The sequence below is a fragment of the Amphiura filiformis genome, chromosome 9 (assembly GCF_039555335.1).
Source record: "Amphiura filiformis chromosome 9, Afil_fr2py, whole genome shotgun sequence".
Taxonomy (NCBI): Eukaryota; Metazoa; Echinodermata; class Ophiuroidea; order Amphilepidida; family Amphiuridae; genus Amphiura; species Amphiura filiformis.
In genome coordinates this window covers 44764668-45040636 of record NC_092636.1, presented here as the reverse complement: position 1 = coordinate 45040636, position 275969 = coordinate 44764668, and the positions used below count along the sequence as shown (strand labels likewise).

Below are 275969 nucleotides of genomic sequence, written 5' to 3'. Positions count from 1 at the left end.
GTGGATGCAGCAAGCCACGATTTTACTGGTAATTTTCATTACTTAAACGCGGAGCATGGACGCGATGCAGCCGGTAGAAAGCGCGGTAGTGTTCCAGGCCTACGCAATGGCAAGTTAATGGCGGCTTCCATAGTTTTATTACTTTTTATATAGAGTGACACTTCCCAATCTTATTTATTCCCTGCTACTGTCCCCAGAGGTACACTACTGCCCAGCTAAGTACTTCATTGGTACCTGTGTGTCTAGAGTACACACATTGGAATTACACTTACAGTACACACACTAGTACTGGATTGGTACTCTATGGCTACAAGGTAGCTGGGCAGCAGTGTACCTAAATTTTGGGTCCATGTGTCTAGAGTACACACATCGGGATCATATGTACAGTATACAGACTGAAACTGGATTGGTACTCTATAGCTACAAGGTAGCTGGGCAGCAGTGTACCTAAATTTTGGGTCCATGTGTCTAGAGTACACACATCGGGATCATATGTACAGTATACAGACTGGTACTGGATTGGTACTCGAGTAGCCACAAAGTAGCTGGGCAGCAGTGTACCTTTGGGGTCTGAGGTACATGTTTCTAGAGTACACACATCAGAATCGCTCATACAGATACACACTGGTACTGGATGGGTACTGCACTGGTACTCTATGGCTATAAAGTACCTGGGCAGCAGTGTACCTCTGGGGTCAGCAGCAATAGGAATCTGGTTGTGTATGTATGTGAGCAAGCCATCCATGGTCAATCAGACACTGCACAGGATTGGCTGGTTACATTTTGAATTTTTGGTTGAATTTTTGCTGACTAAAGTTAAAACATTCACTGTTTACAAAATCAGTTTTGGAGTAGTGTTTCTTAAGGTGCTTCACAATGCAAATCTTAAGGCCATTGGCTCATTAGCAAAACATTATTGTTTAAGATGTCAAGTGAAACTGACCTTGGACTTCATCTTGAGCTCGATGGTACAAAGTGTAGTTCCTTGTACAGTGCTCATTCCAGGCCTCTGAAAATTACTACAGTCTGTCCACTTAGAAGTACAAGTAAATAGACCTCGGAAACTGGAGGTATGAGAATAATTATTTCAATGTAATGCTTCTTTGGCCCGCCAACTGCTGCGTGATTTGTACTTGCCGAGCGCACCACGCTCTTTACGCGTCGCGATCGCGTGTGACGCAAAGCATCGACCCCCGATGCCACAAATTTGGTTTGTACTTCTATGTGGACAGAATATATCAGATGCCAAATAACAGAGAATGTAAGTGCCTTTATTTTAGATGTATGTCGAGCTTTTTAAAATTTGAAACTTACAAAATGTATTGATGAGTTTTTAGTGTACTTTATTAATGTATACAGATTTTGTCATCAATCTTTAACATTGTCACTTTTTGTAACAAATTGGGTTCTTCCAGTTGAAATCCATACACTATGGCCCGCAATGACCTCACCCCAATGGCATAGTCCAATAACCTCAATTAAACAATCATAGTGCAAAATTTGACCTTAAGTTGCAGAGTATGAGTTTTTGTACCCAAATTGTTAAAAGGTCATTCAATGAATGTGCAAATGTATTGGGGTTAAAGAACTGTGCACTGATAGATGAGCATGTTGTGGATCCTAGTGATACACCCCTATGAAAGACATGACCTTCATCTTCCTCACAGTGAATTTCAAATGGTGTCACAGAATGGGTGAATTAAGGTCATGCCTTCCATAGGGGGTGTATGGATTTCAACAGGAATAGCATATTATTTTATAGTTCACAAATGGTTTTTTTATAATTATTTTTTATATTATCTCTTAATTCCTACTTGTTTTATCATAATGCTAGTATTATCTTTATGTTGTAATAAATTATATGTAGGGTCTGTAGTATAGATTTTAACACATTTTGTATGTATTATTTTGTGGCAGGTAAAAGAACTACCTGTAATCAATATTGTATGCAGGATACATCAAAACCATTTGGTGTACACACTTTTCTATATATTTGAAGTTATAACTTGGGTAAACAAGCAAACAAACTTGTAAAATTAGGTTTTATTGTCATCAGTAAAATCAACAAAATTAGAAACATTGTAATTAGGAGTTATATTTGGGTAAGAGGTGCCGCTGAGAATTTGAAAGTGGACCCATCGCTATAACAATTTTCTAAGAAATTTGGACCATACTCGATCAAAAGTTCAAAATTTTCAGCCAAATCAACACAAATTGGCAAAGTTGTTACAACTTTTCCCCAAATTTATTCCACATTTTGAACAAATTTCTGCTACAATGAGACAAACTTGGACAATTTTACAAAAAAAATTGAGAAAATGTTGAAAAAGTACTCATCATATGGCATAGAAAAAGAAGTCATTGATATACCAAATGCAACCCATGTTTTTTACAATGTACATTCCTGGGGCAAGAAGCATATGTGACCTGCTACCACGAAATGAGCATAAGTAGCAAGTTGGTAGTCAGGGATGTAATGTAAATCTTCCGAAAATTATCGGAATTCCGGAAATTTGGCCAATTTTTTTTTTGCATTTCCGGAATTGGGTGATGATAATTTGTCATAAAAAGAGCCAAAAAAACTTTTTTAGAAGGAGGGTGATACCTTGCAGCATGTGCCCTGGACAAACCCCCCTAAATGTTCGATATCGCACACAAGCCCTTGGCCACCTGTCCAAGGACCAGATGGATTTTCAGGAAATGGATATGTTACTTATATACATCCCTGGGTAGTTTAGAGACATCCTGCCTGCTGCTGCATTGGAGTTCTTTGTTTTACACGCACCTGCTCAAACCAATATTATGTCTGTATGTCCGTTGTGAATGGGGGCACAATGGGCCATTCACAAAGGTGTGTGGCAAACAAAGAACATCAACTCAGCCAGCCAGGATGGCTCGAAACTACCAACTTGCGTCTTTACGTTCATTTTGTGGTAGCAGGTCACATATGATTTTGTAGTAGTATTTATGTTTATTTACAATTCACAAAGTATGAGAAATTGGAAGTGTTGGGTGACAACCAGATGTACCACAGAGAATGCAATTTAAGGACACAGATAGCAACATTTGCACAGTATTTTTTGTGGGACTTGAGAGCACATCAGACATACCAAATCTTTTGAAATTTGCGATACAATGTATATGTCCCACAAAAAATACTGTGCAAACATTGCTATCTGATCCCTTAAGTGTGGAAATAAATTAAATGATTTAATATTCTTAATGGGTGTGGTTAAGCCAAACTTGGGTCAAACTTGTAAGCGCTGAATTTCATTGGTTTCTGTATGTCATATATGACACAGCAGTGGCTGTATCACAGCAGTGGCTGTATCATCACGGAACAATCGGAACATGCTTGTTGAAGCATAAATATAGCATGTTGTAGAGTGTTATATATGTGAACAAGATCGCAGTATGCGTAACTAATACGGTAAACAAGTTTGGTTTATTTTATAAGGGGAAGTTTTCATGAAGGTTGTTCAACAATTGTGACAACAAAACTGTTGACGACACATTGGTCATCGAGCGAGGCTTTGCCTCCTCCATGGGCTCGATAATCACCATCACATGCATATAAAGGGGGCTGGCATTTTCTTCGGAAGCAGGGATCCCAAATTTACAAAAAGTTGGTGTCAATCAAATTGTGACCCCCCTATTTCAGCAACAAAAAAAACAACCCACCTACGATATACCTTACCCCCTAAACAGGCTAAAATTGTATTGAAATAATTCTTTTTGAATAAAATAAACACACTATCTGTGGTCATCTTGTGACTCCCTACATTTTGGTTATCAAAAATTTTATGACCGCCCTTTTTTCTTTCCAAAAATTTATATTTGGGACCCACCCCCTAAAACAATTGTGAAATTTATTTTAGAATTCTGTAAGAAATCTACTCAGAAATGCACTGTTGGCAATGTATACTATATATAATAATGGTATAAAAAATACAATTTTGAAATTGAAAAATTTTTAAAATGTTTTGAAACAAGTGTAAACATTTTGAAATGTATAGCATTTTTAATAAACTTTTTGTAAACATATAATATATGTGTTTTTGTGTATTGTTTTGTTACTGGAAGTGTTTGATTGGCATTTGTGGTGTGATCAAGCAAAATCAGTCTGACGTTGGAAATATTCAATTTTCAGTTTCCTATAGGATTGTAAACAGCATTTGCATAGCTACATTTTGCAAAAAATCCCTTTGAATTTTATCAACCAGTTCAAAAGATGCGAGCAGTTTCCAAAACAATTGGCTCTATCTCGAAATCAATATTTCCGACCTCTTACTGATTTTACTTATTTTTTAAAAATTACCCAGGGACTGGGTTAGCAGGTTTTCCTGCTGAAATACCAAAATATACAGGGAAATGAACTACTGATTCCAAACAAATACCAAAAACATGTTTTCATACATACGCGCTATATAACAGCATGTATGATTGGTTGATAGGCGGTTATATATAAGTCTAAGCTCAGTCTATGCACTCTTAATTTTCCCAAGCACATTTTCTTTTCTATTTAATAATTAATTGAATAATTATTAAAAATTAATAAACAAGGGAAGAGGCTTACGCATCATACACGGAACATTCAAACATTACAAGCTAGCGCACGAGATCAAATTAATGATGCTTAATCGTTATTCTTAATATATCAACAATATACAGGGGAAAGAAGAATTACGCATTGCACACCTAGTATCGTGCTAGTGTGTGATGCATAATTCTTTCCCATGTATAAAAATTAACATGAAATAGAATATATTAGTTTATGCCAAAGATATTTTGACATTGGACGCTTAAGTATAAAAAAATAAATAAAAATTGTGTATAAATCCCTTAAAAGTGGAGGGTAAGTCATTAAAATTGTCATTGGGTATTTCTGCAATGAAAAAATTGGGCAAAAAAAACAAGGAAACAGCATTTTTGACAAAGTTGAAGCCATAGCTAATTATGTCAGGCGGATTTATCCGCCTGATATACTGTGAAGCTCCTAAATCTTCTTCTTTCTTTCTTTCTTTCTTTCTTTCTTTCTTCTTTAGTAGAACCAAAAATTGCTACTAGTGTCAGACGCTTGGACCAATGTTGACCAAACTTGGCCACAAGAAGCACTGACCCAAGCTTAATATAACTTCTACACAGATAGGGGTCAAAGGTCATGTAAGGGTTATTAGGGGTCATTTTGTGAAAATCTTAAAAATGCTACTGCTCCTTTAAATGACATGCTACGACCACCAAACATGGTCAGCAAGAACCGCTGGCCCAAGCTTCAAATAAGTTGTACCACAGATTGGGGTCAAAGTTCATGTAAGGCTTAATAGGGTCATTTTGTGAAAATATTTGCGTGAAATGTAATGAAGCAGCTATCATTAGAGGCAGCAACCTTGTGCAGGGAAACAGCTATTTGATAACAAGAGATAAGCATATAGTTTCGTTGCATGCTTGGGCATGTCTACTGGTGTGGTTTTAAGTTTCCAGGAAAATTAACAGTAACTATTGTGCTGCTATTTTGATAATAAGAGGTAAGAGTTGTTAGGTTTGGAAATTATGCTATCCCATGATGCATTTATGAAAATACACACTAAAGGTTTGGAAATGATGCTATCCCATGATGCATTTATGAAAATACACACTAAAGGTATGTGATAAATGCTATATAGTTGCTTGTGCGGTGGGGATGGTGGTCAAATTATATTCCTTCCCATGATGCATTTATGAAAATCAATACATACACACTAAGGCTATATGGTAAATGCTATATAGCAATAATGGTGAATACCAGTACTCGGGTTTGTGGTGGGGGGGGGGGGAATTTTGAAATTTGTCCGATTGGGCTAAAACTTATCTATATAATAATACTGGTAGTCTGTGACTCTGTGCCTCTGTCTGTGACTCTGTCTGTCTGTCCGCCTATTTTCTCAGAGACTAGGGGTCGCACGTTCCTCAAACTTGGTGGGTGGGTGCAGCTTGACCCCAGACAGAACAAGTTTGTATTGGTTAGTGGGTCAAGGTCACCTGAGGTCATCCAGGGGTCAAATTAGTAACCGCTGTTTTTCTCAGAGACGGGGGGTCGCACATTCCTCAAACTTGGCGGGTGAGTGCGTCTTGACCCGGGACAGAACAAGTTTGTATTGGTTAGTGGGTCAAGGTCACCAGAGGTCATCTAGGGGTCAAATTAGTAAAAACTGTCATATGGGCATACAACTTCGTGGGTAGGTGCATCTTGACCTAAGACGGAACAAGTTTGTATTGGTTAGTGGGTCAAGGTCACCCAGGGGTCATCTGAGGTCAAATTAGTAACAACTGTTTTCCGCCTATTTTCTCGGAGACTAGGGGTCGCACGTTCCTCAAACTTGGTGGGTGGGTGCATCTGGACCTCAGACAGAACAAGTTTGTTTCGGTAAGTGGGCCAAGATCACCCGAGGTCATCCAGGGGTCATCTGAGGTCAAATTAGTAAAAAACTGTCGTATGGGCTTGAAACTTGGTGGGTACAGTCAACTTTTAGAGTCAAATGTTTGGATGGTCATTTTGGGGTCATCCGGGGTCACCCAGGGGTCATCTGAGGTCAAAATAGTAAAAAATGTCGTATGGGCATGAAACTTGGTGGGTACAGTCAACTTTTAGAGTCAAATTTTTTTGACGGGTCATTTTGGGGTCATCCAAGGTCGAATTTCTAAAAAATTGTCGTATGGGCATGAAACGTGGTGGGTACAGTCAACATTTAGAGCCAAATTTTGGAAGGTCATTTCGAGGTCACAAGGGGTCATCTGAGGTCAAATGAGTAAAAACTGTCCTATGGGCATAAAACTTGGTGGGTACAGTCACCATCAGCCAGGTAATCGCGACAGCCGAGAACCGCCAAATACGGGTAACCGCCTAGTATATAATAATCATAAGGGGATCATGAAACATCAGCTATGGTCATCCAAGGTCAAATGTTACAGCTGCTCCGATGGGGCAGTAACTCTGGGGAAATGATCCCTGACACTTGGGGAGTATGTAACAGCAAAGGTCATGTGAGGTCAAAGGTCAGGTCAAATTTTAAGTTGCTCCGATAGTGCTGTAACTTCGGGAAAATGATCCCTGACAATTGGGGAGTATGAAACCACAAAGGTCATGCGAGGTCAAAGGTCAGGTCAAATTTAAAGTTGCTCCGATCGGGCTGTAACTTGGAAAAAATGATCCCTGGCAATTGGGGAGTATGAAACCGCAAAGGTCAGGTGAGGTCAAAGGTCAGGTCAAATTTAAAGTTGCTCTGATAGGGCTGTAACTTCGAGAAAATGATCCCTGACAATTGGGGAGTATGAAACCACAAAGGTCATGCGAGGTCAAAGGTCAGGTCGAATTTTAAGTTGCTCCAATCAGGCTGTAACTTGGAAAAAATGATCCCTGACAATTGGGGAGTATAAAACCGCAAAGGTCGTGTGAGGTCAAAGGTCAGGTCAAATTTTAAGTTGCTTCGATTGGGCTGTAACTCGGGGTAAATGATCCCTGACACTTGAGGAGTGTAAAACCGCAAAGGTCAACTGAGGTCAAAGGTCAGGTCAAATTTAAAGTTGCTCCGATTGGCCTGTAACTCAGGGAAACCAATTTCTGACACTTCGTGAGTATAAAACTAAAAAGGTCATGCAAGGTCAAAGGTCAGGTCAAATTTAAAGTTGCTCCGATTGGGCTGTAACTTAAGGAAAATGATACCCGACACTTGGGGAGTATGAAACCATAAAGGTCATCTGAGGTCAAAGGTCAGGTCAAAATAAATATTGCTCCGATCAGGCTGTAACAACTTGCGGAAATGATCCCTGACACTTGGGGAGTATAAAACCGTAACCCAGTGGGCACAAGTTGACATGTCAACGTTGAATCAACGTTGAATCAACGTTGAAATGCAAATCAACCTGATTTCAACGTGATTTCAACCTGAAGTTGAAATCAGGTTGATATTTCAACGTTGATTCAACGTTGAAATCTGGTTGAAATTTAAATCAACTTGATTTCAACCTTATTTCAACCTAACATTGAGTAAGGTTGAAATAAGGTTGATATTTCAACGTTGAATCAACGTTGAAATTAGGTTGAAATAAGGTTGATATTTCAATGTTGATTCAACGTTGAATCAACGTTGAATCAACGTTGAAATATCAATTTCAACGTTGATTCAACGTTGAATCAACGTTGAATCAACGTTGAAATATCAAACCTATTTTAACATCACTTCAACCTCATCTTCCGGGCTCTTATTTGCACCAGAGCTAAATAGTTGACTAAATACTCAGAAGACAAATTCTAAACATAGCATGTGTAGCAAGTAGGCCTAAATGGTTAATGAAAAATATTAATGTGCATGCACGATGTGCACCATCCGCAAGACTGGGACAAACAGTGTCGGAAACCATCTTGTAGGCCTATTCTTTTGCACCAATAGAGCTAAATACAAATGTAGTTAACTGAATACCTCAAACAAGACATTATAACATGTGTAGGCCTATAATAGCAGTTATATGGTTAATGAAAAATATTAATGTGCATGCACGTTAAGTAAAATTTAGGCTATTAAATATAGGCCTACAATATATGGCTTCCGACATAATATTCTCAACACTTTCGGATCGTGCATCCACATTAATATTTTGTATAAACCATCAGCCTGCTACACATGCTAGTGGGTGGTGGGGGGGGGGGTCCATACAATCCCCCCTTCCCATGTTGACGCCTGTATGTCAGTACATATGTTTCTGACCAAATTAACCTCATATATTTGGCTACCGGCCATTCCCCAAAAGGACCAAATTTTGCCCGCTTCGTGCGAGTTTATTCCATCTTTGCACCATATTTATCATATCACTTTAGCTTTAATTTTTTTTAATTTTTCGCGCGCATTTGTACCATATACTTATATTCTGATGTTCTTTTTCATATCATTAGGGGGCCTATGGCCTATTTTCAACCAATAATATAGATTGCTCAAATTTTGGTACCATTTCTGCATATCCACCTTTTCGTAATTCAAGGTTATTGACCACTTCGCTGCCGTTTTGCAAATTGAGATGAGAGTAGGCCCTTTTTTCTCTTTAAAGCAAAAATGATGCACCAATTGGCTTCAATTGGACCTTCATTTTGCACAATTTTCCAACTTCTGACGGGGGAACAGTCCCCTCAGACATCCCCCCTGCGTATTATGCCTAATCGATATGCAACTGGCCATATTCGCTTCTGCTTTCGTGCATTTGCCAATGTTTAACACAATATAGGCCTATAGGGAAAAATGAGGGAAAACTTGTCCATGAACCCAGCAAACACAAAACGTTTTCGACATCATTCGCAAAAGGTTATAAAAGGTTGTCAGAAAACGTTTAAATGTAAAGGGTATATTAAGAGTATAAAACGTTTTCATAACCTTAAAAAACATTTTTTGATAATCTACTGCTCAGCAAACAAAAATGTTTTACAGAAAACGTTTAAATGTCGGGTTATATAAAGGGTATACAAACATTTTAATAACATTCCAAAAACATTCTTGAAAACTTGATACAATACATTTTAAACAAAATATTATTTTCGGGTTGAAAAAATATTTTGCGAAAAATGTTTGCCCAAAATATTTTCAATAACGTTTTATAAACGTTTTCATGACCTTTATATAACCCGACATTTAAATGTTATTAAAAGGTTTGGAAAAAACATTTTAAGAACATTTCTGTGTTTGCTGGGTTCAAATATTTTAACATAATGTTATTTAAGTATTGACACAATATTTGGCAAAAATGTTTGCAAAAATAGTTTACAATAACATTTTTGAAAACATTTAAAAATATTGTTGTAGTGTGTTTTCATACAAAACGTTTTGAAACGTTATCATGACCTTTATATAACCCGACATTTTAATATTATTAAAACGTTTTTACCTAAACCAAAAGCCAAAATATAACTTATTTAAAACGTTTTTAAAACGTTTTTGTGTTTGCTGGGAAAGGCTTCATGGACCGCGCTCATTTCACAAATTCGGCTTTTTCAAACTCCAATTATACAAACTGATAGTGCCAAAATGGTCCACCAAATCGCTTCAATTAGGTCTTCATGCACTGCAAAAACAAGTGTTTATATTTAAACACCATATTGTGTTTATCAGAGCAACACTTAATAAACACATAATTCATGTTAATGGTCTAACACTAATGTTCATAAATTAACACTTGGTGTTATATTACAAACACTAATGTTTGTAATATAACACCAAGTGTTAATTTATGAACATTAGTGTTAGAACCATTAACATTAGGTTAGACCATTAACATGAATTATGTGTTTATTAAGTGTTGCTCTGATAAACACAATATGGTGTTTAAATATAAACACTTGTTTTTGCAGTGTGCAAAAGGTATACTGCGGGGGCACATCCCCTCAGACACCCCTTGCGTCGTGCATGCAAGCGTCAAAAATTGCCCCCCCCCGCTCTAGATCCGCCACTGCTATCACATCGCTTAGGGAACAAACCAAAAGATCGATGACGTCCTATAAACGAAACTAGTTTCGTTTAGGGGAGGGGGTCAAATGCTCGATTACGTTTGTACAAAAACATCGGTCCGAAGAATATGTCATTATTATTATGATGTTAAAATTTTCAACATTTCATTATTACGTTTCTGGCAGGGAGGGAGGGGGTCGGCTGAGAAACGAAACTAGTTACGTTTATAGAACGTCATCGATCTTTTGGTTTGTTCCCTTAGTTTTCCACTTCTTCCTTTCATCTTTTTCTTCTGCCAATTTCTTCTTCTGTTACAACATGTACAATGAACATTTCTGTTATATAACCCTGTACACGTGACCCGTCCATGTACATTTTTGTGTTTTGTCCTTTCTTTTTCATTTTTGGTGAGAATTTTCCTCCTGAATGATTTTGAGGTAATGGTGGTCTTTTGGAGGTGCAAACGATCAAAACAAATGTTCTTTCTTGCCTTTCTGGTTGGAAAGTCACCTAGACCAAAATTAGTTTGGGTGTCGTTTAGAACTGATATCAGTCAGCGCTAAATTCAGAGGCTTTCGGAGCTGTGCGCGGTCTTTCCAGGGAAGCATACGCGACGGGTCATTTATTTCAGCGGCGGCACTACGTCAGGCTGAGGGTGAGGAGAATTTCCCCACCCATTTTTTTTTTTCTTCCCCCCGCTCTTTTAGGCAAAAATCCCAACCTCTTACAAAAAATCCCCTTTGTGGCAATTTTGTGCAAAAGTTGTTGCTTTTTGCCCCTCCCCTGAAATTCACGACCCCCCAAAAAAAAAATCCTGGCGCCGCTTAGTGAAGATTAAACCGAAATATGCAGTACTAAACCATTATAATAATCAAGGGCATGGTGAAAGGGAAATTTGGCACAGAATATAAAATTGCAGAAAGCAAGGGAAAACTGGGTAATTATTTTAAGAAATTTTCCTTTGATCTTGGTTTTTAATGGGATGTAATTTGCATTGGTGGGCCATGTTTTTGTACTGTGACCATGTTAATTGTACTGATATATATGGGAAAGTTATTTGTGGTTTGTTTTGTCACTTGTCCTACATGTATAGGCCTATATGTGTTTGGGGGATGGGTGGGTGGGCGTGTTGAGGGGGTTTTTGGGTGGGTTTTTTGTAGAAAATCCCTGATCTGTTTTTAATTGATTCACTTGTAACCAACATTATTTGTTTTATCTTAGTATACTATGGTGCTTATTCTGCCCACCCATGGTGGGGGGACCCAACGGTAGCCTTTGTGTTCACAATGAATTTGTTTTTGCATCAGGCCCCTAACAAGTGTTTGTGAACGGTTCCTTAAAGGGGCATTTCGTGATCCACAGCCTCATCCCCCCACTTTTCCCAAAAAAAGTTGAGATTTTTACAGATTACCCTAGGTCGATCTGTAAAACGGGGACCTAAAACAGGGACCCCAAAGTTTTGTATGTTGGACAAAAATATATGAAGTCCTTACTACTTTCATAAATCAAAATTGATCTAATCATGACGCAGATCTAATTCAAAGTGGTGTAATATGTGGTGAGGTCACGGGCCTTGTGTGAATTAATTGTGGGTGTGGCCACGTGGATGTGTGGTGCGCCAGGGTCTTCCGATCCCCAACTCACATTAGTAATATTAGTATATCCATGGTGAATATATTAGCGACATTTGGAGACTCATCAGTCCTAAAATAGAGAGAAAAAATAGGGGTCCCCGTTTTACAGACTACCCTGGGTCAATCTGTAAAACGGGGACCCCAAAAACGGGGACCCCCTAGAAATTTGTCAGAAGCTTTATGGGGTGATTTATGGGGTGGTTTTACAGATTACCCTAGGTCAATCTGTAAAACGGGGACCCTAAAAACAGGGACCCCAAAATTTTGTATATTGGACAATTATATAAGAAGTGCTTACTACTTTCATAAATTACATTTGTAATATTACTATTAGTATATCCATGGTGAATATTTTGTCGAGATTTGGAGACTCATCAGTCCTAAAATAGAGAGAAATAGGGGTCCCCGTTTTTGGGGTCCCTGTTTTACAGATTACCCTGGGTCAATCTGTAAAACGGGGACCCCAAAGTTAAAAAACGGGGACCCCTAGAAATTTGTCAGTAACTTTATGGGGTGATTTTAAGGGGTCCCCTGTTTTCAGGGTCCCCGTTTTTGGGGTCCCTGTTTTCGGGGTCCCCGTTTTATATACTCCCTCAGTTAAGCCCAACAAACATGACCCTTCTTGGTTTTCTTCATAACATTTCAAAGGACTCGAAGGTTACCAAATAATGTTAAAATGTATACTCTAGACGCTAGGAAACTAAGGAAAGATTATGAAACGTTTTCTTATTTTTTTTTCTTAATTATTATAATGTAATTATTTATTAAATAATTTGATTAACTAAGTAATTGCTTAGTTCAATAATTATTTATTATTTATTTAATTATTATTTAATTGTTTATTTATTTATTTAAATTATTCATTTAAATTATATATTTTAAAAATGATTATAATGTAATTATTTATTAAATAATTTGATTAACTAAGTAATTGCTTAATTTAATAATTATTTAATATTAATATTTATTTAATTCTTAATTAATTGTTTATTTATTTAAATTATATATTTAAATTATATATTTATTTACTTTTAATAATATGAAGTTGATATGTATTGCAAATTTGCAATACCTAATTCTACCCAATTGCATTGCATATCACTCAACACTGTTACACATGAGTATTGGATACTGCCCAACACTACTTACCAGCTAATTAATTGGAACAAGCAGCAGGAGAAATGATGCACATATTTTTGAACTTATTTTGCAAATAAAAACAGGTAAGTACACCTTTATTTTTCTGTAAATTATTGTATGAATTTTGATTGATTGTGAATTGTGCATTATCAGGAAACAAAATGAAGCATTTAAGTTTAGCCAGCTTGTAATAATATGACATGTATCGTGTGTATTTAAGCTTAAATTTACAATACAATTGACCATGTTGACTATGATGGTAATTGGTATGCATTGTTTTGTATAATGACCTGTCTAAGACTAGCTAGCCATAGCATTTCTAGGTCCAACTTACTCAGTTACTCTACCTTCATTTGGTGTCTGGTGAATTGTGTTTTGCATGGATTGTTACTTTAGGGCTAATTAGGCTTACATGCATGACATGGCTTAGCTTAGCCTTAACTTTTTACATGCTTAGGCAACGTTAGGGCAGGCACTAAGTCTAAGCACATGACATGAGCAATTGAGCATGCTTGGTACCGTCTAGCTGTTACTAAGTAGGCCTACGAGTATAAAGCTGATACAAAACTAGTACCGTAGTACTAGTAGTACTGACTGGGTTAGGCCTAGCCCTAGACATAAATAATGTAGCAAAACATGATCATGATGATTGTCTTATTTTGGATTTTATTATGGTGTACATCACTACATGTGTAGCCTACCCTACGGCGCATGCTAGGCTAGCCTAGGGCAGGATACAGTTTACAATGAAATCAGGCCTCGAAATAAGCCAGAATTTCTGAGAGCCATTTGGTTGGGCCCTTGGTTGTTGGTCATGTTGGTCTTAAATGTTCGAGGGCCCTCACAAATTTTTGTGGGCCCGAATTTGGGCCATTGGTTTTAACCTATGAACCCCACAAAAAAGTGAGCAAAATTGCCACAAATTTTATGGGCCATTTGGGCCCGCCGGATATGTCTTGCGGGCCCTCACTGATTTTCGGGGGTCGAGTGCCTTTTTGGGCCCTCCTTATTTTGAGCCTTGAATGAAATGTACCTGACAATACATTGCAAATATTGTAGGCATAGCCTAATAGTACTAGCTAGACCAGAAACCAGGTTTTTCTATCAAGAAACAAGAGTTCTCAATTATTTGTGCATTCATTTAGGCTTGCTATGCATAAATTTGAAGTCCAGATGTAAAAGGGGATACATGCCATTTTTAAACCGTTTGCACTAAGGCCACCAACATATGCCAAAAGTATAAAGCATGGTTTGCTATTAGGCATAGGGCCCATTGAATGCCTGTAAAATGAGGTCTAATGCTGATGCACAGAGATGCAGAAGAAGTGACAATCCATGATGCAATCGGTTTTAAAATGGCATGTATCCCTTTGCATCTGAACTATACTCTGATCAGCTCTTAATAGGCAGGGACCCATAATCATCGTGGATTGATATAGAACGGCGTACACACAGCTGGGCGCAGCACTTACGCGAATTGCGCTTTGCGTGAAGACGCGTGCGGCATGCTTTTGTGGATTTACGCGTGCGTTAGTTGGAACTTTATTGACTCGCGCAGTAACAAAAACCGAATAATTCAAGCCTATTTAAGAGCTGATCATAGTGTAATACAGTTTTAACTTTTGTTCATACATACTCACGATATAACGACGTTTCTGATTGGATTTGCGCCCTTTTTTGCTGGTCATAAATACCGTTTATGACCAGTACGCAGGGCATAAACAAGCTGCGTCACGCAGCATTGGAACCCAATTAACACGATCCACGATTTGCTAGTGTTGCGTACACGCGCATGTCACCGCGCCCATCTCACGCGGAGCGCAAAAGATGACACGTATCACGCGTTGACTCCCAGCCGTTGACCTCATGAGCCAAGCTGCTTCCTGCAAGTAGGCCTACTCATTTTCTTCCAATTTATGATGGAAAACGGTATCGAAATGTTATTTAAACTTGTAAACCCTTATTATTTTCATCTGTATTGAATTGCTAAGAATGTTGGGTATGTATGAACGGGGTTCATTCATAGGATTTCAGGCATGATCGCTGTTTATGCCTCGGCTCTCGCCTCGGGCATAAACAGCGATCATGCCCTCAATCCTATGAATGAACCCCTAAATCTCAAATGTTTTTGTAAGAAATAACTGGACATGCCTATTTTCAAGTATTAAAAAATTAATTTTTGGAAATATACTTTTAGTAACCTCTGTATCTTCTTTTGTTCCTTAGATGCATTGGTGCATCAACACAATCCGAATCATGCATCAAGCAGAAGAGGGAGTATGTTGTAAGGTGATAAGAATTCAGGAGAGCAGTGGTACCAACAATAATAATAACAATGTAATATCATAGGGCTTCGCATTAAAAAAAAAAAGGATGTAGACCCAACTTCAGAATAGACACGGATGATATAAAACGGGATCAAAGCTTCGCCATAAACACCTTGCGCAAAGCAGTCGCAAATTTTCTTTTACATGCATTGGTTGATTACACTTGGAGCAACAAAACTGGTATCGGTTCTCTGAAGCATGTGCTATGGAAAAGAAGCAGAAGTAAACTTTTCTGTAGAAAAGATGAATCAAAGCCAACAGAAGTGAATTGGCCCTAATTAAACAAAAAGTTTGGTACTTTAATACGCTGATAATAGTGATATTGAAAACTTGTCTGGATTTGATGAAATATAAATGGTGACAATGTAGGCCTATATGCCTTCTCGCAGAAACAAGAAGCAAATGCCATCAAAGACCCCCAGCAAAGACCAGGGTGAATAACCCTATACTGAAAACAAGTTGTTTTTTTCTATCGGAAGGGGGGAAAGAAGAAACGAAAAAGAAGAAAACATGTATGAATTATTAAGGGATCTAGAATGAGCGTTTATTGCGTTTCGACAGTATTTTTTGTGGGACTTGAGAGCACCTCAGACCTATCGAATTGCATTCTGAATACGAATCATGTCTTTCTGATATCAAATAATTTTCATTTTTTGAAAATCACAATATAATACACATTTTATGATTAATTATAAAAATTTGATATTTTTCAAATTTTTGATATATAGCAGTCTTCGAAGTAAATTATATAAATCTAGTGATATGTTCTTAAAGTGTATGTAGCTGGGAGGAAAAGCCGACGGTCAATTGGAAATTTTGACCTTTAATATTGAAGATATGGATTTATTTCACAAAAACCAAAATTTTTTTTGGTGTTTTGGAAAAAAAATCCATATCTTCAAAACGAAAGGTCAAAATTTTCAATTGATCGTCGGCTTTTCTTCCCACCTACATACACTTTAAGTACAAATCATCAGATTTATAAAGTTTACTTCGAGTACTGTTAAATATCAAAATATCAATTTTAATCATTTGCCATAAAATGTGTATTAAATTGCGAATTTCAAAAATCAAAATTATTTGATATCAGAAGGACATTCTTCGTATTCAGAATGCAATTCGATATGTCTGATGTGCTCTAATGTCCCAAAATAAATACTGTCCAAACGTTCATACCCCAGCCCTTAAGGTAGTAGCTTAAAAATATACTTAAATGTATGCCTACGTCTGCAATTCTGTGAAGTTCTGGCCAATACCAAATAATGTAGAAACGCTGCCCAAAAAATATCTGTGCCAAAAATCGCTTGCCCTGCCTCCTATCGCTTGTCCCCACCCTTTTGACATGCCAAACAAGTTGCCCCCCCGTTTTTGGCCTGCCATAAATATTGTTGCCCCCCATAATTCACCGGAGTACACATAATTATTGAACCCCCCCTACCCAAGATAATTTAAAAACATATTGAAAGTGTGCAGATAGATAGGTCGAGAGAACAAACCAAAAGTTTGATTATGTCCTTTAAAGAAACGCCCATTTGTTAGAGGGAAGGGGTCAAAAGTCTGATTATGTTTAATAGTTAAAAATCGGTAACATTTTATCTTTTGGGTTGGAATTTTCAACATTTCACACTTACGTTTAAGGAGGGAGAGGGATCATGCACCAAAAGCACTTTATAGGATTAGGACGTCATCGAACCTCTGTTTTGTTCTATAAGGCCAAATAAAGATAAAAAAAACATGTTTCACGTCCCCCCCCCGCTTCCTTTTTTGAGGTTTCTTCAATTATATTTTTATTTTTTGAAATTCAGTCATAACTTTTTCTAAAAATATATCTAGGACCTAGAGATGCTTTCTATAGCCTTGCTGATAATCAAGAAACACTTTTGGAATGTTTTGTGATAATTAGAGGGGTCTATCTCTCGGAACAACAAATAAAAGGAGGCCTCCTCCTTTTCCCGGCATTATTGTGTGCCCTAAAACAGCTCTAGTTATGGGTATTTACACTGATTTTGCGATAAAAAATAAAAAGCCACCTCTTCCTCCTTTTTTTCAATAACCCGGACGTGAAATATGTTTTTTATTTTACTTGGCCTAACATTGTTACGTTTTCTCTCTGCTTTCCTGACTGTGCCATTTGTCTCTATTTCTTCACTGCAAAAACAGCAGAGCAACACGTAATAAACACTTTAACACTTCATAAACACTTGTTTGTACAGTGAAGGTATAGGGGTGTTAATGTTTTTTAACACAAGATAGTGTTTAAAATATGTATTTAAACACTATCTTGTGTTAAAACCATAAACATCTTCATATTTCTAAACGTGTTTTGGTGTTTATAAATTAACATCCCTGTACCTTCACTGTACAAACAAGTGTTTATGTACAAACAAGTGTTAAAGTGTTTATTAAGTGTTGCTCTGCTGTTTTTGAAGTGTTGTTTCCTCCTTGTTCTTTCGCTTAGTTGTTTTGATTTCTGATTTTTGGTTTGCTATTAACTTGATGCCTTTTTTAGTATATACTTTTACTTATTAATTTCTTTCCCTCATACTGTAACTTCAATCCTCCTTACTTTCAATTCTTTTATTTCATTTCTGTACTAATTAATTAATTTTCTTCTTTTTTTGTGATTTTTCTCTTTAAATAGAATTAAGTACCGGTATACAATATATGAATTTGTGAAACATGTGCAAAAACATAAACGTTGTAATTAAAATAGATGCAAATTACATAACGTTATAAAACTACTTGCATATCATTTTTGTAATGAATGATTTTATTCAAATTCTTTCTAGTACATGTTTAAGAGAATGAAGTGATTATAGGATTGATTACTATTATATTAGGGGCGCTATAAAACAAGACTACAAGTATTCGATGTAGACTATTTGATGTAACATATCTACGTTATTTTTTTTTTTATAGTCAGTCCCATTCTATTTCCAGTTATGTTTAAGTTGTAACGAATGTTTGATGACGTAAAATCGAAAAAAATTACATGGAATATCTGGTAGAAATATATTATCGATTTTACGTCATCAAACATTTGATACAACATAAACATAACTGGAAATAGAATGGGACTAGATTAAATAACGTATGCCTAGGTAATTATATTACATCGAATATTCTACGGCCGAATAATAAGTCTATAGGACCTATAGGTTTTCCCCGAGTATTTCGCACTTGTGTCATTGATATTCGTGCAAAAGACGTTTTAATTTCGTCCCGAGATATTAGTCCGACGAAATTATAGGACCTGGTTTTTTCTCAGATACTAAAGTTCTATTAGGCCTACTCATGCACGACATGCAGACTCTGATCGCTCAAGAAGGATTGTAAAATGTAGCATTATATTAAGGTTCGTGTTTGAGTCATTGATTTTCGTCAAATTGCAGGTCAAATTCGTCTAAAAATACTTAGCGATACCTTTCGCAAAAGTATTTTAAAAGTTTTTTGGTCTTTTTGTTTTAAATGTTTTTATATAGGCCTACATTTTTGTCTTTTATTTATGCTTAAATGAGCTCATCATGTATGGAGGCTATAATTTCTTTTTACTTTTTTCTAAATCTTTTTTCAATCGAATCAATTGTTACAAAGATTAAACATGTTAAATCCTAAAATTTATATAAGTCCAAAACATTCTTAAGCAACTTTATTTTTGTTCGGGGATCGGACGGCTTTTATCATTGCATGCCATTCTGTTCTGTCGTTCTTTCTTTCTTTGATGTTCTTCTCTGATAACTTTACGATATATAGATATTATATTGATGCAATTATATACTTTAACATGTTTAAGATCATAATAGGCATATATACCTTCAGGTTATACTATGTATATTTCTCTTCTTTTCTTTAACGTTATACTCTATTTGTAATCTTTGATATTTCTTAGAATGTGTTTTCTTTTATTTTCATAACTTTATGATTATTTTTTTTAAAAGTAAGAATAAGATCATGCAACATCATCTAAAATGAACACCGTCCTTTTAAATAAGCATGTTGTACATCCATTAATAACATCTGATGAATGACAAAAGACGAAATTGCTTTAATGACTCAGTAACCACCACCATGCAAGACGAAATTGAACCCTGATTTGACCAATATTAATGATGCAAATGTGAAATAGCGGATAGCCTATGATTATGAAATTCAATTATCGAATAATTATGAAATTGGTTTTGCGAGTTTGTGCGACTTCGATTTTTAGGACAAATTTAAACTGTCCTTTTTACAAATATGAATGATGTAGGCCTAAGTGCGAAATACTCTGGGAAAACTTTAGGTCTGTAGATGATAGTATGTTGTGTTCAAGCTTTTGCATATCAATGACTTTAAATTATCTGTAGATAACTATTCTGGTTGAAAGTACGTTAAAATCAAGATGGAGTTTGGTGTAAAATTCTACAGAATTAACTTCCCCGGTAACTTCCCCAATCGCCGCGCGCTGGGCCGTGCGCACCCTTTCAATGCAATATTCATGAAAGAAATTTGAAAATGTGCACGAAACGTGCATCGTTTTTCTTCAAGGAATTCGCCCCACCCAAGGATTAAAGCCTATGAAAATTAGGTTGAAATGAAGTTGAAATCAGGTTGAAATGAAGTTAAAATTAGGTTGATATCAGGTTGAAGCTAAAAAGTAATGTTGAAATCGGGTTGAAATCAGGTTGATATCGGGTTGAAATGAAACGCAAGGTTGAAATCGGGTTGAAAGTGGGTTGAAGTCAGGTTGATGCTTCAACGTTGATTCAACGTTGATTCAACATTGAAATCAGGTTGAAATCCGGTTGAAATTAGGTTGATATCAGGTTGATATGAAACACAAGGTTGAAATCAGGTTGAAATCGGGTTGAAATTAGGTTGAAATTAGGTTGAAGCTTCAACGTTGATTCAACGTTGAATCAACGTTGACGAAAAGGTTGATGTCAACTTTCACTTTTCAACGTTGAATCAACGTTGATGTATCAACGTTGATTCAACGTTGATTTCACGTTGATGTGCCCACTGGGTAAAGGTCATCCAAGGTTACAGGACAGGAAAGGTCAAATGAGGTCAAATGTTAAAATAGGCCCGATTGGGCTTAAATGTGATGCAAATTATCCTTCATTTGAGATAGCATGAGTAGTCAACTCACGTTTACCCGAGGTCAAAGGTCAAATGAGGTCAATCAGAAGTCATCGCCTGACATTCGTGGCTCGTGAGCCACAGTAGCTCTAGTTTATATACTGTCAGTATATGAATTACAGATGCATGTGAAATGTCTTTTTTTGTTTTTCGTATATGGATTTCAGCTGAACTACTAGCAGGTTATGTTCTCTATGACAATGACTAACCAAAATCTGAATTTTAATGATTTGAGTAAATCACTGAATGGGCTTTTAGGCCCCTAACAGTCAATTTTGAGTTTCCCGTCACATAATTTCTGAAAACAAGTGAGCTAACTTTTTCATTATTCATTATTCATTATTTTTCTGCCTTTCATTATATGACCAACACACATGTAAAATGTGTTGTTATTTGCCGCTCACTCACTTGGAGATTCAAAAGTATATTAAAAAGAGTCTGCAAGGTTGACAGCAAAATGTATGTTTTGATTTTGATTTTTCCACAAAAAATAAAGGGATATTCATAAATTTTGTTTGCAAATATAACCAGTTTTTATCGGCATTTTTTGGAAAATCACAATAATGAATTCAAGTGAGGGTCAGAAAATGAAGTGAGGGCGGGTGACGGGAAACTCAAAATCGACTTTCCTTGGCCTTAACAGTCCTCAAAGCAAAAATCCTTAGGATCATGCTTAGGTCTAGTGCTTCAAATTTCCATGTCCCGAGAGTAGGATCTTACACCAAAATGTCTTTTTTCTATCAATCAACACTTGATTGGAATAATTTACCATCCCAAATCAAAGCTATTATTGACAAAAATACTTTTAAATATGCCATAAAAAACCACCTTGCCAGAAGTGCGTTAACCCAAGAGTCGGCTGCATTTGTGTAACCTGTTCCTTTCTGTCCTTTTGCTTGTTTTGTCCCCCGTCCCAGGCACCGTTTGGAAATAAGTTTACACATTTGCAGCTAGACTTCATGGGTTATCCTGGCATTTCGGCTTTTTGGTGTCTTTGCTTGTATCCATGTATTTCATATATGTTAAAGGAGTATTTCGTGATCCTAGCATCCTCTTTTTTATGACATTTTTTTCAGTACATACTACATATCCACGAAAAAGCATATTCCCAAAATTTCAGTTGATTCCGATTTTGCGTTTGCGAGTTATGCATGATTATGTGTATTACACTGCTCCATAGACAATACGTTGTAATTTCGTTCTGGTGCACCAGAACGAAATTCAAATTTCGCGATATCTTTGCTAAACGAATTAATCTGCAAGAAATATTTTGTACATAAACATTATGTAGCCAGAGTATTCCAGTGATATAAAAATCTCAACTTTTTTGAGAAAAGTGGGGGATGAGGCTGTGGATCACGAAATGCCCTTTAAATTTGTGATAATTTGTGATTGATTATATTTATGTCAGGCGGTTATGTCAGGCGGATTTATCCGCCTGATATACTGTGAAGCTCCTAAATCTTCTTCTTTCTTTCTTCTTTAGTAGAACCAAAAATTGCTACTAGTGCCAGACGCTTGGACCAATTTTGACCAAACTTGGCCACAAGAAGCACTGACCCAAACTTAATATAACTTCTACACAAATAGGGGTCAAAGGTCATGTAAGGGTTATTAGGGGTCATTTTGTGAAAATCTTAAAAAATCATACTTCTCCTTTAAATGACATGCTATGACCACCAAACATGATCAGCAAGAACCGCTGGCCCAAGCTTCAAATAAGTTGTACCACAGATTGGGGTCAAAGTTCATGTAAGGCTTAATAGGGTCATTTTGTGAAAATATTTGCGTGAAATGTAATGAAGCAGCTATCATTAGAGGCAGCAATTTGGCAGATACCTTCTAGGGTCTATGGTGCAGGGAAACAGCTATTTGATAACAAGAGTACATGCTTGGGCATGTCTACTGGTGTGGTTTTAAGTTTCCAGGAAAATTAACAGTAAATATTGCGCTGCTATTTTGATAATAAGAGATAAGAGTTGTTAGGTTTGGAAATTATGCTATCCCATGATGCATTTATGAAAATACACACTAAAGGTTTGGAAATGATGCTATCCCATGATGCATTTATGAAAATACACACTAAAGGTATGTGATTAATGCTATATAGTTGCTTGTGCGGTGTGGATGGTGGTCAAATTATATTCCTTCCCATGATGCATTTATGAAAATCAATACATACACACTAAGGCTATATGGTAAATCTTATATAGCAATAATGGTGAATACCAGTACTCGGGTGGGGGGGGGGGCAAATTTTGAAATATGTCCGATTGGGCTAAAACATAATAATCATAAGGGGATCATGAAACATCAGCTATGGTCATCCAAAGTTAAATGTTACAGCTGCTCCGATGGGGCAGTAACTCTGGGAAAATGATCCCTGACACTTGGGGAGTATGAAACCGCAAAGGTCATGTGAGGTCAAAGGTCAGGTCAAATTTTAAGTTGCTCCGATAGTGCTTAACTTCGGGAAAATGATCCCTGACAATTGGGGAGTATGAAACCACAAAGGTTATGCGAGGTCAAAGGTCAGGTCAAATTTAAAGTTGCTCCGATCAGGCTGTAACTTGGAAAAAATGATCCATGACAATTGGGGAGTATGAAACTGCAAAGGTCATGTGAGGTCAAATTTAAAGTTGCTCCGATCGGGCTGTAACTTGTAAAAATGATCCCTGACAATTGGGGAGTCTAAAACCGCAAAGGTCGTGTGAGGTCAAAGGTCAGGTCAAATTTTAAGTTGCTTCGATTGGGCTGTAACTCTGGGTAAATGATCCCTGACACTTGAGGAGTATAAAACAGCAAAGGTCAACTGAGGTCAAAGGTCAGGTCAAATTTAAAGTTGCTCCGATTGGCCTGTAACTCGGGGAAACCAATCTCTGACACTTCATGAGTATAAAACTAAAAAGGTCATGCGAGGTCAAAGGTCAGGTCAAACTTAAAGTTGCTCCGATCGGGCTGTAACTTGGGGAAAATGATCCCCAACACTTGGGGAGTATGAAACCATAAAGGTCATCTGCGGTCAAAGGTCAGGTCAAATTAAATATTGCTCCGATCAGGCTGTAACAACTTGCGGAAATGATCCCTGACACTTGGGGAGTATAAAATCGTAAAGGTCATCCAAGGTTACAGGACAGGAAAGGCCAAATGAGGTCAAATGTTAAAATAGGCCCGATTGGGCTTAAATGTGATGCATATTACCCAAGATGATACAGGAGTTAGGATGGGATTTATTGGAAGATAGAAGGAAGCAAGCAAGACTAGCAATGATGTATAAGATAACAAACAACATGGTGGGCATAAACAAGAATGACCATATGGAGCTAATAAAAGAAACAAGAACCAGGAAGAAGAACAGCAGCAATTATAAACCAATTTATGCAAGACTCAACACATACAAGTACAGCTATTTTCCAAGAGCAATTAGGGAGTGGAACGCAACAGGAGAAGAAACAATCAAGGCAAGCACAATTGATAGCTTCAAGAACCGGCTCAACAGTCAACCAAACAGAACAATTAGATAGAGACACCGTCAGACACGCACCATATATCCGCGACCATGACCCAAAAAGTTGGTGAACTGCAGCTAATAATCTGTATCTACCGACTCAACCAAGAAGAAGAAGAAGAAGAAGATTTGAGAGAGCATGAGCAGTCAACTCACGTTTACCCGAGGTCAAAGGTCAAATGAGGTCAATCAGAAGTCATCGCCTGACATTCGTGGCTCGTGAGCCACAGTAGCTCTAGTTATTGTTCTTGTCGATTTTGCCGAATAAATATGAATGAATGAATGAATCATTGCTCGAAGTAAACTTTATAAATCGAATGTATATAGATTGGAGGAAATGCCATCTATCATTTTGATCTTTCGTATTGAAAATACACATTTTTTCCCCAAAAATTGTTGGTCTTTTTGGGAAAGCTCATACTTTTCTCACAATTTCAGTGAAATTTGATGCCTGAAATATGTTCCTCACCCTCATGGTGGTTACCGCCCATACTGTGTTTATGAGTGGTTGTGAAACATTTCTGTTCCTAAAATATCAAAAGCGATAAGTTAACACAAAACTTGGAAGTCATGATTATTTGGTACAGGCCTTAAAGCCATAATACAGGGTGTCCCAGAATGATTTGTACCGTGTTTGCAAAAATAACTAAAAATAGAAGACGGGCAGTGTATCTATTTTTGATACCAGCATTATAATGTTGGACATGTCTCCTACTTATTCTGTTAATTTCAGCACGCTACCTTTATTTGTTTTGGCGTGGCATGCAATAATGTAAAATCGATGAAAAACGACTCGCATACCTTTGAAAAATGGCACGATACGATTAAATGAAAGAGCGTGGGATGTTTGGCACAGCATTTCGACAACAACTACTGTTGGGGTTGCGCCTTAAAGCTTGCCGGACAGCTGCAATGTTCGCTCTAGTTCTTACAGTCTTACGAGCACCTAAAGCTTCACTCTGCCGATTCCTGACAGTTCCGTGCTCGTCAAACTTCTTTACGTTATACACCATCGTCTAATGAATCTTCTTTGCGTCTCAACATAGCTGCCGGTTTGCCAGTAAGTTTTTGAAAGAAATCCACGCTGCTGTACAGTAAATTGAGGAGCCGTCTTTTCTGTACCACAATCAGTTCGATCTCTGCAAGCATTTCAAATGACATGGACCTCACACCACAATAACTATATTTAAAAATACCGCCAAAGAGAGAATGGGATTAGGCCACAAATCCATATAATGATTGCTTCGTAACGTCATAATAATAGATAGATATCGGCTATTTAGTGGAAATATGAACAGGGCACAACTAAAATACCTGCATAACTTTTTCCAAATAACTTTGTGCTGAACGGTTAGTAATGTTACAGATTTTCAAAATAGGGTGCGTTGTCAAAACTTAGAATTCACCATTTTTACGCAATCTTCTATAACTTCTACTAGAAACGTCAAATTTTTAAAATCTAAAAAATCTGAGAAAGCTAAATATATGTAGAACTTAAAATACAAAACAATATGACCATTCAACATGCCCTTCATACCTTAATAATTCCATCTTTCCCGGTATAGATCATTCTGGGACACCCTGTATACGATCTTACAATATGAAATTGGTTAATTTTTTTCAAACCCGATTTTTTTTGGCATATTTGTAATGTTTACACACGTCCCATCTTACACGTAAATGGAATCTGCCAAATTTGTTGTGTTTGTAGGTCAACAGGGCAATTTAGTCATAATTTAGTCCGCCATAGAACTCCCATGTTCGGCCAAAATAGCCAGTGAGGTTTCTTTCACTTTACCTTGTTATTTCAGCTGAAAATGGACAGAAACCCTTCCTGGTAATTATTACTAATATATTATTTCAGCATTTTGGGTACAAAATACCAAAATAAAAATGACGGAAATTGTACATTATGGCTTTAATGTGAGGTACAAAATTCAATATGAAAAATTGTGACGAAATTCTATAGACACATTGGATAAACACAAGCCAACCAAACAAAGTATATTTTTTCAGATTAATTTTTAATTATCTTTAATAAACCATCATTCTTGAAAGAAGATTAATTAATTGAATTTCTTTTTTTATACACCGATAAAACAAATAAGAATGCATCACAATAACAGTGTGGAAATCTTTGATTTTAAAGAATATCACCTCCTACTCATCTTTGGTATTTGTGTGGAAGTTAATACTTCCTTCGATCATGGTGCAACCAAATACCCTAAATACATGGATATCCAACTCCATCATTATTTAATACAAATATTAATCTGAAGCGATCTCTGTCTCGCCAACAACTGTTGGATGGGCAGTTTTTGAATAGCGTGGCTACTTGTATCTATTACCCGCTTTTGCAGAGTAAAGGCAATTCTTTATATGAAATTGAAAATCTATAAAACAATTGGAAATAAACACAACGCTGATATTTAAAATATTTCCCACACCTAGAAATTAATTACATTAATGCATGTTTTACCGTGGCAAGTAGTTTCACAAATCTTACTTTATTTAAATGAATTTGGTTAACTCTGTGATTTATAATTCTTAACCTCAATTCCACACATGCATGTCAGTCACATGTGCCTTCAATTGCCATTGATTATTCGTTAAATGTGTACGAGACTAAAACGGGACAGGAATTTAGTTCATGAGAGCACTAAAGAATATTCCTTCAATTGTATAGCAGCAAAACGGATATCGCTTCAAATGAAGTGCCGTTGTTGGATATCCCTCTATCTAGGGTCTTGGGTGCAAAAAAAAACCCCACACTCCTTGCTTGGGCATATATGCGCTGATGGCATAAGACCATGGCAGCCATCTTGGGTATGCAATTGAGAGAAAGCTTATACTTCAAATTATTTTTCCTCAAAAACAATTTTTAAATTAACCTTTTAATACTGCACATCCAAGATGACTGCTATTTTAGAGTCTTTACTTCTCACGCATGCTTATAGACCTTTTCATACTGAGTAATTCCGATAAAACCCGAAGCATGAAATAATTTCCCCAATCGCGTGTGCATAAAAGTACCTCTTTAGCATCATGTACGGTGCGAAGTTCCAATGTGTAACAGGCATCATAACTATGATGAACTTTCGACGGTCAATTTAGGGACGAGAGACAAAATCTGTTGGTTGAGCCCGTAGAACAGGATTCCCCCCCTAGCCTTAGACTAGTCGTGATATTTATTGAAAAGCCTGTTTCATCCGGAAGCAACATTGGATCCTCTTGAAATGACCAGACCAAGACTTTACAGTTATGACATGATGCATCCTTCCTATTCTCTATACAGGCACACTTAAACTGCCATTATTCATTCCATTAACCGCCCATGCCCCTAAAAGTGCCCACTCAGTGACTTTACAACAAGCAAACTGTTATTATTAACTGCCTATGCAAATCTGGATCATGGTCTGAAACATAAAGCACACTGATGATAATATTTTGAGTCATTTTTTACATCCATGCAATTATGTAAACAATGTAAAAAATAAGCACCCACCTAATATGTCTTTGTTAAGCACCTTGGGCGGTTAATGGGATGAATATAAGTGTAGGTCCAATATCAAAATATTAATAATAAATATCAATAACAAAATGTCACCTCCAATTTTGAGCCAAAATCTTGAAAACCATTTTCCACATTGTTTGCATTTTAAACACCATCTTAAAAATGTTTAATTCAGTAATTTTGACACACATGATACATTGTAAAATAGTAAAATAAATTTGTAGTTTAAACAAAATAAACATACTAATTTAATCTTATGGTGTATTATGGATGTTTTCCAACTTCTTCAGAGAACACAGTAATAGAACTTTAATACACTATATTAATTGTTAACACATTTTATTCATACACAATAAGGCAGGTCAAAATGGCAATGTTTAACACTTTGGCCAAATTCTTTCTGAACTTAATTTTTTTAATCCCAATATATATATAAAAAACTCACTTGGGAGAATAAGAAGCTTGATGCCTTTAAATTAAATGTTTAAGGGGCTGTGCAATATATGTGCCCCAGGAAAAGAGTAACATTTTTGAAAAGCATGTCAACAATTAATCACCCTCTTTCTCAGTGTGCCACAAATTGCTTGTCCCCACTTTGAGTACATGTACAAAAAAATAAATCCTTGAACTTGCCCACAATAGATGCCAAATTTAGGGAAACTTACTTTGGTACCTGAAATGATCTAAACAATTTGACCTTCCTCTCAGGGTACATCATTATCACCCCCCCTCCCCACCCCCTAATGCTATACATTACCATTTAAGGTCATTTGAAGCACATTTTGACCACAATCTTAAGATAATTGCCTCTCATGACTTTACATAGATCTGCCTTCCTTTCAGGGTACATCATTTATCACACACCCTCTTAATGCCATACATTACATTTAAGGTCATTTGGAACACATTCAGACAAAAATCTTTAAGTTTATTGAACATATGCCTCTCATTACTTACGCCTTTACATAGATTTGGGTACATCTAGCCAAATATTTCAATTCACAACCCAAAACCTCAAGGTTTGTTATCACCTGGACTCAAAAAACTGTATATATGCCCATAAAATAATGAAACAAGAGCTCATCGTAACAGGCCTATTGTTTGGAAATTTAAGATGCGCTATGTATCACACTCCACATGGGCTTTAGGTGTACACTGCACAGTAGCTTAGTGATTTGAATGGGCTATTCCAGTTGAAATCCATACACAATGTGGGAGTTTGAGATCATGCATATGTCTTCCATAGGGGGTATATGGATTTCAACTGGAATTTCCCGATCACATTTCTGAGATTTTAAGCATACTCTATACAGCCTGTCTCAAAAAAAATTGTGCAAGTGAAAAGTGCCCTCTTTGGCAATTAGAAAATACCGTTGTGGCATAATGCTTACATCAACGTCAAGGGCGTAGTCTTAGCTCTCATATGCCGTTTGTTCTGTTCAGTTTACTTGTTTTAATCTCGAGATATGCTTACTTAACAACGAAAGGGTGAAATCACAATTGTGCCACTTTTACTAGGGAAGAGGGCTGTACATGTAAATCAATGATAGCATCAAGTTTATCAAGAGTTAAATAAATAAAATAAATGTAGACATTTATATAGCGCTTTATGCCGTAAACAGCCTCTAAGCGCTTTACATTTATTCCGCCGTCATTAGAATATGTCGGAACCACGTTTGCAGCCTACAAGTGGCGCAGGGTCCATCAGTACAACGACTGTGACTACCCCTAACAGCTTCCCATTGCACCTGGGTGGGGTGAGGCAAGCGAGGCAAAGCGCCTTGCCCAAGGGCGCAACACGGTGGTGGGGCGGGGAATCGAACCCACGCACGTCGAGCAAGCTCTCAGATTATGAGTCCAAGGCCGTAACCACTGAGCCACCGTGCCCTCAAGAGTTCCTTCGTGAAATGAAAAGAATGCACCAACTGCACAACAATACACAATTGTTTTTACTGTTTTATCATGATACAGGGATAATGATCCTCTTTTTCCACTTACGACAAATTAAAAGATAAATATTTCACATTTTGCTGTAAAATTAAATACATGTGCATGTCAATGATTTCATTATGGTAAATACTGTTCACTTTGTCACTCAAGACATGTTAAAAGACAAACAAATATTGCACACTTATAGGTTAATGAACTTAGACAGACAAGTTCATGAAATTTGACAAAATAATGATATTAGACAAAATAATGCATATAAGCGCCCGATGTTGATGCGTCTAATGCACGAGCCCTCAAGAGGGAGTGCATTAGACGACATCAACTTCAGCTATCATTGGTTTACATTTACAGCCCTATTGCCTAGTAAAAGTGGCACAATTGTGATTTTACCCTTTCGTTGTTAACTAAACATATCTCGAGATTAAAAAAAGCAAATTGAACAGAACAAACAATATTTGAGAGCTAAGACTATGCCCTTGACGTTGATGTAAGCATCATGTCACAACGGCATTTTCTAATTGCCACAGAGGGGGCTTTTCACTTGCACAATTTTTTTGAGTCAGTCTGTATATTTCCTTGTGCTGAACATTACATTCCCCATTATCATTTCAGACACGTGATGGCATGATAATTACACACCACAAATGGCAAGGCCTGTTGTTGTAACTCATATAATAAACAGAACAAGCCTTCCTTGTTCTTTAAAAAAAAAATAGAGCAAGAACAAACTTGTATGTACCTCACCATAAATAAAGATTTTGGGACTTTCCTCCAGAGGCAATTCCACCAAGAGTTGTGGGGGAAGTTTAATGTCAGTGTTAGTATAACACTATCTTAAAGTAAAACTCTACACTACACCCTATTATCTTACATAACAACGATTACGATACTATTAGATTTATCAAATAAAAATAAAAACGGAAAACGTCTAATCTTGATCTACACCCATGCATTTTTGTGGGGGGTCATGAATAATATAGTATGGTATAGTATGCTCTTATCAATGGCAACACCAGACTTTTATCCACTAGGGAGCGGGAGGGGGTGAATGCCCCAAGGTAGAAATTTACCCAATTTCACATTCTGATTGGGAAGAAAGGGGGGGGGGGTTAGGGGAAGGGGGGCATTTCCAATTCCCTCATGGTGCTGCCACTGTTCGTATGTGTTGGTGGTAGACATTAAACTATGTTTAAATCAAGTCTTCAACACTCATGTAGTCATGTTTTTTCTTCCAAATTTGGGTGCAGATGACTTGCTTCAAACTTTATTTATAGGCTCCTGATATTGTGAGAGCATTTCAGCTCTGAAGTATAACTGTCTTCCTTCACTTCATAATGTAAGAAATCATATTATACAACTTTAGAATGTAAAATACAAGAAATCATATAAATACAAGTGATGGAATACCTCAACTTTATATAAAGTACACACTCATTTTGTCCTCAGATCAGGGTTATGGAATTAGGTCCTTGCTTTTGACTATTATGTCCATGTATGAAGAACACGACTATTGTCACTGGATAGCTTTTGAGATGCAGGCACTCATGTCAAATTTAAGCACTGTATCTCTATATGGTACAAAAGACATATGTATTCATGTCCTACACAATTATCTGGAATGTGTAGTTTAGCACTGGACTATTCCGGTTAAAATCCATGCACCCCATATGGCCCATTCCATGTCAACTCCAGGGATGTGCACATAGCACCTCTTCAATTTTTTTTTTTTTTCTGTGTGGTGGTAGATATTGATGAGAAAGTAAAATCCGAAAATTTGAGCTTCATACTCCATTTCGTTTTCCGTGGCATCAATTTGAAATTTAGAGGATCAGCGTAAAAAATGTGCCATAGTGTGAAGCGATGTTTGGAGGTCCATGAATGTATAAAGGGAACCATTTACAACTTTGAAAAGTATGTATCCTGGGGTACTTATTTGTGTAGAATTCAAATCTGGCATCAACAAACTTGTAACTCCTTTACTTTAAAAGATATAGGGCCCTCAAAATGTCTGTCCATCAGGACCAACTTTGGGGGTCAAAACTCCAAAAGTAAAATAATTTTACTGTCCATTTTTTTGCTAGTCAAAGCCCTTTGGTAGGACATTACTCTTAACCAATATTGAGCCTATTAGAATATTTTTAGCTGAGATATTACCCATACAAAACCCCAATTGTACATTTTTTGTAGTTTTGACCCCCCTGAAAACCAATGTCAGGCATTTTGATCCACCATCAACTTCATGTAATGTTGAAAGGAGTTGGACAACATTTCTGATGCCAGATATTGGCTTTGGGACTCAAATGAGTCAACACATCAGTAATACATGCATTCTCCATAAGTTGTACATGGTCTTTATACATTTATGGACCTCAAAACGTTGTCAACTCTACAAGAATGCAAACACATTTTACGCTGACCCCCTAAATTTCAAATTGATGCCACGGAAAACAAAATGGAGTATGAAGCTCAAATTTTCGGAATTTTACTTTCTCATCAATATCTACCACCACACAGAAAAAGAAAAAAATTGAAGAGGTGCTGCGGTGCACATCCCTGGAGTTGACATGGAATGGGTCATATGGAAAACATGACCTTAATTGTTCACAAAGGGAGTGTGAATTTCAAATGGAGTTACCTGAATGGGTGGCTCCATTTGAAATCTGCATCCCCTGTGTTGGGGAACTAATGTCATGTCTTCCACAGGGGGTGTGGATATAGGCCATTGGCCTCAACAGGTATGTAACAGCTATCATGTCAAGAGCTATCATGGTTATGCACGGCAACATCACTCATGACATCATCGTTTAAATATAATTATATATTCATAATATATCAAGATGGCGGTCGAGTCCTGGTTCTCTGTCTCTAATTCTGTGGTGGCAGCAGCATTTTTCTTCAGTCACGTGATAATGGCACCGGCGGATAATACATGGGGGAAGCCGACGGTGTCCCCACTTTTTTGCATTGCGCTGGTATATGAGTTGCAACGGCCTGGCTAAACGATGTGCGCATCAGCTTGACATAAAATGAGGACATCTGGGGTCTAACCGCAGGGAATTATGGATAGGGTCTATTGTACCACAGGTGATTCATAAACATCTGGACTAAATTGTAGCATCCAGTTTGATCCACACCATTGCATACCTGTACACAATAGTATCACAAGTGGGATTCATATACATCTGGACCAATTATTGAATCCAGTTTGATACGCACCACTACGTACCTGTCCACAATTATACCAGAAATGGGATTCATATACACCTGGACCAAATTGTTGAATCCAATTAGATCCACACCATTGCAAACCGGTCCACAATGGTGCTACAAGTGTGATTCCATAAATATACAGACAAACATAACTTACTCTACATACAATCACACTCTTGATTAACTGAGTCAAGTTAATGTACTACAGAATATACAAGAGAACATTATTATTACTGACAGAGCTCAGATTTTTTATTGTTTCGTTCAATTTACTGTTGTCTTCTTATAGAGTGGTGTACAAACCAATGCTGGGGCCTGACAAAAATTGGTGATGTGGCCACTTTCTTGTTTTGCCCAGCACTTAACTTTTGGCAAGATCTGACTAATGATCAAACTTTTGAAGACAAAAACATTTTTTAACAAACTAGACAATTTGACCCATCCCCAACCAAACAGGCTTTTTGTAACATGAAAAATCCTAGCTGTTCCCCTCTTCAGGTACAAAAGAAACATGTATTGACTAGAAATTGATAGCCATCAGTGGAAATTCAAAATACACACTTATATCCTCTTACAAGAAAACTTTCACATCTATACTCACAAGCACTTGACAATTATTGCAAGATTATTCCAAAATGCATTTACTGCACAGCCACTGTACATGCACACTCATGCAAGATGAAAATTTACTTTACTTCATATCATAATATCATATGATAAAATTTGACTTCATATTCCACGCTAGACGGAGTATAGATATGACATACCACATTCTGACACTTCTTAATTTCAGTATTTTCAAAACTTTACTTTTTACATGAACTCTCACACAATTGCTTATTAGAGCTTTATTGAATATCCTTAATCAATGGGTATGGCTACTGCATGGTCTGCCTTCATTTTGACATCTGCTAAAGTTTTGACCACATGACCCTATTTGAGATTACAGCCATAGGGTAAGAACCTGAACTGCAAAATCTCAATGAGAAACACATGCAGAATTTACCCGTCATCTGCTCTAAAAACACACAAATGATGTCAAGATCAATTGTCCAATATGTTCTAGTTTACACAAAACTAGAATACACCATGTAAGATAGACAGCCAATCCTTCTTTAGCATAAGGAAACTTGTTTCATTATAATAAATAATGAAGAAAGGAGGCAGCCTATATGCTGTAAGGAAAAAACTTTTCCAGATCGACCGACCCAACTTCTGACAGTGATCTATGGACAAGCTGTCATGACAGTGAAGTAAGTATAACTTCCATTCAGCCTGAGACTAGTGTACAGTCATGTACTAGCCTCAGTATTCAGCATGGTCCAAAGTTGTTTTGTCCAAGTAGAGATGGTCCAATGTTGTTTTGTCCACATACATTTTGTACATGTACACTTCATCCAAAATATTTTGCTCCAAAAGATATTGCATCCATGTGTACTTCGGTCCATCAAAAATTTAGACCAACATTATTTCGGCTCAATATGATTCTTCCATGTGTAGGACAATTTTTTCTGTTGGCTGAAAATATATGGCACAAAGTAAGGTTTGGATGAAAATTCAGTCGGGCTAAAGTAATTTGGATCAAAATCCATTGGACCAATTCGGTCGATTCACAATACGATGCGCCTCCAGCGGTAGCTTGGGAAAGGCCGAAATACGTAGTGCATCATGGGATAATGTCGACATCCAAAGCCCGCATAGTACGAATTCAACACGGGAACATGTCATTGTGTGTGTAAATGTCAATAATTATAATTACGTTCACGCGAACGTACACTAAACAGAAGTTTACAATAATTGTAGTAGATCCATTTTCGATCTATTGATCACACGGAATCCTTTGTGAAGCTGTTTCAGCATTATTATTATCACACTCGCGTAAAAACCCAATGGTAGCTAGGAAGGCGATGTCGACCCTGGAGGTCAAAGTTTGGACTAGCCAGAGCAACTGTTGGCGGCGCATTGTATTGTGAATCGCGAGAATTGTTTTGGACAAAGTGTTGTATTCCCAATAAGACCATAATGTGGCACTTGGAATAGTAGCTAGATACCAAAATGATAAATTTAGACTTTGTGCGTTAGTCTCCTCATAACATTTTTGTCTATATTTATTTACATAATAATTAGACTCCCTTTTCGAATGAATCAAATGTTTTGACACAAACTATTTCATATACAACTATGTCCCTGTACTGTTTTTGGCAATAAGACCTATACCATCTTTCTTACCATTTTTAGTATAAACATGTACGTGTATAAATAAAAACACCCTATATGTGTCTAGTGATGTTCAAATGAGGTATACAACTACGGTACTTCACCTTGGTAACAGACCACCACAAAATAGGATGTAAAATCAGTCATTTTCCTTCTTGAGATTTGCGCAGTGGAAGTTCTAACCAAAAGCTATGCCTGGAATGAAATATTGCATATTTGCACTGTTTCCGATAAAACTAGTCACAGCTAATCAATACCTCAGGTACAAGAAACTTGTGTTTGGAATAAAAGATTTTTGGAATAATGTATGTTTGGAATGACAGACCTTCGGAACAGCAGATCTTTTTTAGAATAATGTACCTATTCATTCCAGTTGGTCGCAACAAATAACTTTAGTTATATACAAGATCATACTAACTATATCTCAAGAAAAAACATGACAACTTTACATTGCATTTGTGGCGAATGTTCACATTTTATAACATAAAAATTATCCAAGCAAAAAATAAAATAAAATATGGCATGAACATACAAGCACTTGATGCTGACATTTTCGTTGTTTATTTGTTGAGGAAATTTACCAATCATAAATAATTACAAATATGAATGAAATAACAATATAATAAAGCAAAGACCCGATATATATTGGATATATTTCAACAAAATACAGTCGACTAGAGGCTTGATGCCATTTTAGCATTGATCAACATGTTATTATATAATGTCCAATTAGGTTAAAATACAATACATAACAATCTACATGATGTCATAAAATAAGTTGCATGAAGAACAGGGGAAGATTCAGCCACAAAGGGCAATTTACGCAATGTACGGCCTATGATTCAGGAATAGACACTTTGGCATGGCAGGAATTACAACATTTATTTCTGAAAAAAAGTTGGTTGTACAAACAACATCTTTTGAGCAAATATCTACATGTAACTTTTTTATGCAATCCTGTATTATGTTAACCACCAGAGTGTATATGGACACTAAAGAGGAATAGTACGGATTTTTGATAAAATACTGGCCTAAACTCAAGAACCGCAAGACCCATGGAAATATAAATGCGATAATTGGCTTCCTCAACTAATTTCCTATAAGATGTATTACTATATTAAGAAGTGCACTGCAGTTTCTTAGAAAAATATGGCTTATGCCATCCGACACACCTTAAACACACAAATCAACTGCCCAGTGCCATAAGTGTGTAAGTGCAATAGCTGCCATGTGTAGATGAGTGCAATTTGCTGTGTGTAAATTGCCAAATGTTTACAGGGCAGCTATTGCACTTACCCACTTATGGCATTGAGCAGTCAAAATATATTACATTGTTATGTACTGTGTGGATATTTGGTTAATAATTGTATGATAAATACATGATCTAAATTGATTACATGTTATGATAACAATTCACATTGATGGTAGCTTAGATGAATCTAACATTTTTGTTAAAATCAACCCTGCCTCCCATCATGCATTATTCCAGAGGTATCACATGACGTGTTTGTTTAAACTGTTGCTCCGTGTGGAGACACGCTTGGGTCCTGATGGGACCCGGCTCAAGTAAAATGCTCAAGCCAGGCTGAAAAGCCTATAATAGGCATGCTGGCCTATATGGAAAAAGAAGTGAGAAACAGATTTGAAGATAAAGATCAAGGCCACTCCCAACAATCAAGGGTACTTACAACAAGTAAATTTCACAAATTCTGGAGGAGCATCAATTATTACAGGGTTTACAATCAATTTCCAAGGAAAAGTTGAATTTTACCCATAAACAACTGTGAAATAAACCTGATTCACAGCACCTGGTGATTATAAAAGCATTGTGGCATCAGTAAACACTGCAATTTAATTTGATTGCAGGTGATTATTTTTCTGTTTACTATAACATGTTGATACTGCAAGTCTGGAATCATCCATGTTGGAAAATTATACCATAATAAAGTAACTATTTTTCTTTTTCCATTATTATGGAAAGTACAAATACCATCACTCTCAATTTGTTATATATCTTCATTGTTATATTTGGATAATTAAATTAGTCATGCAATTATCTGGAATGGGAAGCAATATATTTAGCCAATATATTAATAAAATTTAAATTTGGCCACACAGTAAATGTCCAACCATAGTCTCAAGAGTTCTTAGTCTTTGCCGACAGCTGGCAATGCTTAATCACTTGTGTTATAAGGGCACAGTTGCCATACACTACTCGTTTTCCTCCTTGATTGTGTCACAATGGGCTTTTCCGGTTGGCCTCCACATCCCCTATGGAAGACATGACATGACCTTAATCTCCCACACAGGGGGTGTAGATTTCAAATGGAATCACCCATTCAGGTAAACCCATTTTACAATTCACACTCCCTGTGTGGAAAATTAAGGGCATGTCTTCCACAGGGGGAGTATGGGTTTGAAGTGGAACAGCCCAATCACATAACAAATGCCAAATATTCTATTAGCATTACCTGTTCACCTGTCACCAGGCTTCCCGTTAGTGTGCGTCATTGCGTCCAGACGCGTATTTTACAAATTTGGACGCAAATTCACATGGCTAATCAAGTATTTTGCGTCCATGTCACATGCATTTGGACGCAGACAAAACTTCGAAATTTTATCATTAATTGATGATAAAAATAAGCAATTGGTATTCTTTTATATTTTTAAGATAATAAAAGCCCCAAAATTTTGACCCAACTGCTGAGAATTGAAGTAAATTCTGCAATATTTGTAAATGCAACGTCAGGAAATCGTGCACTTTTGCATGCTTTCGAGCGATCGCTGTACAGCTGTTTGATCACATGGCCTGGGAAGTCCCGATTGATTTGTTTACTAGCACGTGCCGCTAACGTGCGGTGTTTATTTAATTATTTATCACAACCTGACAATATTCAATTTTTAATATTTTAAGTTTTTTTTCTCATTAATAATCTAGGTTTCCTTTATTAGTATTATTGTTACGATGAATAAAAGCAATTTTAAAGACAAAATCTAAATGATAACCCTTTTTCGTATCATTTGTGGCAGCGTGTTTTAGTTTTTGTAGCATCAACAGCACGTTAATTTAAAAATAGAAAGCGGAAGTGAAAGTACTGAACGAAAATTGCTCAAGATTGACAGACTTTGCTCATGTTTTTGCACCTGTTTTTGACCACGTTTCGGACCAAAACTGACACAGAAATGAGAAAAATTATCATAGCGAATGGAGATGGAATATCACGGCGAAAATGCACTTTTATTTTTTTAACAATCAACATTTGATGAGGTGTAGACCCTTGAGAATGCGTGTGTATCGTCATAATCATTGAATTTCAGATGGGCGCTTTAAAAATCTGTCTGGACGCAAGTTTTTGCAACCTCGTCAGCAAACTTGCGTCATTACGGACGCACATTTTTAAAACCTTAACGGGAACCCTGCCTGTCACCCATGTTTTTTTGTCAGTATTCACAAAGCTCACAAGCTGAACTGACCATTTTAAATCTCTTTTGAACACAAAAAGGTCATTAACCCAGGAGTTGCGCAATAAACATAATTTCAAAACGGTACACATCTTATTTACAAACAAAGTGGTCTGATTGGTCAATTCAGCTTGTGAAATTGTGAATCGAAAGTTGACCTGAGCGGTCTTGCTCGGTCACTCTCATAAATATAATCCAGTATCCTTGACAAGCGACCTCATGATATTGATTACGAGTATTGATACCCAGGTGCCACATTCACTCCACATGTACATTGAGGTTTGTGAACTTAGCAATACAGGGATTGGCATGTGGAAGTGTCGTTTTAATAATAATAATAAGAGTACTGAATGGGCAGCATACGCATCTTGTGTGTACACATCACCCCATAGCTATCATCACCAGGTCACTTTCTACAATGATTTGGATAGCATTTGATTTCTCTGGGTTTCTCAGGTTGGTGTCAAGTAGTCAACGTTATCCTCATGTATACACTAGGATCCACAACATGCTCATCTATCAATGCACAGCTCTTTAACCCCGATACATTTAATACATTCATTGCATGACCTTTGAAATTTTGAGTGAAAAAACCCATACTCTGGAACTTGAGGTCAAATTGTGCACTATGATTGTTTAATTGAGGTTATTGAACTATGCCACTGGGATGAGGCCATTGTGGTCCATAGTGATAGGTTGGTCAAATGACTAACCCTTTTGACAAATCTTCGATTGCTTCTCAGCTTAAATGAGAGCCAAGAATCACCAACGACATGCGTACATACAGGCCGATTGATATTCTGACAAGCAACTTCCAATGTCAAACCACTAACACTTCGCTCTTCCTCGTTTCATTCAATTTCGTGCAAATTAAAAAGAGAAATAATTGTCACAAATCTGACAACTCCACAACTGCCCATCTGTGTGTGCACATGGTAACCACTGTAACAATTGACAATTTAACAATTGACACTGATGCTGACTTCAGTTAGCCTGTACATGTGTCTTTGGTCAGTGGCCCATGGAGAGAGACCAAAGTCATATGCCAACAGTGCAAGCAAACCTATGACACCATCACAGATGACATGTCTAAATTTTGTAGACTTCCAACCTATGTACAACATAATGCACCATATCACCACCATAGGTCATTGTCCAGCCAAGTATCCCAAATATGGATAAAGTTTGTTCTAGATGTTAACAGGATGTACTGCTGCTACTACTACTACAGTTCCCCTGTTGTTGTAGCTGTTGTCTGCTGTGCAACCATTCTACAAATTCATCTAACATAACAGGCCCTGTAAGAAACATAATAAAATATTGCGATTATACATATGAAGGGGTCAGTCTTTCAAATCAAATTGTTCATATCACATACAGTCCAGACAACCTTCTCAGAATTGACCTTTTCGGTAAATCCCATAAGCCTTTGCGAGTACACCTGAGATGTCGTCATTTGACGTCACACCGATCTGCTAACATCGTTACTGTACATTGCAAGTCGGCGTGACATCAAATGACGACATCTCAGCTGTACTCGCAAAGGCTTATGGGATTTACCGAAAAGGTCAATTGCCCCATGCATAACGCTATGGTAAATCTGCCATATTGGCTTGTCACGAATGGAGACCAAAATAGTGTACACTATTTTGCCATTCATGATGATCACACAAACATGACTATGCATGAGACTAAAACATGAGACTATGTTCCTAAACATGACTATGAGAATAACCAGTTTGTGACTTTTATACACTTTAGAGACTTCAGACATCTGGTCCATGGGGTCCAAAGGAGGCATTTTTGAAAATTGGGTTATTGTAATTATTACATAACACATTATGTTATCATTTACTGAAAACACCAAAGGTCTAGCATACTTGGTTCTTAAGTTATGAAGTTTTTTGATGTCTATTTTCTTATGTATTTTTTTTTTACTCCATATTTTTATCGTTATCTCAGTTTCAAATTTGCCGCCTTTGGCCCCCATGGACCAGATCGTTTCACATATGTGACTCCTCGCCACAACTGAGCCCGGATGTCGCCAATCATCATTTTTGAGATATTCAACCAAAATATTCTGCTTGAAATTAGCTTTAAAATGATGTATATCATGTCTATAGTACTTGACATTTAAGTAGTGAAAAATCAATAAAACAGTCAATAAATCCTTTCTTTCCTATTGTTTATTGTTAAGTTCGATGGAGCATATCTCAATAGGGGCACTGGCGACATCCGGGCTCAGTTGTGGCGAGGAGTCACATATATGTTACATAAGTAAATACCGGTACATAAGATTACTTTCAGTGCATGACAGCAACACAATTGACAACATTCTTGCATTCAACTGTGAACTAAGGCCGGTGTCGACAGGTCTTCTGTCGGAATCCTGTCGACAAAGTGAATTATGTCAACATATCGACAGAACTTCGTCAATGGCGACATAGTGCTAAGGCCCAGTAAAACTTCGTCAGGAAAGCTCATTTTCACTCAAAATATTGGCCATTTCCAATGTATTTTCAACAAAATGCAATGCCAAATCTTATCTTTTACCTACTATTTCGCCAATTTTTCATGTAATTTGCCTTCAGGGGTAAATTGTACACTTCATCGCTACATGCTCGCTATGAAGACGGCCATCTTGGAAATTTGCTGAAATTGCTGACAGTGTTTCTAGATATTTTTAGGTTAAAATTTTTAAAATATTCCTAAAATCATGAAAAAAAAAGTCCTGGTATTTTTTCGGAACCCAAATGTATGTCGAAGTCAAGATACGAAATATGTCAACATCAAAAAACGGTGCAGACACCGGCCCTACTGTGAACTACTACTTACATGCTCCATCCTCATCGTAATTACTAAGATCTGAAGCGAATGGCACGGCTAAACTCCAGTATATTGCACCACTGGTCCTTATTGATCACGCGGTATTTGGATTGCTACACAAAAGACAAAAAAGAAAAAACCTTTTTGAACAAGTGTAAAATATGAAATGGACATATACCATTATATTCTCTCTAATACATGCCCCTGGGACATTGAATTTTCCAAAAGTGGGTGCCATTATAGGTCTTTTTACAATGATAATTCTCATCAAAAACATCACTAATACCGTCTGGCAGTCAACTGCGGTGCTCACAAACATAAAGGAATTTCTACAAATACTGTTGTAACCATTTTCAATGTATCCATCTCCACTGGCAGAGTACCAGACTTAAAATAGCAAAGGTCATTCCCCTGTATAAGAAGGATGAATGTGACTTGTTTTCAAACTATCGTCCTGTTTCTGTTTTACCCATTCTATTAAAGATTCTTGAACATCTTGTATTCAACAGATCTGTATCATACTTAGATAAAATAAAAATAAAATTTTGTATAAGCGCCAATATGGTTTTAGAAAGAACCAGTGTACATATATGGCAGTGATAGATTTGGTGAATAAAATTACGGATGTAGCAAATGAAAACAAAGTCTATATGCATATTCTCTCTCCAGTTTTCAGTAAAGGGAATGTACCCCAGTAAGAAGGGCCTTACCTCTAAGAAATGATGGAATGAACTGAATAATTCCCATTGCCTCCCCAATAGTAGGGTCAACATGATTTTGGCGGTGTCTATGTCCATACTCCTTTGCTCCTTGTCCTGAGAGATAGAGAAAAACAACCAGGAATATTAGGTCATTACAATTTTTTTTGTATTACTTCGCAAGTGCAGCAAGCATGTTAATTTACAGAACGGTGTTCTTATTGACTGATCAAATCAGATCAGAACTATCTTTGGTTGATTCACTGCATGGTACATGTTATCATGACAGACTCACAGGCAAATTTTAAAAGTTCTGCTGTAACCCAGCACCTTTCCATTAGAAATGACAATGGGCTATTCCACCTGAAATCCATACCCCTTATGGCAGACAAGACCTGAAATAAATCCCAACCACATTTTAGATTTAAAATGGAGTCACCCATTCAGGTAATCCCATTTGAAATTCACACTCCCTGTGTGGAAGATTAAGGTCATGTCTTCCGGGGGTAATGAATTTCAACTGGAATATCCCATCAATGCAGATTTAGTATCCTGTGAATAAAACTTTTTCAGTCATGTGCAAATCTTGAGCAAAAAACTCTCTCAGTTTTATTTGTCAAACTTTGACCACAGTAAACATTTGATCACAGATAAAGAATTCTAAAAGTACTCAAAATCTGAAAGTCTTAAAATGTACATGACTTACCCGAGCAAAATCAAAAGCGTATCTATATATTTTCTTGAAGGTGGGTGGGTCGTTTAGTAGGGAACGCATAAAATCTAATTTGCCTTGAACTTTCCTTGGACTATCAGTTCTGTAAATCACAAGCAAAATAAAATGATATTAGTTATTGATAAATCACATCAAATATAACAAAAAGCAGGATTCAGTGGTTCACATACTACAACCAGAATGACGATGTTCTCCCTAACACACTAACCATACACTATATCACCACTCTCTCTCATATTGCTCTAACTCACTTACTGCAGTTTGGTCATGCCTTTCATCCATTCCTCCAATGTGAAGAATCCCATCTGCTCAGCTTCCAGTTCCCAAGCTACAACCATCATGACAACGTTCTCCCTAATACCATAACCATGCACTATGCCCCCACTCTCTCTCATATTGCTCTAACCCACTTACTGTAGTTTGGTCATGCCTTTCATCCATTCCTCCAATGTGAAGAATCCTCTCTGCTCAGCTTCCAGTTCCTAAGCTACAACCATCATGACAACGTTCTCCCTAATACCATAACCATGCACTATACCCCCACTCTCTCTCATATTGCTCTAACTCACTTACTGCGGTTTGTTCATGCCTTTCATCCATTCCTCCAATGTGAAGAATCCTCTCTGCTCAGCTTCCAGTTCCTAAGCTACAACCATCATGACAACGTTCTCCCTAATACCATAACCATGCACTATGCCCCCACTCTCTCTCATATTGCTCTAACCCACTTACTGTAGTTTGGTCATGCCTTTCATCCATTCCTCCAATGTGAAGAATCCTCTCTGCTCAGCTTCCAGTTCCTAAGCTACAACCATCATGACAACGTTCTCCCTAATACCATAACCATGCACTATGCCCCCACTCTCTCTCATATTGCTCTAGCCCACTTACTGTAGTTTGGTCATGCCTTTCATCCATTCCTCCAATGTGAAGAATCCCATCTGCTCAGCTTCCAGTTCCCAAGCTACAACCAGCATGACATTGTTCTCCCAAATACCCTAACCATGCACTATACCCCCACTCTCTCTCATATTGCTCTAGCCCACTTACTGTAGTTTGGTCATGCCTTTCATCCATTCCTCCAATGTGAAGAATCCCATCTGCTCAGCTTCCAGTTCCCAAGCTACAACCAGCATGACATTGTTCTCCCAAATACCCTAACCATGCACTATGCCCCCACTCTCTCTCATATTGCTCTAGCTCACTTACTGCGGTTTGGTCATGCCTTTCATCCATTCCTCCAATGTGAAGAATCCCATCTGCTCAGCTTCCAGTTCCCAAGCTACAACCATCATGACAACGTTCTCCCTAATACCATAACCATGCACTATGCCCCCACTCTCTCTCATATTGCTCTAACCCACTTACTGTAGTTTGGTCATGCCTTTCATCCATTCCTCCAATGTGAAGAATCCTCTCTGCTCAGCTTCCAGTTCCTAAGCTACAACCATCATGACAACGTTCTCCCTAATACCATAACCATGCACTATACCCCCACTCTCTCTCATATTGCTCTAACTCACTTACTGCGGTTTGTTCATGCCTTTCATCCATTCCTCCAATGTGAAGAATCCTCTCTGCTCAGCTTCCAGTTCCTAAGCTACAACCATCATGACAACGTTCTCCCTAATACCATAACCATGCACTATACCCCCACTCTCTCTCATATTGCTCTAACCCACTTACTGTAGTTTGGTCATGCCTTTCATCCATTCCTCCAATGTGAAGAATCCTCTCTGCTCAGCTTCCAGTTCCTAAGCTACAACCATCATGACAACGTTCTCCCTAATACCATAACCATGCACTATGCCCCCACTCTCTCTCATATTGCTCTAACCCACTTACTGTAGTTTGGTCATGCCTTTCATCCATTCCTCCAATGTGAAGAATCCTCTCTGCTCAGCTTCCAGTTCCTAAGCTACAACCATCATGACAACGTTCTCCCTAATACCATAACCATGCACTATGCCCCCACTCTCTCTCATATTGCTCTAGCCCACTTACTGTAGTTTGGTCATGCCTTTCATCCATTCCTCCAATGTGAAGAATCCCATCTGCTCAGCTTCCAGTTCCCAAGCTACAACCAGCATGACATTGTTCTCCCAAATACCCTAACCATGCACTATGCCCCCACTCTCTCTCATATTGCTCTAGCCCACTTACTGTAGTTTGGTCATGCCTTTCATCCATTCCTCCAATGTGAAGAATCCCATCTGCTCAGCTTCCAGTTCCCAAGCTACAACCAGCATGACAATGTTCTCTGGTTCCACGCCTATATCCTCACAGAATTTCTCCATTCCTTCAGGGCCTAATAGGTTCTCTTCATCTGTGTATTCATGGAACCAGGCTTGGCAACGTTTGATGGAAAAGGCGGCTGAACTTTCAATGTGAGCAGACGAGGGGACGAGTAATGCCTAGAACTGGAAAACAACATTTGAAAAATAGGATTTTGTTTTAGAAGTCAAAGAGATTTTTTCCCTAATTTTCTTTGCATGTATGTATGATTGTAATACATGTATGTCCGATTCACTTTTTGAAAAAAACAACAACAAAAAAACAAACACACCGCAAGGTCTCTCTGGCCGTCCTTTTGTACCCAAATATTAATATTTCCACTAGGTTTCAAGAAAAACCCACAATATTTACTTACTTGACCTCATATGACACTATGAAGGTCATGCTGACAAGACTTTGAAATAAAGGCTTTTAATATCATAAAAATCTATCAGTCTTTACTTATCTGACCTCAGATTACCTTGAAATAACCTGTATAATTTGGCTAACTTGAAAAGGAAAATTACCGTTGTGGCCAGACACTTGTAAAAGCAGCCCAATTTTAGGTAAGAAGCAGCACATTTTTTTAAAGTAGCGGCAAGTGATCACCAAGTAGCCCAATTGTGTGCTTAGGGTGCAGCGTTGGCATCACCAAGTGTCAACTGCATTGATTAACCTGGTACTCACCCACTCCTTGTCCGTTTCATCTTAGCATCCTCCTCCCCAGCAGTCATCTTTCGTTTCTTCCTGGGTGCCATGGCAAATGATGTGCACACTTGAGGTAGTGGATAGGGACTGTTATGCACAGTGTGATCATGTACGCCTGATGCAGCAGCTTCTTCTGAAGAGGCTGTGGAATGTTTTACCCCAAGGTTCTGGAAAACAAATAATCATCAATTTAATCAATCATTTATGAAATTAATCTACAACACTAATATTATTACTACATTTCTGATAAAAGATTTCAGAGAAACTTTGATCGTATTTATTTATTCTGTTGATGTACAAGTTTTCAACTTTGATGTTAAATTGTAGGACTCCTGACTGAATTCCTGACACCTCAAACTTTTCGAGGCAGAAGCCAGCCCCCTCCCAGTTCCATTAATTGAAACTCCAGGGCTCTGCCGTGGAGACTATGACATGAACAACAAAAATTATTAACTGTCTAAGTTGCATATTGAAGACACAAAATGCTTTTGTTTGTTTTTGCTGAACCATGAAATGGTCTCAGCCTATAGTAGTCTATGTTACTTCCTTACTTCCTTACTCAGCAACCTTTTGGTCTGATACCAGCTTTCCACGATCAAAATATTAAAACGGTAATTAATGAAACAGTCTTATTAAAATTAATACTATCCAGCACAGTATTGCTGCTTGATCAGATCGTCACAGTCATCCGCCTAACTTACCTCGTGCCTTTGCAAAGGGCACAGTTGCTCTAGTTTATTTTATATTCTTTACTTTTCCTCTTTCATTAACACTTCCTACGACCAAGGGCAGCAATTTTGAAAAATTGGGTGTTTTGGGGGGCTTTTATAATAGCTGCCGTTTACTGATTTTTGCAAATAAAATTCTCTACATTGTGTAGATTTTGTGTCGAGTTTATATTATTTGCTCAAATGTATCAGAATATTATTTATACAATTGTTTTTAAATAAAAATACAAATAAAATATAGAAATTGATCAGTTTGAGTAAGCGTTATTATTTTTTTTTAGTATTTCACTCTCAATTTCTAAAGCCATTTTTTTCAATAAAATAAACACTGAATGTAAAGTGTGCATGGCTATGCATGCATTGCATGTATACATATACATTGGTTCACTCCAACTTTCACTGCTTTCAATATCATGACTTTCAAGTTCGGTGTAGAGCATTGACGATGAGCGTCAATGTTTTTCATGATTGAGACGCATAGCGTGTGGACAAACCGCACTTGTACGCTGCGTGTACGCTCTTTATGCGATGAATATTACTTGCACAATTCGATACTGCAGTCACCGAAATCTCGAACTTGAGTTGAGATGAACTAAAAAATCTGTGTACGTACGTACTGTAATTGAATATTTATTTTTATGAATCTCAGACTCATGAACAATGAAATACATGGCCCATTCTCCGATAAAGCGTCCAAGTTAGGGCTCAGGAATTGCAAAATTCCAACCACGAAGAATTCGTGAAAATCATTCAGAATCGTAAACTTTAATAGTTTCAGAACACAAAACAATGCATGGGTGATTTTTCAACAATACTTCATTTTGAGCAATATTACTTATACGCATTGGGGGTAACGTATCAGTGGTAACGTATCTGTGAAGCCCTTTCCCACTTTTGTCTTAATCGTGCAAGTGTAAAAACTTACCGACTTAATACCCATACTTGATCAGTCATCACCCAATGTACTAAAGTCTGGTATGGTATTTGGCTTCATTTATCACAGCGTTTTTTCCGAGGGGAGTAGAATTTAGGTAACGTATCTGTGAACGCATGAACGTAACGTCAGGATTTTTTGCCATTAATAGACCTGATTTTTTTACTTTGAAACCATTGTGTTATGTACCACATATATAATATAACTATAGAGCCTGCTTGATCCATAACATATGGGAACATTCATATAGCCAGTTATTTTGACAGATTGTTATTCATTAGAAATATGGTAACGTATCTGTGAACAATTTTGGCGACATAGTCTCAAAGACCTGTTGGAAAAATTTAATAACTTGCGTTGTGATGTTTTATACTTTATAATTAGGGCATGATACCACTAATGAAAAGTACCTATAATCCATTAATATGCGCGCATGTTTAATGAACAGGGACGCATTATACGGAACGTACCTTGGCTGGCGACATGGAGGAAAACAATGGACATGCATAATCAGCTTTATTGTTTTATACTTTCTAGGCATGTTACAACCTCCAGCCCCACACATTTTAGAAAGCAACTCCTAAGTATTAGTTATATCAATAAAAGTCATTTCTTTCTGACGAAACAAGTCTGAATACGACTTGACACTATGGGCGACACAGATTTGGCTTTTTGGACACTTTATCGGAGAATGTGCCACATGTATAACAAACTTACATACAGAGGTACGTAGCCTGCATGATACAGGGTTGCCCTGATGTTTTTTATGGTAGGCTATAGAGTAACTGTCCTTACACGAATTATTTCTAATGCAGTACCACGCACGCATATGAATGCATTGATACTGAAACCCACATATGGACATGTCACCCAGTGGCCATCCCATATGATATTTAGACGCTCCAATGCTTGTTCATCGATGTCAGCAGCTGTAACTTCTCCCAAAGTTGCCCTTGTTATCATTCTTCCGTAAATCCTTCGAATTTACTCTCACTATTATCCGATTCATCTTGAAAAACACGGTTTAGATCAGCGTTTGCACATCGCTTCCCCATTTCGCGATCACATTGTTGAATTTTCCAAAATACGGCGGCGTTTCTAGATTGTTTTACTAAAACATTTTCCAGCTTCCGGCGAAAAGTGAATCTTTTAGCTGTTGACATGCCTTACTTTACACTGATTTTCAAGGGACTTAGGCTATCTAGAGGCTAAAGGTCATCAATATTATAAAATAAAATTTGTCTGAATTTAAATTTTTAGATTTGAGATAAAAACACCTAAAAATGACGACGGAAGAGCAATTGCAAATTAGGTGCTTTTTGATAACGATTTTTTCGATTTTTTTCATTGTTTTACGAACAATGACTGGCGACATAAGGCAGGCAATATCGTTTTAACGTCACGTGACCCAAGTGATTCACTTCTGAATCACTTTGTCGTAGGAAGTGTTAACACCACTCGGCCGGTCATACCTTCGTAGCATTTTGAGATTATGTTCATTACAGACTTTGGGTGACAGTGGTATAGGCCTACCACAATATACTGCCGAAGCCACATGGTTCAGCTATGGTGCGGTTATCGCTCTAGTTCTTTTAAAGTCAACCATACAGGATCCTAGCATTTTAGCTCTAGGTTACACCCATCGAATGTGTGTCATCGGCCCGGTCATCGGCCCTCAGACACACACACACAGGCATAGAGTTCTGCAGCAGCATGTTTTGTTGACATTAAATACTGTTTACTTCATTTGACAGTAACTAATCCATAAATTTGACAACTCAAATACAAAGGATATAAGTTGGCAATCTTAATGTTATGCAATCAAGTTTACAACACTGTCAGTCTTACAATGAGCAGAAGTCACTGACCAACCAACCAACCATACCATTCAAGTGCCAATATTGATTATCTCAAGTGGCCTGCTGCAATTGACCAGAAATCTTGGATCTTGGATCTTGGATGCTATACCTCCAAATACTCCCTGTAGAAGTTTTAACTGGAGGTGTGATTGAGAGGTCTATTTTTGGAGTCGGGGTCCTACGTCGCTACTTTCAGCCAGGGCAGACTTGAAAGCTAATTAGTTTGATGAGTAATGGTGGATGCAGGCAAGTTGTTCCACTCTCTAGTTGTTCGTGGGAAAAATGAGTTGATGAAAGCGCCGGTGTTGGTCTGGTAAATTTGGTATTGGTTGTCGTGTCCTCTTCTGGTCCGTTCTGTCTTTGGGGCGATGTATTTGGTGTGGTCAATGTCCATGATGCCATTCAGGATCTTGTGAAAGCAGGAGATTCTGTTTCTTCTGCGACGTTCTTGAAGTGGCAGCCAGTCTAAAGATTTTTTCAGCGCTGTGACACTTGTGTCTCTCCCATAAGTACTGGTAACAAATCTAGCTGCAGCATTCTGGACTTTTTCAAGATCAGTGATGTTTTTGACAGTATACGGATCCCATGCTGCAGATGCGTAGTCCAAGTGTGGGCGGACAAGAGAAGTGTAAAGTTTTTCCTTGGTAGTAGTTGAGGTATGGTGGAAGTTCCTTCTAAGAAAGTTCAATACTCTGAAGGCTTTGTTTTTGGCATTGTTGACTTGGGCGTTCCATCTCAGGTCATTTTGGATGAAAATACCAAGATATTTGCTATTATTTGTCTCTTCAAGCTTGACTCCCATCATGTTGTAGGGAAGTTACGCCTGGATTCCTCTTCCTAGTGATGCGCATGGTAGTGCATTTCGACGGGTTAAACCTCATGCCCCATGTTTCGCCCAGTTCACCATGGTGTTAAGATCAGACTGAAGTTGGTTTCGTCTTCGGGGACTTGATGGTGTTGTAAACAAGACAGTCGTCCGCGAAGAGTCTGGTGGTGCTGGTCACTCCACAATGGATGTTGTTTATGTGAAGGAGGAAAAGGTGGGGACCAAGGACTGTCCCTTGTGGTGCTCCACTAAGAACCAGAACCCAGTCTGAGAAATTTCCATTTACCACAACTCTCTGGTGTCTTTTTGTAAGAAACGACTCAATCCACTGCTTTGTGGTACCCCGGATGCCATAGTGGTCCAGTTTAATAAGAAGACGACGGTGCGGCATCACGTCAAAAGCTTTTGAAAAGTCTAAAACGGCTATGTCTGTGATGTGTCCATCATCCAAGTTCTTCGTCAAGTCGTGGGAGGTCAGAATAAGTTGTGTTTCACAAGATCTTGATTTACGGAATGCGTGTTGGTTGTCTGCCAGGATGTTCCATCTGGATAGGTGAGTCATTAGGTTGCTGTCGATGATGTGCTCGAGGAGCTTACAACATGTGCTTGTCAGGGAAACTGGTCGGTAGTTTGCAGGGTCGGTAGTAGGTCCTTTCTTATAAATGGGCGTAATGTTGGCTCTCCTCCAGTCCAATGGGAGGTCCCCCGTATCCAGGGACTGCTGAAAAATATGTCTAAGCACTGGGGCTAGTTCTTCAGCTGCCATTTTCAGCGCCTGATTTGGTATAGCATCAGGCCCAATAGCCTTTGAAACATTTATATTTTGAAGCAGCTTTTTCACACCTTCTTCCCCAACAACGATGGGTGGCATGTCTGGGAATGGGACACCAGACATCGAAGGCATTGACTCTGGTTTCACATCTTCGTGTAAACACTCCTTCAAACTGGTCTGCCAAGGCTTTGGCTTTCTCCATATCACTGGTGAGCAACTTATCATTAACTTTTAATGGTTGGATACCTGTATTGTCTTTTCTTCTGGAACGAATATACCGCCAAAAGGATTTGGTGTTTTCTGAGTCCATGATGTCATTAACAAAGTGTCTGTGGGCACTTCTGATTGATCTATCAACCTGTTTCCTGACACTAACAAACTTGTCCCAGTCTGCTTTTTTGCCAGATTTCTTAGCTTTGTTGTAATATTTCTCTTTTTTGCTTCATAACTTCTTTAGTTTTGTTGTAAACCACGGTGGACGCGAGTTGCCTTTAACACTCTTTGTTGGAACAGTTTCAGCAACATTGTCACAGATAGTATCACGAAACCAGGCCCAGTTGTCTTCAACTGATTTGGTATCCGGGTGACGAAGGAAATAGTCGGCCTGAAGTTTAAGTGCCTTTGACTTGAAGTCCTCTTCAGACACTTTCTTCCACAAATGAATATTTCGTGGGGGCTTGGGGGCAATAAATGTCTTGGTAGAGACATTTGCTTTGATGATACAATGGTCGCTGATACCAGGTAATGGCGCAACATCAGATACCAATGAAGGATGCGAAGTAATTAACAGGTCCAATGTGTTTTCGGTTCCATTCGAGTCCGTCGGTGGGGAAATCAACCAGCTGCGTAAGGTGGTTCTCCTGGATCATGCTGATAAGTGACTCTTGCAAGGTATTTTTAGAGTCAACCGAATCACTTTCTTTCCATGACAGGCCAGGCACATTAAAATCTCCGCCTAGGATGACATACGGTGAATTTACACTGTCGTTGATTTCACTCAGGCTAGCACCCAGGTTTTCCAGCGCACCAGATTTTTCATCTGGCGGACGGTAGAATGCACCCAGAAAAACGGTCTGGTCAGGCAATGATGCCTGGCACCAAAGGGATTCAATGTCAGGATGAGACAAGTCTTTTCGCTCAAAACATGGGATTTTCTTGTTTACAGCGATAAAAACTCCACCGCCATGCAATTTCTGTCATTTCTGAAAACATTTAAGTAACTGGGGAAGATTTCGGATGAATAATAATGTGTGTCAAGCCAAGATTCAGTACCTATCACAATGTCTGGTGTCTCGTTTATGATAACGGTTTCCAACACAGCAATCTTTCCTTTGATACTTCTACAGTTCATAATGAGGACTTTCAATCCTCCTGGGAAATGTTTTGTATCCACATTTTTCTTAACATACTTTGCACCAGGGTTCGTAGCCTGGTCAGGTCTGCTCCAGTTTTTGCCAGACTTTATCAGCTTAATTGGTGTAACTGTAGGCTGACTAGGTGGAGTTGTAAACACCGGCTGCCTAACTTTACGCCATGAATTGCCAGATTTTGTCAGCTTAATTGGCGTAACTTTGGGCTTTTGGGGGCTCGAAGAGTCCACTGGCACAGAGTTAATATGAAAGTCAGATGTGTAGTTGTCAGTTTTTATCAACTTAATCGGCGTAACTTTGGGTTGACTAGGTAGGGTAGTAAACTCCGGGTGACTAAGTGGGCGTGGCGTCAACGGCACTGGATTACATGTGCCCTGCTTTGTAGGCTGATCAACTTTATGCCATAAATTGCCAGATTTTGTTAGCTTTATTGGCGTAACTTTGGGCTTACTGGGACTTGAGCGGCCCCCTGGCACAGAGTTTATTTGAAAGTCAGGTAATGTACAATTGTCACTATAACTCAATGATGACAAAATACCAAAGGAGTTATATAATGAGATCGCATCGTTGCTACTCAAATTACTAATATTGATATCGTCGCAAATCGGGCAGTTCCAAACAGCACTTGGGTACGGGTAATCAGCATGAAATTTTAAGGTATCATCTGAAACTCCTGAACAGTCAATATGAAACCATTCGTCGCAGGTGGAACATTGGATACAATCAGTTTTAACAGCATAACCACATAGTCCACACGGGTACTTGGGCTTTCTGCCACGGCGTTTTCCACCAGCTGGGCAAGCTGGTTCAGGGCGGGCCAGGGTTTAACTGGATATCTCCAGCCAACAAGTTTATTAACAAATGAAGCGGCAGTCTTCCTCTGGGGAAACCTAGAAAGGCGTCGAGCTCAACAAAAGCCCCTTCCGCTGTACGGTTTAGTAGCACAGGAAAATGAAACCAAATAAGCTTCACGCAGGTTGTAGGGTAAACACAGAGATGGGGGTGATGAAGATGCATAACCATAACCAGAAATGAACTGTATGATTTTCCTGTTATTTTGTAATAACAAAACCATGTTTTCCTTGATTTTGGTATGAAAATGAGCAAATAGAATTTAATGTCTTGTCAATTTGGAGTTATTAAGGGCAACTAAAACTGATATTAGGTAAGTTTTATCTGTCTGGAATCTGTATTGCCAGTTCTGAGGGAATTAATGCAATGTAAACAAAACCAACCATGGCTGATGTGGACATTGTGTAGTGTTTTTCAGTACACTGTTTTCCATGGGTGACTGTAGGAACCCATGGATTCGATCCATGTAGCTCTAGGTCCAGGGATACTCCAAATCCAAATTAGTCCCACCAACAACTTTTGGTAATTTATTTTTCACGAAGGGGTGTGACTCACTATACTTGAGTCAGTAAGGTACTAATAATGTAGACTAAATAATGCCGAGCCAGTATCACGGTCTTTGTGAGTACGCAGTTTGATAAATACCCCTCGGTACAACAGTTTGCTTCACATTTTTGCATTACAAATTAAATATGATGTATCTGATAGGTTAAGCTTACCAGACGTGTGAAATGTTGGTGAAGAGCTGGGTTTTGGGTGTTACCTCTAGGGTGCTCCAGGTTGGATTTACTGGCTGGGCTGGCTCACACCAGGCACAATCAAAGCTACTAGAGCCACCTGTCAAAAATACAATAGAACAACAAGTCAACAATAAGTAATTAGTATTGCCAATGAGAGTTGTAAACAATGTAGGGCAAGCTGTAACTGCTGAGTACTTGTCTAAACTTTGTTTCACCGTTTCAATTTGCGGTCGGACCTTAAAAATGCGCGATTGTACCCAAAATGCGCAATTTTCGGCGTTTTTCCCAGGTCCTTAGGATTAAAAAGTCGAGGAGTGCTCCTTTTGTCCAGTTTGCCATCAAGATTTTGAAGGGATACAGTTCAGGTCCAGAAACACGATCATGTCAGTAAATTAATATTTTATTCTAGGACTGATTTATTTGGTCTACCATGTCTACAGTATCAGTCCAGTAGTCCGACTAATCAGTCCAAGAACAAAATATTCACACTGACATGATCGTGGTCTGGACCTGAACTGTTTCCAAATCTTGATGGCAAACTGGACAAAAGACACATGTGGAACTGGAAACACTTCACAGCTTTTTAATCCCCTATAATTTATGCTTCATGAACCACTCTACTGTTGTTATGGACCTTCTGATACTTGAGTGTTTGGCTGAAGCAGAACCGTTTTGACACTGACAGGTCTTTTGTCTACTAGTACTAGAGCTGCGCTCTGTTTGTAAACAGACAAGCATGCAACTTATTGCAAGGAATGATGACAAAATTGTCATCCTCACCAGATAGAAAAACATGAAAGTAATGGTTGTACACCCACATCATCAATAAAACCCCACTCATGCACTACCAGTCAAGTGACATCAACCATTCATGCATTGTCAACAACATCAATCACACAGTCAATGTAGGATCATCAACAACACCCAACAACATTAATCTGTATCTGTTACGTCGGTAGAGTCTCCTTCATCAGGTAACATGGCGAGATGGCTGAGCGGTATACAATCGGTGAGGGGCAGGGCAATATTTTCTTGTACATCCCCGGCAAGTCTCTGCCCCTAACCCCTACACGCTTAGTAGACTACATGGACGCAACACGCATGTTCCAGTTTGGCCAAGAATTTATAATTTGATTATAGGATGGACATGATCGATGGATACATTGAAAATATTTCAATGTCAAATTCACTCAATTGACATTCAGCTCAGGCTCAGTGAGTTTACATTGCTTTACGCAATGTCATGCTCCATTCAATTTAATATTTTTTGAGGGAAGCAGTGAATTCGTGAAATAGGATTAGGAGTCAGCAAAGGTATTAAGCTTATTTCTTCAAAGTTCAATCTGATATCTGGTATAATTGATTTGGAACCGGGATTTTTAGGAACGTCACAATAAACCGAGAATCATGAATGCAGTGCCGGTATTATAAAACTCCGAGGACCCTTTTGGCCTTATTACAATAGATAGGATGATTAAAAAAAGTCCAATAAATTCACTTACATTTGTCCAGAAGTTTCCTCGATCGAAGAACTGAAACCAAGACGGGAAATTCGCCAAATATCGCTATTTCGCACAATCCTGGGTTTTCATGTCAATCGCCATTGCCAAACCAATACCAAAAGAGCGCATGCGTGCAGGTGTCTCAAGGTAAACATTATGTGACGACACTTTTGATTGGTCAAATATTACCAATTAACACATTTAGCCAATCACATTTCATGTTTTAGAAAGGTTAGACTCCATTACAAATTCTTGCAATCAAAGCAACAGAGGGAAGTTCGCGAACTTTATTTTGACGGACCGAAAGTGAGTATTTGACTCAAATAAAGATCTCTGCTTCACAATTTTCATAACCATATAGTGTAATGTGAGGAGTAGTTATTGAAGAAACATTCTGTTGTATTGTTTGCTTGTATTATATCTCGCATTCGCACAAAACATTGGATAAGTCACTGCATAGAAACGAAACGCTATGTCCCTGACAACATGTTTTGCCGTGCATGTTTCCTTTATTTTAAGCTTACCAAACTATCATGACTATAATATAGCTAGCACAATCATTAAATAATCACCAGTCATTTGAAAGAATTTCCTCTTCAGAATTTGACCCAAGCAACAAATTCAAATCGCTTAAGTCATATTTTTTAAAAACATGACATTATTATAATATGCAAATGTAAACATGATATAATTTATAATTTTATATACCGGTAATTAATTTGTCAGGTCAAGCTCATCAACTTGATGACATTATCGGTAATGTAGAAATCCACTATATTCATGATAGTTACTTACACTACAGTGAAGATAGAGATAGAACATGGAACTTTAACTACAGTAAAATTAAGTATTTCTTGGCCAAACTGGAACATGCGTGTTGCGTCCATGTAGCGTAATAACTTACTAAGGCTTACATGCTTAAGCGTCTACGCAATGTAAGGAGCGTGTATACTTTCTGTACCGCGCTATATTCGCGTGTGTTTATCGCGGAGCCACTAGCGTTTATAGTGTTCCAGTTTGGATAATTTTACTGTACTTCACTTGTCTTCAGTCACTCAATTGTCGCCAGGCAATTTTCAGACACATTAAAACAATTCTTTGTGAAGTTTAATGTTACCGGTACCGAAATTTATTTTGCTATGTATCTTCAGAGCAAAGTTTGCTCATTTTTGACCACGCTAGCAATTCTCCGATGTGTCATTTGAGCAACTTTTTCGGGCACTATACCCGTTGTGATCACTCGTTGTTTCCGAATTTCTATTGCTTTACATGGTGTCATGTTTTACCTCTGTTGAGATGCAGGTACCTGCTTATAATACGGAGTAACCAATCCAGATCCAGATCCAGGTCATGCTTCACTGATTCTGACATGTTTTGAGATAGCTCCAAGCTGTATCACCTGCTATCCTCATATATCTATCGTCAGTTATCAGTGGCCTGGATTGAGGATAGACTTTGTAATGTGTATTTGACTTGATCAGAATGATCAGATTATAATAAAAATGGGGGTACTACACCCATGTTTGCAGAGAGTGTCGCTTCTCTATCCATCATCAGTTATTAGTGGCCTGGATTGAGGATAGACTTTGTAATGTGTATTAACTTGATATTTAACATTCTTAATATTTTTCATGATCATACATTTGTAAATGATGATGGTAAATTAATATTTTACTCGAGAACTCTAGCTTTGAATTTGCACATGATTGTTATGCATTCAAGACTAGAGTCCGAAGCTATCATTTGATGCAGATCAACAATGACATTTTTTTGTAATTAATGTTAATGGGGTACTACACCCCTGCCCAATTTTGTGCCTATTTTTGCATTTTTCTCAAAAATTATAAGCGCATTGGTGACAAGTAAGATATGTATATAGGGGCAAGGACTACAACTACTGCACTGGAAATTTTATTTCAGCACAGACAACAGTTGTGGAGTTACAGTCAAAAATTAGGGAAACCCAATATTTGATTAATAAATCAATAACTACTTGCCTTGAGTTGCTGAATTTTCAGTGAGTAGTTGTAGTCTTTGCCCCTATAATATACATATCTTACCTGTCACCAATGCGCTATAATTTCTGAGAAAAGTGCAAAAATAGGCACAAAATTGGCCAGGGGTGTAGTACCCCCTTAATTGTTATATTGATGTTTAAATTTGGACAAAAGTTATTTTGATGAGTCAACTATCTTTTAGTTTTACACTACAGCAAAGGTTGCCTATTTTAACACAGTTTAAACTTTAGTTGAAGTGCAACAATTTTGATGCGATCGCCCGTTGTTATCGGCTGTGTTTACTTGGGAACTTCTATTGCTTTACACAGTGTCATGCTTCATCAATTTGTACTAGATTTTGACAGTTTAACAGGTTAGGCAATTTTAAATCGATTTGCGAAAAGATTTTTGATACGTTCATTGATTTCTCAAAAAGTAAAAATCACAGTTTAATAAATAACGGTTCAAATGAAAGCCATTATTGGGGGCTAATTGTTGTATCACTATGAAAGGCCTGACACCAATATAAACATTTGTTTCGGTGACCCAAGTTCATGGTAATTTCCGCCCTCGCACTTTTTTACAGATGGCCTGGAATTTCATATTTCGGTTTCAGCGATTGCCCGAAAAAAGGTGCTATGTTTTTGAAAAGCGTTTCCGCTTGGAATGTAGATAGTTATTGTCGCTATTACTCTTCGCGATTTTAACCGACAATTCTTTAGCCGACAATTTTCAATGCATTTTACATAATAGAAATGTCGCTTGCATAAATACCGATATTTTTAACAGTATCGTTTTTGTTAACCAAAATACCATCCACATTAGTTCTCAAGACTTTGATGAAAACATAGATACCAAATCGGACTGCAGGTGATGAACAGATTTTAAACTCTAATCAAAAGAACCAGCGTAGGCCCTATCGCGTTGTGATAAAACTGACTGATTTTTCCTTGTTTTTTATAACAAGGAAAAGCTTTACTTACCTCAAACTTCTCACGTAGTGTTGTCTCGATGTCCGTTGCTGGTTGGTATTATTCTGATTAAGCGATTTTCATGATTTAGGCCTACTTAGCCTACATTTGACCAAATATTTGTCCAAACAATGTATGATATATTCCAAAAATGGCGCTGCATTCGGTGTCACATTAACGACAAGGTTATACTAACATGTGTGAGACTTTCTGACACTATATTCACGGTTTTTCTACTAGCTATTCAAACCTATGACAAATTTGGCTGGTTTGCGATGTTCAATACCATTTTCACCCTGATGTGGCAGTGCGTCACGTCAGTACTGTACTAATTTTATTAGGTGCAGCCTCATTCGCTAGAGTTTGATCAAAGCTCTGGTGTACATACGCACGCGCTTAAAGACGCCGCATAGATGCGCGAGCGAAACAGCCGTTTCCACGCGTTGACGTCACTGTCACATCGGGGGAAAACGGTATACCGTATTTCGTCAAATAGTCGCCCCCCCTCAAATAAACGCCCCCACCACTTTTTTTCAACCAAGATGTTTCAAAAATTCCGATATTTCCATGCTATCTTGTGTAGTAAGCTTACCAAGTTGCTCACATGGTCATGAGTAGCAGCAATAAATGGCGAAAATCTGCATCCGAACCCGAAGTGAACCAAAAGTCAGTGTCAAAAGGTCATAGTTCGTCATTTTAGCGTGACTTTTAAGCTTACCTAATGATTTTAACGGGAATTTTCGTGCTAAAAATGACCTCTAATAAACACCCCCCTTGGGAAAATGTAACCCCCCCGGGGGTGTTTATTCGACGAAAAACGGTAGGTAATAGATGACTATGAAACCTCAAACTCCCCTCGATAAAGGTTGGCAATTGAAGCAGGCCTCAGTTTAGCGAACTTTGCCTGTTTAATGCGATCGAAAGTGCTAGCGCCGCTTCGGACTGTGAAGGTTTCTGGATACCGAATATGGGTTTAGATTAGGCCTATATCATGTCCTCTAGGCCCTATGATTTATTTTTGGAAAGGAAAGTCTAATCTCAGAGCCTATTCAATTGAGAAGGGAGTGGATTTTGTCATAATAATATAAAAATTAATACTTGTCGTCCATAACAAGAAAGAATGCCTCGCGATTTTTTTGATATCCAGCCATAGTATTTTAATTGATTAAACTGAACATGAAGAGCTATATCTTTACTAGCTTCATGCACTAATTTGCAGACCCGCCCGGCCTTCTACATGTAGTGAGTACCACATTAGATTGTGTTTACAAGAAATAATAAGCGCTGCCTCCTCGAAATTTCTTATGCCAGCAGCTTTGATGATTAAATATTATCTGCAACCCCGCACCTGTGTTCAAGGCCTTTCTTTTATCTATTGACCTCAAAAGAAAGGATTAGAATGATCAGAATGCCGTCCCTGACCCGTTTCCACACATTAATAATAAGTCGTAAAAGTCGGTAAGGGAACGTGCTACCGTTATACTTCAGCGAGTACGTATGGCCACTACACAGTTCAATGGCCTTATTGTGATCTGACGGGCGTTTTAAAAGCACGGTCCCTGACTGCGTGGGCATATTTCCCGGCAAGGAACAATAGAGACCAATTGCCTGGCAATGACGTCACATGTAATCCCAGTCTATGTGTGATCAGAACATTATAGGCTGGTGGTCACTTATAGTACAATCAGTACGAAAAGTCCAATGCGATTATTAATGTATTTTCTAAAATTAAAAGAACCACTTTTTAGCAGGAATTTTTGTAAGTTACACAGCTGAAGTTGTGAAAGGGTTGAAAGACTACAATATTACGGCATAAACAAGAATTTCTTTGTTTGGTCGTTATTCCTATAGGCTCATCCCTTAAGACCCTGCTAGCCTCAAATGCAAAGCTTTCTGTGAGCAAATTCGCAGCTAGACTTCTCAAACAACTTAATATTTGGTATATATAAAGGCTAGTAATTCTGGATCTGGATATTTATGTCAGTATCTCACTTGGACATGCCTATATTAATCAATAGGATAGTGAAAACAAAAATTCCTATAATCTCCAAGCGCTGTATGATTTTACAATGGTGAATAGGCTAAACAAGCAATTTTAGTATACTATTGGTATGTGTCCTTAGGCCGAGTAAAAAAACAAACATTTTAGCGTCCCCTCCGCTTCCTTTTTGAAGTTCAATTTCTGTCATAAAAAAAAAACCTGGATGCTATTAAAACATGTATTTTTTTTTTATTCAGCCTTACTTGTCAATTTCAGTGAACAGTCCCATCAGGTTAATGACTGCATCATGCATTGTTCAAATACAGTAGTTGGGTGTGTCTAAATTGTTTATTCACATACCATGCACATGGAAGTCATGTTATAGAGGTTATCCGTGTTCTATAAGCTGCATATCCTACCAGCGACTCCTATACCTTGTTTAGGACTTTCAAAAGAAGTACCTGCATGTGCAACCATGACTATTTCAAAATAGCCCGCCAAAGTCATGCAGGTAACTCCGAGGTCGTGCATTGAATTAGTAAGTGGCCATAAATTTGTCATTACACAACAAAAGTTGCCCAAATTTGGTCAGAAGAGAGCCTATGACACACTTGTTTATTTTAAATATCTATTATATATGTATTGGACAGTCAAAGTATAAATATTCCCTTCTCAATATTTATCCAATTTGTTAAAAAATTACATAACATGAGATAATAAATCATAATTTTCTTCAAGAAGTAGAGAGATTTAAGCTGGGAAATGATATTTTATGAAAATCTGGTCTAATTTGGAAAAGAAAACCCCCATTAAATGAAATTTAATCCATTTTGAAAATTTCGAGTTTTTTTCACCCAAAGTGGCGCATAACCGTGAAATGGGCCATATATAAAGGCTAGTAATTCTGGATCTGGATATTTATGTCAGTATCTCACTTGGACATGCCTATATCAATCAATAGGATAGTGAAAACAAAAATTCCTATAATCTCCAAGCGCTGTATGATTTTACAATGGTGAATAGGCTAAACAAGCAATTTTAGTATACTATTGGTATGTGTCCTTAGGCCGAGTAAAAAAACAAACATTTTAGCGTCCCCTCCCGCTTCCTTTTTTGAAGTTCAATTTCTTTCATAAAAAAAAAACCTGGATGCTATTAAAACATGTATTTTTTTTTTATTCAGCCTTACTTGTCAATTTCAGTGAACAGTCCCATCAGGTTAATGACTGCATCATGCATTGTTCAAATACAGTAGTTGGGTGTGTCTAAATTGTTTATTCACATACCATGCACATGGAAGTCATGTTATAGAGGTTATCCGTGTTCTATAAGCTGCATATCCTACCAGCGACTCCTATACCTTGTTTAGGACTTTCAAAAGAAGTACCTGCATGTGCAACCATGACTATTTCAAAATAGCCCGCCAAAGTCATGCAGGTAACTCCGAGGTCGTGCATTGAATTAGTTTGAATGAGGAATACTACGGGAACCAGTGCCTTTTGTTAGAAGTCACGCATGAGTAAAGTGGATAACCTCTATTGTTAAGTGGAGATCCGCTCTTGTTGATTACATGTAGTAATTAACTGGCCATCACATGTGTATTTTTACAAATAAAACAAGTTTCACAACTCACAAGGTTATGAATATTTGTTATTTTCAGATATGAAATGTGAATTACTGTGACTGATATTCAAGGTAGAGCTGCAAATAATTTGTAGCAGATAGGCAGCCCAAAATGCCTAGTGCAGACCCACGTAAGGATGTGCTGCTATCTAGCTGCGCAGCCTTCTTTGGTATACCAGCTTCAGAGGGCGCTATAACTCAGCTGAATAGTGCAAGGGAACTGAATACATTCTTGGATGATGGCAATTGTTCTGTACTAGCTGCTACACTAACCAGTCATGGTGGTGACAAGAAAGTCAAAGTTGCTAATAAGGTGAGTCTCTGACTTAATTTGCTGTAGAGTACAAGGAAACTGAATATGGTCATAAAATTAAGAAAGGTGGCAAATAAAATGAGTTTATATATGAAGGCAGCGTAGAGCTGAAGATGTGGAGTTGTCATGGGGGAGGTATTTGCATAAAATTAGTGGGCATGCACCCAAACAAAAGTTAAATTTCTCAAAATTATATCAAGTTCAAATGCTATGTTAAAGATGTGGGGTCTATTAAGACACCTGTACTTTGATCAACACAATGACAAACCACCTTGTTCCTCTATAACCATGACAATTCATAGGGAGTTTACAGTGACATGGAAGTACATGCATGTGTAAAGTTACACATTGTGTTCATTCAATTCAGTCCGTCTTTGAGTAATGAATATAGGCAATAAGATATGTGTGGCACTGTAATAACAATGCACACAGAAGGGGCACATGCACCTTGGTGCATTTGGGTATTTTGAGTCTGGTAAACAGTACTTCATTTTAAAATTAGTTGAGTTTAATACTGTAGTGGCCCAGACTCTATTTGAAATGCTTAATTTGGTTCCTTTTAAGTTTTCAGTTTGGTTTGGATTAAGGTTTTGACATATTTGATGGTGGAAGGCTGCTGTATTTGATACTATGATAGTTTGCCCCCATATTAATTTAACCTAAAGTTGAAAGCCTCAATAATGAGTCTGTGTGCCTTCACGGAGTGGGATGACACAGCACCTTTCCCAAACCACCGCAGGAATGGTTTGGGTTGATACTAACACTGAAATGTCTGTGAAAGTGATGTTAATAATTTTAACTGCATTAATTAAAGACTTTCTGCAATCCACTGATCATGAAATGAACTTCATTTGTTTTTACAGGTTGAGCCAAGTGAGACGGGAGAAAAAGTTTTGACATTCTTCAAGTTACGTCCGGAAGTTGTTTCCCCGGAGACCATTCACAGTGATGTGCTGACACTATCGATGCTTGGATCACCAAGCAGTGCACTATTTCAGGCAATTGACAAGGTAGTTTTTTAGAAAATTAACAGAAGAAAAAAATACATACAAACAATGTTGGCTAATAAACCCTCCCTCGGGTCTGTGGATAACAACTGGTAATGCAGACTATACCATTAGTAATCAACCCAAAATACGGACCCTTGGAATATGTAGACATTTTACCTTCCACTTCCCACAAGTTTGGAGGAAGTTCTCTTTCACCGATCCTGGGTCAGTCAAGTTTTCCATATATATCACATCCGTGGTCTCACTGTCTTGCCGTTTGTGTAAGCTGCTACTTAGCCTGACCAATCAATGTAGATCTCAGCAAGCAAGGCAATATTTGAAGTGGTTTTCATTGATAGTCTATTGATCATTAAAAACACATGCGCAAAATGTGTATATTTACATTTATATTTGCTTATTATGTGCTTATTGATATTATGAAATATGTTCTAAACTCATTCTCATCGTCGCTTCATATGTGCCTTTTGTCGTGCCTCCTCGTTTGCTTTTTTGGCTCATGGGAAGCGGCGTGGATTATGACATTTTCTTTTTGTTTATATTGTTCTGTTTAAAAATTTTGTTTATTATGTAAAAAAAAAAAAAAATTGTATTTGTTAGGCCCTTAAATTTTCTTTGTTTGTAGCTTAAAATATTTTAATCTGTTTCTGGTTGTGTAAAGCGCCTAGAGGCATTTGCATTAGGCGCTATATTAAATCTGTCTTTATTATTATTATTATTAAAATGACAATAGAACTGGGTCATGCATGTTATGTTATGTTATGCATGTTATGTGCCTACCATATTTGAATTGACAATAGGGCAGAGCTATCATAATTGATGCCACAGTCTTGTTACATAGCTTGAAAATTATTTGGAAGAGGCTTTTCTATTCAAAATCCAACAGTCTCGGATTGGGAGAGCTATTACAAAAAAATAAACAAGTTGATCTATAGATTAATTGAGTTTTCGTCGACACACAGTGCTCGAGGTGCACTATAACTTTGTTGCTGGCAGTTAGGGCTTAGTGGGGTGTGGGTTTTATCTGTGGAGTGAAGGGGAAGGTGGTTTTAGCTCTAAGTATTTACCCAGAGTTGGCTAACTGCTCTAAAATTAATTGGAAATATATGTTGATTGTCAGGAAATTGGCTTGCAAGAATCACATTTGATTCTCACAAATGGGCTATTCCAGTTAAAATCCAACCATCCCTTATGGAAGACATGACCTTAATATCCCATGCAAGATTTCAAATGGAGTCACCCATTAAGGTAACCCCATTGAAATTCACTGTGTGGAAGAATTTAGGTAATGTCTTCCATGGGGTTGCATGGATTTCAACTGTAGTACCCCTGTTCACCCCTACCAGAGACCATTGGAAAAATATTCCCCCTCTAAGTAACAATAAAAAGAGAGAAGTGGACTGAAATGACATGAGTACAATTTTCTGTTTCACTTGATGCAGGTTTATGCCCCATTGTTAATCAAAGATGAGAAGTGGTGCAGGACCTTTGACCCCAAGCTGCAGAGTCTCCTGAGTGAACTGCAAGCAGGATTACGCAGTCAGGTACAGAAGAGTGACCCTTCACAAGGAAGCAAGGTCCATGCAGATGACCGCAACTTTGCAGGTGAGGACAAAATTTTTGGAGACTTAGAGTGTTAGGATTAGGATTAGGATTTAGAATTATAATTTGATCAGCTCGTAATAGGCGGGAAATGTTAGGCTTTTACCACTACGCCGAAAAGTAGACCCACGTTAAGAGTGCTATAGTAGACCCGTCTGGTCTATATTTTGGGTGTTAAAGAAAGTAGACAAAGTCATGGACTTGAATTAATAATTTGTGATGATTCTGGAGAAATGTTACAAAATAATTCTCAAAATAAAATATTTTGATATTAATCCGCGATGTTATAAGGCCCGCCGATTACGAGCTGATCAATGTATAGTATTAGAATTATGGTTAAGGCTAGGTTTAGAGCTAGGGTTAACAGATTAGGTTTAGGGTTACGATTATGGTTCTTGGTGGCAACCATTTTTTTAAAGTTTTTCAAAATTGTTTAGATCATATGTCCAGTAAATCATGTATGTAACATTAGTGGCGAAAATGAAACGTGACGGTGACTCATTAGATATTAAAACTACTAATCATGCTCAATCAAGAGATCATAAAGTGAGGGATATTTTGCAAATTATATTTTTAATCAACAAAAAATGAATGATTCAATCATGCAATTATACAGGTATTTTGACACCAACGGATGAATTCCAATTCTGGTCTGAGGTGGCTGTATCAGGAACCAAACTAGAGACCAAAGAACGTGCCCAGTTATTCCAGCAATGTTTTGAGCCGATTGCACAGGACTACAGGAACATTGAAGGTCTGTCTTCAAATGAAGGCCTGGAATTGGTGGATACGACCCAGGATGCCTTAGATGATGTATGGAAACAGGGAGAATTTGAACCCTATAGAGAGGATAGGATGAAACATCTAATGGAGGTCATTGGTAAGTAAACAAAAAAGGGATATATATGTTTTTGTGTGTGAAGATTGCTGGTAAGTTTATATCCGATTGTTGAATGAATTACAATGGGTTTTGATGGTACATTATACATTTGTGACCTGCTCCCACGAATTAAGCGGAAAGTCGCTAGTTTTTAGTTTTGAGACCCGACACAGGGGGTGTATATTTCATTCAGGTAACCCAATTTGAAATTCACTCTCCCTGTGGAAGATTAAGGTCATATCTTCAATATGGGGTATATGAATTTCAACTAGAATAGTACAATCAGGTTCATTCAGGATTATATATGGCCTGTCACTTTTAAAACTAGATTATACTCTGGTGATGTAATTACTTTTAAAAACCTTTTCTGATGTCTGCAATTTCAGGAAGTGCTCTAGGTCGATTTGTACAGCACAAACTTGGAGCATTTGACCTTTGGCACGATCCATTCCACAAAGTGCTAGAAGCAATCCAAACAAGTATATCTACATGCGATAAATGGGTTGCAAGCTGTGACAAGTTGACTGAACAGTTTTGGAAAAGAGATCCCATTCATCCGTGGAAGGGAGGCAAGTTTACACCAGAAGGTCTCACACGGTTGTCTGCAAGGTTACAGGAGGTAAGTTTGAAATGACATGTCGTCGTCTGCTTCACATACTGTTGTATCACAAAAGGCTGCCTTGTGTGATTTTTTTATTATTGTCATCCAATTGTTATGAGATACACTGTAAAATTAACTTTATATATTAATTTTGAGGTATTATCGGAATATTACAATCCTATGTTCATTCATAAAGAAAGAAGCATGCTGAAATATAAAATAACAATATGAAATACAACAATGATAACAAAAATCACACAAGGCAGCCCTTTGAGATACGACAGTATGTGATACAGATAACAATTTATGAATTGCAATTTTGTCCTCAACTTGGGCTTTTTCCTGTGCTCAAAAAATGTATACTTTAGATATGTAGACTTAAAGCAATGAAAATATGTGTACGAAAATATTATGAATTTTTCTAAAAAAATTCAGTCAAAATCCTCTTCTGCCAAAAAATGGTTGTTTTTAATTTTATACAGCTAAAAAACTTATCTCCAAAACTAAAAAATCTGGGTCAGTTGGACCTTTAGAACAATTTTTGTTGTTACCCATAACTCCTAGATTTTATTTTGAAGTGACTATAAATTTACTGTTGATGCTGATGGTAATGATGATGATGATAGAGGTGGCATCGGGTTCAACGATGATGATGATAATGTAAATGATGAAGACACCACTGGTAGGCCTAGTGACAAAAACAGTGTAACTAGGATCACAGTGATGACAGTACCAATGTCAACTACCTTAAACTGTCCCATTTTCTCTTTGACTCATGAAGAGTTAGTACTTAATTATTTCCATACCTTAATACCTTAGGCGTGGTGGCCTAGTGGTTAGAGCGTCCGCCTCATGATCGGGAGGTCGCGGGTTCGAATCCCGGCCGGACCATACCAAAGGCTTTAAAAATGGTACCTACTGCCTTCTTGCCAGGCATTCGGCATTGAAAGAATGGAGTAGGGAAAGTTAAACACATGGCTACCATGTGGACTAACCCCCTGCTGTAGCTTTTCTGCTTGCAGACATGTGGCCTAGGGTTATGAAACGGAGATAGGCGCCGCCCAATGGGCCGAAAAGCTTGGGAAGGATTTAACTTTAACTTTTAATTTGTATAATCTCATTTTAGGTTTTGGTATTACGTACCGTCCATGAGCAGCTAGTACGTCTCCTATCTCATGGTGAGCAGCAGGAGCTGAGAACCGCCAATGCTTTTGTGCCTTTTAACAACCTCAATGCATTGCAGTATAATCCATACACAGAGCCAGAATGGAAGGCTGCTGTCATTCAATATGAAAGAGGTAGGTTTTGTTCCTATGGGTAGGGAGGGCAAACTGAACTGAGGATAGCCAATGTCTTTGTGACTTTTAACAACCTCAATGCATTGCAGTATAATCCATACACAGAGCCTGAATGGAAGGCTGCTGTCATTCAATATGAAAGAGGTAGGTTTTGTTCCTATGGGTAGGGAGGGGAAACTTAACTGAGGATAGCCAATGTCTTTGTGCCTTTCAATAACCTCAATGCATTGCAGTATAATCCATACACAGAGCCAGAATGGAAGGCTGCTGTTATTCAATATGAAAGAGGTAGGTTTTGTTCCTATGGGTAGGGAGGGGAAACTGAACTGAGGATAGCCAATGTCTGGTTGAAAGGGGTAGGTTGTATACTCAAGGAAGGTGGGCTGAACTGATAATAGCTGATGTGTTTGTGTCTTTTAACTTTCCATGTGGGTGTCGATTGCAGACGACAAATTTCAAATTTTGTTTAGAGAATAAAGGTATTGTTTTTAGCAGCTGGAGTGCATCTATCGTCTCGCATAACACAGGCGACATCATTATTTTAAGTAAAACAACGATGCGAAGCGGAGTTGTTTTTACGCCAAAAAATAATGATGTCGCCCGATCATATGAGATGATAGATGCACTAACAATACCTTAATTCTCATTCTTTAACACTTCAATTCAAATAAAAATATCATAAGTATTACAAATTTTAAATCAAATGAAATCCTACATTTTGCAAGGAATTACCTAGGGTTTAAAATCGATCAGTCCCGTTGTTGCTATGAGTCTTCGATTGGTTCAAATAGCGAGTACACGTATCGCGTCGATGCACACGCGCTAACCAGTGTGATATCGTGTCATATCACACGGGTAAGAACCAATAAGATTGCAGTAACGTTCTCAAGCGTTTAAGAGTTTAAATTAAAGAATGGCAGAATTGTAAATTTGCATGAACATATTTGGAGTCAGCACATAAAATGCATTAAAATGAGTACAAACAAGCCTAGTATTGGTTCAGTGATTCATAAGATAGTGCTTTATATTTTGAGAAAATACCTCAAAATTTTGACAGAGCATTAATGACCCCAATGCCTTGGAGTGTGATCCACACATGCAGATGCAGATAGGGTGGAAGGCTACTGCATGTAGTATAAAGAGGATGTATCTATCCAGGAGCATGTAACTTTCCTTGTGAAAATGTTGCTTTTACCAAATATTTATCCTCATTTCAGCTATGGCTCCTGCAGAGCAGCGTATAGCCAGCAAACTAAGATCACAGTTTCAAAATCTAAAAGGTAACCCACAGCAGTTACTGAGAGAATTCCAACGTTACAAAGAGCTGGTGGAAAGGGAAAGGGTACGCATAGAATTGGTATCTGAGAGGTAAGTCTATTTGGTTTCTTCTTTTTTCTTTCTGGAAAAAAATTCAAATTCTATCCCTTCTTCAATTAATAATGAGGTAATTTACAGATTTCATCTTGCAAAAAGTGACAGAGATATGGGGCCAGAAAGTCTGTTTTCTGAAAAGAGCCGTTCACTGAAGACTGCCCCTTGTCTACAGAAACAAGCAGATCTGCTAAATTTAAAGGTTTGGTGGCTCTGAAAGGGGCAGTCTTCAGTGAACGGCTCTTTTCAGAGCCACCAAACCTTTAAAATCAGCAGATAGGCGAGGTCTGCTTGTTTCTGTGGACAAGGGGCAGTCTTCAGTGAACGGCTCTTTTCAGAGCCCCCAAAATCTTTATAATAGCAGATAGGCGAGATCTGCTTGTTCTCTGTTGACAAGGGGCAGTCTTCAGTGAACGGCTCTTTTCAGAGTCGTCAGTAGGCAAGGGGCGGTCTACATGTCTCAGCATTAGGTACTTTGTCCTGAAGAAGTCAGAGCTACTCCTGACGAAAGCTAGACAGTTCTAAACTTGTCCGACGGCGAACCCGCTAAAAAACCCCACTAATTGTTATGAATTCCCGTCGTAAAAGCCTATCCCACAATGTGTATTGGTATGACTCTTGATTCTTATATGGATTGAATCCTGCTACTCGTAATTTGATATGTTTTATAACATGTGAGCGTACACTACGAATGAGCCATAAAGTCTGCAAATTGTATTCTGAGATACAGTGTAAAATGAAGTGAAGTGAAGTGTCATACCTGCTCTCTGGTCATTCTTCAGTTAACAACTTTACATTTCCACAGAGAAACTTTGTTGGGTCAACTGCAGGTATACATGAAGACCATCAAGGATGACTTCAACATCCGTATCAGTGACACAGGCCCTCCAACTGGAAAGAACCTACCAGAGGTTGTTAACAACATTGTCTGGGTTAGACAGTTGGAAGCAAAGGTTAGTATTACAGTTTACAATAGTCATGATGCTTTCACCGGGGACTTTTATAGAGAGGGCAAGTGATTGTTCTCCTTAAAAGGGATCACTAAAAGCTCAATTTATGAGATTAACTTTATAGCTTGGGGAATCTGTATTTTCTTACGACAATTTCCACATGGATGTTTAAACATAATAAACTTGTTATGTGTCCAGCATAGGATCATGGAACCAGTGCGTTTTGCATTACATCGTTACACTTTTTGACTTTATTCCAGGTGGAACAAACACTACACGTAGCTGAAGCCTTGCTGAATGATCTGTCTGGATTTGGGCGTTTCAGGAGAGAAGCAGTAGACATGACGGACGAGTTGAGGAACTGGAGACAAGATCAGTTTGATGGATGGTCACAGGAAACTCAACAGGCTATAGAAGACCCTCATAACCCATTGAGGTATGTGTACGGAGTTATTGTGGTGTGACAATATCACTGTTACAGATCATCTGGTGCTTGATATTGGCTATTCTATTTGTAATCCTTACACCCCCTGTGGAAGACACAACCTTAATCTCCCACGAAGGGAGTCTGGATTTTAAATGGGGTACCTGAATGGGTGACTCCATTTGAAATCTACACCACCTGTGTGGAGGGTTAAGGTTGTGTCTTCCATAGAGGATGTATGGATATTGCAATTTGAAATGCAATTGGACAGCACACACATATCAACAGGTCTATTGAGCTGCAAATGACACCGCCATATGTGGAGTGTTTGAGTTCTAGGAAATAGAAATGAGCGTACTGGTCTTAACTGCATAAGCATGCAATTTAATTAGAGGTTAATAACTGCGCATCAGGGCCAACCAACCATCTCTGAACAAGGACGGAGGGCGCTACAAGCTGCCAAAGGTCTATGACCCGATCATTACGTCACACTTCAAGTGTGCTCGATCGGTCAGTCCGCTGAAGAAAGCTGTAGTATCAACAGCTGAAAATTTCGGAGGTAAATATTTTGTATTGTGATCAAGAGTTAAAATCTTTCTATATATGGATTACCAATACAGATGAACTTTCATGCTAACTGCGCATCAGTTATTTGGAGGACATTGTTGTGAAAAATCTAAACATTTTGCCTTTGGAATCCCGATTCTGAGGTTCAAAGCAAAATGTTTAGATTTTGCACAATGCCCAAATATTACTGATGCAAAGATATTACCCTCATTCATAAGCATCACTTTCATCTCGTCACTTTACAAAATAACGCAAAATTTTTGTTAAAAGTTTGTAAAAATAAACAATTTTTACATTTTACCTTTCCTAAAATCGAACAGGATAAAACAGGATGACCAAAAAATAACAAAAGTGCGTATCACAATCTGTCCAAATGCTGTAACGTGCAAACCAAATATGACGGCCAGCGCATGCAGTTTGTTTGATGCACAGCACGGTGCGCACAGAGGTTACTAATATTTACAGTTGTGAGATATTAATGACCTCAATTTGTGTTCGCGTTTTTACAAATAAAAAAATATGATCAGACCACACGTTTCGCGTATATTCATGAGGTTATGAATAGGAAATGTTTAACTTAATAATGTTTGATGGTTTACTATTTTCTGTTGCAGTTTACAAATGAGTGGTAGACTAATGGAGTTCGAGACAAAAAACAACGAGTTGGTAGTCCATTACAGCGATCGTCTGGTCACACTGATGAGAGAGGTACGACAGCTACAGTCCATTGGTTACCCAGTAGCAGCTAAGATACAGCATACGGCAGCTATTGCTCAGAAATTCTATAAACATGGAGTCATTCTTAAACAGGTGAGTGTATTAGAATATTATTTGAGGGATGACAGTTACAGTCCATTGGTTACCCAGTGGCAGCTAAGATAAAGCAACGGCAGCTATTGCTCAGAAATTCTATAAACATGGAGTCATTCTTAAACAGGTGAGTGTATTAGAATATTATTTGAGGGATGACAGTTGCAGTCCATTGGCAGCTAAGATAGCGCATACGGCAGCTATTGCTCAGAAATTCTATAAACATGGAGTCATTCTTAAACAGGTGAGTGTATTAGAATATTATTTGAAGGATGACAGTTGCAGTCCATTGGTAGCTAAGATAGCGCATACGGCAGCTATTGCTCAGAAATTCTATAAACAAAGACCCTTCGGCATTTGTCTTCCGATCCGATATCCGATATCGATGTTATAATATTCGGCCGATATCCGATCCGATATCGGTAAAAAACAGTTTTTTTTAAATTCAATTTCTTTTTTTTTATATTTAAAATCTTTTTCAAAGTTTTGGCGACTTTAAGATCATTCACAGTTAATTTGAAAAAAGTGGGAAAAAGTATGAAAAAATTTTCAGTTTGTTATCCTTAATATGCAAACCATTAACTAATGTTTACCTCTTCATCTATCTCATATTATAGATGCATTGGTTTTCCATATGCAAAAGGGCAAGGCATTTACTTAATAATTAAAGTAGAATATTTTTCGGAGGAAAGAATTAGGAGGAAGGAAAGTTGATATCAATTTCTGCTAACCATTAACTAATGTTTACCTCTTCATCTATCTCATATATAGATGCATTGGTTTTCCATATGCAAAAAGGCAAGGCATTTACTTAATTAAAGTAGAAGATCTTTAGGAGGAAGGAATTAAGAGGAAGGAAAGTTGATATTAATTTCTGCATAGATTTATTAATTTAATTTCCCTAAAATATCCAACACAGGTAAACATCAGAAAGAAATGAAGTTGAAATTAATTTTTTCATATGATTGATTGAATTATTTATTTCCCTGCAGCTTCTTTTCTTGTTGTGTTTGTGAGCATTTGGTGATTGTTTTGAAATTAGGGGATGACCATTGGCCGTACGGTCATTTCCTCCATAATTAGTCATTTGGCTTTGGATGTTTTTTGATGTATATATTATTTTATGGAAATAAATAAGTTCAAGTTTAAACAATGCCATTAGGTTTTCCTTTTTAATTTCCTTAAAATGTCCAATACAGGTAAATATCGGAAGATACTGCTTTGCTGTTTGTTGTGTTTTATATTTTTTGATGCGAAATTTTTTTTTCTCCAAAAAAGTTCAAGTTTAATGCCATGATGCAGTTATTGCTGATTACCAGTATTGAAGGTCAGCATATTATTTTCAACAAAATAACATGATAAAAATCAAGGTGTGCACTTCTAGGGGGAATATTTTTTACAATTTTTTCCTTGCCGACACACTGCGTCATCATCCCTATATCTTCGTGTCAAAAATTGCTGTGATAGTACCATGAATCCTCTCATTTTTCAAAAGCTACGCATGGCGATTTTGTTCGAGATAGGCCGAGCGACTCAGGCTAAGCATACCATTTACATGATATGAGATACCATAGCCCTGCCATAGAGCCTGCCGCTTAGTTTCTATTCTACGATTTGCGCATGATCAGTACCACATCCTAATGCTTGAAACCACCAAATCAATTAATTTGTTTAATTTTAGGACTAATAATTATTGCTAGCAAAAACTTCAACTCTGATTCCAAATTTTACTATTGGAAAATTGTAAACGAATCAATTATTTGAACAAATTTTAATCTTTCCTCAGAGTAGGCCAGTGCACAAAACGATGAAAAAAACCAGAGTGCATCCGGCCGGATTCGAACCGGTGACCTTAGTATTACTAGCATGACACTCATATTTATAACAATTACACGAAGTCACATAAATATGAAAATTATTATACTTAATTCTCTGGCCTACTGTGGGGAAAGATTAAAATTTGTTCATCCTATTAACCCAGAGAACTAAGTATAATGATTTTCAGAATCAATTTTTTTTTTAATCGCTGCAAGACTGGTTGCCAGAGCTCCTAGATTTGTGCATTATTGATATGATTGTATGTGTAGAGATATAGGCCAATATGAGAAATAGGCTATTCCATTTAAAATCCATACTCCCCCTGTGGAAGATTTAGGAAATATCTTCCACAAGGGGAGTATGAATTTCAAATGGAATGAGTACATTAGGTAGCTCCATTTGAATTTCATACACCCTCTGAGAAAGATTCAACCTGAATCTTCTCTTGAGGCAGGGTGAGTTTCAAATGGAGCTGCTTATGTGTTAATTCCATACTCCCCCTGTGGAAGGTATTTCCAAAATCATCCACAGGGGTAGTGTGGATTTTAAATGAAATAGCCCAATATACACTTGTAATCCAGGTACTTTATGTCCAGGGAGGGTCTCAATTTTGGTTTGTGTAGAGATCAGGGATGCCAGTCTTCCGGATATTTCGAAATCCGGACGCGCATATTTTTTACAAAATTTCGGTCGCAAAAAAATCTCCGGTTGGAAGGGAAAAAAAAATACCGTCGCGTCCGCCCGGCTCTGAAAGAAATAAAATAAAATAAACTGCCCTCTTTTGTCAAATATTTGTCAACTAATCACTCTCATGCTCAAGAGCACGTGCCCGTATGCATGGTACAATACGCAGTGTTTTTGTTGTAGCTGTACACCTCTAGGGATGAGACGGAAACACGAAGTTGTTGGCTGCAAATTCGGAAGCCTTGATCGTATGAACGTGCGTTTTGTTTTGACAATAAAATATTAATAAACTTTAAACTTTAAACATGCGTGTGTGGTATTGAATTACGGGCCGAATTACGATCGGATTTGCTGTTTATCTTGCGATCAATCATCACAATGGAAGTGGATAGGAAAGCAGATATAAAAGCGATCGATGCTGGAGTTAAAATCGGTTTAATTAAATGGCAATGGCTGGAACAGACGGATGATGCAGGACGGTTTTTGTCGGATTACATACGGAAAGTAGATGCTGCAGGGAAGTATAAATGTACTTACTGTCAGGGTATATATTCGTATGCTAGCAGTGGAAATAAGGCGATTTTAAAACATGCTAACTCAGGTGGTCATAAAGAAAAACGCGAGCTTTTAAACTCAAAGACATTCACATTGCCAACCATGTTTCGTGTATCGCAAGCAATTGTGAGAGGAGATACAGATAGAGAGGAAACAGGGCCTAGTACTAGCGAATGTACATTACCATATGTTCAAGTAATTGCACAGAAGATAAAGAATAAGCACAAAAACACAAGCACAAGACCCAAGATACCAGGAAACCATAGGTAACTTGTAATTTTAGCTGTATATTTGTAAATCATTTGCTTTAATTTTTAATCTGTTGACATGTAACTTCCCCCTAAAAATAGCCTCCCCTGTGGTGTAAAATGTGCAGAAACTGTCTGGCTTCGGGGGGCTGTCGCCCCCCTCGACCCCCACCAGGGGCTTTGCCCCTGGACCCCACCAGGGGCCCTTAAGCGGGCCCCTGGACCCCCCGCCGCGCGGGGCGGGAGCCCCGCCCGCTCGCTCCGCTCCGCTTCGCCTTTAGTATTTTATGAAATATTATTTTCCTTCCCAACTTCAGGGAGGCAACTGGCATCCCTGAGAGATGTATGGGTGGGATTTCAAGACCCCAAAATGGGTTGCCAAATGTTGCCCCTTTTCACACCTTTTTGAATGTTTCAAACCATCTAAAGGTGTGTGAAGTTATGCAACCAAACCACACACACATACAGTAAAAACTCAATAGTCAGCATATGTGCTTACTATATTGAGCGCTTTTAAAACAAGCAAACATGAAGAGCTCTATTCACAAAAGTGTAAAGGGTTTTGAGCAAATCATCGACACACATTATGTATGAATAAGTAAACTTGTAAATTTGTGTCTCGACCCCATTAGCTCAGTTGGTAAAGCGCCGGACTATGGTACAATTCATGTTTTCAAAGTGCTCGATCAAGTTTTTATGGCATACCTACAGTACGACATAATACATTCTTAAAATGATGTATATTTGTAGTAAAGCAACGTACATGACACGGATGTTTATTTATTTATTTATTTATTTATTTATTTATTAGTTTATTAATCTATTACAATTTTTTCTGCTAAAACATAACAAGACAAAGACATTAACAGATGAACATCCAAGTAGCTAAGCTATTCTAAAGGATGCTCCAATACAATACAGGAAAATACTTATTACACTCTATACATAGTATTAACAAATATCATACATCCATAATTGATATACATACATGTATACAGAAACACATAATGGTTTAATAAAAAACAACACATTTTGTACCAATAGTCCTTTTACAAGGGATGCCAGAAAATTGAAACAAAACAAAGCAAAACAATATATCACATGCGCAGTTATGGAGACGGAACAGCAAAGAAGCACGGATGCGGTCGCGGATACAAAAAACACTCTTCCACGCTTCTTTGTTGTCACACAATATATTTTTTGTTTCGTTTCAATTTTCTGGCATCCCTTGTTAAAGGACTATTAGTCCAAAACATGGTGTTTTTTTTATTAAACCATTATAGCACATACTTTGCTATCAGGAGTAGATAGCAACATACACAACACCAGTATATGCTCTGCAATCAGAGGTAGATAACAACAGTCACTTCACTAGATATACTTTGCTAAACAGTACTAACATAGAACTTACAGCTTTATATATAAGACAAATGAAGCACATATATGAATTTACATTTCTTGTACACTTAGTACCAGTGTCTCTCTCAGTCAGCAACTGGTCATATTGGATGGGGAGTTTGCTCCCAGGGTGGTCATATTTAGGCTTGTATTTTACCAGGGAACTTAATTGCATTATCATGATTATGAGAAAGGAGAGTGGAGCCAGGTATGCAATTCAATTGGTGGCAGCCCATCTCATTTGACCTATTGGACAGCGGTTAGCATTACAGTGAGAAATGATGGGACCAAAAGTTGGAAACATATAACTCATTTTCAATATAGGCTTTGTGTGGTACAACTATTCGCTGTTGTAGTGCATGTTAGTATCCATTGGTTACTGGATCAAGCCTGGGCTCATACACCTGTTCCGAATTATGATATGCCATAGGCTTTGTGTTGTGATCATTTCGATCAGTGGTTCATAACAAAGAAAGTGTGAGCCAGTTGACCTAGCAACAGTCATATTCTAATGTGCACTACGCCAGCGAATAAATCATTAAAATTATGTTAATGTACATCAGTGACCTTGTTTTGTATTGTGTGTGTTGAACATTGAATCGAAATGTACTGTATATGTTAGAATACAGCAATGGCAGATGGTGGTATCCCATCTTTCCCATTGTGTATGACCTATTGTCCCGACATTGCCCTTATGAAGTCTCACCCGCCTGGTTTGACATGTGCTAAATTATATTTATAGCTGTTGTAACAGATTTATTCAACTCGGAAGTAGATCAAATTCCTAAATGAAGACTATCTAGGGACATAGAATTGAACTCACTGAATCTTTGCCTAGCTGAAACACTGCTTTACACATTTGTGTCCAAATGTTGATCAGGATCACATGACGTACCTGCTAATGGCATGGGATCTTGGTTTAGCTGTACAACTTGTGGTCCAGAAGTATCCTGTTTGATCTCTTGTCTTTGATTAGCACCTTGATTTGCATAACCATAGTCAGAAGGATGAATCTTCTTACGGTGGTTATACACAATGTCCGATATGGTATAGAGGTACGGATTGATCGCAGAATTAATTGGGAGGACAAATGTCACAGACCAGGCGAACACTGATGGTGGAAGAGTGAGAACTCTCATCTGGACAAGAATCCCAAGGAGGATGATCGGAGACCAGCAGCAGAAGTCGGTAGCCACTATTGCTGCTACCTTTGCAGTAAGGCGGATTTGAGCTTTCATCTCTTTATCAAGTCCAACTCGTTTTGCTGATTTGTACACAGTTTGAAGCAATAATATATAGCAGACTAAGATAATGAGATACAATGCACAATTCAACCCAAGAAAAATGGCTGTTGAAAAATACATCCCTGTAGCAAGACCGGTTGGTTCCGTATTGATGATGCTTTTATCGACATCAAAATGCTTCTCAAAATCAACTTCCTTTTCAATGGTGGTTATGTTGTAGGTTTGCAACAATGCCAATGGGATTCCAATGCAGACGTGCGAATTATCATAGAACTTGTCATTTCTTCCAGCAAACATGGACGGGATGAGACCGAGAGCTACAGCTGAACTCCATGTTACTGAAGCAATCACAAGGCTGGATTTCTTTCCAAATTTATATTTAGTGTGCGGGTACTTTATGCATATGAATCTGTCAATACTAATAAGGGTCACAAAGAATACAGAAGCTTCACTGGAAATAATACAGAGTGCTCCAGCGAATTTACAAATATACCCAGTCCTCCACATCTCAGACCGAAGTGGGAAATCTCCTCCAAAATGAATGTCTGCAGCACCAATGATGAACATATAGATACCCATGAGGAAATCTGAGGCGGCAAGATTACGGAGAAATGCGGATTGGACTTTGTTTTTTGTAGAATGCTCTTTCCGCCAGAAAAGTACAAAGAGGTTGCCCGCTGCTGCACTGATGCCGATTATCCACATGAAAACAACTAAAAGTCTGTCTGAGAGTAAACGGTTGCAGGTCAGGTAAGGCGATCTTGGTTTGGTGGCGCTGCATTCAACATCATCAGGAGTGTAACATTCACAGATTTCAGGTTGGCTGACGATGACATCAGCTGATTTGCGAAGACTGGTAAAGACTCGCTTGTCAACATGTTGTAGTTCGTTTCCCTCAAGGTACAATTGATGAAGGTGTGATAGATGATGGATGCTTGGTATGATATGTAACATGTTGTGAGATAAATCCAAGTAAGCCAGCAGTTTTGTTGCATTGAACAATTCCAAAGGTATGAAGCGGAGTCTGTTCTGTGACAGCGATAGACTTGTCAAGCTCCGTAAGTCTTGAAACAAGTCCTTCACCAAACTTGTAAGCAAGTTGTCATTCAAGAGTAAGATGCGTAAATGCATCATGCCTTGGAACAAATCATCAGGCAGAGTTCCTAACGGTTTACACTAAGGTCTAGATTAGTTAAACTATGTAGCCCATCAAAGATTCCAGAGCCTACAACTTCCAGGCTATTATTGAATAACTTCAAGTTGGTCAGCTGGTTCAAGTTACTAAATAAGTTAACATCCAGCAAAGTAGTAAATTTGTTAAAATTCAGTAGTAATGTATCTAAATTATGCAAATCTCGAAACAAATCTGAGGGTAAAGTTGTCAGCTGATTCTCTTTGAGATTGAGTAACTTAAGGTTATTTAATCCATCAAACACGCCCAACTGCAAAGAAGAAATAAGATTGTAGTTAAGACGTAGCTTATCTAAATTGGTCATGCCACTGAAGGCATCTATTTCAATTCAATGATGTTTGCTTCTTTCAAGTGTAAGTCTTCAATATCTTCCAGATCAATGGGATAATCAATGATTGCATTGTGATTTTGTGATGAATCCAAACAGAAGAAGGAAATTTGTCGGAAACCGAGGGTGGTGTTGCAACTGTTGTGTTTTGTGACATCGTAGTTACACAGACCCTTGTTGATGTCGCAACTTTGTTGGAAGTCAAAAGTACACTGACCCTTGTTTTTGTAAATCCTCCAAATACAGGAGCGATATCATCATATTCCTGAATTGAGCAGAATGGCATTGTTTGATTACCAACTAAATATTGCCCATCATCAACACGCTTGCTACATTCGGTCTGGTTAGTGTGAACTGTATCAGGTATCGTTTTGAGAAATATAGTCATGTTCCCATGTAGGGTGGACTGGAATCGTTCATCATGCAGAATGAAACTGCTGCAAGGTACACTGTGCCCATGTATCATCAATATCTTGTTTGGACATTCAGCAGATTGTCTTTGGATGTAAAGTACTTCCCTTTCTGACCACAGAGTGTGTGGGATTTGAATAAGAATGGCTGATTCTGGAGTTGTTGCCACCTGTGCAGTGCACACGCTATCTGGGGTACTTTGTAGGATAAACATTGCATCATCACTTGAAGCTGAAATGCAAAACTCTGGTGATGCAGTCACATTGAAATTGGCAGTGACTCCTAGTATATTTTGTTGATTGAGTAAAAGCATTGGTATGAGTCTGAAGACCGATGTTAGGAGTGAAATCATCATCATGATTGGGTTATGATGGGCTCACAGCTGCTGTACACAATTATTGTTGGTGGTAACTAGTACTTGGTATTTGCCTGCACTGTTTTCCCCAATTTCAAAAGCGGATGCTCGTCAATGCTTAGCAGTGACCAAAATAAAGTTTGTGATTGATGTGATTTACGAAACTGTTAGTGGTCTCTAAGACTTAGTATTTGCCTGCACTGTTTTCACTACACCGGTTCCTGTTTTGAAACTGGCGCTCATTAATGCTTGAAATAAAGTTTGTGGTTTATGAAGAGAAATGTTAACCCCAATAAAAAGAAATAGAGAAATAGAAGGATTCTTCTTGAAAGTTTAAATACAATGTGCTAGATGGTGGTGTTGTACTGAAGCATTCTCTTAACAAAATCCAATATAATCACAATGCTTTGCAAAGGCCCACAATAGTAGACTAAGTATATTAGTAGACTAAGTATATTAGTAGACTAAGTATATTAGTAGACTAAGTATATTAATTAGTTAGTTAGTGGCCAAGCCACTGATGTAAGACATCTCCTGTTTGGACATGACCCTCCAGAAAGTTGTCTGAAGTCCAGAGATAGCTTCCTCAACAGTGTAACTCCACTTGAAACATTAGCCAACAGTAAAAAGACTGGCAAAATGGGAGGAGAGAATTTAGCAATCACCCACAAAATTTAAAAATTCCTGTTGGCAAAGAACTACCACCTGGTGCAGATGCAAGTTGGGTTGAATGGAAATGCCTCAATAGGTTAAGGTCTGGTGTAGGAAGATGTAAAGTCAACCTCAGCAAATGGGGATATCGAAAGAATACAGATGTAACCTGTGATTGTGGAACAGAACCACATACAATGGATCACCTACTGTGTTGCCCTCAACTGGAGCAAACATGCACAACTGCTGACTTAGCAGTTTACAATGAGAATGCTGAAAAATGTGTGCAGCACTGGCTGAAACACATTTAATCTTGTGCCGTGGACACGCTAAGAAGAAGAAGAAGTTAGTGACTGGCTTGTTGAAATAAACTTTTCATTACACCACTAAAATTGTTAACGCTTTTGTGAAGGCTGAATGTAAACAGCAAGTTTACCTCAGAAGAAATCAAGGTATTTCTTGATCAGGGGTATTTCTTAAAGATGAATTTACCTTAATATTTGTTACATATAATACATGAATTGAAATCAATCAAGTTAGTGCTGTCAAGTTTTCTGTTATGTGTCACACAATACTAAGTAAAATGAATGAATTCTATGAGAAAATATAATATGATCATAAAAGATTTAAACTGATCCCAGTAAAATACACAGTGGCTTTAGCTGTATGCACAATTATGAAAAATTAGACAATCATGAAAGATAAGTAAGACATTTCAAATTCAATTCAATTATATTGTAGAAATCGTAATTTTGAAGAACACAGCAGCCCAGCAGGTCCCTCCTTCATTAGGTAGTTGTCAGTGGAATGTAGATGTAGAATTCATTTGATAAATGATCAAAATGTCAGTAGCCAGAGTATTTAAATTCTTTGCTAATGTGATAGAGTCAAAGAAATATATGTAGAAGCAGAAAAGTATATAGTTTACAGCTATATAATAGTTTAATAAACTGATATCTGTCAGTAGTACTAAAACTGTATGATGCATGAATAGATGGTGCCAGTTATTATGCCTATTAGGGGTAGATAGCAACAGTTACTATATCACATATACTTTGCTATCAGAGGTAGATAGTAACATACACTACACCATATAATTTGCTATCAGGGTAGATAGCAACAGTTACTATATCACATATACTTTGCTATCAGAGGTAGATAGTAACATACACTACACCATATAATTTGCTATCAGGGTAGATAGCAACAGTTACTATATCACATATACTTTGCTATCAGAGGTAGATAGTAACATACACTACACCATATAATTTGCTATCAGGGTAGATAGCAACAGTCACTATATCACATATACTTTGCTATCAGAGGTAGATAGTAACATACACTACACCATATAATTTGCTATCAGGGTAGATAGCAACAGTTACTATATCACATATACTTTGCTATCAGAGGTAGATAGTAACATACACTACACCATATAATTTGCTATCAGGGTAGATAGCAACAGTCACTACATCACATATACTTTGCTATCAGAGGTAGATAGTAACATACACTACACCATATACTTTGCTATCAGGGTAGATAGCAACAGTCACTATATCACATATACTTTGCTATCAGAGGTAGATAGTAACATACACTACACCATAAACTTTGCTATCAGGGTAGATAGCAACAGTCACTATATCACATATACTTTGCTATCAGAGGTAGATAGTAACATACACTACACCATATACTTTGCTATCAGGGTAGATAGCAACAGTCACTATATCACATATACTTTGCTATCAGAGGTAGATAGTAACATACACTACACCATAAACTTTGCTATCAGGGTAGATAGCAACAGTCACTATATCACATATACTTTGCTATCAGAGGTAGATAGTAACATACACTACACCATATACTTTGTTATCAGGGTAGATAGCAACAGTCACTATATCACATATACTTTGCTATCAGAGGTAGATAGTAACATACACTACACCATATAATTTTGCTATCAGGGTAGATAGCAACAGTCACTATATCACATATACTTTGCTATCAGAGGTAGATAGTAACATACACTACACCATAAACTTTGCTATCAGGGTAGATAGCAACAGTCACTATATCACATATACTTTGCTATCAGAGGTAGATAGTAACATACACTACACCATATACTTTGCTATCAGGGTAGATAGCAACAGTCACTACATCACATATACTTTGCTATCAGAGGTAGATAGTAACATACACTACACCATAAACTTTGCTATCAGGGTAGATAGCAACAGTCACTATATCACATATACTTTGCTATCAGAGGTAGATAGTAACATACACTACACCATATACTTTGCTATCAGGGTAGATAGCAACAGTCACTACATCACATATACTTTGGTATCAGAGTAGATAGCAGCAGTCACTACATCATAATATTCTTTACTATCAGAGGTAGATAACAACAGTCACTCCACTATATTTACTTTGCTATCAGAGGTACATAACAACAGTCACTCCACTATATATACTTTCCTATCAGAGGTAGATAATAAATACACTACACCATACTATGCTTTGATATCAGGATAGGTAGCAGCAGTCACTATATCACATATATTTTGCTATCAGGAGTAGATAGCAACATACACTACACCATAATATGCTTTGCTCTCAGAGGTAGATAGCAATAGTCACTATATCAGATATACTTTGCTTTTATGGGTAGATAGCAACAGTCACTATATCAGATGTACTTTGCTTTCAGGGGTAGATAACACCAGTCACTATATCAGTATACTTTGCTTTCAGGGGTAGATAGCAACAGTCACTATATCAGTATACTTCGGTGCCAGAGGTAGATAACGGCATTCTGAGCCTTAAACATAGCTTGATGTTGATAAAACTAATGTAATAGTTGTGTCAATCTCCGCATCAGTGGTCACAACATTCACTCATACAAGAATGAGAATTATTACAACATCTAATAATCCTTCATCAAAATGGTTCATTGCGGGCAACAGAATAGCCACTCAACTTTGCAGAAGATCCTTTTGTCTAACATTCACTTCAGTCAATACTTTTTTTCTCAAATTTGAAGCCTTTCTTGATTGAAGTGTGTAAAATTGAGAATACCCATCAAGTAGGAAGCCACACTAAAACACAGTGACAAGTTCTGTTTCTTGTTGAAAAATTCACTTGTTCGCAAGAAATTATGAAATTATATCCTATTAGAGATATAACAAATATGTTGAAGAGAAAGTTACGCTACTGTGAACACAAGTTTGTTCTCACAACAGAATATTTTGCAGTAAAATAAGATGGTTCTGCAGAAAATTCTTATTGAGTTGCAATCAGATGGATGAGCTTTATGAACGTATTCTTAAGTATTATTGTCCGCATGACCAAGCATGAAATTGACTATAGAATGAGACAATTCAGAAGTATTTTTTGTGACCAAAAGCTTTTCATCGATGTTTATACATCCCAATCATGTTTATGGTCCTAAGTGAACACATAGATGAAACAGTTGACATTCTGTTCAGTAGTGTAGACTTTTAAAGATTAAACACAAAAGATTTCTTTTCAAACGTTTATATGGATACCTTTACAAGTCGGAGTGTCCCTACCTTCCAAGGAACCAATCGGAGCTCAGAGTGGTGACTTGCAAATAGCTTCACTGCATGCTATTGGTTATATGTATGCAGATTAGGGTTCTACACCTGTATAAACAGGCTGTATCAAATTGATTGGTACCCACCCAGTAGATTTTATGTTTATTAAAAAGCATGCCTTATGCAAATACAATTTCTAAAAGTTCATATGAAGAGCTTTGTTTCAAAACCCCTTACATACACATCAAAAAATCATAAAAATATCACTGATATAAGGGGTTTTCAACAAAAGCACTTTCTGGCAGGATGCTCATCCCACCCAAGCATCCCGCCAAAAACTACTTTTGTTGCAAACCCCCCAAGATATCAAAAATATAAATTTTTAATCATTTGCCATAAAGTGTGCATTATATCGTGAATTTCAAAAAAATCTAAATTATTTAATATGAGAAGGACGTTCTTTGTATTCAGAATGCAATTCAAAATGTCTGATGTGCTCTCATGTCCCACAAAAAATACTGCCCAAACAGGAACAATATTTTGTAAAAGCAGTAGTATCAATATAATGATAAAGTGCATACTACTCAAAAACATAAAAGGATCGGACACTGAAAATCCTGATTTTGCAAGGTTAGCGGTCAGTGACTTTCTGTAAGAACAATGACCTTATGTAATTGCAATATGTAAATTTTTCTTATTCTGTGGGTGTGGTCTAGCTTGTAAATGCAAAATGTGATAGGACAATCGTTTGATTTCCAGCATTGTCTATGAGGCTGTAGATGACCATACGTCATTGTGGATGTGCCGATTATTTGGATAGGGTAGGTTAGTTTCAAGCGGTGGCACTAAAGATCGGCTAAAAGTATTGTACGCTCATCAAATTTCCATCAAAATCTATATTTTCTAAAAAAGAACACTAAATGTAGCTAATGATTTTAGGGATGTCATCAGTATTCGTTTTACCTTTTGCAAATCATGACGAACGATCATTATTGTCTTACGCTTTATGACAGTATCACTGTTGTGTGTATAACATAAAAATTCTTTTTTTGTAGCCACTATTAAACATGAATAAATGTAATAAAGTAGTTTGAAATTGGTATCATTGTGTGACTTTTTTGTTGGAAAGTTTGTTACCTTTAAAAATGATACAGGATTATGTATTACTTTTGATGTTATAATCGTTTTTGTTAATTATTCAATTTTATTATAAAATATTAGATGTAAAGTTTTGTAAAAGTTTGGTTAATTATTTTTGATCTTATCGCCTGAAGAAAAAGAATCATTAACACCAAATATCTATTTCTCGACTCACAGGTTGCTCACTTTCACAACACCATTGCAGAGCAGATGATACCGAGTCAACGCAACATGATGTTGCAGAGCGCTCTCCTCTTTGAGCAGATCATCAAGAAAAAGACTGGAGCTAAAGAGAAAGGAGACAAGGTACAGATCACCTGGGACAACCCTGAGGAGTTGGAAGCTTATATTGATAAACTGCAAGGTGCTGCTGAAAGACTTACCACAGAGAATAGACGGCTTAGAAAATGGCACTTTACTGTGTCTGATAAGGTAACTTTTCTTGGGTCTTATTTTATAGCTCTTTAATTGGGGGGAAAGTGAAGGCCTTTTTAATTATTAATTGTTTATTAATTTGTGGCCACTGGAAACACCAGGCAAGCATTCAGTTGTGCGGCAACAGTAAACGGGTGTTATTGAAGACTGAAGAGATTCATCAGGAATACAATAATTCGATTTCAAAGTTTTCATTGTATAATTCCAAGAAAAAACTCATGTTTTTTTGGCAATCCAGTCTGTTGCCTTTCTCATTGGTGTATGCCAATCAATCCTTTGTTGGATGGTATGATGTAAACAATTATAGAGGACACTTAGTATGCTACATGTCATGCATGCAACAGGCCCATTCCGCTATGGCCATGTATTATTTGAAACTAGATTATAAGAATACTGTATAGCGTGACTGGTTTGGTAACATTTTCATGCATACAAATATTTTCTTTCGGATCAGGCAGTTACAATATTGTATAAATATGTGAAAATTTCTAGCTTCAAAAAATGTATTGTATCTTCCATACTGGGAATGGGTTATTCCAGTTGAAATCCTTACACCCCCTATGGAAGACATGACTTCAATCTTTCACACAGGGAGTGTGAATTTCAAATGGATTTACCTGAATGGATGATTCCATTTAAAATATACACCCCCTGTGTTAGAGATTAAGGTCATGTCTTCCATAGGGGGTGTATGGATTTCAACTGGAATAGGGCAGTGTTTCCTGATGTGAAAATAACTCATGGTGTAGCAAGAATGCAATGCTGAAGATTAAAATGAGATTTTTTATAAACTTTTTCTTTTGATTTCAGATTGTAAATTTGATGGGTATTGATCTACTGAGACATCAATCGCGATGGAAAGAAGGATTGCAAGAAATCAGAGGAATTATGGCTACACTGGAAAGTCAGGTCAGTTGTGTTCAGAAGTAGACCAAATCATTTGTCGTCTACACTGCGCATATATTTGTGTTATGCTTATAGTGATGACTGAAATACTTACCATTTGTGTTGTGTTGGAACTCATGAAACTATTTGTGCATGACTTTGGTTGTGCGCCATAGTGCGCATTGTGATCGGATTGCTCTCTGATGTTCTAAAAATATGTGATCGAAAAAAACAAATGCAGCCGAAAGGTCAATTTGGACAAAACTGCAGAGTCTCAGTTCCCCAGATTCTTTGGGGAAAAGTCTGACACTTTTAAACACATAAGAGTGTCAGTCGTCAACCTGGACGTTGACCGATTGAAGGAAAAGATTAAGAAAAAAGAAAACAGGTGTTGATATTTATTTAGGGGTTTGAATCAGGCAACCATGGCCCTCTTCCATAATTATGGGAAAAGAGGTGCACATTAGCTATATTAATAAAGTGTGAAACAATTATTGAGATAAAGTATATTAAATAGGTGTGTACTGTTGTTTTAGTGGTAAAAAAGCAGAATGTGCAAATTTACAAAATGTTATAACAGGAAGAATAAAACACATTTTGAATGTGCAAGCTGTATCTAAATGATTGATATCCATCAGTTTTCATTTATAATGGATGAGTTTGACACATCAAAATAAGATCCAAATGATTTGTAGATCAATTGTATAACAAGTCATAAACTATACATTATGGGTATTTCAAGAGTATACAATGTTACATTTTGAAGAGGCAGGCTTTTCAAAATTGATGGGTACCAATCATTTTCATACAGCCTGTATTCTTGAACACTTAAATTATGTGATCACAAACCATTCCAAAGGTTTGCTTGCTGGCAGGCATTCTAGTTCAGAAACAGATTTGTGTGTGTGTGTGAATGCAAATGTGTCACTTTCACCTGACCCTTGGCAGTGCTATGTTAAATTTTGATTGTTTAATTAGTTTTTGTTTTTTTGCATAAAAAAGTAAACAAAGAATGATTTAACCGCACAACATGATCATGTTCTTGAATTCCCTGCCTGATTAATTAAAATTAATCAGGTAGGGAATTCAAATCGATATGATATGAATGATAATCACAGAATTGACATTTGCACTCATTAGGGTTACAAATCAGCTGACATGAAAACCTGGAAGCTACACTGGGACCGGCAGCTGTATAAAGCATTGGAACATCAGTATCAGATGGGATTGGAAGCACTCAATGAAAATCTACCAGAGATCAAGGTGGAAATCACTTTCAGGTAAGTATCATTTAGTTTTTGACACAAATTCATCAGGTTTGGTAATAAACGAATTAAGAGAGTTTTTCTTTTGTCAAAACCAATTTGAAGAAAACTTACTAGTTTTTCTTGCTGACAGTTTCGTCAGTGAGCCACTGACTTTATCAAAGCTTGGTGTTGTTGTGATGATCCAACAGCTGATGAGTGGCGGGAAGTTATGTCACTTCGGTAGCGACGTTAGTCTTGCTAGCAGTCTTCAGAAGAGGATCATACACGTGACTTAGGTTGTAGACCCCCTCGCCTCTGTTCATGACTCCTCGTAGGAAACTCCTGATAGGAAATCAAGATGGATTAAGGAATCAATACAGATCAGAAAAAGTCATGTGTATGATTCTAAGTTTTCTTCAAATTGGTTTTGACAAAAGAAAGAACTCTCTTAAAAAGTCTGATTTAGAGTTGGAGGGTTTTATGGGATCTTCTGTCAGATGAGTATAACAAAAATTATGAAGCTGTCGTCAGGATCAACTGCAATTTCGTCAGGAAAATAATTGTGTACTTATATATTTTTGTTCAAAAAGCTTGTTACTTCAGACCTGCCAACTGTCCCTCATTTTGAAGGACTGTCCCTCATTTGGGATTTTCCAAAGTGAAAATGAGGGACAGTTCTGCTTTCTGAAAATTTAAGTGATGACAAATTTAAATGTAAGAACAGCAGAAAAGGATGCAAATTTCACTTTGAAATATTGCTATAGCATTCTCTTTAGTCCGCTGTGATAAATTTAGACCTGCAAAACCTTACCTGAATTCTGAAAGTATTGCACACCTCAAGTCTTCGAATTTGTTGGTACTTGGTTTGTGTACATGTACAGGGTGTAACAATAAAATTTGTACAATTTTGAAAATAGAATGACACAGGTAATTTTTTGGTTTGATATTTATATGTCTATCAGGATAATTTCTTTAGCCACCAGATAAGCTTTGTTTGAATAAAATCTATGGTATACAAGTGAAGATATGGCCAATTATGTAACCTAGTCTTAAAACCGCTTGGGCCACTTTTGTCTAAGTGTTACAAAAGTGACTGAATAGAGTTGAACCACGGACCAGTTGGACGTTGCTCTTATGATAGGTAGTTTTAAACAATGGGGTATTCGAAGTGGTAGAAATGATTACATAATAGAATATCTCCTTGAGTTTTTGGAAGTCACAACTAAGCACTGACATAACAACCTCATTTGCTAGAAATCGTGGCTGCAGCTCAACAACTTCAACCCCAATTCTCGTTGGAAGAGCGTATTTTTATGTTTGTGACATTCGGTAGCACACGAAGCCAAGCAGAAACCATACGATCGTTTTTAGCTCATTTGCCAAACTCACGTCTTCCATCAAGGCATACAACTACATATAACTATGAGAAGTATCTGGAATTTGTTAACAGAATGCTGGCAATAGTGGTCGCCCCAGAACAGCTAGAAGCCCAGATGAACATAATTTCAAAATTGTATTGTTTTGTACTTATGGATGCAAAAACTGTTCTCAGTTTTACCGATGATATCTCAGGGATATGAGAAATTACTTTATTTATAAGATTATTTGAAAGAAATGTCATGACTTCATTTATAGATTTTAAAGAAATTGGCCTATCATTATTAAGTTCATGTTAATTATATGAAGAAACACCACTTTTGTGTCAGTTCTTTGATGTTTAATGCACGATATGCATATCTACGCGGTTCAAACTTGATATGCGCAAACATGGCAAAAGTGGCCCAACACGTTTTCTGGACGATTTAATTAATCTGACATAACTTTTGAACCCAAGCTAGTAAAGAAACCAACCAAACGTCTTCTTTTAGCCAAGATATTACTGCTTGTATTGCATATAACATTTGTGCCATAACTCATTTAGTTTTTTCCGGAGAAGTCAAAATGCAATTGTATAAATTTTATTGTTACACCCTGTACAAGGTTATGGCCTCAATATCCCTCTTTCTGACTTCAGTAGGTTGGCAGGTCTGTTACTTGCTTGTTAAAAATGGGCGCTTAACATGATGGCTTCATCTGATGTGATCAGCCAATGTCAAATTAATTTGCACTCAGCAGTAAAATGCCCATGGGAAAAAAGTTTCTTTATGTAGGAGTGCAAGAAGAAGTCCATATTTCATGTGTGCTGCACTGAAGTTTTCTGTTCAAGAATGGGGAAAATTATGAATATTTGAATCTGTTACTTACAGGGTTAGTATTATTAGTCAATGTTATTGACATTTGTGTTAACTCAATATAATATACGGTACATAGTTGATATATACCCATTCCTTAAGTTGAGGTTGTTGTAGGTTTTAAATAATTAAGATTTATCACCTCAGAAAATCTTCATGATTAGACTTAATACAATATGTATACAAAATTAAACAGTATTTTACTTACATTAAAGAGTGACTCCGGCAATCATAACATTATGCCTTATATGTAAGAAAAATAATTATCAAGCACGAATCACATGGTTTTATTTAAAACAAACTCATAGTGACCACAAAAACGAATAAAAACATCCATCTCTCAACACGCGATATTCAAAATTCCCGGGCGCCGAAATTGTCGAGTGCAATGACGTCCCAGTATTACAATGGAGGCTGACGACAATTGAACACAAATAATCATTACGTCATTGCACTTAGACAATTTCGGCACGGGAATTTTGAATATCGCGTGTTGAGAGCCGACTGTTTTTATTCGTTTTTATTGTCTCGCCTGAACTTTGTTCAGGATGGGACTTAGTAATCACTATTTCTGTCTGTCCGTCCGTGTGGATGTGTGTAGGGGGGTGTGTGTGGATGTATGTGTGTCCGTCCGGAGCTGTATCTGGGGAACCGTAAGACTTACTGGCGACGCTTACTTGGTGGGAGGAAGGGTATCCAAGTTTGCTCCGTAACCGTATGTTTTCGGTGAAAAATATGCAAATTAACATAGCTAATTTGCATAATTTATGCGAAAATCAGCGCAAATTGATAGCGGAGTTTGTGGACAGACTATCTCAAGATCCGTCGGGCGCATGGGAACGAAACCTGGTGGCAGCTATGATACACATCTGCTGATCACCTGATTAGTTTTTCGAAAAGTATGCGCATTTAGTTGTTAATTTGCATAATTTATGCGGAACGATTCTACAAATATGGTTGGAAATCTGATGATTTTCGCCGTCTGGGGCTGTATCTGGGGATACGTAAGATCCCTAAGCCCTATGATGATGAAACGTGGTAGGGGGTAGTATGACCAGAGGATCTCAACCCGATTCGATTTTCAGCGCAAAATATGGTAATTAAGTACCTAATTTGCATAATTTATGCATAAAATGCAAAAACCTATTTTCTCGGAGACTAGGGGTGACGTTCTCCAAACTTGGTGGGTGGGTGCATCTTCACCCCAGACAGAACAAGTTTGTATTGGTTAGTGGGTCAAGGTCACCCAAGGTCATCCAAGGGTCATCTGAGGTCAAATGACTAAAAACTGTCGTATGGGCACGAAACTTGGTGGAGTACGGTCAACATAATGTGGTAGGGGTAGTATGACCAGAGGATGCACACTAGTACCCCCCCCCCATGTGGCCCCTCCCACACACTCAAAGTTGAGGGGGGGTCACAAATTTAATGAAATATTGTTTTTAGCTGCGGGTAGCAGCTCTATAAGTCACCATGTCTCTCCGTCTGTTAGTCCGTCCGTTAGGAAATTGATTTTTTTTTTTTTTTTTTCAGAAATTTTTTTTTTGAAATGTTTTTTTTTTTTCGAAATTTTTTTTTTCCGAATTTTTTTTTTTTCCTTATTTTTTTTTTTCCTAATTTTTTTTTTGAAATTTTTTTTTCGAAATTTTTTTTTCGAAATTTTTTTTTTTTTTCGATTTTTTTTTTTCGAAATTTATTTTTTCCGAATTTATTTTTTCCCAATTTTTTTTCCTAATTTTTTTTTTTTTTTCCGACTTTTTTTTTGAATTTTTTTTTCCGAAAATTTTTTTTTCCAGAATTTGTCCAAAATCAGTGTCCGAACACTTTTGATGTCAAGACGCTTTGTCCCCGAAAATCGTTTGGACATCAAAAGTGTCCGGAATCGGTGTCCGAACACTTTTGATGTCAAGGCGCTTTGTCCCCGAAAATCGTTTGGGCATCAAAAGTGTCGAAATCGGTGTCCGAACACTTTTGATGTCAAGACGCTTTCTTCCCGAAAATCGTTTGGGCATCAAAAGTGTCCGAAATCGGTTTCAAACACTTTTGATGTCAAGACGCTTTGTCCCCGAAAATCGTTTGGGCATCAAAAGTGTCCAAATCGGTGTCCGAACACTTTTGATGTCAAGGCGCTTTCTTCCCGAAAATCGTTTGGGCATCAAAAGTGTCGAAATCGGTTTCGAACACTTTTGATGTCAAGACGCTTTGTCCCCGAAAATCGTTTGGGCATCAAAAGTGTCCGAAATCGTGTCGAACACTTTTGATGTCAAGCGCTTTCTTCCCGAAAATCGTTTGGGCATCAAAAGTGTCCGAAATCGGTTTCCAAACACTTTTGATGTCAAGACGCTTTGTCCCCGAAAATCGTTTGGGCATCAAAAGTGTGCTGAAATCGGTGTCCGAACACTTTTGATGTCACGACGCCTTCTTCCCGAAAAATCGTTTGGGCATCAAAAGTGTCCAAATCGGTTTCGAACACTTTTGATGTCAAGGCGCTTTGTCCCGTGGATGGAAATACCCTTTCTGGCATTATTTTAAGATGAGCGCCCTCAAAGGATAAGCTCACAGAGGGGTTACAGGTCAAAATAGGGGTCAAACTTGAACCTGCTTCAAAGACACCAACACTGCAAAATTGAATTCCTTGTCCCGCAGCGACCGCTACGGATCCGACGATACTTGTTATATTGCGCATTACATATATCAATTTCGGTCGTGTAGGCCAAGTTATTAGGCCAAAAAAAGACTTTGAAGAATGTCTCTCATTTACTTCTACCAAAAGTAATTGTAAAAGCAGGCGATCGCGAAAGCAGGCGAGACTCGTGGTTCGAGAACCGCCTTGTGGTCAACATGAGTTTGTTTTAAATAAAACCATGTGATTCGTGCTTGATAATTATTTTTCTAAAATATAAGGCATCATGTTATGATTGCCGGAGACTCCCTTTAAAGAGTTGTTCAATTTCTCGTATTGCTTGTATTGCAATTTCTTAACATTTCAGACAACAACACCTCCAATTCCGACCTCCCCAGGAAGAGATCCGAGCTAAATACTACAGAGAAATGAAGAAGTTCATCAGCCTGCCGTATCATTTCCGTGGGGTTTCCGACAGCGGAGATCAACCATTGATATTCCCAGTGATAATAGAGAGGAATGCTGCAAGTTTTGCAACTGTGTATCACAAAGCTGAGGATCTGTTCACCAGATTGTCAGCGACTAAAAGCAATATTTAAGGTATGGCTAAAAAGTGTTTGTGTGTATTTGTGTTTGCATTGTACTTGTGTTTTCTAATCCAATAAGTTGGTATTTTCTGAAGGATGACTTCAACACTCAACTGCTGGTCGACAGCGGTTGCTCTGTCAGAACTAGCAGTTTAACTGTTTTCTTTTTGAATAGTAAAACCCAGACCCCAATGGCCTGTGCTGTCAGGATACCGATGGTCGAGTTTTGAAGCCATCTCTCCTTTAGAGAAAACAAACAAACTGAGGATCATATTCTGCATTGTTTCTGTTAGTAGCCCCAATTATTTCCACTTTTGGATTGGTGTATTTAAAAAACATTTACCATTAATTTTTCACACCCATGTCTGTGCTACACGTCCCTTTTCATTTCATTATCACATTAACTAAGAAACATATTGATAATTTGAAGAGGGATCCTGGAAAGGCATATCTGCATACTGTACTGTTATCACAACCACTGCAGTTATGTTTGCCTGTTTTGTACAACTGAAAATACATTTATGTTTATCGTCTCCAGTTGTGGCAATTGTGATCATCTGTTATGGTGTAATTACTAAAACTGTCATTATTAGGAAATGTAGAGCTAGATTAATGGAACATGGATTTTCATGGAACATAAGGGCCCCAGTTTAAAACAGTGCTTTGTTCACTGATCTGCGCTACCCTATATATCGACTGCTCAGTGCCAGAAGTGGGTAAGTACAATAGCTGCCCTGTGAACATTCGGCAATTTACACACAGTATATTGTATTCATCTACACATGGCAGTTACATGTGGCAGCTATTGCACTTACCACGTCTGGACTGAGCAGTTAATATACTGATACTGCAAATCAATCAAATACAAATGACATGATCTCTCTTGTAGAACTGGGTTGTTATTGGATCCGTGGATCTGGACAAACTCGTTGATGATCATCTACAGAGTGTTGCTGATTGGGAAAGGAACTTCAAAGCTCTGAAAGCTAGGGGAAGAGATGCTGAGAAACTACCCAGGTAAGAGAGCTACAACAAAGTTGGGATAACTACTAATGAGTGTGTATGATATATGTGTTTGGGGTGAGGGGAGGGGCTGAAAGCTAGAGGAGGAGATGCAGAGAAACTACCCAACTAAGAGGGCTATCACAAAGCTTGGATACCTACAAATGGGGGGTGTATATGTGTGTGTGTGTGTGGGGGGGGTCATGATAAGCAATGTAAAAACAGGAGCATCATGCATGGACTAATAAATTATAGTAAAATGGAATTTAAATAAGCATATATTGTTTAGTTTCAAGTCTTGTTACAGACTGTTAAGTGTTGATTCTAAGCTGTGCTGCATACCATATCATGCTCCTTTTTTTGTATTAGACTTCATTGATAGGTTTATCATCATATCATTGTATTTTTTCCCACCCCAAACTCTCTCAAAATATATTTGAAGGTGATAACTAGATAGTTTTCTATGTGTGATTGATGTCCAATGGCTACATGTATATGGAAGACATGACCTTAATCTTCCACACATGGAGTGTGAACTTCAAATGGAGTTACGTGAATGTGTGACTCCATTTGATATATTTCAACAGGAATAGTCCATTTGTTGGAAGAGAGAGAATTTATGCAAATAAACATGTCGTCATTGGGCAGGAAAAAACATATGTGTCATTAGCTCCTGAACATGTAACTGGTTGGCAGTTTTGTTTTAAACATGTTCAGAGGCCACAAACACATAGGAGGTTTTTTCCTGCCCAATGACGATGTGTTGTCTTCATCAATCTTGGAACATTTTGTCTTTCATTGTTTAAATTATATTGAATTTTAAGATATTATTATGATATTGTTATTTAATTAATACACAGCCAAATCAAAGTTGACTGCATTACTGTGTCGTGCATACCAGTCAAAGCCACCATTGATGACCATATCCAGCGACTCTTTGATGCGCTGCTGGCATCTCTGCGACGTTCCATCAACCATCATGTGACAGAGATTGATGCATTCCTTACAAATAGCATGGAGACATTAGCGACAAGACCTCAGACTGTTGCAGAGATTGGCGAGGCTAACCAGAAGCATGCAGAGATTGCAGGCCAGAAACCAGGGGTAAGTTTTGTGGAAATTTTGGGTCAGATGGTAATAGATTCTTGGAATAACTCCAAAATCGCTAACAATAACCCTATCCAATATCCTATCCGAAGTTCAACCTATACCTAAAATGAAAGTGGTGAATGGTATTCTGATATTATACCAGATTCACAATGTATTGCATTTATATTGTCCTCACTTTTGTAAATTCATTTACTAATTGCTGCAACAGATTATTTTCAATGAGGAAAATATGTGTGTGATGCAAAGTTCAGGGACGAGTGATTATACATTGGTTCATCTCAAGTTAGGTAGTGACATAGGTGTATATTTCGCAGTTAATTGTGCAGAGGGTGTACACACATGCGTACAAGGGGGGTTTGCCGGCACTCTTGCAGTGCAACCACGAAAAAGCATTGATATCACTGCCGAAGTTTAGGTGATCCAAAAAAAAAGATATCGGGAAATCAATTTTTGCTTTTGTTTTTCAAATCCTGTTCTCTGTGGTTTGAATGGTGTGCCAACAAATCCTTGCCGATATGAGCAGAGCAATAAGTCGCCAAAAGCAGATTAAATCTGCTGGATTTTGTGAGATTAAAATAATTTGCCCTTTCCACTTTATTTTGATTTCCAACAGGGCACGGTCCTTCACACAGGCGAAGACAAGGGTCTAAATGTACCCTCGACACAGAGTCACGAATACACTGGTATTCTTTTTGAATCTCCAAATCAGTCAACGTTTCTTGTTGTTCATTTAAATACTATTCATGCTGGTGATATGTCTGACCGACGTCACCTTGAGTTTGAGCTTGAGTAAGCTTACCGAATTCACTGTCCGGCGTATTTGATGTCGTCTGCTCACTGACACCGTCGTTTTTACTCTCTTGTTGTTCAGTAACTTGATTATCTTTCACACTTTTCGTCTCTAAATTAGCTAACCGCTTTTGTATGTCTTCGAGAATACTTTTTAAGTCCAAAGACTCGTCCGGCACTGACATATTAGGCGATTTATACGGCCAAAGCCGGGCCAAGTGGCGATTTTGCGCAGGGAAAACACAAGACGGAATCTAGATGTCGTGTCAAAGGTCAAGACACGACATCTAGCCCCAGAGGGCACTGGTCTATCGTAATTACTGTGTGGTATATGTAACACATAAATTGCCAGCAAAACTGAGAAAAAATGATTGGGTAGGAATGTTACACACTTCTTTGTTCTCATACTCATGCAATAACAAAAAAAGTCAACATTGTAAAATACTGTAAAAGTGGAAATTTTCGCACGATTAATTAGTCGCGTATTACCAATTTTGAACTGTTTCCCTTGTTTTTAAATTTGTGATTCTAAGTTTCCTTACATTGACCCATACACAAAAGGAATATATTCACTCATTGTTATTCCATGGCAGCAGCTTGGAATGCGAAAAGTGCGAAAATAAATGTTGCACAAAAATTGTCACTTTTACAGTATTTGATTCTTATTAATTTGGTTGATTTTTGTTTTTGTAGATACGGCCATTGTTTGAGAAGGCTGAGAGCAAGAATCGTTTGCTGCGTTCGGTAGCAGGAGGTGGTATGGAGCAGCTCAGTCAGCTACAGGCACGATGGGAGAAGTTTGAAATCATGATGGAAAGTCATGAGCTCATGGTTAAGGAACAGGTATGTAATTGTCCACGCTATTAAACACAGTATGGAAGGGGACTATAAAATGAGCACTGATGTCTGTGTTGCTCTCTGTGCACAAAATGTTCACCAAAATATTTACCCAAATGTTAACCATTGGCTTCTTTTGTTAATTTCCCCATTGACATGTGTGAGGTCAAAGGTCAACTAGGAGTTACGTAAGGTCATTTTGCAAAAACTTTTACCTTCCATGAAAGCCTGAGACCCGCCATTATTTACTAATCTACTTGATACTGTCAAAAATTTAATCACAATGTACATTTTAGATGTGTGTGTAATTCCACATGTCTGCTGTGTCCCATCACATCAACTCACTGTGGTCGTGTTGTTGTGGTTGACTGACAGGATCGCGGGCATTCGCCACACTGTGTTCATTCACTTGCCTTTATGAGCAGTCAAGATAGTGCAGTGATAGCACATCACCTGCGTTCGAGCCCAGGTGTGGTTTGAAAATGTTCTCCTGAAAATAATTGTGCTAATTTGAAATTCCCCAGGACAAGGAACTAGCTGCTTAGTTGTCTTAGTTTATACACATATATTACTTGGGGAGCTGATTCTGGTATCTGGTTGTGATGGTTATAGACTAGGAGACTGTCCCTATATTGAGTTGCGTCCCTGAATGTTGTTTAATGTTGTATAAGCTGTGCCTTAGGCCACATGGTCAGTGAAAATCTGTAAAGTGTGCAGAGGCGTGTGAGTTAGCATCATGCACTATAAATTTGTAATTATTTTATTTTATATGAGATGTAAATTTACTGTAGAATTCCTTTCATTATTCCCATTGCTCATGATCTTTTCTATGCAACCATCTGCATCATCTTGTCTGCCTGTCTCTTATAAATATCTCTTGACTTTGATACAGGTTGATGTCATGAAGAGCAACGTAGAGTCACGAGTAGAAGCCTTCAGGAATGAGCTGGACAAGTTTGTCGCTCGTTGGAATCACGTCAAACCGAGCGCAGAAGTTGTGGAATCTGGAAGCAAGGAATCCTGCATCACAGCATTGGCCACAGTCAAGGACAAGAAGGCTGAGTTTGAAGAACTTGAGAAGGCGAGAGAGAGTCTTGTGTAAGTGTGCTATCTATACTTGAATTAAAGTAGGGATTCTCAAAAGGCAGCCTGTGGACCTGCAGTGAATGAATGGCCTTTGAGATGCTCTGAAGCGTAAACATAGCAAAACAAGGTGTTGATGGTAAAGGAGTCAAACCTATAGTTTTCACAGGATGGAGTGCCCATCTCTGTTTTGTTAGCGATTAGGCCAGACTCCGCCTTGAATTGTTGCTGTGGGGGGATCGCCACACCTGGTCCATAGCGAGTCTGTTACCTTCCTAGCATTAAAGAATGCTGGTACCCATTTATACACCTGGTGGAGAGGAGTAATGGAGATAAAGTGCCTTACTCAAGGGCACAACTTGATGGCGTCGCCTTGGCTTGAACCCGCAACCTTTTGATTATGAATCGGAGACCATTCCACTTGGCCCTTGAATTAGAACAAAAGTGTTATTTTTAGCCTGTCGTGCACCTACCATATAAATATGGGTGATGACTGGCAAAAGCAGAAAACAAAAATTAAAGTAAATGAAAGCAAAAGTTGCAGGGTAAAATTGAATCTCGATTACAAACTACATTGAAAATGTGCCATCTTGGATGACTAAATCAGACTGTCATAACCGTATGAGGGCAGTATATTTTTCACGTCATTGTGCCGCGGGAGCGAGATGTAGATTTGCGCGAATCAGGGATTTGCGCAAAATTCTCTTGCGAGAATCCAAATGAATTCGCCCGCACTGCCACGGATTTCTAGGCCTGTTCAAGACAGTGTGTTTAGAGTCAATCTGATTGATTTGTACACTTATGTGCAGTGACATATAGCCCCGGGCATATAGCTATAGTTTTGGGCAAGGTTCTTCAGTGGTCTGCCGATTTGGCGCTATTTATAGCGTAAATACGGAAGTAGGGTTTTGATTGCTGATTGAATCACATCATCATCAAATAGACACCTCACTCGCTGATCAAGTCGTGTAGCAACACGTGACTTAGTTCTTTTTATGCGATAATCTAGAAGAACAGTCTGACACCGCTGAAGGAATTTGCTGAATATTATAACTATTTTTGATCTCCTTGTATAACAGGTTTGATTGCAAGCACTTTGAGCTGCCAGAACCTGATTTCTCAGCTGCTGTTGATTTGAAGACTGACATTGATCAGCAAGAAAGCATGTGGACATTGTATGAGGAGTTTAACACAGGGCTCACTGATATAGAGAATCAAGAATGGATCATCTTCAGGTAAGTAGTTTGTAATTAGGAGCTACTTATTCAAACAGTTTGTTCTGAACATAATAGATTCGGAACCAGCATATCTGAAATGAGTATAACAGTGGGTGAAATAGGCTAGTTCTCAGTTTATACTAAAAAATGCCTGAACAACTGTTTGAATAATTAAAGAGTTTAACTTGAACACTACACTATTTTTTGTCATCTGGAACATTTTGGCTAGTTCGACTAGCATATTCAGCTAATGGGGATGCTGTGATGATATCTTGTCTACAATTGGGGAAATCCTTTTTGATGATATCTTGTGATTTTAGACAAGATATCATCACAGTATCACAATCTTCTGAAGACGCTAGTCGACCTAGCGAAAATGTTACAGGAGAGTGTAAAATAGTGCAGTGTTGAAGTTAACTCTTTAATCATTTTCATCGCTACTACATATAAATATCAACTTGTAAACTTTATAGAAGTATTTAGAGTTTTGTATAAATGTAGAATGTTGCCTTGGGTCAAGAATACTACTTAATGAAATATGCAAGTATCCAAGCCCCGGCCGTGCCCAAGGACTGTACACCTTTGTTCCATAACTATTAAGGTATAGGACATTTTTTGTTTTTGCTATAGCCCCCGAATGAAATGTATTTAATTATGTTTGTACTCACTCAGGTAGCATTGTGTGTGAATTTTATATCCGAACTAAGTGCTATTCTTTTTTTATGGGCATTTTAGTGTCTAAAATGGCCCAAAATGAGGGTTTTTCACTATTGCCATCCATTTTCTAATCATCACCCCCATATACTTTACATGTAAAATAAAAAGGCTCATAAAAAATTAATAGCACCTAGTTCGGACGTAAAATTCACACAAAATCCTTTTTGAGTGATTACAAAGATAATTAAATACTTTTCATGCGGGGGCTATGTGGAAATTTGTTTTAATGTATTCCTTGTACAATGAAATTTCACAATAAAATGTCCATTGGAAACAAAGGTGATATGTATGTGCACTTGGTTTATCCCATTTCCATGCTCGCTCTCGCAGGTTTTCTTCGGGATCTCTAGTTTCCTCCTGCTTTCAAAAAATCGGTAATTCGTAGTTTGGCTATCAAAAACTTCCTTCACCCAGTGGAATTTGGGGAGCTGCACAGATACTTGGTGGATGTTACAATCTAAGTGCGGATAGGTTTGATCCGGGTTTGGCCACAACCCAGTTGATGCGATCTGATTGTATGATTCACCATGGCAGTAAAATTACAGCGCTTTGAATCCTCCAAGATCTGGAACAAGGCGCTATATAAATCAGAAATTTATTTATTATTTATTTATTTATTGCCAGCAAAATAGCATTGATTTTAATTTCAGTATCTCAGTTGCACTATACTGAAATTATCTTCTTTGATCTGATATATGGCATAGAAATGGGCCTCAAGGAAGAACAGATGATTAATTGTGTTTTCAACTGATTGAGTGTCCCAGGTTAAAGAAGAAATAAAACAAAAACAAACAAACAAAATAGAAATTATACTCCAAATAGTTGCTACTTTGCATTACAACCATTCTCACCATGCACAGGTGAGTGACATTTCAACGTTAGATCAACATTGAAACAATTTTGAAACAAACATTAATTCAACCTGTGCCTGCTGGATTACTATCAGGTGTATCTCCTATACAACACCACGTTTACCCTGAATGGGCTATTCCATTTAAAAGCCACACTACCCCTGTGGAAGATTTCTGAAATATCTTCCACAGGGCGAGTATGAATTTCAAATGGAATTAGTACATTAACCAACTTTAATTGAAACTCGCCATCCCTCTGTAGAAGATTATTGTTGATTCTTTCTCAGAGGGTGTATGAAATTCAAATGGAATTGCCTGATGTGTTCATTCCATTTAAAATTCATATTCCCCCTGTTGAAGATATTTCCAAAATCTTCCACAGGGGGAGTGTGGATTTTAAATGGAATAGTCCAATAATATGTTCCTAACTTCAATTGCTACAGATCCAGGACATACCAATTTGATGATTTCTTGGCTACATGGACAGAGAAACTAAGAAGTGATGACCATGAGGCAACAGTGATGACTGTCAGAATAACTCAAGATATTGACAAATACAAGGTATTAAACCGTATTACCGTAAAAACTCGATAGTTAGCATATGTGCTTACTATCGAGCACTTTTGAAAACCAACTGAGCTAATGGGGTTGAGACACACATTTGCAGGTTTACTTGTTCATATATAACTATGTGTAATGATTATTTGCTGGAAACCCTTTACACTTTTGTGGATGGGGCTCTTCATGTTTGCATGTTTTAAAAGCGCTCGATAGTAAACACATATGCTAACTATCAAGTTTTTACGGTAGTTTATTAGTATCACACGAGGCCTTGAGTGTGATACGACCTCAAACCAGTGATATTTTTCGTATAACATGAATAAACAGGGGGTAACAAATGTATCAAATAAATAAATAGCACCACAATCCTAAAATAATCACGTTGTTATACTCCAAACTCTTGCATGCATGCTTTTACAGTTTTCATTCATGCGACTACCGTCAGACCATGTAATAATGGCACGCCATTGTCAACGCGCAGCACACATGCATATGTATTTATTTTTTTATTTATTTTATTTATTTATAACATTCGGCCGAAGCCAGGCTAATCCCAATAGTGCTCAGAGGCTACTAAATTTAAGGGACGCCATCCGGATATGACGGGACAGGGATATGGGAAGAGGTCTGATTTTAGATGCAGGAGGAAAACCGGAGCACCCGGAGAAAAACCTGCGAGGACGAGCATGGATCGGCAACCAAACTCACATGTGGCGCCGCGGGGAATTGAACCCGGGCCACAGTGGTGAGAAGCGAGTGAGAAGACCACTACACTAACCCGCCCTCCAATGTAATTGCAGTCTGTACCGCATATGCGATCATAATGGAATATGTTTTGTTATTGTTGTTTTGCAGACCATGATACCATTGTTGAAATACCTTAGCAGTGATGTATACACGCAGGAACATTGGCATGAGTTGTTCCGTATGTTACGTATGCCTCAAGGGACCAGTCTAGACAGACTGACGTTTGGTAGTATTCTAGCCTGCTCTGGTGATATTGTAAATCATGCTGCTGAGCTTAAGGTGGGTAGCCTATTACTTTATATATTCATATGGCATGATATCTGTACATGTTAAGTACTTGGGTATCACTCGCTACTCAAAGGTGGTGCATGCTGAAATTTGTCTAAAATGTTATTAAGGGATTTCTTCAAAACTCAGCTGCTGGTCGACCATTGGTTACTCTCACAGAAGTGGCGATGTGACAGCATTCTTTGATTCCAAACAATAGAAACAAGGCCCAGCTACCAGTTCTGTCAGGGCTCTGGTGGTCGACTAGTGGTTTGGTTTTGAAGCCATCCCTAAGTTAATTGGTGAGCAGAGTGTTACAGTGTTTTGGGCTTCTGCCAAATGCTTTTTAGTGCATTTTGAATATTATTAAGCTATGTTGACTTTTCATTTAGAATTTGACCTCCAAATAATTGTCATATTGAATAGTCATAGACATAATATTCACAATTTTTTAGTGCCAAAGCTGAAGTTGTGACAACTTTAATCCCGACATGTTAACCGTTACAAAAGGGAACTAAAATTGGTGACGGCCCACCAAATTTGAACCAAAAGGGACCGCAAAAAAAAAAAAGAGTTCCAAAACAAGGTCAACAATACAAAGGCTGGACCCTTTTAAAACAGTGTGAAATTATTAAAGAAAAGTGGACAAAAAAATTTCACCAAACTCTCCATACTTTAATAGTTTAAACATTGTAGTGAATGAAGATGGTGAAAATGCATTGAATTTGCAATAGTAATTTACCTGCATCCTTAGATGGCCCCTGGAGCCCTGCCACTTCATGCTTTACTCACTTCACTCTAATTCAGTGGCGTACCGTGGCCGCCCCAACCCCGGGGGGCTGAAGAAAATTCAATTTTGTCGCCCCTTCCTCAACAGTTTTGTTGGTGTGAGGACTCTGATTGTGGTATAATTCAGGATGTGTCTAGTGTCATGCTGAGTGGTGTGTGTGAGCAACTGTTGTGAGTGGTTATGTGCCCTTCCAGTGTGAAAAGAAAGAGTGAACAGTTTAACCAACCCAAAGTGTTACAATTAAACATGACAACAAATAAACACAAATCCCGACCGGCACACAACCCAACTTGAAAAAAAAGCAAGGGAATGTGCGGCATGGGAATCGAACCACGACCTTCCGATATCTAGGCGGACGCCTTATCCATTAGGCTACCAGCTCCCACTGATAAGCGGTGGTTAAAGCTGGGTCTAATGTTATAGCAGTCATGGTATACAATACACACACACACAAGTATTACATGAAGCACGCATGTGCAGGAGATCATTATTGATGCTTAATCGTTTCCCCAGTATAATTATAAGTAAAGTAGGTAATGGGGATCGCATCCTGCACAAGAACAAATAAACACAATGGGGAGCGATTGCTCGCTACAAGAGGAAACTGAATATATTTAATAAGAAAAGAGTGAACAGTTTAACCAACCCAAAGTGTTACAATTAAACATGACAACAAATAAACACAAATCCCGACCGGCACACAACCCAACTTAAAAAAAAAAGCAAGGGAATGTGCCGGCATGGGAATCGAACCCACGACCTTCCGATATCTAGACGGACGCCTTATCCATTAGGCTACCAGCTCCCCCTGATAAACGGCGGTTAAGGCTGGGTCTAATGTTATAGCAGTCATGGTATACAATACACACACACACAAGTATTACGCAAATACGCATGTGCAGGAGATCATTATTGATGCTTAATCGTTTCCCCAGTATAATTATAAGTAAAGTAGGTAATGGGGATACGCATCCTGCACAAGAACAAATAAACACAATGGGGAACGATTGCTCGCTACAAGAGGAAACTGAATATATTTAATAAGAAAGAGTGAACAGTTTAACCAACCCAAAGTGTTACAATTAAACATGACAACAAATAAACACAAATCCCGACCGGCACACAACCCAACTTGAAAAAAAAGCAAGGGAATGTCCCGCCACCCGAACCGAACCCACCACCTTCCGATCTCCAGGCGGACGCCCTATCCATTAGGCTACCAGCTCCCACTGATAAGCGGTGGTTAAAGCTGGGTCTAATGTTATAGCAGTCATGGTATACAATACACACACACACAAGTATTACGCAAATGCGCATGTGCAGGAGATCATTATTGATGTTTAATTGTTTCCCCAGTATAATTATAAGTAAAGTAGGTAATGGGGATACGCATCCTGCACAAGAACAAATAAACACAATGGGGAACGATTGCTCGCTACAAGAGGAAACTGAATATATTTAATAAGAAAGAGTGAACAGTTTAACCAACCCAAAGTGTTACAATTAAACATGACAACAAATAAACACAAATCCCGACCGGCACACAACCCAACTTGAAAAAAAGCAAGGGAATGTGCGGCATGGGAATCGAACCCACGACCTTCCGATATCTAGCGGACGCCTTATCCATTAGGCTACCAGCTCCCACTGATAAGCGGTGGTTAAAGCTGGGTCTAATGTTATAGCAGACATGGTAGACAATACACACACACACAAGTATTACGCATGAAATGCGCATGTGCAGGAGATCATTATTGATGCTTAATCGTTTCCCCAGTATAATTATAAGTAAAGTAGGTAATGGGGATACGCATCCTGCACAAGAACAAATAAACACACACAAGAACAAATAAACACAATGGGGAACGATTGCTCGCTACAAGAGGAAACTGAATATATTTAATAAGAAAAGAGTGAACAGTTTAACCAACCCAAAGTGTTACAATTAAACATGACAACAAATAAACACAAATCCCGACCGCACACAACCCAACTTGAAAAAAAAGCAAGGGAATGTGCGGCATGGGGAATCGAACCCACGACCTTCCGATATCTAGCGGACGCCTTATCCATTAGGCTACCAGCTCCCACTGATAAGCGGTGGTTAAAGCTGGGTCTAATGTTATAGCAGTCATGGTATACAATACACACACACACAAGTATTACGCATGAAATACGCATGTGCAGGAGATCATTATTGATGCTTAATCGTTTCCCCAGTATAATTATAAGTAAAGTAGGTAATGGGGATCCGCATCCTGCACAAGAACAAATAAACACAATGGGGAACGATTGCTCGCTACAAGAGGAAACTGAATATATTTAATAAGAAAGAGTGAACAGTTTAACCAACCCAAAGTGTTACAATTAAACATGACAACAAATAAACACAAATCCCGACCGGCACACAACCCAACTTGAAAAAAAAGCAAGGGAATCTGCCGGCACCGGACTCGAACCCACCACCTTCCGATATCTAGACGGACGCCTTATCCATTAGGCTACCAGCTCCCACTGATCAACGGTGGTTAAAGCTGAGTCTAATGTTATAGCAGTCATGGTATACAATACACACACACACAAGTATTACGCAAATACGCATGTGCAGGAGATCATTATTGATGCTTAATCGTTTCCCCAGTATAATTATAAGTAAAGTAGGTAATGGGGATACGCATCCTGCACAAGAACAAATAAACACAATGGGGAACGATTGCTCGCTACAAGAGGAAACTGAATATATTTAATAAGAAAGAGTGAACAGTTTAACCAACCCAAAGTGTTACAATTAAACATGACAACAAATAAACACAAATCCCGACCGGCACACAACCCAACTTGAAAAAAAGCAAGGGAATGTGCGGCATGGGAATCGAACCCACGACCTTCCGATATCTAGACGGACGCCTTATCCATTAGGCTCCCAGCTCCCACTGATAACTGTGGTTAAAGCTGGGTCTAATGTTATAGCAGTCATGGTATACAATACACACACACACTCAAGTATTACGGAAGTACGCATGTGCAGGAGATCATTATTGATGCTTAATCGTTTCCCCAGTATAATTATAAGTAAAGTAGGTAATGGGGATACGCATCCTGCACAAGAACAAATAAACACAATGGGGAACGATTGCTCGCTACAAGAGGAAACTGAATATATTTAATAAGAAAGAGTGAACAGTTTAACCAACCCAAAGTGTTACAATTAAACATGACAACAAATAAACACAAATCCCGACCGGCACACAACCCAACTTGAAAAAAAAGCAAGGGAATGTGCGGCATGGGAATCGAACCCACGACCTTCCGATATCTAGGCGGACGCCTTATCCATTAGGCTACCAGCTCCCACTGATAAGCGGTGGTTAAAGCTGGGTCTAATGTTATAGCAGTCATGGTATACAATACACACACACACAAGTATTACGCATGAAATACGCATGTGCAGGAGATCATTATTGATGCTTAATCGTTTCCCCAGTATAATTATAAGTAAAGTAGGTAATGGGGATCGCATCCTGCACAAGAACAAATAAACACAATGGGGAGCGATTGCTCGCTACAAGAGGAAACTGAATATATTTAATAAGAAAGAGTGAACAGTTTAACCAACCCAAAGTGTTACAATTAAACATGACAACAAATAAACACAAATCCCGACCGGCACACAACCCAACTTGAAAAAAAGCAAGGGAATGTGCGGCATGGGAATCGAACCCACGACCTTCCGATATCTAGGCGGACGCCTTATCCATTAGGCTACCAGCTCCCACTGATAAGCGGTGGTTAAAGCTGGGTCTAATGTTATAGCAGTCATGGTATACAATACACACACACACAAGTATTACGCAAATGCGCATGTGCAGGAGATCATTATTGATGCTTAATCGTTTCCCCAGTATAATTATAAGTAAAAGTAGGTAATGGGGATCGCATCCTGCACAAGAACAAATAAACACAATGGGGAACGATTGCTCGCTACAAGAGGAAACTGAATATATTTAATAAGAAAGAGTGAACAGTTTAACCAACCCAAAGTGTTACAATTAAACATGACAACAAATAAACACAAATCCCGACCGGCACACAACCCAACTTGAAAAAAAAGCAAGGGAATGTGCGGCATGGGAATCGAACCCACGACCTTCCGATATCTAGGCGGACGCCTTATCCATTAGGCTACCAGCTCCCACTGATAAGCGGTGGTTAAAGCTGGGTCTAATGTTATAGCAGTCATGGTATACAATACACACACACACAAGTATTACGCAAATGCGCATGTGCAGGAGATCATTATTGATGTAATCGTTTCCCCAGTATAATTATAAGTAAAGTAGGTAATGGGGATACGCATCCTGCACAAGAACAAATAAACACAATGGGGAACGATTGCTCGCTACAAGAGGAAACTGAATATATTTAATAAAAAAGAGTGAACAGTTTAACCAACCCAAAGTGTTACAATTAAACATGACAACAAATAAACACAAATCCCGACCGGCACACAACCCAACTTGAAAAAAAGCAAGGGAATGTGCGGCATGGGAATCGAACCCACGACCTTCCGATATCTAGGCGGACGCCTTATCCATTAGGCTACCAGCTCCCACTGATAAGCGGTGGTTAAAGCTGGGTCTAATGTTATAACATCATGGTATACAATACACACACACACAAGTATTACATGAAATGCGCATGTGCAGGAGATCATTATTGATGCTTAATCGTTTCCCCAGTATAATTATAAGTAAAGTAGGTAATGGGGATACGCATCCTGCACAAGAACAAATAAACACAATGGGGAGCGATTGCTCGCTACAAGAGGAAACGGAATATATTTAATAAGAAAGAGTGAACAGTTTAACCAACCCAAAGTGTTACAATTAAACATGACAACAAATAAACACAAATCCCGACCGGCACACAACCCAACTTGAAAAAAAAGCAAGGGAATGTGCGGCATGGGAATCGAACCCACGACCTTCCGATATCTAGGCGGACGCCTTATCCATTAGGCTACCAGCTCCCACTGATAAGCGGTGGTTAAAGCTGGGTCTAATGTTATAGCAGTCATGGTATACAATACACACACACACACAAGTATTACGCAAATGCGCATGTGCAGGAGATCATTATTGATGCTTAATCGTTTCCCCAGTATAATTATAAGTAAAGTAGGTAATGGGGATCGCATCCTGCACAAGAACAAATAAACACAATGGGGAGCGATTGCTCGCTACAAGAGGAAACTGAATATATTTAATAAGAAAGAGTGAACAGTTTAACCAACCCAAAGTGTTACAATTAAACATGACAACAAATAAACACAAATCCCGACCGGCACACAACCCAACTTGAAAAAAAGCAAGGGAATGTGCGGCATGGGAATCGAACCCACGACCTTCCGATATCTAGGCGGACGCCTTATCCATTAGGCTACCAGCTCCCACTGATAAGCGGTGGTTAAAGCTGGGTCTAATGTTATAGCAGTCATGGTATACAATACACACACACACAAGTATTACGCATGAAATGCGCATGTGCAGGAGATCATTATTGATGCTTAATCGTTTCCCCAGTATAATTATAAGTAAAGTAGGTAATGGGGATACGCATCCTGCACAAGAACAAATAAACACAATGGGAGCGATTGCTCGCTACAAGAGGAAACTGAATATATTTAATAAGAAAAGAGTGAACAGTTTAACCAACCCAAAGTGTTACAATTAAACATGACAACAAATAAACACAAATCCCGACCGGCACACAACCCAACTTGAAAAAAAAGCAAGGGAATGTGCGGCATGGGAATCGAACCCACGACCTTCCGATATCTAGGCGGACGCCTTATCCATTAGGCTACCAGCTCCCACTGATAAGCGGTGGTTAAAGCTGGGTCTAATGTTATAGCAGTCATGGTATACAATACACACACACACAAGTATTATGCATGAAATGCGCATGTGCAGGAGATCATTATTGATGTAATCGTTTCCCCAGTATAATTATAAGTAAAAGTAGGTAATGGGGATCGCATCCTGCACAAGAACAAATAAACACAATGGGGAACGATTGCTCGCTACAAGAGGAAACTGAATATATTTAATAAGAAAGAGTGAACAGTTTAACCAACCCAAAGTGTTACAATTAAACATGACAACAAATAAACACAAATCCCGACCGGCACACAACCCAACTTGAAAAAAAAAGCAAGGTAATGTGCCGGCTTGGGATTTGAACCCACCACCTTCCGATCTTTAGACGGACGCCTTATCCATTAGGCTACCAGCTCCCACTGATAAGCGGTGGTTAAAGCTGGGTCTAATGTTATAGCAGTCATGGTATACAATACACACACACACAAGTATTACGCAGAAATGCGCATGTGCAGGAGATCATTATTGATGTAATCGTTTCCCCAGTATAATTATAAGTAAAGTAGGTAATGGGGATCGCATCCTGCACAAGAACAAATAAACACAATGGGGAGCGATTGCTGCGCTACAAGAGGAAACTGAATATATTTAATAAGAAAGAGTGAACAGTTTAACCAACCCAAAGTGTTACAATTAAACATGACAACAAATAAACACTCCCCAACTTGTGTTTAGGGAATGTGCCGGCATGGGAATCGAACCCACGACCTTCCCATTACCTACTTTACTTATAATTATACTGGGGAAACGATTAAGCATCAATAATGATCTCCTGCACATGCGTACTTGCGTAATACTTGTGTGTGTGTGTGTATTGTATACCATGACTGCTATAACATTAGACCCAGCTTTAACCACCGTTTATCAGTGGGAGCTGGTAGCCTAATGGATAAGGCGTCCGTCTAGATATCGGAAGGTCGTGGGTTCGATTCCCATGCCGCACATTCCCTTGCTTTTTTTTCAAGTTGGGTTGTGTGCCGGTCGGGATTTGTGTTTATTTGTTGTCATGTTTAATTGTAACACTTTGGGTTGGTTAAACTGTTCACTCTTTCTTATTAAATATATTCAGTTTCCTCTTGTAGCGAGCAATCGTTCCCCATTGTGTTTATTTGTTCTTGTGCAGGATGCGTATCCCCATTACCTACTTTACTTATAATTATACTGGGGAAACGATTAAGCATCAATAATGATCTCCTGCACATGCGCATTTGCGTAATACTTGTGTGTGTGTGTATTGTATACCATGACTGCTATAACATTAGACCCAGCTTTAACCACCGTTTATCAGTGGGAGCTGGTAGCCTAATGGATAAGGCGTCCGTCTAGATATCGGAAGGTCGTGGGTTCGATTCCCATGCCGCACATTCCCTTGCTTTTTTTTTCAAGTTGGGTTGTGTGCCGGTCGGGATTTGTGTTTATTTGTTGTCATGTTTAATTGTAACACTTTGGGTTGGTTAAACTGTTCACTCTTTCTTATTAAATATATTCAGTTTCCTCTTGTAGCGAGCAATCGTTCCCCATTGTGTTTATTTGTTCTTGTGCAGGATGCGTATCCCCATTACCTACTTTACTTATAATTATACTGGGGAAACGATTAAGCATCAATAATGATCTCCTGCACATGCGTTCTTGCGTAATACTTGTGTGTGTGTGTATTGTATACCATGACTGCTATAACATTAGACCCAGCTTTAACCACCGTTTATCAGTGGGAGCTGGTAGCCTAATGGATAAGGCGTCCGTCTAGATATCGGAAGGTCGTGGGTTCGATTCCCATGCGGCACATTCCCTTGCCTTTTTTTCAAGTTGGGTTGTGTGCGGTCGGGATTTGTGTTTATTTGTTGTCATGTTTAATTGTAACACTTTGGGTTGGTTAAACTGATTCACTCTTTCTTATTAAATATATTCAGTTTCCTCTTGTAGCGAGCAATCGTTCCCCATTGTGTTTATTTGTTCTTGTGCAGGATGCGTATCCCCATTACCTACTTTACTTATAATTATACTGGGGAAACGATTAAGCATCAATAATGATCTCCTGCACATGCGTACTTGCGTAATACTTGTGTGTGTGTGTATTGTATACCATGACTGCTATAACATTAGACCCAGCTTTAACCACCGTTTATCAGTGGGAGCTGGTAGCCTAATGGATAAGGCGTCCGTCTAGATATCGGAAGGTCGTGGGTTCGATTCCCATGCCGGCACATTCCCTTGCTTTTTTTCAAGTTGGGTTGTGTGCCGGTCGGGATTTGTGTTTATTTGTTGTCATGTTTAATTGTAACACTTTGGGTTGGTTAAACTGTTCACTCTTTCTTATTAAATATATTCAGTTTCCTCTTGTAGCGAGCAATCGTTCCCCATTGTGTTTATTTGTTCTTGTGCAGGATGCGTATCCCCATTACCTACTTTACTTATAATTATACTGGGGAAACGATTAAGCATCAATAATGATCTCCTGCACATGCGTATTTGCGTAATACTTGTGTGTGTGTGTATTGTATACCATGACTGCTATAACATTAGACCCAGCTTTAACCACCGTTTATCAGTGGGAGCTGGTAGCCTAATGGATAAGGCGTCCGTCTAGATATCGGAAGGTCGTGGGTTCGATTCCCATGCCGGCACATTCCCTTGCTTTTTTTCAAGTTGGGTTGTGTGCGGTCGGGATTTGTGTTTATTTGTTGTCATGTTTAATTGTAACACTTTGGGTTGGTTAAACTGTTCACTCTTTCTTATTAAATATATTCAGTTTCCTCTTGTAGCGAGCAATCGTTCCCCATTGTGTTTATTTGTTCTTGTGCAGGATGCGTATCCCCATTACCTACTTTACTTATAATTATACTGGGGAAACGATTAAGCATCAATAATGATCTCCTGCACATGCGTCGTTGCGCTATACTTGTGTGTGTGTGTATTGTATACCATGACTGCTATAACATTAGACCCAGCTTTAACCACCGTTTATCAGTGGGAGCTGGTAGCCTAATGGATAAGGCGTCCGTCTAGATATCGGAAGGTCGTGGGTTCGATTCCCATGCCGGCACATTCCCTTGCTTTTTTTCAAGTTGGGTTGTGTGCCGGTCGGGATTTGTGTTTATTTGTTGTCATGTTTAATTGTAACACTTTGGGTTGGTTAAACTGTTCACTCTTTCTTATTAAATATATTCAGTTTCCTCTTGTAGCGAGCAATCGTTCCCCATTGTGTTTATTTGTTCTTGTGCAGGATGCGTATCCCCATTACCTACTTTACTTATAATTATACTGGGGAAACGATTAAGCATCAATAATGATCTCCTGCACATGCGTACTTGCGTAATACTTGTGTGTGTGTGTATTGTATACCATGACTGCTATAACATTAGACCCAGCTTTAACCACCGTTTATCAGTGGGAGCTGGTAGCCTAATGGATAGGGCGTCCGTCTAGATATCGGAAGGTCGTGGGTTCGATTCCCATGCCGGCACATTCCCTTGCTTTTTTTTCAAGTTGGGTTGTGTGCCGGTCGGGATTTGTGTTTATTTGTTGTCATGTTTAATTGTAACACTTTGGGTTGGTTAAACTGTTCACTCTTTCTTATTAAATATATTCAGTTTCCTCTTGTAGCGAGCAATCGTTCCCCATTGTGTTTATTTGTTCTTGTGCAGGATGCGTATACCCATTACCTACTTTACTTATAATTATACTGGGGAAACGATTAAGCATCAATAATGATCTCCTGCACATGCGCATTACTTGCGTAATACTTGTGTGTGTGTGTATTGTATACCATGACTGCTATAACATTAGACCCAGCTTTAACCACCGTTTATCAGTGGGAGCTGGTAGCCTAATGGATAAGGCGTCCGTCTAGATATCGGAAGGTCGTGGGTTCGATTCCCATGCCGGCACATTCCCTTGCTTTTTTTCAAGTTGGGTTGTGTGCCGGTCGGGATTTGTGTTTATTTGTTGTCATGTTTAATTGTAACACTTTGGGTTGGTTAAACTGTTCACTCTTTCTTATTAAATATATTCAGTTTCCTCTTGTAGCGAGCAATCGTTCCCCATTGTGTTTATTTGTTCTTGTGCAGGATGCGTATCCCCATTACCTACTTTACTTATAATTATACTGGGGAAACGATTAAGCATCAATAATGATCTCCTGCACATGCGTACGCGCGTAATACTTGTGTGTGTGTGTATTGTATACCATGACTGCTATAACATTAGACCCAGCTTTAACCACCGTTTATCAGTGGGAGCTGGTAGCCTAATGGATAAGGCGTCCGTCTAGATATCGGAAGGTCGTGGGTTCGATTCCCATGCCGGCACATTCCTTGCTTTTTTTTCAAGTTGGGTTGTGTGCCGGTCGGGATTTGTGTTTATTTGTTGTCATGTTTAATTGTAACACTTTGGGTTGGTTAAACTGTTCACTCTTTCTTATTAAATATATTCAGTTTCCTCTTGTAGCGAGCAATCGCTCCCCATTGTGTTTATTTGTTCTTGTGCAGGATGCGTATCCCCATTACCTACTTTACTTCCAGTGTGCTGTAAGTGGATTGTGCGGTGCAAATGTTGTGTGCTTGTGAGTAGTCTGGGTTGGATTTCATGGGGTGGATTATTAACTTGTTTTGCTTTCGTATGGTTTGTGCTATAGGGTTTGCTGCAATATTTTGTTTATTTATTTTGTTGTTCACTTGCATTTTGTCATAATTCTTTATTGTGTATATTATATATGTCTTTTAATGTAAACTTTGCTGTAATTTAGCCTGCGGGCTACAATGCATTGTGTTAATAAACCATAAATGAATGAATGAATGAATGAACAGCCCGAAAAGGTTGACCCAATTTTTTTCTCGGTCGTTTGAAAAAGTGAAGAGCAAAAAAAAAAAAAAAAAAAAGGGTTTCAGGCGCTAGCACCCTAAAAGCAACACATTTTGATGTATAGTAAAAGTAAAAGTTATCAGGTATGAAATCCACACACTGCATATTTGGGAGAATTTAAGTGATTTTTGTGTGAATGTGGCAAGATGAAAAAGATACAAGCACAGATTTTGCTTCAAATAATATTAATGTACTGATTTTATTTTCAGGATTTATTCAACCGTGCTAAAGGAGAAGTGTCTATCCGTGAGGCCATCCGTGAACTTGATGTGTGGGGAGTGAGTGCTGTATTCCAACTCACTGAATTTACAGACAGTCAGCAAACAAAACTCATGCTTATCAAGGACTGGAAAGATATTGTCACTCAGGTAGGTCTGCCATGTGGTCTGCTCTTGGGCTATTCCATTTAAAATCCACACTCCCCTGTGGAAGATTTTGGAAACATCTTCCACAGGGGGAGTATGAATTTGAAATGGAATGACCACATTAGGCAGCTCCATTTGATACACCCTCTGAGAAAGATTCAATGTGAATTTTCCACAGAGGGAGGGTGAGTTTCAAATGGAACTCCATAATGTGTTCATTCCATTTGAAATTTATACTCCCCCTGTGGAAGATATTTTCAAAATCTTCAACAGGGGTAGTGTGGATATTAAATGGAATAACCCATTGTATGGTCAATAAATATGAACTTGATAGCAGAATGGAGTGTCAAGTTGTCTGTAATACACAAATATTTAGTATAAATTACTCACCTCACCTCACCTCACCAGGCTGTGTTCGACCATTGTTGGACGTAGCCCTCTTCATGATTCTTCCACTGTTCTCTGTCTCTTGCATTTCTTGTCCATGTAGGTCCCATGTAGGCAGTAATGTCATCACGCCACCTCCTCTTCTGTCTTCCTCTTGATCTTTTCCCTGTTCTTGGTTGCCATTCTGTAAGCCGTTTAGTCCATCTGTTATCTTCCCTTCGTGCAAGGTGACCTGCCCATCTCCATTTCGCTTCTTTGAGTTTCACCATAATGTCTTTGACTTGAGTTTGACGTCTTATTTCAGTGTTCTTAATTTTATCCCTTAAGGTAATGTGAAGCATCTTCCTTTCCATTGCTCTTTGGGCTGTTTGTAATTTCTGTTCCAGGTACTTGGTTGTTGTCCATGTTTCTGCCCCATATGTCATTGTTGGCAATACACACTGGTTGAACATTCTACTTCTCAGATACATTGGTAACTTTTTGTCACATAGAATGTCCTTGAATCTTCCAAAGCAACTCCAACCTGCCTTTATTCTGATCAAAGCTTCTTCCCTGGTGTTGTCCTCCATCTTCACTGTTTGGCGAGATATTTGTAACCATCCACCTTTTTCGATAACATCGCCTTCAACTTCAATGACATCCTCTGACTGGTAGTTTGTCATATATTTTGTTTTGCCCTTGTGTATGTTCAGTCCAATCTTTTTACTTCCTTTATTCAGATCATTTAACTGGACCTCCATATCCTTTACTGATCTTGTCACCAAAGCTACATCATCTGCTAATCTCAGATCTGTTAGCTTCTCGCCATCTATGTTGATCCCTCTCTCCTGTAGGTTCAGCTTTCTGAATATATCTTCCATTGCTGTAGTGAATATTTTTGGGGATATTGTGTCTCCCTGTCTCACACCACGCTGAATTTGGATTGTTTTTGAAACATCGTTTTCAATGTGGATTTTGGCTGTGGCATTTGTGTATATGTCCTCAAGAATTTGGACATAACCTTCGTTGACTCCAACTTTACGTAGTTGACTCCAACGTAGTTGACGTAGTTGACTTCAACTTTACTCCAACTTTACGTAAATTACTCATCCATTTTTAATTATAGTTTGTGATTTTGTCCATAACAGGTTTTTAATTTACACCTAGATTGATAGAAGTTGTTAATATTTAAGGTAGTTGGCAAGGAGTTGAAAAATAGTCAATAAAGTTGATCAAACTAACCAAGTGGTTGTCATCATTGTTGGTTAAATTTTGTACCTCTATACTGGATGAAGTATGCTGAAAAATACTGATACTATATATATTGTTTTTTAATTAATACTTTTGTTATAGTTCTATCTGACATGATCTGATCCAGTTGATCAAAGTCAGAAATTTTGAAAATTGAGTTATTGCCATTACTGATTTGCCCAGTACCTGATGTTGAAATCCTTAAGTTCCTTGCATACTTGGTTGCATAGTTACACTACAAACATTTTATATGTCCATTCCTTATGTTTTTTATTATTTTTTGCTCCTTATTTTGGCCTTTATCTCAATTTCATTATTGTTATTGCTGACTTTGGTCTGATTGGATCAGATTGTGTCACATTATTGATAGAATTTTGGAAAAAAAAACCAACCCGCACTCATGCATTTAACAAGAATCTATTGGGTTTTATTTACAATTACTTATTCAGGTTGGTGATAACCAAAGTTTGCTACAATCACTTAAAGACTCACCATACTACAAGGGCTTTGCTGACAAAGCAACCTTATGGGAACAGCGTCTAGCCGATTTGGATGAGTACCTTCATAATCTAAATCAGATCCAGCGCAAGTGGGTCTATCTGGAGCCCATCTTTGGTAGAGGTGCCTTGCCTAAAGAACAAGGAAGGTTCAGACGAGTAGATGACGACTACAAGTAAGTTTGAAACCGAATTCTGTCAACTTTCCTTTTGTCAAAGACTTTCCTTTTGTCAAAGACTTTCCTTTTTTCAAAGACTTTCCTTTTGTCAAAGACTTTCCTTTTGTCAAAGACTTCCCTTTTGTCAAAAACTTTCCTTTATCACAGACTTTCCTTTTGTCAAAGACTTTCCTTTTGTCAAAGACTTTCCTTTTGTCAAAGACTTTCCTTTTGTCAAAGACTTTCCTTTTGTCAAAGACTTTCCTTTTGTCAAAATCTTTCCTTTATCACAGACTTTCCTTTTGTCAAAGACTTTCATTTATCAAAGACTTTCCTTTATCAAAGACTTTCCTTTGTCAAAGACCATTTTAACCTTCAAGATTGATTCGATGTAAAAGTACCTGTGTATGTATTCAATCATAGATTATCAAAGAAAGGGATTACGAACAGCAGGGACTTACCTAGATTGATTTCGATACCACTCTTTTTAAAGACACTTATCTTTTACGAGTGCAAATGAAACTTACATGGATTTAACATAATGTGATTTTTCTATAGAATTACGATCCACAATCATAAAAGAAAATAGTTGGCACACTTTGACAATATGTTGGAACTCTTCATTGCTGCTCTGAGAGTTCAGTGAAATTATTATAACTATGTTTGATGAGAAGTACAAACCTTCCCCTTTCCCCTTCCCTCCCCCATTCCCCCTCAACCAATGTTGGGGGGTCTGGAGAGCCCAATGTCAAAATTGCTTTCATCAACATTGAATTGGGGGAGAGGGGCAGCGATTTACAGTTATTATGCCAGAGTGTGCCAACATTAATTTCTTTGATTGCAGGTATGTGGTGTACAGGGCTTCAACTGGCCCTATATTTTTGAACTTTTCCTATATTTTCCTATATAGTTGTAAAATGCCCTATAATTCCTATATTTTTTTTTCAAAATGTATGTAAATTTGTTTTTACATACACTGCAGAAATTTGATCAAATCATTATTTCTGCTTTATAATTGTGTCTCAATGAAGACAACTGAGGGATTCTATGACTATGTGCTCTTTTGTATTTGGGCTTCAAAATAGCAGAATTGATCGAATTGGTTTAAATTAACATTTATTATTATTTATGGAATATTTAATTGATATGAAGTTTTGAAAAACCACATAATTTGGTATAGGTGGAGTCAAATTGTGTGTTATAAGACACACCAACTGAATAAGAATTTGATGTGAATGTCAGCTAACATCATAGTGATTTTTAAAACTAAATGTCAGTAAATTATTATTATTAATCGATAAAAATCCTCTATTCTACATATATATCCATCATTTGCCCTATATTTTAACTATATTTTCCCCAAAATATTCCTATATTATCCCTATATTTTTTCCCAAAATGGTCCTATATTATCCCTATATTTTTGCAAGAGTTGAGTTGAAGCCCTGGGTGTAGGTTACATGGTGTGTGCATAAACAATGTAGCATTAGCAATGAACCCCTTTCTTGTGAAACATGTCATTGTCATTTCAATAGGGAACACTGGCATTGAGGCAAGGTATCTTAAAACTCTTTACAAATTTTTTCCTGGATTAAACGAATCTTTTAACTTTTTAAAAATTTTCCTGTTTAAAACAGGGCTATCATGGTTGACGTTGCCCGGGAGAATCGTGTTCTGTCGCTAGTGAGCAAATCTGGTCTACGTAACCTGCTGACAACACTCCTGGATCAGTTGCAACGATGTCAGAAAGCTCTCAATGAGTTCCTGGAGGTAGGACAAATTATGATGTAACATTTTCTTTCCAGTGATTTTGACTATTATGCTTTTAATCACGTGTAGTCTGTGATGTCAGAGCAAATTTATTGTGTGTAGCTACATATCGTGAGTGTTCAGTTCAAGTGCCGTCGTACACATGGGCATGTTTAATAATGCTGCATTGATAATTCTGATACCAAATAATTTAGATTTTTTGAAATTCATGATATAATACCAGAGAAGATGTAATAAAGAGGAGGTTGAACAAGCTATCCTCAAACAAAATATGTGTGAGACCGCTCATTCAAAGTAAATGATGAATCACCCTATTTAGCTGCTTTACAATAGAATACCACAATGGGGTTTGAACCTGGGATGGGTGTGATACACAAGTTGCAGCTAACTGCTTTTAGGGATAGGTCAGTGTGTGCATGTCATCATACCATGCACACCATGCATGCAGACCCTGTCATCTTGTCAGATTTCGGATAAAATATGACTGAAGTTCCATGGCAAATTATAGTTTTTGCTGCTTGTTGCCACTTTCAGCCTCTATTATTTATGATAAATAATGTTTTCAATTATCAGAATATCTTTATTAGGTTTGCAGGAAATGACAGGAAAATACATAGAATAATAAAATAGAAATGATCAACAATCATCACCTCTCTAAAAAATCCTAAAAATTTCTTCTTTAGAAATTTATATATTTACAAAAAAAGGGCGGATTTGGGGGAAAATTTTACAGCACTCGATTTCTTTCTTGTATTATCCACATTATGGTACTCCATCAAAGCAGCACACACGTTTATACTTTTCAACAAAATCTCTATAGAAACATTGGAAATATTTCCAATTCTGAAGTGAAAATCGGTCAACCATGGGCGGTCACACACATAACATCATAGGATATTTCCAGTGGATGTTTAACTACTTGAGAATAAAGGACTATGAATAGATGCGACAGGATTACCTACGGGATTATCTCAAGGATATAATTCTGTTGACCCTCCTCTTTATTACATCTTCTCTGATAATACGAATGAATATGTTCAGTATTATATGATAACAGAATATTTGTTTAAAGTAATATTAATAGTAACTCAATTTTCAAAAATGCCTCCTTTGGCCCCATGGAGCAGATTGTGTTGCATTTTTAATTTTTAATTTCTCCCAAACCCATCACAGGAGAAGCGTGCAATCCTACCACGGTTCTATTTCATCGGAGACGATGACCTCCTCGAGATCTTGGGTCAGGCTACCAATCCTCTGGTCATTCAGTCTCACCTCAAGAAACTATTTGCCGGCATTCACAGCGTCCAGTTTGATGAGAATAACAAGCATATTATGGCCATGAAATCTCTGGAAGGAGAGGTGGTGCCTTTGAAGAACGCTGTAGAGGTCACACTAGAGGTCGAGGTTGGTACTAAACTTATAATTCTTTATTATCACTTTGTCAGTGAACGAGGAAATAATATAAAAGTAGAGTACTGATTGGCTATTTGGATTATGAACTATTGGCACGTCATTGGCAGATTCAATGAAGTAGGGTAACATGATCATTTAGTTTTAGTTTACATGTACTTTTTGCATTTTATCATCACACCCGCAGTGGCATAATGAAATATTGGGTTACAAAAGACAGTGTGTTGTGGGGGATGTATGTATCCATGTATGGTCTTGCTTTTTAATTACAAAGAATGTAAGTTACAAAGAAAAATTCTGTGAAATTGTTAATAAAAAGAAAAAGATAAAAATTATCCACGGCTCTGAGCATGCATGTGAGAGTTTGCAGAGTTTAAAAAAGTCAATGAGTTCTGTTGGGGAATCGGTGACCAGACATCTTTTCTGTACCTTTTCTTGTACATTCAACATCGTCGTTAGGCAGGAATAACCTCCTATGTGTCCTTGGCCCTTGAACATGTTTAAAGCAAACCTCCAGAGGTAACCTGTTGGCAGTTTTGTTTTAAACATGTTCAGGGGTTTAGGAGGTTTTCCTGCCCAATGACAACATGCTTTTAACCATCAAGTTAATCCAAACTAAACCTTTTACAGTACAAGTTATGTAGAGAGATGCATACACTGTATTACTAATGACGTATGTTTTATGATGTAATACTGTTTTTAGGTGTGGCTAGGAGAGCTCTCAAGGGAAATGAAATCCACCTTACAGAGTCTGCTAGTAGAATGCCTTAAAGCACATAGTAAGGGAGACGTTGATCCATCCAAATATCCATCACAGGTAAGAACTTGGGCATTGTCAGTCTTGATAACATAAACTAAAGAGATACAGAATAACCACAAACAGGTAAATACCCAGCATCACCCGTTAATGAGCGCTGATCGTTCCATGAAGTGTGACAGACAAAACTGCTTATGATCATGGTACTGGAATAGCGGTGGGTAACAGGATCATGGTACTGGAATAGCGGCGGGTAACAGGATCATGGTACTGGAATAGCGGCGTAACAGGATCATGGTACTGGAATAGCGGCGGGTAACAGGATCATGGTACTGGAATAGCGGCGGGTAACAGGATCATGGTACTGGAATAGCGGCGGGTAACAGGATCATGGTACTGGAATAGCGGCGGGTAACAGGATCATGGTACTGGAATAGCGGAAACAGGATCATGGTACTGGAATAGCGGCGGGTAACAGGATCATGGTACTGGAATAGTGGCGGGTAACAGGATCATGGTACTGGAATAGTGGCGGGTAACAGGATCATGGTACTGGAATAGCGGTGGGTAACAGGATCATGGTACTGGAATAGTGGCGGGTAACAGGATCATGGTACTGGAATAGTGGCGGGTAACAGGATCATGGTACTGGAATAGTGGCGGGTAACAGGATCATGGTACTGGAATAGTGGCGGGTAACAGGATCATGGTACTGGAATAGTGGCGGGTAACAGGATCATGGTACTGGAATAGTGGCGGGTAACAGGATCATGGTACTGGAATAGTGGCGGTAACAGGATCATGGTACTGGAATAGTGGCGGTAACAGGATCATGGTACTGGAATAGTGGCGGGTAACAGGATCATGGTACTGGAATAGTGGCGGGTAACAGGATCATGGTACTGGAATAGCGGCGGGTAACAGGATCATGGTACTGGAATAGCGGCGGGTAACAGGATCATGGTACTGGAATAGTGGCGGGTAACAGTGGCGGGTAACAGGATCATGGTACTGGAATAGCGGCGGTAACAGGATCATGGTACTGGAATAGTGGCGGGTAACAGGATCATGGTACTGGAATAGCGGTGGGTAACAGGATCATGGTACTGGAATAGTGGCGGGTAACAGGATCATGGTACTGGAATAGCGGCGGGTAACAGGATCATGGTACTGGAATAGTGGCGGGTAACAGGATCATGGTACTGGAATAGTGGCGGGTAACAGGATCATGGTACTGGAATAGCGGCGGGTAACAGGATCATGGTACTGGAATAGTGGCGGATAACAGGATCATGGTACTGGAATAGCGGCGGGTAACAGGATCATGGTACTGGAATAGCGGCGGGTAACAGGATCATGGTACTGGAATTAGGCCCGTTATCGATTGTCGAAAGTATCGATAGTCGGAAAATTCATAGACTTCCGACATGTTGGTACACTCAATGGAAGTATCGATATACAAACGATATGGCACATAGATTATCCCTAATTACTGTCTCCCAATTCCAAGCTGAGCCATCATATCGTCTCAAACCCCTCTAGCAGATCCCCCGAAAGAGTGTGAAGTTACTTTGCATGGTCGTTTTGTTATGTTGGGGGCCTATTCTGTAAGTTCCATCTTGAAAATGTGTCATTATATCAACACTGTATCGATATGTCGTATAATTTGCTTCCGATATACATGTATCAACTTCAAAAAACTGTAATGATAACAGGCCTAACTGGAATAGCAGTGGGTAACACACTGCATACGCCAGATTTTTCAATTTTTTTTTGTCATTATCAGCAAATTTGATATCTTGATGACACCGAAAAAATAATATCGGCGATAGTGATATATTTGGATATTCGATTTAGTGATGATTATCAGTTTACCGATGGTGCTTAGTGTGTATTGCATTCATGTTTATGCTCATGTGTATTGTGATTTTTGAAATTTCTTTCCTTGTATAGATTCTCTGTCTAGCTGGTCAAATACAATTCACTGAACAATGTGAAAATGCAATCAGGAATAACAGTCTGCAGGAATACTTACTAGAGCTGGAGGCCCAATTAGAGAGCTATACCAGCATGGATATACACGGTGCAGGCTCACAGAATGATCCTAGTATACAAGTGTTGGAACTCAAACTCAAGGTAACCAATCTATGGTACAGTCTGTAAGAAGTATAATTCCTTAACCGTAACACACTAAAGCTGAATTTATATTCGATGATTGTGATGCACCGCTTTTGGTAACCGATGTGCCACAATTTTGCGATGCATCGTTTGTCGCTTTTGCATTTATACTTATCACAGCGATAGCGATTGCACACGACAATTAAAATATTCTAAATGCTACAAAATACATTTTTAGAACATCTTGCTGTCAATAGTTATTGCAATGGAATGTGGGACTTGTGTTAATTTCACAATTCATTTAACCCCATAATCCCCAATAGTGTTTTATGCATGGAAGTGCAAGATCCTCTATTTACATTGTTACGAGTCGTACTTGACTCAAGGCCAAAATCACCTTTTACCCGAACTCACACGAATGCACAACACAAATACACTGTTCGTTTAAGCTAACAAAATCTAAGTCTTTAATTGAAAGCAAGTTTCGTTTGGTACAATATAATGACTACAAATGCACATATACATTAATCAAATATAATCACTCTTTATCTATTTTGTACTTAGCCAGCATTCTTCTTCTTGGTGATCATAAAGTTCTTGTAATGTTCTGGACGACTGATGTAATATATCCCTATTCACTTGTCCTGCGACAATCAGCGAAGTCCTTTGTACACTTGCATTGAACTCCTTGCGTATAAAATCCTACACGAAAATGGTGTTCTCCAAACACGTTTACAACTCCTTGCGCAATTCTCCTATACTAAACTCCTTGCGCCGTCCTCCTATGCTAAACTCCTTGCGCCGTTCTCCTATGCTAAACTCCTTGCGCAGTTCTCCAAATTTAACTCCTTGCGCTGCTTTCTCCAAACTTGGTGCTATTTCCACCTTTCACACAATATCTTCAGGAAGCAGGACTGCGATGCAGTTGTCCCCACTTATTTTGACAGTTGCGTTGAATCAAAATACCAGACTTCAGCAAGTCGACAGAAGAATATATTTCCTTTCTTGGAAGAATAACGTTCTTTGACGTATTCTAGATCTTCTCCGACAACACTGGCAAATAGTAGTACTTTGACTACATAAAATATTTCTGGCTTGCAATTTCCTTTCTTTGAAGGAATTGGACTGTAAGCATAGCCCAGATCAACACTATCAACTGTGACAATAATAAAGGCTATTGCAGCCTGTCAGATCTGTATCCAGATGATAATAATTGTAACAAAATTTCATAAAGTCGCCTCTACAATCCGCAGTAGACCCTGATGTCTTACTTTGGTCCACCTTCGTAGCTTTGAAATAACCATATTTCAGGCAAGGCTGAACTTGTAGCACTGTAGGAATCCTCCATGGCTACACTTTGTAATACTCTCTGAGTACCCAGCTTAATTATTATTGATCTCTCTTTTTTGAGAGATAACTACACCAACCACATATTACAATCACATCGATACAGGTCTGCTTAGAATTATTATTAACATTGTGTTTTATCCCCATCTGGGATTTTCCCAATGTTCTAATCATAGACATTAACATTTCACCTTACATCACTTCCTGTGGGTTTTTCCCATGATGTCATCATCTTTCTTTACAGTCTCAGGGATTTCCCCTTGACATGAATAGTCTTGACAAATGATGTTGTTATTGCATTCATCTGGGTTTTCCCCTAGATGTCATAAGAAACAAACTATTGCATGATTAGAATGGTAACTTCCCCTATTTCATGAAATACAATTATACAGGGTACATCACAACATTGCCTATCAATATGATTTTGAGGGACTTCAGAGGCTCGGGGGCGATAAGGTACAGGAAGTTTATGACTGAGGATTCATTATCTGAGGCTCAGGTGCGGTCCCGGGGTGCGGTTAGGGTTAATTAACATAGGCACATTGGTGGGCAACAGAATGCATGCATATCGGGCAACAGAATGTGGGACTTGTGTTACTTTTACATCGCTTCAAACCTTACTGTTTCAGGCTCTGATTTTGGACAACATTCACTTCATTGATGTAGCTCAGCAGCTATTAGACGGCAATATCTTGAATTGTGAGGAATGGCTATGGCAGAAACAACTCAAATATTATATGGGCAATGGAAGCAAGGCAATTATGAGAATGGTGGATGCTGAGTTTGCATACACATATGAATATCAAGGTGAGGCAAAGTAAAAAGACAGCAGCATGGCCCAGTGGGGAAGGTCTTAGACTCTGATGCAGGAGGTCCCTGGTTCAATCCCCAGTGGGGGAAAATTCATATAAAGTTATCCGCTCTCTCTATTACTGCATTTGAAATGTGGGGCAGATGCAGTACATGGATGACAAAGACCTTGCAGCCAGTTCTGATCAGGGTAATACCTGACTGTGTGTACACCCGACCTTGGTTCCTAGGCATCATAGGAGAGCAGTGTTTCAACACTGAATTATCTACCCACATTAAGAATTTGTAAACAATTAAAAAAAAGTATAAAGCAGTTGATTTTGAAGACATTTATAGAATATGTAATTCATAAAAGGTTCATTTCAATAAAATGTAACTGCCGGTTGACAGCTGGCACCCTGACAAAAAATAGATCTGCTATATATTGTCCGGAACAATAGAACAAGGTTAAACAGCCAGTACTTCCAGGGATGCTGGTGGTCGACAGTTAGGTTTTGAAGAATTTGATATTGACTCCTAAATTCCCAGAAAAAAAGATTTGTATGATATGATACAGCATTACATTTAAACATTCATTTTCTTATTGACAGGCAATGCTGGCAAGCTTGTCCACACCCCTCTGACAGACAAATGCTACCTGACCCTGACTCAAGGCATGCATATGGGCATGGGCGGTAACCCATATGGACCAGCAGGTACAGGCAAAACAGAGTCAGTCAAAGCACTTGGAGGATTGTTTGGTAGACAAGTCTTGGTTTTCAACTGTGATGAGGTAGGTCATGGGCAATTCCAGTTGAAATCCACACCCCCCTATGGAAGACATGACCTTAATCTTTCACACAGGGAGTGTGAATTTCAAATGGGGTTTCTTGAGTGGTAGATTCCATTTGAATACTACACCCCCTGTGTGAGAGATTGAGGTCATATTTTTCATAGAGATGTATGGATTTCAACTGAAATAGCCAAATAAATTATTTGTATAGTGTGGAATTTTATGTGCTGCCCAAAAGGGCTTATCAAAATGCTGTACTTTTGGCTTTATTTTAAATGGATCACAACCATAAATCATTCCCCTATCGTTAGGCCTTTGAAAAAAATTCATATATATTGGTGTAAGAGGCTGAAAAAATATTAGGTAGTTTGGAAGATTTTTTATATATTTTTACTCATTTCCTTTCCAAAAATCACACATACTGTGTGATATGTGTACATTTTCCAACAATTTTTTAAGTGCACCCAAAATTGAAAAATGTAGTGCTTTTTCTGACCCTAAATTTTAGGGTAGGCCAGGTTACTCCAGTATTTAAAAAGAATTGACCTTCCTACTATAAAAATGGTGTGCCAGGTTAAAATTATGATTAAATTATTCTAATCGAGGTCTTAAGGTGGGTGGATAACCTAGGGTCGTCCGACAGCTAGTGATGAAGTTGCTTGATGACCCGATCCCAACCATTTGAAGGTTTTCTCTGACGCCTCTACTCTGGTTGAGGGATGATTTTTCCACCCTTCTTCAAGCTCAAACCAGACCCAAATTTAGTTGTAGTTGCACTGGGAGTAACTTTGCAGCATTTGAAGTGATAAGTCATATATTATGACATTCTCTTATCATTTTATTTATTTTTCCAGGGAATAGACGTGAAATCCATGGGTCGTATCTTCATAGGCCTTGTGAAGTGCGGTGCATGGGGTTGTTTTGATGAGTTCAATCGTTTAGAGGAGGCTGTGTTATCAGCTGTGTCCATGCAGATTCAAACTATCCAAGCTGCTATTAAGAGTAAGAAGAGTCACTGCCAATTACTGGGCAAAGATGTAAGTAGGTTATGCAAACTAATCATATCAGGACAATGGTATACAAATATAGACTGCTCGTGAGGGAGATGGTAGGAATTGTTTCCCCGAGGTGATCTTGAGCCCATGGGTCTACTATTTCGCCCTGACCTGACGGTCTCACCATCTCCTGAATAAAGAGCAGTCTATATTTAAGAAATAAAGGGTAGTCCATTATACTTTACACCCAAATAATGTATCCGAGGCAGTAAAAACATAAACAATTGGTGAGGCGCAGCCGAACACATCATTTAAACGTTTTTACTGCTGAGGACACATTATTTGGGTGTAAAGGATAATGCTACACCCTTTATTTCTATTCTATTACCGCAAAACAGTGCGATTTAAAGAGTAAATGTCACTTTTTTCCCCAAATATTTAAAGTTGTTTACCTCACCCGGTTGAGCGCGTACGCATAGCCAAAGCGTAAGGCCATCTTAATTAAATCCTGTGTCTCAAAGCTTGTGAGAAATTGAAAACCTAATGCAGAATGCGGTGTTTTTTACTGTATTTTTTTTAATTTTAATTTTTTTATGTGTCAGTACAGGATTTTGGACAAGCATTTTGTGCAAAAAATATCCAATGTTGCAAATGTTGGAATAGCAGACAAAAAAGTCACTGCTACAAACTATTATTCTTTTCTTTTATTATTTTTGTATCCAAAGTTTGCGAAAAAATCGAAAACTTGAAATCAAATACGAATTTTGAATTTTATTTTCGCCTCTTTGTTAAAAAAAATAATAAAAAGAGATAAAAATGAATTTCTTGATTTTCAAAGAGGACTATATATGCGCACGATTTTACTAACGCACGCGGCAGCTTTGAGACACAGGATATTATTAAGATGGCCTAAGTGACAGCTTGTATTGTGGAAATATTGAACACGTAACCAAGCGTTATGCTTTGCGTAGATGTGTAACAGCGCTAATATACAGTATCACGCTTTCAACAAATCACAGTGCACGATTTTGAATAATGGGTTGTGGAGGTAATAGAATTGTTTTATAAACTTCATACATATACGATTGGTCAAAAGCATTTTTGTATTCAGGCCTAGTACAGTAGTAGTAGTAATAAAAGCCTAAGTCACTTGAATAAAGTAATGTAAAGTACAATTTTGAATTGAAATCAGTGATGTGATGCCATGTTTTACAGATTGACCTGGACCCTAATTCGGGTATCTTCATCACCATGAACCCTGCTGGCAAAGGCTACGGCGGAAGACAAAAACTGCCTGATAATCTCAAACAACTGTTCCGTCCAGTGGCGATGTCAAGACCAGACAATGAGCAGATTGCTGAGGTCATTCTCTTCTCTGAAGGCTTCAAGGAAGGCAAGAGTTTGGGACGTAAACTGGTAGCTGTTTTCACACTCAGCAAGTATGTTCACTTTATGGGTTGAAATCCAGTTGAAATCCATACTACCGGTGTGAAAGATTTTGGAAATATCTTCCACAGAGGGAGTATGTTTTTCAAATGTAATCTGTCAGGGTTAATCATTTTGAAATCCATTTTCCCCCTGTGTAATAGCTTTACCTATATCTTCCACAACTGGAGTGAGTATTTTGAGTGGAAGTCACCCAATTGTCTATTCTAGTCTAAACTCATACTCCCACTGTGGAAGACTTGAGCTAAATCTTCCACAGAAGTAGTGTGGATTTTAAATAGAATAGCTCAAATGAAAGTGCAATTATGAAGTTGTCATTTTGATAATAATAACTTTGCACCCCCTAGTTTGAGGTCATTGTGTGAAATTTAAGGGTCTTGTTTTGGGCCAAGGTATTTTTGAAACATACAGAGGCCCGGAATAAATACCCTCTGATTTCACACAATGCACTCAGACTAAAGGGGGCAAAGTTATTATTTTCATTTGTAACTCTTCATCGAATCAAAATGGCTTTTAGTGTTATTTTATGCCGTAAAACTTTAGTTTTAACAGTATTAAAATCTATACCTGTTTCTTTCAGGGAATTACTCACTCCACAGCAACACTATGATTGGGGATTGAGAGCTCTCAAGACTGTGTTACGGGGCTCAGGAAATCTACTTCAAAAAGCGAGACAACAGAAGGCATCACAAGAAAGCAAAGGTACCTCAAGTCTGTAATCAAATTGTTTTCATATGTCCATTGGACATGCGAATGATTGTAATATATTTCTTTGTGCCATACAGAATTTAACATAAGAGCAACACCTTTGAACCATGAATGACATAACGAATGAAAATTTGTTAGAAAGAATTATTCTTCCCTATTTTGGTGATATTATTAAGTCGAGTCAGAGGTGAACGTATCCTAGCGGTGTTTGAGCTCAAATGTTGAGACAAATAAAGAGACACTCAAGAGGTACGGTATGGGTTATGTAAAGAAGATACCAAGAGGTGTAATTTATGCCCAAATGCCCATGAATCTCTCAGGAGAAACACCTAAAAAGGTTTTCGACTGTAACTCAAGAACCACAAGACCTATGGATATATAAATATGATTATTGGCTTCCTCAAAAAATTTCCTTTTGATACCGATCAATGTACACTGCAGTTTTTTAGTTAAATGGTTAAAACTTGAAAAATATGGCTCCTGCAACACGACTCACTTTGAGTTACAATGACCAGCTTCTCTAGGTTGATGTAATGATTTTGTTGATGTGTTTTTCAGATAAAATAGACGAAGCTCGTCTGGTGGTGCAAGCACTCCGAGTCAACACTCTATCCAAGTTGACATTTTCTGACAGCACTAGATTTGATAATCTCGTCAAGGATGTATTCCCTGGTATTGATATGAAGGATATTGAATACCCGAGCCTAGCGCAGGCTATTCGAGATGTGTGCACCGCCACCAATCTTATTCCAATGGACACACAGGTAAACAAATATAGTTTGTATGTTTGGAATTTGGAAATATAAAACAGTAAATTTGTTTAATTCTTCAATTCCTGGTATGCGCTGGTGATCATTGATCGCGTAGAAGGAGTGAAGTCTCCACCCTTTCTTCATATAGATGACCAATGGGTTAACTATGTTGATGTCACGACTGTTGATCAACCAATCAGTGTGATTGTTGATCATTTATGCGTTTACGCTGGTATATGTGACCCACTCCAACAAAAAACTGGAACAAGTCTCTAGGCATGTTTTTGAGTTACAGGCTTTTAAAGATGACATTCCCATAAAAAATGTTTTGAAATTCTTAATTTCATGGTACTTGATGGTGGGACTAAGTGGGCTTTCAAATCCTTGAAAGTACTTATTAAAAAGAGGTATATTTAATCAATAATCCTTATTCAATCTTGGGTAAAGCAGAAAACTGATTGCTTCATTTCTCAGAATAGCAATTAGGCAAAAATATAAAGGTATCATTTACAAAATTATCCATATATTGAAAAGTAGTGATGCTATTTATAAAATTTTGGTATCATTTTAAAACTTATTGTCTAGCGCTTACATTTATATTCAAATCATGAAATGTCAAAAATGTGACTTATTCCTGGTTTTGTTAGAGTGTGAAGTGATGCATGGCAGGCAACTCGGAAGTTTAGTTAAATTGATTTTGTTGATGAATGATACTATGGCGCATGCATCACAGAGCTTCAATTTGAGAAGAATCTGGTGATTCTAGGAAAGGTTCTTAATATACCAGAGTATATTCATCAGATATATGACACCAGTTGGGGTATTCCATTTGAAATTCATACACCCCCTATGGAAGACATGACCTTAATCTTCCACACAGGGAGTGTGAATTTCTAATGGGGTTACATGAATGGGTGCCTCCATTTTAAATCTACACTCCCTGTGTGGGAGATTCAAGGTCACGTCTTCCATAGGGGATGTATAGATTTCAACTGGAATAGCCTTTGGTGTCCTGGTATGTGGTTATTTTGATTAAATTTCAACCTTGTAAATTTGACTCTTTACTTGTTTACCTCTATATACATTGAACTTTACAGATCAAGAAAGCTCTTGAGTTGTATGAACAACTCAGACAGAGAACAGGTGTGGTTGTGGTAGGCCCAAGTGGCTCAGGCAAGTCAACCACATGGCAGATCTTGAGGGCTGGTCTCAATAAAGTTGGTCAAGTGGTCAAGCAGTATACCATGAATCCTAAGGCCATGCCAAGGACACGGCTGTTGGGTCATATTGATATGGACACAAGGGAGTGGTCAGATGGTGTGCTGACGTTCAGTGCCAGACAGGTTGTCAAAGAACCTCAAGGTAAAATAGTTTTTCAAAGTCCTTGTCATCACTGGGCGGAAAAAACATCGGGTCAAATGCAAAACCTTGTGTGTCAAAAGTGGCCCCAATTACAAAACCTCATGTGTAATTTGCTCAAATTCTATTTTTGTGTGTCAACTTAAAGAAGACATGCACGCACTTGGGTGCAGCACTAGTTGAGTATTGCATAATGCGTCACTGGCGAGCAGGGGTGAATTTACGCGAGTGTACATTTGGAGTTTATCGATGTGCACAGTAACAAAAACCAAGTAATTTTTGCCAATTATAAGCGGAACAAACTATAAGACCTAGTATTACGTGGTCTTGGAAAAAAATCAAGAGAAGAAAATTCAAATTTTCCTTTTGCTAATATTTGTGATATATTAATCTTATGCAGAGATACAGTCTTGGATCATCTGTGATGGGGATATTGACCCAGAATGGATTGAATCACTCAACTCTGTCTTGGATGACAATAGACTGCTGACCATGCCATCGGGAGAGAGGATACAGTTTGGTCCTAACGTCAACTTCTTGTTTGAGACCCATGATCTGAGCTGTGCTTCACCAGCTACAATATCCAGAATGGGAATGATCTTTATGAGGTAGGGTAATGTAAGAATGACCGCTTGATAAACATAGGTTTTAGGACCCCTCTCCTCCTAACATTATTGTGTCTTTTCTTCCGCCAGACAGTAATGTGTGTTTTGTGGTAGTTACAGCATTTACTTGTCTCAATCAAAGACAATTTATTTGACCCTCCCCACCTAGCGCGACATTATGTTTTGCTTCACTAAGACAGTGATCTTCCATTTGGTGCATCATATAATTGCAATTCTTAAAGAAATAAAGGATAATGCCATATCCTTTACACCTAAATAATGCGTTTGAGGCAGTAACATGATTGTGCATAATGAGTGAGGCGTAATGAACCTCATTATTTAAACGTTTAAAAAAAAAATTGTAATTAGAAAATGTCACATTTTTTGCTCAACTATATAAAGTTATTTGCATCAAGGTAGAGCACATTATGTGTATAATCAGAAATAATAATCCCGCCTACTAACACTATTTTTTTTTTTTCTTGAACAATTGCAAATTTTATTATTTAATTTTGATCCTGTAGTGATGAAGATACCTCAGTGAAGGATCTAGTCACCTCATGGTTACGCAAGCAGCCTGAAGACCAACAATCCACTCTTAATAACTGGATAGACAAGCACTTCTTCAAAGCATTAGACTGGGTCATGAAGAACAATGAGTTCATTGTGGATACCAGTCTTGTAGGTGTGGTTATGAATGGCTTGTCTCATCTGTATGATGTCAGGGATGAAGCTCATTTTGGGGTGTGTCTCATCAGAGGATTGGGAGCTAATCTGACGGATGCAAAGAGGGAGACGCGTTTGTGAAAGAGGTATAATAATTATGGGTTATTTTTAACACAGACCCAACAAAATCTAATTAAACATTTTTTTCAAACAAGCTCTTTCTAACACAGAGTCGTTCTGGCATTCTCATTATATGTCAGTTAAATATTATTTTAATAACTAAAAATTTAGGATAAACTATATTATTCCTATTTAGATATTCTAAAATGAACGAAACATACAAATTCAGTTACGAGTATTTTGTGTCGTATTACCCACTTTGCTTACAACATGCTACATGTGTGCAGCGAGTCCCTTTGACAAGCATGTTCCACGGCAACGCTATCTTCTGTCTACCATGTGATAGGAACCAGGAACCAACGAAATTCAGCGCTTACAAACTAAACCACAGCCACTGACTAAGAATTCATAATCTAAGACCCCGGTTAGACGTGCATGTTTTAATCAAGTAAAGATGTTAGGACCATGGTACGGGTAGCGTGTGACCGCAAGCAACCATGGTCAAACTATAGTCATACCATTTTCCCCCAACGATGCTAATTAGCATCTTTAGCGCCCAAGTTACTATGGCTAGACTATAGTTGGTACAAACAACCAACTGTGTGACCCGCACAATGCATCATCCCATCATGCATTTCAGCGTGAAATCAAGCTCTTAGTAACCATTATCCGACTATAGTACACTGCTGTGTGACCATACTTTGTTTAGTCAACTATAGCCGGACCATGATAAAGAAAATGATGGTGGGATGATGTAATTATGTACATCTGACCAGGATCTAATATGTTCTCCTTGATGAATTGAAAGAATTATTATACTCTGTGTAGTAATTCACATACGTTTGTAACATATAGTATCTTTTTGAACAAAAAGTGATATTACAATTAATGAGTTAACCCTCTCCAATGCGGGTGTCGACTGCAGACGACAAGTTCCAGATTTTCTTTTTAAAAATCAAAAATTTCATAATTGCGCATTTACATGACCATATTTGGAATCAAAATGAAAAATGTATTTAAATGAGTACCAACAAGTCTAGTATTGGTTCAGAGGTTCTTAAGATAGCTCTTGATATTTTGAAAAATATCTCAAAACTTGGACATTTTATGTTGAATCGTATGGCCAGTACAAAGAGCAATACTATTGTTTGTCTTATTACAGGTGTTGCATTGGGTGCATGAGTCACCACCTGACCCTAGACGACCCCTGGACACCTACTATGATACCAGGAGTGGCCGCCTCATGACTTACGAAACTAAGGTATGGTATAGGTTTTCTGAAATTTGAATTAGAAAGTGAGTGTGGCTTCAATGCAGATACGGTTGCAGTTACAAACATTCTACACACAATTTATATGTGTCGGTAGCAGACAATTAAAGTTATAACTTAAACCGCGTTAACAACACTAATTTTGTAACCATATATTTCTGAAGGGTTTTAATTACACCAAGTTTGAGTCTGCATCATTTATTTCCAATCCTTGCATATATTAACCCTAACACACCTGAGTACTACAAAATACTACATGATATATGCACTGTGCGTGCGTGCATCTCACATGATGTGATGACGCAATCACCTTAAGTGACGCAATCACCCTTTTTGTTGGCCCGGCCAGTGAAAGACCCGTGGGTAAGTGTCAGCGCCCTAGTGCATGCGAGGGGTCTCGGGTTCGAATCCCACCCAGAGCAAACAACTTTCTCTCCTTATTTCTTCCTTCTTTCCTTTCCAGTCGCTAAAAAGTGACTTGTGTCTCATATTAAGCTACTTGCAGTTCGCCATTATGCACTATGTGGGAGAGCCTCGAACTGGCAGCATACATGAATGGGAATTGAACTAGTCATAACGTTCTGTGTAAGGTTACATAATTCTTCCTTTCATGTATGCTGCCAGTTCGAGGCTCTCCCGCACATAGTGCATAATGGCGGAACCTGCAAGTAGCTTAATAGGCAGCCTCCTTACTTCATTATTGAGTTTGAAATAGGCAGACAGACAGACAGGCAAACAATCATAAACATGCAAACAAACAAACAAACTAAATTGTTCCATTAATTAGTCCAATGTTTTGTTGTGATAGATAGAATTTTAACATGGTATTTTATTTCTACATTATTCATGCAGGAATTAGATGAGATATCAGCATCAGATTTAAGCAAACCTAATGCATTACCTGTAGTATTGACTCCTGACATCCAGCGTTGTTTGGATTACTTTGCACCATGGCTTAACCCTGAACACAGACAACCTTTTATCCTAGTTGGACCTGATGGTTGTGGCAAAGGGTAATATTTCATTTTGTTAAATTATTGTTATTTTTCTATTTCTTCTATCTTAATAGTTTTGAGAAATTTAGAAATAGCCAATGCTGCTATAAAAGAGAAAGGTTTGTCTCGGAAGAAGCTAAAAAAAACACCCTATGTGGTATGTAGTTTAAACAAACAGGCTATGCACTATTCGTGATATCTTTTTTATTACATTTTTTTGCTTACTCACTCATCCCAATTTTGCGAAAAAAATTGCAATCGTAGATAAAATAAGGTATAATTGACCAGTTTGCAATTTTCAAAAGATATGTGTGTTGTCTTCTGAGACCAACTCTGACATAAAAGGTAACATTAAAAATTATAACTGTTGCATTCTTCCTATAGACTTGTACTTCGTCACTGTTTTGCTCAGCTGCGATCCACCCAGGTAGCTACCATACACTGCAGCGCTCAGACATCACCTGACCATGTACTACAGAAGTTACAGCAGACATGCATGGTACTGAGTCACGAACACTGGGACGAGTTTACCGACCCAAGGACTGTGAGACTCTGGTGTTATATCTCAAGGATCTGAATTTGCCTAAACCAGACAAATGGGGCACCTGTCAACTCATTGCTTTCTTACAGCAGGTGGGTAGAGCGTTAGTAAATGCCGAGCAGTGCTCATGAAGGCAACATAACACATGTGTCACTCATTAACATGGCGCTCAGTGTCGATCAGAGCAAGAGAATTTGTCATTTTTGCCTTAAAGCCTTGCACGATTTCCTTCAAATTTCAAATTTGTTATTCTATACTCAAAACGCTGATATAATACTAGTAATAATTGTTGGGAAGGGTTTCTGTCCATTTCGAGCTGAAATAACAAGGTAAAGTAAAAGAAACCCTACTGGTTATTTTGGCTGTTTAACATGCAGTTCTATGGGAGGACATATCATAATTTTTAAATTATGATAATATGTCGAACTTTGCTCTGTTGACCTACAAAGACAACAAATTTGACCGATTCCATTTAGGTGCAAGTTGGGACATGTGTAAACATTACAAATATGCAAAAAAATCAGGTTTGAAAAAAAATAACCAATTTCATATTATAAGATCGTACATTATGGCTTTAACAAAACTCAGGGACATTGCTGCTTAGAAGCCCACACCTAGTCATTACACAAATGACCTTCGCAACCAGGATCAGGCCCCCAAGTTTCTTCCAGCTTTTGGGTTGAGTAGAGAGTATGCATGGTATAATTAAATTAGCTTGGTGTAGCCAGGAAGATTACCCAACATAGACTTTTGCGGCTGTTCCCCTAGTAGCACCATGAAACCTACTTGATAAAAAGCCTTTTGTATTGTGTCTTTACACTAGCTGTTTGAGTCGGTGATACCAATCTCACTTGAATTTTTTGGCCCTTGATGAAAGAGCAAACACCCAATTCACTGTTAGAAAATTAATCTGACGCATCGTTTATAGGTTAATAAATGCGTATCACTTGTTGCTCGAGAAATTGTACAAAATAATGCACTTGTACCGAGATGTTGATGCGTCTAATGCACCCCCTTCAGGGCTCGAGCATTAGACGCATCAACATCTCATTATGCGTGCACTATTTTGTACAATTTCACTCCCAACAAGTGATACGCATTTATTAACCTATTTCATACACGACTAAAAAATCCTGTGATTTATGCAATTTTTATAACAAAATTGTGACTAAAATGTTTGAAAATTCAAACAAATATAAATGCATCCACCCGCAAGAAAAATGAATGCGTCCGAAAGCACTGCGCGGACTGCGTGCCCGTGCAATTTATACAATATTTATGCACGACTAGTAATTTACTAACGCTTGCTCTGATTGGTTTGCACTATCTAGGAGTGTATGAATGTTAATTAAGCAGCGCTGCATTGCATATCGTGCAATCAATTTAGATAGCAACTTCTTGCAAAAGTATATGTTACAGAAAAGTAGTTAAATAATTTATTTAGTTATGCTCTTGTTTTTCTTTTTCTGTTTGTGATTTTGTTTCAGGTGCTGACATACAAAGGTTTCTATGACAGCAATCTGGAATGGGTTGGACTGGATGGTGTACAAATAGTAGCCAGTATGAATGCTGCCCACACAGTAGGCAGACACACCCTGACTTCAAGATTCACCTCTATTGTGAGGATATGCTCTATAAGGTAAAGCTATTCAAATAGTAGCCAGTATGAATGCTGCCCACACAGTAGGCAGACACACCCTGACTTCAAGATTCACCTCTATTGTGAGGATATGCTCTATAAGGTAAAGCTATTCAAATAGTAGCCAGTATGAATGCTGCCCACACAGTAGGCAGACACACCCCGACTTCAAGATTCACCTCTATTGTGAGGATATGCTCTATAAGGTAAAGCTATTCAAATAGTAGCCAGTATGAATGCTGCCCACACAGTAGGCAGACACACCCCGACTTCAAGATTCACCTCTATTGTGAGGATATGCTCTATTAGGTAAATCTATTCAACTTGGGCCAAAAGGCAGGAAGGAACATGTATTTTGGAAATTTTGCATTGAACTTTTTAAAAAGTTAATATTTTTCTTTGACCTGTGCTTGTAATTCATTTTGCTCAAATCTGGGTATGGTCTGGCAGATCTGGGTATAGGTCCTTTTTGAGTTTTATACAAATAACTGTAATAGTGATAACTGCTTTTTTCGTGGAAATCGGATATTCCAAAGCTAAGTTATTGAATTCCAAAGTTAGAGTATCATAAAAGTCAAAAATGAGATATCGTCCTTTAAAGTTCACTGTTGTGTGGGAATATGATCAAAGTTTACATCTAAAAGTGTACAAAAATGCAATTTGCAGATGAAATTTCAGTCCGAAACTTTCAGGCAACATTTTTAACATTATTACCATCACAAATGCAAAAAATTTAAATTCAATAAAAAATAGTCTGTGGCTGTTTTTTTGGCTGCTTCTGCTTTTGGCATATCACGTGACGTATGCAAGGAAAAGGTAATAAAAATGGCAACAGGAAAGTTACTGAAAAGGTGGAAAGTTTATCTCAATAATATCTGAACATTCTTTGTCTTGTTATTCTTCAGTTATGCTGATACCAACCAACTGAAGAGTATCTACAGTGCCTATTTACAGCCCGTACTCCATCGTAGTCTACAAGGCCATCCTGTGTGGGGATCATCTAGTAAAGTTATGCAGCTTGCAGGGACGACCATTGAAGTCTATCAACAGGTAGGTTAATATAAAAAGTTCATATTATTCAGTGGTTTAAACCTTTGATCACAACACAAAAATTTGCGGACCTGGAATTTTCATTGTCGACTTTCATCAGCAGACTAGCAACTCAGGTTATAGGGGGCCCATACAAACTACGTAGAGTTTACAACCCAATTTTGGGGTCAAATGTCCGAAAGGTTGCTGACCCCTAACTTGGGTTGCCAGTCTGCTGATGAAAGTCAAAGTGTCTACTAAAAATTATAGGTATGCAAATTTTTGTACTGTGATCAAAGGTTTAAACCACTAAATTATAGGTAGGTTAATTTTGAAGTGGCAATTGATGAATGTAAGAGTGAAAATTTAGAGGATCTCAAATGTGCTGATAGGGATACCGTATCTCGTCAAATAGCCGCCCCCCCCCCTCAATTACACGCCCCCACCACTTTTTTCAACCAAGATGTTTCAAAAATGCCGATATTTCCATGCTATCTTGTGTAGTAAGCTTACTAAGTTGCGCACATGGTCAATAATAGCGTCAATAATTGGCGAAAATCTGGATCAGAAACCCGGAAGTGAACCAAAAGTCAGTGTCAAAAGTTCATAGTTCGTCATTTTAGTGTGACTTTTAAGCTTACCTTGTCGTGCTAAAAATGACCTCTAATAAACGCCCCCCCCCTTGGGAAAATGTAACGCCCCCGGGGGCGTTTATTTGACGAAATACGGTATGACATATTCCATTGTAGGATTAACAATTGGTCAAATTAGTAAAATAAAGTGAAGAATATAAATGAAGATTCTACCCACCAATTTATTGGTATCCTATAAAATAATACTTAAAAAGTAAAGGGCATGTCTGAGTATTGCTCATTAGCAGAAGTGGTAAGGCTCTCTTTATCTCAGCATTGGGACATACTTCTTTGTGGGGGAAGGGAGTTGTCGCTCCCCAACACAACAAGTCTACTTTCCCAGCATGTGCTGATAAATGCATGTTCAATTAATTTCAATTCAAAGTAGAGAGTTCTTGTACCCATTTATACACTTGGATGGAGAGAAGCAACAGAGATTAAGGACAATGCATAAGAGTGCAACACAAAAGGACTCATGGGTTTTCAACCCACAGTTTTGATAATGAGTCAAAGCCTGTACCATTGCACCACTGTGTTAGAAAAATGAAACAGCAACAGAACACATATTACTAGGACCTTTGTAATCATTTAAATGCTTGAAAACTCCACGCGGGTGTCAACTGCAGACGACAAGTTTTCAATTTTCTTTTTTTTTTAATTAAAAAATTCATAATTGTCAATTTTTTTGACCATGTTTTGAGTCAGCATGAAAAATGAATTAAAATGAATACAAACAAGCCTAGTATTGGTTCAGTGGTTCTTAAGATAGGTCATGATATTTTGAGAAAATATCTCAAAACTTGGAATTTGAGCTTGGATTTTGAAGCCTATGGCTAGCATGCAAAGCATTTATTATATATTTTGTTACATAGGTGCGATCTAAATTTTCCATTGATGAGCACAGTCACTATCTGTTCACTCCTCGTGACTTAACCCAGTGGATTCTGGGCATGATGCGGTATGAATTGGACAGCGGGTCAAGTGAGGTTGGTACAGAGACTGTTCTGAAGATCTGGGCATACGAGGCAAGTCGTCAATTCAGAGATAAGCTTGTAGGAAACGATGCCATGAGTCGGTTTGACAGCATTCTTGGGGGCGCTTTGCAGTCTGATTGGAATGCAGGACATCTTTTGCAGGATCTTGGAGGTACGTATATTTGCATACTTTTCAAAATGATAATAACTGTTTAAAAAGGCTCAATGATTTGTCAAGCATGGACCACATATTTATTTGAACTTTCTTCATACAGTGTAGCTCCTTCAATGTCAAAACATTGATTTTCAAGGAGACCCTGCATTTACAAAGATACATTGAGTATAAGAAGCAGTGTCTTAGCTAGCCAACTGTCAGGCCGTCATTTCAGACGGGGAGTTTGCTCTTGGGACAGATGCTACATTATAATTGTAGGTGTTAAGAAAGGCTGTTGAATAAAGAGCAGGAACCGTTGTTTAATTAGTACGATAAAAATATTAGTCAAACGTGTACACGATGTTCATAACACAGTACATACATGGCATGTGGGACAGTCATTAACACATCAAAGGAATGTGCCGTAGCACGACTGACACCCATTATGAGTGATACACATTGGCGACATAGGCGCTGGCGCTGGTAGAAAATTCCAATTTTCTTTGCTTTACCTCAGTTGTTCAGCTCAAAATTAAAAGGGGACATATGTGACAGTAAAAGCTAACATTTTATGGTAAAGAACAAATCTATTTTATGGAAATGTTACAATATGGCTTTTTAAAGTTGTTTTAGTTTATAAACGGTTTCGATGCACCTATATCCCATGAGAATATGATCAAAGTCATTCATGAAGTGACAAAAAACATTACTGCTGTTACTCATCCAGGTTCAACTGCATATGGCTTCACATACAAAGAAATACAGCTTTGATTAGGGGTTCAATAATAGAATTGAGAGCATGATCGATTGTTTATACCTGAGGCATAACTGAAGGCATAAACTATATGATTGTTACCTGAAATGAACCCATTCATACATTCCCCAACATTTGATGATAGTATCAGCAAATAACAAATAATATGATGTAACATTCTTAAATTGCGATTTTCCTACATTACATTACATTACATAACATTACATTACATTACATTACATTACATAACATTACATTACATTACATTACATTACATTACATTACATTACATTACATTACATTACATTACATTACATTACATTACATTACATTACATTACATTACAAGCATTTATATAGCGTATCTACATCAAGAACAATGCGCTTGGAAACACAAGAAACAACAGGAACAGTGGAATAAAAAGACAATTAATGCATAAATAACTGAGTCTTGAGAGACTTCTTAAAAGTGGATATGGAATCAGAGTTTATGACAGACTTTGGGAGAGCATTCCATGTTTATGGATACTGAAATTGTCATGCTAAAGCAGTCGGGCACTAACATTGTTAGCCCTCAACCAATCATGCACTCCGTTAGAAATTGTGTATGTACAAACTTTTGAATTTTCCTTAGTGTTTACACTTTATTAAGCACTTACACATGTTTTTGTTTTGTATTGTTTCTTTTCTGTTTACCTAGCTTGTTACTATGTAACATGGGGAGCCAGGAGTGAGTCTAGTACAGGGGGACCACTGCCACCAATGGGGAGAGCCTTGGGTAAACTCAGCTCATCTGATCTTAAAGAGGTTATCAAGAAGGCAATGGTTACTTTTGGTAAGTAGAATATGATTGCATGACCAATCAAATTTACAGTTTAATACTAGTATTTAAGAAGTGAATTTGTTTTTTGTATAATTTTCACATTAAAAAATGTACAAAACTTACTGTGTAAATCTATAGTGAAAACTTTAAATTAGCGAAATTTAAAGTGGCATTTTTCATGCCAAATTTGATTGCCACTTTTACGGTCACCCACCTTTCAGCATTTCCAACTTTTTACAAGCTTAGCAACTATTAATTGGACAGAATATCCATAAACTGTTCAACTCTGTTCAAATACCATAAAGGAGAAATCCAGCAAATGTACTATAATTGCCACCACTATCACTATACACTGTACCAAATCCACCACTTAACCACACCTGGTTGCCTGTGTCCATCTGCAGTACAAGCGTAATTGACGACTGATGAAAACCAGAACCATTAGCATATGCATTTGCAATTTTTCTCCCATCTTTCACCAGTCCAATCTGTGGGTTGTTACCATTTTCTGCAATGGTCCATGTAAAAACATAGGTACCTGGGAATAGGCACGTAAATTTATGACTTGATGAATCATAATGGTTGCCGATGTTTGTTTCAACTGTGTCAAATTTTAACACTACGTCTGAACTTACAGTTTGAGAAGATGTTTTTATGACTGTAAAAGCTGATTGTCTTGTTTCCGGTGCTGTGCCGTTACTGCCCTTCTCACCGGTTGGTCCTGGTTGACCGGCAAGCCCCGGACTTCCTCGCATTCCGTTTGGCCCAACTTTTCCAGGTAAACCTCTCGGTCCAGAAGGCCCGGGCTGTCCCATCTCACCGCTTGGGCCCTGGGGGCCGGCAAGGCCCCTTTCACTGGCAGGTCCAACACTTCCTGTGTCACCGCGATCTCCTTTCAATCCATCTCTTCCGGGTAGGCCGTTGTTGCCTGGAGAGCCGGGAACTCCATTACCGGGTATACCGGGGATGCCTGCAGGGCCTTGGCAGCAAGAATTACAGGTCTCTGATTGGCTGGTTTGTGACGTGACTCCCAACAAGAGACACAGTGCAATTAGGATCAGGGATGTGAAGGCTGGTAGATGTGTGTACATGATGCTGTTCTGGAAATGAAAAAGAATGACAAAAGATTTTTAGAATCAGTGGGAAAAACAGTTGAATCGCATGCAAATAAACATTACATAAAGTAAACTTAGGCTTTTAAACAGTGTTTATAATTACCAATAAACCAATGAATCACTGACATTAAGAGCACCACCCCCCCCCTAAAAAAAAATTGCACTAAGGGGTAAGGCACTATCAACTAGGCACAAAAAGCCAAGAATACACAATGAAGGTGATACCCAATGATATATGCAAAGTATACTACTAATAAATTAAATTAATAACAAAAAGTTCATTGGTTGTAGGCAATTATGTTTCAACAGTTTTTGGAATATATCAGACCTATAGGACCCAGCAAGTTTGATGTGATATGGCAGTTTGTTCAAAATGCGAGGAATATGCTGTTTCCTCGAGAATATTGATAGACTAAATATTGCCTGTCTTTGTCTATAAATATTGTTGTTCAACTGCATATTCCTTGGCACACCTGGCAGAAAGTAAAAAAGTTTGTTTACGGATTTGAAATGTTCTGCATCCCAAAACAGATAAATGTTACCTTTTTGGTGCTAAAAACCCATAGAAAATTATATGAGTGGCATCCTAAAACATAAATGTTTATCCCTATTGTCATTAAAAAAAAAGCAATGCCATGAAAAATAAGATATCGATATACATGTATGTGCTTTTCCAAAATAAATTTTGATTATTTAACAACTATCATTCAGCCTTTACTACAAAAATCACATTTACTAACATCTACCTTGTTTGGTCTCAATGCCAACATGTGCAGAATAAAATATGTTGTTTTTAATTTTCTTCTAGAAAAGGGGTAAATTTGTTTTGTTGCCTTACATCCACAGAAGGCGCAATATAAAAGAAATGATAAAATAAATAAGAAGGCTTGAAAATTGTACCAAACCTATTATTTTAGTTTCTATTCATCAATTCACACTTTATCTAAAGACTAAAACCAAAATGAATCAAATCGAACTAGTATTAAAAAAAGCTGTTTTTCTTAATAAGTCAAAAAGTGGATATGTTAGGCCTTTTGCAACTTCAGAAAGCAAGGTATACACTTACCACTTAGATGTCAAGTTGAAATATTTTGAAGCTCTCGTAAATGTGTTCCCTTCTGAAAAGTCTCAAGTGTGAATATTCTGAATAATGTTACTTTTTCAAAAGTTCACAAAACTCAAAATTTTAAGCAGACGTGTTCCAGTTTCATTAAAGCAGTGCATTTAATGTCATCCAGTTCATTAAGATTTTTGCAGAATAATGAAAAGTTGATGAAGTGCAGAAAAAAATTAGGAGTATTAAAGGTCAAAGTCAGTAAAGAAAATTGACCAGCTGTTGTGAAATAGCAAATGTTCCTTCTGCTGATCGGGAGTGGATAGATGTACAGTATATACTGCGCTGTTTTCATAGAGAAGTCCTTGTGTCCTTTCAGGTTTGGTGATGAGCATGTACAGTGGAGACCAATACGATGGATATCCAAAATATTAACATTAACAGGCAAAATCTATGCTCTTATATTTATAAAGTCGGATTAAAATAAACATAAAATTTAGCCTACTATCCAATTGTATAATGGAGATAAGATTAACATTTAAAAAAAATGCCTAAGTATGTTGTCTAATGAATTTAAGCTTTAAAGTCACTGCATGAGTCAACCAAAGCACTGATTGGCTGTAGTGTCACTGTTCCTTTCCTTATTTGGGTATGAGTGACTATACCAAACAGTATGCAGATAAGGTGAGGTGATATACAGAGTATTAACTTTAAAAGCTGTTTTTGTGCAAGTTTGAACTTTTAGTAGTGGGAGTATTTTATGATGTGCCAACTCAAGTAACCATAAAGTGCTAAGATCAGGAAGTGTTTACCTCTCAGTTCTCATGCATCATTTGCACTTCTGGCATCTTTAATGCCCTGCTTATAAACAATATTGAATCCCCAAAGTAGTGATTACACGAAACAGGATGAAGATGTAAGCTTCATTACTTTTGATAAGATTTCCATCAAATTTTTTCAAAATGCTGAAATAATATTAGTAATAACTGCTCCATTTTAAGCTTAAATAACAAAGGAAAGTGAAAGAAACCCCACTGGCTATTTTGGTCGTGTAACATGGAGTTCTATGGCGGACACAAAGTCATTAATTATGTCCTCATGTCAAAATTACTCTGTTGACCTACAAAACAATAAATTTGGCTGATTCCATTTAGGTGTAAGTTGTGGCATATGTAACATTACAAATATGAAAAAAAAAAAAAAAAATTAACTAATTCCATATTTTAAGATCGTACATTATAGCTTTAAAGTTGTTTTTGTGCACGTTTTGAACTTTCAATGATGAGATCATTGCTTTAGAGCGGATGTTTTGCCCCAGCAAGTAAATTGAAATTTTTAAGATCAGGAAATGTTTACTTCTTTTCACTCTTTGCACTACTGACTCTATATATGTAACCAGTCACATCTAAAGATCCACTTTGCAGGAAAAATATAATTTGAGATAATACTTTTGAGAAATTTGCCTAATTTGATTTTCCATGCCAAGTGTTTTTCATCCACCATATAACTTAAATTTCCAAATCAACGAAAACTGCATATTTTTGTTCTTAAGACATAAAACTAGAAATGTTTTTCAAAAATTTTTGAATTTTGTCTTCGTTTAAAAAATGTGGGTCAAAAAGGATCAAAATTTGACCTTTTTTTTCTTCAAATGTGACCATTAACTGACCAAAAATTTTTCAGTTTTTTTGCTAGTTATTAAATGAGTGGGAGGGGATTGCAGTCAAGTTATATCCTCGAAGAATGTAGAGAATTGAAGATTTTCAGGGAAGCTTTAAATATACATATATATAAATGTGACTTGCGCTGGACACCAAAGTTTATAAGTGGCAGCAAGATTTAAATGTCATACCATAATCCTGTATCTCAGTTGTGAAGTTTTGTATTAACAAGAAGACTTGTAACAAAATAAGTTGTTATAAAGACCTGTTTCTCAGTATTGCACCTTCCATTTTACAAGAAGGTGTCTTACAAGGAACCTATTTCTCAGGAATGGCACTTTTTGCTTAAAAAGGTTAATAATAATGTTTTCTATTTCCTATAGCTCGTGAGAACCGTGAACTTGGCATCCAGCTGTTCCGTGAAGTCTTTGAACATATAGCTCGTTGTGATCGTGTGCTGACTCAACCAGGGGGATCTCTTCTCCTAGCAGGACGTAGTGGTGTAGGCAGACGTACTGCAGTCACACTCGCTGCTCATACGCATAGAATAGAACTTGTCTCGCCTAAATTATCCAAGAATTACTCACTCAAGCAGTTCAAGACTGACCTGAAAACGGTAAGAATTTCTAAACATTTCTGAACATATTTTTTCAGATGCATTTATATTGGGAACTGTATGGATTGTACAATGATATTAAATAAACACAATTTAACAATATACTCAAACACAAGTATATATGATGCAAATATTTCCAGATTTACTATACCTTGGTTCACCTCAAGCTGGATAGTGACATCAATGCCTTTTTGTGGTCATCCGGAAATTGTGCAGACAACCCCCCTCCTGTGCGCATGTGTGTATGCTCATGAGTAAACTTTGCTCCCACGATTTGTCAAGATCGGGTCGCGTGCCTGGTTTGTGTGTCTTTCGCTGATGTCATGCAGTTGGGCTCATACACCTGTTTCAAAATTTTGATATGCCATAGGCTTTATGCTGTGATCATTTCAGTGGTTCATAACAAAGAAAGCGTGAGCCTGTTGACCTAGCAACGGTCATATACTAATGTGCCAGCGAATAGACAATGAACCAAATCAAATTCATAGACGAGACATATAACTAGCAATCAATCTTTACTAAGAGATATTGTTTGTTTTTGTACCAGGTGATGCAACAAGCTGGTATTGAAGACCAACAAGTAGTCCTACTGTTAGAAGATCACCATTTCATAGAGCCACAATTCATGGAGTTAGTCAACAGTCTACTGTCAGCAGGAGAAATCCCTGGTTTATATACACCAGAAGAATTAGAACCTCTTCTGGCTCCACTCAGAGATCAGGCATCGGAGGAAGGATTTAGGGGAACACTGGCTAACTACTTTGCAGGAAGTAAGGAGGAGGGTGATATAAAGGGGCTAATTGGGAATGTTGTGCCAAGAAATTGATCAAACTTTTTGAGAACAAAGTACAAAATATAGTTCAAGCATGCATGCATCAGTCATGTAGTCACCCTAATTATTTCTGATTATTCCCTTAATTTGATTCATTATCATGCGTTCTTGTGCAAAGGTTGGTGAATAAAATATGTTTAAATTCATGTTTGAACCATGTTTTATAGTTTGTTCTCAAAATGACAAAAAATGATTAGGCAATTAGTGTAGTAGGCTAATGATATGGGATCACTGATCACTCATAAGAAATGGATGTTTATGTTGGTGCTATTATACACCTTCTTCCTTTAGTGCAAGTCAACATATTGTTCTATTGATAAATCCTGTAGTAATGGAAGAGGATTATAAATTTGTTCTTATCCAGGTACACTATGGGATTCTCATGAGAGTAGCAGCGCTGCTACTCTCGAGTACCCACGTCGGCCACCAGACCCTTGTGGCCCAGCAAGGGCTGCAACTCGCGAATACCTCGTGGGCGTAGGTACTTTGAAGGTACTCAGTACCGGCACTGGTACTCACCTGCCAGGTACTCTGCAGCTGAGTACCGATATGGGTACTCTGGCAAAAAAAAAATGAGGCAAGCGGGTTGCCATTTCTTATTTATTTCTGTTGCCATATTGATTTATATTGATTAATATGTTCTTGATTTATGTTTCTTATTTTATTCTTTGGGCATTTTTAAGCGGATACGGTAAGTTAAGTAGGCCTATTAGTAAATGAGTGAATAAATAAGTAAATAACAATACATATGTAAGTAAATAAATAAGTAAATAAGTAAGCAAATAGCTAAAGTAGTAAGTAAATAAATAAGGAAATTAGGAAAACAAGTAAATAAGTTATTAAATAAATAATAACCCAAAGATGTAAATAAATAAATTAATTCATTCATTCATTAATAGTAGGGAGATAGGTAAATAACTAATTATACAAATAAGTAAATAATTAGGTAAATAATAACTAAATAAGTAAATAAACAAGAAAATAAGAAGATAAGAAAATAAGCAACTAAATAAATAGATAAATGCATAAATATCTAAATGAGTAAGTAAATAAATAAGTGAAGATAATAAATAAGTATAAAAACAATTAAATAAAGAAAGAAAGAACTGCATGAATAAATTTATAAGTAAATAAATAAGTAACCAACTAAATAAATAAACAGGTAAAAAATAAATCAGTAAAATAACTAAAGCAAGTAATGAGTTAATGAATAAAAAAACGTATGAACATAAAATACATGATGTAATCTTTTCTAAATATTTCTGAAAAATAATAAATTTACTAAATAATTAAATAACATAAAAATTACAAAAGAAAACAACCAAGCTGAGCAACCATCAGCCAAGCAAACAGCTAACTAACCAACCAAGTAAACAATCAAACAAACAAACAAAAAACCGTCTTACTTTCCTAACAGAACAAAACGGAAAACAAAAGAAAAACAACGGTATTATAACACTGCCGCCGGCGTACGGAAAAACTGCATTGTGCAACAAGCAATTGCATCCAGATCATAACAAATTAATAATTCCACTTCAACGCGTTTGTGTGCAAGCCTTGTTGAACGCGTAGTTGAACGCGCAGTCGGCCGCGTAGTTGTACCACGGGCGCTCGCGCCTTGAAGTCAATGAACTTTACGATCAAAGGACTTTAGCGACGGAGTACCTCGCGGGTGAGTACCTTCACTGCTACTTCACTGCTGACACATGGGTACACCATGGATGCGGTTACTGTGCAGGTACTACCGCTGAAGGGCCATCGAAGTACCCCCACCATGGTCTGCCTATAAGTCACCTACTCGGTACATCGCAGTTGACTCTTAGGTGACGCATGGTGGAGTATCGATGTAAGTACTTTGCTACGGGGGTATCTACAGTATGGTGGCCGACGCTGTTACTTTGGTGTAGTACCAACGTCGGCCACAAAGGGCTTGCGTACTCGGTAGTAGCAGCGGTAGTAGCCGCGAAGTAACATTGCAGCAGAGGTACTACGTCGCCAGGAATCTTGTAGTGTAGTCCTCTGCTTCACAAAACTGCACAGAAATCTTCTATTGAAGGATTATTCAGCTTCATTCCATAAGCTACTTCTTCTATAAAGTCTTACACTAGTCTAAATCATGAATGCCTTAACGCCAAGAATGCACCCAATTTTACCATTATTATTCTGTTTGTTTGGTTCACAGAAATCCACAGTTACTTGTAATGGGACAGTGAGAATCCTGCATTTGCTGTGAATTGTTAAATCAACTCGGCATTCAACAAGAAATTATGCCTATCCAGAAGCCTTATCTAAAATGTACCCTTAACCCTACTCCCAATTTCACCATCACTATTTTGTTATCTTGATACACAGAAATTCAGATCAACCTACACATAGTACTTGTAATGGACTGTAAGAACCCATCATTTGAGGTGAATTGCCAAAGCAACCCAGCATTCAACAAGAAATGTTCTGTTCAATGGATGGACTCTTGGAGCAAGGAAAGCATGGAAGAGGTAAAAAAGACTAAGTAACTCAAGCTATATCTAATAGTCTAATAATCTTTGTATTTGACATGTGGTTGACTAACTGTAGTCTGTGCCATGCAGAAAGACAAAGAAAAATATGGTTGGTGCTGTACATTAAAATTGAGTGCAACTAAAAACATGAGGATCAGGAAAGCCAGCAGAGAAGCAGTTCCGTCTTGAAGGTACAGATGGAGGGTGCTTGCATAACTTCTGATAGAAGTCTATTCCAAATCTGGGTGGTTGTTGGATAGTAGGAGCAGCCCTGGGCATCAACTACTGAGCTGTGTTGTTGGTATTAGAGGGTGCAGTTTTTACAAATGAAGGGATGTTGAGTACTGGAATGGAGAAAACATCTATCAGTCTTTTTAGGGTGGAATCAAACTTGATCGGTGGTCGACCACATGTTCTGTCTTGTAGGAGCCAGTTTCTGTTCTAAACAATGGAACGCAGTTGAGTTTTGATTTCATCCCTTAAGGGGTGTGGTCCGATTTTATCATGTCCTGTTTTCTATCTTGCGTTCAGGTCTACCATTAAAACAATATGTTTCCAAATTTGGAGTCGCATGGCTCCAGCAGTTACCACAATTCACCACGTTTTTTAAATACGAACTCTCTTCTGATACTAAAATCTCAGTTTTGATGAAGAATAATGGTAGGTGAGGCTATTGATTGGGCCATACCCCTTTAAGTAAATGACAGGTCTGACATTAAAACAAGATAACAATTTTTCAAAATATATCGATTCACTTAATAGATTCCCAAGATGCTTTTGTCCAAATCCTCTGGAGGGGATGGCGATGGAAAAGAAAAGAAGCGCAAACGCAGGTTTTCTGGTGGTAAGGAGCTTGTCAAGAATTTCTTGACGATCCACAAATCTTGTCGTCCACGAGACGCCACACCTCGTCGATACATGTCGTTTCTGCACACATACATATCTGTGTATGAGAAGAAGAAAGCTGGTGTAGAACAGAAACAGAAGCATTTACAGGTAAAAAATCAATCAATTTCATTATTTGAACAAATACATATTTCTTGATTTTTATTTTATCTTTTAATCAATTTTTGTACATGTACCATCTACAAGCATATATGCCTCCAAATGAGGGTTTTTGAAGAAAGAGACAAAAGGCAAAAAACATTACAATAGATTGGTTTTACAATAATACTTCTTTCTGCAGCTGCCTGTATCAGTAATATACATGTAGTTGCTCAAACTCCAAATAATATAATATTTTAGTGGAGGGTGTCTGCCTTTCATCTCTTTATGAGAAAAAAAATGCACATTTAGAGGCATATATGCTTGTAGATGGAGTTCTGAGGTATGTTATATGTACCCATACCGGTTTCCTTCATGCTATATATTCACACCTTGATTTGCCATAATGCTAATTTGAATATGAACATCATTTTATTTTCTTTGCATAAAACCCAGGCTGGTGTAGCCAAGTTGAACGAAGCCAAGGCCTTGGTAGCAGAACTCAACAGCAAAGCTGGGGAACAGAGTCGGGAGTTGGCCATCAAACAGAAGGAAGCTGATGAGGCACTCAAGAAGATTCAGACTAGTATGGCGGTAAGGCGCAATCTACTAGAAACTTTGCAATGATTTGTCACTGTCACTGAGTTTTATATTTAGATATCCCAAGCCACAAGGACTCCCAAAATTATCAAGTTTTCAAGTTTCATTTATTTCACCATGCTTGGTACAATACCTATACCTACCAGCTCAGCATTATGAATTTCTGCACCTGCTGCCTTACGTAGGAGAAACCTCCACATGGCCTGGTCCTTGGTAGCAACTTCGACTTCTTCCACAGACCACCTGGTGCCAAATCTATCCAAGTCCCCATGAATAACATTCAAAGTATTGGTACAATACAGTGAGAATGAAAAAATAATTACATGGTGGGTAATCCAAAATTAGAAGAGCTCGAAAAAGATTGGTCAATCGTAAAGTGAAGAAAAATTATGAGGCAAGCTACAGACAAAGAAGACAAGACAAGATCGGAGTACACAATGAACAAACAAGACAGGTGCAGACAAACACTGATGTAAGGCCATCTTAATTAAATCCTGTGTCTCAAAGCTGACGCGCGCGTTAGTAAAATTGTGCGTGTAGTCCTCTTTGGAAAAATCATGAAATTCTTTTTATGTCTTATTTTTTTAACAAAAAGGCAAAAATAAAACCCAAAATTCATATTTGATCATGAGTTTCAGATCATTTTTGCAAATTTTGGACATGAAAACAATAAAAGAGAAGAATACTAGTTTGTAACAGTGACTTTATTTGTCTACTATTCCAACATCTGCAACATTGGATAATTTTTGCACAAAATTCTTGTCCGAAATCCTGAACTGACACTTAAAAAAAAATAAACATAAAAAAAATACAATAAAAAAAACCGCATTCTGCATTAGGTTTTCAATTTCTCACAAGCTTTGAGACACAGGATTTAATTAAGATGGCCTAAGCACAATAATGGCATTATAAGAAATCATAATTCAAACTTACATGCTGATATTCAGCACAGAAATTTTAATCAAGAAACCATTTTCAATGAATGAATACAATTTCAGATTGTTGTGTTAAAATGCCAACATATTTCATTGTAAATTGCTCTTCTTACACAGAATGCCGGTGAACAGCGACGTGAGATTGAAATACTGAAACAACAAGCTGATGAAGAAAACGTCAAACTCGAACAACGTAAGAAGACAATCGACATCGAGTTAGCCGAGATAGAACCACAGGTCAGAGCCGCCAAAGCTGCGGTAGGAAGCATCAAATCGGAAAGCTTGAGTGAGATCCGAGCATTGAGGGCGCCACCTAATGTCATCAGGGATATTCTTGAAGGTGTATTGAGTCTGATGGGAATATTTGATACATCATGGGTCAGCATGAAAAGGTGAGATGCTGTTAGGGAAGGGCTATTGGCTATTCTAGTTGGAATTCATACACCCCCTATGGAAGACATGACCTAAATCTCCCACAAAGGGGGTGTAGATTTCAAATGGAGTTGCCCAATCAGGTAACCCCATGTGAAATTTGCACTTAGTCTGTGTGAAAGATTAAGGTCATGTTTTCCCCAGGGGGAATATGGATTTCAACTGGAATAGCCCATTTGTGACACGATCAAGAGGAATGAGTCGGATGTCGCTAATATTGTTTTTGAGATATTGGCAAAAACAGTGTTCAAATTCTTTTGTTTTATATTGTTTTCAGCATTGATAAATTGCTCATAACTTGGTAACCAGATGTCCGATTTTTATGGGGTTTGCATCAAAATGTAGCATTCATAAACTGCCAGAAAATGATGTAAAAAACTTCTAATTGAAAATTGCCGACATGTGACTCATTCCCCTTGATCATGTCACATTTTTGGTACTACTGGAAAGAAGATGCTTTTATTGGATAAAGTTTGCTCTAATTCCCTAAAAATGAAACCTGCAATGGTTAAGTTACAAGTATAAGGCCAAAAAAAAAAAAAAGGTTTGTCTCATGACCCCGCGCGCATTGCTTTTAAAATGAGATTTAGCGCGTAGCGCTATGCGCTGGTGCTTTTTTTTTTTTTTTTTTTGAATGATAAAACATAGTAGTTTTCAAGAAAAATTACATTTTCGGCACAATTAATTGGCGATCATTTCTGACAAAATGTCAAAAATAAATACTCCAAGAACTGTATGACATGTTCGCTCTGAATACCGACCTCTTGAAACAGTATGCAAGTAACGGCTCTCAAGCTGAACTAAATAGCGGGACAATCGACTCTACTTGTAGATCTAGAACTCGTCACTGGGAATTCCCCATGTGCAGATATTTTGCTGCTCGATAAGCGATTTCATATCGGTATACCAGAGAAAAGATCATCATTTAACTAATTTTCATACCATGCCGAGTAAATATTGGAGTTTCCTCAACACATAAATGTCAACTTTTGTACTCCTTACTTACGGTAATGTTTAAATGTAGGACAAAATAGCGGCAAGACATCAACATTTGTGGTGCTGAATTTTGCACCAATTCATTGGCACTACTCACAACATTTACATTGTCACGTCGTGTGATCGAAATTTTTCAGAACTTGAATTATTTAGCATATTTTTTAGTATAGGTTAAGGTTAGGGTTTAGGTTTGGGGTTTTAGGAGGTGACGGTTAGAATAGTTAAACCGGGAGTAAGAACTACGTTTGCGTATGCCATGTTATGGGGCGCCGTTCTTGTTACAAAAAAAAAAAAAAAAAAAAAAAAAAAAATAAAAAAAAAAATCTTGTCAACAAAAAAAAAAAAAAAAAAGCATAGCATATAGCTTTTTAGCCAAAAGGTCCAGAGACAAACCTTTTTTTTTTTTGGCCTAAATAATGGTATTAAAACCAAATGATAGACATAGATTTGATTGTAAAATCATCTTATCAAATACATATATTGGTCTATTCCATTTAGAATCCACACTACCCCTGTGGAAGATTTTGTTAAAGTTCTCCACAGAGGGAGTATGGCTTTCAAATAGAATAGACAATTGGGTAACTTCTATTTGAAATACTCACTCCAGTTGTGGAAGAAATAGATAAAGCCATAATACAGGGATAAAGCCATAATACAGAGGGTAAAGCCATAATACAGGGGGAGTATGGGTTTCAAAATGACCAATTACATTTGAAAAACATACTCCCCCTGTGGAAGATATTTCCAAAATCTTCCACAGGGGTAGTGTGGATAACTGGAATAGTTGATTGCAACATTATCCTCATTTTGCATGTATGAACTAGTCTTATTATTTACAGGCACCAATATTATTTATTTCATTTACTTTTTCCAACAGTTTCTTGGCCAAACGTGGAATCAAAGATGATATTGTCAACTTTGATGCTCATAAAATCTCACCACAAATCAGGGAAACAGTGGAGCAGTTGTTGAAAAAAAATGGTGCCTCCTTTGATGCCAAGGTAATTTTGAGTTTGACATGTGATTCAATGGTCCCCAGTTCTTGGGCCCTTGTACCTATTAGGGGACACCACATGTCAAGTTTTGATGTTTTTATTGTGCAATAAGGACTAAAAAAATGCCAATCTTTTGAGTAACATTGTTTAACACAATATTAAAGTTATAGCTCTGTATGTGAAACAATTTTGTATTAAACTTACAGCTCTGTATGTGCTGAGACCAACGTTTTATGGATATATCATGAATATTCTATAAATATATGAAATATATGGGTAAAGGAACAAAAAAGTGAAAGCTTTGAAATACATGCACAGGAGGGATTTTAAAATCTTGTTATGTTAGTATTGCACATGGTCCTTCATATCAGAATTGTGTTTATTTTTGTTTGTTTCCTGATCTACATGAATTTCAGTTTCTAATTGTTTGTTTTCTGTCTGTTTGCAGAGTGCTAAGAGAGCTAGTGTAGCCGCAGCACCGTTGGCAGCATGGGTTAAGGCCAATGTTATGTACTCACATGCTCTGGAGAAAATTGAACCCCTGGAAACGGAACAAAACAAACTCAAAAAGTAAGAATGTATTTGATTAAGACTCATATGTGACATGATCAAGGGGAATGAGTCGGATGTTGCTAATATTGTTTGCAAGATATTGTATATATATTATATATTGTTTTCAGCCATTGATTAATTATAACTTGGTAACCAGATGTCCGATTTTAATGCGATTTGCTTCAAAATGTAGCATTCGTAAACTGCAAGAAAATGATTTGAAAAACCTCTAATGATTGCGTGCTTGTGTGATTGGTCGCTAGCAGTATTTCCTTAATCGGCTATTCAATACAGGAAAAATGAAAGATTCAGTTAAAATTGTGTTTTCAAATTTAAAAGAAGAAAATGTGACCAAAGTTGAATTAAAAAAAGTGTAAAGTGACAGTTATGAATGAGGTTAATGACTTTGCGTTAGTTATTTTTTGGGTATTGTGAAATATCTGAACATTGTGCTTTGGACCTCAGAACATCCCTCGGGGTTGCGCACCTTGGGATGTTCCTCTGTTCCAAAGCACAATGTTCAGATATTTCACAGTGCCCTCAAAACAACTGATATGCAGTCATTAACCTTTAATCATTAGAACAACCAACAAAATTACACTTAGTCATTAATGTTTTAAAGTTTTTCCCAAATGTATCAGTCAAAAACAATAATTTTAATTAATCTCAGGGCCCCCAAAATGTTGGAAGCCTTTCTGACAGCTGATATAAATCTAGGTAGACACTGGTTCCATTCATGTATTGGCACATTTTCTTTAAATTCTAATTCTTTGATTCTTTGCTGATAATCTTATGTTGTCTAGTGTATTTGGGGCATTAAGTTAAACTAATCTTTCATCATGTTTTGAATATATTTAGTTTCCTTGTGTAGCTATAATAATGTTGTCTCAAACACATTTTGTTTGCTGTGGATCACACCTTGGTCTGGGGCAGACATTTTAAAAATGAATTTATAGGAGCAGCAACGACATCACTTGCATTACATTCCAGATGTTAAATCTACATCATATGCAAAATTTGAGGAAATTTGCACGAGTCCGTTTTATTTTAGGGCCATTTGTCTATAACTGGTCTTTACATGTAGCCCTATGGAGAGAGTGCCCGTTGAGGGCGCTATAACCCCCATTTTATAAGCAAAAATGTGATTTAAAAAAAACGGACTCGTGCGAATTTTCTAAAATTTTCAGAGTATGTAGTATGAACATGTAGAAATATAATCAAGTAGTTGCCTTACCTGCTCTTCTCCGAAAAAATAAAAAGTCCTATACCTCAATGACAATGAAACCTAGGTGCAATATCACGATGTTGTCAAATTTACACATCTCACTGATATTTGCTGTATTTATGCCAAATATTTGTATCGAATTTTGTATTTTGATTTCATTTTAACCTACGTCATACAGAAATCTACAAAAAGCCATAGCCAGGATGGAGAAACTTGAGAAAGGTCTGGAGGATGTGGACAGGAGGGTGGAGGAATACAAGAATAAATTCCAGAAACTCAATGAAGATGCCACTAAGTTGAAGATTAAGCTAGAGAAGGAACAAGAAACCATTGCATCGGCTGAGAATCTCATTGGGAAACTGGACGGGGAATATCAACGCTGGAGTGCACAGGTACAGTGGCACCAAAATGGACTGATCCATTTAAAGTTCACACTCCCACTGTTGAAGTTTTTGGAAATATCTTCCACTGGGGAGTATGAATTTCAAATGGAATTAGCACATTAACCAACTCTTATTTGAAACACACTAACGCTCTGTGGAAAATTCAGGTTGAATCTTTATCTCAGCGGGTGTATGAAATTCAAATGGAGCTGCATTTTTCTGGAATCAGGAGTATAGTAAACATTCACCAGCAATGCACTGTAGCTCCGTGTGACGCAGTTGGACAAGCTCTAGACCAGAGTGCGTGCTGGTGTGATCACTACCAGTTTTTAATTTTTTGCTCTCTCAATTAATTATTTTTTTAATCTCCCAAACTTTTCTTTGTTTAAATAAGTGTATTTCATAGAGGAAATTATTGTACAGTTGTATAGCCAGCTCAGAGAGCATTTTTTGAAAATGCATGTAATGTGAACATCATTTGTAAAATTATATGTCAGCCAAAATGTGCTACAATTCTATATAACTGTAGACCAATTCAAATGTTAGTTTGAATTGAATTCCGAATATACCAGTTACACCATATTGTCAAAATTTAAATTGTTCCAAACATCAACAATTTTCCATTCCAGGTATCAGAGTTACAGACAGAACTAGAGACTCTTCCCAGGAAAGCTCAGATTGCAGCTGGCTTCATCACATATCTCTCATCAGCTCCCGAGGATGAGAGGAAGCAAAGAGTAGCCAGCTGGACTGAGCTAGCCGGACTGGAGCAGTTTGACATGAGACGATTCTTGAGCACTGAGAGCGAGCAGCTTACCTGGAAGGCTGAGGGATTACCTAGCGATGATCTGTCTATGGAGAATGCTGTGGTTATCCTACAGGTGAGTCAAGTTGACATAAGCATTGGACTATTCCAGTTGAGATCCATACACCCTCTGAGGAAGACATGACCTGAGGTATATTCGTCTCAGCATGACCTTAATTTCCCACACAGGGAGTGTGAATTTCAAATGGAGTTGCTCATTTAGGTAATTCCATTTGAAATTCACACTCCCTGTGTGGAAATTCATCACCCTCTATGGAAGACATGACCTTAATCTCCCACATAGGGGGTGTAGGTTTCAAACGGAGTCACCTATTTAGGTAACCCCATTTGAATTCATACTCCCTTTGTGGAAGATGAAGGTCTTGTCTGTCATAGGGGTTGTATAGATTTCAACTGGAATAACCCATTAATATTTTAACACCAGTGTTAAATTGAGATAAACGATATTATGAGATTTGGTATGAACCATGCAACCATGTTAATATGATTTTGCACAATGTTATGTTGACAACCTAGCATGATTTATCTGTTGTGGGTTTAAGTATTTGAGGTTTACCTTGTAATTCAAAACACCATTTTGTTTGCAAAAGATTTTGTTCATCAATATCACCTCGACTGCCATCATCAGCAGTTCACATCTACACCGCTGTGTATAGTCTATATCACTATCTCCAGTCAGCGGCACTAACTTTGAAGTTCAGCGTGTGCTGTGTTGGCTTAGCGTTGTTTCTTGTGTGTATAAATGCGCCACTTTGATGGAGCACGTAAAAGTATGTACACGCACCAACTAACGCTAAGCTAACACAGAACATGCTGAACCTGAAGCTAGTGCCACTGATTGGAGGTTGATATATAGACTATAGACTTTGAAATTTGTTTTTGCATGTTGGCACAGAAGAGGAAAAAAATGAAAAAAAATCACCAGTCTGACTACTTTCAGTTCACTTAAAATACAGGCTGATGTATAATACACTGAAGTCTGTCAAGCCAAAATTTTGATATTCTTCTGACAAAGAATGAGCAAATGGATGACACAAAATTTGAATTTAAAAAAAACATTTATATTATTTGTATCAATTTACCACAAATATTTTTTGACCTTGAACCATATTAAACCATAATAACTTGCTTCTGTACACGATTATATATTTTGCTCTATTAAAATCATGCTTAATAAACTATTTAATAACAATGTTGCATGCAAACACATTCAAACTCATTTTAGTAAAGGTTTGAAAATTTTGGAAAATTGAAAATCAGCTTTGTAAATTTCTTAAGTCATAATGAATTGTGCATAATGCTAAATATGACTACAGTTGGACACAGGAAAAATTTGATCATTGGAAGTAAGCATGCTTATTCTAACTGGGGTATTTTGTTCCTGCATTTTGGCACAGAAGAGAGAAAAAAAACTGAAAGGAATTCATCAGTCAGGCTACTTCCAGTTCATTTAAATTAGTCTAATGTATAATACACTGAAGTTTATCACGTTACTCCTTAAAGCAAATCTGTGGATTTAATTTCCCAAATCAATGTTTGACTGTTCTATTTCAGTTAAAATCCATACACCCCTATGGAAGACGTTACCTTAATCTTCCACACAGGGAGTCAAATCTGTGGATTTAATTTCCCAAATCAATGTTTGACTGTTCTATTTCAGTTAAAATCCATACATCCCCTATGGAAGACATTACCTTAATCTTCCACACAGGGAGTGTGAATTTCAAATGTGGTTACCTGAATGGGTGAATCAGTTTGAAATTCACACCCCCAGTGTGAGAGATTTGTGGAGGTTTATGGATTTTAACTGGAATAGCCCTGGGCAAGAAGGTTGTAAGCAGTGTTAGAAATAAGCCAAAATGTTGTTCAAGGGCTGTTGGGCATGTAGGTCTAAAATTGTATGGCCCACAGCAATTTTGTACGGGTCTGAACTCAAAATCTTACACAAATTATACGTTTCAAACAGTACACTTTTTAAGAGGTCAGCCTCAGAGATGAACAAATAGTAATGGCAATTTAAGTAAGTGGAAAACAAGTTGCTGACTTTGCTATCAAAATATTGTGGGCCCTTAGCGTGGTATATCGGCAGACCGGCAGTGATATTTTCACTGGCATGTAGCCAGAGGGCCACCTGATTTCCAATGCCAGTTTGTGTACTTATGACCTTCTTGTATTTAATCAATAAAATGCCCCTATAAATAATCCACCTCTGTGTAAACAACATTGGTACAAATTATAATAAATTTCAATTTATTGTTGTGTGGTGCATGCCTTGGCATGTTTGTAACCATGCTGCCTCATTAATATGCATGATTTTTATGATAATGAACCTATTTGCATGTATTTTAAACCTGTTTACAACAGATTAATGATCTACCTGTTGCGGTATGTATTTTGGTGTGATGTAATAGTCATTATAGTGTATGGGTGTGATTGATGTGATCATAATTAACTCACTCCTCCTTTCTAACTCCTCAGTGTGTGTACTCCTCTCTCAAGTTTTGAAGTTAGCACAGATATTTCCATATCTCATTAGGCTAAAAAAAATGCTATGCCTCAAAGCGCTCATGTGCGTTAGTTTGTCTTAGCGTGTCCATTTCAGCTGAAGTGGCTGATACATTTTTATTTGCTTTTCCCCCCCATTCTTTGTTTTTCATTTTTTTGCTGTAAAATCGTAAAATTCTGATAAGTATTTTTTAAAGAACATTTACTTTATTTGATTATAGGTATAAAACAATTGATATTTGTACTTCAATTAAATGAACCAACATTTTATGCTGTGTACTTTTGAACTCTCACAAATCACTCTTAGTTGAAAAGTAAGTTTACAAAGAAAATGCATTTAAACTGTCAAGGGCTTTGAGACATAGCATTTTTATCAATCTCACATTCAATGCTTTCAAAAAAATATGTTTTGGAACACTGGATTATCAGTGTTAACTTGATCAGAAAGTATTCACTCTGTGCATTCATTGTCATCATAAATATGTAGAGCCGTGAACTGACTACAATAATGAAAGGAGGAAATACATAACTCTGGTTTGTTACAATACTGTAGATTCCTTCTACTACAAACATAATGCCTCTAAATGAGGGTTTTTGGATGAAAGAGACAAAAGGCAGATATCCTCCACAAAAAACATTATTTGACTTTGAGCAACTATATTACTGATACAGGGGGCTGTACAAATATGTGTTATTGTAAGACCAATCTATTGTAATATATTTGTGGAGGGTGTCTGCCTCGCATCTCTTTGCTGAAAAATTCATGCACCTCAGGTGGAATTCTTCAGTATGTATAGACCCCTTGACATGTGACCTTATTGTCCGGCAGTATGCGCACAAATTATGGCAATTTCCATTGTTCTTTGCCCTGCAGTGTGCGTACGCATCATAGTTTGCTCAGGGCATGTATATTTTAAATCGCCCACCACATTTCATATAGTACAAGAAAGCCATTGAACAGTGTAACGGTTCGTTCAAGCATATCAATAGACCAGTCCCTCACCTTTGTTGATAAACAATGATGTCAAGTGGTCTGTAGATGAGTTGACATGTGTTTGGTCTGTTGGTCTGAGATAAAAATTGCAGAGCAAAAGACCCTATAGGCTACATAGAGGAAATTAATTTTTTAATTTACAGCTACAAGCTGCATAAATGAGCCCTGTTCTCACAAAATGAGCGGAAAGTTGCCAGGAAAAAAGGGAGATATGGCTCATTAAACATACCAGAAACACAATAGAATAAAAAACAATCCCTCTTTGAAATATTAACTTTTGAACACCAAGTGATGGAGCAATCCTGGCACGTAACTCAAAAATAAAGATTTGCAACTTTGCTCTCATTTTGTGGGAGCAGGGCTCATATGTAAGCTCCATAATATCACAAAAATTAAAACAGCAAGGGTTTTGCATGTTGGGTTTTGAAAAGTTTTTATGTGGTCTGTCATAGACACTGGTGTATTATTGTGACTTATGCGAATCAACAGAGGGCATTTTGAATGTAAACATGTCAAAGATATGGAGACACTACAGCAAATGGTCTAATTGGCCAATGGTGTAATTGTGCAACATTTAATTGTGGTAGTTTTTGTGTATAGTCTGTATACCCTCCTCAAGTCAGTAATTTACATATTATTTGTTATTCTATCTCTAAATGTAATGATGAGAAGTATATAAAAGTATACATTTTCAGAAGGGAAATGATGCAAGAAATCCAACTAGCATAACAGATTCCTGCAAATATTTACAGTTTTTGAGAAAATCTCAAAATTTGATTTTACTTTACTGACTCGAGGAAGGTATACAGAGTATAGTAATGTCTTCTACATACAGATTTTTTTCAAGAAAGTTTCTGAAATAGAAAAAGTGTGGCCTGTCTCAAGTTGAGAGTAATGCCGTGTTGGATTTTGCAGTGGCAGATTCGAATCAGTGCTTCGCCAGCATACGGATAAAATTCTCTTGTACATATGTATATATGCCCTGCAGCATTTGGTTATTCGAATCTGCCACTGCAAAATCCAACATGGCATTACTCTCAACTTGAGACGAGACAGACTATAGGAGAGTCTGAACTCAGAATAGTAGTGTGCATACTTCTATGCAAAGTATACCATGTAGGATTGTCATGCATGGGGAACAAAATAGTGCAATATGGCATTTTTTAACGTCAAGGGTAATCTAGGCATTAACAGCAGAAATCTATTTTGCCTAATGGGTTGAAAGCAAGATAGCTATTAACCTCAAGGTTAAAGCTCTGCCAATCATGATTTGAAGCTACATATCGTCGTTGGGCAGGAAAAACCTCCTATGTACTTGTGGCCCTTGAACATGTTTAAAACAAAACTGCCAAGAGATTACATAGGAGGTTCTGCTTTAAACATGTTCAGGGGCCAGTGACACATTGGAGGGTTTCCTGCCTAACAACGATATGCTGGTAGATCATGTATGCAGAGTATGGGGGAAATGATCTGTGGGAGACCATGCGCCATGTGCGATTTGATTGAGCTCCCTAGGCAATGGTCAACCATATAAAGCTCTGAGATAAGTTGGTCATATTCACTGGATGGGCTTTGCTGTTCTGGAGAAGTGGTAATTTTTGTGTGTGTAATACATATATTTCACGCCTTACCAATTTCACTTGTTGAAATTATTATACTATTACCGTAACCACCCGGGTATAAGCCCACCTTCGGCTATAAGCCCACCCCCTATTTTTCAAAACATTCTGGGAACAAGGGTGCACTCAGGTATAAGCCCAGTACTAAATTTTGGCCAAGTTCTTAAATCAAATCAATGCTTTGCTCTTATATTTGAGAACAAATATAAAATATATCACTTGATAATTAACATTCCACACTTTAAATTGTAAGAAATTGACATAGAAGATAGAAATTACTGGTACATTGGGCATATACAAATGGGGGTGATTGTTCTTATTTTTAAATTCAAGCACTGGCCCTTCCCCGGTTATAAGCCCACCCCCATTTTTGAAGTGAAATCTGCCATCTAGGGGGGTGGGCTTATACCCGAGTGGTTACGGTAATAGTTCTCTTGAGTTGATAGGATGAACAAATTTGAATCTTTACCTAGAGCATCTAGCGTATATAAATGTTTCTGTATATAATATACATAAAAGAACTTATCTGTGTGTATTTCTTTTTCGGTAGTTGTGTTGAGCCCAAAAATCATGTAGATTAATGTTACACAAAAATGTCCACTTTTCAAGTAGAGAAACTTCACTTTAAATATGTGTACTATTATCACAAAGCACATTTATTTCAAAGCATTTGTTTCACTATTTTTTACATTCTTGGTGTGTAGAAGATGTGTATATATATGTAGTGGTGTTGTCAAGTTGATCTTTGTGTATTTGATTCATATCATGTGCACAACACCGTATGTCATTTCAACACATTTACACAGTGATATTCCATTGTTTCACCTGCCTGCATTTGTCAACACAGTGTAATTTTGATTGATGTTAGTAGAAAAACACTATCTCTTAATTCAATATCTTGCTTTCCATCCGCATACACTTGTCAAAATGTGTGGTCTTATCGCTAATTCCAAGAACAACCTTACGGAGATCATTTTGCTCCATAAGGACAAAACTGGTTAATTCTCACAAGTTGTGGTCTTTATTTGGTAAGGGGTTTGCGTATGTGTGTGGGGGATGTGTGAGTTTGTAGCTATATGGGTGCATGTGAGTGTATTTAGGAATATGACAGGTATAGTTTAGTTTAGTTTAAATCTTTATTAACGTCACACTCTCACATAGAGACCAGCCAATTCTGGCTTATGAGTGACAAAACAATAATATACAATATAAAAATATAGCACATAAATAATACATATAAATAGCACATAATAATACATGTAAATATAGTCAAGGTTTTTAAAAACAATAACATGCATATACATTTAAAAAAAATAAACACAAGGCAATGTTAGCTGAAACCTCATCAAACGCCCATCATGCTTTTAGGCCTAGATCAAAAGAACAAAATAAATGCAAGAAGCCGCAAATGTGCAACATGGCAGAAGCAAGCATGATGTTGACGTGTACATGAGGAGACAGCTAAATAATAATTACAATTATTTATCCCTTAGTGTACACAATAGATTGACGAAGTGTGAGAATTTCATTTGCAAATTTTGCTACCCTGCAACAATGGTTGCCATCTGACATTACAAAAATCAATTTACTGTAATCTGAAAGATCTGATATCATTATACGTTGAACAAATTATAAAACAATGGAACTCATCTTCAATACAATTCATATTACAAATATTACAAATTCGATCCTGTACCTGAGTGTTATTATAACGACCCGTTTCAATGGCAATTGGAGCGCATCCACACCTGAAGAGGGCTAAAGCCCGTCTATTACACTTCTTCATAATGGTGTTTACATACTCAGCAGTGCCATAAGTGGCTTTAAAGGTGCGATACGTACGAAGTTTATTGCGAGCATTTGGGTTCTTTCTTCGGTCATTAAAGATTGCCTCTTTCCAACGATTTTCTACAAACAATTTAGCAGCATCGGATATATGATTAACTAAGTTTCGAGTACCGATCTGTTCAGAAATACTCAGAATTAGATCACAATTCAGCTTAGAACATAACGATCTTACTTTGTAACACCAGTTCTTAATACCTTTACCTGCTAAATGTTGTGACCATTGAAAAACTTTACTTGGGTAACGATTGCTGTCTAGTTTTGAAAGACGACTCCACAATCTAGCCACTGACTGCATTTGACGCTCAAAGGGGAAACCCATCCCAAGTCACCAAGCATGGCGTCATTTGGAACATATTTCCCAACACCAAGGAAAAATCGGCAAGCGGTAGAACACAGAATTAATCGAGGAAAACTCATCAATACCCCAGACCCCACTGCCGTAGTCTAAAATTGGACCAACGAAAGAGTCAAAAAGCTTGGTGAAAGAATTGAAATTGATACCACCCAGGGCTTTGACTTTACTGATGACCATTCCCAGAGCTCTGGATGCAGAAGCAGCTAGATTTCGGTAGACACATGAAAATCAAGATATTCGTCAAACCAAATGCCTAAATATTTATAACCATTTACTGTAGAGATGTTAGTATCACAGCATGTAAACTGTACATTTGATTTATCACGGCTTTTAGTGCGGAAATGAACTACCTGAGTCTTTGTATCATTTAAACTTATACGCCATCTTTTAGTCCAGTTTGATACACAGTCTAACATTCTTTGAATAGAACTTTCACTTTCAGCAACAAGTACAATATCATCCGCATACATTAGCAGATCAATTTTTGTGTCAAGCACAGGAACACCACAGTTTAATTCTTTTATTTCATTCACAATACTATTCAAATAAATGTTAAAGAGCACGGGAGAAAGTAAACAACCTTGTTTTCACACCGATTTCAACATCAAACCAATTTGTCATAAAGTTATTAACCCTTACAGAACATTTCACATCTTCATAAAGACTTTTAATACAGTTATAAAAGTTACCATTAATACCTATACTTCTAAGTTTATACCATAAACAATCACGATTGACACGGTCAAATGCCTACTTGGCATCGATAAAACAAGCAAATGTGTCTTTTTTGCAAAGATTTCTATTCTGTACAATAGATGAAAATGTGTATAAATGATCAAGACAACTACGATTCTTTCTAAATCCATTCTGCTCTTCATTGATAATGTTATTTTCTTCAAGCCAATCTGTGAGCCTTTTACGGATCACATCACAATATATTTTACATACCACTGAAATCAGCGTTATACCTCTGTAACTCATCGGATCTCTAGGATCATTATTACCAGATTTACGTATTGGGTTTATTAAACCAAATCTCCATTTGGATGGACAAATACCACATGTAAAACAACGGCTAAAGAGAGCATGGAGAACAACTGTCATAGTTTTGTTCTTAAGTAGTTCTGTTACAATACCATCAACACCAGCAGCTTTATTCAATTTAGCTCTATTAATTGCACCAATAACTTCATCAAGCTCAAGAGGTTTATTGAGATTAACTGCAGTATAATCTTTCTCAGACAAACTAGCTTCAAGATCTTTCAATTTTGTCTTTATATGTGACAAAAACTCGTCATCAAAATTATTTGCATCAGCTTTGAAAAGCGATTCAAATTCATTACACCATTTGTTTAAAACATGGTCAGTATTATCTGTAGTTTCACCAGTATCTGTTATTACCTCCATTGGTATACTACTACTTTGTTTACAACTGTTAACACCAATTTTACCGATCTCTTTCCAAAACATAGATTGGTCACCATTCAACATATCATCAATATCTTTGATCTTACTGTATTGAAATTGTCGTTTAGCTTTCTTCACAGCTTTATCAAATTGTCTATGAGCTGATTTATATTGCACAAATAAGGTATTACGCATGTTAGGTATTTTACATCTTAGCCAAGATTTTTGTTTACAACACACCTCATCCCAAATCAATTGAAGTGATTCGTTCCACCATGGTTTAGGAGTATGTCTCATACCCTAAAGCAGTATACAGACTTTTTTTGTATGCGTACAATATTGTATGTACAATATATACGTTATTTAATCTATTGCCATTTATTTCCAGTAATGTTTAAGTTCTAACGAATGTTTGATGACGTAAAATCGATAATATATTTCTGCTAGATATTGTATGTAACATATTATCGATTTTTCGTCATCAAACATTCGTTAGAACTTAAACATTACTGGAAATAGAATGGCAATAGATTAAATAACGTATATATTGTACATACAATATTGTACGCATAATACTGGAGTCTGAAGCGCGCTTTATTGTGTTTACCACGCTTATTGTTCTTTTTCTTAAAGTTCTTTTCAACTGCAGACTTAATGTAAGTTTCAAACTTGTCATATACACTGTCAACCTCACTCTGATTGCCTTGGTTGGTATTGATTTCAGCAATCAATTCATTTGCTTTTGACACACTAGACTCATCCATAAGAAAAGTGGACGGCATTTCACGCATATCATACAATTTAGCCAGACTTTTCAAGTCGACATTTGACTTATTCACAGATTTTTCATAACAAGAGAAAACATTAGTTTTGTTAGGGAGGTACCAATCTGGATAGTAAAAACTACCAAGGGTATATTGAAAATGTTCCCGATTATGTCCCCGATTGTAACACAGAACATGTGGAATGGAGTGTGGTCGTGTGGGGGTGATATGCGTTGGTAATATGACTGAACTCGGTTAAGGAATGGGTTGGCTAATTTGAAAGTCATCTGTACCTTTTTATTTTTATTTTATTTTATTATTTTACAGATAATATTTTACATATGCTTATTCCTTTATAATATACACATACTTCTTTCGTCCAAGTTATTTTACTGCGTATGTTGTCCCTTTTTACATAGAAATAATAGGAAATCAACAATTTTACTAAAGATTTTTAACTGTGTAAATAAAAATATTATCATGATAAAGTAATATCTTTCAGAGATGCATTTTTCACGGATTTATATTGTTTTTAAAATTTTAATAGGATGATGATATTTTATCATCATAAAAAGTGCCAAAAGCCCACATAGCCTAATTTCCGATCCCTCACGTTCGCTAAAAAGATTGCGCCCAAAGCAATCACAGCATATCACTGAATAATACTAATATTATAACTAAAGATGTATGCCTTTTAGTTAAAATTGCCTTTTGTTTAATTGGGCTGTTCCGGTTGAAATCCACACTACCCATGTGGAAGACTTTGGGAATATCTTCCACAGGGTATGGAGGTAGTAGACCCCCATGCACAGGGGAGTATGTTTTTCAAATGTAATTGGTCAGAGTTAATCAATTTGAAACCCATATTCCCCTTGTATTATGGCTTTACCAATTATCTTCCACAACTAGAGTGAGTATTTCAAATGGAAGTAACTCAATTTGCCTACACTAATCGAAACTCATACTCCCTCTGTGGAAGACTTTAGCTAAATCTTCTACAGGGGGAGTGTGGATTTTGAATGGAATAGTCCATTTGCATTAACAGATTAAGTCAAAACTCTGAAGATGTAACTCTGTTTAAGGGATCTAAAATGAGCGTTTATTGCGTTTCGACAGTATTTTTTGTGGGACATGAGAGCACCTCGGACCTATCGAATTGCATTCTGAATACGAAGCATGTCTTTCTGAAATCAAATAATTTTAATTTTTTGAAAATCACAATATAATACAAATTTTATGACAAATTATAAAAATTTGATATTTTTCAAATTTTGATATATAACAGTCCTCGAAGTAAATTATATAAATCTAATGATATATTCTTAAAGTGTATGTAGCAGGGAGGAAAAGCCGACGGTCAATTGAAAATTTTGACCTTTCATATTGAAGATATGGATTTTTTTCCCAAAAAGACCTAATTTTTGTTGGTGTTTTAGGAATAAAATCCATATCTTCAATATCTAAAGGTCAAAATTTTCAACTGATCGTCGGCTTTTCATCCCACCTACATATACTTTAAGTATAAATCATCAGATTTATAAAGTTTACTTCAAGTATTGTTAAATATCAAAATATCAATTTTAATGATTTGCCATAAAATGTGTATTAAATTGCGAATTTCAAAAATCAAAATTATTTGATATCAGAATGACATTCTTCGTATTCAGAATGCAATTCGATATGTCTGCTGTGCTCTAATGTCCCAAAATAAATACTGTCCAAACGTTCATACCCCAGCCCTTAAGGAGCCTGTTAATTGCTTTCTTTTCCTCTGAGAAGTGGTGTTATGAATGTATTTCTGAACTTTTTGGCTGATGGGACAATGATGTTGAGGCTGTGCTTGGTGTCTTTGCTGTATTTGATAGCCCACTGTCACCAGTTTCCTTCTTTCTTACAACCAACTCTTTATCTTTCTTCGCTTTAGGTCTAGCTCTGTAATCCGACAATATTATTGCTATGGTATAAATATATGGATTGACAGCGGAATTGATTGGTAGAATAAACACAACAATATAGACGTAAACCACAGGGGAAATTGTCACAGTGGCTGACTGGACCAAGATCCCGATCACCACGATCGGTACCCAGCATAAGAAGTCTGTTATAACAATAGCGCCCATTCTGATGGCCAAACTTATCTCCCTGTCAGTCCGAGATGTGCCTGCTCTTCCTGTTGCTTGCTTGTAGAGGACAAAGATACAAATATAGCTGATGGCTATGATAAGGAAACATAAGAGATTTATGCCTAAAAAGAGAACTATAGAGAAGTAAAGGCCTGGATCATCTCCAGTAACAGGATAGATGTAGTATTGTTCTAACGTATTATCTTTGCCAGCAGAGAAAAGTATGCCACTGTAATCAAAATCAAATTCTGCAGCTACAACAGTGTTGTTGAGAAAAATAGGAGCTCTGACAAAGGGCAAGCCAATGCAAACCTCAGAGACGTCATAAAAATCAGGATTCACACCGCTGAGACTGGTTGGAATGATGCTAAGAAATATGGCAAGAATCCAAAGACAAATGAGAGTTATCGTAGCTGATTTCTTGGTGAGTCGTTGTTTTCCTCTGGGATACTTGATGGCTAAGAATCTATCAATGCTGATGAGAGTGATGAAGAATACAGAAGCTTCACTGGACAACACAGAGAGTGTCCCTGCCAACTTGCAGATGGGTCCATTCCTCCAGTTGTCAGATTCAGACGGAAAATACTGTTGATAGTAAGCATCTGCAGATGCGATGATCAACATGTACATGCCCATTAGCAAGTCAGAAGCAGCAAGGTTCTCAATCAAAAGGACTTGGATGATGTTTTCTCGTCCATGCTTAAGGCATCTCCACAGCAACACAGAAACATTTCCCACAAATGCAAACAAGCCAAAAATCCACATGAAAGCTCTGACAGAAGTAAAAGGCAGAAGACGCAAACAAGTTAAATACGGCTCTTTGGTGTTTTGGGCTCTGCATTGGGCTGTATCAATAAAACAACATGTAGCTGGTTCATCAACTAATATATATGTATCATTTCTAACAAGTGTCTTAAATGTACTCTTATCTACTCTTTTTAACGGATTTCCCCGTAAATCTATAGACTCTATTACTGGCATTTCTTGAAAAATATTTTCATCAATCCTTATAATATTATTGTCATTTACTTGGAACAGTTTCAGCCTAGGAAAAATGCTTGTTTCATTGTTATATTGAGTATTATTACTTGAAACCACATTTAAACCATGTTGAAGAAATTCAATGTGATTTCCAGATATGTTCAAAGTCAATAACTTTTGAAGGCTGGTGAAGGGTCGGAGATCCATCTGAGTTAGCTGATTGTAGTCCAAAGACAACTGCAGCAAATTAGGTGTGCGCCTAAATACATCCGGTGATAGAGAAGTGATTTCATTTCTAGAAAGCAGAAGGTCTACCACTTTCTCTGCTCCTTTGAACATATCAGGATCAATTGTTGTCAGTCTGTTACCACTAAGGTGTAATCTGAGCAATAAATTGGGCCCTCTAAATGTGTCCGGTAAGAGTGTAGTGAGCTTGTTATCATCTATATACAGCCATTCAAGTCCTTTCAAATCTTGGAACGTACCTGGCTGAAGGCTGGTGATGTTATTTTTCTCAATTATAAGGACGCCTAGTGAGCCAAGAAGCTTAAAAGTGTCAGGAGACAGAGTCCCTATATTATTGCGGCTTATATCCAACCCAAGAAGTGAAAGGCGCTGATTGCTGAATAGATTTGGATGCAGACTAGTAAGTTGGTTACCATGGAGATCCAGAAGGAATAAAAAAGGTAGGCTGTTGAAAAGATCAGATTGCAATTCAGTTAGCTTGTTGTCAGCTAATTGTAGGATATGTAACTCATACCAACCAAATGTTCCAGATGCAATATGCATCAGTAAATTGTTGTTCAAAATGAGCCGATTTATATATCTCAAATCTTGAAATGCTCTCACATCTATGCTTTCAAGTCGCCGGTTTGATGCATCCAAAACTTTGATGGGTTGTTGAAAAAATTTGGGTACAAAGTTTGGGTAGAGAAGCAATGTCCAAGTCAGTTTTTCTCTACATTGTTGTACAAATTGTTGGTAGTGGAGACTACATACACAGTGAGTAGGACATTGGGGTAAATCACCCTTAACATCAATGGCTCCAATCCTCCTGATGAGATTATCATGAACATATTCAGTTTCAAATGTTGCATTTCGTTGTTGGTATATCACTTCCCACACATTGTCTGAAATAAGTAACCCGTTGCAATCCTTGGTAATATTACATGCACTGATGTTGAAGTCAAAGCAAAGTTCCTTGGAGCTTAAAAACTCTGTCCTAATCACAAGATTAGCATCCATCTTGAAATGGATTTCTATCTCGTTTGTCAGAAACAGTGCGCTACATGGGGTAGTGGTTCCTGTGAAACTGATGGTTTTTCCTCCAGCATATGGGATGTAGAATTGATGATATTGTTTCCAGTTTGTAAGCGACTTGACATCCAAGTAGATTCCATGTTGGCTTGTAGTGTTCAGTTTGAGTACACAGGCACCACAGGATGAGGAAGTATCCAGCAATAATGTCTCACCAATTTCAGAAATTTGTGTATTTGCGCTACATGAATCAGTGTCTATAGAACAACTCAGGTTTGCACTGATATATGCACTTTGACAAACTTGTAGACTTGTAATTCCTAAAAGGAATTGTAGGCTGATGTAGAGAAATATTTTGCCTTTCATGATGATGATGATGGTGTTTCACAGTTTAATTGAAAATTCATTGTAAGAAGTTTTTCTGATTTTATTGTAACAAGAAGAATAGCGGAATACAAAATGTGATTAATAAGTTCAAGTATAAAAGGAAGTTCATCTGTAACCACAAAATGTAATTTCCTCAATTATTTCCTCATAGTTATTACAAGGGGTGGTGTTGGTTTCATTGATTGTGGATTAGGAAAATGGTTTTATTTGAAAGCTGTCAAGCAGTCACAAGGTCGTGGTTACACATGTTTTTAGAAAAACAAAATAACTCAGTCATAATTCTTTATTTAGCCCACACTGACTGTGAATGAAAGTAATTTTGTTGTTGAAAGTAATGAAAAACCTGTACATGTACTTTTTGTTTATTTTTTTCTTTAAATTGACATTTTTGTACTGTGCTTGTACTGTGTGATATTCAAATTTCTTGTGTATGAAATAGGTTAATAAATGCGTATCACTTGTTGCTCAAGAAATTGTACAAAATAATGCACTTGTTAGTACAAGCAAACTATTAATAAGACCCAACAAAGTTAGACATAGACATAGACAGTAGAGATTCTCTCCACTGTCTATGGTTTATCTATTCAATTTCAACACATCAAAAGTTATGAAAGCAGTTGTGCATGTCACAAGTGTATGGTAACATTTGATTGAAGAAGGAAATAAATACAAAAATAAAACATAGCTCAGTCATAATCCTTTATGTAGCCTTGGCTGTGAATTAAAGTTAAAACTGATGTTTAAAGTAAAAACCTGTATTTTGGTTAGTTTTTTGGGTGGGGGTGTGTTTGTGCAGAGGTATGAAAAGTGGTTGTATGGATGTGGAGTGACTTATTATTATGTTGTTTACTGGCTCAGATTTCTGCTGAAGGAAATTTAACATAAATTTTATTTTCTTGTAACAGAATGCACTCAGACCTTACTTGTTGGATCCTTCTTCAAGGGCTACAGAATGGCTGAAAACTCATCTCAAAGAGCAGAGATTAGAAGTCATTAATCACCAGGTAAGCTGATTACAAAATTTGGCTATTCCATTGGAAATCAACCAAGCTTATGGCACCAAAGAATAATAAGTATATTATATAATCCAATGTTCTAAATTATATTTCTCTATCAACTGAAAAAGTCAAAGAGAAATATTAGATTCCATCTACAAGCATACATGTATATGCCCATTTAATGAGTGTTTTTGATGAAAGATACGAAACGCAAATTAATGCAGATGTCCTCCATAAAATACTTTATTTGGACTTTCAACAAATAATACATTTTGTATAGCCACATGTATTGTTAATTGATTTGTTAAAAGTCACAATAATCTTGGTATTTTGTGGAGGGTGTCTATACATTCATGTACTTTACTCTCTTTTGTCAAAAACACTTATTAAAAGGCATGATTTGATTTGATTTGATTTGTTCAGGTTTTGACAACCCTGGATAACCAAAGAAAGCCTCTATTGAAGCTTATTTCCATTGGGGTCCATTTGAACACCGGGGCGGGTTGGGAACAGTCAGGGGTTAACACCCTACTCTTTTTGAAACTGGCTGCGAGATACATGTACAGGTATGGCTCTCTGTACACGCGACCGACGGCTTAACGTCCCCTCCAAAGGACGGAGTACTTTCATGATTCATTTACCCAATTCTAAATGAACCATGGGAAGAGCGGAAGTCTGAATTAATCTACAGAGGTTGCCAATTAATTTCAGACTTTTTTTTCCAAGTCAATATCCCAGCAAATCGCCACCGCTGAATCGAACCGGGACCTCATGCACTAAAGGCAAGTACCCTAACCATTGCGCCACGCTCTCCCTGTTATGCTTGTTGGTGGAATTCTATTGTATAATTGATGGAATTCTATTGTTTAATTAATGAACTTCCTTGTGTGAAACTTTTTCCTTATATACGATTTATTTGTGTTTTTTCCCCAGGATTCTAACTTTCACACTGCTCTTGAGCTTGCAGTGCGTTTTGGCAAGACACTAGTCATTCAAGAGTTGGATCGCATAGAGCCAGTGCTATTCCCGCTCCTCAGAGCTGATCTCATTAGTCAAGGTAATGTATAGCAGAGGAATATTGGGAAGAATTTATGTTGTTTCAAATGTGATGTACAAATATTCAAAATGCCACTGTACATTATCAAGCATGACACATATTTTGTTGATATTTATTGTTTTAAATTCACTTCCGTAAGTTGATCATCCAAAATAGTAAATGTGACATGATTTGCTCTCTGTCGGCCAAAGGAGACATCTTGAAAAAATTTGGTTGCTATAATTATTACCTTATACAAATATCAGGCTATCATATACTGAAAACACCAAATAGTGTAATTATTTTCAACTTAGGAATGTGACATCTGATATGCATCATGCATGAAATTGATTTTGAAAACATGCAATTAAAGCCATAATGTACAATCTTATAATATGAAATTGGTACATTGTAATTCCAGCTGCAGACAATCTTCTTTCAATTACACTACTAGCATTGTTATCAAGTAGCTACATGTATATAACCCCATGGGAACTACCTGCCGATTGGCCGAAAAGAAGTTTCCATTATCAATTGGACCAATCAGCAACATTGTTAGAATGATATCACCACACACACAAATTGGGGTGAATTATTTGCAAAGCTCCATTCTGATTGGTGATTAAAGTGAAGATATCATGTAATTGACTAATCAGTGGCAATAATAGATCGGCAGGTAGTGCTCAGGGGGTTAATATTCAGAATATCCTGTCAAATTAATTGTGACTACGTACTGTATTTGACCTATTTAGTGCTCTGGGTGCTTAAGTCAGTCATTTTTAGACAGGGGGCACTTATTAAAATGATGAAATGAAAGTCAAATTTGGATATGTACACACATAAACTGTTTTAAAATACAGTGTATCTTAAGTCAAAATCATCATAATCCGAAACTGGAAGATTAAGGTGGTAATTTTATTTTGACATTTGATGGAATTTAGTTGCATAGGTGTATTAGAAAGTGGTGCTTAGACATGTGTTGCTTGAAAAATTCTATAGGGGGCGCTTATATGATGAAAGGGGCGCTAATTAGGTAGACTACTAATACAATATTTTGTGTTGTGTCATTCTAGGGCCAAGATTTGTAGTCCAGATCGGAGACAAGGTGATAGACTACCATGAAGATTTCCGCTTATTCATGTGCACACGTAATCCTAACCCAGAAATCCCACCGGATGCGGCATCCATTATATCAGAGATAAACTTCACAACAACAAGGGCTGGCTTGTCTGGTCAGGTTAGTGGACGTAATATGACTGGATGAATTCATCTTGGGCTGCTATGTCTCAAAGCGCTTGGCAGTTTCAAAAATGAATGCGGATCTGTTTTTTTTTTAAAGATTGTTTTATTTTGAATTAAGATGTCATTTGCGAGTGTTCAAAAGTACACAGCACAAAATTGTGGTTCATTTACACAATTGAAGAATATCGATTGTTTTATACCTGTAATCAAATGAAGTAAATTTTCTTCAAAATGTTTCTCATGATTTTACTGCAAAAAACTATTTAAAAAAATTAAACAAAAAATGAATTTACTATTTCAACTGGAATTGAAGCGCTAAAAAAATGAATGCGCGCATGGGCTTTGAAACACTGCTTTTTTTAAAGCCTTAGTATTAGTAATCACATAGAAATAATGAAAATATGTATAAAAAATACATTTTAATATGACCAATTTTGTGTGTACAGCTGTTAGCTAACACTATACAACATGAGAAACCTGAGCTGGAGGTCAGAAAGACTGAACTGTTAAAACAAGAGGAAGATCTGAAGATCCAACTGGCTCAACTTGAAGAATCACTTCTTGAGGTAGGTGGAAATGATATAGTTGGTTATTTCAGATATGCCTTGATCCTGAGTTTAAATAGGGAGCAGCATGGCACACTGGTTCAGGTCTTTGCCTTTGGTATGAGAGGTCCCAGGTTCAAACCCCGACAGGACCAAAAAATAATCAAGACACAAATTCCCTTTCCCTGTGCTGTGGCTCAAGGCGGGGCAGATGAGCCATGATAAAAGACCTTGTTATAGTCAGTTCCGATCAGTGTAATATGCCCAATTGTTGGCTACACTTACCTGTCCTGTAAAAATGCACCAACCAGCTATGTAAGGTGACCCCCTTCACCATGTCACTTGTGCCTGGCCAAAGTTTCATCGGCGTTATCTCCTAGATTTCAGCTGTTAATGGCTAGATATGCTTGACATAAAAAAAATAATGTTATCAATTTAGATAAGCATTGTAAGGTTATGAACCCTGGGTGCTATCACAAGATATTGGAAAACAAAATCAGTGCTTTTGTACCTCCTGCTATAGGACTACCCAGCAAACACAAAACGTTTTCGACATCATTCGCAAAAGGTTATAAAAGGTTGTCAGAAAAACGTTTAAATGTCGGGTTATATAAAGGGTATATTAAGAGTATTAAACGTTTTCATAACCTTAAAAACATTTTTGATATTCTACTGCTCAGCAAACAAAAATGTTTTACAGAAAACGTTTAAATGTCGGGTTATATAAAGGGTATAAAAACGTTTTAATAACATCCAAAAACATTCTTGAAAACCTGATACAAAACATTCTAAACAGAATGTTATATAGGGGTTGAAAAAATATTTTGCGAAAAATGTTTGCCCAAAATATTTTCAATACCGTTTTATAAACGTATTCATGACCTTTATATAACCCGACATTTAAATGTTATTAAAAGGTTTTGACAAAAACATTTTAAGAACATTTCTGTGTTTGCTGGGTTCAAATATTTTAATATAATGTTATTTAAGTATTGACACAATATTTGGCAAAAATGTTTGCAAAAATAGTTTACAATAACATTTTTTGAAAACATTTAAAAATATTGTTGTAGTGTGTTTTCATACAAAATGTTTTAAAACGTTATCATGACCTTTATATAACCCGACATTTTAATGTTATTAAAACATTTTACCTAAACCAAAAGCCAAAATATAACTTATTTAAAACGTTTTTAAAACGTTTTTGTGTTTGCTGGGTATGCTAAGGACATTATCTTTGAAACACCATCATATATGACATGACCAACACTGAGCCTCTTATCAATTTTGTAAGAAATTGGCAGGTAAAGCCAGTGCAGCCCCTGTTAGATGGCTGCCAGGATGTGGTTAGTGTATGTGATATAGACATATAATAGTTGAATTGCTTGTAAGATCTGTAACATGCAAGATTGGATTCAGATTTTGAAACTTGTCTTTTTTCTGCTGATTGTGCTGCTTGTACATTTCAATATTACAAATATTACTTTCATTGCTTTATTTTGTGATTCTAGACTCTTGCACAAGCTGAAGGTAACATCCTAGAAGACAAACGCTTACTTGAAAGTCTGAACAAGACTAAGGAGAGCAGTCAGACCATCTCTACCTCCCTGGAGGAGTCAGTACAGCTACAGATATCATTAGATCAGGTAATTATAATTGTGTTGCTTTAAATTATATTCCCATCAGTTACACCTCGGGTAAAAAATAAATAATTAGAGATTTCGTGTATAAATTATTTTGCCGAACTACTCCACAAAATGGGGATTTTCAGTTGGAATCCACACACCCCTTATGGAAGACATGACATTAATCTTCCACAGAGAGAGTGTGAATTTTACATGGGATTACCTGAATGGGTGACCCCATTTGATATTCACACTCCCTGTGTGAAAGATGGTCATGTATGGATTCCAACTGGACTAGCCCATATATCAACAAGAATCGTAAAAGCTCTGTAATTATTTCATAAAACCTGACAGATAAATTGTTACATAAGTGGAAATGGCTATCCTCTGTATTGACCGTTATGATAACCAATGTTTCTTGACAGTAGAAGTAATGTTAAATATTTTGTGCGAGAAAAACATATTTAAAGCCAATAACAATTTTCTTTATCATTTGTTACAGGAAAGAGCTGCCTATCTCCCCCTGGCAGAGAATGGAAGCACACTATTTTTTGTTATCAGTGATTTATCAAAACTCAACAATATGTATCGCTTCAGTCTTAGTGCATTCCTAAGGCTCTTCTCTAGAGCACTGCAAGAAAGAACAGTAAGTAAAGCTTAACAGGGGGCAGTTTTGAAAAGGGTACACATTTTTTTTTTTTTTTTTGGAGTTGGTTTACTGATTTTTATTTTTTTTGTTTCATTTTAGAAAGCCATAAAAAATCCAAGTATAAAATGCATCAGAAATTTAAAAAACATTTTTTCAGCTGTTTCTACCTTGAAAAGTGGATTTATTTTAAAGTTTTTTTGGGGGGATGCACCCCCTCCATACCAGCCTGATTCTACATATGACACAATCTGGTCCATGGGGCCAAAGGCTGCAAATTTGAAACAAATAATAAAATAATAGATAATGGTAAACATATGGAGTAAAAAAACAAGAAAATACACAAGAAAATAGGCATCAAAAAACTTCATAACTTTAGAACCAAGTATGCTAGACCTTTGGTGTTTTCAGTAAATGATAGCCTATTGTATGTATAATGTAATAATTACAGTAACTCAATTTTCAAAAATGCCTCCTTTGGCCCCCATGGACCAGATCATGTCACATATTATAAATTCTTTGTCTTTGTATTTCAGGATGGAAGCAGTACAGAGATGCGTATACAGAAACTGATTACATCTTTACAGAATCTTGTGTATGGGTATGTGTGTCGGTGTCTCTTCAAAGCAGACAGGCTCATGTTTGCACTGCACTTGGTACATGGAATGCATTCACATCATTTCCAAGAAAATGTAAGTATTCTTTTGGAAAATGTATTTAAATTTGTTTGTATTCTTTTGTTATCTATTTAGTTTCTAGCATTAAACTTATAAAAATCATGTGACGATTACAAAAGAGACTAGTTTAATTTTCAACAAGTTCTGCTTCACAATTTGGTTCCAAGTTTACATATAAGTGCACCCTTACAAGGGCATACATTTTGTTGTTACAGGAATGGGAGGCATTCCTAGGTCAGATCGTAACAGATGTGAAGTCACATGACACAGCACCAAACTGGATTGATCAGGATCGTACACAGGCTGTATTACAGCTCAAGGTATGTACCAGACATGTTTTTTCTTCTCCTATCTTGTGAGACCAGAAGAGAAGGGTACAGGTTAAGGGATTGGATAGCGACTGTTTCACATATTTTTGTTGGACCTGAGAGCATGTCAGACACACCAAATTGCATTTGGAATACAAGTAATGTCCTTCTAATATCAAATAATTTTGAAATTCCTATGTAAAACAAATTTTATGGCAAATTATATAAATCTAATGATATGTACTTTAAGTGTATGTAGCCGGGGGGAAAAGCCATCCATCAATTGAAAATTTTGACCTTATGTATTAAAGATAAACATTTTGTCCCCAAAAGACCTAAAATTTTTTTAGGTGTTTGGGGGGAATGTATATCTTGAATACTAAGTGTCAAAATGATGGGACAGCTTTTCATCCCAGCTACATATGCTTTAAGTACATATCATTAGGTGTATATATTTTACTTCATGGACTGTTAAATGTCAAAATTTTCAAATTTTAATAATTTGCCATTATATTTGTATTATATTCTTTAAAAATGAGTTGTAGTTATTTCTATAGCAACATGAACTTGATAAGTTTCTCTCATTTTGAACACTTGTAGTAGACATTTCTGCCATGTGCACAGCAATAATACAGCTATTTATGTTCTCTATTTCAGTCCACATTTGCAAATTTGTACCAGATTCTCAGCTTTGAAGACACCCATCTATGGTCAGAATTCTCCAGGAGTTCTCAATGTGAACAGGCATTCCCAACATCACTGGAAAAGAGGTTATCAACATTCCAACAGGTAAATCAAGTGAAACAAATAAGAAAAGACATCTTAAAGCAAAACCTCCTATGTAACTGGTTGGCAATTTTGTTTTAAACATGTTCACGGGCCACAAACACATAGGAGGTCCCAATGACGTAATAACCCAATATGAAATCACACAACTTGCTAGGGATACAGTTCTCAAGTATTGTAAAGCATGATATTTTTGTGGTATAAATTTTTTGTGATTTGAAATTTTCGAAGCAGTTTTGTGTTTTCTTATATTTGCAATTACAAACGGTTACATAAGTAAAGTCTATGGGTAAAACATATGTTCTCTGACTTTAGAATTTGAACATAATGAGAGCATTTGTTGTAGTATTTCTATTGTTTTTGATACCACCCTTGCCTCCCCCAATTCAACACAAAAGTTGGTGGTAACCATGAGAGTTACCAAATCTTTCAAAGACCCCCTTTGCAATGCAGAGATGCCACTTTTCCGATTTTTATCGGAATTCCGATTTTTTAGAAATCCTGACTAAAATTCCGATTTTTTTTGGTTAAAATTCTGATTTTATTAATTTTTTTTTCCCCCGAACGGAGCACCTTTTTTTTTAAAAAGAAATTCTTTTTATAATTGGCGTAGTGTATTTTCTTTCTCTTGATCAATAATACATGTCGTTGGATCGACTACGTATATATACGCATAACACGTTCTTTCCGACTCTTGAAAGAGACTGTTTGCATACTTGGTCTCGAGTACAGACTCGAAGCAGATACCGGAGTATACGCTGCAACCAGCAAGCAATGAGCAAGGCTACGGAACTGATTAAAAATCGAAGTGAAAATTGACAGTGAAGACTGTCGTCAAAAAAAATGAATTTCGTCACTCGTGAGGACGATTTGGCGGAGATTGAAAAGGACAAAGATACAAAATCCAGGACAAAATTTTGCCAAAAACAACCCCTTTTTGTGGTTTTCAATGACTATAATTTTCAATGACACTAAATATTGACATAAAATTACCGGATTTTCCCAAGTACCCCCTTGTATCCTAATTTCGCGGATAGTGCAAATTAAATACCCCCTATTTTGCTGATTTTTCTGTCCTCACTACTGGTAAAATAATTACCACTTTTCAGTGCTATTTGGTAACTCTCATGGTTACCAGCTTTCGTGTTTAGAGTTGGGGGCTGGGCCCTTGCCTCTTTGGATAAGACAACAAACACACTTGCAACTGCCTTTTTTGTCTCTTTTCAGGTTCTTGTTGTGCAAGCAGTAAGACCAGACAGATTACAGAGTGCTATGGGAGTTTTTGCAGCTAAGGCTCTGGGTAAGTGCCAACAATAACAGTTTATATTATACAAATATTGACTGCTATGAGGGGCACAGTTAAAATTATAGGCCCGAGGTGATGTAAAAACCATGACTATGCCCGAAGTGAAACGAATATTAAGCAGTCAATATTTGTTTTATATACCGAATAATATAGATTCTTCTCATTTGATTGGTTAAAAGATTTCCTGACTGACAAGGCCTACAAGCTTTTAACTGCATAGGCCTAAGTAGGCTTAAATGCACACAGTGCATGCAAGAGCAAGGGTGCAGAATTTGGACCGATATCTACCGATTTCATATCTAAAACAACCCTCCCTACCGTTTCTGTGCTAACATCACACACTGCTGAGTCTCCAGGTCGTAGCAATTTGTCTAAAAAGTGACATTTGGCAGGTATAAATCCTTGACATGTAACAGATTGTAAACAATCACTGCACTCACGGCGGCCGGTGAAAGATCGTCGTCAAGGAGAGGTCAAATTCATTTCGAACTGTGACCGCGATAGTCTCTTTTACAACACTGTAATCAACGCTGGCCGTATAGTGGGTGTGCAATGTATACAAGCGATCTGTGTATTCGGGGTTGCGAATATCCAATTATTTTCCGGGCACAGTTGAATCTATGCCCGGGGCACAGTTGTTGCTTATGACGTCATCTTGATAGAAAAAAGGGGCACAGCTATTTTAATGACTCCACTTTTAACCAATCAGATGAGAGGAATCTATATATGAGGTATATAAAAACAATATATGACACTTAATAGTACAATAATGATGGTAGCTTAGTAATTGACACAAAGGAAATAAGACACAGCTGTGGTGCTCTTGTCAATGATGTACAAACAAATCCACCAACTTCTTCTATAAGCTGTTGATATATTGAACATCAAGATTTGTAAATTTCTGATTTGCCTCAGAATGACAATTGTCAATTTAATATTTGTAGGATTGAACTGACTTAAAGGAGGATTTCGTGATCCTAGCATCCTCTTTTTATGACATTTTTCAGTAGATATTATATTCAAAATTTCCAAAATTTCAGTTGATACCGATTTTGCGTTTGCGAGTTAAGCATGATTATGTGTATTACACTGCTCCATAGACAATGTGTTGTAATTTCGTTTTGGTGCACCAGAACAAAATTCAAATTTGGCGATATTTTTGCTAAACGAATTAATCTGCAAGAAATATTTGGTACATAAACATTATGAAGCCAGAGGTATCCAGTGGTGTAAAAATCTCAACTTTTTTTGGGAAAAGTGGGGGGATGAGGCTGTGGATCACGAAATGCCCCTTTAAGCTGAATTTATACTTGACTTTTGCAGAAAAGCGATTCTCACGCATGCTCGTTCAGTGTTTACTTACATTTCCAGAGCGTCAAGTCGATCAATCGATTAAAAAATCGCTGATGCAAAAACGACGTCGCTTTTGCAAGTTGAAGAAATCTCAACTTCCCAGCGATATCGCTTGACACGTGAATGCGTCAACCAATCATATATCACCTACTGGATCTATTATTTTGCTAATTAATTTACCTTTCTTGATTATTAACTTTTGGTGATGAATTAATTCAAAGCAATAATTATTGACAACAACTGATGTTTTAAATGTGTATTTTTTGGCATTTAGATATTTTAATTGTCGTTTGCAATCGATATCGCCGTGATAGGTATAAATGCAAAAGCGACTAGCAATGCATCACAAAATTTGGAGATTGCCCATGGCTTTCCAAACTTGGTTCATCGCAATCGCTCGGTGATCGAGTTTAAATTTAGCTTTAAACAGTAGTGTGTATACATCGCATATTGAACTGGAATGAAGGAATATTCTCCATAGACAGTGTTCAAGGTTACAGCAGCTTTGCTATATTTGTATGGAATATAATATGTAGGATAGACTTCGTCAGCATTTTCTGATTCTTAAACATCATGTGTTGATGTAACTTTGCAGGTATGAAGGAACTCTCCCCACCGACAGTGAACTTAAAGCGTCTTTATCAGGAAACGGTGCCCATTGAGCCTATACTTGTTATCATATCTCCTGGTGCTGACCCATCGGAGGAACTTCAAGAAGTGGCTAATGAAGTGGTTGGGGCAGATAAATATCACCAGGTTAGTCTTTATAATAGTCATTAGTCGATTAGTGGTGATTTTTTTTTAAAGTTAAAAATACATACAAGAGGGCTTCATGGTATCAATGTTTATTATCCAAAAACACCATCAAAGTATACTTGATTTTGGACTAAAATGTTAAAGAATGAAATATTTAACAGCAAAAATACACTTTCGGCCTCAAACAATTAACATAAAATCATTTCTAATGTTATATACATTCAAGTTACATGTAATTACAAAATGTGCTATTTGATGCATTTGACCTTAGTTGATATTAACCCAGCCTTGATGTTGTCTCATCATTTTTTTTCAGGTTGCAATGGGTCAAGGTCAAGCAGACATTGCATTACAGAAGCTTAGTGAGTGCTCTAGAAATGGAGAATGGCTGTGTCTCAAGAATCTTCATCTTGTTACTGCATGGCTACCAGTATTGGAAAAGGTAAAATGGAAACTATAATAAAAAATTAGCAATAAAGAGATTTGTTCGCCTCTGACGACCGTGTCTATCAAACGTCCCACAGCCCGTGATTGGTTAGTAGCACTTAAAACGGGAGGTATTCATCTGGTGCTGCTTTGGAGAAAAGGAATCGCAGAAAATGGTTAGCGATGTTGGTACTTTTATAAGGGAAAAGCAACTTTTCTAAGCATTGTTGACATGGTGACTATAGGAAAGGTTTTCTTTTACTAAGACGTAAGGGTAGACGTCTAGACGATGTATTATTGGTTGAAGCAGCCAAAAAAAAATTCAATTTTCATTATCTAAATCTATATAAACACCTCAAAAGAAATAAGTCCCCCTCTGAACATGTCGTCATAACATCGTAAGGTTTCATTTTGTACCAACAAAACTAACTTTGAAATAATTATATGACTGTTTACTAAGTGCTGTGTGAAAATGAAAGATTTCCATGACTTCAGGGCTGAATGAGCCTAAATTGAAGGCAAAAACTGCCCTTTTCAAAAGTCACAAAGTAGGCCTATGCTTGTCACAAAAGTTGATTCATGGCTTGTTACTAATGGAAAACCCCATGTGTTTGAGTGCAGTTTAAAATCCTCACCAAGTGAACATTTACTGTAATGTGTATCGATTCTTGATCATTCAGCCATGCAAATCCCCTTGGTGCAGAGTTCAGCACAGTGAGTTGTAAGATGGTCAGTTCCATTCCTTGTCCCAATACGCCTTGCAGTTAACAAGCATAGGCCTACTTTGTGACTTTTGGAAAGGGCACTTTTTGTCTTCAATTTAGGCTCATTCAGCCCTGAAGTCATGGAAATCTCTCATTTTCACACAGCACTTAGTAAACAGTCATATAATTATTTCAAAGTTAGTTTTGTTGGTACAAAACGAAACCTTACGATGTTATGACGACATGTTCAGAGGGGGACTTATTTCTTTTGAGGTGTTTATTATTGAAAAATGACACTTTGATGTTTTCCAAAAGTTCATTCTACAAATCATATACTTTGAAATCTTGCTTGATTTATTGTTGTTATGCACATTTTACAAAAGTGTTGTTGTTTCAGCACTCTTTACAACATAACTCAAGAACCACATGACTTACAAAAGTATATTTGTACTATTTGAATTCTTCTACACACTCATTATGAAATGATCAATGCAATAGTTGCCAAAGCTCACTATCATTCCCAAGATGCTGTGAACTACCAAATCGCAACAGGTTAAATAGTTGCTAGCTTTAACTTTTGAGATGGTTTGTGTTTGAAAATGAAAAAGTAACCATAGGCCACGCTTTTTACTCATATTGTCTTTTCAGGAGTTGAAATCCTTACAGCCTCATGAGAGTTTCCGTCTCTGGTTGACGGCTGAGAGTCATCCCAAGTTCCCAACCATTCTACTCCAGTCAAGTCTCAAAATCACATATGAGGTAAGGTACAAGAGGATATTAGATAGAAAGAGAGAAATGTCTGTACCTCTTCTGTAAATGTAGTAAATTGTTTACCAAGCTGTAAATTCCTGCCACATTCAACTACTGGGCTGTCACAGCAGTGGAATTGTGACTCTCTTCTGTAGAACGTTTTACTACAAAACACCTGACCTCTATCTTTAAATACCAGCTATTTCCAGAGCAACACACAATTGATGCAGGCATTAGAATTATATCTGATCATGTGACTTTCCTGTAGAAATCCTTATACTGTGTCTCGTCTCAAGTTCACAGTAACACCATGTTGGATTTCACAGTGGCATAAATATTACAAAATTGTATTTTATTAGTTTCAAGTGAAACAATACATCTTGGTGTTGATAAGTATCAAGATATCTCAAATTCGGGCATGGAAGAATGTGTCTCCCGTTTTTCTGCCCTTATATCTCTTATTAAAGTTGCCTCAGAACTTGTTGTATGTAATAGAAGTGCTAATAATCACTTACTTCTGAAGTGTTCACACTGTTTTATTGATAATAAAATCAACTATATATTAATGATTCTGATGATACGATTACAGGCGCCACCTGGCATCAAGAAAAACCTACTGAGAACCTACGAGAGCTGGTCATCAGAGTTTGTCTCCAAAGAGAACAATACCGTGAGATCTCAAGCATTGTTTGCGTTGGCATGGTTCCATGCTGTGTGCCAGGAAAGAAGGAACTATATACCACAAGGATGGACCAAATATTATGAATTCTCTATGTCGGATCTTAGAGCGGGTGCTGATATTATCGACAGGCTCAGCAAAGGCAAAGGTATGTAATTTGAGTAGGCCTATTAATGTTTTACCAATTGGTCCCTACTTTATTGGGTTATTCCAGTTGAAATTCAATGGAAGATGTGACCTTAATCTCAGACATAGGGAGTGTGAATTTCAAATGGCGTTACCTGTGTGGGAGATTAAGGTACAGAGTTCAACTGAAATAGCCCATTAGAGCTTTATTTCCCAAGTGAAGAGAAAAATGGGGATGAGGTTATTGATCAGACATCCTCTTATCTTGACCAAAAGCAGCAATTAAATCCAAGAAGATCATTAGTATATGTACTTAATAATAGAATTGTTGTCGAATAGAACTTTCATTGTCGACAATGTCAAATCTCAAGATCCGACGTCGGCAAGTTGTCGACAAAGCAATACATCAATAAAGTCCAAATATTAAGTTAAGAGACAACCTTATGCGTCATTTATTTACATCAAAATATTGCTGTCAGCTACACATATTGGTAACTAACCACTACAAAATGAAGTCTATTCATGCACCATATCATTGTCATCTTGTGCTCAATTATTACTTTTTTTTTCTACCTAGAAGTTATTTCATGGTAAATAATATTGATCTGATGCTTATCGCTAATATTTTTAATGGCAAGTCCTTCTGACCTTACAGTCAAGTATCAAATTGTGTACTTTTAGTTGACAATAAACAATATTATTGTTCTACAGGTGGACAGATTTTAAAAATCAGAAATTTTGTGAAAATATTTTCAACATTGGCCCAAACAATCACTGTTTTTAGAGATAAAAAAACTAAGGAAAGGCAAAATCTGTGTCAGTCAGGCTAGTAGAACATGTTTTTTGTGTCTCCTTATAGGCAAATTTGACTGCTCAGTGTCAGAAGTGGGTAAGTACAATAGCTTTTGGCAATTTACACACAGTATATTGTATTCATCTACACATGGTAGCCACGCATGGCAGCTATTGCACTTACCCACTTCTGGCACTGAGCAGTCAAATTATTTTAGCCAAATAAAGAGGCATGTTAAAAGCGCACAAGGGGTAATTGAAACTGGAAAAATATTCATGGTGGTTATTTTTAACACATAATGATTTCAGGTAATGAAATGAATTGGGACTTCATCCATGGGCTCTTTGAGAACGCCATCTATGGAGGACGTGTTGACAACCCATTTGACATGCGTGTGTTGAGGTCATACTTGGCGCAGTATTTCAACAAGGATGTACTGAGTGGTGGAGGGTCTCGTCGACCAAAGAAGCTTGCATCTGGGGTGTCTATGCCCACATCCGCTTACTATAGGGTAAGTCCACCATAATGATGTGGGTGTGTTGGGGTGCACATACTGCCCTAATTAATGTACGTATCATGGGCTATTCCAGTTGAAATCGATACATCCTCTATGGACGACATGACCTTAATCCTATACAGTGGGTGTGAATTTCAAATGTGAGTTACATGAATGACTGTAATTGAAATCTACACTCCCTTGTGAGAGTTTAAGGTCACATCTTCCATAGAGGTTATCCGTGTTCTATAAGTTCATATCCTATCAGCAACTGCTATACCTTGTTTAGGACTTTCAAAAGAGGTACCTGCATGTGCAACCATGACTGCTTCAAAATAGCCCGCCAAAGTCATGCAGGTAACTCCGAGGTTGTGCATTGAATTGGTTTGAATGAAGTATACTACGGGAATCAATGCATGAGTAAAGTGGATAACCTCCATTGGGGGTGTGTGGATTTCAACTGGAATAGCCCAAATAGCCGTGAAAATTACACATCAAACAGACAAGTATAAATGCAAAGGACATGAAACTGCATACAATGCTTGGATTAAGGTTGGATAGTGCTATGTTAAAATGGTCCATAAATGGGGACACTTTTTTTACAACGATTGAAAATGGACAGATCCATTCAAAGTCCAAGTAAATCAACCACAACCACAAATATTATTTTATTTAATTGATTACTGTCTGTTGATTGATTTTAGCATATTTTCACCAACGTTTTTTTAACATTTTGGTGAAAATTTCTTGAAATAATCAGAATAAAGTTATGGTTGTCTATCCTCTTCAATGATACTGTGATATTGTTTTTGGTGTAAAATAACTTTGCCTTTGGCTTTGTTGTTTTCCTTTAAGCAATGGTGTTGCCGGTGTGATATGAGAAGATAGATGCATGACAAGAGGCTAAATATGATACATTCTTATTCAGTTGGTGCATCTTGTCAAGAATACAAAAAATTTGATTGCTTTTCAGCTATACATTATGACATGATAGTGGATAGTCATATAAGACACGCAACGGCGACACGCTTGTAGATCCTCAATGATTGCGCAATAATACATGTGCGCAAACTAAGAAAGCAGTTTCCTTTAAAACAATGTGGATGTCCTCACAAGTTTTACTTATAAGTAGCGGATAATGGATGAGTGGTGGATGCCGGCACAGCTGCTGGTATACTACGATAAAAATATTGGCCAGCCCGTCCATAATGACACAATATTCGATAGGCAAAAGACAATAGCCTATCTTTTATTCTCTAATTAATATTGTCTAAATAACAAACAGCAATACTAAATGGTTGTGGGACAATGTCCAACTAATGCCTTTAGATACAGGAGAGGTGTGGTACAAAATAATGTGGCCAATATTCATTTACTTCTTCACTTAGGACTACACTGATATGGTGGCAGCCTTCCCTGAAGATGATAAACCATCCTACTTTGGTCTACCGGCAAATATTGAACGCTCATCTCAGCGCATCATAAGTGGTCAGGTCATAGGTCAGCTCAAAGTGTTGAGGAGGTCAGATGAAGCTGCTGTTAAGTTTGACATGGACTGCTGGAACTCAGAACTTGGGCCAATCCTGAATCTGTGGAAGAAACTGAATCAGGTTAGTGATGAGATAATATTATATAATTCTAGATTTTAGAAATATATTTCTAGAAATGTTGAGGCTTTTAAGTTAAATATTTTGGATCTGAGCATTGATTAATTAATTTTCTTGTGGCACAATGCTTGTCTGCTATGTGCCTCACTTGGGTGTAGTGAAGTGAAGGTGACTTGCTGTGAGCAAAATAATCATGTTCCTAAAACCTCTCCTAAACTGGAAATCTCTCTAGCCTCGATTGCCAGTAGCTGCAGTCACTTCTTATTAAAGTGTTGATAAAGGCAACAGTATTTGCTGAAACATTCACAATTACTGGATCAGAAACAAATAACCTTGTTTACCAATCTTGTCATCATAATTTCAAATTGTAGGTTGATGTACTATTTGTTGTGTTGGAGAATCGGTGACGTCAGCACGCTGAGGCAGCTGTTTCTCACATGTTATGCACTGTCTTTAAATGTACATTTATATGCCGGCCCTTTGAGCAAAAGCTTCCGATTTGAAGCTGTGGTCAATAAAATGTGCACTTATGTCACCGACTCGCCAAGATAGAAAATAGTATAGGTGGAAGAAAATGTAATTTATTGATAAAGATTTCTTAAATTCTGAAGTACAATATTCCCAATTATGTTTAATCTTGACTTTCACACAGGGCATTCAGCTTATCCAAACTAAAGTTGATATACCAGCAGATAAGTCCGGCACAGAAGCTCCAGTAACATCCTTCATTAAGCTGGAGTATTACAACGCTATCAAGTTGGTACAGTATGTACATTCAACATTGGCTGCACTCAGCAAGGTGATCCGTGGTACATCACTCCTTACTAGTGAGGTACAGGCTATGGCTGGGTGTCTTCTCATGCAAGAAGTAAGTTGATTAGGGAATTAAGGGCAATTTGGTAAGGTTTGTGTGTTTTTACAAAGTAATTGTGTGCATGACAAGAAATTGATGTTGTGTACCTGTTTGTTCAAGCAAAATAAGTTTGACTAAATTATATACCAAATCAACATTCATAGCAGTGTGGCACACTGGTTAAGGTCTTTTCCTTTGGTGCGAGAGGTCCCGGGTTCAATTCAATGCAGGACCAAAAAAAAGAAACCCTAATTCTACTCTCCATGTGGCTCATCTGGTGAAGGCGGGACAGATGACCCATGATAAAAGACCTCGTTACAGTCACTTCCGAACAGGGTAATAAGCCGATTATTGGCTACACTTACCTGTCCTGTGAAAATCCCCCGACCAGCTAACTATGGCAAGTTTAGTCAACATTATATTATCTCCTAGATTTCAGCTGTTTATGTCTAGATATGTTTGACATAAAAAATAAAAATAAAAAATTGAAAGAAAATGTGGATTCTCCATTACATTTATTTTCAGACTCCACTATCCTGGCTGAGCAAGTGGGATGGTCCAGAGGATCCTATACTATACTTGCGTACATTGGTGGCTAGGACTCAGGCTATTCAGGGATGGGTTAGGAAAGCTGAATCACGTGCCTTACTATCAGAAACATTGGATCTCTCCGAGCTATTCCATCCCGATACATTCTTGAATGCATTGAGGCAACAGACAGCCAGGTAAGATAATGACTAGTTTAGATATTAATTTCATTCGTAATGTGACCTTCTATTCATCAAAGAACTTCCTAAGAGCTTCTTTTTGACTGTGTGCAACATGCAATGAAATGTGTCAGACTCAACATTCTGATCTGATGTAGATGAGGGTGCCCATGTGGTTGTCTTTTATTATGCCTAGGTGCCTATATAATTCTTGAACTGTGTCACCCCTCATGGGCTATTGTTCACTCTTGCATTTTATAGAAAAAAAAATCCACACAACCCCTATGGAAGACATGACCTTAATAAACCCACATGGGGGTGTTGATTTCAATTGGAGTCACCCATTCAAGTAACTCTGTTTAAAATTCACACCCCCTGTGTGTGGAATTCAACTGGAATAGCCCAATGATTTAGCATATAGCGCATATATAAAGTGTGCTTTTTGAGTTCTATCACTTCATCAGCCTGGGTATTAAAAGTAAAAATGTGAATCACAGTGGCCCATAGAAGACATGATGTTCTGCTTGTTTTCATATGTGACACAATCTGCTCCATTGGGGCCAAATGAGGCATTTTTGAAAATTGAGTTACTATAATACCTTATGCAAACAATAGGCTATCATATATTGAAAACACCAAAGGGCTGGCATACTTAGTTCTAAAGTTCTGAAGCTTTGTGATGTGTATTTTGTTATGTATGTTGTTGTGTTTTTTTACTCCATATTTTTATCTCAGTTTCACATTTGCCCCCTTTGGCCCCATGGACCAGATCGTGTCACATATTGTGAAATTGCAGCGGGGGATATATCAAATTGGGGTAAAGTGGGGGGATGAGGCTGTATTTATTTCTCATCGTAGTGTGTCGTCAAAATTGATCGTTGCCGGCTCAACTGGTTCACAATGTCAATGGGTTGCTAACAGGTGTGCAAATCAAGCATATTGTATAAAACCTAATGATATAAATGAAATACTTTTTACAAGACTCAATTTATTATTGGTTTTATTCACTTCAGGGAGGTGCAGAAGTCAATGGATAGCCTCAAATTTGTCTGTAAATGGTCTGGAAGTATTTCTGGGGCCAAAACACAAATTAAGGTAAGTTTGATATACTGCGCCAATAAAGTATCCTTACAGTTGGAAAAATATCACAATTTTAAAACTGAACAATATTGGGGTAACTTTGTTTTTTTAATAGATGCACTATTTAATCCTGCACATTATGGCACCACATTGAATCCAATGTGACCTCTAGAAGTAAAGTTACAAGCATTTGAATAGACGAAGGTCCAGTTTTAAAAGTGATAAACTGGCCTATACAAGGCGCAAAAAGATTCCAACAAGCGAAACAAAGAGACAACACAGTTTCTTCAATGAAGCGTTATTTAAAGCAATTTTTATTTCAGTTTTTACTTCTCTGTACTTTTCAAAGCTTTCATTTTATTTGTCAGTTCTTTTGTTTCAATTTTCTTTTGTTCCTTTTGATTTAAATTAAAGCCAAACGCAGAAATTAGCCATTTACCACTCTCAAACCAGATGTCTAGTCTGTGGAGTTTTGAATAGGCCAGTTTGTCACTTTTAAAACTGGACCTTCGTCTAATCAAATGCTTGTAACTTTGCTTCTTGAAGTCACATTGGATTCAATGTGGTGTCATAATGTGCAAGATTAGCTAGTGCATCTATTAAAAAAACAAATTTACCCCAATATTGTTCAGATCGGAAATTGTGATTATTTTTCCAAGTGTAAGGATACTTTATTGGCGCAGTATATTTACATCGTGTAGCTATTCAATAGAATCGTGAATTTTGTTTATTTTGTACAATTCCAAAAAAAAAATAAGAAGTTGAACTCACATTTTAGTGATGTTTCACATTTCACAATTGAATGTTTTTAATCATTATAGTTTAGTGAATTACTATGTTTTTCATGTACGCATACAGTCACACACTGAAATTTGCTTACTATCTGTCTCAAACACAAATTGGCCATTAAGTTCTTGATTTTGTCTGTAAAAAGATGAACAGTTTTACCTGATTGTGTTAAAATATTTCAGCAGAGAAATAGAATATTGTTTGGTGGTTCATGTCATACATGCCATCATTTATTGAGTCAAGCTCTCACTTTTGTATCAATTGGTTGATATACTGCAAGTATATATATATCTTTCCTGGCCCAGCCAGGTGCTCTGGCACTGCTCTGGTCCAGCCAGTCCTGGGGTATGGGAGTATCACTTGGCACCCCCTTAAGAGCAATCTGGATTCAGCCCAGCATTTTGCTGCCTGGGTCATCCTTCAATCTTGGAATCTTTCCAATGATAACCTCTTGCCAATCTTCAGAATGTAAGTTGGTGTGTCTAATGTGCTCTCAGGTCCCACAAAATATACTGTGCTAATGATTTTGATTTAAACTTTTGATCCAAACACAAGGACATAATTCCGACCTCAGAATTTTCAGATGGTACTCCATCTTTCATCAGCGAGTGAGTGACTGTATCAGGTCGTGATTTTCTTGACCTTTGACCTGATAACAGACTCGTAGACTCCTGAAAGCTTGAACCGGCCCCCGTCTTTGTTGAGAGATGGTTGGTTGGCTTTGATGTGAACGGCTTCTTTGACTCCACGTTGGAACCACCTGCGTGGAGTCAAAGAACCACCTGCGTGGAGTCAAAGAAGGCTTTGGAACCACCTGCAGAACATACTGTGCTAATGTCGCTGCCACCTGCAGGTGGTTCCAACGTGGAGTCAAAGAAGCAGTTCACATCAAAGCCAACCAACCATCTCTCAACAAAGACGGGGCCGGTTCAAGCTTTCAGGAGTCTACGAGTCTGTTATCAGGTCAAAGGTCAAGAAAATCACGACCTGATACAGTCACTCACTCGCTGATGAAAGATGGAGTACCATCTGAAAATTCCGAGGTAGGAATTATTTCCTTGTGTTTGGATCAAAAGTTTAAATCAAAATCATGATTTATACCAACACAGATGAACATACTAAATGTCGCTGTTCAATCCAGTAAATCATATGAAGCACTTTTCATTATATTATATCATTTCTCCATTCCATTTATATAGATTGGTGGTTTACAACTAGAGGGCTGTACATTTGATGGGGCAAGGCTGTCTGAAAACCAGCGAGATTCACCAACCGTTTCCTCAATCCCACCTTGTACTGTCGCATGGGTTATGAAGGTAAGTTTTGTTTTATTACATGTTTCAAACACATGCATGTAAGGAGGTTATAATAATAGGCATGTCCACTAAAATTTGAAGTACTTTTAAATTGATTCAGATCTAACTTATTGGCTGGTAATTGATGAAAGAAACATTTTGGCGTTTAAATAATCTTAATCGGACGTTTCATTCCAGAGATATGGCCTTTTGAGTGTTACGGTTTTATATAGGGCTGCTAGAACATGTTAAAAAGTTAAAGTCCAAAAGGATTACTAACAGAAAGTGCAATTTTAAGGTACTTTTTCTTAATGTATTTATTAACTAGCGTTATCTGGAACATTATATTTGCTTATAACAACATGAAAATAAGATCATCCTGAAAATTTAATCGATTTTGTTGACATACAACAAAAAATATAAGACCTCAAAACCCATGGTTTGTTTGGTGAAACCATAAGCATGATCATAGATGGCCGCCATGGAAAATATCTCCATAGAGGAGATGAACAATAAGTGCATTATTTCACATGAATGGCGGTAGTCTTAAACATTGTTCAATCTTTTTCGGTCAGCACATTTTATCTTCAAAAATTATTATATTTCATCATGGCATAAGTTTGGTAATATTAATCACTACCAATTTTGAGAAATTTGCTCCAACTCAAAGGCTATCTTTAATACATTGAGCAATACACTGTGTGTGCATGGAAGCCATGATGGATAGCATATGAAATGGACATGGTAGTGAGAAGTGCATGATTTGAGATGGGCGCATGTAGGCTTAAACATTCTTAAATTTCTTAACATCCTGTACATTTTGTCTTCAAAAATAGTTACATTTTATGACTATGTAAGTTTGCTTGTCTGATTCACTCCAAATTCGGAAATAATTGCGTTTGAACACCTGATGCACGGAATGGTGTCACTTCAACCTGTTGTAGTTCTCATCTCATTAAATTTTTCATTAAAAAAGTTGATCTCTGCATGAAGGAAGGTCCTCTCTATTCACTGACCAATCAGGAAAAAGTTTGGTTAATGTTTTCCGGTGGAATCAGGAATTTCTTGAAACACCCAGATGTAGGCCTACATTTGGATCAAAAACAAGTATGTACGCCATTTAACAGGCCTGGGATTTCTTGTATCGATCAGTTTCTCCATAGACAATACGTGTGTGAGTGCACGCACACAGTAAATGAAAAATCGTTCTTGTGGAAACTGTATGGAGAGTGGGCATCCCTAATAATAAACATGGAGAAGCAATACATTATATTCCTTTGAAGGGGTATAGGAGTGAGAGGGTAGATGAGGAAGAAAAAACAAGATGAAAGGAAATAGAGGAGGTGGAGAAGGGTAGGGAGAGAGAGAAAGTGTAAGAAAGAAGAAGAGCAGAGAAAGTGAAAGAGAAGAAGAAATAAATGAATGGAATAATACTTGCAACGTAGATTTAAACTGTCATTCAACACAAATATATTGAGATATTTACCTCAATATACAACAGACATCATCATCAGGAGGCTCCAATAATGAACTGATGGAGTTGAATGTCTTGCTCTCCACCACAGATTAAGGCATTATATAATGAAGGGAGCTCAAGTCCTGGATCACGGTTGAGCACTGAAGTGTGTTTTCTGATCTGGATGGCCTTCTGCACCAGACGGGGGATATTCTCCGTCTTCACTATTCAAAACCGTCAGTATATATTTGCGTTGATTGACAGTTTAAATCTACTTTGCTTGTTTATCTACCAACACATATAAGCATACACAGTGGAATAATACTTATTAGAAATGACACAAGGTAGTCATTTGAACCAATTTTGTTTGTTCTGTTGATAGGATGCACCTGATACATACAGCCCTGGGGAATGCATCTCTCTACCAGTGTACTACACCTCAACCAGAGAGAAGATTGTTACTAATCTAACTGTGCCTTGTGGAGGAGACCAAGATCACTGGATACAAACAGGAGCTTCAATCTTCCTTAAAAGTATATGAGTGGCTTGTATTCAGGGGAAAATAAGAGATTAACATTAGAGAATATTATGTTGTCTGGCCACTCTCTAAACAGAAATGGACCAAAACCACAAATTATTTGAAATTATTGATATTAGCCTTTCCTGGCCAGAGTCACAGCTGGGTATAATCCCTGGTACATGCCTGCATAATCAAATGTCACTTATCCCTTCTCCATGTTTTGCACAGCAATATCTTGTCTATATGTGACATGATCAAGGGAAATGAGTCACATGTCAGCAATTTTCAATTAGAAGTTTACATTTTCTGGCAGTTTACAAATTCTACATTTTGATGCAAACCCCATCAAAATTGGACATCTGGTTACCGAGTTATGAGCAATTTACCAATGGCTGAAAACAATATAAAACAAAAGAAATTGAACACTGTTTTTGCCAATATCTCAAAAACAATATTAGCGACATCGACTCATTCCCCTTGATCATGTCAAATATGTGTATGTAACATGACTGGTCAGTGGTCACTGGCCTTGTATGCCAAGAGAGCTGTTAATTGGTCAGTTGCTCAAGTGGTCAGCAGTATTCTCGCCTTGGTAATTAGGCAGAATTTGATGTCTGTTTAGATAGAGTGGCTTGAGTATTATAGGTATCCACATAGCGGGACATTCAGGTGAACCACAATCATGTATGAAAATGTTTGGGCACTGCCTACAACATCCTAGGCTTGCACAAGTTTGATATAAAATTGGATCAATTGAGCCCATATTTTATTAGTCGAGCTAGGAGTTTTAAAATGTTGGACAAGCAGTTGAGTCCACTATTTTAAAACTCATAGCAAGACCCATCGATATTGGATGTAAAGCGGTCAAAACAGCCAAGCATAATTCAAAATAATGCTTTAAAGTGCAAGGCCTTCATGTTAATTATAGGTGTGATATATAGTAGTCTAGTTGTGCAAAAGTGCATTATTTCATGGAGCAAACTAGCTGGTATAAACTGTGCAAGTGGTTGTAAACATTTAATAGTTGTAATTGGTCAAATCAATTTGCAACTAATGCTTCAATTTAAAGTGGTAAGTTTTTGTTTAAAGCTTATATACTTAGTTTATTTACTTGGATTGTCGCTCAGAATTTGTAAAGCGATAAGTTATAAATTCCCTTCATGTGCGATTAGTCACATATGTGACCCGGCAGCACAAACGAGCTGTAAATTCCCTAAATTGTATTCTGAGTTATGGTGTAAAATGTGTACGAACTACGAAGGTTGTATTCATCGGTCACTTAAGCTGGCGCGACATCTGTCTTATTTTGATAATCACAACACCAATCAGTAATCCTATTATTGAAGTGGATAATAAGCTTCTACCTTAGATGGCTATAGAACTTTTAATAGCTCTGGTCTTTGTTTGCCTTTGCTAAATCCTTTTCAAGTGGTGGGTTACCAGGCATTGTATAGGTATGCATAACCAACCATTAACAATGAGAGAACATTCTTAAACCTCGTTGACTTGGGGATGATTTGAAATGACTGCCAATTATGACTGTTTGATATTTATTGCCAGCAATGTGGAAAAAGAGACACACGTAAAAACGTAAAAAGCTATAATTTTGTTGAAGGAGCAAAGTTTAACTAACCATAACCCCGCTTCTGGTATCGTTTGAAGTCAAATGATATACCATTTTTAAGTTTATGATGTTTATTCTTTAAACACGAAATAAAACAAAATTGACCGGGGAGGAATTTACGGCTCATTCGCCGTGGACGGTCACATATATTGTAAAACATCTGATTAGTACCTAAATATCTGTAGAAAAAACAATGACAGCATTTTTATTCTTTGTGTGCTGTACTGTGCAATGCTATAAAATCTTAATCACCTTGATAATCAGAGTAAAAGATTTGAAGACATTTCACCTATAAACCAGATTACCATTTGATGGGCTAGCATGTGATAGGTATTTATAGCAGAAGCATGTGATAGGTATTTATAGCAGAAGCAGAGCATGTGATTGTTTATATTTCCCCGATATATGTTGCTTTCCTTGAATAGTCGAAGAAGTTACTTTCACAATAGCTGCTCAAACTGACATACAACTAATGCATTTACATGAAATGTAATTAAAATTTCTTATGTAAATGTGGCTGGTATAAAGTGCAGATTTACCCAAAAATCACAAAATATTAGGATTTTAATTAAATTTTAATTAAAATTTTAGAACCGGGACCAATAATCAAAGATTAGGTTTTCAGTGACACCAATACCAAACAAAAAAGTCTGCTAGTCCACCTGCCTCATAAGTTAATGGCAGGTTGCATTTGAGAGGGTAAACGAACATCATTGCCCAATTTCTTTGGAAATAAATCAGTGGTTTAGAAATAGTTGAAATGCTTCAATATCTTTTACTCGGATAAATATAATTTGATTGCAACTTCTGCATTGAAACAAAATGAATAGTTCTTTGTCCTTGAGAAAAAACTTAAGTGTGAAATTCTAACCAAATTCAATAGTTTTAGCCATTCCAAATCTTGTTTATTCAAAAATAGTCTAGTGGAAATAAAAATGTAGATTTTGGAATTCCAAATAAAATTTTCCAAAATAAGGAAACACTGTACAATCCAATTGGATTTCAACACTTATGTATGTGAAAACATAAAATGCACAAAATGTCCACCAGGATTTAACTGGAATGTCCACCAGGATTTAACTGGAATTTTAAGGGTATGGGACCGGCATGAGCTTGAAATGGAAATGAAAATGGAAATTGAAATGGAAATGCCCATTACCTTCTATCTATATGAATTAGAGAACATCAGATTAATAATTTTGAGGATCATAAAAATAAAATTTCTCTTCCTGATCCATTTCACTTTCTCATAATATTCAAAATTTGTATACCTTATTCATCACTATGCAGAAGTTGCATCAAATTATGTAGTTGTAGATAATGTGTGTGATGTAAATAGCTGCTTGAAGTGTACTTATATCAATGAGGTAAAACCAAAGAGTTCCAACTCCACCATGATGGCGTGTTCCTTTACAATGGATGAAACATTTGTACTTTTGGATAATTTTGTAATGTGCTCGCAAACTGAGATTCAAAGTGCATTGTTGCTTGGGGTGTGCCAAAAATGCACACTAAGCGCCGAGTGCACAAACATTTGTAATGTTCAAGCTTAAATATGCAAATTATTGTTTAATTTCAGATTTGTGCCGAAAAATGCCAGAGACACTATTTGCCTCCGTAAGGGACAATCCAAAATAGCGGGATTTTGAGTTGGTGCTCTTTGTGTATAATCTCTTTGACTTATATTCAAATTAAGAGGCCAAAGACAATAGTATATAAATATATATATATATATATATTGCTTACTATGATGTATAGAAGCAGAATTGTGATTGAATTAGAATTGTGAGAAAAATAAATGTGATATGCTGAATGGATCATTCTAAATATAAATGTTAGTCTAGCTGTGTTTATTGTTGGTCATTTTGGATTTGGAAAAACAATCTTCATTGTGCCATCAGGTATACATGAGGGAAGAAATCTGGAAGCTCCCATCATACATTATTTTTTACCCCCAGTCTCATGGCAGAAATTTGCTGGTTTCTGTAAACTATTTAGAAATATTAATATGAATGAATTTCTTTTTACTATCAATTTGATTTACCCGATTTCTTCTCTTGGTTTGGTAGGTCAGGTCAGGTAACTATGATACCTTCCAAATGTGTGAAATAATGCCCAGGATAATCAAGACCAGTTTCCGAAAGTCCTGGCAAAAGTTAATTTGGTATTTTGAAAGAATTGTCAATTTGTCAGCTAAGTGGTTACATAGCTTCCTGGTAAATGGATCACGCACCTTTTGGAATTGGTAGTACATGTCGTAGTGCAGGACTCAAAAGCGTGATCCATAGTGATAATCGGATTACACGTAACACTTCACTGGTGAATTGAAAAATGACACCCAATTTGATTTTGTACCATGCAGTTTTGAGAAAAAAAATTATGCATTTCTCTAATCCTCTTCTTACACACCACTGTTTTGTAATGGTCATTGGTATGCATCGTTTGAAGTATGTATCAATCCATAATCACAGGCCATGGTTTACATACCCTAAACATTTGTATATAAGCATATGTGCCTATTACAAGTTGCTCAGACAAAAACAAATTTTTTAGAGTAGTTTGTTAAACATCAATTTTTTTTCTTTTAATCTGTAACAGATATTTTATTCTGTAACACAGGTATTTGGAAATTTAAATTTAAAAAAAAGTTTCACTACCGTAAAAATTTGTTCTTGTCTGAGCAACTCGCTAATAGACACAAGGGTTTTATCTTTCTTTGTCCACATATACCGGACTCAAATTTTTGTGTTTATCAAGGCATCCTTTGGTGTTTTGTACCTCGTCTGTTGGAGACACCATCACCTACTTTATCCCTATTCATTACATCATACAAATAATATGCACATAAAACAGACAATTTGGTTTTCTATTTCTTTAATATCAAAGTCCATATTAAAAAAGTGTGTAACATTGAACAGCATGTACTACTTAGGCACAAGAAAATATTAACAGATACAAAATAAATATAAAATTATACAAGTATTTTTCCTTTTCAAGGTTTAGGATAAGGTGTTTCCAGAAGAAAACTTTTATCGAGGGGTTAGTGCAAGAACCCCTACCTGCAATAGCTGCCATGTACACATTTGACTACACTTCTAACATTGTTACACATGGCAGATTGGCAGCTACTGCAGATGGAATCGGAGCTGCTTATTTTATTTCATTTTATTTACAACATGTTTACCCAGGGTAGCCCGATTCAGCCGATGCTGGTCTATCATGGGGCCCTGTAAAATACATTTTTTTTTAATGTGAATAATTCACCTTTTCATGCAGTAATTCCCAGAATCTTTAGCAATAGTATGTCTTTGTACATCATCATCAATGATCAGAAAAGATATCTTTCCTTCCCAGAATCCTTTGCAACAATTTCATGAAATGATACGCCCATAGTTGTACAAGCTCCCTTTCGTTTTCATTTTGAACATGGACTGGCTAAGCATTGGTTGATAGTCAAGAAATAAACATATTTTGTAAGATCTTGATGTGCCCAGTTCAATGAGGTTCATTTCATCACTATCAACCCACGTTGCACTAGATAGAAATTCAATAAGGAAAATTGAAATGGGAGAAATGCATTATTATGAGAAGCATAAGATATTTTCTCAAATCCATGATGATGTATTGGCAAATTCACAAAGGCTTTCCAGAATAACAAAAATAGTTTAGTGATTTTCTGGTGACTTTGTATTCCCTGTGAAGAAACTGAATTTCAGTCATAAAATTACAAAAACATTTTTGCCAGATTGATCCATAAAGAATTGCACATAACCTACAGGAAAATCAAACTCAAATTATCATATTCCCAACATAATTTACAGCAAGCCTATGTGTTGTGTCACATGAGTCAAGGTGGCTTTTCACTATCAATTACAGCACATCTGTAAGTCCTTGCACCCATCGTATTTATATCCTAGAGTTATGATGGGTTTAAGGACTTATTATTATTATGCATCGTAAATGTTGTGAATTTCTCCCCAGATATGAAAGTTAAGATTTTGTTTTAAATTATGAAGATAGATTTAAATGCTTTGAAAAGAGACTAAGATGGTAACAATAGCATGAGGCATTTTTGTTACGTAAAGTTGTTAGTTTTAAAGCGGAAGCCCCACTTTTGGTTCAAATTCCTTAGGGAATTAGTTAAGGTTAAAATGTATCCATGTAAATTCTTTTCTGTCTGTCATCAAAGTAACAGGTATAAGTCAGTTCTTCTGCGACAAACTAGCCAAGCGGGACTTCCTGTTTAAGTAAATCACCTTTAAAAGCTCCACAATGAAATTGCAAGACCCATTACATTACTGCAACAAAATTTATTCACTCATAAACAAAATCTACATTTTAGGGCCACCAAAGTCCTACAAGTTCACAAAACATTTTCTTCATTACATTATGTATTCTCAACATAATAAATACGCTAAACTAAATGAGACTTGTTCTCACAAAATGAGCTGAAAGTCACAAGGGAAGAAAAGGAGGTATGTTCATTGAGCATGCCAGAAAACAATAGAAAATATTTAAAAAATAATTCTTCATTGAAATACCGACTTTGAACACAAGTGACAGAGTGACCCAAGTAATTATACATCACTCCTGGGATATCACTTTAAAGCTTATGATACAGAGATGCTCGAAAATTCAGATCTCCAACTTAACCTCTCATTTTGTGGGAACATGTCTCAAATACACAATTACAAGAGATTAAAAATTGCACAATAAACTACAATATATGCTAACCTGATGATTTTCCTGGTCCGTTATAAAAAGGCACATTTAATTAATGCATATGTGAAATGATTTGGTCCATGGGGGTTCAAAGGTGGCAAATTTGAAATTGTGATAAATTATGGAGTAAAAAAACCCAGTTAAATACATAAGAAAATACACATCACAAAACTTTAGAACCAAGTATGCTAAATCTTTATATCATAAGTGTATTTGGTACCCCAATTTTTAAAAATGCCTCCTTTGGCCCCATATAGCAGATCATTATCACATTATGTGCCGCAATGAAAGACCAAGCATACGCATTTCAATTGTTACAAGTAGCTTTATAAAAGATTTAACTATACATGTTCTGAAAGTTTTCTGTTTTACCTACAATGTAAAAATATTTTAGAAATCAGTGACATCAACATGTTGCTAGGGCTCAAAATTTGAAGCTACAACAATTGAAATTGTATTTTGGGCGAAAATATGGTAAAATTGCAAACTTTTGCACGACTGGCTCATCAAATACAAACTTTAAAATTCATTTTAGGCAAAAGTAGTCTGAAATTGAACAAATTTATTTAAACACCAAAATGTTTCTTTCATCATTTCCCAATAAGTTAGGTCTGAATCAATTTAAAAGTACTTCAATTTTTAGTGGACATGCCTACTCATAGAGTATATATTAGATACGGTACTCTTTTATTAACATTCCCGAATCTGATTCCGACTTGATATTCGACTGGTTAGCCAAAGAACTCCTAGATAAGGGACAGTCAGCAGACAGAGTTACAGTGTATTGTGGAAGTCGCCGTCAGTGCTCGCAATTATACGCCCATTTTGAAGAGGAGACTGAAGACACAAGACAGTTTGCAATGTATTACCAAATCTTACTATATAGCGAAAAGCTGTATGTAGGCCTATATAAGTGACTATGTGGGTATGTCCAGAAAGGCTCCGTCAGTTTCGGTCAAAATGTCGCCAAATTCATAAGGGAGATTGATGAATATACCAAGACAATAATGCACTTTATTCTCGCTCTCTTAAACAATGTGATATCATTAACCTTCACCAAAGAGGAGTTGGCTCAAGCCCAATGTATTGGCCTTCGTCAAAAGGGCAGAGAGGGCAAGAGCCTCAATCAGTGAAAAGGAGAGGGTGATCAAATCCATGACCACTGCAGATGGAGATGTCAGAGTTCTCTTTGCTACAGTACGTGGCATTTGGTATGGGAGTGGATGCAAAAGCTGTACAATGTATCATCCACTTTTCTTTGTCTAAATCTGAGGAATGGTACTTTCACGAATGTGGTCGCAATGGAAGAGATGGCGTACAAAGCTATGCCATCTTAGTACAACATCCTCAATGGAGAGCTGGGCGAGTTAAAGTAGATCCTAACATGAAAGATTATGCCTCACCTGCCCTGACTATTAAAGTGCAGACTGAATATATGGCTTGAAGACTCATCTGGCACCATTTTCACTGGGGTTTTCCCCAGAGTTTCCCCATCTGCATTGCGGCGGCCACCATCACCACCAACCAGTGTTCTTGTAGGCCTCAACAATGTCTCTTGTTAACAATAATTTCATGATTTAATAATTTAACTGTCTTGAACTGATAAACAAATGACATGTAAAATGCTTTAAACCTATACCCCCTATAAGGGTTCTCAGGATGTAGAGGATTGGTTGGATGAACCATGGAGGACAGATATCAAGTCGTCTTAACTGAAGTTGAACTAACATTGGATAACAACGTACCTGTACCAATAAGGATATATGCAGAGCCTGATAATCCAGTTGATGTCAATGCGTACAAAGTAGATGCCCAAATTGACAACTAGTGGAAAATTATTGGCTATATACCAACGCAAATGATCAGGAAATTTAAAAGTGTCATGGACAGGAGCGAAATTGTGTCGTCATCATTGTTACCTGTTCTGTTCTTGCATAACCCTGTAAGAATTGGACTTTTTCCAATAATTGTGGTGTTAAAAAACAAGTACCGTCGGATCCGTAGCGGTCGCTGCGGGACAAGGAATTCAATTTTGCAGTGTTGGTGTCTTTGAAGCAGGTTCAAGTTTGACCCCTATTTTGACCTGTAACCCCTCTGTGAGCTTAACCTTTGAGGCGCTCATCGTAAAATAATGCCAGAAAGGGTATTTCCATCCACACCAAAAAAAAAATCAAAATTTGAAAAATTGTGTTCGGAAACCAATTATGGACACTTTTGATGTCCAAACGATTTTCGGGAAAAAAGCGTCTTGACATCGAAAGTGTTCGGACACCGATTCTGGACACTTTTGATGTCCAAACGATTTTCGGGAAAAAGCGGCTTGACATCAAAAGTGTTCGAAACCGATTTCGGACACTTTTGATGTCCAAATGATTTTCGGGAAAAAAGCGTCTTGACATCAAAAGTGTTCGGAAACCGATTTCAGACACTTTTGATGTCCAAACGATTTTCGGGAAAAAGCGTCTTGACATCAAAAGTGTTCGAAACCGATTTCGGACACTTTTGATGTCCAAACGTTTTTCGGAAAAAAGCGTCTTAACATCGAAAGTGTTCGGAAACCGATTTCGGACACTTTTGATGTCCAAATGATTTTCGGGAAAAAAGCGTCTTGACATCAAAAGTGTTCGGAAACCGATTTCGGACACTTTTGATGTTCAAACAATTTTCGGGAAAAAGCATCTTGACATCGAAAGTGTTCGTAAACCGATTTCGGACACGCGTTTGATGTCCAAACGATTTTCGGAAAGAAAGCCGCTTGACATCGAAAGTGTTCGTAAACCGATTTCGGACATTTTGATGTCCAAACGATTTTCGGAAAACGCGTCTTGACATCAAAAGTGTTCAGTAAACCGATTTCGGACATTTTGATGTCCAAACGATTTTCGGAAAAAAGCGTCTTTACATCCAAAGAGTTCCGAAACCGACTGCGGACACTTTTGATGTCCACACTATTCTCGGGGAACAAGCGTCTTGACATCAAAAGTGCTCAGTAAACCGATTTCGGACACTTTTGATGTCCAAACGATTTTCGCGGAAAAAGCGTCTTGACATCAAAAGTGTTCGGAAACCGATTTCGGACACTTTTGAGGTCCAAACGATTTTCGGGAAAAAAGCGTCTGGACATCAAAAGTGTTCGGAAACCGATTTCGGACACTTTTGATATCCAAACGATTTTCGGGAAAAAGCGTCTTGACATCCAAAATGTTCGAAACCGATTTCGGACACTTTTGATGTCCACACGATTTTCGGGAAAACAGCGCCTTGACATCAAGTGTTAAATCCCCTAATTTCCCTTAATTCTTGTCAATTTCCTTAATTCACCAGTATTTCCTTAATTCTCTTCAATTTCCCAAATTTCCCTTAACTGCCCTCTATTTTCCCAAATTTCCCTTAATTCTTGTCAATTTCCCTTAATTCACCTGAATTTCCCTCAATTTCCCTTAATTCTTAATTTCCCCCAATTTCCCTCAATTTCCCTTAATTGCCCACAAAATCAATTAATTCACCTGAATTTCCCTGAATTTCCTTAATTCCCCAAAATTGCCCTTAATTTCCCCATTCCCCCAATTTCCCTCATGTTCCCCACTTTTCCCAAATTTCCCTATAGGCCCTCTCCCTCACCAAGTAGTTACCATAGCCATGCGACAAATGATGTTGACGTAACAGCATTTTTTAGAAATTGTTGAAAATCGTGTAATGCCCCTTTAATGACCTAATTAGCATATTTCGGGACGAAACTCTTTTCCAGTATGGGGCGGTACCTGCCTTCCCCTCACCAAGTACCATAGCCATGCGACAAACGATGTTGACGTAACAGCATTTGTTAGAAATTGTTGAAAATCGTGTAATGCCCCTTTAATGACCTAATTAGCATATTTCGGGACGAAACTCTTTTCCAGTATGGGGCCGGTATAGGCCCTACCCCTCACAAAGTACCATAGCCATGCGACAAACAATGTTGACGTAACAGCATCTTTTAGCGTTTGTTACTAACGGACGGACGGACGGATGGACGGACGGACGGACTAACGGAGAGACATGGTGACTTATAGAGCTGCTACCCGCAGCTAAAAATTAATGGCTGCCAAATGACTACAACTGCACATATGTGATGCGATCAAGCAAAATCAGTCGGAACTCGGGAATACTGATTTTGATCAACAAAGGAACCATTTCCTTTTGTTTCCTATTGTTTTGGAAGCTCTTTAACTGCTCATATCTTTGGAACAGGTTGCTCAATTGGTCTATTGCCATTTGGTCTAATACCATTTCTTCTAATTCCCATTTAGTCTATATTCAATTGGTCTATTACCAGAAAGGCTAATTGGCACTTAGTCTAATAATCATATAGTCTAATGTCCATTTAGTCTAATATTGTTTGGTCTAATAACCGGTATGTCTACTAACCATATAGTCTAATAACCATTTGGTCTAATATTTCTTTAATAACCATTTGGTCTAATAACCATTTGGTCTAATAACCGTTAGGTCTACTACTTGTATGGTCTAATAACCAGTTAGTATAATACCATTTTGTCTATTTATTAATAAACTAAATGCTTGTAAGACTAAATGGTGTGTAGACCAAATGAGTATTAGACCAAATGCCTATTAGACCTATTGGTTATAGACCAAATGGGTATTAGACTAAATGGTTGTTAGACTAAATGGTTTTAGACTTATTGGTTATTAGACTAACTGGTTATCGGACCAAATGGTTATCAAACCAAATGGTTAAAGGACCAAATGATTATTGGACATAGTGGATATAGACCTAATGGGTTTAGACAAAATGGATGTAGATGAAATGGATATTAGACCAAATGGTATTAGACCAAATGGCAAATCCCCGTTCAATTTCAACGAGGTTTTCTGGAAAATACAGCTGTGTAAACATTTTTTACTAAACTGTAAGAAACTGAAAATTTAATATTTCCGAGTTTTGACTGACTTTGCTTGATCGCATCACATATGTGACCGTACACCACGAATGAGCCGTAAATGTCCTCAATTGTATTCTGAGTTACAGTGTAAAATGGGCATGAAGGTCATATTCATAGGTATTTCAATTTGGTGCTACGTGTATCTCATTAAATGAGGTACACGTAGCACCATATTAAGGTACCTATGAATACGACCTTCATGCCCATTTTACACTGTAACTCAGAATACAATTGAGGACATTTACGGCTCATTCGTGGTGTACGGTCACATATAATGATATTTTTCTTTTGAATGTGAAAGTTATTCATCACTATGGTCTTCACGGAAAAACTCCTGAAGAAACTTGTGCTTATGTGAGAATGTTGAGACACATGAACATGTTACTGCAAGATTGCCTCAGAGTGCAACATTTCAGCCAGCAGCGTTTACAGAATCGTTCAAGGGGATCAAGTAAATCAAGCTGTGGGTAGGTGCATGATGGGAAGACCCAAGGAAGATCAACCCAAGACAGAAGCAGCACATTTTATGTGAACTCAAGAAACTGAGACAGCGTGAAGGAACCTTTATGATTTCATTGCTAATGCAGGTTGCTGATATACCAAAAGAACAACGACAGTGAACAAACTGCAACAAATTGTTGTTGCAATAAGCCACAACATTGTAATATGTTATAAAATTCATTGGAATATATTCGAAATTTTGTTTCCAGACCAAATGTATCTCTGGTTGTAAAGACAGATGCTGCGATGGATTTTGTCAAATGTGCTGGCGGACTATTACAACAAATTCGGCAAATGAGAAGAAATTGTCCCAGATGCATAATATTTACAGGGTATGTATTATATATCAGCACAGAATCATTTCATAATCATATTTTAGGTTAAATTTTTCCAAGTGTGAACCCTATGAGAAGATATCTGGAGCCTACTTTGCTGAATTCATCAAAGACAATTTCATTAATATGTTTGAGGTTGCTGACAAGGACAGTTATCTTTTTGTACAAGATGGAGACCATTCCCAAAATAGAGCGCTCATGATTGAAGCGCTAGACAGGGCAAATGCTCAGTTGTTGAAAATTACTGCAAGAAGTCCTGACATTAACCCCATTGAAAATTTCTTTCATTTAGTTAGCGAGAAGTACTGTTGAGACAAGATGCAATTTGTAACCAATGCAATAGGGAATCATTTAAGAAGTTTCAAGCATGAGTCATCATCAGCACCATGAGAGCTATTCCACACTATTGTGCAGTGCTTCATGTGAGAATATTTTCAACCACAATAGGTGGTAAATACAAATGACATTTGATGCAAACTTGTAATAAACAATATATGAATGACCTGCCCCAAGCATATGTAATAATCCTCCATATAATAAGAAGTACCTGGATTGACAGTTCGGATACAGTTCAGATTCGAAGAAAAACTGATGCGTCAACAAGTATTTAGACTCTGCATAATTTCAGTAGTCCACATGTTCTTCGAGTATGCTGCCCTCTCCTAAGAAACATGCCATTTAAAAGTAGGATGCACAGACAGTAAGGGTCTGTCTGTAGTGAGCCAGGAGTGAGCTAGCACTGTGTTCAAAATGTGAGTTGGTAGTCGGAGTTGACAGTTAAAACCATGTAGGTGTTAACAAGTCTAAAAATGGCATGATTTCCATAGGCAGAAGAAGTAATACTGAGAACTCGTCTTATTAAACACTAAGGCTTGGGCCAAGATGATCTGTGTATTGTTCTTGAGCGCCCACAGAAATAAAGTAGTGATACATCGACAGTCTTAAAGAAAGTTGTCTCATCGCCTCTCAATTGTGTGTTTCTCCAAATCAAGAAGGACACGGACCCAGGGATTGTAGGCCCCGTTCGCGTGTAATAATTATGTTTTTGTTTATCATGCAGAACATTCTTAACAACTGACATCCCTACACATATATAACGGAGCTCCTGATCCAGAAGGACTCACAAGAAAAAGGCAGTGAAGATAATAAACACACTCTAAAATTGTTCAATCCAAACTTTTTGGGTACAACATTGAATGTGTAAAATCTGAAGAGAGTTTTAGAGGAATAGTATAGAGGCCACATTTTATTCATTACAAATTTGGGTCAACATCATGATTTTGCACTTGCAACATTATGTCACTGTAGTTTTCTACCCTGATACTCATGAAGTTATATGATTCACTTCATAATCTACAACAGATGTATGTAAATATAACACTTGATAAACTTTCATATCTGCGTGTTGCACAGCAACCATACTCTGATCCATTATGTGCTGCATTTGCCTAAGCGTTTGCTTTCTCATATGTCCTTGGAAAACCGCAAGAAAGAGAACAATATCCAACCAATAGAATGAGGGATCATCTGAGATATTGCATCCTGACTAAGCAGATTCTCCCATTTCCCACAAGATCAACACCAGAAGAAACAACACACAGGAAGCTCCAGCAATGGTTTTTCAGTTACCGCCAAGAACCAAACCAGGATCTTCTAAGCTGTTCCTTAGCATTAGTTCATTTGTATGACCGTATGTCATGCTTGGATGAGTCTTACAAAGCAAGTCAGCAAATTTCACTGAAAGGGCAACTTGCAGAAGCAGTCCACGATGAGAATTTGAGACGGGAGCTACGGTGCCTAAACATTGAATCACCGTCATTGTCTTACTTTGATTTTCGGGATCGAGCAGTAAAGTGGTTAGGAACATCGCCAAAGAAGACAAAAGATGTCTCTCTTAATGAGACAAGTACTGGTGAAGACAGTGTGTTGGCACTCCTGAAGAAGCAGGTAGAGCAACTTGATGCCCAGCAGAAGCAGATAAATAAACTGCAGACAATGCTCCAGACAAGGAGAGAACGTAGATGTTTCCGGTGCAACCAAGTTGGACACTTCAAGGCCAACTGCCCCAAGAAATCTAGTGAGACAACAAGGGACCAACAACAACGTCCTTTAAACGCATAAAGCCTGCCATTTCGAGCCAAATGGTGGGCAGGTCAAACGATGGCTCCTTCCCCATAATGGAGCTGGAGAAGCTACAACAAACAGATACCTCCAAAGGGAGATTGCTTCATTTCTGGAGATCTGGAAAGCCAAGTTCTCGGCGGCAACAAATGAAAGAACCTAAGACTGTCAGGAAACTCCTTAAACAGTGGGATAGGCTTGCTACTGAGATAGGGATAATGTACAGGAATGTAAAAATGCTTTAAACCTATACCCCCCTTTAAGGGTTCTCAGGATGTAGAGGATTGGTTGGATAAACCATGGAGGACAGATATCAAGTCGGATAACAACGTACCTGTACCAATAAGGATATATGCAGAGCCTGATAATCCAGTTGATGTCAATGCGTACAAAGTAGATTTTTGACTATATACCAACGCAAATGATCAGGAAATTAAAGAGTGTCATGGACAGGAGCGAAATTGTGTTGTCATCATTGTTACCTGTTCTGTTCTTGCATAACCCTGTACTGAATTGGACTTTTTCCAATAATTGTGGTGTTAAAAAAAATTAATGGCTGCCAAATGACTACAACTACACATATGGGATGCGATCTAAAGCAAAATCAGTCGCAACTTGGGAATACTGATTTTGATATATAGCCAAACAAAGGAACCTATTGTTTCCTATTGTTTTGGAAGCTCTTTAACTGCTCAGGTTGTTCAATTTCAACTAGGTTTTCTGGAAAATACAGCTGTGTAAACGTTTTTTACTAAACTGTAAGAAACTGAAAATTTAATATTTCTGAGTTCCCGACTGACTTTGCTTGCTCGCATCACATATAATGATATTTTTTTCTTTTCAATGTGAAAGTTATTCATCACTACGGTCTTCACGGGAAAAACTCCTGAAGAAACTTGTGCATATGTGAGAATGTTGAGGAGACACAAGAACATGTTACTCTGCAAGATTGCCTCAGAGTGCAACATTTCAGCCAGCAGCGTTTACAGAATCGTTCAAGGGGATCAAGTAAATCAAGCTGTGGGTAGGTGCATGATAGGAAGACCCAAGGAAGATCAACCCAAGACAGAAGCAGCACATTTTATGTGAACTCAAGAAACTGAGACAGTGTGAAGGAACCTTTATGATTTCATTGCTAATGCAGGTTGCTGATATACCAAAAGAACAACGTCAGTGTCAAACAAACTGCAACAAATTTATCACATCGAAACGGCTATAGATTAAGGCAAACGCGAAAGAAAGGACTACTTTCCACTTCGGACTTACATAAATTGTGTACAATTTGCCCAAAAATATGGTAAAGAGGCTAGCCAGCTTTTGGTGTAAGGATGAGGTGTCTTTCTTTAATGAGTAGCCGTTACTCACAAAACAAATCCGCTTGACCAAGCCAAAGCACCAAAGTCAAATATATATCGGCAGAAGCGTGAAGGTCTGGCGCATGATTGTACGTTAAAGGGCAGGAAAAAATGAACTGGTGGCAAGTATGCAAAATTTGTTGTTGCAATAAGCCACAACATTGTAATATGTTATAAAATTCATTGGAATATATTCGAAATTTTGTTTCCAGACCAAATATATCTCTGGTTGTAAAGACAGATGCTGCGATGGATTTTGTCAAATGTGCTGGCGGACTATTACAACGAATTCGGCTAATGAGAAGAAATTGTCCCAGATGCATAATATTTACAGGGTATGTATTATATATCAGCACAGAATCATTTCATAATCATATTTTAGGTTAAATTTTTCCAAGTGTGAACCCTATGAGAAGATATCTGGAGCCTACTTTGCTGAATTCATCAATGACAATTTCATTAATATGTTTGAGGTTGCTGACCAGGACAGTTATCTTTTTGTACAAGATGGAGACCATTCCCAAAATAGAGCGCTCATGAAGCGCTAGACAGGGCAAATGCTCAGTTGTTGAAAATTTCTGCAAGAAGTCCTGACATTAACCCATTGAAAATTTCTTTCATTTAGTTAGCGAGAAGTACTGTTGAGACAAGATGCAATTTGTAACCAATGCAATAGGGAATCATTTGAGAAGTTTCAAGCATGAGTCATCATCAGCACCATGAGAGCTATTCCACAGTATTGTACAGTGCTTCATGTGAGAATATTTTCAACCACAATAGGTGGTAAATACAAATGACATTTGATGCAAACTTGTAATAAACAATATATGAATGACCTGCCCCAAGCATATGTAATAATCCTCCATATAATAAGAAGTACCTGGATTGACAGTTCGGATACAGTTCAGATTAGAAGAAAAACTGATGCGTCACACAGTGTCATCGGCCCGATATCTTCATGGCAGAAAATGCCATGGTAGGTTGAATCCACAGCCACGGATGGCCATTGTATTCCCACCTGTTTAATAGGTTTTAAATGCATAGTACATGTAGGCAGAAGGACATCCGACTAAGGCTAATGACATTAGCCTGTGACTGACCTCTCAGCGAGCACACATTCGCCATTGTCATATGCTTATAGACTGTCTCTACGATAGTCTCCTACACAGCCAGTTTGTGTCAGTCGGTCTGACACTCGTGGATCCTGTATGTTCGTGATAGCCACATATAGTCTGGCCTGAGACTACCTCCACGAGGTTCTACGCTGCGCTATTTAAAATCTTGAATTTTGGTCACTTTTTCAGCTCAAGACGCAAGCTACTCTCTCAAAGCGCAAACTAACGACTATCATATATCTGTTCAAAACGTATTTTCAAGTGTATGAGACCACATCTGGTTTCTTGAGAAAAAATCATTTACGGGAGATATTCATCATTTTTCCGACCCGGTATCCGAAGATTTTCGTCTGATATCAAAATCATGCATAGCAATTCACGTGTATCGATCCCGTGTATTTATTTGAATATCTCTGCTGCATCAAATAATTATTAGCCAGGCGATGTCGGTGTGCGTCAACAAGTATTTAGACTCTGCATAATTTCAGTAGTCCACATGTTCTTCAAGTATGCTGCCCTCTCCTAAGAAACATGCCATTTAAAAGTAGGATGCACAGACAGCAAGGGTCTGTCTGTAGCGAGCCAGGAGTGAGCTAGCACTGTGTTCAAAATGTGAGTTGGTAGTCGGAGTTGACAGTTAAAACCATGCAGGTGTTAACAAGTCTAAAAATGGCATGATTTCCATAGGCAGAAGAAGTAATACTGAGAACTCGTCTTATTAAACACTAAGGCTTGGGCCAAGATGATCTGTGTATTGTTCTTGAGCGCCCACAGAAATAAAGTAGTGATACATCGACAGTCTTAAAGAAAGTTGTATCATCGCCTCTCGATTGTGTGTTTCTCCAAATCAAGAAGGACCCGGACCCAGGGATTGTAGGCCCCGTTCACGTGTATTAATTATGTTTTTGTTTATCATGCAGAACATTCTTAACAACTGACATCCCTACACATATATAACGGAGCTCCTGATCCAGAAGGACTCACAAGAAAAAGGCAGTGAAGATAATAAACACACTCTAAAATTGTTCAATCCACAACTACAGCAGCTCATACCGTAATTTACAAACTTTTTGGGTACAACATTGAATGTGTAAAATCTGAAGAGAGTTTTAGAGGAATAGTATAGAGGCCACATATCAACATCATGATTTTGCACCAACATTATGTCACTGTAGTTTTCTACCCTGATACTCATGAAGTTATATGATTCACTTCATAATCTACAACAGATGTATGTAAATATAACACTTGATAAACTTTCATATCTGCGTGTTGCACAGCAACCATACTCTGATCCATTATGTGCTGCATTTGCCATAGCTTTTGCTTTCTCATATGTCCTTGGAAAACCGCCAGAAAGAGAACAATATCCAACCAATAGAATGAGGGATCATCTGAGATATTGCATCCTGACTAAGCAGATTCTCCCATTTCCCACAAGATCAACACCAGAAGAAACAACACACGAAGCTCCAGCAATGGTTTTTCAGTTACCGACAAGAACCAAACCAGGATCTTCTAAGCTGTTCCTTAGCATTAGTTCATTTGTATGACCGTATGTCATGCTTGGACGAGTCTTACAAAGCAAGTCAGCAAATTTCACTGAAAGGGCAACTTGCAGAAGCAGTCCACGATGAGAATTTGAGACGGGAGCTACGGTGCCTAAACATTGAATCACCATCATTGTCTTACTTTGATTTTCGGGATCGAGCAGTAAAGTGGTTAGGAACATCGCCAAAGAAGACAAAAGATGTCTCTCTTAATGAGACAAGTACTGGCGAAGACAGTGTGTTGGCACTCCTGAAGAAGCAGGTAGAGCAACTTGATGCCCAACAGAAGCAGATAAATAAACTGCAGACAATGCTCCAGACAAGGAGAGAACGTAGATGTTTCCGGTGCAACCAAGTTGGACACTTCAAGGCCAACTGCCCCAAGAAATCTAGTGAGACAACAAGGGACCAACAACAACATCCTTTAAACGCATAAAGCCTGCCATTTCGAGCCAAATGGTGGGCAGGTCAAACGATGGCTCCTTCCCCATAATGGAGCTGGAGAAGCTACAACAAACAGATACCTCCATAGGGAGATTGCTTCATTTCTGGAGATCTGGAAAGCCAAGTTCTCGGCAGCAACAAATGAAAGAACCTAAGACTGTCAGGAAACTCCTTAAACAGTGGGATAGGCTTGCTACTGAGAAAGGGATAATGTACAGGAATGTAAAAATGCTTTAAACCTATACCCCCCTTTAAGGGTTCTCAGGATGTAGAGGATTGGTTGGATAAACCATGGAGGACAGATATCAAGTCCTCGTAACTGAAGTTGAACTAAAATTGGATAACAACGTACCTGTACCAATAAGGATATATGCAGAGCCTGATTATCCAGTTGATGTCAATGTGTACAAAGTAGATGCCCAAATTGACAACTGGTGGAAAATTACTGGCAATATACCAATGCAATTGCATAACCCTGTAAGAATTGGACTTTTTCCAATAATTGTGGTGTTAAAAAAATTAATGGCTGCCAAATGACTACAACTGCACATATGTGATGCGATCAAGCAAAATCAGTCGGAACCGGGAATACTGATTTTGATCAACGAAGAACCATTTCCTTTTGTTTCCTATTGTTTTGGAAGCTCTTTAACTGCTCATATCTTTGGAACAGGTTGTTCAATTTCAACGAGGTTTTCTGGAAAAAAAAGCTGTGTAAACATTTTTTAGTAAACTGTAAGAAACTGAAAATTTAATATTTCTGAGTTCCGACTGACTTTGCTTGATCGCATCACATATAATGATATTTTTTCTTTTGAATGTGAAAGTTATTCATCACTATGGTCTTCACGGGAAAAACTCCTGAAGAAACTTGTGCTTATGTGAGAATGTTGAGACACATGAACATGTTACTGCAAGATTGCCTCAGAGTGCAACATTTCAGCCAGCAGCGTTTACAGAATCGTTCAAGGGGATCAAATAAATCAAGCTGTGGGTAGGTGCATGATGGGAAGACCAAGGAAGATCAACCCAAGACAGAAGCAGCACATTTTATGTGAACTCAAGAAACTGAGACAGCGTGAAGGAACCTTTATGATTTCACGCCTAATGCAGGTTGCTGATATACCAAAAGAACAATGTCAGTGAACAAACTGCAACAAATTTATCACATCGAAACAGCTATAGATTAAGGCAAACGCGAAAGAAAGGACTACTTTCCACTTCGGACAAATTGTGTACAATTTGCCCAAAAATATGGTAAAGAGGCTAGTCAGCTTTTTGGTGTAAGGAGGATGAGGTGTCTTTCTTAGATGAGTAGCCGTTACTCACAAAACAAATCCGCTTGACCAAGCCAAAGCACCAAAGTCAAATATATATCGGCAGAAGCGTGAAGGTCTGGCGCATGATTGTACGTTAAAGGGCAGGAAAGAATGAACTGGTGGCAAGTATGCAAAATTTGTTGTTGCAATAAGTCACAACATTGTAATATGTTATAAAATTCATTGGAATATATTCGAAATTTTGTTTCCAGACCAAATATATCTCTGGTTGTAAAGACAGATGCTGCGATGGATTTTGTCAAATGTGCTGGCGGATTATTACAATGAATTCAGCAAATAAGAAGAAATTGTCCCAGATGCATAATATTTACAGGGTCATGTATTATATATCAGCACAGAATCATTTCATAATCATATTTGAGGTTAACGTTTTCAAGTGTGAACCCTATGAGAAGATATCTGGAGCCTACTTTACTGAATTCATCAATGACAATTTCATTAATATGTTTGAGGTTGCTGACCAGGACAGTTATCTTTTTGTACAAGATGGAGACCATTCCCAAAATAGAGTGCTCATGAAGCGCTAGACAGGGCAAATGCTCAGTTGTTGAAAATTTCTGCAAGAAGTCCTGACATTAACCCCATTGAAAATTTCTTTCATTTAGTTAGCGAGAAGTACTGTTGAGACAAGATGCAATTTGTAAGCAATGCAATAGGGAATCATTTGAGAAGTTTCAAGCATGAGTCATCATCAGCACCATGAGAGCTACAATGTATTCCACAGTATTGTACAGTGCTTCATGTGAGAATATTTTCAACCACAATAGGTGGTAAATACAAATGACATTTGATGCAAACTTGTAATAAACAATATATGAATGACCTGCCCCAAGCATTATGTAATAATCCTCCATATAATAAGAAGTACCTGGATTGACAGTTCGGATACAGTTTAGATACGAAGAAAAACTGATGCGTCAACAAGTATTTAGACTCTGCATAATTTCAGTAGTCCACATGTTCTTCGAGTATGCTGCCCTCTCCTAAGAAACATGCCATTTAAAAGTAGGATGCACAGACAGTAAGGGTCTGTCTGTAGCGAGCCAGGAGTGAGCTAGCACTGTGTTCAAAATGTGAGTTGGTAGTCGGAGTTGACAGTTAAAACCATGTAGGTGTTAACAAGTCTAAAAATGGCATTATTTGCATAGGCAGAATAAGTAATACTGAGAACTCGTCTTATTAAACACTAAGGCTTGGGCCAAGATGATCTGTGTATTGTTCTTGAGCGCCCACAGAAATAAAGTAGTGATACATCGACAGTCTTAAAGAAAGTTATCTCATCGCCTCTCAATTGTGTGTTTCTCCAAATCAAGAAGGACCCGGACCCAGGGATTGTAGGCCCCGTTCGCGTGTAATAATTATGTGTTTGTTTATCATGCAGAACATTCTTAACAACTGACATCCCTACACATATATAACGGAGCTCCTGATCCAGAAGGACTCACAAGAAAAAGGCAGTGAAGATAATAAACACACTCTAAAATTGTTCAATCCAAACTTTTTGGGTACAACATTGAATGTGTAAAATCTGAAGAGAGTTTTAGAGGAATAGTATAGAGGCCACATTTTATTCATTACAAATTTGGGTCAACATCATGATTTTGCACTTGCAACATTATGTCACTGTAGTTTTCTACCCTGATACTCATGAAGTTATGATTCACTTCATAATCTAAATTTTGATAAATTTTATGATCGTCCGGATGAGCAAATCACTGAATGGGCCTTAAAGGGGATCAAGTAAATCAAGCTGTGGGTAGGTGCATGATGGGAAGACCAAGGAAGATCAACCCAAGACAGAAGCAGCACATTTTATGTGAACTCAAGAAACTGAGACAGCGTGAAGGAACCTTTATGATTTCACGCCTAATGCAGGTTGCTGATATACCAAAAGAACAATGTCAGTGAACAAACTGCAACAAATTTATCACATCGAAACGGCTATAGATTAAGGCAAACGCGAAAGAAAGGACTACTTTCCACTTCGGACAAATTGTGTACAATTTGCCCAAAAATATGGTAAAGAGGCTAGTCAGCTTTTTGGTGTAAGGAGGATGAGGTGTCTTTCTTAGATGAGTAGCCGTTACTCACAAAACAAATCCGCTTGACCAAGCCAAAGCACCAAAGTCAAATATATATCGGCAGAAGCGTGAAGGTCTGGCGCATGATTGTACATTAAAGGGCAGGAAAGAATGAACTGGTGGCAAGTATGCAAAATTTGTTGTTGCAATAAGTCACAACATTGTAATATGTTATAAAATTCATTGGAATATATTCGAAATTTTGTTTCCAGACCAAATATATCTCTGGTTGTAAAGACAGATGCTGCGATGGATTTTGTCAAATGTGCTGGCGGATTATTACAATGAATTCAGCAAATAAGAAGAAATTGTCCCAGATGCATAATATTTACAGGGTCATGTATTATATATCAGCACAGAATCATTTCATAATCATATTTGAGGTTAACGTTTTCAAGTGTGAACCCTATGAGAAGATATCTGGAGCCTACTTTACTGAATTCATCAATGACAATTTCATTAATATGTTTGAGGTTGCTGACCAGGCCAGTTATCTTTTTGTACAAGATGGAGACCATTCCCAAAATAGAGTGCTCATGAAGCGCTAGACAGGGCAAATGCTCAGTTGTTGAAAATTTCTGCAAGAAGTCCTGACATTAACCCCATTGAAAATTTCTTTCATTTAGTTAGCGAGAAGTACTGTTGAGACAAGATGCAATTTGTAAGCAATGCAATAGGGAATCATTTGAGAAGTTTCAAGCATGAGTCATCATCAGCACCATGAGAGCTACAATGTATTCCACAGTATTGTACAGTGCTTCATGTGAGAATATTTTCAACCACAATAGGTGGTAAATACAAATGACATTTGATGCAAACTTGTAATAAACAATATATGAATGACCTGCCCCAAGCATTATGTAATAATCCTCCATATAATAAGAAGTACCTGGATTGACAGTTCGGATACAGTTTAGATTCGAAGAAAAACTGATGCGTCAACAAGTATTTAGACTCTGCATAATTTCAGTAGTCCACATGTTCTTCGAGTATGCTGCCCTCTCCTAAGAAACATGCCATTTAAAAGTAGGATGCACAGACAGTAAGGGTCTGTCTGTAGCGAGCCAGGAGTGAGCTAGCACTGTGTTCAAAATGTGAGTTGGTAGTCGGAGTTGACAGTTAAAACCATGTAGGTGTTAACAAGTCTAAAAATGGCATTATTTCCATAGGCAGAAGAAGTAATACTGAGAACTCGTCTTATTAAACACTAAGGCTTGGGCCAAGATGATCTGTGTATTGTTCTTGAGCGCCCACAGAAATAAAGTAGTGATACATCGACAGTCTTAAAGAAAGTTATCTCATCGCCTCTCGATTGTGTGTTTCTCCAAATCAAGAAGGACCCGGACCCAGGGATTGTAGGCCCCATTCGCGTGTAATAATTATGTGTTTGTTTATCATGCAGAACATTCTTAACAACTGACATCCCTACACATATATAACGGAGCTCCTGATCCAGAAGGACTCACAAGAAAAAGGCAGTGAAGATAATAAACACACTCTAAAATTGTTCAATCCACAACTACAGCAGCTCATACCGTAGTTTACAAACTTTTTGGGTACAACATTGAATGTTGAGTTTTAGAGGAATAGTATAGAGGCCACATTTTATTCATTACAAATTTGGGTCAACATCATGATTTTGCACTTGCAACATTATGTCACTGTAGTTTTCTACCCTGATACTCATGAAGTTATGATTCACTTCATAATCTAAATTTTGATGATTTTTACGATCGTCCGGATGAGCAAATCACTGAATGGGCCTTAAAGGGGATCAAGTAAATCAAGCTGTGGGTAGGTGCATGATGGGAAGACCAAGGAAGATCAACCCAAGACAGAAGCAGCACATTTTATGTGAACTCAAGAAACTGAGACAGCGTGAAGGAACCTTTATGATTTCACGCCTAATGCAGGTTGCTGATATACCAAAAGAACAATGTCAGTGAACAAACTGCAACAAATTTATCACATCGAAACGGCTATAGATTAAGGCAAACGCGAAAGAAAGGACTACTTTCCACTTCGGACAAATTGTGTACAATTTGCCCAAAAATATGGTAAAGAGGCTAGTCAGCTTTTGGTGTAAGGAGGTGTTTTTCTTAGATGAGTAGCAGTTACTCACAAAACAAATCCGCTTGACCAAGCCAAAGCACCAAAGTCAAATATACCGTATTGGTCCGAGTATAGTCCCACCCGTTTTTTAGGTGAAAATTTTTCACAATTGGGGGGTGGGATTATACTCGAATTTCAAAAAAAAAAATTTTCATAGGTCAACCATGAATGATCCTAGCATATAGGTCTAGGTCCAGGGACACTCCAAAACCAAACAAACGAGGGACTATACTCGTACGAATATGGTATATCGGCAGAAGCGTGAAGGTCTGACGCATGATTGTACGTCAAAGGGCAGGAAAGAATGAACTGGTGGCAAGTATGCAAAATTTGTTGTTGCAATAAGCCGAAACATTGTAATATGTTATAAAATTCATTGGAATATCTTCGAAATTTTGTTTCCAGACCAAATATATCTCTGGTTGTAAAGACAGATGCTGCGATGGATTTTGTCAAATGTGCTGGCGGACTATTACAACGAATTCGGCAAATGAGAAGAAATTGTCCCAGATGCATATAAATATTTACAGAGTATGTATTATATCAGCACAGAATCATGCATAATCATATTTGAGGTTAAAGTTTTCAAGTGTGAACCCTATGAGAAGATATCTGGAGCCTACTTTGCTGAATTCATGACAATTTCATTAATATGTTTGAGGTTGCTGCCAAGGAGTTATCTTTTTGTACAAGATGGAGACCATTCCCAAAATAGAGCGCTCATGAAGCGCTAGACAGGGCAAATGCTCAGTTGTTGAAAATTTCTGCAAGAAGTCCTGACATTAATCCTATTGAAAATTGTAGTCTACTGTCGTACAGTAGGAATGCATTGCTCCAAAGTCCTCCTTGAATCCTCTCCAGTTCATGACATTTTCAGAGCAATTACAAAACAAGTCTACAGAATAAAGGCAGACTGTATTCAACTAATGCAAACTGTATGTGCACACATATATTATCATACATTATCAAATGTAAATCATTCATTTATCTGCATACATTTGTAACTTTTGTTTTATCAGGTTGTACCCGAAAGTCTTCAAGGAGAATTATGGTGAAGGCACAGGAGAAGATATATCCCACTGCCTGAAGGAGATGGCAACACAATACAACAGCAACTGTCAAAGCATATCTAAGGCTGTGGATACAACTTATAATTATGGTGTAACCCCTCTGTCAGAATCCAGAAACTGAAACGCCTTGCAAGTGACAGCAAGTTGGGTTATAACACTAAACTGATGTTGGCACTGCACAAACATTTGTACAATGAGGCATGCGAGTTTGTTTGAACAGGCATGACAGGTGATGGACTCAACACACCTACCATACTCAAACTTAATCAACAGAGTAAGAGAGAAAACATTGTAGTCTATTTACAACTATGCAAAATTTATTAGAGGTAAGCTTTTTAATTTTTAGGTCGGAACCAGTTTCATCATCATGTTGATATTAATATCATCAATCATATCAAGTATTCTCTCGATCATTTGTTTGGGTTGTGCACTTATCCATTTTTCACGTCTGTCAAATGGGACACCCTCGCGAAATCCTACAGGTAAATTAACCGAACTAAGTGTCCTTTATGTACAGTAGGAATGCATTTCATACTGTAAAGTCCTCCATGAATCCTCTCCAGTTCATGACAGAGAACAATTAATGTCATACATTCTCAGAGTACTTATAAAACAGTGTACAGAATTTCAGATGCTAAATAAGGCAGATTATATCTAACTAGAGGCAAACTGTATGTGCACACATACATATAATCATACATTATAAAATGTAGATTATTCATTTATCTGCAAACACTTGTGTAACTTTTATTTTATCAGGTTGTACCCGAAAGTCTTCAAGGAGAATTATGGTGACGGCACAGGAGAAGATATACCCCACTGCCTGAAGGAGATGGCAAACAATACAACAGCGACTGTCAAAGCACATCAAGGCTTGTGAATACAAATTACGACAATCAGGTAATAGTGGCAATTAGATACCCACAGATTCCGCGTCTGCAAATTTGGCGGAATCTTATCAAGATGGAGATGCAGCGTGGACATACACTAGAAAAGCACAGCTGGGAGCTGTGTTTTATGGATGCTTCCAGTAACATGGACAGGAGCTGCTCAGGCTGGCGGTTTGTACACTGTTAATGCAGCGTGGACATACACTGGAAAAGCACAGCTGGGAGCTGTGTTTTATGGATGCTTCCAGTAACATGGACAGGCATAATTGCAAGGTTTTCCTCCACTCACAGTTGTGCGAGAGGCCTTTGAATTGGTGTGTTGATAACCATCTCAGAAACACAAGGTACCATTGTGGCTGCATTAAAGCTGTACAAATCCATTCTACCACCTGGTTGTTTGGGCGGCAGAGGCACCATTGGTCTGCAGGTTTTCATCACTGATTACTGTCTAGCAGAGCGTCGTGCATTGAATGACACATTTACGCAAGCCACGCTTCTGCTTTGCGTATTCCATGTTTTGCAGACAATCTGGCGTTGGTTGTGGAATGCATCACATAAAGTTCTACTTCATGACCAGCCAAATCACTTAACACACATGAAGAGGATGGTGTTTGCCCAATCAGAAGAAGAGGCACAGAGCTTATATGAATCCACTATGTCTGATTCATCTCTGGAGGAAGAATTGCAGCTGAAGAACTTTTTTCTGGTGGAGTGCTGGATAATAATTCCAACTGGTGTGTTGATAACCACCTCGAGAACACAAAATACCATAGCCGCTGCATTAAAGCTGTACAAATCCATTCTACCACCTGGTTGTTTTGATCCGCAGGTTTTCATCACTGATTACTGTCTAGCAGAGCGTCGTGCTTTGAATGGCACATTTCCCAAGCCGCGCTTCTGCTTTGCGTATTTCATGTTTTGCAGGCAATCTGGCATTGGTTGTGGAATGCATCACATAAAGTCTACTTCATGACCAGCCAATCACTTAAGGGTGGTCTGAACCCTGGAATTATGGAAACTTTCGGGCCTCATAACTGCTAAATTATTAGTCTAAATAATATAAAAGTATACATTTTTAGAATGGAAATGACTTGATGAATTAATCTGTGAGGTCCAATTTGAAATTTGGGCGAAAATCAGGCTTTCTTATGATTTTTTTGAAAAATTTGCATTTTTTGACCATTTTTGGTGCAAATTTCTCAAAGTTGGTCAAAATTAAAAAAAATTAAAAAACGGTCCCTAGATATTTTTATCTAGTTTTTAAAAATTAATAAAAAAATTTGTTTTTTGTTATTTTCTCCAAAAATGAGCATTTTAGCCCGAATTGGACCTCACAGATGAATTCATCAAGTCATTTCCATTTAAGACCAACCTTAACACACATGAAGAGGATGGTGTTTGCTCAATCACTTAGAATATTTCTTGACAAACTTGCTGTTGACTTCAGCCAGATAAAGGCTGTCGAGAGATCAACATCATCAACGTGTGGCCAGTGGGATAACAGGATGTGGGGAATATTCACAAAGGGAAGAATTACTGCAAGTAATTTTGGCAAGATAATGAAGGCTTGCAATAGTATACGCTCAACTTCCACAATTTGCAGGCAATCACATTGGTATATATACCACAGGACCACCTGATTAGTGATCATTGTACACCCTGCTTTACTGTTGCAAACATCTCTTGAAGTCTATATTCATGCTAGATTGGTTACACACAGTTTTTTAAGACGTTTCGGAATATCTCCACTCTAATTTCTACAGCCTACACAGGAACTCTTGATTCACATATAAGATTCTCAGTATATTCATATTCAGTCCAACATATCTGAAGCCTGCACATTTGAGGGATGCAACTATGTATGCAAGACAGGGAACAAGTATAACATGTTCAGACACATGTTCACGCACTGGTTATGGCAAACGAACAAATATGTCTGTGCCTACTGCGAAAGCGTGGTTATCAAGAGAAATCCCAGTTTGAGGCGCACCTGAGGGCAGACCAGCATGTACAGCAGCAGCTCCTAGCCAAGGTGCAAAATAAGCCGCAGTACCATGTGGTGCAGTTTGCACAAAACTGGGTGGACAGGTCGCTGCGTAATGGCATAGGCCTTTATGGGCTCCTATCACAGGACCACTACACAAAACTTACCAGCTACAGCCAGACGACCAGTGACAGCTGCACAGCTTCGACAGCTACCCCTGACCCTGAGTATGACCCCGTTTCCCCTGGGTTTGACAATATGGCCATAGATAACCCTGCAATTCCAAATGGGTACCAGCACATGTCAGCCACCCTGGTCCAGGATGAACCAAAGGAATACGGTTCACAATTACACCAAACCACCATGCCCACCGAACAATATCACGCTGCATCTTCTATGTCCAGCACACAACAACCGCAGGCAAGTACATCTGGGCCCTTCCCACATCAGATCCCGACAGACATGAATCACCAGCACGCTTCCATCCCCCCATGAACAATGGACAAATATCTGCAATCCCCTGGAACAATATTGCTAACTCCATAGGTGGACTAACTATGCCACTGCAAGTCTCCCCCCTCAAGGAGGGTAACGGTACCAAACAAGTGGCAACAGAGTTTCAAATTCAACAGACCCAACACAGCAGCAGCTACCACACAGCCACAGCAAACTCCATATGACCAACTCTTAATGGTTGCAACTAACCATAACGCCCGACTACAACTTCAAGCGCAATGAAACCGCCAGCCATAACCCCTCTCCCAAAGATCAAGAGACATGGTTACAATGCCCTGCCCTCTCCCAACTGTCGTCCAGCAGCTAGCTTGCACCTGCCGTTCCCAAAGCGACAGTGCATGGACTTAGTCCAGCGGGTGTCAGCAGCAGCAGACCACCACACCCAAAACATATTACTGGCTACCGCATTGGAGCACATAAATGCTAGGTTGGACAAAATTGAGTGCAACATGAAGAATAAGTTTGTCGAGGTAAGCAAGGAACAAACTGCCGACTTGGCCAAGCAATTTCATGACGGACTTGCAGAGGAATCTTTCCAAAATAAATCATATAACAAGGAACTAGTGCAAGCACTACAGGATAAGATCCTAAAATTTCCATCAAAATAACTGTAAATGCAACTTGAAATTCTTAAATGATGAGTATTAAGTTGCAACAGGTGGAGTGGTAGCTACTAAAGCATTTATAGCCAAGGATTTGGACAGGCACCAGAGAAAACGATCAAAGCCTTCTCGTTATGTAGAGTAAAGTAAGCACTTTCTCAAATCTGTTTCTGATTTGCCATTGATGTATTCTGCAGATATGCAATGAAAACACTCATTTTCCTTTTCATTCTTTATTTCAGATGGAAAGGATATGAAGTTGCATTATGTGAAGTAGTAGCTACTAAAGCATTTGTAGCCAAGGATTTAGACAGGCACCAGAGAAAACGATCAAAGCCTTCTCGTTATGTAGAGTAAAGAAAGCACTTTCTCAAATCTGTTTCTGATTTGCCATTGATGTATTCTGCAGATATGCAATGCAAACACTTATTTTTCCTTTTCATTCTTTATTTCAGATGGAAAGGATATGAAGTTGCAACATGTGAAGTAGTAGCTACTAAAGCATTTATAGTCAAGGATTTGGACAGGCACCAGAGAAAACGATCAAAGCCTTCTCGTTATGTAGAGTAAAGTAAGCACTTTCTCAAATCTGTTTCTGATTTGCCATTGATGTATTCTGCAGATATGCAATGCAAACACTTATTTTCCTTTTCATTCTTTATTTCAGATGGAAGGGATATGAAGTTGCAACAGGTGAAGTGGTAGCTACTAAAGCATTTGTAGCCAAGGATTTGGACAGGCACCAGAGAAAACGATCAAAGCCTTCTCGTTTTGACTAATAAAGCACTCATGCATGGCATAAGTTTGAGTATGTTTATAATATCTTTGCTTACTATACGTGGCATGTTTCCACAGTATTCAGTAAGATTGGATGAAATGAGTGCAGAAACCATGATAACAGAGTGCATGTTATACTTCAGACCCATAACATGCAATGAGTATTATAGGCCTATAAGATGTGGAAAGGATATTGGTATAAACTAGCCTACTAATATTGTTATTGATATTGGTATAAACTAGCCTATTAATATTTGTTTGTTGTTGTCACTAATTAGCCTGACTAATTTTGTCCTTTATCTATCGATTTTACAGACATGCACATGCAGTGAAGTTGAACAGCTGCCAACCTAATACTAGTATGGCACCAGTAGGCCTACAGACAAACCCTGAAAGAGACCCAAAGATTTATTTGTAGATATCCATATACAATGTTTATAATACTTTTCACCAGGAAAATTGCAATATTATCAGTAGAGTTGTTTGTCAAAAGTGCCTTCAAAATTATTATCATCACACGGGTCACAAGAAGTTTTAATCACTTCCTGCAGATTCATGCAGTCATCATTCACCCTAGTGCAGATATTTTCCATTCAACGTTTACGTCATCCAAGTCATCATTATAAATATATAATGTACTCCCTGTTTTCATCTATTTTTATCATTGTTACGTTCAGCCTGATTAGTTACACATTTACTTCACACTGTGCCTTCACATTAACTAAATCACCACCTGCATGCATTGTTTAACTTTATACCAGATCTCATAATTGCAAGGTTTTCCTCCACTCACAGCTGTGTGAGAGGCATTTCAATTGGTGTGTTGATAACCACCACAGAAACACAAAGTACCATTGTGGCTGCATTAAAGCTGTACAAATCCATTCTACCACCTGGTTGTTTGGGCGGCAGAGGCACCATTGGTCCGGAGGTTTTCATCACTGATTACTTAGACAGGTCAAAATTTGAGAATTTGTGCTTTATTAAAAGGTTGGAGGCATTTCGTGTTAAAAGTGGTTAAACAAGCTTTTTAAGATAATTCGAGGGTGCTGAATACGAAAATGCTGTTTAACCGGTTCAGTTTTGGAGTCTTAGCCCTCAAAATTCAAAAAACAAAATGGCTGCCATTTTCAACATATTTTTGATAATAACTTGAATTTTAAACAGCATAGGAGGTTAAAAATGGTGGCATTATCCATGTTTATGATACAGAGGAACCCAAATTGATTGTTACTGAAGTTTTAACTGGTATGGTTTTGCTGCCATGTTGAATTCCAAAATGGCCGCCATTTTTATCAAGTTTCTGCATTTTCTGCTATAACTTGGATAGTACGCAACGTAGAAGTTTATAAATGACGGCAGTACCCATGTTTTTAATACTAAGGATTCCAAATTATCTGTTACCTACTATCTGTTGTAACTAGTTAGGGTTGCCACCATCTAGAATTCCAAGATGGCCGCCATTCATTAGGTAATTTCTGGGGTGTGTTTCAGAAAAAAAAAATTGTCATCTTTTTCATAAGGGTAGGTTACTTTCTCTGGCTAAATGCACTTTTAATTTCTTTAGAACAAAAACAGTGATATTGAATTAGTTTTCCAAGTGCATTTTAAAAGGTTAAAGATTTCAAAATGGCCGCTTTTTAGCTACTAGGCCTATAATTTACACCGTACAACTCATAAAACTGGTAACATTGGCACTTGATTTTACTTACGGCTAATTGTTCCCGTTAGGATCTTGCAACTATTTGATTCTCTCTATTTGACCTTTCACTTCGTAGTACAGTGATTCCAAACTCTGATTAATGGCTTTAGCCTCTTCTGTTTTTGCACTCTTGTTGGCTGTTAAATGTGCTTAGCCTTTTTGCAACTGCAATTGCCATTTATACATGCATGAAACTATCTTGCGACATGCTTTGGGAATTGGAGGTAGTGTCATCAGTTGCGGAGCCAGGTTCTATTAGGTCCATCCCATGTCAGCTACTTTGGGGAGAATTGGAGAAATGGTGACTGCTTGTTTCCAAATACAAGCCTGGTAGTGGTAATGTGCATACTTTGTATGAAGCCTTACTGCATCAGATGTTGGTGGTAGATTTTCCTGTGGACAACCCTTGAAAATAGTATCACCCGTGCCTTATCGCATCTGTCCCAATCATCTGGCAATATATGGATATGGTGAGCATTCTCTTGCTTTCATCAGAGCACACCGTGATGGTGTCAGGGATCTCCACTTATATGCTTTCAGTAGGATGCTAACTTTCTTTTTTAGGTATGATCATACCACTATGCCAAATGGGGTACCACTTATATGGCAGAAATGAGCTACCTTCCACCATGTCCACCAAAAGTCCTCCTTGAATTCCAGGCAGGAAATTTCGTTTGTAAAGGAGTCCAGGCGGAAATTCAACCAAGTATCCCCTGATTATAGCCAAGAATGGTTGAATGGTACTGGGAAGAGGGGCGGTGGGATTGTAGGTATCACAAGAAGTATCACTGCATTAGGCAGATGGGTACTCTCTTATATAACATGAGAACTTGCATATCAAGTAAATTAGGCAAGTGCTGATGATAGAACACTCCCAATTGGAAAGTTAGTATGTGTACAACGAGATTACACCATCCAGCGTGACAACCTCGATGAGGAGAAGTCGTCTCAGCTTTCGGATGATTCAGTGTTTTCAGCAAGGGGTACCATCTCCTGTACTGTAGAATATTGCAACCAAAGATTTGGCCAGTGCTAGTGGCATAGATTTCTTTTTGACGACATGGGTGGGGGGGGGGGGGCCGAAAAAATTTCTTGAAGTATAGTGAATCCAGCACCTTTTGGCAACAGAATAAGATGATGGTACATGCACGCAAAAATTTGCACTTTTTACAGTTTTAGGCTAAAATGGCCAAATATCATGTTAATTTGGCTGGAAACACACATATACAGGCGTCAACATTGGGAGGGGGATGATTGTATGGACCACCCCTGGCAAAATATTGGGGAATTTACCCCCCCCATCCCCATGGATGATTTAGGCTCATCCCAGGTCAATCGATGAGGAAGTTGCTTTATGACCTGATCCCAACCATGTGACAGATTCACTCTAAAGCCCCCGCTCCTGTTGAGGGACGGTTGTTCGGCTTGTACCCACACTTCTTTGACTCCCTGCTCGAACCAACGTAGTTCACGGTCCAAAATGACAACTTTGTCAATGTCAAAGCTGTGACCGCTGCCCTCAAGATGTTTGTAGACTGCTGAATCCTTGCCACTTGAACTAGCGCGTCTAAGTTGGGATATATGTGACTCTGCAGGGATTGGTCGGTTTACCAATGTAAAGTGCTTGGCACTCCTGATCTTCAGCGCACTTGACACCGTGAACAACACCACTAATACGGCCTTTAAGGCAGATAGAAACATTATACAGCGATTTGTGACAGCCTCTATGGCAGGACGTACAACTTGGACCAGATTCTGCAGCATGAACTTAATTATGCCTGTTCAAATTTCACTTGCTGCCATGAATGGGAGTCTGCATATAAGCAGTGGCGGCTGAGTTTCAGAGGATTGAGGTAACCTTTGACAGATACCAGCATGATTCCATCAATACTGGAACCAGAACAAAACGAACCCGGCTATCGACCAGTATGCGGGTAATAGAAAACCACAACGTTCTCTACCGAATAACTGGACTAACTTTCTCTCACTTGGAGAGAATAAAGCAAATCTTGCCGCTCCTATCTCAACAGCTTATGACAAATGCTGTATCAATTGCACCCACAACACTTGTAGTGGCTGGAGGATTTGCACATATAACAGAAGTTAGATCTTCAGATTCAGGGATGGACACAACAGCCCTAGAGGCCATGAGGAGGCGGATACTCACTTTGTACTTCATTGCATTAACACAAATGCTGAAGCTGTAGTGGTTTCAGTATGTGACACTGACATACTTGTCTTGCTGGCTGCTTAGTTTGACAAGATGCTATGCACTCAGCTGTGGATGAAGGCAGGATTTGTAAGAAGCCTAAATACATCCCAATCCACAAAATCCATCAGGAACTGCTGCCTTGCCAAGTGGAAGCTTTGCTTCTATTTCATAACGGGTTGTGACAGTGTGTCACAGCTTGCTGGCTACGGCAAAAAGACAGAGGTGTTTCAAGCAATTGTTGACAGCTCTTAGCACAATTCATTTGCAAGGTGCATGCCAGATGATGTGCACAGATGGGATAAGGCATGTGTGATACTATTCTCAAAGGGTTGTCCACAGGAGAATCTAGCACCAACATGCAAATGTACCAATGGATGTATAAACAATTGCAGCTGCATGAAAGCTAAGCTAACATGCACAGATGGTTGTGCATACGTGTGCATTTAACAGCCAACAAGAGTGCAGAAACAGAAGAGACTTTCAAGTCTCTTCTGTTTCTGCATTCTTGCCTTAAAAGGCATCAATTAAAGTTAGGAATCTCTAAACTACAAAGTGAAAGGTCAAATAGAAAGAATCAAATAGTTACAAGATCCTAACGGGAACAATTAGCCGTAAGTAACATTAAGTGCCAATGTTGACAGTTTCATGATTTCTACGGTGTAAAGTATAATAGGTAATTTGGAAATCTTTAACCTTTTAAATATTAAATTAAAATTAAAAGTGCATTTAGCCACAGAACGTAATGTACCCTTTATATGAAAAACGATGACAATTTTGTTTTTGAAATACACCCAGAAATTGCCAAATGAATGGCAGCCATCTTGGAATTCTAAATGGTGGCAACCCTAACTAATTACAGCAGGTAGTAGGTAGCAGATAATTTGTAATCCATGGTATCAAAATGATGGGTACTGCCATCATTTTTTAAACTTCTATGTTGCCTACTATCCAAGTTATAACATGAAATGCAGAAACTTGATGAAAATGGCGGCCATCTTGGAATTCTAGATGGTGGCAACCGTGACTAGTTACAACAGATAGTAGGTAACAGATAATTTGGAATCCTTGGTATTAAAAACATGGGTATTGCCATCATTTTTAAACTTCTATGCTGCCTACTATCCAAGTTATAGCAGGAAATGCATAAACTTGATGAAAATGGCGGCCATTTTGGAATGCAACATGGCGGCAAAACCATACCACTTGAAACTTCAGTAACAATCAATTTGGGTTCCTCTGCATCATAAACATGAATATTGCCACCATTTTTAACCTCCTATGCTGTTTAAAATTCAAGTTATTATCAAAAATATGTTGAAAATGGCGGCCATTTTGTTTTTGGAATTTTGAGGGCTAAGACTCCAAAACTGAACTGGTTAAACAGCATTTTCAAATTCAGCACCCTCGAATTATCTTAAAAAGCTTGTTTAACCACTTTTAACACGAAATGCCTCCAGTAAGCACAAATTCTCAAATTTTGACTTGTCTAACTGTCTAGTAGAGCGTTGTGCATTGAGTGACACATTTCCGCAAGCCACGCTTCTGCTTTGCGTATTCCACGTTTTGCAGGCAACCTGGCATTTGTTGTGGAATGCATCACATAAAGTTCTACATCACTTAATGCACATGAAGAGGATGGTGTTTGCCCAATCAGAAGAAGAGGCAGAGAGGTTATATATATGAATCCACTTTGTCTGATTCATCTCTGGAGGAAGAATTGCAGCTAAAGAACTTCTTTCTGGTGCTGGATGATAATTCCAATGTGTTGATTACCACCTTGAGAACACAAAATACATTTACGGCTGCATTGAAGCTGTACAAACCCGCCTGGTCGTTTTGGTCCGCAGGTTTTCATCACTGATTACTGTCTAACAGAGCATCATGCATTGAATGGTACATTCCCACAAGCCACGCTTCTGCTTTGCGTATTCCATGTTTTGCAGGCAACCTGGCATTGGTTGTGGAATGCCTCACATAAAGTTCTACTTCATGATCGACCAAATCACTTAACACACATGAAGAGGATGGTGTTTGCCCAATCACTTGAGATTTTTTCTTGACAAACTTGCTGTTAACTCCAGCCAGGTAATGGCTGTTGAGAGATCACCGCGTGGCCATACAGTATTTAAAGTAATGTAAAAAAAGCTTAATTTGCATGTATACAGTATTTAGAGTAATGTAAAAGAAAATGTAAAACATGATGTGGGGAATGTTCACAAAGGGAAGAATTACAGCAAGTAATTTTGGCAAGATAATCAAGGCTTGCAATAGTACACGCTCAACTTCCAAATTTTGCAGGCAACCCGACATTGGTTGTGGAATGCATCACACAAAGTTCTACTTCATGACCGGCCAAAACACTTAATGTATATGAAGAGGATGGTGTTTGCCTAATCAGAAGCTTATATGACTCCATTATGTCTGATTCTACTCTGCAAACGTAACTCAACTTCTGTTCATCCTTGTAGCTTTAATATCAAGCCTTCTTGTTGCGCTTATCAGAAAACGGAAGTGTAATTTCTTCTCTTCATAATGGCAATCTCAATGCAAGACTCTTTGACATCTTGAGCATTTTACAGTGTTACATGTAGCAATATTTCTCCATAAGACTATTTGAAGAAAATGTTTGACCGCAAAAATGATTGGGCAGTTTCATACAGGCTGCTGATAAAACCTGTGATATGGTTTAATTGAAGAACTAGAAACAATAATACAGTGTTTCTTAACTTAAATATTCATGAAAATAATTAACAAAAACAATAATAACATCAAAAGTAAAAACATAATCCGATGTTTCTTTTACTACCGCAAATCACTGAGTATTCCTACGACCAAAAGGAGATAATATAGGTGTTGTTTCCTCCATATAGTGCAACAACATGCAAACAATTTTATATTAGTCCCTTTCCAAAGGCGGGACACCTACCTGTTTACATATAACAATTGGCAATGCCGAATAATTCTCATTCATCTGATGAAGAATGAAGTACTCATCAATGGTGTGTATAGAAATGATGAAGATCTCCATGACACAGTCAGCAATACAGTGGTGTTGCAACTTGCTAATGGAGACAGAGTATGGTTTTATTTTTAGTTTCTCATTCCATGTTAATGGCATTCATCATTTGGACAGTATTCTTGTCAAGGAAACTGACTGTTGGAAGAAAACCTTCCTCTTAAATCAGAGACAAAACCTCATTTGACGACGTGATTCGTTATTGAGCAAGTGCTAATGAGAAGTATGAAAGCAACAGGTGGATTGACAAGAGGTCGTGGAATGACTGAGTCTCAACGAACCTGATGACTGCTTTCCATGCCAGCCTGTGCTGAAGTTAATAGTGCGATGCAGGAACTAACAGATAACTACTTCACAACAAGTGAACAGCACAAAGATATGACACGATCAAGACAGATGAGAGATGAAGAAGACAAAAATACTGGCTCTTATGCCGAATAATTCTCATTCATCTGATGAAGAATGAAGTACTCATCAATGGTGTGTATAGAAATGATGAAGATCTCCATGACACAGTAAGCAATGCAGTGGTGTTGCAACTTGCTAATGGAGACAGAGCATGGTTGACCAAGATGGCCTACATTTACACTTAACAGGAAAGCAAGCAATCAGACTGACACGCATGAATAAAAGAAGGAGACATAGTCCAGTCAGTGATTCTAGTGATTCAGATATTAAAAAACCCAATGGGTAAAGCTATTAAACAAGTCTTACAATCTTAGTTTTAAGTCTTATATAGAGCAGATTCTTTTAATGTTTTATTTACCTTCTAATCTTATGTTTGTGTTACAAACAGTGTATTTTTAGTTTCTCATTCCATGTTAATGGCATTCATCATTTCAGTATTGTGTCAAGGAAACTGATTGTTGGAAGAAAATCTTCCTCTTAAATCAGAGACAAAACCTCATTTGATTGACACATCTTTCATAGAATATGAAAGTCTAGTAGATCCCACTTATCTACCCAGTGTTCCAGAAACAGAGGATTCCATGTCCATATTAGAATATAATGATGTTGTAGATGAAATTCTGGAGAACGCAGATATTGGAGGATGTAGAGAGGAGGAGAGGAAAGTAGATTAGAACATGCAGAATCAAATACCACACACTTATCTACACTCTCCATATAGCAAAGGGTCCAATACACTCTTCTTTGAAGAGGTAATCAAACTGATCAGTAACAAAACGTCAAACAGCTAAAGCAAGGAATAGACTATATGGGACTAATTGGCCGATGCATACTGATAAGCACCACAAACAAGAATGTGTTAAGAAATTTTACAGTATTACAGTGCTTTGCTAAAGAGAAGACATATGCATAATATTGGTTGGACTGCAGGCTCACTTGTTTTAGCTACGACCTTTTATAAACAAATTATTTCTTTAAATATTTGTCAGACCCTATTTTTTGCCACCCTGGTTTCTGGCATTTTAGGAAAAAGGCAATTAGCAAGTAGGGCTGCATGTCTTTCTTTTTATGTTCATTGCATTCAACTAACATCATCATCATGATAAACCTAAGTAAATATTAAAATCCACTTTCTTTACTCTGCTTTATGTCACCAGACACATGGATTGCTACACAGTTTCCAGTTAGGATGTGGAATGTCCACCAGCAGGAAAGGAGGACGAATAATGATGTTGAGGGATGGCATTATGGCTTCAACCGCCTTGTCGCTAAACACCACCTCAACATTTGGGACTTCATACAAGCTCTGAAGAAGCAACAGGCCACAGTGGCAGCAACACTGCTGCAGATATGCGCTGGGGTAGTTGTGGCAGTCAGGCAACGGAAATACGTCAGGCTGAATGACAGGCTGCGAAATCTCACTGACTGGTACATTCAATAGGTAAATGTGATGTGTTTTGTGTGGTAATCAACAGAGACACACAAAAAGGCTGGTATACTGGGACCTATCACTTGGTCAACAATTTTAAGGAGAATAGAGCTATCTGTGAATTCAACCCAGGGTCTTTTGCCAGTGAAGAACAACAACTGACAAACACCAACAATTCTGGTATTATCGTATCTTAGAATTAACTGTAAACAAAGATTGTACAATATGGGCTAAAATTAACAATTAATTGTTGATTTCAGTTTCAGTTTGTTGATCTCTGCTTTATGTCACCAGACACATGGATTGCTACACAGTTTCCAGTTAGGATGTGGAATGTCCACCAGCAGGAAAGGAGGACGAATAATGATGTCGAGGGATGGCATTACGGCTTCAACCGCCTTGTTGCTAAACACCACCCAAACATTTGGGAATTTATATAAGCTCTGAAGGAGCAACAGGCCACAGTGGCAGCAACACTGCTGCAGATACGCGCTGGGGTAGTTGTTGCAGTCGGGCAACGGAAAGACGTCAGGCTGAATGACAGGCTGCGAAATCTCACTGACTGGTACATTCAATAAGCAAGTACTGTTGAACTACTTTTTGCAGGGAATTGCCCATAATCTGGCTAGTCTGATATAGTAAGTGAAGTTCTTTTGGATAGGTCCATTCTCTAGAGTTGAATGTCTAATAACATAGAGCTTTTTGAAATCATGCAAAGTGTTACCTGCAAGAAGGGGGCAATATTAAAGTGAAACATGTTTCACAATCCACAAGATAAAGTCTATGTCAAGGTGTTTTACACTATGATGGGTCACTCCATACCAAATCATTGCAGGTTAGTAGGTTACCCCCTCAGATTTTTGCTGATCATGTAAGCATACCTCTATGAGAATAATGAACACACGCTTTTGCATGTTTTTGTTGTCTTGCAGGTTATAGTAAAGTAGTTGTATGTATGTAGGGGTGAAGGTGTGGGTGTACATCAACATACAGTTGTGATAAAATTCTGAAGTAAAAATTGGCTCATAAGAACTGATCATAAGAACTGGTAAGAGGCTATCATGAATCACTGCATCTACCATCTAGTATATTTCAAACAAGGATTTCTGACACATTGAAGCAACTAATGGCTTGTTGGAGAGTGTAAATGAGTAAGAGAAGGTCCTGATGGTTATCTTGGAATGGAAAAAAAAAACATACTGACACTGTTTGTAAGGGAGAATTCTTCTAAATTGGGCTAGTATTTAGTCAGTTAATATCCAGCTTTATACCATGTGGATGGGTGGGACAAGTTTAAACAGTACGGTCTATGTGTACATGGCTGCATAGATGGCTTCAGCACATGGTGGAAACCATCTTCAACAAACAATAATCTGTACATTGTTTGCAACTACTATGTAGAGAATGCTCTACAACTTTATATCCTGTATTATGAGAGCTGATTGTGAAACTGAAAATGTGTGCATGGAACTGATGCAAACGCTCCTTACAGTTTTGGTGAAAGGGGTTGGTTGAATTCAACTTTTTTCTATGGCCGATCTACATAGCATGGATACCAGGAAAACCACTTTAAAGAGATAGCATTAGTAAGAGAATTTATTAGATTTTGCTACTTAATTATGCAAAGAATTGGAGTTGATAAGAATTCAATGGAACACCCAACACATGTGTCCCGTCTAGAAACGAATTGTCACCATCTGGCAAACCGGATGTCATGTTTCATTTTCCTCAAATATACCACACTGAATTATATTTTTTTTAATATTAGATGTACAAAGTCTGCTGATACTAGATCAGATACTGACAAAGAATGAAACTGACTGTACTCCAATCTATGCAGACATGTATGAATCCTTTGAGAATCTGGAGGCTGCCCGCAAGAAATTGACATGCATTGCCGAGTTGAAGGTGTGGCTGGGTCAACAAGATGGATAACCATGACCGCTACTGGTCCGGTCCTCTCATCCAAGCTCATTCACGTTAAGTGAAACCCAGCAACATGAGAAAAAGATGAAGGCTTCACGAAGGTCGAGGCAAAGAAAAACTGTAATGGAATCTGTAGCCAAGTTACAAGAACCACACACAGTCAAATGTGATGTGTTTGTGTGGTAATCAACAGAGACACACAAAAAGGCTGGTATACTGGGACCTATCACTTGGTCAACAATTTTAAGGAGAATAGAGCCATCTGTGAATTCAACCCAGGGTCTTTTGCCAGTGAAGAACAACAACGGACAAACACCAACAATTCTGGTATTATCGTATCTTAGAATTAACTGTATACACAGATTGTACAATATAGGCTATAATTAACAATTAATTGTTGATTTCAGTTATAATGCATGTCATCCCAGAAATGGAAAAAATGGTTATCAAGAAAGGGTGGAACGAGTTAGGGGATGTGTTCCTATTTGAATCAACGATCAATGGGTAAGATTTGTTTTTATGTGCTCATTCAATAGTTTGTATTTTGCTGCTTTTATGTCAATAATCTAAAAGAAATACAAACATATAGCATTAACGCTCTGTATTCCATGGCAACTCACCACAGGGTTGGCAGGTGACCCATTGGAATTTGATGTTACTCCATCAAAGTGTTCCATTTTGGTTACAATGAATGCACATGACAAAATGGTGTGTTAGAACATAGAACTTGGGATATATACAAATCAAAATCCACTTTCTTTACTCTGCTTGATGTCACCTGACACATGGATTGCTGGACAGTTTCCAGTTAGGATGTGGAATGTCCACCAGCAGGAAAGGAGGACGAATAATGATGTCGAGGGATGGCATTACGGCTTCAACCGCCTTGTTGCTAAACACCACCCCAACATTTGGGAATTCATACAAGCTCTGAAGAAGCAACAGGCCACAGTGGCAGCAACACTGCTGCAGATACGTGCTGGGGTAGCATTTTGTTTGATTTCATTGATCATGCTGTAAATCAAGAATCATGTTGTGTATTTTTGTATTTATGATTATTATTCAAAAAGAACATGATACACCCTGGTGCAAAACCAGGTACAACAGAACACTGTGAGAACAAAAAAAAAAATGCCTTTGACTGTTTCAAAGTGAGGAGATTTGGAGGGCAACTTATGATGTCCTTTAGAGGTGTGTATAGGAAGACTTCACTGTTTTCAGATTCAGCTCAGCTGAAGCATTTCTTGGCTCTGACAGACAGAAGGAAAGATGAATGCTGTGAAACCTATCAAGCCAATCAGAATGAGGTTGTCCACATCTTGGAAATTGTTTGGCAAGCAGATGTCAAGTGTGAAGGCCCGTACAATGAAGACTTCCATCAGGAAGAGGTGTCTTTGCCACTACAACATTTACCGAAGGGGATTTCTTACTTGAGTATAGAGGGAAGGTTGTGACAAGTTACCATGAGGCATTGGAGTTAGAAAAGAAGTATATAAGACAAGGGAAAATTATATATTTGTATCGCTATCGAAGAAATTACAAGACTTATAAGTTGACAGTTTTCACAGTGTAAAGCATTATAATAGCACTGTGGTATAATAAGCCTTTTGTGATGCGGTTGACGGAGAACACACAAACAGATACGACACCGGGGCAGTCATGGTTTTCGGCCCCAATCTGGAGGAAATTCCTCCAGCAAGACATAATTGATGCCATTGACTGTTTAAAAGTGAGGAAATTTGGAGGGCAATCGATGATGTTCTTTAAAGGAGTGTCTGAGATGAGTGCAGTGAAACCTATCAAACCAATCAGAATGAGGTTGTCCACATCTTGGAAATTGTTTGGTAAGCAGATGTGGACTGTGAAGGCCTGTACAGCAAAACTTCCATCAGGTGATAGGAGGTGTCTTTGCCACTGCAACATTTACCAAAGGGGATTTCTTACTTGAGTATAGAGGGAAGGTCATGATAAGTTACAATGAAGCATTGGCATTAGAAAAGAAGTCAAGGGAAAATGATATATATCTGTATTGATATTGAAGAAAAACAAGACTTATTGAAGTTGACAGTTGACCACTAATTTTTGCAGTGGGGGATATCAAAATTCTGTATCTGTTTTCAAACAGATTCACAGGCATATGAACTTCAATGAATATTCTCATCATCAATATCACAAATATTTTTCCTTTTAAACTCTATATTGCACTTTTTTGCCTATCGACAGCTTAATGCCACAGAAGAGCAAGCTCAAACCTTTATTTTCACAACAAGAGATGTTCTTCCAGCCATCAGAGGGGAGAAGCTGTCAAAGAAGCTGATAGTTTTTATCAATGGCAGTGGTTCGATACAGGCGGGGCAATGGTCGAGACGCCTGCTTGTTAATAACAACATCGACATGGGATCAATGATCCCATATGTTAAACAAGCAAAAAAGGTTAATATTTTTTGCCTATCGACAGCTCAATGCTACAGAAGACAAGCTCAAACCTTTATTTTCACAACAAGAGATGTTCTTCCAGCCATCAGAGGGGAGAAGCTGTCAAAGAAGCTGATAGTTTTTATCAATGGCAGTGGTTCAATACAGGCGGGGCAATGGTCGAGACGCCTGCTTGTTAATAACAACATCGACATGGGATCAATGATCCCATATGTTAAACAAGCAAAAAAGGTTAATATTTTTTGCCTATCGACAGCTCAATGCTACAGAAGAGCAAGCTCAAACCTTTATTTTCACAACAAGAGATGTTCTTCCAGCCATCAGAGGGGAGAAGCTGTCAAAGAAGCTGATAGTTTTTATCAATGGCAGTGGTTCGATACAGGCGGGGCAATGGTCGAGACGCCTGCTTGTTAATAACAACATCGACATGGGATCAATGATCCCATATGTTAAACAAGCAAAAAAGATTAATATTTTTTGCCTATCGACAGCTCAATGCTACAGAAGAGCAAGCTCAAACCTTTATTTTCACAACGAGAGATGTTCTTCCAGCCATCAGAGGGGAGAAGCTGTCAAAGAAGCTGATAGTTTTTATAAATGGCAGTGGTTCGATACTGGGCGGGGCAATGGTTGAGACGCCTGCTTGTTAATAATAACATCGACATGGGATCAATGATCCCATATGTTAAACAACAAAAAAGGTTAATATTGTTAACAAGTTAGTGTATTGAAAATGTTGTGATTTTTCAAGCGTGAATATGATTGGTTGTGGGAAGGAGTTTGTAACATGCTTTGTAAGTACACAATCTGTGTTGGAAAAAGTGCAGTACCATGGCAGCTTGCACTTGGGATATCTCAATAAAAATAGCTACTTGCACTCAATGTAATTTTCAGATTTTTGCCGTGGGGGAATTCAAAAATTCTATATCTGATGATGATGTCCTTTAGGTGTGTGTCTAAGAAGACTTTACTGTTTTCAGATTCAGCTCAGCTGAAGCATTTCTTGGCTCTGATAGACAGTAGGAAAGATGAGTGCATTGAAACCTACATGTATCAAGCCAATCAGAATAAGTTGTCCACATCTTGGAAATTGTTTGGCAATCAGACAGGCTTGTACAGTGAAGACTTCCATCAGATGACAAGTTACCATGAGGCATTGGCATTAGAAAAGAAGTCTATAAGACCAGGGAAAATGATATATTTGTACCAATATCGAAGAAATTACAAGACTTGAACATGATTAAAGTAGTATTCACATATTGGATAAAGGAAACACTTATTCCATAAATATATAGATTTAAATCTATTTCCCTAAATCTTAAACGATATTTAATTTGGGCCTTTGTCTTAATTATTCAGCAGATAAAGAGTTCACTGACAACAACCATGACGACAATGCCTTTACGACAGACTAGGAGACGATGATATGGACACAGACATGGACGAGGGTCTGGAGACAGACAAAGAAGATTTGGACACAGACATTGAAGACAGTAACCACGTGGAGCCTGCGCCACTGTAGTCATCGACTTCAGTTTCATGTCGATGGAAAACTTCAACAAACTTAGCAGCTTGGCCAACTTTACTTCGCACTGGTTCGGCAGAATAATTGCCTCATGGTGGAAGAACGCGACAAGCTAGGACGACTGTTGAAGCTGCGCATTACCCGACAAAAGAGGGCAGAACTTGCACAGGGAAGAATGAGGGGCAACAAGAAAGCTATGGCGAGGGATCTAGTAAATGCACTCTTTTCCGCTGATGAACTTCGGAAATCAAATGTTAACGGCATAGGACTGGGCATGCAGGCTCTTGATCCCATCCGAATAGACACCATTTGCGAGGCCATCTTTGTGATTGACCCTTCCAGTCCGTCAGATATGGCGGACCATTGGAAGGACATAACAAAGAGCATCAACACCATGTTACGTGGGAAGAGACGCCCGTAAAATGCGAAGGTGGTCGCTCCACTACAGGAACAGAACAAGGAAGAGGTCATGTAAACGTGTGGTACAATTATTGTAAATGAACAAAACTGAACTGAATAAATGCTTGTACAATTGGTTTGAGGTCTGTTAAGTTTTAAAAATGCCAATTTTTGGTGATTTGCCATATGTTTATATATTTCGAAAGGAGTAAAGAAGCTGAACTTATTCTGTCATACTGGTCAATTGGAGAACTATAATGACTTCTTAACCAAGTACTGCCCGAAAAGGAACGTGTTTCGGTTCGAAGGTATGGTGGCGCGAGCCAAGATGGCGGCACACGACCGCAATGCTAATGTTGAAAGAGATATCGTGGTGAAAATGGACTTGACTGGAAGAAAAGTTCCACAAAAGTACTAATGTCAATGGGCCGATTATGGCATGATTAAACAAATTTAGACTATTTATGCATCACAGCATATTCCCAACTATCAATTTCTTAATTATCACGTACAGCATATTCTCATCAATTTTTTAATTATCACAGCATATTCTCATCAATTTCTTAATTATCACAGCATATTCTCATCAATTTCTCATCACAGCATATTCCCAACTATCAATTTCTTGTGTGATGAACTGTGGAATGTCTATTTATTGAAATGTTACAGATAATATTTACTTTGGTTCTTTCTTTGTATGTTCTTCTCCTCTTTCTTTTATTTGTTAAGTTTGTGTAATTGTATGTTGTATCTTAGGGCAGTGTAAGGGATGCTCTATTCAGGCCTTTGGGCCTTTTGAGCATCTCCTAATTCAAATTTTGTGTCTTTTATATATATTTTGAATGTTGATTTGAATGAAAATAAAATGATGATGTATGTATGTATTCTCCGGGTGACAGCAAATATAATTTAATTGAGCATACCTGGTCACCAGTAACAATTTGGCTGGTTGGATTGATGTTATTAAATCACCATGACGGATAGAAATGTTGCGAATCAATACAGTAGTAGACCAGCAATTGGAGCAGTTGAAAGGTGCTGAAATTAACAAGTTCAGATGCGCAATGCACCCATTAGATTCCTTCCAGAAGTCAAGCAACAAGGTGCTGGGTGAAAATGAAGCTATTGATTCAAAAAAGTATGCCCACATGCCATACACTAACTTCCAGCAAACCATCCTAAAAAAGGATCCTCAAATGAAACCAATTTGGTTCTATTCCAGGCTATAGAAGATGTTAAATCTTGTTTACAAGGCAAAGAGTATGATAGATTCCATTAAACGTAGTTGGAATACCTTCAATGTGCAAGCACACATATGGAGACAGTGTCCGAAATAAGGAAAATATGGAGGTTGTCCCGAGGACAACTAAAGCATGAATTCTGCTTGTCCTCAAAATATTTTGGTCGTCCCCAAAATATGAATGTTTTAAATAAATTTTTACATTGGCTTGAAGAGTTGGGACTACTTTTCTTGCCATACTAACTTTGATCAGACCGGCCTTGCCAGACAGCAAACATTGTAAAGCAGACCCATTTAAACAATTGCTACTTTTTCTGATGAAGTTGAGACTGAATTTGGCAACACAGGACTTGGCATACCGCTTTCACCTATCAACGTCAGCAGTTTCAAGGATTTTTCACCACGTTTTGGATGTCATGGCTGTTAAGTGTGACAGCCTTGTGCACTGGCCTTCTCGTCCAGCACTACGAGCCAGCATGCCATTCCAATTTAGAAGATTTTAATAATTGACTGTACGGAAGTTTTTATTGAACAGCCATCGGATTTATTAGCAAGGGCACAGACTTGGAGTCAGTACAAACACCACCATACTCTGACATTTTTGGTTGGTATTACTCCGCAAGGAACAATTTCATTTTTAAGCCAGTGCTGGGGTGGCCGAGCATCGGATAAGGAAATTACAGAGAACAGTGGATTCTTAAACTTCTTGGAAGCAGGAGACGTTATTATTGCGGATCGTGGTTTCACAATAGACGAGTATTGTAGATTAGCAATGTGTGAAGTAAAGCTTCCGCCATTTACACGAGGGAAGAAACAACTCGTCAAAGTTGACGTCGACTGGAGTCGCGAACTTAGCATAGTTCGCATTCATGTGGAACGTGTGATTGGGACCGTCAAGCAGAAATACACCTTGCTTAGAGGAACTTTACCAATTTCTCTTGTGGGTAATGGCTACGCCACTATGGGCAAAATTGTTAGAGTTTGTGGGGCACTATACAACTTGTGCCCATCAGTTGTGCCACTGAATTAAAATAGAATAAAAACAAACAACAAAAGTTGTAACTGTAAATTATATCTGGCATTGACTTTATTCAGTTTAATGTTACATTATATAGGGCCTACATGAATATCTCAAATTTTGTGTCTTTTATATATATTTTGTATGTTGATTTGAATGAAAATAAAATGATGATGTATGTATGTATTCCCCAGGTGGCAGCAAATATAATTTAATTGAGCATACCTGGTCACCAGTAACAATTTGGCTGGTTGGATTGATGTTACTAAATCTCCATGACGGATAGACATGTCGCGAATAAAGTAGTAGACCAGCAATTGGAGCAGTTGAAAGGTGCTGAAATTAACAAGTTCAGATGCGCAATGCACCCATTAGATTCCTTCCAGAAGTCAAGCAACAAAGTGCTGGGTGAAAATGAAGCTATTGATTCAAAAAAGTATGCCCACATGCCATACACTAACTTCCAGCAAACCATCCTAAAAAGGATCCTCAAATGAAACCAATTTGGTTCTATTCCAGGCTATAGAAGATGTTAAATCTTGTTTACAAGGCAAAGAGTATGATAGATTCCATTAAACGAAGTTGGAATACCTTCAATGTGCAAGCACACATATGGAGTCGGAGATCAGACCCTTGTTGAAGAGCTTGGAAGCGACAGTGTCAAAACCATTTATGTCCAGTAAACGACGGATGAAGCTGGTAGAAGAGTACCGTTTTTATATAACACATTCGGTTTTAAGATATTACCAGATTGAATTTATTAAATGCGAAGAACAAAGTTGTAGGCATTGTACAAGGCTACCAAACTATTGAATTTCTTACATGTAGATGAGTGCCGGGGTCAGAATTTTACCCCAACCCCATCTGTCATGTATCCTGGACATTACGCAACATGGAGAGATTTAGTACTAGTCTTTACAGTACTAGCTAACAATGATTTGGACATCACCAACTTAATTGGGCATGGGTATGATAAAGCTGCAAATATGAGTGGAGTAAGAAAATGGTGTACAGGCTGAAATTATAAAACTGATCAATTGGAGGTGTACACTGGGGTGTGGCAAAACACACTTTTTCACCAGGTTGGCCATTCAATAGGACACAGATTGTCTATGTTATCTGGGCACCATCAGAAGAAATGTGTATATATAAATGGCAACAAAAACAGAGTCTTGTGGTATCTGGTCCTGGTCTTATGTTCCTCCAGCATGCGAGTGACCAACAAGAAAGTGGGCGCATGGTTTATTCATTTTGGTACAATCACAAATAGAACTTATATGTATGCATTGGTACTGACTAAATTTCCTTAAAAAAATTGAATTAAATTTTGTCTCCATTTTTCTCTAGATGAGGAATAATACAAATTTCTCCATTGATGAGGCTGTAAGCACAGCCAGATTCCAAGGTCATGGAAATTTTTTTTTACCCCAACCCCATCTGTCATGTATCCTGGACATTACGCAACATGGAGAGATTTAGTACTAGTCTTTACAGTACTAGCTAACAATGATTTGGACATCACCAACTTAATTGGGCATGGGTATGATAAAGCCGCAAATATGAGTGGAGTAAGAAAATGGTGTACAGGCTGAAATTATAAAACTGATCAATTGGAGGTGTACACTGGGGTGTGGCAAAACACACTTTTTTGCCAGGTTGTCCATTCAATAGGACACAGATTTTCTCTGTCATCTGGAGAGGTTGAGGCACCATCAGAAGAAATGTGGAATATGTGTACAAACAAAGTTAAAGAGCTTGTTTTTGAACTTCTTGCTTGCTTGATAAAGAACATTTGAAGTCCTGCTATACAGGTTATCTAACTCTGGTCTGTGGACATCAACTAAAATTGATGACAGTAGCGTGTCAGCAGAGCAAAAGTTGTAAAAGGTACTTGCGTATGGGAATGATCGACAACCATCGCGTACTATCTATGCGTGACAGTGGATGTAAAATTGATCAAAACAGACAATAAATGACTAAAACTCCAACTCAAGGAGCTCACTGACTGCCCATCAACACAAGGTAACATGTTTTCAATTTTGTAACCAACATCAGGGCCGTGACACTCAGATTCAATCCCTGTATAAAATTGAAGTCACTTCACGGCAGTTTGAGTTACGGTTGCTAGGGAGTTTGGTACCATTACTAGGGAGTTTGGTACCATCGGAATGTTGATTGACAGTTTTAGGTAGTTTGGTACCCTAAATTTTTCCAAGATGGCGCCCAACGACTGCCAATTATTCGGACCCTTTCCAGCAAAAATACAGCTTATTTAGCCAGTCTCGTCATGGGGTCATCGAAGAGAATATTTTCCTAGCATATTGAGCTAACTCCTCTGCTATTTGGTTTTTCACGATATGATAGTAATAGAAAGATTCGACCAAATGTTCGCCGTTTTTCGCCATTTCATTTTTTTTGAAACGGTGACGTAAACATTGCATCATCTCTTCCACAGGTAATACACTCCTACACAGCTATGCCATCACGTGCATGAAGGCGCATAGGCTGAATGACTGACTTCATTTGCGCAAACGAGTGGCTTATCCTATAGTATATTAGTACTCGAGAATCCTTGCCAACATTATCAGTTCTAAAATGAAAATACCATAATTATTTATTTTTCAGATGATCAACTATGGCACCAGGTAAACTTTCATGCTCATGTCACACCTGCGATGGACTCAAATTGTGGAATGAAAAAACTGTGCAGAAACATCTTCAAAATCAGAAGCTGCCTGAAGATGAACCATCCAACAAGAAGCAGAAGACTGATAATAATGATGACGACCATTTGCATGCTGGATCCACTGTCACCAATTTGGCATGGTGTCTGTCTGTGCTTACGACGTCTTAGGAATTGCCCAGCAATGGGCTATTCCATTTAAAATCCACACTACTCCTGTGGAAGATTTTGGAAATATCTTCCACAGGGGGAGTATGAATTTCAAATGGAATGAGCACATTAGGCAGCTCCATTTGAATTTTATACACCCTCTGAGAAAGATTCAACCTGAATCTTCCCGAGGGATTGTGAGTTTCAAATGGAGCTGCTAATGTGCTAATTCCATTTGAAAGTCACTCTCCTCCTGTGGAAGATATTACCAAAATCTTCCACAGGGGTGGTGTGCATTTTAAATGAAATAGCCCAATGTGTCAATGAGGTTTTGAGCTGATTACAAATGTAGTAGGGACTCTAGCATAACATGTAGCATGAGAAGATACTGTTAAAATTCACGGTCCTCAATACACTTTCATGACTCCACGTATAAGATTAGAAGATGACTGCATGTCCTGGAGATTGCCAGCTATTTGATGGGGATCAGCACCAATGTAAGAAAGACACATGCATGACTGGCAGTCCTTTGGCAACACTGTGCAGTGCACGATCGTAGAACTTGCATAGTGCCTCTGTCGGATCAATCAGATAAGCTGAGCTAAGCTGTACAGCTTTTTATCCGAGATCTTAATATCATTCACTTGTGAAGCTAATTGAAAAGGAATATAGGCCTACTATAAGGGTAGGTATAAGTTATACATTTCACTGGCTTACGGTACGTGAATGTCATTGTGATCATTTCCTGGAGATTTCCAGCTATTTGATGGGGATCAGCACCAATGTAAAAAGACACATGCATGACTGGCCGTTGTGGCTCTACCTGGGGGGAAGGGGCATTTATATTTTTCTTTCCCCCCCCCTTTTGAGGTAAAACCCCAAAAATTAAGTTCAATTTTGGTCGATTTTGGCCCCCCCCCCATGCCCCCAGAAAAAAATTCCTGGTGCTGCCACTGATGACTGGTACTGAAAGTCTATCATTATCTTCCATTGATTCCCAGTGTCAATGCCACCATATCAAAAATATTACAGGAAATCTAGCAGGCACCCCAATATGAGATGACCAACATTCATGACAGTCCGACTTGGAAGGGATTTTATGTGGGCAATTTGAAAACGACCCTCGTGCTATTGCATTGGAATTCTGCTCCAATGGATTCCCTCCCTTCCACCATTCAACATCAACACCATATTTCATAGAACAACAGGCATCAGTCATCTTAATCTTCAACCATTCAACATCAAAACATTGATTATTACATCTTCTGTTGTTTGCATCACACATATTATTACGTTTAACATTTTCACTTCAAATTTATTATCATGGAGTTCATGTCTGGAAGTTTATTGAAAGACTATCAAATTCTAGTTAGGGCAATGAACAAAGTCGGTATTGGTATAATGGTGAAGGACTTATCCAACAAAATGAGGCTAGTCTACAAGTTCTACCAAAGTTCACCAAAGAGTTGAATACTTTCAAATAAAACCAGCGAAGACGGCAACCAAGTCTTCAGCTCAAATCAACCGCACTCAGGGACAAATTCTCTTCAAGCAGCGTTTCAACAGACAACCCATAAATTATGATGCACATGGTGACAAAGCTCAAAAACTTACTGAAGCTTTTACTTACTGTACAGCCCAAGAAGCAATGCCCTTAACCACTGTTGAGAAACCAAACTTGCAAACACCTGCGAAATGCATTTGATCTGCGGAATGCGCCGCACATGTACAGCAAGACCAATCTGGAAAGGGGACGTCGAGTCACTAGCTTCATTTACCCCATTGGTACCAACAGAGCAGAATGAAGAGATACAGTTGTCAGAAGTGAGTATTTTCTCTTTTTTTCACAAAAAGTGTAAAAAATACGATCGAAATGCCGTTTGAATTTGTTTTTAACCTCCGGAATTCATTCTACGCAACTGAATACATCTCCGTCTGATGATTTTAACAATCTCTGCGACATACTTTGACTGTCGCCTATAGTGTAGAGCTTTATGTGAAAGGAAACAAAATACTATCGGGGTGAACCCGTGTATTGATGTAGCAAATATCAATGAGCTTTAAGGCTTTTCTGGTGAGAGCCATCCAGATATGAGAATTTCCGAATTTGGCAACCTTGGCATTTCAACTACGTGTGAAGTAAAGGACACAACACATCAATGCACACAGAGACAGCTGGAGACCATTATGGATGGTTTGAATAACTTGACAACGGATAACAAACTAGTTGGTTTTGGCACTGACGGTGCAAGTGTGATGCTGGGTAAAAAAACAGGTGCAGTACAAAGAATAAGGGAAGACAAGTACCAGAAAACAAATGCAAAGAACAAGAAGCTAATAAACAACGCATGCTACAAAGAAGACAAGTACTAATTAACATGGAGTTCACGTCTGGAAGTTTATTGAAAGACCAAATTCTAGTTAGGGCAATGGATTAACTACCAGAAGAGATTCAGCTCCTTAATGAAGACCGAGCATTTGTTGATACTATCTTACAATATAATGCTCTTGCTTAAGCCTCAATAGGGTGTCAAGAAATGTGTATGCCTGGATTTAGTCCAACATTCAAACTACAGGGTAAAGTATATCACAAACTTGGAGCCTTGCTTCCTGACCATGGTGATGATCGGTTAAGTTTGCCCACCTTTACTTCTATGACACAGAGCATGAAGAGGACAATCGCTGACACAATCCTTATCTTACAAGTGGCATTCTGTCCAAACTTCTAGAATATTTCCACATTGTGAATCCCTATGTAAAGTCCTTGCTACCAACAATGGAATATAGCACACAACATCCAGAAGTAAAAATAGTACTGAATGCTGAAAAGAGACCTGCAGGAGGTTCAATTTGCCTTCATCCAGTGATGTAACAGTACTCATGCCTGGTGAACAAGTGAACAGTCTGGATGTTATCTTCCAGACATGTGATGGCAATTTACAACGCATCAGTGAAATACACAGGAGTTATGATAACTTGCACTATGCATCTTGCGGGTGTCAACTGGCCTCTTAAAAGATCCGACATTAGCTAAGAAATCATCAGGAAAATGCCGAGACCATAATACCTAAACAGATTGGAAGGTTGGGCCAAATATCATTTCAGATTCCACCAGGTCAAATTATTAACATGATATTTGAGTGATATGCCGGGCATATTGGATGCTTTGATAGCGCAGCTGTTATGATGTGTGTCAAATCAGGAGTTGCAGCAAGGCTCGCCAAAGAAGCCAAACACATCGTATCTGTGTATTATTGTGCGCACAGACTGGAACTAGCTCTAAGGACTTGTACACGACTCATAGAATAAGCGACATGGATAAGGTGTTGCAAATGATCACATGTCAACTGGGATAATTTGCAGAAGACAGGAAAGGTGTTGAACATCACTTTCAAGAGACCTATCAAAGTCGTGGGCACAAGGTGGATAGCACATCATCATCAGGAAAAAGGTACAATCATTTGATAAAGTTTGCAAATGGCTGTTAAAATATTAATTTTCACAGGATGTAGTTTTGACCAATCCATGCACAAGAATCTAAGTTGATTTAAATTATGAAAATCAAACTTCTTTACTGTATAATATTTCCAGCATCTGACCCAAAACGTGAGCAGACACCAAGTGCTATGGAGGAGCGTTTTGGTGGCGTTAGTTTAAATCAGACGTATCCACCAAATATTGTGATTGGACACCAACCACCTCCTATCAATGCCCTAGAAGTAAATACCAAATAGAGCAAAATGTTGCACATACCAACTGTTACCTGTTTAACAGCCCTGTACATAGATAACATAAACTCGGATTATATATTGAGTGCAGCTCATGGTGGCAGCCATTATAAAACTATGCACCAATATATTATACTAGCGTGCGTCTTGAGCTGAAAAAGTGAACAAAATTCAGATTTTAAATAGCGCAGCATAGACCCTCGTGGAGGTAGTCTCGGGCCAGACTGTATATATGTGGCTATCACGAATATACAGGATCGACGGGTGTCAGACCGACTGACACAAACTGGCTTTGTAGGAGACTATCGTAGAGGCAGTCTAAAAGCAGATGACCATGGCGTATGTATGCTCGCTGACCGTACAGAGGTCAGTCACAGACTAATGTCATTAGCCTTAGTCGGATGTCCTTCAGCCCATTACATTATGCATTTAAAAGCTATTAAACAGGTCGGAACACAATGGCCATGCGTGGCTGTGGATTCAACCTACCATGGCATTATATGCCATGAAGATATCGGGACGATGACAGCTGATGACACTGTGGGGCTTATCTTCGGGCCTTAATGCCACTGGTTAAATAATCTATATAGCGCCATCATTTTTTAATTCCTTCCAATTGCACGGCCAGGGTTGCTAAACCCGACATTTGGTAGCCCATTTGGGCGAATTTTGAAGATTTTACCCGCGGCTTTTGACTGTCACGTAGAAACCAATGACTAAGACAAAATTTGGGTGAATTTTTAACATTGGCTCACGAGAGTTCCGATAGGCTAATTTTCTGCCCCATAAAAACCAACGGCAAAGATAAAAATCGGGGACTGTTGGGTTTCCTTTGGCAACACTGTGCAGTGCACGATCATAGAACTTGCATAGTGCCTCTGTCGGATCAATCAGATAAGCTGAGCTAAGCTGTACAGCTTTTTATCCGAGATCTTAATATTATTCACTTGTGAAGCTAATTGAAAAGGAATATAGGCCTACTATAAGGGTAGGTATAAGTGATACATTTCACTGGCTTACGGTACGTGAATGTCATTGTGATCATTAGGCTATGCTATGATTTGAAAAAAATTTTAATTTTCATAATTGAAATGCAGTGTGAATGACACCTGATGAAACCAATATTTCATCACTGGATCATCACTGGATCATGACTGGATTTCCATGAGCAAATGATCTGAAACTTGATAGTGTGTGGGCCGTGCTGCATCGGATTTTGGAATTCTGGAATTTGGACAATTCCAAGAGTGTTGAGAAAAACTGGTAGTGGTTGCGATATCGTCAATTTTGACGTTGCCACTCAGTGACCCAGAGGATTCTCCCTGGTTGAAGGTATACGAGGATGTGCTACGGTTTTGGGGTACCTTTTCAGCGATTTTGGTATATCGATGGGTGGGTTTTCTGCGGAGACCAATGCGGCCAATTGGGCGCATTTTGGCAAAAGTACCCTTAAAAGCGCCCAAATAGGGCAAATTTGGGTGATTTTGGGTGCTTTTTGTTGAAAATTGGTATGTTGATGGGTAGCAAAAACAGCAATAAGTAGGTATAGAGAAAGTCTGCATCCGAAAGTCTGCGTGGGACATCCCCGTACAAAATTTTTTATTTATAACCATATGCCTGAACTACTTACGGGTACTCAATGATCATGCGGACAAGCCAGACACTATATATAATTTAAGCATGTTCAAGAAATAATACACTGACAGGAAATGCTGTGTGTCAGTAGAAGACTTGTTCATCTGATTGTTGTACATGTAGGTGATGCAAAGACCTACGTACACCTGCTGAACATCATATATGAGAATTTTTGACTTTTCAACAATTCTTCCATTTCCTGGCGATTGGCATATTTTGAAGAATCTGCAGCCAGTCCTCGTGAAGATCTACTGGCATGCAGGGTTGGCAGCCATTGCTGAAGACAACAAGACACAAATGCCCACACCATGCCCTTATGCCCCCATTGTGTACCACTACTTCTTTATGACATCAAGTTGACATTTTCTGTGTGTGTGGTTTTTTCCCCAGAGTCATCCGTCCATTGAGGGTCAATGACCATCTCTAGTTTGGCAAGGAGGTCAGGGCTATTACCAGGAGGCATCAAGGCATATGATGACTTGCATCAATTTGTAAAAACATGTACATGTAGTGCTACAGCCAGGGAGTTAGCTAGCCACTCATCCACCTGTCACTTTGGACAGGCAGTTTGCTTCTGGGACAGGCAAACCAAATATTGTATGGCCTGGTTTAAATTAATATACCATTTCCTCCCTCCCATCTCAAGATTTTGATGAGTTTTGGAGACGATTGCACATGTCCCTACAGTGCCCTATGACGTTACGCTACTGCTTCTTTATGACATCAAGTTGACATTTTCTGTGTGTGTGTGTTTTTTTTCCCCCAGAGTCATCCATCCATTGAGGGTCAACGATCATCTCTAGTTTGGCCAGGAGGTCAGGGGTATCACCAGGAAGAGATTTCCAGGAGGGGTCAAGGCATATAATGACCAGCATCAATGTGTACTAAGTATCTAAGAGATTGCAACTTCCACCTCAAATATATTATTATGCATATCTGAGCAATAATAAGCATTGCTAGATCTTGACTTCGATTGAATTTTTAATGAGTGAAACAGAAGATAAGAAATCATAATTGACATGTTTAAAGGAAAAGACAATTCAAATTTGTAGAATGCAACATTTTCAGCATTTATAGGTTAAATTGAATTTGGCATTAGCAACATTATTTATGAAATCATTTGTTGCTATTATACTTGACAGGTTTTCGTGAATAAGATGATGACATATTTTCAAGGGAGGGGGACCTCATGGACCAGCACACTGAATACAGAGCATGAATGTGGTAGGCACATGGCAGTAACAACAGTAGCCAACCCCTGGACACTAACTCAGCCTCAGAAGCAAGAAGATTAAAGCTAATAAGGGTGCCATCAGCAGCTTTTGATTAGAACCGCTGTGCTCTATTTGGCCAGGCAGCCTATTGTACTTAGAAAGGTATGAGATTGTCTTGTATTATATTATTTTCCGTTTTTGCCATGAAAATCATTGTAACAGGCAAATGCTTTTCTCAAGAGTCACAAAGATCATTTGTGACCGTACAACCTGAATGAGCCGTAAATGTCCTCAATTGTATTCTGAGTTACAGTGTAAAATGGGCATGAAGGTCATATTCATAGGTATTTCAATTTGGTGCTACGTGTATCTCATTAAATGAGGTACACGTAGCACTAAATTAAGGTACCTATGAATACGACCTTCATGCCCATTTTACACTGTAACTCAGAATACAATTGAGGACATTTACGGCTCATTCGTGCTGTACGGTCACATTTGTCACATCGTATGGCCAATAACATTATGAAGTCCTGTGCAAATGTTGACCCAGATGATGTGATATGATATGATATGATATGATTTTATTAACCTGCACAACATCGCGGCCAAACGGCCGAATTGCATTATACAAGAGACAATAAACGGATATTATGAAAGAAATCAAATACACATAATTATAAAGAAAAAAAAAAAAGCAACTTGGCATGGAAAACAGCAGAGAGATGCAAAAGGGCACAATGGGACGCCACCAGCACACAAGCTACTACTGCTTATTCATCTGATGTAGATCAGATTCGCTGTCTGGGGTGCCTCCACAAAACATATTTAATTATGATGAAACTAATCTTTCGTGGAAAGAAGTATATTGACCAGGTGATGAATTCCACAAAGACAAGCTATTCCCTCATGTTCTGTGGCTCAGCTGATGGAACACTGTTGCCCACTTACATTGTTTACAAATCAGCTGAACTGTGGTCAACACATTAGTGCGAAGGTGGTCCCAAAGGTGCACCATTTTGATGGTGAAAGTACCAAAGAAAAATTACAATCAAATGGAGCTAACAAGTACCCATTACTAAGTAAAGTAATGAAAGCCATACTAGTGATACCCCACAGTAATGCCCATTGCGAGCAAGTATTTTCCATCATCAGGGAAATTAAAACAGACTTTAGGTTATCAATGAGCGAGCAAAACAACTTTGCAAGCACTACTCATAACAAAAGTTGCAAACGCAGGAGTCAAATGCCACCAACAGGAGGTTGCTCTAACGATGCTCACTCGGCTCATTCGCTTACACTCACTTTGTGAGTCATTTTATTAAAATAATAAAATCTCCCTCATTGCTAATATTCAATGTTGGCAGCACTCGAAATTGAGGCCACACATGGGCAGATCCAGGATTTGACAGGAGTTGCACAGCATCTAAAATGGCTCAAATAGGCTGAATTGAATGATTTTTCCATCAAAAGGGTTGGCTGTGGGGGGGTGTGGGCACCTACCCCAAATCCACCCCTGCCACTCTTGAGTCAGAGTATAATATAAATTGGTACAAAGTTATGTTTTCAAATGAGAACAGAATACATCAAAAAATATAACAATCAATAGATGTTCATTACAGTGGTCATAAAAGTTTTGTTTTGTTGTTTTGCTTTTGTCAGCTTGTCAAAGAAAGGCCAATCCTCAAGTTTTACTTTCAAACAACAGCAGTTGGCATGATAACATACAACAAGATGAGGAATTGGTTAAAACCAAAGTTTAGTGAATCAGGAAGCAATGCCAGGGCACAGGAACAAAAAAACCTAAAAAGTTTCCTCCACTACCTCAAGGAAGTTGCAGGTGTGTACGTATATTATCAAAATAATTGTCCCTTGTATATTTGCACTGGTGGGGTGTTAACAAGAAACAAGCTAGCTGAAATAGATAAAAGGATGAAGTAATATTAATTACAGAATAATAATACTAATATTTATCAAGCTTTAAAATTTAAAATTAATTGATTTTTATAAGTAGGATATCTGTTATTAATCTATAATCAATATTTTACATTAAACAGAGCACATTACTTCTGTGGTATTGAATTTCTCAATGTTGGCAAGAAACTGGTTTAAGCAACATTATTTGTACAAATATTACATATTACCAAAGGCCTAAATACTCATCAGTATTACTTGTAAACAATTTCCTATCATAACTCTTCTTCTCTTTTGCACACTTTACGGTGGGCATACATTATTGCACAGCTCCTTTTTAGACAAATTTAATTGGTCTGCCTCATATATTGTTTCTTTCATAAGAATTATGCCAAAGCATTTTGGGATCGCCGCACAGCAACCCAGAGAGGTTCACTGTTTAACATTGCAACTAGGCTACACACTCCCAGAAGATGTAAACAAGAACATCCACAAGTGGATACAAATCATACAGCTGACAACAGAAGGTCTGGTTGGTGCTACTTTCATGAAGCAGAATGCAATGTCTAACCGCACATTGAAACCTAAAGGAATCCCAAGCACTGCAGCCACCAATGCAGAGAAGGTCATTTATATCACAAATCAATGCAAAAGTATACTATATTCAGCATGGCCTGATATTGGTGAGAGACAGGTACACATAGCATCCCAATGGACGTCCAAGGGTGTATATTGATTTTGTAAAGTGAAAAGATCAACAGGTAAATATGACCGAGTAGGTTTTAGTCAAATGTAACAATAATTCAATTACTGTTTCTTTCATAAGGATTATGCCAAAGCATTTTGGGACCGCCGCACAGCAACCCAGCGGGGCTCACTATTTCATATAGCCACCAATTATAATTACACACTCCCTGAAGATGTAAACAAGAATATCCACAAGTGGATGCAAGTCATCCAGCTAACTACCAAAGGCCTGGTTGGTGCTGCTTTTATGAAGCACAATGTAATGTCAAACCATACATTGAAACCCAAAGAAATGCCCAGCACTTCAGCCAACAATGCAGAGGTCTTGTAGTAACATCCAAAACCAGTGCCAAAGTTTATTGCATTCATCATGGCCTGATATCGGGGAGAGACAGGTACACATTACATGTACATCGCAATGGACAAAGGGTCCATATTGTTTTTGTAAATTTCAACAGGTAAATATGACTGAGTAGGTTTAAGTGATGTACCGCAAAGATTCGCCTAATGGCGCACATGGGCTCCTTTTCAACATGGCCAAATTGATTCACCCTCCTTCTCCCCCCAATTTGTTGCACTGCTTTTTTAGACAAATTTAATTGGTCTGCCTCATATTGTTTCTTTCATAAGGATTATGCCAAAGCATTTTGGGATCGCCGCACAGAAACCCAGAGAGGCTCACTATTTAACATTGCAACTAATTTCAACTAGGCTACATTACACACTCCCAGAAGATGTAAACAAGACCAACCACAAGTGGATGCAGATAATAAAGCTAACTACAGAAGGCCTGGTTGGTGCTGCTTTGAGTGCTTTCATGAAGCAGAAACCAAAAGGCATGCCAAGCACTGCAGCCACTAATGGAGAGAAGGCCTTGTACATACAAAACCAGTGCCAACGTCTATTACATTCAGCATGGCCTGATATTGGGGAGCGACATATGCACATTACATCGCAATGGGCAAAGGGTCAATTAATGTTTTTGCAAAGTCGAAACTATATTATAGCTTGTTCTAATGTTTCACATTGTTTCCATGTTTCATTATATTTAGGTGAGCCAAACTGGGTGGAATGTTCGGCTAAGAGCCACTGCCCAAATAATCAGTGGTTCCATCTCAAATGTGCAAACCTTACCACAGCACCAGAGGGGACTGGTGGTGTTCATCAGCATGGTCAACATATTTCATTCATAAGGATTATGCAAAAACATTTTGGGACAGGTGCACCGCAACCCAGAGAGGCTCACTATTTCATATAGCTACCAATTATAATTACATACTCCCAGAAGATGTAAACAAGAACATCCACAAGTGGATGCAAATCATACAGCTGACAACAGAAGGCCTGGTTGGTGCTGCTTTAATGAAGCAAAATGCAATGTCTAACCGCAAATTGAAACCAAAAGGAATGCCAAGCACTGCAGCCACCAATGCAGAGAAGGTCATTTATATCACAAATCAATGCAAAAGTGTACTACATTCAGCATGGCCTGATATCGGGGAGAGACAAATGCATATTACGTCGCAATGGACAAAGGGTGCATATTGTTTTTGTAAAGTCGAAAGATCAACAGGTAAATATGACTGAGTAGGTTTAAATGACATATAACAATAATTCAATGCAGCTTGATGTTTGCAAGCATTCCCCTTTACTTGGCAACAACAACCCGACAGTGTTTGAAATAGTTGCCATTAAATAGTAATTTGCATTTAATTTGGAACAATTGGCTCTTTCGCCATCATAAAAGGCCAAGGCATCAGCCAATCTGTTTATCACTTCTATGTTTACGCTTATGTACGCTACAGACCATGGAAGTAATAACAAAATGAATTAGTGCCATATAGCCTATATTTCAACCATATTATTGCTTGTTCTAATGTTTCCTATTGTTTCCATATTTCATTATATTTAGGTGAGCCAAACAGGATGGAATGTTCGGCGCAGAGCCACTACTCAAATAGGCAGTGGTTCCATCTGAAATGTGCACATATTACCACAGCACCGGAGGAATGTTCGGCACAGAGCCACTACTCAAATAGGCAGTGGTTCCATCTGAAATGTGCAAACCTTACCACAGCACCGGTGGTGTTCATCAGCATGCTCAACATATTCGGTGTATTGCTGGTGTCACCAGAACAAGTCATCAGAATGTGATGAAATGAAACAGTGCTCAAATCCAAGGTGTACTGGGTACATTAAATACCATGTACAGTGTATACCGAAGTATATTGGGAAACCCAATACAGTACTATAACAAGGAATAGTTTTGACTCCAATTTTTGCATAATTTTTGCATTTTCTGTTACCGGAGGGTGGCTGGTGGTGTTCATTCAACATGCTCAACATTCTCTGTATTGCTGGCATGATCAGAACAAGTCATCAGAATGTGATGAAATGAAACAGTGCTCAAATCCAAGATGTACTGGGTACATTAAATACCATGTACAGTGTATACCAAAGTATATTGGGAAACCAAATACAGTACCATAAAGAGGAATAGTTTTGACCCCAATTTTTGCATAAGTTTTGCATTTTCTGTTACCGATGTGATGAGATGAAACAGTGCTCAAATACAAGATGTACTGGGTACATTAAATACCATGTACAGTGTATACCAAAGTATATTGGGAAACCCAATGCAGTAAAGAGGAATAGTTTTGACCCCAATTTTTGCATCAGTTTTGCATTTTCTGTTACCGGAGGGTGGCTGGTGGTGTTCATCAGCATGCTCAACATATTCGGTGTTTTACTGGTGTCACCAGAACAAGTCATCAGAATGTGATGAGATGAAACAGTGCTCAAATCCAAGAGGTACTGGGTACATTAAATACCATGTGCAGTGTATACCAAAGTATATTGGGAAACCCAATGCAGTACTATAAAGAGGAATAGTTTTGACCCCAATTTTGGCATAATTTTTGCATTTTCTGTTACCGGAGGGTGGCTGGTGGCGTTCATTCAACACGCTCAACATTCTCTGTATTGCTGGCATGATCAGAACAAGTCATCACGATGTGATGAGATGAAACAGTGCTCAAATACAAGATGTACTGGGTACATTAAATACCATGTACAGTGTATACCGAAGTATATTGGGAAACCCAATACAGTACTATTAAGAGGAATAGTTGGGACCCCAATTTGTGCATTTTCTGCTAGCTCTGGGATCCCTAGCCAGAGCTTTTAAACCTATCACTGCAAGATTATAGAATGGCAGTACCAATATGTGATGCGATCAAGCAAAATCAGTCGGAACTCGGCAATAATAAATTTTCAGTTTCTTACAGGATAGTAAAAAACATTTACACAGCTGGATTTTGCAGAAAACCCCATTGAAATTGAACAACCAGTTCCAAAGATATGAGCAATTAAAGAGTTTCCAAAACAAGAAGAAACAAAAGGAAATATTTCCTTTATTTGGCTATATCTCAAAATCAATATTTCTGAGTTCCGACTGATTTTGCTTGATCGCATCACATATTTGGTGCTACCTCGTCACCAACCTGTGCAAATTTTGCACTAAAACAGATTGCATATATGATAACAAGAACCTGTTTGACTTGGAAGTAAAGTTGAATTTACTGTTTGGACATACACTTGACAACCATATAGCAGGAGGAACTTATATAGGTCTACATGTACATAATCACAGTAATTTTGGCTAAGTGCGCAGCTTCAAATCACATAGTAATTACTCAAAGCGCTAACATGCACATGCCCGCTTTTAGAGATGCTATGTATACAGCTTAAATGCCTGCATGAAACTGCTGCCTCAGCACGCTGATGTCGCTGACTGCATGAAGTAAAGCAATATGTGACACGATCTGGTCCATGGGGGCCAAAGGAGGCATTTTTTAAAATTGAGTTACTATAACTATTACCTTAAATACAAACATTAGGCCATCATATACTGAAAACACCAAAGGTCTAGCAAACTTGGTTCTAAAGTTCTGAAGTTTTGTGATGTCTATTTTCTTATGTATTTTATTGTTTTTTACTCCATATTTTTGCCTTTATCTCAATTTCAAATTTGTCGCCTTTGGCCCCATGGACCAGATTGTGTCACATATCATCAGCCTGCTACGCTAATTGCCTAAGTCATTTGTACACTTTTCTTATTTGCAATTTTGATTTTCTGAGTAATATTACTCAGAAAATCGAGGATATAGGACACTAATACACCATTTCCTCATGTCCAGGATATGGCTGGTTACATCAAAATAACTCATCTTACTTACTGAGCCTATACCGCATGGTTACAATTACTCATCATATACCTGAATCTGATCAACATGTCAATTGAATTATGCACAGGTGTATAGCATCATAAAGTTATCAATATTTAACGTATAAAACAGACCACAATACTTAGGTGTTATTGAATTTCACAATGTTGGCAAGAAACCCATTTAAAGTGGAAGCCCCACTTCTGGTTCAAGTTCCTTAGGGAATTAGTCAAGGTTGAAATGTATCCATGTAAAATCTGTTCTGTCTGTCATCAAAGTAACAGGTGTAAGTCAGTTCTTCTGTGGAGAACTGGCCAAGCAGGGCTTCCTGTTTAAGCAATATTATTTGTGCAACTATTACACATTACCAAAGGCCTTGTATACTGTAAAGATTTGCCTAATGGCACACTTGGGCTCCTTAATTGCCTTGAGGCAAATTGCATGTGCAAATAGAGGGCTCCCTCGTCTGATATCCCGCAAAGAATAAAGGTTCTGTGCCCTTATTTGCTGGTGGGAATTCTACAGGAGGACCAAATTCCACATATGGGAACCCATAGCGCCATTAGGTGAACCTTTACGGTATGAAAAATAATCATCAGTATTATTTTCAAACAATTATAACTCTTATTACTTTTCATTCTGTGCATGCTGTGATCTGTCATCAACTTTATCAGACACTTTTCACAAATTATTCTAGCCTTTCACACACACACACAAATCCAAAACCTTCTGCATACGTAACCTGGTATGCTTGTAATGCAATCCATGTGCAGTATTGCATAATTACAAACGATTTGTCTCCCTTGTAATACCCAAGATTACACTACACCTGTCACCTGTATTATGTAACATGGTATACATGGAATGTCAACCAGGCTGTGCATCAGGTGCTATATTGTGTAACAATATACTGCATACAAGTCTCTATGGGCCGGTTTCTCGAAGCATGGCTAATGGTCAGGCTTCTTAAGCCATTAGGCTTAAGCCCAATTAATCCACAATACCCGTGCTTACAATTTCACATCATTCATCACCTAGAAAAATAAATCAATAAAATTGATCCACAACATTGGTAGGACTAGCCTGCTGGCTTAGGAAGCCTGGCCAAAAGCCAAGCTTTGAGAAATCGGACCTGCTTGTTGATTACCCTGTAATACTCTAGATCCCAACACATCAGCCAATTCTATTAAACCTGGTCTGGTATGCCTGGAATGTGAACCAGATGCAACAGGGGCTGTATTGTGTTACTCATGCTGAGATTACAAACACAAGATTTTGGTCCCTTGCATTAAATACCTGAGATTACAATACAAAAATCACCTGTAAATGTAACTTGCAATCCCGGACAAAATGGTTGGAACACTTTGATACGGGTACTTCAAATAATGCTCTTCCCCCACATTAACCCCGGTCAGAGTTGCCAGTTATTTATTTGGTCATACAACCCTAGAGACACCCAACATTGATTGGTGGGGCGGGAAGTAGTAGGGAAGAGTTCAGCAAAATTTTAGTATGTCAAGTATAACGGAAATATGGATTCAAACAGGCCTACTTTTACACAAGTGTTCCAACTACTTTTGACCGGGATCGTAGTACATGTATGTATGGAATCAGACTTGTACACAACAGGTGCACACAAGCCTCTATTGGGCTATATTCCAGTTGAAATCCATACACCCCCTATGCAAGACATGACCTTAATCTGCCACATAGTGGGTGTAGATTTCAAATAGAATCACCCATTCAGGTAACCCCATTTGAAATTGACATTGTGTGTGGAAGATTACGGTCATGCCTTACAGGGTTCCCGCAAGGTCCAAATATTATGGGGTCCAGTTGGACGCTGATGGCTTCTATAGAAGGTGTATGGACTTCAACTAGAATATACCATTTTACTTCCCTATAATACCTGAGATCACAATACATGTATACCAGTCACCTACCCTGGTTTGCATGGAATGTTGCAACAGGTGCATTATTGTGTTACTGGTGCCAAGATTACAATCATGAGATGTATACACTGACATGCCTTTATTTGGCTACCCTAGTATAATACCTGATCCTGCATTACAATAACTCTTCCACTCCAGGCAGACCTTTGGTTGATGAAACTAACACAGCATAGTCTTTGAAGTCCCATGCAGCAGTCGTATGGAATGCCATATTGCACAATACTGTAATGTATTCAAACAAGGCAAACATACTGTACACTGCAAACAAAAAGAAAACAAAACAACTCAAATTTAGACTTTTAACCATTTGTGCTACAGATTTTAACTTCAATGCCAAGTATTTGCACTTGGAATTAATATCAATATCTTTGAAAACAAATACATGCACATTTTTAACTCCAATAAAGGCACAAACCAGTGAAACATAGCCGTATCATAGCCTTATGCAGTCAAGTTAGCTCTATCAATAAGGCATTCAACTGTGGTACAAGAGGTTGCAGGTTCAAACCCTGGTGGTGGTTTAGTAAGCTCTCGTGGAAAAGTTGAGTTGAAATTCCCCTGGCTAAGGAATTTACTGCTAATTATCACTTGATAACCTGTACAAAACCCGATCCCGCTGCGAAGATGGAATGCTCAAAGTGTGCGCTTCTACGCAGCAAAGTCTCCGAATTGTTGTTTAATGGTTCATGGAATGATGTGGGCAATAATGGTCAGTAAAGTTTGCTGCGCTGCAGCTTGTGGATCAACATCTAAGTGTTGTGCCTGTGCGTATCGCACTATAAAAATCATTGTGCTTTTTTTTTTCATCCCCAATAGGCCAAATTTGCAAGAAACAATATGAGAGGATGGTCACTTGTCAAATTATAAATAACCTCAAAATACAAATTCTATCAGCTTACATGCTATAATGTACACATTTGAGTAGGATTTAATCTTTCCCAAGAGAAATCCTTTTGTGAGGGCTCTAGACACAAGTATTAATGTAAACATTACCACACTCGCCCGTGTTGCGAGGCCAAATCAGAGACCAGGGAGTGTTGCATTGAGTAAACACAATTTGACTTTCCCAAGATTCATGTCATTAAGCTTGATGGAATCATCATTACATGTGTAATCATATGTGACATTATCAAGGGGAATGAGTTACTTGTCGACCCTGGTCAAAAATGAGTTATACACACGTTTCTAAAAAGGGCATTTAGAGCTTTCAGAAACTGAAAATCACATGTTGATACAACTTTTCTTTGCGAAGTTATGTCAATTTATCAATCGCTGAAAACAATCTAAAACAAAAGAATTTTAACACTTTCTTTGCTAATATCACAAAATCAATATAGCAACATACAACTCATTCCCCTTAATAATGTCACATATTTAAGGGATCCAAAATGAGCGTTTATTGCGTTTCGACAGTATTTTTTGTGGGACATGAGAGTGCCTCAGACCTATCGAATTGCATTCTGAATACGAAGCATGTCTTTCTCATATCAAATTATTTTCATTTTTAAAAATCACAATATAATACAAATTTTATGACAAATTATAAAAATTTGATATTTTTCAAATTTTGATATATAACAGTCCTCGAAGTAAATTATATAAATCTAATGATATATTCTTAAAGTGTATGTAGCAGGGAGGAAAAGCCGACGATCAATTGAAAATTTTGACCTTTCATATTGAAGATATGGATTTTTTCCCCAAAAGACCTATTTTTTTGTGGTGTTTTGGGAAAAAAAATCCATATCTTCAATACGAAAGGTCAAAATTTTCAATTGATCGTCGGCTTTTCATCCCACCTACATACACTTTAATTATAAATCATCAGATTTATAAAGTTTACTTCAAGTACTGTTAAATATCAAAAAATTTTAATGATTTGCCATAAAATGTGTATTAAATTGCGAATTTCAAAAAATCAAAATTATTTGATATCAGAATGACATTCTTTGTATTCAAAATGCAATTCGATATGTCTGATGTGCTCTAATGTCCCAAAATAAATACTGTCCAAACGTTCATACCCCAGCCCTTAAGGCCAAAAAAATTGTTTGCTTGTACATGTCCTCCACAGACAGACCCTAATCTGGAAAATCTGGAAAAAAGGGTTCTTTTGTTCTACCGTACAAATGAAGAATACCGACCCTATATAATTCAATAAAATTCAATAAAAAGGTTTTATTTCTCTTAACATCTTCGACAAAAGTTTCTACACACTTCAAAACTGTTTTAAAAATATGAATGAAGTGGTACATACAGTAGAGAAATATCCCAATTCACAATTATTTAGGCTAGATCTATTAAGCTAATTAAAGGCATACAGTCATTTTTTTGGCTATGACCTTTAACAACAAAAAAATCCTGACCGACCGACCCAATTCTGAAAAAGTTGTGGAGGACAGGCCTGCAAACAATCTTTTTTTTTTCCTAATAGGCTAATAAGTAATATACATACCATAGGGTTCACAGTAAGCATTGTGTCTCCAATAGGTGTAACTGATACCCAAAACTGCCATGCAAAATACTGATAAGATCCAACATTTTAATCTGGTGGTTGATAACTGGAAATAAGAAAATCATTATGAAAATACAAATTGAAAGAAGCTACCTGTACAATCCTATAATTGACAATGACTTGAAAATAGGCTACATGTTTATGCAGGAACATGTTTTGGACAAGGAGTTGGGAACCTTGAATGCATTGAAAAATATCAAAATTTTTCCAACATTGACTTATCAATATTTTCAATCAAGGTGACAACATTGAAGTCAAAGTGGGTAATGGTGAAACACATCAAGGATCAATAAATGATACAAGAAGATACCTTGAATATACGAACTGAAAAGAAAGAGTAAGGTAAACCAACTTGAGTGAACTTGCTCTTTATAATGTTCTTGATATGAAAATGGAATTACACAGTACTTTTCAAACACTTCATACTTTCTTGATTAAATGTGTAATACATGTATGTGAAATTTCAAAATCTCTCTAATTACAACTGATTTTTATTCGGATGCGCCGTCGGATATCACATTACCGGTGCAGCTGGTCAATATCAGAGAGCTTGACCATTTCACACAGTGACTGGCTGCACCAATACTGTAGTTTTCACACATTGACCGGCTGCATCGGTAAAGTGATATCCGATGGCGCACCCAAATAAAAATTGATTGTTATGGAAGTCCGTCATAAAAGCCTATCTACTTACTTACATCTCTCTAATGCTCAATGCTACCAGGGGGCCATTAAACTTAAGATTGTCTTGCTGTCTTGAGAAACAAAATCTCTTCAAAAATATCTTATAGTGCCAAAAACTTGCTAATTACAGGAAACCGAACTTGCAGGGACATATTTCATACATCCTCTATGGAAAACATACCCTTTAAAATCTCCCCCCCCCCCTCCCCACACACACACACAGAGCTGTCAATTTTAAATTGACAAACTTGAAATTCACACTCCCTGTGTGTAAGATTTTGGTCTTGTCTTCCACAGGGGATGTATTTGGATTTCAACTGGAATAGGCCAATAATTCTGTTACATACATGTACATTGTATGTACTCACCCATTTTGTTTTCTGCATTCTAAACAACATACACGTTGTGACCATGTAGAGCCATGAACAGATAGCAAACCCTATGAAGCTTTTCTCATGTATACCTGCACAAACACACATAAAATAGCACAACAACTACATGACACATTTAACATTTGCTGTGTGATCAAGCTGTTTTGAATCCAGTAGTTGGATTCCAATATATCTTAAAAAGTGTGAACTACAGGCTGACCAAGGAATTGGCCGGATAAGTGAAAAATCTGGATGAGTGAATTATATGTAATTCCGGATCAAATGTCTGAAGTGCTAACATTGAGATAGTAAAAGTTGACTCAAAATGGGGAAATGACACTGAAAGATGGTATTCGTGCAACTGTGTTTTCCATTGCCACTTATGGATGCGAGTCTTGGGCTATGACCAAGAATGATAGGAAAAGAGTAGATGCTTTTGAGATGTGGTGTTACAGGAGGCTTCTATAAGTGACATGGAAAGACAGGAGAATAAATTCCTGGATCCTCGACAAGATTGATACAAGTCTAACCATCAGAAGCGGCATAATGGAGAGAAAGCTGAAGTACTTTGGTCATATTGTCAGGAAACATGGAGGTGTAGAAAAACAGATTTTGCAAGGGGCTATGGAAGGCAAGCGAGGAAGAGGACGTCCACCAACATCTTGGACTAATGACGTGAAGCTGGTTTCTAACCAAGGAATGCTTGGCATCAGATCGAGTGAGATGGCGTACTCTTGTGAAGACCACAGCAGCGCTACACAGCGCCACCTGACACAGAGAGAGTGCCACATAGTTATGTCTTTTAATGCTTCAGAGCATGAAATCAAGCTCTCATTTAGGCATTACAATCATATTTTTCTGAAGATCACATATCCGGGGGGGTTCCTGCCGTCACCATTAACAAACTTAAACAGCTCCATTTAGCTTACTTTCCCATAGCCATACTTACTAAAATTTTCAGATGAAGAGAGCGAATGTTAGGCCAGCCAAACACGCAATCTCAGCTATATGAAAGACCAAACTGCATTTACATAATCTTCTGTATGCGCTATCATATCTCCACCTATGAAAGGAAAACAATTTTTTTTAGAATTGGTTAAAATGCTCAATAAAAATTAGGCAAAACATTAACTAAAATAATTACATAAAATGCTGATGCATGAGTGAACACTTTCTTCATTGCATTTGTTTTAATAAATGTCCCTTGTAGGAAACTGCAATCATCGGGCAATCATCTTACTGAAAAACACAATCTTTGTTCGCAATTCGCTGCCGTAGTGCATGTTAGTATCCATTACATTACTGGTTCAAGCCTGGGCTCATACACCTGTTCAATTTTGATATGCCATAGGCTTCGTGTTGTGATCATTTTGAGCAGTAGTTCGTAACAAAGAAAGCGTGAGCCAGTTGACCTAGCAACGGTCATATTCTAACGTGCACTACACCAGCTAATTGGAGCACATGGAGTATGGGCTAGACAATTATATAGTGGGCTGACATCCTGAATTGATCGCAATACATCAGTCTCTACACAGCCACTTTAGTTCTGCTCGCTCCACTTATACATGTATTATGGAGCAAGCGGACCAAAGCGGCTGTGTAAACACCGACTAATCATGGTCATTCATAAAATTCATGGCTGTGTAAAGACCGACTAATCATGGTCATTCATAAAATTCATGGCTGTGTAAAGACCGACTAATCATGGTCATTCATAATTTCATGGATCGTCAATTCTATAGAGGTAGTCATTGTGACGTCAACGCCGCCATCTTGTGGGTACGGAGTGACTTGTTGCTAAGATCACCACGTTGACGCTTGACTGAAAAGGTGCGTCACGCACTGCGACTTCCGCGTTATCGGAGGCGTAATGTATAACACATGACATGCAGAGTGGCAGTACCCACAAGATGGCGGATCCTGCGGAAAAGGCTGACGGCCTCTATTATGGGTGACGTTGTAAAAGTTAAAAACATCAGTAAATTAATTTCTGAAAATTTCATTCAAAATTTACAAAGAAAATATGAATGTTTTTGAAGAGATCATCAAAGAACTTCATTATGTTTTTTTTTTTTCAATTTTCAAAAACTTTAACCCACATGCTTTATATATCGCTCCTAAGCTTTAAATTAGAAACCCACCCTTTACGAGGGGGTATCCAAAAGTTTTTGACGTCACCCAGAAGGAAAAGAGCTATATTGATGAAATTTTGTCAGTGTAATCACTGGTCCTTATGTACATTATGGTCCAAAAATGGTCTCATAAGTATGTTTAATTTTTACAGGTGGTGCTATGATGGGCAGTAGGCGCATAACCTTTTCATGATAAGATCCTCCACTTTCTTGAGTTTCTCACTGTGGCGCATCATCCGTAAATGATTGGCGTCCACTTCTTGGCTCATCTGTGAGGGACATGTGGCCAGTTTGGAAATTCCTTTTTCAAAAATCAACAGTGCCATATGATGGGCAATCATCACCGTAGATAGCTTTCATTTCATCATAGATTTTCGGAGCATTGTGGGCCTAACCCTCCAAATGCAGGAACTTAATCACCCTGCGTGCCTCAATTTTCACCATCTTGCAGGTTATGCGCCTACTGCCCATCTAGCGCCACCTGTAACAGTGGCGTACCGTGGCCGCCCCAACCCGGGGCTGAAGAAGAAACAATTTTGCCGCCCTTCCTTAACAGCCCGAAAAGGTTGACCCAATTTTTTTCACGGTCGTTTGAAAAGTGAAGAGCAAAAAAAAAAAAACGGTTTTAGGCGCTAACGCCCTAAAAGCAACCTTCTTTCAAGATTTGTTATGCTTCTTCAATTTCTTTTCGCACTTTTTTATTGGATAATCCGTTTTACCGCCCCCTTCGTTTTTGCCGCCCCTGTTTTTGCCGCCCTTCTTCTTCCGCCGCCCTTCGTTTTTGCCACCCCTACTTTGACCCGGGGCTGGCGCCCAAAGCCCCCCCAAAAAAAAAATACGCGCATGTGTAAAGTAAACATACTTAGGAAACCATTTTTGGACCATAATGTACATAAGGACCAGTGATTACACTGACAAAATTTCATCAATATAGCTCTTTTCCTTCTGGGCGATGTCGAAAACTTTCGGATACCCCCTCGTATACAGCAAAATTTTAACCCCCAACCTTTTCACCGATTTTCGGAATTCCAAAGTCCCATGTTGTAGAAAGGGTACCGAACAAAGAGTGGGTACATTGTACATAAAAAATACAATGCCTTACCTGTTATGGTCCAATTTTCTATACCAGCCATAGTATGAGAATGCCAATATGAGGCGAGGAGTGAGATGGAATGCTACACCAAGGCGCCATATGTATGTCTGTGGTGAATTATTACCAATGGATGAACTAATAGATGGCAGGAAATTGTATACCTGTGTGGATAAACAATTTTAAAATATTATTAAAGTCAATTGGTAACCTTGCTTGGACCTCTGAATATTCTTATGTGCAGTCAGTAACCTCTAAATCTCAAATGACCTTAAAATGAATGTGAAAAATAAAATTTTCACTTTCATGTCGGTTGTGGGCGACAGAGCCCAACACTCAGTTTTTGAGCCCACCATTCAGCTTCAATTTTAGCACTTGAGCCCACCACTAAGAGGCCTAAATTGCTCAATTTTATTTTATAAGTCAAGAATTCGGTCCATAAAAGCAAAAAATTGCCAAATATAAACATATCCTAGCTACAACCCTGCCACCAAGTACTGTGCTCCCTGTAGCATTATGGAGTGACCAGGTCCTGGTGCGATGGTTTTGAAGCAGATGACAGTGTTCATTCAAGCCTATCAAGGTCAGTTATTAGCCACTTGCTGAATGGCTCCAGGGGCATTATCAGCTATCAAAGAGATACCTCATGCAGCTGCCAATCACAGTGGAGGTTAAACATTTTGTTAAAACCCCAAAAGTGATATCAGGACAATGCTGTGCATGTTGATACTTGATTGTTTGGATTCCTATGTTGAAAATCCCTTGTAGTAGTATTTTTTTTTATGTGTAGTATAATTTATATTGTTGTGGAAAAAAAGTTCACCTGGACTATTTTGGATGATTTTTAGCAAATGTTTTCTAAAAGCATTATTTCAGTGCCTCGGTTTGAAGAAATAATTTATACTATTGACTAGTAAAGTGCCATTTCATAAGAAACCCCTTTGATACTTTCACAATATGCTTCTTTCATGTTTGCATATATTAAAATAAAGAAATATTAAAAGGTAAATATATGCTTATACCAATTTTGCTCCCATTGCTATTTTTGGACTTTGTCATTTTATTTCATTCAATGACCGGTCAGAATGGGAAACTTTGAAAATTCATAATTGAAAAAATTTTGACCGATTTTGACCATTTAACCACCAAAATACTTCTGCTGATGAGTTCTTTCCAGAATACACTCTTTTGTAGCAATAGGGGTAACATGAAATTTTGATGGTCATCCCCAATTATATATTCTATTGTAAATGCTAAAACAGCTGTCCTTGAAGGCTCCAGAAGAGCTGTTTACATGTAGTGCTCTCCTGCAAATTCCAAAAACAGTCCCTGATGACCCCCTACTCTTTAGACATACAAAACTTTTTCAAATAACCAATAGGTAAAAAAAACTCACTCTATTTGTGCAGCAACAAACTCACATCACATTTATATTTTCATAGACCTACATGTATTTCCTTTGCAAATGCACAGAATGCAAATAGAGATATACCATATGTAGAACTGATAATATACATTAAATTTTAGTGAATGCCCCGTTGAACTGTAAAGTGGCGGTGGAAGCATTAAAATTTAGAGAGTCGGGGGATGAGCATATTTTGTTCAGGACTGTTTTACTGGGACAAATTGCAATTTCAGACTATTTTAGCCCCCAGTGAGGTATGTTTTGCTATATTGTGGGCCAGTGCATGTGAAGCGCACAAAACTTTTTGGAAAACTTTTTTGAACCCCCACCTCCATTTTGCCCACCCCACCCCACCAATGTATTTCTGAACACTCCCTAAATAGTAGCACCCTGAATATTACATTACTGTGCCTGTGGATGGATGCATGCGCCAGTAGCTGAAATCAAAGTGTACATACATGTACATGTATGTACTCAGCAAAATCAGGTCAGTACGGTACTGGTACAGTGATGTATATTGCTACTTGGTGATGTCCCTCAATGCTAAATTGAAGGCATCAAGAGATCTGAAGTCTGCAGGATCCGTTTATAGTTGTTCAGTCAAGAAGGATGAGGCAAACTGTCGTGTACTGCAGTAATGTGGCATACTTTTGGCCCTTGATCATGATGCTAGTTCTTTGCTGCAAGAAGGCCGCTGAGCGACATCATAAAGTTCTACGAAAGCCAATGTTTTTGTTGAGCTACTCGGTATCGCAAAAAATTGGTTCCCGTTCTCATAAATCAGAGAGCGGCGCCACTCCCGAGTTGACTTGAATTCACCTATATAGCGATCTGCCACTTGGGCACAGCGGTGGAGTGATTGATATCGGCTTGTTGCTGGTCACCCCTAGCATTTCTGGTGCGACTATGCAGTGATGCAAAATCGTTGTCAGAGCGCCAAAGTGGCAGGAAAGTATGAAACCAGCATTTAATAGGCAACCACAACCTAGAGTTGTGAACTCGATGCGAGATTCTTCATTGAACCTGATGTGGTATCTGGTAAGGTAGGTAACATGTACTTTTAGCTATCAAGCTCCCAAATTACGGGCAAGTTTCCGCAAATGAAGTACATGGTCAAAAGGATTTAACCCCTAAGGTCACAAAGGGTCACACACACTTGTAGTTGACTAGAAGCATTATAAATCAAGACCTAATTAAAAAGACCGTAGTTTTGCAGCAGAGAACTTCAGCGGCCTGCCAATTTGGCAGTTTATGGCATACGGAAGTGTACGTGGTTCTGACTGGCTAATTGAATCACGTCATCATCACATTGGCACCTCATTCGCTGGTCAAGCTGTGTAGCAACGTGTGACCTATTTCTTTTTACACAATAATCAGATGAACACCACAAGCAAAAGTAATTTGCTGAATGGTATAGTTTGCGTATGACGTGCATGTCAACCAGAGCAAAAATGGCGTACTGTACAGGTCAGCAACCAAATCACATCGCGCCCTGCCCTTTGCTCTGACGTCAGCTCAACTAGTCTTTTTATATAAATTCAGTCTTCAAATAGGAATGAAGTAATACAGTAAAAAAGAAAAAAAAATATGGGATTCACACTACAAAAAAAAATACTAAAAAAATGAAAAAGTTGATTTAAATCAGCAATTTAAAAAAACATTCCATTTTAAATTCAATTGATCTAAATCGGGTCATCTTAACCCTATGTCAGGTTCTTAGCGTATGGTGAGAGCAATTATAATGTGCCTCTCGATAAATGCATCATATCATATAGTCCGAATATCAGACCCAGAACAAAATATTAATTTCTGACATTTATTTATTTTATTTTATTTATTACATGATCGTGTTCTGGGTCTGAACTGTTTCCATTCGAAATCTTGATGCCAAATTGGACAAAAGAAGCACATGGTCCTACTTCACAGTTTTTTAATCCCCTATTCATGTTGCGTGAATCACTCTATTGTGGACCATCCTTTTGATACTTGAGTATTTGGACAAGCGGAACAGTTTTGACAAAGGTGACAAAGCCAAGGTGTCTCAGCGAATACAAAAGGCAGCATAATAGTACGGCACTAATCATATGTATACCTTGCAATGTGTTCTGTTCACTTCCTCAAAGTCTTTGCACAAAGAGATGATAACACATGATATGAAAGCGCACAATGGCAGCGATACCACAGCAAATACAAATCTTCTCAATCTTAAAGTTAAGATGCTATCCCTATGAGCAGCATCACCAGATGCAAGAGCTGCTGACATTTGGAATGTGTGATCAAAAATATGCTCAGTTGGTCTACTGAACATGCTGAACATTCAAAGTTCTAATGACAAACTTTTCCTTCTCTTCAGAGTGAGAGTTCATGAAGTTTTTGTTTTTTCTCAACAATGAACAAGCACATGACAAGCATGCAAGTCACAATCAAAGCTCATATCTCATATCTGTCATGAGTAAATGCATACCCCCATACTCATCAATATTTTTTATCAAGCTGCAGATTCATGCAAAATGTTTGACAAAATATAATAAAGTGTCATGATTTTAGAAGTCCAATTTCCTGTGTAATTCTGCTCACTTTGATGACATTCTTGCTTGCGCTGCAGTATTTCTGGTGCAATGAGCCTTGGATAGCGTTTCTAAAATGAAAATAACCCAGGCTATAAATGATTCTGAATATTTATGAAAATAATTATATAATAAGCTCACTATTGGGGATCCAATACAAGAATATGAGCAAATTTCATTTTTAAGATATAATAATTTTATAATATTTGACTCAAATCAATCACATATTTTTTATAACTTATTTGCAAAGTGAAAAAGAAATAGAAGCACTAAATTTATGATAACCTCAACCTCATTGAACAATACACTTTTCGTAATACAAATGCACATTTCATAGGTAGATGTATCATACAGAATTCACAAGTATGTAAATGCGTTCAAAGGTCAAATATATACATAATACATAAGGTTAAAGGTTAATTATATACATTTATTCATATTTTATTTAATTATATACATTTATTCATATAATATACATAACAATACTGTCCTTTTGTGTCTTTATTATGCTAATATGTCTTTGTATGTCATTTAGTATCCTTCGGTGTCTTTTAACGTCTTTATATGGTTTTCTCTGGCTTTCCTTGGCTTTCCTTGGCTTTCTTTGGCTTTTCTGGGCTTTCTCTGGCTTTTCTTGGCTTTCCTTGGCTTTCTCTGGCTTTTCTGGGCTTTCTCCGGCTTTCCTTGGCTTTCTTTGGCTTTTCTGGGCTTTCTCTGGCTTTCCATGGCTTTCCTTGGCTTTCTTTGGCTTTTCTGGGCTTTCTCTGGCTTTTCTTGGCTTTCCTTGGCTTTCTCTGGCCTTTCTGGGCTTTCTGGCTTTCCTTGGCTTTCTTTGGCTTTCCTAGGCTTTCTGCGGCTTTCCTAGGCTTTCTGTGGCTTTCCTTGGCTTTCCTTGGCTTTCCTTGGCTTTCCTAGGCTTTCTGCGGCTTTCCTAGGCTTTCTCTGGCTTTTCTGGGCTTTCTCCGGCTTTCCTTGGCTTTCTTTGGCTTTCCTAGGCTTTCTGCGGCTTTCCTAGGCTTTCTGTGGCTTTCCTTGGCTTTCCTTGGCTTTCCTAGGCTTTCTGCGGCTTTCTGGCTTGGCTTTCCTAGGCTTTCTGCGGCTTTCCTTGGCTTTCTCTGGCTTTTCTGGGCTTTCTCCGGCTTTCTACGGCTTTCTCTGGCTTTCCTAGGCTTTCTGTGGCTTTCCTTGGCTTTCTCTGGCTTTTCTGGGCTTTCTCTGGCTTTCCTTGGCTTTCTCTGGCTTTTCTGGGCTTTCTCCGGCTTTCCTTGGCTTTCTTTGGCTTTCCTAGGCTTTCTGCGGCTTTCCTAGGCTTTCTGTGGCTTTCCTTGGCTTTCCTTGGCTTTCCTAGGCTTTCTGCGGCTTTCCTAGGCTTTCCCTTGGCTTTCCTTGGCTTTCCTTGGCTTTCCTAGGCTTTCTGCGGCTTTCCTTGGCTTTCTCTGGCTTTTCTGGGCTTTCTCCGGCTTTCCTTGGCTTTCCTAGGCTTTCTGCGGCTTTCCTAGGCTTTCTCTGGCTTTCCTTGGCTTTCCTTGGCTTTCCCTAGGCTTTCTGCGGCTTTCCCTAGGCTTTCTCTGGCTTTTCTGGGCTTTCTCCGGCTTTCTTTGGCTTTCCTAGGCTTTCTGCGGCTTTCCTAGGCTTTCTGTGGCTTTCCTTGGCTTTCCTTGGCTTTCCTTGGCTTTCCTTGGCTTTCCTAGGCTTTCCCTGGCTTTCCTTGGCTTTCCTTGGCTTTCCTTGGCTTTCTGCGGCTTTCCTTGGCTATCTCTGGCTTTCCTAGGCTTTCTGTGGCTTTCCTTGGCTTTCTCTGGCTTTTCTGGGCTTTCTCTGGCTTTCCTTGGCTTTCTCTGGCTTTTCTGGGCTTTCCTAGGCTTTCTCTGGCTTTCCTAGGCTTTCTCTGGCTTTCCTAGGCTTTCTGTGGCTTTCCTTGGCTTTCCCTAGGCTTTCTGCGGCTTTCCTAGGCTTTCTGCGGCTTTCCTTGGCTTTCCTTGGCTTTCCTCGGCTTTCTTCGGCTTTCCTTGGCTTTCTCTGGCTTTTCTGGGCTTTCTCCGGCTTTCTCTGGCTTTCCTAGGCTTTCTGGCTTTCCTAGGCTTTCTGCGGCTTTCCTTGGCTTTCTCTGGCTTTCCTTGGCTTTCTTTGGCTTTCCTAGGCTTTCTGCGGCTTTCCTAGGCTTTCTGTGGCTTTCCTTGGCTTTCCTTGGCTTTCCTAGGCTTTCTGCGGCTTTCTCTGGCTTTTCTGGGCTTTCTCCGGCTTTTCTAGGCTTTCTCTGCGGCTTTCCTAGGCTTTCTGTGGCTTTCCTTGGCTTTCCTTGGCTTTCCTTGGCTTTCTGCGGCTTTCCTAGGCTTTCCCTGGCTTTCCTTGGCTTTCTGCGGCTTTCTGCGGCTTTCCTTGGCTTTCTATGGCTTTTCTGGGCTTTCTCCGGCTTTCTACGGCTTTCTCTGGCTTTCCTAGGCTTTCTGTGGCTTTCCTTGGCTTTCTCTGGCTTTTCTGGGCTTTCTCTGGCTTTCCTTGGCTTTCTCTGGCTTTTCTGGGCTTTCCTAGGCTTTCTTTGGCTTTCCTAGGCTTTCTGCGGCTTTCCTAGGCTTTCTGTGGCTTTCCTTGGCTTTCCTAGGCTTTCTGCGGCTTTCCTAGGCTTTCCCTGGCTTTCCTTGGCTTTCCTTGGCTTTCCTAGGCTTTCTGCGGCTTTCCTTGGCTTTCTCTGGCTTTTCTGGGCTTTCTCCGGCTTTCTCTGGCTTTCCTAGGCTTTCTGTGGCTTTCCTTGGCTTTCCTTGGCTTTCCTAGGCTTTTGGCTTTCCTTGGCTTTCCTGGCTTTCCTTGGCTTTCTTTGGCTTTCCTAGGCTTTCTGCGGCTTTCCTAGGCTTTCTGTGGCTTTCCTTGGCTTTCCTTGGCTTTCCTGGCTTTCTGCGGCTTTCCTAGGCTTTCTCTGGCTTTTCTGGGCTTTCTCCGGCTTTCCTTGGCTTTCTGCGGCTTTCATAGGCTTTCTGCAGCTTTCCTAGGCTTTCTGTGGCTTTCCTTGGCTTTCCTTGGCTTTCCTAGGCTTTCCCTAGCTTTCCTTAGCTTTCCTAGGCTTTCTGCAGCTTTCCTTAGCTTTCTCTGGCTTTTCTGGGCTTTCTCCGGCTTTCTACAGCTTTCTCTGGCTTTCCTAGGCTTTCTGTGGCTTTCCTTGGCTTTCTCTGGCTTTTCTGGGCTTTCCTTGGCTTTCTCTGGCTTTTCTGGGCTTTCTCCGGCTTTCTCCGGCTTTCTCTGGCTTTTCTGGGCTTTCTCCGGCTTTCTTCGGCTTTCTCTGGCTTTTCTGGGCTTTCTCTGGCTTTCTGGCTTTCTCTGGCTTTTCTGGGCTTTCTCCGGCTTTCTACGGCTTTCTCTGGCTTTCCTAGGCTTTCTCCGGCTTTCCTTGGCTTTCTTTGGCTTTCTGCGGCTTTCCTTGGCTTTCTCCGGCTTTCCTTGGCTTTCTCTGGCTTTTCTGGGCTTTCTCTGGCTTTTTGGCTCTGGCTTTTTTTGGCTTTCTCTGGCTTTCCTTGGCTTTCTTTGGCTTTCCTTGGCTTTCTTTGGCTTTCCTTGGCTTTCCTTGGCTTTCCTTGGCTTTCTTTGGCTTTCCTTGGCTTTCTCTGGCTTTTCTGGGCTTTCTCTGGCTTTCCTTGGCTTTCTCTGGCTTTTCTGGGCTTTCTCCGGCTTTCTCTGGCTTTCCTAGGCTTTCTGTGGCTTTCCTTGGCTTTCTCTGGCTTTTCTGGGCTCTCTGGCTTTCCTTGGCTTTCTCTGGCTTTTCTGGGCTTTCCTAGGCTTTCTCTGGCTTTCCCTAGGCTTTCTGCGGCTTTCCCTAGGCTTTCTGTGGCTTTCCTTGGCTTTCCTGGCTTTCCTTGGCTTTCTCTGGCTTTCCTAGGCTTTCCCTGGCTTTCCTTGGCTTTCCTTGGCTTTCCTAGGCTTTCTGCGGCTTTCCTTGGCTTTCTCTGGCTTTTCTGGGCTTTCTCCGGCTTTCTCTTTCGGCTTTCCTTGGCTTTCCTAGGCTTTCTGCGGCTTTCCTTGGCTTTCTCTGGCTTTCCTTGGCTTTCTCTGGCTTTCCTTGGCTTTCTGCGGCTTTCCTAGGCTTTCTGTGGCTTTCCTTGGCTTTCCTTGGCTTTCCTAGGCTTTCTGCGGCTTTCTCTGGCTTTTCTGGGCTTTCTCCGGCTTTCTTTGGCTTTCCTAGGCTTTCTGCGGCTTTCCTAGGCTTTCTGTGGCTTTCCTTGGCTTTCCTTGGCTTTCCTTGGCTTTCTGCGGCTTTCCTAGGCTTTCCCTGGCTTTCCTTGGCTTTCTGCGGCTGTCTTGGCTTTCCTTGGCTTTCTATGGCTTTTCTGGGCTTTCTCCGGCTTTCTACGGCTTTCTCTGGCTTTCCTAGGCTTTCTGTGGCTTTCCTTGGCTTTCTCTGGCTTTTCTGGGCTTTCTCTGGCTTTCCTTGGCTTTCTCTGGCTTTTCTGGGCTTTCCTAGGCTTTCTTTGGCTTTCCCTAGGCTTTCTGCAGCTTCCCTAGGCTTTCTGTGGCTTTCCTTGGCTTTCTCTGCGGCTTTCCTAGGCTTTCCCTGGCTTTCCTTGGCTTTCCTTGGCTTTCCTTGGCTTTCTGCGGCTTTCCTTGGCTTTCTCTGGCTTTTCTGGGCTTTCTCCGGCTTTCCCTGGCTTTCCTAGGCTTTCTGTGGCTTTCCTTGGCTTTCCTTGGCTTTCCTAGGCTTTCTGCGGCTTTCCTTGGCTTTCTCTGGCTTTCCTTGGCTTTCTTTGGCTTTCCTAGGCTTTCTGCGGCTTTCCTAGGCTTTCTGTGGCTTTCCTTGGCTTTCCTTGGCTTTCGTTGGCTTTCCTAGGCTTTCTCTGGCTTTCTGG

General features: G+C 38.0%; 5 protein-coding genes, 1 long non-coding RNA gene and 1 pseudogene across 6 annotated transcripts; 2 read left to right on the top strand and 5 right to left on the bottom strand.

Annotated features, from left to right (window-relative positions):
- Nucleotides 1–38513: 38513 nt before the first annotated feature.
- Nucleotides 38514–43212, bottom strand: LOC140161045 (DCN1-like protein 5). Its single transcript, XM_072184426.1, is given in 6 exon segments — nt 38514–39847; nt 41385–41418; nt 41420–41488; nt 42086–42190; nt 42780–42888; nt 43062–43212. Coding segments are annotated over 6 exon segments (558 nt in total). The 5' UTR covers nt 43202–43212; the 3' UTR covers nt 38514–39746.
- Nucleotides 43213–44965: 1753 nt separating this feature from the next.
- On the bottom strand, nt 44966–45838 carry LOC140160104 (DCN1-like protein 4 pseudogene; annotated as a pseudogene).
- Nucleotides 45839–45936: 98 nt separating this feature from the next.
- On the bottom strand, nt 45937–55504 carry LOC140161046 (uncharacterized). The gene is made up of 3 exons (XR_011860067.1): nt 55372–55504; nt 53849–53966; nt 45937–45955 (listed from the first exon to the last, which is right to left on the bottom strand). It is a non-coding gene; the product is annotated as an uncharacterized lncRNA (long non-coding RNA).
- Nucleotides 55505–55616: 112 nt separating this feature from the next.
- LOC140161044 (cytoplasmic dynein 2 heavy chain 1-like) lies at nt 55617–197476 on the top strand. The gene is given in 78 exon segments (XM_072184425.1): nt 55617–55677; nt 61981–62256; nt 63120–63266; nt 64706–64868; nt 65482–65745; nt 66132–66364; nt 67473–67644; nt 68862–69012; nt 69821–69968; nt 70226–70401; nt 71571–71766; nt 85546–85800; nt 86614–86712; nt 87829–87968; nt 93157–93412; nt 94266–94393; nt 95239–95482; nt 96971–97120; nt 98007–98212; nt 99277–99432; nt 101426–101543; nt 102399–102569; nt 114356–114514; nt 116578–116801; nt 118421–118553; nt 119727–119957; nt 120667–120780; nt 122674–122856; nt 124815–124992; nt 125586–125767; nt 126622–126804; nt 127978–128201; nt 128789–128910; nt 129475–129680; nt 130766–131030; nt 131428–131635; nt 132157–132435; nt 132868–132874; nt 133581–133679; nt 134541–134701; nt 135068–135188; nt 135191–135316; nt 136712–136863; nt 137769–137913; nt 139397–139670; nt 141106–141240; nt 145442–145674; nt 146222–146444; nt 148859–149001; nt 149767–150000; nt 150445–150582; nt 151641–151915; nt 153829–153952; nt 154395–154516; nt 155902–156115; nt 156736–156987; nt 159297–159317; nt 172078–172176; nt 173104–173227; nt 174280–174443; nt 174895–175014; nt 176505–176639; nt 177121–177264; nt 177801–177956; nt 178157–178261; nt 178907–179038; nt 180263–180335; nt 182290–182450; nt 182767–182892; nt 184229–184339; nt 184920–185157; nt 186237–186439; nt 187813–188034; nt 188684–188899; nt 189410–189609; nt 190605–190686; nt 192660–192776; nt 194594–197476. Coding segments are annotated over 77 exon segments (12951 nt in total). The 5' UTR covers nt 55617–55677; nt 61981–62055; the 3' UTR covers nt 194753–197476.
- On the bottom strand, nt 141234–143484 carry LOC140161042 (uncharacterized). Its single transcript, XM_072184424.1, has 2 exons — nt 143410–143484; nt 141234–142328 (listed from the first exon to the last, which is right to left on the bottom strand). The coding sequence occupies exon 2, from the start codon at nt 142317–142319 to the stop codon at nt 141519–141521; it is 801 nt and encodes a 266-aa protein (XP_072040525.1). The 5' UTR covers nt 142320–142328; nt 143410–143484; the 3' UTR covers nt 141234–141518.
- A 43376-nt stretch (nt 197477–240852) lies between the features above and the next one.
- Nucleotides 240853–242136, top strand: LOC140160103 (uncharacterized). The gene is made up of 3 exons (XM_072183381.1): nt 240853–241004; nt 241360–241528; nt 241642–242136. Exons 1-3 carry the CDS (start codon nt 240853–240855, stop codon nt 242134–242136), a joined length of 816 nt encoding a protein of 271 aa, XP_072039482.1.
- Nucleotides 242137–259129: 16993 nt separating this feature from the next.
- On the bottom strand, nt 259130–270958 carry LOC140160102 (post-GPI attachment to proteins factor 2-like). Its single transcript, XM_072183380.1, is given in 7 exon segments — nt 259130–260631; nt 262829–262934; nt 263941–264035; nt 264893–264914; nt 264916–265006; nt 267178–267329; nt 270663–270958. Coding segments are annotated over 7 exon segments (834 nt in total). The 5' UTR covers nt 270888–270958; the 3' UTR covers nt 259130–260488.
- Nucleotides 270959–275969: the final 5011 nt, after the last annotated feature.

What these genes read in the sequence shown, in the direction of transcription:
- LOC140161042 (XM_072184424.1), bottom strand. Translation starts at nt 142,319, where the DNA reads ATGTACACACATCTACCAGCCTTCACATCCCTGATCCTAATTGCACTG.
- LOC140160103 (XM_072183381.1), top strand. Translation starts at nt 240,853, where the DNA reads ATGTTGCGAATCAATACAGTAGTAGACCAGCAATTGGAGCAGTTGAAA. An exon ending in GAAGCTATTGATTCAAAAAA is followed by an intron (nt 241,005 to 241,359) that starts GTATGCCCACAT and finishes AACTTTGATCAG; the next exon opens with ACCGGCCTTGCCAGACAGCA. An exon ending in ACGTTTTGGATGTCATGGCT is followed by an intron (nt 241,529 to 241,641) that starts GTTAAGTGTGAC and finishes TTTATTGAACAG; the next exon opens with CCATCGGATTTATTAGCAAG.